Source organism: Mobula hypostoma, chromosome 18 (assembly GCF_963921235.1).
Source record: "Mobula hypostoma chromosome 18, sMobHyp1.1, whole genome shotgun sequence".
In the NCBI taxonomy this organism is placed as follows: domain Eukaryota; kingdom Metazoa; phylum Chordata; class Chondrichthyes; order Myliobatiformes; family Myliobatidae; genus Mobula; species Mobula hypostoma.
The window spans coordinates 57,810,710-58,054,502 of NC_086114.1; the positions used below are offsets into that span (position 1 = coordinate 57,810,710).

General features: G+C 43.0%; 2 protein-coding genes across 2 annotated transcripts; one reads left to right on the forward strand and one right to left on the reverse strand.

Moving 5' to 3' along the window:
- Positions 1 to 33,873: 33,873 nt before the first annotated feature.
- Positions 33,874 to 67,647, reverse strand: LOC134358125 (uncharacterized). The gene is made up of 9 exons (XM_063070114.1): positions 67,425 to 67,647; positions 50,232 to 50,315; positions 46,659 to 46,786; positions 44,365 to 44,558; positions 43,446 to 43,535; positions 42,310 to 42,475; positions 40,578 to 40,820; positions 38,674 to 39,381; positions 33,874 to 35,932 (listed from the first exon to the last, which is right to left on the reverse strand). The coding sequence occupies exons 1-9, from the start codon at positions 67,645 to 67,647 to the stop codon at positions 35,888 to 35,890; spliced, it is 1,881 nt and encodes a 626-aa protein (XP_062926184.1). The 3' UTR covers positions 33,874 to 35,887.
- Positions 67,648 to 111,829: 44,182 nt separating this feature from the next.
- tbc1d2b (TBC1 domain family, member 2B) lies at positions 111,830 to 227,163 on the forward strand. The gene is made up of 13 exons (XM_063070945.1): positions 111,830 to 112,310; positions 142,642 to 142,792; positions 177,649 to 177,808; positions 180,631 to 180,794; positions 189,834 to 190,051; positions 193,030 to 193,413; positions 195,867 to 195,977; positions 198,809 to 199,002; positions 202,300 to 202,794; positions 217,173 to 217,290; positions 218,607 to 218,792; positions 219,053 to 219,174; positions 225,029 to 227,163. Exons 1-13 carry the CDS (start codon positions 111,960 to 111,962, stop codon positions 225,225 to 225,227), a joined length of 2,853 nt encoding a protein of 950 aa, XP_062927015.1. The 5' UTR covers positions 111,830 to 111,959; the 3' UTR covers positions 225,228 to 227,163.
- The last annotated feature ends 16,630 nt before the right edge of the window (positions 227,164 to 243,793 follow it).

The following is a 243,793-nucleotide window of genomic DNA, read 5'->3' on the forward strand; positions in this document are numbered from 1 at the left end:
AAACCTACCCAATCTCTTCTTATAACTCATATCCAAGTCACAACCTTGTTGTCTGCAGCCTCTCTTTCCTCAACACATCCTTCCTGTAGTGTGATGCACACAATACTCCCTATGAGGTCTATGCACCATATTGTACCCCTGTTGCATGTTAGTCCGGTGTCTTGGTTGAGGATGATAAGCAAGCCTCTTGCAGTGAATTCCACAGATTCACCACCCTCTGGCTAAAGAAATTCCTCCTTACTCTGTTCTAAATGGATGTCCCTCTATCCTGAGGCTGTGCCCTCTGGTCTTAAACTCCCCCACCACAGGAAACATCCTCTCCACATCCACTCTATCTAGGCCTTTCAGCATTTGATAGGCTTTAATGAGATCTGCCCTCATTCTTCTAAATTATATTGAGTAAAGGCCTAGAGCAATGTCCCCTCCAATTTGTAATGACCAGTGTGTGCAAAGATCTTGTGCTGTGCAATTTTTTGCCCAGTGACAACATGTGCACACTGAATGTTTTGATATAGAGGTATTCATTTTAACAGCAAGCAAAGCACTGTCAATAAGAACTTTGTTCTCTGGGTTTGATCATTTTCGCTCTCAGTCATCTGCACTCTCACAAAACATACGCAGCAGGCCTGTAGCGGGTAATGAAGGATTTTCTCATAGGAGCTTTTCAACACTGTCCATATGTGATTTGCTTGCTAAATGATGTTTTAAAAAGTCAGGTTTCCACATATCACTCCACTTCATCCCACTTGCAAATTCTCTAGCAAATTTTGCATCACAACAATACATGTAGGTAACACCAGTTTCTGTATTGTACATAAATATTTCTCGTAGCTGCACATTCCTGACCTCATGAACTTTCTGTGTAGCAGTTTCTACTGTTTCATTAAGCCATTCCGCTTTAGATGAACTAGCAGTTCTTTTGCGCTTCATGCCCTTTGCTCTTTTGGAATTTGAAAGATTGGAGCGACTGGGCTTGTATACACTGGAATTTAGAAGGATGAAAGGGGATCTGATTGAAACATATAAGATTATTAAGGGATTGAACATGCTGGAGGCAGGAAACATGTTCCTGATGTTGGGGGAGTCCAGAACCAGAGGCCACAATTTGAGAATAAGGGGTAGGCTATTTAGAACTGAGTTGAGGAAAAACTTTTTCACCCAGGGAGTTGTGGATCTGTGGAATGCTCTGCCTCAGAAGGCAGTGGAGGCCAATTCTCTGGATGCTTTCAAGAAAGAGTTAGATAGAGCTCTTAATGATAGTGGAGTCAAGGGAAATGGGGAGAAGGCAGGAATGGGGTACTGATTGTGGATGATCAGCCATGATCACATGATAATGGTGGTGCTGGCTCGAAGGGCCGAATAGCCTACTCCTGCACCTATTGTCTATTGTCTGTTGTTTATTGACACCGTGAATTAATAATTTCTTCAATAAGCCAGTTCTAAAATCTGCAGACAAATTGTCGCCAACTTCATATTGTTAACTTTGTCTGCATCAGAAACCAGAAAAGGAAATGTGATTGTGTACAATTGTGAAATATACTTAACATGCCAACCAGGTAGAGGGTGACAGACTTTTGTGCACAGTTTAAATTCCTTTGTGCACTAGTAGCAAAAGATGAGTGTGTGCACATACATGCACATCTTAGAGGGAACTTTGGCCCAGAGCCATCAATCATTTCTCATACAATAACCCTTTCATTCCCAGAATCATTCTCGTGAACCTCCTCCAAACCCTCTCCAATGTCAGCACATCCTTTTTTAAATAAGGGGGCCAAAACTGCTTACAATACTCCAAGTGAGGCCTCACCAGTGACACATACAGCCCCAGCATTACATCCTTGCTTTTATATTCTAGTCCTCTCAGGATGAACACTAATGTTGCATTTGCCTTCCTCATCACCTACTCAAACTGCAAATTAAACCTCAGTGAATCATGCACAAGGACTCCCCAGGGGTCGCAGGGGATATGTGCAAATGGCACACAGACTGCACCTGGCTCTCTGGAGCTGTGATGCCCTGCCACTACCCCTGCACTATTAGCTGCAGCAATGAGGTAAGAGGATAACCTGACATCTGTTCCTCACTTCAGGGATGGGATAATTACCAATACAAGAAAATCTGCAGATGCTGGAAATACAAAGCAACACACACACACACACACACACACAATGCTGGAGGAACTCAGCAGGTCAGGCAGCATCTATGGAAAAGCGTACAGTTGACGTTTCAGGCTGAGAGTCTTCTTCAGGACGGGGAAGGGAGGGGAGGAGTCAGAGTGGGAAGGTGTGGGGAGGGGAGGAAGAAGTACAAGGTGGCAGCTGATGGGTGAAACTCGGAGAGGGAGAAGGGGTTGAAGTAAAGAGCTGGGAAGTTGATTGATGAAAGAGTTAAAAGGCTGGAGAAGGGGGAATCTGATAGGAGAGGACAGAAGACCATGGGAGAAAGGGAAAGGGGAGGAGAACCAGTGGGAGGTGATGGGCAGGTAAGGAGATAAGGTGAGAGAGGGAAACAGGAATGGGGAACGGTGAAGGAGTGGGGTGGGCAATTACTGGAAGTTTGAGAAATCAGTGTTCATGTCATTAGGTTGGAGGCTACCTAGACAGACTATAAGGTGTTGCCTCTCCAAACTGAGTGTGTCCTCATTGCAACAGTAGAGGAGGCCATTGACTGACACGTCAGAATGGGAATGGCAGATGGAGTGTAGGTGCTCAGTGAAGCGGTCTCCCAGTCTACGTCGGGTCTCACCAATATACAGGAGGCCACACTGGGAGCTCCGGATACTGTAGGTGACCCCAACAGACTCAAAGATGAAGTGTCACCTCACCTGGAAGGATTATTTGGGCCCCTGAAGGGTGGTGAGGGAGGAGGTGTAGAGGGCAGGTGTAGCACTCTTACCACTTCTCAGGATAAGTGCCAGGAAGCAGATCAGTGGAGAGGGTCAAGTGGACAAGGGAGTCACGTAGGGAGTGATCCCGGCGGAAAGCAGAAAGTTGTGGGGGGAGGGGCAGGGAGATGTGCTTGGTGGTGGGATTCAGTTGGAGATAGCAGAAGTTATAGGAAGTTATGTGCTGGACGTGGAGGCTGGTGGACTGTGGCGGGCAATGGAAAATGGAAGAGATGCGGATGAGAGCAGCATTGATGCTGGAGGAATGGAAGACTCTGTCTTTAAAGAAGGAGGAGATCTCATTAGTTCTGGAATAAAAATCCTCATCTTGTGTGCAGTTGTGGCGGGGATTGAAGAACTGAGAAAAGGGGATGGGATCCTTACAAGTGACAGGGTGGAAAGAGGTACAGTCCAGGTAGCTGTGAGAATTAGTAGGTTTATAAAAGCTATCAGTGGATCTGGTGTCTCCAGAGATGGAGACAGAGAGATCAAGAAAGAAGAGAATGGTGTCGGAAATGAACCAGGTACATTTGAGGGCAGGGTGGAAGTTGGAGGCTCAGCATGGGTACAGGAAGAATTACTCATGGGATGTCCTCTTTCTTCAAAGAAAGGGGCTTCCCTTCCTCCAGCATCAATGCTCCACCCACTTCCATCTCTTCCATCTTGCACTCATCTGCCCTCACCCCATCCTCCTGCTGCCTTATCAGGGATAGGTCCTTACCTGCCACCCAACTAGCCTCCGTGCCCAAAGCATAATTCTCCATAACTTCCACCATCTCCAACGGGATCCCACCACCAAGCACATCTTTTGTTACCCCCCTCCCACTTCGCAATTTCCACAGGGATCACTCCCTACGTGACTCCCTTGTCCACTTGACCCTCCCCAACGATCCCCCTCCTGGTACTTATCTTTGCAAACAGAACATGTGCCACCGTGCCTCTGTACCTCCTCCCTCACTACTACCCAGGGCCCCAAACTGTCCTTCCAGGTAGGGCAACACTTCAGCTGTCAGTCTGCTGGGGTCATATACTGTGTCCAGCGCTCTCAGTGTGTCCTCCTGTGTATCGGTGAGACAGGAGGTAGAATGGGAGACTGCTTCATCTGTCAGAAAAAGTAAATCTCCCCAAGGCCACCCATTTCAGAACCGCTTCCCATTCCCATTCTGGCATGTCAGTCCACGGCCTCCTCTACTGTAAAGATGAAGCCACACTCAGGTTGGAGGAACAACACCTTACACTCCGTCTGGGTAGCCTCCAACCTGATGACATGAACACCGATTTCTCCAACTTACGATATTTGTTCCCCTTCATCTCATTCACCATTCTCCATTTCTGATTCGCTCTCTCACCTTATCTCCTTGCCTGCCCATCACCTCCCTCTGGTGCTCCTCTCCCTTCCCTTTCTTCCATGGCAGACATCCCTCGCTGCAAAAGCTCATTTCAGAGAGGTAGCAACCCCACCCCCTGCAACCCCATATCTCCCCCCCACTCCCGGTCGACCTCCAAGGATGTATGTAATACTTTGTTTAGTGATTTTGTCTAGTCTGTAAATCAAGTTGGGTATATGCAGCAAATGTGACATTAAAATATGTACTTATATTATATTATCAAGTTTATTCCATTACAACTTTAAGCAAGTCTACAGGGAGTTTGGCCTCATCACGTAGGACATCAATAGCGTAGCTCCTTAGCAGCCAGCCGGCTAGTTTAAATAATGTTAGCTGTGCTGTAACGACACCTGCTAAACTCACCTCAACACGTCTTTTACATTTTAACCCAACATGGGCAACGGAAAAGTCACTGTTGCAAACAATGCAGTGAGCAACATTGTAAAGCCCGCCCACAGAGAAAACTGATAGGTCTATTTAGCACGAAGAGAGACCAATCAGGATGCTCGCTCTCGCTCTCCCTCTCCCTCTCAAAAAAATCGATTTCTGGGATATTGTATATAATTTCCGGGCATCAGGGAGCCACTATTAATATGCGGGAGATTCCCGGAACTTCCGGGAGAGGTGGGATGTCTGCCATGGCCTTCGGTCCTCTCCTATCACATTCCCTCTCCACCAGCCGTGTATCTCTTTCAGCAACCAACTTGCCAGCTCTTTACCTCAACCCCTCCCCATCTCCCAGTTTTACCTATCACCTGCCACCTCGTGCTTCTTCCACTCCCCTCCCCTTACTCTGACCCTTCCTCTCCAGTCCTGAAGACGATGCTCAGCCGAAACATCAGCTGTTTACTCTTTTCCATCAATGCTGCCCGGCATAATGACAGTAAATGGCAGGAAGTACAGTGTCTGTTTACCTTGGCATACTCCATGGGTTGTTTAAATTGGGGTGCCCTGGGTGTAGCAGGAGCTGCATAAATTTCTCCTAAATTAATGTCCAAGTACTTCTTGAAGGCCAGTGCTTTACATCAGAGAAACCACATCTTGCAAACAAGGTTACTGCAGTATTTCATTCAAATGGTTGCTTTCCAAAGTCTGGGCTGCACCCTGTCATGCAGCAGTTACTCAAGTGTGTCAGTCAATAAAGATTACAGCGTGAGGCAATTAGAAGCTCCTGAAGCTACACATCACAGCTACTGAACAGCAAGGTCAGTGAGGTAGCGACGCAGTGAGTTCAATGCCCAGCACACTTCCTACAAAAACACAATTTAACAGTGACCTCAGATTAGACTGCCCAGTTCAGCCATTTCTCTTATCTCTTCCTTTGGTTAACCCAATATCAGCCTAATGTCTTTAGGAAATTAAAAGCAGCTCCATCAAAGTGCATGAACTGTGCACAGAACAGTGAACTGTCTTAGGCAAGTATTTACAGCTATGGAGCCTCAGACATTTTTACAGTACTGTTGTAATTTTATGTATTGCACTGTACTACTGCCACAAAAAGATAACAAATTTCATACAGATGTGAGTGATGATGAGTCTGATTCTGATATGGGTTTCTGTTGAGAACTGGGAGCGGGAAGGGGGCAGGGAGAGCGGAATCATGCTTGGGAAAAGGGGAAGGGAGAGGGGAGCGAGTGGGAAGCACCAGGAGGCTTTCTGTAATGATCAATAAACCGATTGTTTGGAATGAAATGACCTCATCTGCTGTCTCAGGGCTGGGTGTGACTGCACCTGTGCCACCACCCCCCACCCAGTACCCTGGCACTCCTTCTCCGCCACCTGTCCCACAGACCCTCCTGTGGCCCTCCACTCTCACCATTCCTATCGTCCCTTGCTCCCACCAGATTTACAAACTCGCTCTCCACGCCACATTCAGAAATCCAGGGCTGTACAGAGGTTTTAGGGACCCCAGCTACCTATATGTGCCTAAGAAGTTTGCACAGTACAGTACATGAACTGTCTTTTCTAAAGAGCCACCATCGTAGGCTGTCTGGGTTCAGCAAAGATATGACAGTAGGAGAGGCTCTGATACACCGCTCTGGCACAGGAATTCATTACATTTGTTATTTTGGAATTAATTACATCAAAACTCCACAATGCTTTACATGAAAATTCTGCTACTTGTGAGTGTAGCATCCTCTCCAATTTTTCCAGATTCCCAGCCGACTCAAGAACAAGTCAAATTGAAGAGCAAAGTGGCGGCAAGTACTTGAGGTGGGAATGAGTCATCAGTCACCATGTCTATGTTCCATTTTGCGTCACCCTTTATTTTGGAAGTTCTTTTTTTAAGCCAAAATGCGTGTGTAATATAAAAAGCAATAATTTATAGAGGGGGCCGTACCAGTGCTGCCTTCCGCTAGTTCTACTAGCTGATGATATGGTGCAGACCCATCCCTCAGAGCGAGAGCCACAAGCTTTCCAACTGCTCCCACCAGGATTCCGGCACTTCAGGTTTCGGGAAACCGCGATCAAATCCAAACTCTTTGCTTTGTTCAACTTCATCTACACGGAAGCAGGAAAAGGTCACAGAATCACAGAGTCATTCAGCCTGCTATGAATGAGCCAGCCTTCTCTAATCTGTCTTCACTGCTCCCATGTTCCAGCACTTTGCTGCTTTCTGTGCCTGGTGTTCTGAGTACTGTGAGAACCTGTGCCTCCAACACTCCTCAGGCAATGAATTCCAGATTCCGGCCATCCTCTGGGTGAAAATGTTCTTCCTTAAATCTCCTCTATATTAATTATCCCCTTACCTTAAACCTATGACGTTCTGTTAGAGACACAAGGGAAAAACTTTCTCACTATCTACGTAATTGATGCCATACATTTTTTTTCCTGAATCGAGTCTCCCTGCAGCCTCCTTCTCCAAGGATAGAAGACCAAGCCTCGTGAACCCACCTCATAACTGAAACACTCCATCCCAGGCAGCATCTGACTAATCTCCTCTCCGCCTGCTCCAATATGGTCATATCCCTCCTCTTATGTGCTGACTGCAGTACTCTTGTCCACGGACCACGCTGACAGATGACTGAACCCAGGTGCAGAGGAACAACAGACTCCCAAGCGGAGACAGAAACACAAGTTTATTCATCGGAATTCCAACAGAAAATCGTAGCTCGACTAAGCGACACCACGAGACGAGTCATTCTCGAAACACAAGCACCCTACGATAGGCACTAATTGGGAGTCCGCTTTAGATAATCACAGTACGTGGAAAACCCATGCCAGTCAAAATAAACTTGACAAGGTAAACATGAAACACAGGAGCTTAGATAAGACAGTAATTAACAAATGGGGTGTATGGGGTGTCAGGGAGGGGTAGCACCTCTGGTGGGGGAACATGTCGCGTCCTTTTCAAGGTGGTTAGTCCACCATTGGCCCCCACCTGGCACTCAGCTCTCACCTGTGGCTCCCCGTAGCTGTTTGCATGCGACAGCGGCCACACCCTGGGCAACGGCTTCGACAAGCCGGCTAAACCAGGTGAGGGTAGCCGACGGGTCTCAAACCCTCAGTGAGATAGGGAGTTGTCTATCCCAGCATGTGGAGACAGACTCCGGCAGATTGAGCGGACGAGACTAACGGAAGGTCCAACGGTCAAGAAGGCGGTCTCTGCAAGCGTCGTGGAACGTGTAGAGCACGACAAGACACAGAAGACGTCCTGGTCATCCACTGCCCCTAGTCCCATCTTGTCCCATCTCGACTCTGTCTTGCCACTGGATCCAGATGGGAATTGGGAAGAGAGAGTGAGGCCGACGCTGCACAACTCTCCCTCACTTAAATCCAAATCACGCACTAGTCTCGACACCATCATAATGGTGTCGAGGTCCTCATCGACAACGACAACGGATGAATACACAACACACAATTAACAAATACAGGTGCACAGGCCTGCAGGGCTCATGACCTAATAAATGATTTATGAAATTGTACCATAGCCTTCTATAATACTATAAGGGATAGGAGCAGAATTAGGCCATTTGGCCCATTGAGTCTGATCCACCATTCCATCATGGCTGACTTATTTTCTCTCTCAATCCCATTCTCCTGCCTTCTCCCTGTAACCTTTGATGCCCTTACTAATCAAGAAACTATCAACCTCTATGTCAAATATACCCAAAGAATTGGCCTCCACAGCCATGTGTGACAATGAATTCCAAAGACTCACTACCCTCTGGCTAAATAAATTGCTCCTGTTCTAAAGTGACATCCTTCTACTCTGAGGCTGTCCCTTCTGGTCCTCTCTACGTTCACTCTATCTAGGCCTCCCTGCCCTTATATCTAATGCCCCAGCTACTGAAGGCATTACTGAAGGCAAACATTTTTAATCTTATCTATCTCTGCAGCTGCCCCGGGGTCCTGAGAATTGCACACCACGGTCTGTCTGTTGTTCTGTACTTTTAAGAGTCCTGCCATGCGTTGCAATAATCCTGACCTTATTAGTTTTCACAACACCAATACCTCTCATTTCTGCAGCCAGAAACAGCACCCCGCTTTATCAACACCGCCAATCTCTGTGTCATTGCAGAAGTCCTATTCCTGCCTCCTACGTTGACATTCAGACCATTACCAAATGTAACAGGACCAATCGCCTCCAATATCTTCCAGTCATCCACTGCGTCCTCTCACCAAGACAGGTTTGGATCTAGTTTTCCAATTTGTTCTGGATGTCGTAGGCACCAATGCGTCTTTGATCTGGGACTTTGTCAAAGGCCCTACTGAAGTCTGTAACCACATTATCCACAGTTCAAAGTTCAAAGTAAATTTATTATCAAAGTACATACTATAAACGTCACCATACACTACCCTGACGTTCATTTTTTGTGGGCATTCACAGTAAATACAAGGAAACACAATAGAATTAATGAAGAACTGCGCACAAGGACAGACAAACAGCCAATGTGCAAAAGGTAACAAATAATGTGTATACAAACAGAGGAAAAATAATAACAATAATAAATAAATGAGTTATAAATATTGAGTAAGTAATCAGCTACTTGGTGGTGAGTCCACAGATTGTGGAATCAGTTCATTGTTGGGGTGAGGGAAATTATCCACACTGGTTGAGGGGTAATAACTGTGGGTGTGGGACCTGAAGCTCCTGTATCTCCTTCCTGAAGGTAGCAATGAGAAGACAGTATGGCCTGGTTGATGGGGTCCTTGAGGTTAGATGCTACATTCCTGCTACAGTGCACTGTGTAGATGTGGCTGATGATGGGGAGAGCTTTACGGTGATGGACTGGCCATATCCATTACTTTTTGAAGGTCTATCTGTACAAGGGCATTGGTGTTTTTAGATTAGATTATAAGGACATGCAGTCTTCTTTTATTGTCATTTAGTGATGCATGCACTAGGAAATGATACAATGTTTCTCCAGAATGATATCACAGAAACACAAGACAAACCAAGACTAAAAAAACTGACAAAAACCACATAATTATAACATATAGTTACAACAGTGAAAAGCAATACTGTAATTTGATAAAGAACAGACCATGGACACGGTTAAAAAGAAGTCTCAAAATCTCTCGAAAGTCCCATCATCTCACGCAGACGGTAGAAGGAAGAGAAACTCTCCCGGCCATGAACCTCCAGCACCGCAAACTTGCCGATGCAGCATCCTGGAAGCACCCGACCACAGCTGACTCTTGAGTCCGTCCAAAAACTTTGAGCCTCCAACCAGCCCTCCGACACCAAGCACCGGGCACCATCTCTGCCGAGTGCTTCGACCCCAGACCCGGCAACAGGCAATAGGCAAAGCCGAGGATTTGGGGCCTTCCCCTCCAGAGATCCTCGATCGCACAATAGCAGTGGCAGCGAAGCGGGCATTTCAGAAGTTTCTCCAGATGTTCCTCCGTGCTTCTCACGTCTGTCTCCATCAAATCAGGATTGTGCACGGCATCCTACTTAACAGATACAGATATCATTTTGGAGCGGCTGCGCACGCTGCGTCACGCCATTTTCTCCTCCCCACCTAGATCGGGCCGTTTCCATACCAGGCCATGATGCAGCCAGTCAGTATACTCTCAACCATGTATCTGTAGAAGATCGTCAAAGTTTTAGATGTCATGCTGAACCTTTGCAAACTGCTCTGAAAGTAGAGGTGCTGCTGGGCTTTCTTTGTAACAGTACTTACGTGCTGGAGCCAGGACAGGTCCTCTGAAATGATAACACCGAGGGATTTAAAGCTGCTGACCCTCTCCACCTTTAATCCCCCAGTGAGGCCTGGCTCATGGATATCCGGTTTCCTCCTTCCAAAGTAAATAGTCAGCTCCGTGGTCTTGCTGACATGGAGTGAGGGGCTGTTGCTGTAGCACCACTCAGCCAGATTTTCACTCTCCTTCCTATATTCTGATTCGTCAATGACCATGATATCATCAGCAATCTTAAATATGGCATTGGAGCTGTGCTTAGCCTCGCAGTCTCATAAATAAAGGGTAAAGTGAGTTGAGCAGGGAGCTAAGCACAGCCTTATGCTGCATCTGTACTGGTGGAGATTGTGGAAGAGATGTTGTTACCAACCCACACAAAATGCTGGAGGAACTCAGCAGGCCAGGCAGCATCTATGGCAAAAAGTACAGTTGACGTTTCGGGCTGAAACCCTTCGGCAGGACACCGGATGGTGTACACCCCAGGGTTCTGAAAGACGAGACTGAAGAGATTGTAGAAGCATTTGTAATGATCTTCCATAAATCACTAGACTCTGGAGTGGTTCTGGAGGACTGGAAAATTGCAAATGTTTCTCCACTCTTCAAGAGGGGAGAGAGGCAGAAGAAAGGAAATTATAGGTCAGTTAGACTGATTGGGAAGATGTTGGAGTCCATTGTTGAGGATGTGGATTTGGTGTACTTGGAGGCACATAATAAATTAGGCTGTAGTCGGCATGGTTTTCTTAAGGGAAAATCTTGCTTGACAGATCTGTCGGAATTCTTTGAGGAAATAACAAGTGGGATAAACAAAGGAGAATCAGCTGATGTTGTGTACTTGGATTTTCAGAAGGCCTTTGACAAAGTGCCACACATGAGGCTGCTTAACAAGATAAGAGCCCATGGTGTTACAGGAAAGATAGTAGCATGGGTAGAGGATTGGCTGGTTGGCAGGAGGGAACAAAGGGAGTCTTTCTGGGTGGCTGCCAGTGACTAGTGGTGTTCCACTGGGTTCTGGGTATGGGACCGATTCTTTTTACATGATATGTCAATAATTTGGATGATAGCTTTGTGGCCAAATTTGCAGGTGATATGAAGGTAGGTGGAGGGACAGGTAGGTTTGAGGAAGTAGAGAGGCCACAGAAGGACTTAGGCAAATTAGGTGAAAGGGCAAAGGAGTGATTAGATAGAGTAGCGTTGGGAAGTGTATGGTCATACACTTTTGTAGATGAAAGGGTTGACAATTTTCTAAATGGAGAGAACATTCAAAAATCTATGGTGCAAAGGCACTTGGGCGTCCTTGTGCAGGATTGCCTAAAGGTTAATTTACAGCAGGTTGAATTGGTGGTGAGAAAGGCAAATGCAATGTTAGCATTCATTTCAAAAGTACTAGAATAAAATTGTAAGGATGTAATGTTGAGGCTTTATAAGGCACTGGTGAGTATTGTGAACAGTTTTGGGCCTCTTATCTAAGAAAGGATGTGCTGACATTGGAGAGGGTTCAAAACAGGTTCATGAAAATGATTCCAGGAATGAAAGTCTTGTCATATGAGGAGCATTTGATGGCTTTGGGCCTGTATTTGCTGGTATTTAGAAGAATGAGGAGGGATCTCATTGAAACCTATTGAATATTGAAAGGTCTTGATAGAATGGATGTGGAGAAGATGTTTCCTATGGTGGGGGAGTCTAAGACCAGAGGACACAGCCTCAAAATTGAGTGACATCCTTTAAGAACTGAAATAAGGAGGAATTTCTTAACCAGAGAATGGCGAATCTGTGGAATTTGTTGCCACAGGTGGCCGTGGGAGGCCAAGTCTTTGGGTATATTTAAGGCAGAGGTTGATAGATTCTTGATTAGTCAGGGCATGAAGGGATACGGGAAGAAGGCAGGAGACTGAGGCTGAGAGGGAAAATGGATCAGCCATGATGAAATAGTGGAGCAGGCTTGATGGGCCAAATGGCCTAATTCTGCTCCTGTATCTTATGGTTTTATGGTCTAAAACTAACAATAAACCAGAAGTGAATGGCAAAGTAATTACAATGAAATTGGACACTGGTTCAGCTGTTTCAGTCATCCCACAAAATAAATTTGAACGGCATTTCAACGATACTGAACTGAAGTCTACCGATATTTAACTGAGAACTTACACTGGAGATAAGATAACTCCTGTGGGAATGACATTTGTAACAATCAAATACAACAACCAACAAGCCACATTGGGCTCGTATGTGGTAAAAACAGGAGGATCAGCATTGTGGGGTTGTATGTGGCTGAGACAACTACAACTTGACTGGAAATCCATCCACCATTTGTATATCACACCCTATACAAAGGAGTGAATTGAACGCCATTTAAGGCACTGGATGATGCCACAGCAGGGTTCAAAGATGACACTGGAAAACTCAAACATATCAAGGGTAAAATAGTATTAAGTGAAAATGCCACCCCCCAGTTTAACAAAGCCCATCCAATCATCCATCAAAAAGTAGCCAGTGAGATAAATTGCAAGGAGGTTGAAGGAATTCTTTCCAAGATTTGACTGGAGCCCATGGGCAACGCCAATGGACCCAGTAGCCAAGAAGAATGGGTCTGTCACAATCTGAAGTGATTTTAAAGTCACCATCAACCCAGTACTGAAAGTAGATCAACACCCTCTGCCCAGGATAGAGGATACCTTTGTAAACTTTTCTGGAGGAAAACACTTTAGTTAAGTTGTCTTAGCTGAGGCCTACCTACCTACCTGCAGATGGAGATGGAAGAAGAATCCAAAATGTTTCTCACCAAAAACACTCTCAAAGGGCTTTATCACTATAATAGGCTTAGTTTTGGAGTAGCACATGCAATTGCACTGTGGCAGAAAGCCATGGACCAGGTGCTGAGATGCTGGCCAGACAGTACATGTCACCTGGATGACATCATTGTTACTGGTAAAGACAACAAGGAACATACGACCATAAGACCATAAGATATAGGAACAGAAGTAGGCCATTCAGCCCATAAGAGTCTGCTACACCATTCAATCATGGCTGATCCAATTCTTCCAGTCATCCCCACTTCCCTGCTTTCACCTATCTCTCTCTGCAATAAATACACCCAATGACTTAGCCTCCACAGCCGCTCGTGGCAACAAATTCCACAGATTTACCACTCTCTTATGAAAGTAATTTCTCCGGATCTCTGTTCTAAATGGATGTCTTTCAATCCTGAAGTCGTTCTAGACTCCCCTACCATTGGAAATAACTTTTCCATATCTGATCTGTTCAGGCCTTTTAACATTTGGAATGTTTCTGTGAGATCCCCTCTCATTCTCCTGAACTCCAGGGAATACAGCCCAAGAGCTGCCAGACATCCCTCATATGGCAACCCTTTCATTCCTGGAATCATTCTCATGAATTTTCTCTGTACCCTCTCCAATGTCAGTATATACTTTCTAAAATAAGGAGCCCAAAACTGCAGACAATACTCTGTGTGGTCTCACAAGTGCCTTATAGAGCCTCAACAACACATCCCTGCTCTTATATTCTATACCTCTAGAAATGAATGCCAATATTGCATTCACCTTCTTCACTACCGACTTAACCTGGAGGTTAACCTTTAGGGTATCCTGCACAAGAACTCCCAAGTCCCTTTGCATTTCTGCATTTTGAATTCTTTCCCCATCTAAATAATAGTCTGCCCATTTATTTCTCCACCAAAGTGCATGACCATACACTTTCCAACATTGTATTTCATTTGCCACTTCTTTGCCCATTCCCCTAAACTATCTAAGTCTCTTCACAGGTTCTCTGTTTCCTCAACACTACCCGCTCTTTGTATCATCTTTGCATCATCAGAAAATTTAGCCATAAATCCATTAATCCCATTGTCCAAATCATTGACATACATTGTAAAAAGCAGCTGTCTTAACATTGACCCTTGTGGAACTCCACTGGTAACCGGCAGCCAGCCAGAATAGGATCCCTTTATTCCCACTCTCTGCTTTCTGCCAATCAGCCAATACTCCACCCATGCTAGTAACTCCCTTGTAATTCCATGGGATCTTATCCTGCTAAGCAGCTTCATGTGTGGCACCTTGTTAAAGGCCTTCTGAAAATCCAAGTATACCACATCCACAGCATCTCCTTTGTCTACCCTGCTTTTAATTTCCTCAAAAAATTGCAGTAGGTTAGTCAGGTAGGATTTTCCTTTGAGGAAACCATGCTGGCTTTGGCCTATCTTGTCATGTGCCTCCAGGTACCCTGTAATCTCATGCCTAACAATTGATTCCAACAACTTCCCAACCAGTGATATCAGGCTAACAGGTCTATAGTTTCCTTTCTGCTGCCTCCCACCCTTCTTAAATAGTGGAGTAACATTTGCAATTTTCCAGTCATCTAGTACATTGCCAGAATCTATCAATTCTTCAAAGATCATTGTTAATGCCTCCACAGTCTCTCCAGCTACTTCCTTCAGAACCCGAGGGTGCATTCCATCAGGTCCAGGAGATTTATCCACCCTCAGACCATAAGCTTCCTGAGCACCTTCTCAGTCGTAATTTTCGCTGCACAAACTTCACTTCCCTGACACTCTTGAATGTCCGGTATACTGCAGATGTCTTCCACTGTGAAGACTGAAGCAAAATATGCGTTCAGTTCCTCTGCCGCCTCCACATCTCTCATTACACTATCTCCAGCATCGTTTTCTATTGATCCTATATCTACCCTCAACTCCCTTTCACCCTTTATATACTTAAAAGAGTTTTTAGTATCTTCTTTGACATTAGTTGCCAGCTTCCTTCCATAATTCATCTTTTCCTTTCTAATGACCTTCTTAGTTTCCTTCCTTGGGAAGTTTTTAAAAGCTTCCCAATCCTCTATCTTCCCACTAGCCTTGGTATCCTTGTATGGCCTCTCTTTTGCTTTTACTTTGGCTCTGAATTCACTTGTCAGCCACGGTAGTGTTCTTCTTCCATTCAAAAATATCTTCTTATTTGGAATATATCTGTCTTGCACTTCCCTCATTTTTTGCAGAAACTCCAGCCATTGCTGCTCTGCTGTCCTTCCTGCTAGTGTCCATTTCCAGTCAACCCTAGCCAGTTCCCCCCTCATGCCATTGTAATTTCCTTTATTCTACTGAAATACCGACATATTGGAATTTAGTTTCTCCTTCTCAAATTCCAAAGTGAACTCGATCATATTGTGATCATTGTTCCCTAAGGGCTCCTTAACCTTAAGCTCTCTTATCACCTCCAGATCATTGCACAACACCCAGACTGGCACAACCGATCCCCCAGTGGGCTCAACAACAAGCTGTTCTAAAAAGCCATCCCTTAGACATTCTACAAATTCTCTCTCTTGAGGTCCAGTACTAACCTGGTTTTCCCAATCCACTTTCACGTTAAAATCCCCAGCGATTATCATGACATTGTCTTTCTGACACACCTTTTCTATCTCCTGCTGTAATTTGTAATCCACATCTTGACTGCTGTTTGCAGGCCTGTATACAACTACCATCAGGGTCCTTTTACCCTTGGCATTTCCAAACTCAACCCATAGAGCCTCTACCCCTTCCGATCCTATGTCATCCCTTTCTAATGATTTAAGATTATTTCTTATACAGAGGGCCACACCACCCCCTCTGCCTACTATCCTATCTTTCCAATACACCGTATATCCTTGGACGTTTAGATTAGATTAGATTATGAGGACACGCAGTCCTCTTTTATTGTCATTTAGTAATGCATGCATTAAGAAATGATACAATATTCCTCCGGTGCAGCTCCCAATGGCAGCCATCGCTTAGCCAAGTTTCAGAGGTAGACACAACGTCATCTTTGCCAATCTGTAGCTGAATTTCAAGATTGTCCATTTTATTTCTTATGCTGCATGCATTCAAATATAACACTTTCAGTCCAGAATTTGTTGCTTTCTGAAGATCTGAAGACAGCATTAAAAAGATCAGAAGATTATGGATTCAGAACATGATGCAACAAGTGTGAATTCTGTAAACCAAGATCGCTTACTGCGGTCACACTATTGATGCAAAATGAATACACAAGTGTGCTGAGAAAATTTTAGTAGTGGTAGATGTCCCAAGGCCAAAGGATGTGTCACAGATGCGGTCCTTTTCAGGACTTGTCAATTACTATAACAGGCTCCTACCCTTGAACTCATTACTACAGATCGGGAAGACCTGGCACTGGACAAAGTAGTGTGAGGTGGCTTTCCAAAAGGCAAAGGAAGTGGAGGGGTCAGACGCTGTATATGCTCATTATGATGCACATGTCCAGGAGAAAGGTGCCCAGAGCTGTCAGAACCACCTTTGGCAGTCCCAACATCAACTCCTGCAGCCACCGCGGAGGATGCCCCTGAACCTGAGATTGTTTCACAGCCACAAATCTCTCCTGACAAACAGAGTGATCCCCCTGTCAGGAAAGACGTTGTCCCGTGAGAGCAAGAAATCCTCCACAGTGATTCAATCTTTAGGCCTGAGTGGGACATTTATAATTTACTATGCTTTTGAAGTAGTTGTATTATATAGTACATTATATATACACACACATACTGTGTAAGTTGAGATGCATTCTATATTAAGGTGGAGTTTATAGCTAAGTAAGGAGGAGAGTTTTGTATTCAATATTGAGTAATATTGTAAATACATTGTTTGATTAAGATTATTTGTTTGTTTAAATAAATGATATGGGTTATATGTTAAAGTTAAAGACAGCTGTGGCAGGGTTTGAATGCCATAACCTACAAAGTTAAATCTTGTGACCTAGGGGACAACAGAGCTTCACTTCCAGATGAGCTCAGCGCCTTCTATTCTGGCTTTGATCACCAGAACAGGGAGGAAACATCACACACCTGGCTGTGCGATGACTACCTGGTTGAGGGCTGAAGACCTGTGCCAGCCAGCTGACTGGTGTATTCATGGTATCTTCAACCTCTTGCTCCTGTAGTGTGTGGTACCCCCATGTTTCAAGCAGGCTTCAATCATACTGGCGTTAGAGTAAGTTATTGGGTAGATGATTCGTTTACACTTGAATGACTTTGGCCACCAGTCTTCTGTTTGACAAAGTACTGTGGATTGAGTTCACAACAATGCATTTCCTAAAAGCTGTGAATATCGGAATACTAGCCCAGGTGCTGCGGATGGAAGTGTGAAGAATACAGGTAGTTTCGAAGACAGCCTTATCTATACTTTATAAATACTAATTGTCCTCTATGTTAGCACGTAAAATACCAAATAAATGTGTTGTGGATTTGACTTGCACTCCTAAAGGCTGTGAGTACCAACCCAGATACCTTGGCATCAGGAGGAAAGGATGAAGTCAGAAGGTGTGCTGCTTTGTATGTAGCTTCGAAAGAAAGCCTTGTCTATACTTTTGTAAATAGGGATTGCCCTTTGTGTTTAGCAAATAAATATCAAGCCCACATTGGGCTAGCAGACCTTCCTACCAAAAGCATTTCCATCTGTATGATGCCTGCTGTACCTTGTTGTGTCGAATAAAGAAGCTGCTTTGTATCTACCAGTGACTCTGTCTCTCCGGTGATTTCAGTCACGCTACAACACCGGTGCCTAAGAAGAGCATGGTGACCTCTCTAAATGACTATTGCCCAGTGGCGCTTACATCCACAGTGATGAAGTGTTTTAAGAGGCTAGTGTTGAATCAACTCCTGTCTGAGTGGCAACATGGATCTGTTCCAATTCGCCAACTGAAGCAACAGGTCGACAGCAGATGCCATCTGATTGACTCTTCACACAACCCTGGAACATCTGGACACCAAAGATGCTCTTTATCAATTACAGCTTGGCATTTAACACTACCATCCCCTCAAAGCTAATCAGTAAACTCCAAGGCCTTGGCCTCAGTACCTTCTTGTGCAATTGGATCCTTGCCTTCCTCACTCGTTGACCCCAGTAAGTTCAGATTGGCAAAAACATCTCCTCCATGATCTCCATCAGCAGAGGAACACCACAGGGATGTTTATTTAGCACCCTGTTCTACTTATTTTACGCCTACAACTATGTGGCTAAGTACATCTCCAACACCAAACACAAGTTTGCTGATAACACCACTGTCGTGGGCTGTACCAAAGGTGGTGATGAATCAGCATACAGGAGGGAAATTGAAAATTTGGCTGACTGGTGTAATAACAACATGAGCCAGTAATCATCAGAGGATCAGTGGAGAAAGAGGGTCAGTAACTTTAAATTGCTGGTGTCACTATCTCAGAGGATTTTGCAAAGAAAGCACGACAGTGCCATGACTTCCTCAGGAGTCTGTGGAAATTAGGCATTTCATCAAAGACCTTGGAAAACTTCTATTGATGTGTGGTGGAAAGTGCGCTGACCGACTGCATTATGGACTAGTATGAGAACACCAATGCCTTTGAGCAGGACATCCTACAAAAGGTAGTGGATTTGCTCCAGTATATCATCGGTAAAACCCTCCCAACTATTGAGTGTATCTACATGAAACGTTACTGTAGAAAAGCAGCATCCATCATCAAAGACCCTCACCATCCAGGCCATGCTCTTTTCTCACTGCTGCCATCAGGTAGAAGGTACAAGAGCCTCAGGACTCACACCACTAGGTTCAAGAACCGTTACTACCCCTCAACCATCAAGCTCTTGAACAAAAGGGGATAACTACACTCATTTAAGGATTCTTTCATGTCATTACTTCAAACTTGTTAAGTATTTATTCACATCTACGTTTGCATAGTTTACAGTTCCTGGTGTTTACAGCGTACAGATCCTGTTTACAGTTACTGCTCTATAGGTTTTCTGAGTGTATCTGAGGAACAAGAATTGCATGCAGTAACATGTCTGAACTCTGATGATAAATTTAACTCTGAACTTTAAAAAGTATGTGAATGGCATACATCATTGCTCCGCCACATCATATGGGTGCTTCTTGTATTGTAAAATCAAAACTAAGTTAGGTTATTTCTGGCCCCTTGTGTTCTTTTCTTTTAATTAGTTTTCTAAGTTTTCGGGTTGCAAGACACAAGAGAAAGGACTGGGGTATTTTTGCAGCCTTGTTTAACACCTGTCTTCTCAGGGATTGTATTGTAGGCCCGTGGCTTTGTGTCATGGCCTGTGTGCCTTCATGGAGTAGAATTAAGCTAGGGGAGGAGTAGCAGTAGGCAGCTGAAATTGAGAAGGGTGTTTCGCAGTCCCTGCTGATGACCAGAGCCAAATTCTAATGAAGTCAAAGAGGACCTGGTATGGTGGCTGGTGCTGCTCTCTGAACTTTTCTTGGATATCTTTTTAACTGTTTCCCTCAGGAGTATTTTTCTATTTATTTCCATTCCACTAGATCATAGGTTAAGGGTGAAAGGAGAAATATTTAAGAGGAACCTGAGGGGAAACTTCTTCAGTCAGAGGGTGATGAGAGTGTGGAATGAGCTGGCAGGGGATGCGAGTTCAATTGTACCGTTTAGAGAGGTTTGTACAGTAACTGGATGAGAGGGGTATGGAGGGCAGGTAGATGGGATTAGGCAGAAGACCAAGCTGGCATGGACTAGATGGGATGAAGGACTGTATAGCTTTTCGACTCCATGACTGTAAAATTGGACTCGTTGGCCTGTAACTCTCCAGCTTATCCCTGCGTCCCTTCTGTAACTAAGGAGGCAAATCTGCTGTTCTTCAGTCATCCATTTGTGGCCAAGGAGGGTTGGAAGGAACTTGTCAGAATTGCAGCAGTCTCCCCTCTTCACCAACCCCACCCCACCCCAACAACCTGGGATAGATCTCATCAGAGCCTGGGGATTTGTCCACCTCTGACCAGTAAGACATCCAATGGCCCCTCCTTTTTGACGATAATTTGTTCTAGACAAGCTTCTGCTAATGAAGAGTTGGATCAGGACCAGTCACCAGCCCTGCGAAGGTGTCCCAGACAGTTTCAACATTGTCATCTGTCCTGTTCGGAACAACCTTCCCACGGAGCTTGGTATGGGTTCCTCTGGGAACATTCTCTCCAGAGTTCTCAGTCTTTGCACTGAAGCCAAAGGACTGACCCATCGGCCAGCAGATACCATGGAGACACTCCCTCCCCCTGTGTTCGTGCTGCCCATTCACCTGATACTCCTTGTTTGCTGCTCCCTCATCCCTCCCCCTCACTGTGAGGGATCTCCTGGTTATTACCTCTTTATACAGAGAGTGTTCGTCCATCGTCGACGTCGATGAGGACCTCAACAGCATTATGATGGTGTCGAGACTAGCGCGTGATTTGGATTTAAGTGAGGGAGAGTTGCGCAGCGTCGGCCTCACTCTCTCTTCCCAATTCCCATCTGGATCCAGTGGCAAGACAGAGTCGAGATGGGACGAGGCGCAGTGGATGAGCAGGACATCTTCGGTATCTTGTCCTGCTCTACACATTCCACGACGCTTGCAGAGACCGCTTTCTTGACCGTTGGACCTTCCGTTGGTCTCGTCTGCTCAATCCGCCGGAGTCTGTCTTCACTTGCTGGGATAGACAACTCCCTATCTCACCGAGGGTTTGAGACCCGTCGGCTACCCTCACCTGGTTTAGCCAGCTTGTTGAAGCCGTAGCCCGGGGTGTGGCCGCTGTCGCATGCAAACAGCTACGGGGAGCCACAGGTGAGAGCTGAGTGCCAGGTGGGGACCAAAAGTGGACTAACCGCCCTGAAAAGGACGCGACATGTTCCCCCACCAGAGGTGCTACCCCTCCCTGACACCCCATACACCCCACATAGAGAATGGTGGGTGCTTCGAATGTGCTGCCAGGGATTCTGGTGGAGGCAAATATAAGAGGCATTTAGGAGCCTCTTAGATCAACACATGAATACACAGAGGATAAAGGGACAGGGATGTTGATGTCAGTTTAACTAGACATCAGGCCGAATGGCCTGTTCCTGTGCTGCACTGTTCTTAACAAGTAAAAGGAAAAGAAAGGAAATCTTAAACGGATTATTTGCGTCTGTATTTACTCAGGAGACAGGCACGGAGTCTATATAAGTGACAAAGCAGCATCAACTTCATGGACCCTGCACCGGTTACAGAAGAGGAGATGAGGCAAATCAGGGTGGGTAAATCCCCTGGGCCTGACAAGGTGTATCCTTGGACCCTAGGGGAGGCAAGTGCAGAAATTGCCGGGACCCTAGCAAAGATATTTAACTTATCCTTAGCAACAGGGGAAATACCAAAGGATTGAAGGAGAGCCAATGGTGCTCTGTTGTTTAAAAAAAAGGTTCTGAACATAAATCGGGAAATTATAGGCCGGTGAGTCTGATATCAGTAGTGAGAAAGTTATTGGAAAGTATTCTAAGGGATTGGATGTATAAGTATTAGGATAGACATGGACTGATTAAGGATAGTCAGCATGGTTTTGTGCATGGTAGGTCATGTCTAAACAATCTTATAGATTTTTGTGAGGAAGTTACCAGGAAGGTTGATGAAGGCACGGCAGTGGATGTTGCTTACATGGACTTTATCTAGGCATTTGACATGGTCCCACATGGGAGGCTGTCAAGAAGGTTCAGTCACTCAGCATTCAGGGTGAAGTAGCAAATTGGATTAGACATTGGCTTTGTGGAAGAAGGCAGAGATGGCTGCCTCTCTGACTGGAGGCCTGTGACTAGTGGTGTGCTGCTGGGATCAGTGCTGGGTCTATATCTATATCAATGATCTGGATGACAATGTAGTTAACTGGATCAGCAAATTTGGGTATCACACCAAGATTGGGGGCTGTGGTGGACAGTGAGGAAGGCTATCAGAGCTTGCAGTGGGATCTGCGCCAGCTGGAACACATGACAGATGGAATTTAATGCAGACAAGTGTGAGTGTTGCACTTCGGGAGGACCAGCCAGGGTAGGTCTTACACAGTGAACGGCTGGGCACGGAGGAGTGTGGTAGAGCAAAGGGATCTGGGAATGCAGGTATATAATTCAATGAACAGGGAGATAGGGTCGTAAAGAAAGCTTTGGTACATTGGCCTTAGTAAATCACTCTGGAATTCAGAAGAATGAGAGGGGATCTTATAGAAACGTACACAATTTTGAAAGGGATAGATAAGATAGAAGTAGGAAAGTTGTTTCCATTGGTAGGCGAGACTAGAACTAGGGGATTGCCTCAAGATTCAGGGGAGAAGATCTAGGACGGAGATGAGGAGAAACTGTTTTTCCCAGAGAGTGGTGAATCTGTGGAATTCTCTGCCCAGGGAAGCAGTTGAGGCTTCTTCACTAAATATATTTAAGATACAGTCAGATAGATTTTTACATAGTAGGGGAGTTCAGGGTTATGGGGAAAAGGCAGGTAGATGGAGCTGAGTTTACGGACAGATCAGCCATGATCTTATTGAATGGCGGGGCAGGCTTGATGGGCCCAATGGCCTACTCCTGCTCCTATTTCTTATGTTCCCATATTGAGTACAGGAGATAGGATGTTATGTTGAAGTTGTATAAGACATTGCTGAAGCCTAATCTGGAGTATTGCGGACAGTTTTGGTCATTCACCTACAGGCAAGGTGTAAACAAGGTTGAAAGAGTGCAGAGAAAACTTACAAGAATGGTGCTGGGTCTGGAGGACCTGAGTTATAAGGAAAGATTGAATAGGTTAGGACTGTATTCCTTGGAACATAGAAGATTGAGAGGAGAATTGATTGAGGTGTACAAAATTATGAGAGGATTAGACAGGGTAAATTCAAGCAAGCTTTTTTAACTGAGGTTGTTTGGGGCTACAGCTAGAGATCATGGGTTAAGGGTGAAAAGTAAGAAGTTTAAGGGGAAGATGAGGGGAAACTTCTTCACTCGGAGGGTCATGAGAGTGTGGCACAAGCTGGGAGCATAAGTGGTGCATGCCAGCTCGATTTCAACTTTTAAGAGAAGTTTGGATAGGTACATGATAGTAGGGATATGGAGGGCTATGCTCCTGGTGCAGGTTGATGAGAGAGAGCATTTTAAGTGGCTTGGCATAGACTAGATGGGCTGAAGGGCCTGTTTCTGTGCCGTACTTCTCTACGTCTCTATGACTGTAAGCGCGTGGCCAAGTGGATAAGGCGTTGGTCTAGTGATCTGAAGGTCGCTAGTTCAAGCCTTGACTGAGGCAGCATGTTGTGTCCTTGAGCAAGGCACTTAACCACACATTGCTCTGCGACAACACCGGTGCCAAGCTGTATCAGCCCTAGTGCCCTTCCCTTGGACAACATCGGTGGCGTGGAGAGGGGAGACTTGCAGCATGGGCAACTGCCGGTCTTCCGTACAACCTTGCCCAGGCCTGTGCCCTGGAAACCTTCCAAGGCGTAAATCCATGGTCTCACGAGACTAACGGATGCCTATATATGACTGTAAGCCGATAATTCCTGCTGCCTTCTGCAGGCTTCCATTGCCCGGTCCCATCCTAAGGCAGAGAGATAATTAGAGTCCCCGACTCCTCGAGTAACCAGCACAGAAACAGGCTCTTCAGCCCACCGAGTCCTCCTATCCATCAAGCTCCCATTTACACTGACTCTGTTTGATACCTTCCTACTTTTTCCACCAGCTCCTCCACTCCCCTACACACCAGAAGCAACTTATAGTTGCCGATATCTACCAGCCTGCGCGTCTTTGGGATGAGGGAGGAAACCGGAGCACCTGGAGGAAAGTCACGTTGTCACACGTGCAAACTCCACACAGACAGTACTGGAGGTTGGGATTCAGGATGGGTTGTTGGAACTGGGAGAAGCGGCTCTGCCAACTGCTCACTCACGTGCCAGATCGAAACTGGAGACCGAATTTCCCGGAGCAGGGGTCGTGGACTGAGTGTATGCAGCGACTTGTAAAAGGAACGGGATTGCCAATGGGCAAACAATCTGTCTCTGAACCTCTGTCCACAGATCTGCTCTGGTGATCATCTGATTTGGGAATTCCAAAGCACTGAAGCATTTGAACCCAACTCTCTGTATTTAAATGGAATGCAACTCTGGTGATTCAACCTGGCAAGAGGAGGGGAAATGAAAGATGTCCCCACTTGTTAACTCAGTTCACCTTACACGGACAGAAATTTCTGTTGGGTGGAACAAGGAAGAGGGATGACAATTATAGAGAGAGTCACAGCTCAGAGAGGGGAGACGCAGGAGAGACGGTTGGGTGAGTCATTAGGTAGTTGATGCTGGCTCAGGGTTAAGAGATCTTTGGCTGGGTGACCCCCAGAGTCTTTGACCTTCTGATACTTTGTGGTACTCAAGGACAGAGGGAAAGTTTCAGTTTGAGAAGCCTGTAGTTTACAAATAAGTTGTTGATGGAATGTGAGGAAATTTCTCATCAATGTCTGTCTCCCTCCTCCACAATGTCTCTCTCCCTCCTCAGCAATGTATGTCTCCCTCCTCCACAATGGCTGTCTCCCTCCTCATCAATGTCTGTCTCCTTCCTCCACAATGGCTGTCTCCCTCCTCATCAATGTCTGTCTCCCTCCTCCACAATGGCTGTCTCCCTCCTCAGCAATGTCTGTCTCCATCCTCAGCAATGGCTGTCTCCCTCCTCAGCGATGTCTGCCTCTCTCCTCAGCGATGTCTGTCTCCCTCCTCAAGCAATGTCTGTCTCCAACCTCAGCACAGAGAGACTGCAGAGGGGTATTTTCAGACTGAATGAGCCAGTGAAATTCTGACAGAGAAGATGTAGTGTCCTTTTCAGTAGTACAACCACTGCCACCACCAGCAACACCGACTTCCTCCGCTCAAATACCAACCATCTCACAGCCTATTGCTCTCAAGATATCGAAGAGGGTTTCATTGGCCAGTGGGTGTGAGTGAGCATCAGCACTGAATTTGCTTGTTTGTTTTTGTGGGGTGAGTCGTGTGGTCAAAGTTGTTAGCAACGTGAGATCTGTAGATCTGGTAACTTGTACACAGAAATGTACATGCAGTACCATCGACAACCATCAGCCTCTGGATAAGATCAAACGGATTTTCGTTATCAGCAAAACGAATGAATGATGGAAACTTTGCTAAAATAAGACGGTATTGAAGTGTCAGTGAAAAAAGATTTAGTTGCATGAGATATCTGAGAGGGATGGAAATAAGCAACCGGGTTTAATACTGTAGAGGGGGGCATTGCAAACAGATTCCCCGAACGACGCACTAAAGATGAAGGCACACCAGCCGCTACACTTCACTAGGAGTTTGAGGAGGTTTGAGATATCACCAGACAGGCAGATGGCGGCGAGCGTTCAGACTAGATGCATCAAATTGGAGGCTCCAATATGCCAACTCAGCCAGCGGCAGCTCGACACCATGGAGAATATCTTCACCTGCTGGTGCCTCCAGAAAGCCGAGTCCAGTATGAAAGACCCTCAGCGTCTGGCCGTGCCTTCTTCTCATCACCACTGTTAGGGAGGAGGTTCAGCAGCCTGAAGACACACACTCAACATTTTAGGAACAGCTTCTTCCCCTCTGCCATTAGATTTCTGAACGGTCCATGAAAACTACCTACTATTTTACTCTCTTTTCACACCATTCATTTATAGATTAGTGTTTATGTATTTATTGTTTGTTTGTTTATCTATGTCTGTTTTTCTCTTGATTTATTTATTATTGTGACTAGAGTAGTTTCTATGCATTGCACTCTTCTGCGGCCGCAAAGCGGCACATTTCTGACATGTACTGGCGATCTTGCTAAGAACACGGGATGCTGCTTTTAAATCTGCCTATGGGCAGGCAAGAAGAGCGCTGAAAAGCGGCATCAGAGAGGCCAAGTGCTGATATAAACAGCGTATAGAGGAGCACTTCACCAATAACAACTCCAGATGTATGTGGCAGGGGATAAAGACTCTTACTGGCTACAAGGACAGCTATACAGTCACAAACTCCTCAGATGGGACACTGCCAGACACTCTGAACCAGTTCTTTTCTCACTTTGACAGTCAGAATGGAGAAGTTGGCATCCAGTCAGCACTAACAGAGAAGGATGACCCTATACAATTACACCAACACCAGGTCAGATCCGCCCTGCATGGAGTCAATACGAGGAAACCAGCTGGCCCAAATGGAGTCACCGGAAGGATTCTTAAGGACTGCGCAGATCAACTAGCGGGAGTATTTACTACCATCTTCAACCTCTCGCTACTACAGTCTGTAGTCCCCACCTGCCTAAGTCAGCCACAATAATACCCCTACCAAAGAAAAGTACAGCGAACTGCCTTACTGACTATCGCCCAGTTGCTCTAACTCCTATCCTCATGAAATGTTTTGAGAGACTCATACTGTCTTCTATTAAGTCTGCCATACCTGCTGACCTTGATAAGTACCAGTTTGCATATCATGCAAACAGATCGACAGAGGATGCAGTCATCACAGCTCTTACAAACCTGGATCAGGATAACACCTATGTAAGACTGCTGTTTGTGGACTTCAGCTCAGCTTTTAATACAGTCACCCCCTACAAACTGGTGCAGAAACTGAGCAACCTGGGCCTTGACAGTTCACTGTGCTCACGGATACTGGATTTTCTGAGTAACAGACCCCAGTGTCAGGATGGGAGAACACACATCATCTACACACGCTCATCCTGAACACCGGTACACCACAGGGGTGTGTTCTCAGCCCCATCCTCTATTCTCTTTTCACCCATGACTGCTCTACCATTCACTCCACCAACACCATTGACAAATTTGCTGACGATACCACCCTAATAGGTATCATATCAGACTGTGATGAGACAGCCTATAGGAAGGAGGTACAGCATTTGACAGAATGGTGTTGTCATAATAACCTGGACTTGAACATCACAAAAACCAAGGAGCTGATAGTAGACTTCAGGAAATCAAAGCGCATCGAGCACTCTGCTCTGCACATATACGGGAAAGAGGTGGAGAGAGTAGAGAGTTTCAAGTTCCTTGGCGTCCACATCTCGGCTGACCTCACCTGGACTGCCCATATCTCTTATCAGGTGGCGAAGGCCCAACAGAGGCTCTACTTCCTAAGGAAGCTAAAGCATGCTCTCCTCCCTCATCTCCTGCTGATCAACTTCTATCCGACGACTATAGAGAGCCTCCTGACGTATTGCTGTGCAGTGTGGTTTACCAGCTGCACAGAACAGAACAGGAAGGACTTGCAGCAGGTAGTGAGGGTAGCAGAGCGGGTTATTGGCACAACATTACCCTCTCTCAGAGACATTTATACTGGCAGACTTCAAAAGAAGGCTACTTGTATTTCAAAGGATCCCACTCACCCTGGACATCACCTGTTTTCCCCTCTACTTTCTGGGAAGAGATACAGAGCATTAAGGACGAAAACAAAGAGACTCCTTAACAGCTTCTACCCACAAGCAGTGAGATGTATAACACCCCCTTCCCTTCTCCTGCCCCCCTCCTAAGACAGCGGCAGCTAAATGCATCACACTTCCAGGAGTGGCAGGTGTGCAATAGTCCTACCCCCCCCCCATCCATATATTATTAATTTTGGACTGCACTCCTGAGGTTTTAGGGTTTATTTTATGTATATATTCTTTGTCATGCTGCAAAACATTGAGCTGCTAAACTGTGTTTCATTGCTCCACAGCAATGACAATAAAGATATTTTATTTCTATTTCTATTTCTATTTCTATTTAAACCTGATTCTGATAACTCTTCTTTGTCAGTGAGGAGTGGGGACCCCAGGGATGTTGGTGTGGCTACGGGTGTACCCGACTGATGCACAGGATGATCCAGTTCACTGAAGTTTGGTGTAAGACCTGACTTCAGGTGGGGAAGGGCTGTGCCGAGATTTTTTAAAGTGTTAAATTAATAAATAAACAGCAATTATCTGGAGTGCTAAGCACGAAGCAGGCCCTTCGGCCCATCACCTCTGTGCAAGCGTTTAGATGAATCTCATTATATTCTCTCCACATTCCCATCATTTCCTCCCGGGACTCAGCACCTACCACAGGCCAATTGAACTATCGATCTGCACCCCTTTGGGTCAAGGGAGGAAAGCGAGGAACGCAAATGTCACAGGGAGAACGTGCAAGTTGCATAGAGAAATCAGGATTATATCTGGGTCGTTCATGTTGAGGCAGCGACTCATCTGGTTCCACCACAGTTTCACTCCAGATCCCTGAGATATTGGGGGTGGGTTCTTGGGGGGGGCATTTTGGTGGGATGGAATCTGTACGAGATGGGCAGCTTACAGCTAAATGGGGTTGGGGTACAATATTCCTTTGGGGTTCTTTGCTGGTTCCATTGGGGAGGGTGTGAAGGCGGAGGAAACATCACAGCAGTTTGAGAAGGGGAGAGAGGTGGAAGACCTGGAAGGCAGAGGAACATTCTTGAGGTGTGCCAGCCTTCATAGACTGGGCACCGGGTATCAAAGGTGGCATGTTGTTTTGTAACTTTACAAAACACTTGGGCTAGGCCACACTTTGGAGTATTACATACACTTCTGGTCGTCACAGGGTAGAGAGGTTGTGATTGTGCTGGAGAGGGTGCAGAGGAGATTCACCAGGCTGCAAAAGGAACTGAGGATTCTGGAAATCTTCAGCAACACACGCAGGCTGCTAGAGGGACTCTGTGGAGGGAAACAAACAGTCAACCTTTCCGACCGAGAGCCTCCGGCAGGAAGTGGCCTGGATTGAGTGACTTTAGTCATGGGCAGAGATTGGATAGGCTTGTTCTCCCTGAGGTGAAGGAGACTGACGAGGTGTGTAAGACTATGAGAGGGATAAATGGAATGGATAGTTGAATTTTTTTTCCTGCTGTGGGATTATCAAGAGCAAAGAGGTGCAGGTTTAAGGTGAGAGGGAGGAGGTTTAAAGAGGATCTGAGGTGGAAGATCTCTATACAGAGAATGGGAGATATCTGGCTCCTGCTGCCAGAGGAGGTGGAGGAACCAGATGGCTATGGTGCAACCAGTCAGGATACTCTCCACTCTGTATCCTTAAATGTTTGCCGAAGTTTTAGATGGCATACCTAATCTGGGCAAACCTCTGAGAGAGCAGAGGTGCTGTCGTGCCTTCTTTGTGATGGCACTTACGTGCTGGTCCCAGAACAGATCCTCGGTTGTGAAATCACCAAGAGACCTAAATTTATTGACCCTCTCCACCTCCCTAATGAGAACTGGCTCATGGACCTCTGGCTTCTTCCTCCTGTAGCCAATAAACAGCTCTTTGGCTTTTGCTGACGTTGAGCTGTTGTTGGGCACCATTCAATTAGATTTCCAATCTCCCTCCTAAGTGCCAATTCGTCACCACCTTTGATTCGCCACCAGCAGTGGTGTTATCAGTAAACGTAAATGTGGCATTGCCACAACATCACAGGCTTAGAGGAAATGGGACTAGTATCATGGTCAAGAATGGATCTGGTAGGCTGAGGGGCCATTTCTGTGATTATAGAACTCAGTGCCATTATGAAACAGGAGTAAAGGAAAGGGACCAGGTAGTTTACCAGTGCTTCCTTGCTGACTTAATTCTGGGTGTGGGTGACAAGCTCAACACCAGGCTATGGACCAGAGGAGTCTATGCTCCCTCTGCAACTGGATCCTTGACTTCTTGACCTACAGATCACAATCAGCAAGGATAGGCAGAAACTCCTCCATCTTGATTATTCTCAACACTGGTGCCCTACATGGCTCTGTCTCCTCAGCCCCCTATCTACTCCCTGTACACTCAAAAACTGTGTGGACTCATAAACTCACAAACTGTGTAGCCCCCTATCTACTCCCTGTACACTCAAAAACTGTGTGGACAAAGTCTGCTCTCACTCCTTCTACAGATCTGCAGATGATGCCACCGCCCTGGGCCATATCTCAAATAACAATGAGCTGGAGTACAGGGAAGAGGTAGAGAGCTTAATGATGTGGTGTCAAAACATAGTCATGGTCATACTTTATTGATCCCGAGGGAAATTGATTAAAACAACATTGGCAACTGCTCTGCATGTGACCACAAGAAACTACGGAGAGTTGTGGATCCAGCTCGGCACATCAGAAGAACCAGTCTCCCTTCTAAGGACTCTGTCTATACCCTACATAACCTGGACATGGTCTCTTGTCCTCCATCTTCCACTGGGCAGTAGATACAAAAGTCTGAAAGGTCATACCAGGCTCAAGGACAGCTTCTATCCTGCTGTTATCCGAGTCTTCAATGGACCTCTTGATAAGATGGGCTCTTGGCCTCACAATACATCTTGTCATGATCATAAGATCATAAGACCATAAGACCATAAGACAAAGGAGCAGAAGTCAGCCATTCGGCCCATCGAGTCTGCTCCGCCATTTTATCATGAGCTGATCCATTCTCCCATTTAGTCCCACTGCCCCGCCTTCTCACCATAATCTTTGATGCCCTGGCTACTCAGATACCTATCAATTTCTGCCTTAAATACACCCAATGACTTGCCCTCCACTGCCGCCCGTGGCAACAAGTTCCATAGATTCACCACCCTCTGGCTAAAAAAATTTCTTCGCATCTCTGTTCTGAATGGGCGCCCTTCAATCCTTGTACTTTATCTGCAAAGAAATGCCCTGCACTATTTTGGCAGCCCTTACTCTGTTTTCTGCATTGTTGTTGCTTTACTTTATGCTCTGAGTAATGATCTGATCTGTATGAACAGGATGCAAGACAAACCTTCCACGTGTGACGATAATAAACCGGTACTAATAATCTATGTGCACAGATCACCAAGAGGTCACCAGGGCCGCTGAATGGTTATGTGGCTCTCCATGAGGCACAAAGTTGTAAAATGTGACATGCAGCGTCAGGGGTTAGTGGAACAATATCAGTTGTGGGGTGAATGAGGCCTTTGGGTAGGAAAGGCAGTGACATTGTCGAGAAGTACTCTCGGTCTCCCACAGCTGCAGAGGGACTGAACAGTAAGTGTGAGGTCTGAAAATAGCAAGGCCTTGATCACGGTGGGATTCCACGCCTCCAGGTGGAACAGAGCAGAATAAGGGGGTAGAGAGAACAGGATTCTTGACCAGTTCAGAATTTTTATGAACAGTGTAACAGACCTAACAAGAGAAACATGTGCCTACATTTAGTTTTAGCTGCCATTGGGAGAGTGTATGGGGAATAGGGTCGTGGGTCAGGTACATGTAACGTAGCAAAACAGGAGTAAAGTTGTACTAAGAAGAATTTTACAAAGCTACGGTTTGTCTTAGAAAAGGTGGACTGAAAATAGCTGGTTGTCAGAGTATTGTGAGGCACATCAGGAGGGGACAGTAAAACTCCAAGCCAGCTTCCAGTAACAGGGAAAGATTCTTCATGGAGCTTATAAATGATTTTCGCTTGGACAGAGCGACAACATTTTGTGGATGATCCCAAAACTGGCTGTGAAAGTGATAGCATGGAAGAGGGTTGCTGATCGTGGGGAGTCGTCGCTGGGCCGGTCAGCTGGGCACACAAGTGGCACAACAAGCTCACCCCGCAGAAAGTAAAGCATTTGGAGGGCAAGCAAGCCAAGGGGATTTTCCAGCTGAGGCAACACCTCACCTGCGAATCTGCTGGGGTCACCTATAGCATCCAGTGTTCCCGATACAGCCTCCTCCACATTGGTGAGACTCAACATAAACTGGGGGGACCGCTTTGTCGAGCACCTCCGCTCCATCTGCCAAAAGTGGAATTTCCCAGTGGCCGACATTTAAATTCCTATTCCCATTCTTGTTTCGACATGCCTGGGAAGCCTCCAACCTAATGACATGCATATCGATTTCTCCTTCAGGTAATTTTTTTCCCTCACCCCCCCCCGCCTTTTCTTCTATTCCCCACTCTGGTGTCTTACCTCTTCCCACCTGCCTATCACCTCCCTCTTCCCTTTCCCCCATGGTCCACTCTCCTCTCCTATCAGATTCTTTCCTCGCCAGCCGGTTACCTTTCCAACCCACCTGGCTTCACCCATCACCTTCTAGTAAGCTTCCTTCCCCTCCTCTGCCTTTGTATCCCGGCGTCTTCCCCCTTCCTTTCCAATCCTGAAGAAGGGTCTCTGTCCGAAATGTCGACTGTTTATTCATTTCCATGGTTGCCACCTGACCTGCAGAGTTCCACTGGAATTTTGTTTGTGTATGATTGGTACGACAAGTAGAGGAATGACACAGTTCTGGGGTGGATGTCCACTACCCCTGCGGACAGCAAGTGGAGCAGGTTGGGCGGGGGGCGGTGGGGTGGGTTACAAATGCCCACTGAGTGTGCTTGTGCCTTTACTGGCTGAGCCACAGATCAGAGCAGAGAGGCAGAGAGGTCAGCTACACATCATTCATTACGCCACCTTAGATGGTTCTGGTATCCACACGTCTGGAAGAGTTGAGAGGGTGCAGAAAAGATCTGTGAGGATACTTGTAGGACTGTGCGATTACACTTGGCAGGAGAGGTCATCAGTAGGCGAATATAAGGAAGAATCCTAAGGGGAAGTTTAACTGAAGTAACGAAAGAACTGAGAGGCATAAATAGGGTGGACGTGAAAGACCCCCGCCCCAGGGAGGATTACAATTCGATAGCAGAGATTACAATGAATCTGTAAAGGACAAGGGATAGACTGAGGAGAATTGTCTTCACGGGAGTGGTGGGATGTGCGACCCTCTGCCTGAAAGGGTGGTGGAAGTGGGAACCCCAGCAGTACATGTGTGAAGCTCTTGTACAGGCACGTGGAATGACAGCTAGAATGTGGATGCACAGTCACCCAGTGGCCAGTGCAATCGCGTTATACTCTCCAAGTTCCATGCCATCTTGGACAATGTCTCCCATCCACTTCATAATGTACTGGTTAGGCACAGGAGTACATTCAGCCAGAGACTCATTCCACCGAGATGCAGCACAGAGCGTCATAGGAAGTCATTCCTGCCTGTGGCCATCAAACTTTACAACTCATCCCTTGGGGGGGTCAGACACCCTGAGCCAATAGGCTGGTCCTGGACTTATTTCCTGGCATAATTTACATATTACTATTTAACTATTTATGGTTTTATTACTATTTAATTATTTATGGTGCAACTGTAATGAAAACCAATTTCCCCTGGGATCAATAAAGTATGTCTATGACTATGACTACTGTCAGCAAACCCGACTGAACTTCGATTCCCATCGCTGTCTGTGAAGAGCTTGTACGTTCTCCCTGTGACCGTGTGGGTATCCCCCAGGTGCTCTGCCTTCTTTTGCACTCCGAGGGCATAGGTTAGGGTTAGTGAGTTGTGGGCATACTATGTTGGTGCCAGAAATGTGGCAAGGCTTGTGGGCTGGCCCCAGCGCAATCTTCAGGCAGTGTTAGCTGCTGACAAAAACTTACGCACTTCATTCAATATTTCAATGCGCATGTGATAGATAAAGCTAATCTTTTAAAACTCTCTATCATTAACATAAACCATTCTGTTTGACCAAAATGGGCACGATGGTCAGAAAGCCCATTGTACGGAACTATTGGATGTATGTTAGCTCTCCCCAGCCGTGTTGAGACTGTTTCATCCGTTCCCTTGGCTCAGATAGTGACAGCTTCGAAAAACACTAGGCCAGCAAAAGTTTATCAAGTCATAATTTTATTGCAGAAACAAACAAGACTTAATTTAAGTGACTTTCAAAACTGTACATGGTCTGAGTCAATAATAACTGAAACATGAGAAAGAACACAAAGCGAAGTACAGAATGATTAAACATTTAAAAAAATGCAGTTTCACACCTGCTCGTACAAATATTATTTCTTATCCTTAAGCTTGCATTTTGTCAATACATTTTGTCTTAGAGGGTCTCAGCCCCAGTGTTGACAAAGTCTGCTGGTAGTGTGCATGAGTAGAGACTAAGATAACATTATTGTATTTGTGGTAGATAACCAGGATGATAGTGGAGCTGTGGGTTGTATGGGCTGGTTTGTAGCACCTTGCTTCAAGCAGCAGAAACTGGAACAGTCTTTGCCTCTCAGGAACTGTTAAAAATGTCTTGGTCGAGGGACTGGGTTAAGGAACTGGAGTGAGCTGATGGCATCAGCACAGAATAGCTACAATCTAGAATGTCAAAGTTAGTTGGAAGGGCTGAGTGGCCTATTCTGTGACCACATTGACATGGTGGTATGATGGAGGAAGCAATGACAAGTAATTAATGTAAGTAAAATGGCAATTTCAACATTTTACTGAGTACCTTCCTTCACCATTGCCACGGCAAAGAGAAGGAGAGGCAATTTCACCACGGCCTTCCACGTGACACACTCTCCAGACCTGGAGATGGTCGCACTCCTTCATGGGAGCAGAGTCTGAGCAAGGGCTGCAGAAGCAGACCTAACCAGCAACATGCCCGCGTGCATCTTGTCAGCGCCCCGTCACCAGGAGCCAACTGCACAAGAGTGAGACGAGGAGGTTACCTCTCAAACACTCTCACCCCTCACACAAAGAAATAAATCAAATACCAAGAACATAACTGGAGGAATTATAAAATGCAACATTTGAAAAGAGATTAAGGATGTTGAAACAGAACATTTTTCACTTCGAACAAGCAGCCAGTGTAGTTATCAGCAAAATCATTGTTTCCACTGATGCATCTTGTGCGGCTGGCCTCATGAGTCAGTGTGCTGTTTTACTATCTGATCCCAAGATAGAAGATGAAAACAGTTCTGTTAAAGGTCATGTTTCTCCGTTGAGTGCCAAACAGTATCAGAGGGCAGGGGCACTGGAAATCCAGCCCACCCTGCTCTTTCACGTCTCTGAGCAGTTTTCAAGTTCAGCAAAAGGTAAAACTGGTCTGCGGTGCAGGGTGACTCACTTCCCTGTCTAATCCACGCAGGATGAGCTTGTAGACGAGACTGAAGTTCAACCTACCCCATACAGAGGGAGTATCTGATCTCCAGCCAGTGCGACCCGCTTACACACTGCTCTGTGCCAATGATTAGGCTGCATGTAAGTTATTCATGTAGTTGTATGTATGATAGTAACTGCAGCTTTGACTCCCTTAACCACTCACCTGGGTGAGTTTAACAGTGACCAAGTGCCCACAGCCTCACTGTATCTGGCTCTGTAGTGAACTTTGTAGGAACCTGAAAGCAGGTCACTTGCTCCTTGCTTACAGAGGCTCTGGAGAGAAGTAAAAGGGGGTGATTCCAACACAGAAGCATGGGCTAGAAGGGGTGAGAGTAATTAGTCTGTTTCACAACTCTCCATTATGTTCAGCTTTCTGACGTTGGGGGGGGGGGTGTAAAATGGGCACCGATTTATTGTTAAATCTCTTGCACACAAAGTTCAGTCATCCCATTTACAGTGCCAGTGTCAGCTTAATGCCCTGTTGCAGAAGGGCAAGTAGAATACAAAGGCAAAGCATTAACTCTCCAATCAGTGAGTAAAGCACGTTCATGCTAACGACAGCTTATAGCAAACTCGACAACTATTTGAAGGATTGGGGTCAGAATTTGATTTCTAAGCAGTGGACAAATCCAGGGTTAGTGTCAGTGCAGGAAAATGTTGGACCATTTTCAACAGTGTAGTAGATATTTGGCAGTGCCAGTAGTCCAGTGGGTTACAGAATCAATGTCACGTGGTGCCCCTCGGCAGCTCTTCCACCGGCTCCGGGTTTGCAGCTTGGATACTGGAGAGGGACAAGGCTCTCCTTCTGTTACTTGCACTTCCAGTCGGAGAACCACTTCTTACGCATTTCATCCTGTGAAGGAGAAAAGCAGAGCTCTGCATTCCATTTGTTTTGTGTACGGCATAGCCCATGTAACAGATGACGTGTACACAAAGAAGGGTTTTCTAAGGCTGCATCACTGTGAGTGAGAAGAGTAACGGAATAGCCAACTACAATGCGTTTAGGAAGATCTTGTGGAAGAGGGAATTGGGTTCATTAAGGGACCCATCAGAGACCAAGGTGGTAAGAGACTCTGACTCTGATAGTGGTGAGGGAGGAGAGGATCCAGAAATGAGCAAGACTGAAAACATGGTGGAGAGGCCAAGAGGGAACATGACACTGGAGAAGGTTGGAGAGGTAAAGTTGAGAGAGCAAGACACAAAATGCTGGGGGAAATCTGCAAGTCAGGAGTAGTCATGGAGGGGAATAAACAGTCAGCGTTTCCTCATCAGGGTCTCAGTATGAAACATTTCTTCATTAGTGTCTTGGCCCAGAACACATGACTGTTTATTCCCCTCCATAGATGCTGCCTGACCTGCTGAGTTCCTCCAGCATTGTGTGTGTGTGTGCGTTGCTCTTTTCTCCGGCATCTGCAGAATCTTCTGTGTTTATAAAGGACAGAGAGGTTTGGAAGGGAAAGTCATTTCTCAACATTACATGTATTTGGGATAATTGACCAGGATCAATTGGTGATCAAGTGGCCAGCTCAAGATCATTCTCACTAGGCAGGGTCTCCTTCTGAGTCTGCTGTTCTTTCAGAGTGACTCTCTTTCCTCTCCCTGCACTGAAGGGGCTCTCACACTTGCATGGGCAGTGTCCCAAACTGCTCCTGATCTTAGTTAGTGGCAGAGCAGACTAGCAGGCCGAATGGCCTCCTCTGGTTCCTATTTCTCACGATCAATAATGTAAACACATCCAGGAGTCTGAGCCCAGCAAGCACAAGGCAACAATAGAGGGCGGTGTGAAAACAGGTACTTGGGTTACAAGGGTCATTTGAAGACCAAGTAATGTGGATGTGCTTGTGAGTTTCTGCTAAAAATTCCCCACAATTGCATTTCATTTGGAGTAAAGTGACAGAAGTATAAAAGTTTAAGGGTGAATGGCCTGAAATTGCCCTATAATATTAATGGCATGTGTATCATACCAATCATCATTGACCACTCATCCCCATGGCAACCTTGGCCTCACCCTATCAGAGATATTCCCTTTGTATCCACACCCCTCAACTCTCTCCACACCTTAAAATTAAAGTGTTTTTCCCTATTTCTCAGTTCAGTTGGTCTTTTTCTCCGTTCCTCTGCTGCCTGACCTGCTGAATGTTTGCAATATTTTCTGTTTTATTTATGTATCTTGCTGTCACTGGGTTCCCATGCCATTAAAGGAATCGGCAGGATTCCTGTTCCCTCTAAACTGTGTGGGTAAAAGGCCACGCAGTAACTGAAATGCTCCCATGCACATAGCCTTTGTTGCCGCACAGCAGGAATTTTCTTTTATATAATGTTAATATAATTTTGAAATTTACATTAATATAATTGTGAAATATCCTGTAATTAATTATGTGTTAATGAATATAATCCATGAATTTTCTAAACAATAAATATACCACAACTTTTACTTTGAACCATTTTGGAACTTCAATGTATTTACATCATCAGTGTTTCAAGTTATGACACTGTTACAAATTGTAACAATAAATACAGAATGGAAGTTGGTAAACAACAGGAATTCTGCAGATGCTGGAAATTCAAGCAACACACATCAAAGTTGCTGGTGAACGCAGCAGGTCAGGCAGCATCTGTAGGAAGAGGCGCAGTCGACGTTTCAGGCCGAGAGCCTGAAACATCGACTGCGCCTCTTCCTACAGATGCTGCCTGGCCTGCTGCGTTCACCAGCAACTTTGATGGAAGTTGGTAGCTCATTGTTAATAAATTGCTGTCCCGCTGAACACTGAATATGTCTATGTTTAAAAGCTTATGAAAGGTGAAACATTTTCTTTGTTGTACTGTATTTCAATATCCCTTCAATTAATAAATAAAATCAAAAGTATTCATTCAAAATATTCACAGCATGCAATATGACAAAAAAATTTATAAGTGCTGTGCTGTTTTCAGGCCATGTAAAAACTTCCTGTTCAGAGCAATGGTTGGTCCACATGGGCATAAAATTAATTAGAGGGAACATTGGGCAGGATCATCCTGAAGTTCCAAGCATCAAGCAATGCTGCAGTGCTCGGAACTGGGTCTTAACCGGAGTGGAGTATAAACTGAAGATGACTGTATATCCCTAGTAGATTGGACATAGAAAATTCTGGAAAAACTTGCAACTACCTTCCTCAAGACTCTGAAACATGAACTATATCCCCGCTACAGATGGTGGCTGACCGGCAGAGAATTCCCAGCATTCTTGCTTTTATTTCAGATTTCCTGTGAATCTCTGTGTGTGTGTGTGTGTGTGTGTGTGTGTGTGTGTGTGTGTGTGTGTGTGTGTTTTCGCTCTTGCTTTTAGCATTTTATTTCCACAAGGCTCCCATTGCAATTGTGGGCCCACTGGATTTCTCTTCATCTATAACCACGTTTAATCTTGCGTAATTTTACGTCCGCTCTCTGGCGTGGGACACCCTTCCAGTTGCTAGAAATCTAAGATCTGCTGGAGCCCAGCACATCATCACCTACGAGACTACTTTGCCAATACAATTTGGGAGCTTGACACATGGGACCCATCAGGCAAGGGTTAAAGGGGCTATAGTCAATTATCTGGATTAGAATGATCCTTACCTTGTCTGGCTTTGTTTGACTGCGCTTTGAGAATGCAACAGGAACCTGTTCGTACATATTCTCCACTGAACTTGAGGTTTCTTTCCCTCTCAGAAAGGATTTGCAAGGCAGTCGTTCGCTGCTGTCGCAAGGCTGAGGAAGTGGCCGATGATTGTGCGGGAAGGTTGGACTCGCCCCTGGCTTCGGTGCAGAGTGTGTGGGTGATATCGATTTCACCCTGTTGTTTAAATTGGGTGACAGTCGAGGGGGAGTCAACGGGCCAGAGCTCAAGCCCGGGTACTTGGCCTCCGAAGCCTGGCAGTTGGGTTCAGCTGGCATTGGGATTGTGGAGAAGTAGCCGTCACTGGCAGAGGGTGAAGTGCCAGACCGCAAGTGATTCACGTCCACCTCCGTGTACACAACGTCTGTGACAGAGCTACTTGTCGTCAGCTCAAAGGGCTCATTATATATCGGCTGGGATTCCATGGCCAGGGAATATACCGCACTGTTTGGTTCCCACTTGCGGTGGCAGGACTTCCTGTCATCCACCTTCTCGCTGAACACCGAGCTGGTGTGAGTTCTCCAGACCACGGGCTCTACGGCCGACTCCATGGCTGGCGGTTTCTTGGATCGGAGTTTATGAACTTGCCCATACTTGGCTTCCAGTTGGCTCTCTTCCTCAAACGCCAAGTTCATCTTGGTTGCCAAGAAAGGCGTGACATCAGAATCCTTCAACACAAATCAACGTGGAAGAGGTTTAGAGTTGTGGAGTCATAGAAAGGGACATCACAGAAGCAGATAATCGAGACTGCACCAATCTCCACCTCCCATTTCGACTAACACCATTTGGTTTGCCCCACGTTCAGATTTATTTATCGCACGTACATCGGAACACACGGTGCGTCGCGTTGCTTGTGTTAACAACCAACACACCCAAGGACGTGCTGGGAGCAGCTCGCAAGTGTTGCCACGCAGTTTGGCGCCAACATGGCATGCTGACCGTGCTCGGCAGAACAACACAGAACACAACAAGCAACCAAACAACAGCAGCCAAAACCAGCCCTGTTCCTCCCTCCCTCCACCTGCCCGTCCACAGTCCTCTAACCCCAGCTCCCAGTGACTGCCACAAGATCTTACCCCTCATCTACCCACCTGGGGCAATCTACGGTGGCTGATTGATCTACCAATTTGCGCATCTTCGGAGCAAGGGAGGAAACTGAGAACTGGGGGGGGGGTGCAAAAGACCCATGGTCACAGGAGGAACACTGCAAACTCCACCTGAGGCCAGGATTGATCCCCGGTCTCTGGAACAGTGAGGCAGAGGCTCCTCCATCTGTGTGTCTATGCCACTCCCTACTCCTCAGGGAGGATTACATATTCCCCACAGGAAGATCTCAGATTTCCAACGTGCTTTCTTTAACCTCGTTATCCCAAAAGTGCTTCACAGCCAATTAATTAGTCTTGAACTGTTGTCACAATTACATTGGCTGTAAAGGGGCCACCGGCTTTGAGTATCTGACAGGAGCCAGAGTGGCTTCAATGACAGCTAAGTATAAAGACCCTTTGCTCTTCTCTTGAGTGTTGCAGTGGGATCTACGGCATCCACACCTGGCGGAGAGTAACTGATGGTGTATCACTCCCTCAGTACGACTCGGAGTGTCAGCATTAAACTCGCTCTCAATTCCCCGGGGTGTCACCCTGACCTACCCTCTGGGATTATATTGAAGTCCCGGGCACTAGTCAAAGAGCAGGAAGCTCCCTCCCTCCAATGTCTAGCTTTGAACCTCCTATCACCCAGCTATTATCATGCTGCTGTTTGAGGGAGTTTACACTGCAAACTTGAAACTGGCTCGATCATGCTTTTGGTGACTTGTATTCCTCTGAAGTGCTGGTTACAGCTCTCAGCCTGCCTGTTGAACCCTTACCTCGTGGTTAGAGGAGTAGTTGTCCGCCGAGCCCAACCTCTTGCCAGTGGGCACCTTGCAGCCTTTCGGGGGGATGGCGGGAGGCCTCCCGCACTGCCAGTCACTGGTGGGGTCCTGCTGCCGGGGCTGAGGGCGACTGTGGAGTGGTCTTCTAATCGTTACTTCTTTCACCTCCACTTCGTCTGAGCATGAACTGTTGGGTGGGTCGAAACTAATGTGGTCGTACACATCACCCCTGTCATACTGCAAGGTCAAAATGGGAGGTGTTACATGGAATGGATAGGCCATTCAGGCCATCAAGTTTCTGCTAGTACACTCCCACCCACATGTCCACTCCTCAAATTTTAACTCTTTCCATCTAGGACTTTCTTCCTCCCACTTAACTGAGCTGCCTCAAAGATATACAGCATCTGCTGCAGAATATGATAAGAAACATAAAAAGATAAGAAATAGGAGCAGGAGTCGGCCATCCTGCCCATCGAGCCTGCTCCACCATTCAATAAGATCATGGCTGGTCTGGCCAGTAACTCAGCCCTACCTACCTGCCTTTTCCCCAGAACCCTGTTGTGCAAAAATCTATCTAACTGTGCCTTGAACTTATTTAATGAGGAAGCCTTTACTGCTTCCCTGGGCAGAGAATTCCACAGATACTCTACTCTCTGGGAAAAGCAGTTTCTCCTCATTTCTGTCCTAAATCAATCCTCCCGAAACCTGAGGCAAAGTCCCTTAGTTCTAGTCTCATCCACCAGTGGAAACAACCTTCCTACCTCTGTCTTATCTATCCCTTTTCATGATTTTATACCCCTGCTTCTATAAGATCACAGTTTCATCATTGTGATATCCAGTCTGTGAACAAGGAGGATTCCTGCCCAAGCCTTTGGTCTCCCCGACAGTGACAATGTACTACCCCTAAAGGAAAAGCTTTAATTCCAACTAAAGCTATGCCCGCAGTTGTTTTAACCTTATTCTTCCTTAACTGAGTCATTCTATTTTGTGAATTTGAGACCCAACTGCTTTATGCAAATATATTTCCAATGAATAACCTTGCCTGCCAGGCAGGGTGATAAGGGTAAACTGAGAAGATATTTTGTACACAGAACTTCCTGTTCAAAGTACTGATAATAAGATTGGAGGCTGAGTTTTGTGAAGGGGGAAGGGGGGAGGCTGGATTTGTGAAATTCCTACTGACTGCATGGTTTGGGCAGGTTGGACGAGGGCCCTTTTGACTCAATGTTCAGACTGCTGTCCATTCCTTGCACCGAAACACTAACAACATTCTTTTTCTCTCCCAGTTTCCTCCTGGACAAGCAGCTCAGTCTGGAGGTGCCAGGCTGGGATCTGCCTGGCAGCATCGATCACCCATCACCGAGCAGTTGGCCATAATCACTGAAATGCCCAGAGAATCAACTCATCTCCAAATATATTGACTAAAACCTTCCTCTCTTTACTGTGTCTTGCTGGCCAGCGTGGCCGCTCTCCAACAGTGAGAGGCTCTTCTGCCCAGCTTCCTCAGGATCCAGCTCCCTGCACCCTGCGTCTGTCTTCCCCCTCCACTTGTCTCAGCTTCATGCCTTTCGGGAGACCTCAGGCTGGGCAGGAGTGGAGCCAGTCAGGCTTGGCTCATACCTTGGAACCAAAGCACCGGAACTAAAGGAAGAGAGTCGAGGGGGTGGGGTGGGAGGGGGGAGGCTGTGCTGGAGATGCAGGGTATATATTAAGAGCCTATCCTTACCTGACTGCAGGCTTCAGTGAGGACCTCTCCGAACGGTTGAATGGCCTCTGTCATGTAGTAATCAATTAGTGCTGCAAGGCCCTTGTGGGTGTGGTTACTGCCGTCGATCATGTACCTTCCATTCTTCAGCCGGTGGATAACGAAGTGACGGCAACGATTGGTTCCCCTAAAGATAAACCAATCAACAAGTTGGATGTGTGCGTCCTGCCCTCTAACCTCGTGTTGCCACTGGGTTTGCCCGGCATCCTTCATCCTCGTTCTCAGGCTAGCAACTCAGTGACTGAATTACTGAGCACAAATAACCCTGCAGCACAGGATCTGAGTGAAGCTCTCACGCAGTAATGCAGGAGGGCTGCACTGTAGCAAGCACCGTCTCTCAGTTGAGACTGTAAACTTGACGACATCAATAGCCCCCTGACACTGTTTACAAGCAGTTTTGGATAATACTTATCCCCTTAATATGACTCTTACACCGTCTCTGACTGTGGTGACGCTGCCATTTACACCTTACTCCAACAGTGATCACACTCAGGATGTGTAGAAATGACAAACAACATCAAAACCCCACAGATACGCATTCTCTCACTCTCTCTGTCACTCTCTCTCTCTCACTTTCTCTCTCTCTCTCTCACTCTCACTCTCACTCTCTCTCTCACTCTCTCTCTCTCACTCTCTCACTCTCTCTCACTCACTCTCACTCTCTCTCACTCACTCTCTCTCACTCTCTCTCTTTCTCACTCCCCCCTTGCTCCCCCTTCTCTCTCCTCTCTCTCTCTCTCCCCTCTTTCTCTCTTTCTTCTCTCTCCTCCCTTGCTCCCCCTCTCTCTCCTCTCTCTCTCCCCCTCTCTCTTTCTGCTCTCTCCCCTCTCTCTCCTCTCACTCTCACTCACTCTCTCCCCCTCTTGCTCCTCTCTCTCTCTTTCTCTCTCTCTCCTCTCCTTCTCTCCCCCCCCTCTCTCTCTCTCCCCGCCTCGCTCTCTCCTCCCTCTCCTTCATTCTCCGCATAGCTGAGGTATTTTCTGCTTTCCCGTACCAAGAGTGATGAATATTTTACTTCGACAAATCAGATTTCCCTCTGGAAACGGATGCGACGGTATAAACCCAAAATCGGAGGTCGCACTTTATAAGGTACGTACTTGTAGGACAATATGTAGCCGGTGGCTCTGTCACTAAGGCGGATGAGGAACTGGCCAACACCTTTATCCCACAGGAGATTCTCGGCTTCTCTGTTGGATGTAGAAGAGCAGTGGTTAGTGCTGCTTGCATTGTTACTGCGACCATTACGTCACTGGTAGAGCTAAGTTACATCACAGAGCGCGACAAAGGTGGGTCACTGCGCTGTCTTCCCCCATCTCTCAGTCCTTTTGGTTGAAAGGTCTTCAACATCAGGCCTGTAGGCAATCACACCCATGGGTCAAAATGGCTCCTTTGTCTTCTCAAAGTTTGGTAGAATGAGTTATTTGACCTCTGATCCAGAATGGAAATAGAACATGGCTGGTGCTACAAAGACCAGTAATCTCAAAATCAATGGGCAAAATATCTGGTTACACTCCCTGTAAGGATGTTTAACAGATTACATTCCCTTAAATAATGGAGATTATAGACCCACGTATGAACTAGGTTGCAGCCACTCAATTGCAAAGTGACCAATCAGTCTTTGTAATTACATTGTAAAGAAGCAGATTAAAGTGCCTTTGAATGACTGTGAACATAAGTGTATCGTCGCCTATGTATTAACAGTGTTGAGCAGTGTATAACAGTCTCTGTAATCACTGTTTAAGTAGCAGATTACAGTGTCTATTAGTATAAGGAAGTGGAATACAGTTAGTAGCTGCGTAAAACAGTTGGTTGCAGTCCCCAGAACCGTGTAAGTAGGTAAGCATAGCCTGTTTAATAGCAGTGTAAAATACTCAATTATTGGCCCTGAATACTAGAGCATTTTAAAGAGCAGTTTGCAGGCCACAGACATCTACAGTCTCAGGGAGTCATAACAAAACTTCCAGCAATGAAGCTGGGTGCCAGCACAGTGGAATGTTCTGAAGCCACGTAACTTACTTCCGCATAACGAAGCCATGGAACCATTCGGGTAACCGGCCGTTCTGCAGGATGAGTTCAGCCTGGGTCTCGGTGAACCACTTCAAGGCCACCTCTTTCATTATTCCCATCGCCAAGCTTTCTGAGTCAACTGGCGGCTTTTCATTTAGTGTCATCGGCTTCTGGGAGTCTCCCATCCTTTCACTGGCACGATCCTGTGACACACAATCACACCGCAGTTTAGCGGAAGCAGAACTACTGGGGTATATTTGCTTATCTGTCAGCGGCTGTCAATGCAGACTTTGTTCAATGTGAGACATTTTCAAATGCCTGAATTTGCAAGAACTCATTAAAATTTCAAATAAGTACCTCTCCCACTGGAAAAAGGCCAATGGAAACATTTTTAAGGAGCTTGTTTACCTCCATTTGATTGAGTAGGAAAATAGCAGGTTACAGAACAAATGAAGTTGCCCTTGGTAAAGTGTGATGTATAGCATCACGTGCAAAATGATACTCTGGACTGTGTTAGGCCAGTCAAATCTTCCTGCAGCTGCTATCTGCCCCGAAGCAGATCACATTTGTATAAAAGAACGGTTTAATGGCAGCTCACTGGGAGAATACTTGTCATAGAGACACAGAGTACTACAGCAAGGAAACAGGCCCTTCAGCCCATCTAGTCCATGCCACTCTGGTCCTCTGCCTAGACCCATCTACCTGTACATAGACCATAGCCATCCATAACTCGCTCATTCATGTCCCTATCCAATCTTGTCTTATTTGATCCTTATATGAAGATTTAGTGCTCGGTTCATACTCAATTTCCTGTGCTATCTTAACAGGGCCCTTTGCCCAGTGGGTAGAGACCCTCGTTCTTGAGGGAGAAGGTTACAGGGTCAACATCTATCCAGAAACATTGGTGCAAATCCGAGATAACTCTCCTCACTTACACAGCCTACCAGACGTGCCAGCTTTGACACCTTTGTGAGTTCCTCTAGGCAGGTGATTCTACCACAGTATTTTGGAGGACAAAGAGGATTTGTTTCTCCTGCCCTGGTCAATATGTATCCCGGGCTCCATGCTGCTTACAACAGAGTCATTCTTATTGTACCTGAAGAGAGTCTGCAGACGCTGGAAATCTCGAGCTCAGCAGGTCAGGCAGCGTCTATGAGGACATTTCAGGCCAAGGACTGGGTCTCGGCCCGAAATGTTCACTGCTTATTTTATTCCTTCCATAAATGCTTCCTGACCACCTGAGTATTTTGTCTGTGTTGCTCATTTGAAAAGTGCAGCCGTTGTTTGGATCTTGTTATGTATAAACTGGCTGCTGGATGTCCTACAATCCCCTAAGTGCAAAACACTTTGTGACTTTTGTTAAAGGCAAAATGGAAGGATATGCCTTTCATTATTTATAAGTGTAAATTCATAAATTATACTATAAAAATTATTTTTTTCCCTATAAATTGCTGTCCTTGATTTCACAACTCTACTCATTCTCCCAGTTCAGTCGTGATCTGATTGACAAGAGTGGCCTCCTGCCCTTCTGGGCCTGCGAGCACATGAATGTAGAGATCTGAACCCCAGCCCAACAAAAAAACTGTTCACTCCGACAAAGCATTAACTGAAATATCAAGAGACACTGTCACCAAACTGAACTTTGTCATCCCTTTTTCCACAGACACCTGTGGTTAATGAGCCAAATGTCACAGGGATTATTTGACTCGACTCACTCACAGTGAAAGCTTAAGATAGTGCTGCAGAAAGAGGCAGAAGAGGGAGTGGGTGTGAGGTAATGTCATGTGTGTGTAACTACGACAACCCAGCCCCCACCTATGAGTTAGACTGACAGATGCTCATAGTTCCAGCCAGCGTTCTTTATTTCATCTCATGCAGAGAAAGCTCCCAAAGTATCCTCGTCAACAGAAGCTAATGGAGCTCCTCAGCTGGTGAAAGCTCCCATGTGCGATGCAAACTGAAGATTGGGCAGAATTAATGAAAACTTTCAAAATACCTGCAGTTCTGGTTGGGTGGGGGGGGGCAGGGGAAGAAAGAGAAAGTTTATCTTTTTGGTGACAAGAACGCAGGAAGGTTTTTCAAAGTGTGGAGTTGAGGGAGACAGCAATGTACATTTCAAGGGGAGATTTGACAATGACAGAGAAAGGGCCAGCAATTTTGGGCAGAGCCGGTAATTACAACAGGCAGAATGGGACTGCAAAACTCTAACATGAATAGCAGGCTTCCTTAAATCTGGAATTCTCCAAGGTTTTGCTCTCTAGGCTGTACAGAAATATAGATGCAAAATATCACAACAGACCTACCTTGAACTGTGGAAGCTTGAGGTAGGGCCGGGTCTCTTTGGACTTGGTGAAGGCGAGACTGCACTTGCCCCAAGGTGCCAAGTGATGGGGTCGGGTGTAGCTCAGAGGCCGGTTGCACCACACATTATCTGAGAGGAAGAGAAGAGAGTGCTTGTTAAATTGGCAGCACTGGATGCAAAATACATGACGTCTCAACTCAGGTCACGTGATCCCTGCCTGGACAAATCATTCACCTTCACTTCACCCTCCTTCCACTCGGCAGTCAGACTGTACCTCCCCAGTTATACTTTGACAAAACCGTCGATTTGTTCTCCGTCCACTAAGCCTGTATTCCTTCTTCACCTCATTTCATATTTCATTCCCCAGACATGAAGTCTGCTCAGTCACTGGTGCCAGCAGCTAAGACTGCAGACGCCAGCAGAACCTCACAGAACAGTTCTCCTCTACCCCCACTGCAAAGCCGCCCGACATCGCCCTAAACAGCCTCGGTCTCATCTGAAAGTTATCCTGGGCTCCATCCACCCCTCTGGAGGAAATAGTTTCTCTCCGTCTATCCTCTGGACTCCTGAAACATCTCCAATACTCTGCTTTATTTCCACGGTCTATTCGGCCTCTTTCATTGGTTAAGCATTTTGCCCTGGATTTATTCTACTGAACCTGGGGTGCGTCCCTCCAACATGAATCACTTCTGCCTGAGGAGGAGGAGGTGGACTCTGGTGCTCTCACCCTGGATCCAGGTCAAGCCACCATAAAATCTCTTTTTAACAGCGTTACCATCAATGGCCAACGTCTTACTCTCAGCTGCTGGACAACTTAATTGTCAAGACTAGTTGCTCATTCTTCAACCCGTTCAGGACTTTGCTAATTCCTACTGAGCAAAGTGATTCTATCCTTGCTGCACTCCAGATTGCTTATAAAGGGATAGCAAGACATTCAGTCTGTTCAGACTGTGCTGATGTGTTCCTTAGCTTCACTGTATTGTCTTTTATGGGCGTCTCTGATATCCTTACCCAGCAAAAACCTATTGACCTCAGTCTAAGCTCAGACTCCATGGGTTTCAGTGGATGGGAGATAGAGACGGAGATAGGGATAGAGATAGAGATAGAGATAGATAGATAGATAGATAGGGAGAGAGAGAGAGAGAGAAAGAGAGAGAGAGAGATGCCACATGGCTGATCCTAGTTCCCAGAGATGGAGATCTTCCTGCAGCAGAAAATCCCTTTCACCATGAAACCAATGAGCACTGAATTTCAAAGGTGGGAAAGCATGGTCCAACTGAACGGAGAGGAAACAGCCATTAAATCTTAGCCTGAGTGGCTCTGGCGTGTCGGGAAGAGACATTTCAGAACAAGCCACCTGCCTAGAATGTCCCTTCTTTCAAAGGCAAACTCTAGATCAGCCTTAGCCCAAGAATCCATATCGTTCTGACAGAATGCAAGTACTTCCCGGTGAGATTAACAAACTACTAACGGAGTTGGATCAGATCAGCCACAATCTGAGAACCTGCACAGCTTCCTGCCTGATATCTGTTCCTGAGCTGTCTTATTACCCAAACCCTGTGGATCTACGTGTGAGGTTTGCAGTCAGTACTGAGTGGGCTGAGGCAGCAGCTTGAACTTGTGGAAGGGACGAGGGGAAGTGGCGAAGGAGAATGAAATGGGCAGGGTTCTCATTGCAGACTGCAAAGGTGAAACAAGTAATGTGCAACGTTAGCTGCAATTCTCTCGAAGAAGAGCTGTGCTAAATCACAAAGTCAGCGTCTCCCTAGCGCAGAGGCCTGGACGGCCCGAGAGCTTGCCATTAGACTGGTGGCGACTGAGGCTTCTGTGCTGATGGGGAGGGGTGGAGGGCAGAATGTTCCCATTGCAAAGATGCTGCAAACGGAAAAGTGTGCCAGTCGTCCCAGTGAGACAAGAGTGGAGTTTGACTGCAGAGTGGCTATCCATTCACGGAAGAAGTTCCCAGAAACAACGAGACAACTACTATAAGCATTTCGGAGAGAAGCCTTCCTTCGCTCGCTCTAGTTTTTAACTAAATACAAGCAGCCAGGAAGTGCGGGGCAGGAGAGGTCGCCAGATTTTCTGCTTTAATAATGAATTCCAGCCATGAGATTCCATCTTTTAATGTGCATTCCACTGAGAGTGACAGGGTCACAGGATCCAAGTGAGGCCTATTCAGCTCTTGGGCTCTGGAATTAAACTGCCCAATTAACCTTAAAGTTTTCACTGCCGTCAATTCTAACTTGTCTCTTGGTGTGAAGCATCGAGTGTTCAGGTAGCATGCACCAGACCAGAGAAACCAGATGTGTTTTACAGAAGAACATGTTCATCTCCCCTCTGGTTACCTGAAGACATCCATCGTTAAAAACCCTAGCCACCTGGGGCGGAACGCTAGCATAGTGGGTAATGTAATGCTGTTAGGACACCAGTGACCCGGGTTCAATTCTGACCACTGCCCATAAGGAGTTTTACGTTATCCACGTGGTTTCCTCTGGGTGCCCCTGTTTCCACCCACATACCAAACAGACGCACAGGTTACTAGGTTAATTGGTCACAAGGGTGTAATTGGGTGGCACAGGCTCGTTGGGCCGTGTTATATCTTTAAAAACTTGCTCTCTCTCATTGATACCCCCAAGAAGGAGGTACAGGAGCCCGGATACACAGAGTCAACATTTTAAGAACAGCTCCTTCCCCTCTGCCATCAGATTTCTGAAAAGTCCATGAACCCAGGAACACTATCCTGTTATTTGACTCTATTTATTTATTTCTGTCCTTTTTTATGTCTTGCACTGTAATGCTGCCACAGATTTCACAACATACTGTACACTGAGTGGCCTCATTGTTACATACACCTGTTTGACAAAGTAAGTATCTAATCAGCAGCAACCCAAAGCGTGAAAGCATGCAGTCGTGGTCAAGAGGTTCAGTTGCTGTTCAAACCAAACATGAGAATGGGGAAGAAATGTGATCGAAGTGACTTTAACCATGGAATGTTGCTGGTGGGTGGTTTGAGTATCTCAGAAACTGCTGATCTCCTGGGATTTTCATGCACGACAGCCTCTACAGTTTACAGAGAATGGTGCAAGAAACAAAAAGCACCCAGTGAGCAGCAGTTCTGCGGGCAGAAATGCCTTGTTAACGAGAGCGTTCAGAGAGAATGGCTAAACTAATTCAAGCTGACAGGAAGGCAACGGTAACTCAAGTAACTACGTGTTACAACAGTGGTGTGCAGAAGAGCATCTCTGAATGAACAGCACATCAAGGCTTGAAGTGGATGGGCTACAGCAGCAGAAGACCAGATTGAGTTCAACTCCTAGTAAGGTGGCCACTGAGAGTACGTCTGTGATAGTAAACCTGATTCTGACTCTGAAGTCATCCACATCAATCCTAAACCTTGGCTTCTTTCTCAAGTCACCTGTGCTTTTTCTTTTTAAGTAGACTTCCAATACACTCATGAAAAATGCAACTACCAACATAAAGTTCTTTGCAATAAGTGAAATTGTTAGGGTGCAAGCTGTGAACATCACAGCAGCTTGTCGCAGAGGTGAGGAACAGTTGAAAACAGTTTACCTACCTTGACTGACACAGAGTTGCCCCAATCTCCAATTGGCTTTCATTGATACTGAAGTACAGGACTGCACGAACTCCCTGTACAAGTCTGGAGATACAAATGAACTTTCAGCAGTCACATCCGCACATCTTATATCACATTTGTCAGAGACAATAGTTCTTTCCACGGTCAGGGAAACAGCAAAGTCTGACAGTGTTCTCTGTGACAAGCCACATAAGCTGATTGTCTTGCTGATAAAAATGCACAGCTGGTAGGAGAAAAGGGCTTTCTCCAGCTCGTAATTTCCTGCGCGAATGGAAACAGTAAAGTGACTGACGCAAACCATAGCAACTGGCAACGGTGTTATGAGATGGTATAATTACGTAAATGTTACAACACAGAAAGAAGGCCATTCAGCCCAGAGTATCAGTTGGAACGTTTTCTGTTTATCCTTTTGTTATTTAAAAAAAACATACAGGGTCACAAACGAGAAAATCTGCAGATGCTGGAAATCTGGGCAACGCACACAAAATGCTGGAGGAACTCAGCAGGCCAGGTAGCAGCTATAGAAAAAAGTACAGTTGACATTTCTTTCGGCCCAAAACGTCAACTATTCTTTTTTGCATAGATGCTGCCTGCTGAGGTCCTCCAGCATTTTGTGTGTGTTGCTAACATACAGGGTCAGAGGAACTGGTTTCAGAAACATGGAAGACACAAGATACTGCAGATGCAGGAATCTGGAGCAACAGAGAATCTGCTGCAGCAACTCATCCAATTGAGCACCATCTATGGAAGGCAAGGAAACGTCAAGGTTTTGGCTTGAAACTCTGCACCAGGTCCTTGATCAGGACACGCTGAGGACTTTTGTTGCTTAAAGAGCAAGGAAGGCGTGATTGAGTTTAATGCTGCCTACGCTTTGGCCGGTGGGCTGGACAGCACATCTCAGGGAAGATGATCAGATCTAGGGCAGGGTGCAGAGGGCGTCTAGCAGAACGGTGCCTCTGGACGCGGCACTTCATGACAGGGAGGGTCGGTGGAGACAGGGTAGACTTGTGCAAAGCCCTGAAGGTTTTTGACGGAGTGAATCGCTGCAGGAACTGTAAACAGTGTCAGGAAGGAATTGGAAATGAAGTTAATTTAGTGTTGTCACATGTACCAAAAAGCTTGTTTTGTGCACTGTTATACTGGTCAAATCATTACACAATGCATTAAGGCAGAAGAAGAACATTTTTCATTAACAATGTAGAATTTAGTGTGACAGCAATGGAGAAAGCACAGTGCAGGTAAACAATAAGGTGCAAGATCGTAATGAGATAGAGTGCACGGTCAAGAGTCCAATTTATCTATCTTGGAAGCTATTTACTACAACAGGATTGAAACTGTCATTGAACCTGGTGGTTTGTGCTTTGAGGCTTTTGTATCTTCTGCCTGATGGGAGAGGAGGGAAGAGAGAATACCCAGGAGAGCTGGGGTTTGATTAAGCTGGCTGCTTTGCTGAGGCAGTAAGAGGTATAGACAGAGTCCACAAAAATTGATGTAGGAGGAGTGACCGAAGATCCCGTGGAGCAGATCCATAGGTAACATTCAAAGGGGCTTTGGTTCGAGTACTTGAAGGATGAAATTCCCACTAACTCGTCCTGAATTCAAAGTTCAAAGTAAATTTATTATCAAAGTGCATATATGTCACCATATACAACCCTGAGATTCATTTTCTTGGGTGCATACTCAATAAATCCATATTAGAATAGTAACCATAACAAAATCAATGGAAGACCACACCAACCTGGGCATTCAACCAGTATGCAAAGGACTGTGCAAATACAAGAAGAAAGAAATAATAATAATAAATAACTAAGGAATAAATATTGAGAACATGAGATGAAAAGTCCTTGAAAGTGAGTCCATAGGTTGTGAGAACATTTCAATGCTGGGACAAGTGAAGTTGAATGAAGTGGAATGAATGGTTGAATATCAGCATGGGCTTTGTGGGCCGAATGGCCTGTTTTCATGTTGTATCTCTATATGACTTTGCATGATTATGTTCTGTTGGATTATGGTCTGGATCTTGTTTTTGTTGTGTTTTTTCCTGTTTGATTTAGCTTTTTTTTCACTTGTTTATATGCTTGTGTAATCACTTGTTTGTCTGTGAACTTTTATTAACTTGAAGTATATTTGGTTCTATACTTCTGTAGTTTATTTGTCTGCATAGCTGAAGTGTAATTCAGTCAATAGCTGCTAAAGTCGTTTCTTATCTAAATTGGCCTAAACCAGTTTGAAATATAGAAGGAAACAGCATGCTCTTGTTCCTTCGTTACAGCCCATTAAGTTTCACCCAGGTACAGCCACTTATAGTTCTTTGTTATTGCTTTGCTTTCTGGTACAGGTTGACCCTGTCTGACCTGTACTATGATAAACATCTAATAAATCAGCTGTAACCATAAGGTTTGTGCTGCATTCTTAACTTCTCAAGAACCTTCTGGACAACATCATCTCCAGATCCAATTTCAACAGGAGAAAATCCGCTCAGCATCCACGGGTGAACCTGGATTTTTTCAACGACATTACCTTGCATTCTTCAAACCCAGACAGCACAGAATTATTATCACTGACTTAGATGAAATGGAATTTGTTGTTTTGTTGCAGCAGTACAGTGCAAAGACATAAAAAATTACCATGAATTATGAAATAAATGAATATTGCAAGAAAGGAAGAAACGATGAGGTAGTGTTCGTGGGTTCATCTGACGGTGAGGGAGAAGAAGCTGTTCCTGGACTATTGAGTGTGGGTTTTCAGGCTCCTGTATCTCGTCCCCCTTGGCAGTAAGAAGGAGAGGGTATGCTCTGCATGGTAAGGGTCCTTATTGTTGGGTGACTGCTTCCTGAGCCATCACCTCTTGAACCTGCCTTGGTGGTGGAGAGGGTAGGTCAGACTGAGTCCACAACCCTCGGCAGCCTCCTGCGATCCTGTGCTTTAGCCACGGGGCAAGTCTTTCCCCGTTCCTGGAATCGGTCCAGTTCATCTTCTCTCAACCTCTTCAGAGACCAATGGCCCATGTGTGGTCTCACCAACATGCCCACTTCATCGGCTGTAACACACTTCACTGCTTCCTGAGGTCATAAAGGGTGTCAGATAAAATCAAACACTCCTTTCTTAAAAGTGCAGCAAAGTGACCACAAGACACCAAAGCTTTTCTGCAGCTTTACTTCGATTATCTCAGCCATATGAGTGAGGGCTTCAGAGAGCACATCAGTGAAGTGGAAATTAATTCTCAAAATTTATTAATGAATTTGAAAGAAAAGGAACACCTGAGTAACACATGAATTTTTCTCGTTTTAAGTTTGGGATTTTACTCTCAGGGGCAGGCTGTGCTGGGACATCTTGTTAGGTGGAACAGTTATTCCATCCTGGTCCTGTGACCAATGAGGCAATGTGGGGAACTGACACACTGTGGGGGCAGGGCAGCTCCATGGTCTGCCACTTATTTATGTCTCCACCTCCGTCATTATAACAAAAACAAAGCACAGGGTGTCTGTTGAGGTTTCCTCTGCCTTGCTTCGAGACCTTAAGCTCTTCGTTATGCAACTGAGTGGGTAGCACCCTCTCCCTGTTTGACTGTCAATGACACAAAATCCCGCTCCCATGGAAACCATTCTGCTCTCATTCTGACACCCCCCCACCCCACCACTGTAGCCCCCTTTTCCCCTAATTCCAAGAAGTGTGATGAGAGTTAGTGATGCATTTAATACCACACAGAGCTTGATCGGCTGCTGCTCTCATTTAGGGCCATCCTGAATGCATTGGGGACACCAAATTCCTCTTCATTACCTTGGGGCTCTCTCTCTCTCTCTCCCTCCCTCTTGCTTTTTGCTTTGCCAGCTGCGAAGAATCTCCTGAATCTCGGACAGAAACCATCCTGTTGGCTGCCGTGCTCACTGCCCCTCTCCCACTGGGTCAGCTTTCCCTGAGCAATCTGCCCGGTCCTTAGCCTAAACCCGCCTCGTATCACTTCCCCCAGTGTGTCGCTCCAGTGAGCTCGCCCTGTGCGTTGAGCCTTCTCCCTGCTCTCTGGATCTTCTCAGTCCCTCCAGTGTCCAACATCTGGTACCGGATCAGCATGAATTCCCACCCACCACATTTTGGGAATATTACAGCCAGGGTGTTCTGTTGCTGGCACACAAACTCCGTTTCCCTGGTCACTGATTCCATTCCACTCCATCAGGCCGGTCCTGACACCGAAACCATCAGCATTGTCACACAACATCTAGGCCAATACTGTGTGGAAGGTTGTACCCAGCTGGAGGCTATGTACCCAGACAAGGTGTTAAACTTCTCCTGGTCCTCTCAGGAGGATGTAAAAGATCCTTTGCAGTTATTTGACAATCAGTATCCTTGTCAATAATTAGTTCTTAAACTAGTTATTAATCAAACTGTATGACACGAGATTTTAGCGTGAGCCCATTTTGTGCATGGCATCAGGAACTACAGTAATTTCAAAAGCGGTCCTCTGACTGTCGAATGCCTCAGCTTGGTTACCCAGAGCGTATGAGGCAGCTCTGGAAATGAAAGTGGTTAAGCTCTCTGTCGTTCAATGCAGCCTGCGAGCTTTGGGCCATTTCCTGGTGCAGATCAGGAGAGCTGCGGCAAGACACACACCAGTTGGCTCCTGTAAGCTCCTTTAGTGAGACTCACTAGGCTCAGAGTAACAGTGCAATACTAAACAAAAAAAAGTGCAATATATAGGATGAACAGAATCTCACATCCAAGCAGAAAATGAAGGAAACTTTCAGCAGATGAGATGACACGTTTTTCTCTTGGACAGCCATGAGTTTTGGAACTCACTTGACAGCAGAATGAGTGAATATTGTAAAAGCAAAGGTGTATATGGTTGATTAGGGGTTAATAAGTTGCCACAGACAGACCAGCATGCACAATTAGCCCTGATCTTATTGAATGGAAGGGCAGGCTGGAGGGGCCGAATGGCCTGACCCTGCTCTTAATTAATGCTGTAGATCGGGCAGTATCTGTGGACACACAAAGCTGTAATCTTTCAGCAGCTGGTCAGTCATAGGTGTTTCCTGGGCTGTGGAACATTAGCGCCTGGAGATTTGTACAAACACAGTCATGAGATCACTCAGTGACCACATCTCCATAGTCCTCTGGTTCACCAATTGGCCACTTTACAAATACCTTTTCCAAGGTTCAGGAACAGTTCAATACAGTACCAGAACAAAAAAGTGAAGCGCACTGGATAGCTGGACAGTGCAGACAGTTCTCCCGAAAGTCAATCCAAAACTGAAATAAAGCTGGGATTGTGAGTGAGGAGAGATTTCTGCACTCTCAAAGGAGCAAGTCTTTAGAATTCTTTACGCAAGAGATGCAGATGCTGGAAATTGAGAACAATGCACACAAAATGCTGGAAGAACTCAGCAGATCAGGCAGTATCCATGGAAAGGGTTCAGTCCCGATGAAAGGACTCAGTCCGAAACGTCAACTCTTTATTCCTCTCCACAGATGCTGCCTGACCTCCAGCATTTTGTGTTTGTTGCACTAGATTTTATTACTCCTGAGGGGGTGAATTCTCAGTCCTTGAGTATTTCCAAAACAAAGGTTGATAAGATTCTGGGTGCTAAGGGAATAAGGGGCAGGACTTTAAGCTGAGCTGAGGCAGGTGCTTAGCTGTTAGGAGACAAGTCTTGGGGATCTCCTCTCATGCCTCATTATTATGTTTAATGCAATCGCTGGGTTGCTGTCTCCTTTCACAGTTCGGTGAATTGCGGAAGTGAATGCTACTAAAAATAATGTAATATCTACTGAATCAGTTGACTGAGCTCCTCACACTTCCTGTTTATCATAGATGAGTCTCTAAACCTTAAGTCATGGTATGTTTTTCATCAACTGCCTGTTCGAGATCTGTGAAACACAGATTCCATGGTGCCTGTTAGTCATGGAGCAGTACACCGGGGGAAAGATTAGGCACTCTGTACTTTCTCCTTTTTAATTCAATTATGCGCTGGCTGTTTGATTATTCACCAAATCAAAGAAAAAAATTACCTTAAAAAGTTCAGTTTAGTGATAAACAATATGATCTTTTCATTGGATATAGCCAAGTTAAAAGCTCCAGGCACAGCTAGAGACTGAACCTCTGCTCACAGATCAAGGCAGTAGCTAATGGTTTCTAAATAATTTTACCTTTGTAGGTCAAACCCCGGTGAAACCTACTCTATAAGTTAGATTTTACTCCTTTATTCACAGATCCAAGTGAACAAGGAGCAGAGGAATCCTTTGCTAGTTCTCAGACTGGGTCCAATCCCCTTTCCTTTCTTCAGCTCAACTAAAGTTTCCCTTGTAAGCAGAAACCCTGCTTGTTTCCAAAGGCCATGACTTTCAACATCCTTCCAAGTATTGTGTCCCAGGTCATAATAACTCACTACGTAAAGAAATCTTGTCTCCACCATCACCGCTTCATAAGCTAATTACCTGAAACTTCAACCCTACCCCTTCCCCCACGAGCCAGTGGAAATAATTGCTTGTGACTTCACTTCATCAAGTTCCCTCTTAAATTTGAATATCTCCATTAGATCTCTGCTTTCAATTGAAGTGTGGGCAAATTTTCATTAATGTTACACATCTTATTTCTGATTCAGTTGACTCCAGTGTTTCCTTAAGTTCTTCTAAAACAAGGTCCCTGATATGATGTCGGAAATATTTCAGCTAATTTTCACACAGCACGAACCCACAAACAGTCATCTAGTTGATAACCAGATAAGTGTATCTTTTTAGGAATGTTGCTTCCAGACTAAATATTGACAATATGAACTCAGCGAGATGACAGCAAGGCCATGGAATATCTCCAGAATTCCTGGCTAATAAGGGAATGACGCAGGAATCTAAGGGTGCCATTCCTGATATGACCAGATGGTGGCAGGCCAGGTCAGCACTTCTTTCAGTTTCCCCTCTGCGGCCTCATCTCAATTTTGGACACTTAGGGAGAGGTCATAGAAGAGGTTACCAGGACTGCCCGGATTAGAGAGCATAGATCGAGTGGATAGCCCGAGACGTTTTCCCAGGCAGTTTGTCGGTGTTTGCTTGTGTGTAGCTTTTTCATTGATTATATTGTATTTCTCTGTGAATACCTACAAGAAAATAAATCTCAGGGTAGTATATGGTGACATATATGCACTTGGATAAGTTTACTTTGAACTTTTAAATAGCTAATGCAAGGGGGCATAATTTTAAAGTGATTGGAGGAAGGTATGGGGATGTCAGAAGTAAGTTATTTTACACAGAGGGTGCTGGGGTCGTGGTAGAGGCAGACAAGTACTGGTTGAAATGTTTAACACCCCATGCCAGACTCAAGGCTCTGCTGTCAATCTGTGCGTAATTTTGCTCTGCAGCAGTAATAAAACGTGATGCAAAGGCATTCACTTCATCATTTATAACATGTGACGTGACCGCACCGATACCATATACTGTCACCAGCAAAGCTTCTTTGAATGATGTGGGCCATAATGCGTGAGTACAGTGTCTGATGCCACCATTTCCTTTACCTTTCAGAAAGCCACCTCATACTGATTCATTCACTGCCGTTCCTTTCCGATCTGCAGTAAGGAGCTCAGGGGGTGGGCCACAGTAGCCAGGTTTGGCAGAAACCTGTTGTAGTAATTGACAAATCCTAAAAAGGACTGCAACTGTGACACATCCTTTGGCCTTGGGGCGTCCACCACTGCTTGAATTTTCTCAGCACACTTATGTAAATTCTTGTGCATCAATGGTGTGACCACAGTAAGTGATGCTTGGTTTAAAGATCCACACTTGTTGCACTGTGCTCTGAGTCCGTGATCTTCTAATCTTTTTAATACTGCCTTGAGATTTTGGAAATGTTCCCTGTCATCCTCACAAGTTACAATTATGTCATCCAGGGAACACTGAGAGCCTGGGTAGCCTTGCAGCTCCTGTTCCATAGATTTCCACCTGAGTGCAGGTGTTGATGTTATTCCTACAATGAACCTATTATAGTGATAAAACCCTTTGTGAGTGTTTATGGTGAGAAACACTTTGGACTCTTCTTCCATCTCCATCTGTAGGTAGGCCTCAGCTGACGAAGGGTCTCGGCCCGAAACGTTGACTGTACCTCTTTCTATAGACGCTGCCTGGCCTGCTGCGTTCACCAGCAATTTGTGTGTGTTGCTTGAATTTTCAGGCATGTGCAGATTTCCTCGTGTTTGCTGTCCTCTTTGCTGAAGTGTTTCCCTCCAGAAAGGTTTGCAAAGATATCCTCTATCCTGGGCAGAGGGTACTGATCTACTGGGTTGATGGTGACCTTAAAAATCAGAACAGATCCTAACAAACCCATCCTTCTTAGCTGCTGGGACCTCTGGCATTACTCACGGGCTCCACTCAACCTTGGAAATAATTCTGTTAGCCTCCATGTGATCTAGCTCAATGGCTACTTCATCACGGATGATATAAGCAACCAGACAGGCTTTGTGAAACTTGGGTGTGGCATTTTCATCTAACACTATTTTACCCTTGATAAGTTTGAGCTTTCCAATGCCATCCTTGAACACTGCTGTGGCATCATCCAGTACCTTTCTTAACTTGCTTTCAGTTGACTCTATTGGAGGGGATGTGGCATGCAAACGGTGGATGGATCTCCAATCAAGTTGTCGTCGTCTCAGCCAATCACGTCCCCACAATGCTGGTCCTCCTGTTTTTACCACATACAAGCCCAATGTGGCTTGTTGGTTGTTGTATTTTACTGTTACATCTTTTCTCCAGTATAAGTTGTTAGTTGGATGTCTGCAGGCATCAATTCAATATCTTTGAAATGCCACTCAAACTCATTTTGTAGAATGACCGCAACAGCCGAGACTGGTCCAATTCAACTTTAATTAATTTGCCATTCACTTCTCGTGTCAGTCCAGACCTGCATCACTCTCATCATTATCAGGTTTTTCATCAACAGCATGCAGATTACTCTCGTTTTGAAACTGTATCTTGACTTTTTATCTTTTTTCCTTCCCTGTGCAGTCATTTATTTTCGTCTGCTCACATGATGCTTGTATGTGGCCTACTTAGTTGTATTTTCTGCAAGTTTTATCTTTAAACTTGCACCGGTGTGGCTTACATGAGCTCCCGCCACAATGATAACACTATTTCTTTGGCCAGGCAGGTTCCTGTTTAACTTTGAAATTTTGTTCACACTCACCATTCCTGGCCAAAACTCAATTGTGTCTCTGTCCACTATTTACTTTGAAACAGTGATTTCACCTGCTCCTTTAAATGTAAGTTGTGCTTCAGTTAGGAGCCATTTTTGAATCTTTTCCTGTGAGATTCCACAGACTAACTGGTCTCTCAATGCATCATTAAGCCCATCCCTGAACTGACAGTTCTCAATTTCTTCAAATAAGCTATATACACTGAAATAGATGCCTCTTTCTTTTTATTCGCTTATGAAACCATAGGTTTCTGTAATCAACGATGGTTTTGGTTCTAAATATTCCTGCACTACTTTCACAATATCAGCAAAGCTTGTTCTGACTAGTTTGGTAGGAGCTGTCAAACTGTATGCTCTTCCACCAAGTACACTCAGCAAAACCGGCTCTTGTTTCTCATTGGTTATTCCATTTGCTTTAAAATACTGATCAATTCACTCAGTATACATAACTCAGTTATCTTTTATACAATCGAATGTCTATCTTTCTGAGGTAGCCAGCCATTACTGTTTTTTTTTAAAATTTATCTATATACTACGAAAACTCTCATGCTCTGTCTGTCTGTTTGTCTGTTTGTGACCTCCAATTAGCGCAAATGGTGCATTACAGCGGCACTTCTTTTGGCTAAGTCGAATTAAAATGCGCTAACTTACAGAATGCAGGCAAAGTTCAGGGTTATATATTCGTATAAAATTGCTCATTAGCCAAAATCAACGAGCTCCCCTTTAACCCGAGAGCCGATCCGCCATCATGGAAATCGGGACGCGACAGCCTGACGCATGAGCATGGCCAACCTCAGCAGCGTCACCTACCGGAGCAAAAGGGCAGGACAGGGCAGCTCTATTTCGAGGAGTCACATTCTGCTAATCACCATCAGCATGTGCAGGATTGGGACAGATCTAGCTGCCACCCACCAATAAGAGATAATTAAATCTTATTGTAATGACGTACTTTGAGACACCGATCAAACCCTTTGCTGCAGTCAAAGGACAGCGGTGACTATATCACGTCCATTTAGGAGAGCACCAACCACATCATCAAGAGTAATCAGCATCCTTTGGTGTTAGTGCTTCATATCTTCTACCCAGCATTAGGGTACAAAAATACGGTCAGCCTAATTATGCCACATGGAAGGGGAAGGGGGACATTATGGTCATGAGATGACGCCAAATGTCGTCGGGAAGCGGCAAGGAGAGGGAGAGAACAAGAATCAGATGAGGCCAGGGCCGCACGACTCCAGGATCAAAGAGTCAGGACAAAAAAAGATGAGAGCAGAAGAGACAGAGGAGGAGAGGCATGCACGTCTCCAGGATCAGAGACAAACAACAAACAGCAGAAGAGATGAAGAGACGGGGGATGAAAGGGCTGCACGTCTCCAGAATGACAACAAGAGCCACAAGGGTGGCAGATAAACCAGAAATGATGCCATCAAAAGTGTCCTATGTTAAATGAGGAGCAGCTATATTTGCTTTGCTACACGTCGTTCTTCTTTAATAAACTGAGGTTTTCCACTTCAGTTTCCAAAGCAAAGCAATACCAATAGCATTCAGGCAAATTTAATGTTCATTCTGGTCACATCAGACTGCACTACCCTTCTCTCAAAGGGTGCCCCAACGGGTCACCCCGTTGTCTAGTCACTATTATCACCTGGTATTCACTGTTTATGAACCTGTGAATTTCATCTGATTTCTGCCTTCGTTGTAACTTGAATATCTCACTGTGATTTATCGGGTATGTAGTTATCTTGGGTTTGTTTTAAAACTTACTCATTACCCTGTAATGCTTTGCAACTCCAAAGCATAAAACTAATTGAAAGAAAACACGGGGGCCTAGGGATGTGAGTCTTAGTTTTGTCTTATGGGTGCTGGTGAAGGCAGATACGATAGAGGTGCTTAAGAGAATCAGGTTTATTATCATCGGCATGAAATTTGTTAACTTAGCAGCAGCGGTTCAATGCAATACAGAGAAAAAAATAATAATAATTGCACTATGTGTGGGCAGAGAGGATTAGGTGTCATTGCCTTAAATTAACTCAACACAACATAATGAGCCAAAGGACCTGTCCTTGGCTGTACGACCACACTCATGGAACAGTGATTAAGATTAAGATTAGCTTTATTTGCCACATGTACATCGAAATACCGAAACCTGCAGTTTAGTGCGTCATTTTGCGTCAATGTCTAACACACTGAGGACTGCGCTGTGGGCAAGTGTCGCTACGCTTCTGGCAAAACAGAGCATGCCCACAACTCACCAACCCCAGCCCTAACCATACGCCTTTGGAAAGTGAGAGGAAACCCACACAGTCACAGGGAGAACATGCGTACCTCTTACAAGAATTGAACCTAAATCGGTGATCGTGGTACGATAAAACATTACGCTACCATTCCATTCCCCGGCCTGGATTAGACAGTTACCAAAACCATTATAAAAACATTTTGTGATTACATCAAGAGGAGTAATTTATCGTGCTTCAATTAACACAGCTCAACATGCCACTACGTATCTTAAACCGGGGCAATCTGAGACATGCCCCCTTCTCATTATTACCATCAGATACAATAGGAGGTACAGGAACCTAAAGAAGCACATTCAACACAGCTTCTTCCCTTCCACCATCAGATTTCCTATCAGTCCATGAACCTGTGAACGCTGCCTTACGATTTCTCTTTTGCAATATGGTTTAATTTTGTATTCATTGCAACTTCAGGTAATTTGTATGTCTTGCACTGAACTGCTGCCACAAAACAACAGATTTCACAACATACATCAGTGATTCTGAAAAAAGGTAAATAAGTCACAGTGTTAAACTCTGTGCAATCTTTCAAAAACTCCACAGATGTAATTAATATAAATAAGGAAGAACCAACACATCTAGTCTTCGATAGGCTCTCACATAAAAGATTAGTGCACAAGATTGAAGTGCATGGGATTGGTGGTAATGTTTTAGCGTGGACTGAGAATTGCTCGGCAGATGGGAAACAGAGAGCAGGAATAGCAGTATCTTTTACTTTGCGATAGTGATTGACTAGTAGGGTACCACAGAGATCAGTGCCTGATCACAAGGTTAATGATTTGAAAGAAAGAACCAAATGTAACATGTCTTGAGTTCACAGATGACGCAGAGTTGGTAGAAGGGAGGTTGGGGATGGGAAAAGTGAGCTGTTCAGAAATACAAAGATGTTCCAATGTGACAGGCATAAGTTTGGTGATTGAGCAAATGCTTGAATAATTGTGACGTTAGCCAATTTCATTCTAAAACAAAAAAAATGCAATATTATCAGAATATAGATAGAAAGATGGAGGGCTATGTAGGAGGGAAGGGTTAGATCCATTTTAGAAGCAGGCCCTTTGACTCATCTAGTCCATGCTGAGCGATTACCATCGACCTACACCCAGACAATGGCCCTTCATACCCCAGTCATGTTTCAACCAAATTTCCCTTAAATGCTGAAATCAAACCCGCATCCATCACTTCTCCTGGAGGTTGATTCCACACCCTCAGAACACTCTGAGTGAAGAGGTTCCTCCTCATGTTTCTCTTAAACATTTAACCTTTCAACCTATGACCTTTAGTTCTTGTCTCATCCAAACCCTCAGAGGAAAAAGCCATCTTGCATTTACACTACTTCTACCCCCCCCCCACCATTTTGTTTTCTGTAATCAAATCTCCTCTCATTCTCCTACACTCCAGGGAATGAAGTCCTCATCTATTGAACCTTTCCCAAAAACTCGGGTCCTTAAGTCCCAGCTACATCTTGGTAAATATTTTCTGCACCCTTTCAGACAGAGTTTTTGATTAGATCTAAAAGGTTGGAGCGACATTGTGTGAAGGAGTGAACTCTGCTATCATCTTCTATGTTCTATGGCAGACTAGGGAATGGGTGTCAGGCCTCCACATGTAGGCTCCTTCCAGTCTCTCTATTCCCTGACGGGACGGTGAGCAATGTCTGACCCAGCAGTGTGTGCTTGGCTAAAGGAAATTGTCCATCAACATGAGTACACGATCCCGAAGCAGCAGGGAACCAGTGACTATCTGCCCTCCACTTGCAACTAACTCTCCATCTAGACGCAGTCAGCCTCCTCCCTTCAACCCCGGCCCCCAAGAGCATGAGCGTTGATGGAGAAACAACCTGTTTGCCTACTGCCGAGCCGCTGATCACCCATGCATCAAATGCCCACTGTGTCTGGCAAAATGGCACCTCCTGACAGAGACGAGATGCCTTCTGTCTGGTGAGCAGCTCCTGGCCTCTCGTTCGAACACCATCGACCGGCTCACTCTCTCTGCCCTCCTCCACACCCCAAGTGCTGTTTGCACACAGGAGGCTCTGGTGGGTTCCGGCACAGCGGGCAACTTTCTGGACCGGACTCTGTGTGTGCAGCTTGTACTCCCCACTCACGATGGATCCCCAACCTAATGCCACAACTTCCTGTCCCAGTGCGTCCTACACTTCAAGCTCCAGCTATCTCCGTGAGACCAGAAGACATAGGAGCAGAATTAGGCCATTTGGCCCATCGAGTCTGCTCTGCTATTCAGTCATGGCTGATCCTCCCCCCCACCCCTCAGCCCCACTCCCCGGCCTTCTCCCCACAACCTTTGATGCCATGTCCAATTGAGAACCTATCAAGTTCTTCCTTAAATACACCCAATGACCTGGCCTCTACAGCTGCATGTGGTAACAAATTCCACAAATTCACTACACTCTGGCTAAAGAAAATTCTCCGCATCTCTGTTTTAAATGGACACCCCACTATCCTGAGGCGGTGCCCTTTTGTCCTAGACTCCCCCACCATGGGAAACATCCTTTCTACATCAACTCTGTATAGGCCTTTCAACATTTGAAAGGTTTCAATGAGATCCCCCCTCATCCTTCGAAATTCCAGCAAGTACAGACCCAGAGCCATCAAACGTTCCTTGTGTGATAACCCTTTTGTTCCTGGAATCATCCTTGTGAACCTCCTCTGGACCCTCTCCAATGCCAGCACATCTTTTCTAAGATGAGGAGCCCAAAACTGTTCGCAATACTCAAGCCTCAGCATCACCTCCCTGCTCTTGTATTCTAGACCTCTTGAAATGAATGCTAACATTGCATTTACCTTTCTCACCACCAATTCAACCTGCAAGCTAACCTTCAGGGTGTTCTGCTCAAGGACTCCCAAATCCCTTTGCATCTTAGATTTTTGGATTTTCTCCCCATTTAGAAATTAGTCTGCACACTTATTTCTACTACCAGGGTGCATGACCATGCATTTTCCAGCATTGTTTTTCATTTGCCATTCTCTTGTTCATTCTCCTAATCCGTCTATGTCCTTCTGCAGCCTAGCTGTTTCTTCAACACTACCTACCCCTCCACCATCTATTCCATCATCTAAATCATTGATATACAGCATAAGAAGAAGTGGTCCCAACACTGACCCTTGTGGAACACCACTAGTCACTGGCAGCCAACCAGTAAAGGATCCTTTTATTCCACTCGCTGCCTCCTACCAATCAGCCAATTCTCTAACCATGCCAGTAACTTTCCTGTAATACCGTTGGCTCTTAACTTCGTAAACAGCCTTGTGTGGCACCTTGTCAAAGGCCTTCTGTAAGTCCATATATACAACATCCACTTTATCTATCCTACTTGTAATCTCCTCAAAAAATACCAACTGGTTCATCAGGGAAGATTTTCCCTTAAGGAAACAATGCTGACTTTGCACTATCTTATCCTGTGTCACCACGTACTCCATCACCTCATCCTTAAAAATTGACTCCAACATCTTCCCAACCACTGAGGTCAAGTTAACTGGTCTATAATTTCCTTTCTGCTGCCTTCCTCCTTTCTTAATGAGTGGAGTGACATTTGTAATTTTCCAGTCCTCTGGCACCATGCCAGAGTCCAATGATTTTTGAAAGATCATTGCCAATGCCTTCACAATCTCTACCACTACGTCTTTCAGAACCCTGGGGTGCAGTTCATCTGGTCCAGGTGACTTATGTACCCTTAGGTCTTTCAGCTTTTTGAGCACCTTCTCCCTTGTAATAGTAACCGCACCCACTTCTCTTCCCTCACACCCTTCAACATCTGGCACACTGTTAGTGTCTTCCACAGTGAAGACAGATGCAAAATACTCATTTAGTTTATCAGCCATCTCCTTGTCCCCTGTGATTATTTCTCTGGCCTCATTTTCTAGTGATCCTATATCCACTCTCATCTCTCTTTTATTTTTTACATACGTGAAAAAGCTTTTACTATCCATTTTGATATTGTTTGCTAGCTTGCTTTCATATTTCATCTTTTCCCTCCTAATGATTCCTTTAGTTGCCCTCTGTGGGGTTTTAAAAGCTTCCCAATCCTCTGTCTTACCACTGATTTTTGATTTGTGGTGTGCCCTCTCTTTTGCTTTTACATTAGCTTTGACTTCCCTCATCAGCCACGGTTGTGCTATTTTGTGATTTGTGTATTTCTTTGTTTTTGGAATAGATCTATCCTGCACCTTCCTCATTTTTCCCAGAAACTCAAGCCATTGCTTCTCTGCTGTCATCCCCGCCAGCATCTCCCACCAATTTACTTTGGCCAACTCCTCTCTCATACCACTGTAATTTCCTTTACTCCTTTACTCTTTGTATGTTACGGTGAGCCAAGATTGCCTTCATCATTTCTCTTTTGACAGGGCGAGCTCTGACCTGGGCTGCTGCTAACTGGGATAATAAAACCTCTATTTGCAACCAGTATGAAGATTTTACTGCTGAAGTGCCCCAGGTTTTCAACCATTCTGGAAGTGGAAGGGAGACAGTGGATCGAATACTTTGCCTGTGCCAAGGCTCACACTCGGTGCTGGATTACACCATGGAATTCAGGATCCTTGTGGCGGTGAGTGTTGGAGAGGCTGACCTATTACCATCACAGCCTCTCAGAGTCCTTGAAAGATGAGATGTCTAGCTGGGAGATGCCTGCCGACCTGAGAGCCCTCATTACTCCGGCCTCCAAATTGACAAGCGTCTTATGGAACGACCTTCCAGGTCGCCAACCAAAACCCCAGTCCCAATGCCGAACCATTTCAGGTTGCAGGACCCTGATCAGCAATGCCCCTGGTAGGGAGAGCTCCCTTAACGCCCCCCACCCACAAGAGCTTGAGTGTCAGTGGAGAAACAACCTGTGTGTCTACTGCATAGCCGCCAATCACCCGTGCATCACATGCCCACTGTGTGCGGGAAATGGCACCACCAGGTGGAGATGAGGGGCCTTCTATCTGGTAAGCTCCTCCTGGCCCCTTGTTCCACCACCATAGACTGAATCTCCCTCTCCGTCCTCCTCCTCACCCTGACAGCTCCTCGCACGCAGGGGGCTCTGGTGGGTTCTGGCACAGCGGGCAGCTTTCTGGACCGGACTCTGCGTGTGTAGCTTGGACTCCCTACCAAGCCTATCTCTCACCCCTTCTGCATCACTGCCATTAACAGATGTCCCTTGGCGTCTGGGGTGGTGAGAGCACACACACAGCCTGTGCACATGAGCATTGGAGAGCACCATGAGTCCATCCAATTCCTCCTGATCAACTCACCCAACACTCCTCTCATCTTGGGTTACACCTGGCTCTCCACTCACGACCCTCACTTCGCTGGGTCATCCAATTCAATGCTGAGTTGGGGACTCACCTGCCTGCAACTTCAGTTGACTTCACCCCGTAAATCCACGGAGACAGAGGAAACTCCCAACTTTATCAAATTCCCACAGGAATACCAAAATCTTGCCATCGCTTTTAGTAAAGGGGAAGCCATCTCCTTGCCAGCTCACAGACCTCATAGCTGTGCAATCAACCTCCTCCTGGGCACCACCCCTCACTAAGGTCTGATGTTCTCCCTCTCCCATCCTGAGACCCAAAACATGGATGGCTACATTGCCAAAGTGCTACAGCATGACTTCGTTCGACCATCCCAGTCCCCAGCCGATGCAGGATTCTTATTTGTCCGAAAGAGAACCAGATCTACCCTGAGCTTGCTCAGGCTGATACACCTAACGTGCCAGTGGCCGTGCGCTGTGACACAATCCAGTCGGCTCGCTCTTCACCCCTCTCCGGCCATCCAGGAGCACGACAGACTCTGAGTTCCTGCGGCCCCTACCGATCTCCTGACACCCATAGTCCCACACCGCCATGGATTTCATCATGGGTTTGTCACCTTCATGTGAGGCCAGGGTGATCGTGAACGCAGGGCGACTGTTTCTCCAAGGTGGCCATGTCATCGCCCTCCCCAGACTTTCACTCAGCCACTGAGACAGCGGGTCTGGTTCTCTGACATGTAGTTCACCTCCACAGTTTCCATCAGGACATTGTGTCAGGCTGGGTCATCACCCACTTCTGCTGAGCCTTCTGTTCCCTCCTCCGCACGTCAGTGAGCTTGTCCTCTCACCATCATCTGTAGACCAACAGTCATTCAGAAAGATCCAACCAACAAGTGGAGAAGTTTCTGTGATGTTTCATTGCCTCTAACCCTTCCACGCGGAAGAAGTATTTGCTCAGAGCTGAGCTCTCCCACATTCTACACACCTCCCCGGCTACAGGTATGTCACCCTCTGAGGTGCTTCACGGCTACCAACCCCATTGTTCCCTAGGGAGGAGCCAATGGTGGAGGCTCCATCTGCCAAGGCTCTGGTTTGCCGATGCCAGAATGCTTGGAAGAGGGCACAGAGAGCCTTCCTAGCTGCCAACCATGCCTACTGCCTCCAGGTTGGCACCCAGACAGACTTCTTCAGCCTGGAGACCATGTCTGGCTGTCCACCTGAGATCTGCCCCTGCACACCAACTCCTGCAAGCTTTGCCCCAGTGTATTGGTGGAGATGCCGCCATTCCCTCAGGGTCACATCTAACTTCCATGTGTCCTGCCTCAAGGCTGTTGTCCATGGATAACTTAACCCACCTCAGCATGCACCTCGTGAAAATGTTCTAGTGTGCACAGTTTGCTGGTTAATGGACTCATGTCATCGTGAACAGTATCTGCTCGACCTGGAAGGGTACGGCCTGGAGAGAGATCTTGGGTGCCATCCAGTTACATCTTGGGTCCATTGCTCATCGAGAGGTTTCATCAGGCCCAGCTGGATCATCCTGGGCCGTCGGGGACTGGCCGAAAGGGGTGGAGGGTGTGGGAGTGGTTGTTGAGGTACAGCAACTGTTAGGAAGGGAAATTAGCTTCTTGAGTTTTTTAATACATTACCTTCAATACGCATCTTCCAACTATCTTCAGTGTACATTTGGTCTACATCTAAGGCTCCTGAGTCATTGGCATTAACGAGACTGATGTCTTGCTTGAGAGGATATTACACATTGCTCCCAAGTCATGTTGAAATGTCACAGGTTGCTTTTGCACCTACGCTCTGGTACGCCAGCACTTTCCAGATGTTCCTTCAGCAGAATTGACCTCATTTAGCACCAGACCGCTCACAATCACTACTACATATGACGTCTATGCTACCACACACTTGCTGTGTACCTAAACAACTGTCTTGTGTCACTGACAAATTTAGATATGTGACTTATGATCCTATTGTCTACATTGCTTCTCAATACAGTGAAAAATAACAAGGCAGGTTCTGGCAGGAGGCCCTGGCTCACCCTGCCATTTTGAGTAATAGTCTGTCTGAAGAAAGCGAATGCAAAATGGGCCCTCGAGAGAGGAATACAAGAGCACGTCGTTCTTTCCTCAATTTATCACTCTTGAAGATTTCTTGTGCAGCCTGAGCTTTATTGAAATTTCCAGTCGACGTAGCAATAAGCCAATGCTGAGTAAAAATTGGATGGAGCAATAATAGCAGAAGCTGACAGCCTCTGGCCTGAGAGAAGGTTATTGCTGAAATGCTGGCTGGACAACTTCAATGGCTGTTGGCAGCAGATTCCTGTTTTGACTTTATCCTGACAGCATTAGTATCTCCGTGAGTGTTCCATGACTCTGTGCAGTCCTGCAGGTTTGGCGCAGATTAGGAAGGGACTCGTTCATCCCCTGCTCTCCTTATCCTGCCTCGTGCTTTCTTTCCTCCCCCACTCCCTGCCCTGCGATGGAAGTAGAGCCATAGAGAGACACAGCACAGAAACCAGGCTCTTGTGGCTCACCAAGTCTGCAGCAAACACCAACCACCTATTGAGTAAAGATCCGAGACACCTGAAACCCCCAGGTTACGTTACTGACGATGTGCCCCAGTGTACACCTGGTTAACTAAGCCAAGTAGTGTCGGACTGGGTTAGTGAAAGGCTTAGGCCACATTAAATTGGCTCCACAACCCCATCCACCACGGCCCCGCAACCTGACGATACTGAACTCCACAACCCGGATACAATAGGGTATTTCAAGAGAATCTTAGATATGTACATAGAGCTTGGAAAAATAGAGGGCCATGCGGTAGGATAATTCTAGGCAGCTTCTAGAGTAGGTTACATGGTTGTCACAACATGTAGGGCCTTTAATGTGCTGTAGATTTGTATGTTCTATGTTCTATCTCACCCGGCTTCTCATATACATGCCCCAACCTTACCTTTAAGCTTAACCCTAACCAAGGGCCCACACACCTCAACTAACCCTAACCAAGGGCCCACACACCTCAACTAACCCTAACCAAGGGCCCACACACCTCAACTAACCCTAACCAAGGGCCCACACACCTCAACTAACCCTAACCAAGGGCCCACACACCTCAACTAACCCTAACCAAGGGCCCACACACCTCAACTAACCCTAACAGCACCCCAACTAACCCTGGCCACATCCCCACAAACCAGATGACTTGTATGAGGGGGAGGAAGATCCAGTAAAGGCAAGGGTTGGACCTGGTGAGTGAAAGTGTGGGCCAGATCGAAGTGGCGGGGTTGTGTGACGCTGAATCTCAAGTGACGAGATCAAGAAGCACAAGAGGGAGAATCTCCACTTACTTACGCTATATTAGTTCCATGTTATCCTCCCCACGTTCCTATCAACTCCCCCTAGAATCTACCACCCAGCTACATAATAGCAGCTGTTTGCTGTGGCTAATCGCCGACATCCCTGCGTGTCTTTGGGGTGTGGTAGGAAACTGGAGCCCCCAGACCAAACCCACGTGATCACAGGGAGAACGTGGCAACTCCCCACCGACAGCATCAGGACTGAATCGGGGTTTCCGATGCTGGGCGACCGCGGCTGGCTGAGCCACCCAGTGCAGAGATAGGGTTAGAAACAGGAATATTATAGTCATGAGCATGCACAAAAGATTCGAGAGAGGATAAAAACTCAATCTTACACATGAGTTATTTTTAAACTTCTGCCCACAAAACCTCATGTGCTGTGTGATGTACTGACACAGAATCCGATCAGGACGTGTGCTGTGTGATGTACTAACACAGAATCCGATCAGGACATGTGCTGTGTGAAGCACTAAAGGCTGATTTATACTTCTGCGTGAAATCAACGCCGTAGGTACGGCGTAGCTGCGAACCCTACGCAGAGCCTACGCGGATTCCTACACTGTAGCCTGACGCGAACCTCTCCCAAAATATAACTACGTGTTGCGGCAACGCAGACCGCAACAACTGTGATTGGTCCACTTGGTAGCATCACATTTCCTCCTTCGCTGCAATAGCTTCCCAGTGGGCGACTGAAGGGCAGGGAAGGAACTCTGGCTGAAATGCTTTACAGACCTCTGAAATTATGGAGGACACATTTCGTTTTTGCGAAAAAAGACCCCCGCTTTAAACTTGTTTACTCTGAGAAAGACTACCATGACCATGAAGCCTCGCACGGTCGAGTGTGTGCGTATGCGTGACGTGCCCGAGTTGCAGAGCGACGCAGACACACCAACACACAAGTATAAATGCTCACAATGGCATAGGCCACCTGCTTAGGCTATAGTGCAAGCTTGAAACACAAGTATAAATCAGCCTTAACTCAGAATCCGAACTGAGCGTGTGTCATGTGATGTACTAACACAGAATCTATCAGAACGTGTTCTGTGTGAGGCACTAACTCAGAATCTGATCTGCAGAAAAGTTCCTGAAATTGGTTAAAAGCCGGTTTCGGGCACTGGGTGAGTCAGGAATCACATTAGTTCTGTTGGAAAAATGAACGGGGAAAGAGTTATTGCTTGGAGAACTCTCTCCACGGCAGCTGCAATATTGCGGCAGGAAAACCTGTCATCAAGGAGATGGAAATTGCGCTGGTGGGAGATTCAACATTCTTCAGGCCTGATCGATCTCTATGCCACAGTAGGCTGGTGGGATCCTTAGAAACGTGAAAAGTAAGAGTGGTCTAAACCACTTCAAAACCAAAATGAAAATTATTACCAAAGTATAAGGTCACCACTGATATATCCATGCTTTTCCTAATGAGTTAATCCTGTTCCTAAGAATCTTCTCCAATAAGTCCCCTGTTCACTGATCTACGGCTTCCTGGTACAGTATGTTCCTGCTGTCCTTCTTAAGCAAAGGAACATTGCCTACTCTTCAATCTTCTGGCACCTTACCTGTAGCTATGGTGGAAACACAGATCTCTGGCAAAGGTCCCAGCAATTTCTTTTCTTGCTTCCCTCAGTAGGCTGAGATGCATTCCATCAAGCCCTGAGGATTTATTACATTAATGATTTTCAAGACACACACCCAAAACTTTCTCTTCCTTGCAGAAGTCTAAGGAGATCCAATGACACTTACCACTTTTTTTTTTGAATGCACTGCAGATTGCATTCTATCAGGATGCATTGCAGCTCGGTGTGCCAACTGCTCTGCCTCAGACTGCCCAGCACGTAAATCTCAATGTAATTATGTATGGCATGATTTTTAATTTATTAATTTATTGTGATAAAGTGCACAGCGTGCCCTTCCGGTGCTTCAAGCTGCACTGCCCAGCAAACCCCCCTGACCTAGCCCTAACCAACTTACAATGACCAATTAATCTACCAGCTGGACTGTGGGAGGAAACCAGAGCACAGGGAGGAAATATACGTGGTCATGTGCAGAATGTACAAACTCCCGACAGGCAGTGATGGGAATTGAGCCCGGGTCGCTGGTAACTCTACAGCATTGTGCTAACCACTACACTACCATACCATGATCTGTCTGGTTGGCATGCAATACCAAAGCTTTTCACTGTATCTCAGTATGTGTGATAATAATTAACCAACACACGCATATTCCTTCCCCATCTCACCATCATAAATGCCCTTATCCATGGTGAATACTGATGTGAAGTACATTTAATAACCTCAGTCTTCATGAATAAATTCCCTCTTTTGTCCTTCAGTGGACTTCTATATTCCTAGCTACCTCCTTGTTCCTAATATATGTATAAAGTGCCTTGGGATTCTCTTCGATTCCACTCACTAATGACATTTATGGCCCTTTTTAGCCCTCGTAGGTCCTTGTTTAAGTTCTTTCCAGTTTCCTTCATATTCCTCTAGAGCGTTGACTGATTTCTGCTTCGTTTTACTTTACGACTAAATCTACAATATCTCTTGTCATCCAAAGTTCCTGAGTCTTGCCATCCTTATCTCTCAACATCACAGGAACATGCTGACTCTGAACTCTATCCAGCTGACTTTTAAAAGACTCCATACGTCGGCTGTGGTTTTACCTCCAAACAGCCCCTCCCAGTTTTCTTTCCCCCATTCAAACTAATGCTGTTGTAACTAGCCTGCCCCCAATTTAGCACTTTCATCCAAGAACCAGTCTCATCTTTTCCACAACTATCCTAAAACTTTTGCAATTGTGATCTGCAATTCGGAGACAGGGATGAGATACAACTCTTACCAAATGAGGTGTCAGGTGCTCCTTCCCTCTACAGGTCACCCTTGGGCAAGGTGTAGCACCTCCTTAGCTCCCCCCTCCCCTTACTGCCAGTCAGGGTCACGTGAAGCCATGGGAGCAGCTGGTGGATGTTACAAGCCCTGGCTGTGTAACCACTGATACCAGGCAGACATTCTCTGATTAGATTAAAGTCCGTCAAGGGCCTTGTGGCCCATCAGGCTGGTGCTTATGCTGGTTTCTGTGACATGCAGCGACTAAGAGTACGAGACTCCCCGCCCCCCCCCCCCAGATAGGATGCCAGTCTATTGCAAGCTTAACCCCCAGCATTTTTGCCAGTACCCATTCTCAGCTGGGTAGACTGGAGCTTTGTGTGGTTAAGTGCCTTGCTCAAGGACACACACATTGCCTCGGCCAAGGCTCGAACCCACAACCTTCAGATCGCTAGTCCAACGCCCTAACCACTTGGCCATGCGCCACACACATTCTCTGATGAGTATTGATAATGGCTGGGGTCACCCATCTTGTAAAGACACTGCCAGGAAGAAGGCAATGGCAAACCACTTCTGTAGAAAAATTTGCCAAGAACAGTCACGGTCATGAGACCATGATCACCTACGTTTGCCATCACCAATGACAATGGACCATAGTTTGTTGCAGAACAGTTTATCATTCCTGTAAATGAACAGAAAAAGACATATTACATCTGCACCGTACCGTCCAGCTACAAATGGCTTGGCGGAAATGTTTGTCCAGGGCCAAAAGAATGCACTGTGAGCAATGTCAGCAGATCACACTACACCAACACTGAATCAGATGCTCGCTATCTTTCTTGCATATCTTAATACAGCACACTCCACATGGCACATAATGATGAGGATGATAATGATGAATTATGATCACTGTTCCCAAGATGCTCCCACAATGAAATTTCAATCACCTGGCCAGTCCTATTTCCCAGTACAAGACCTAGCATAATCCTTTGGCATCTGAAAGTCTGATAGTATAACCTTATCATTGTGATTGCATCTTTCTTAATCCTGAACTGTACCCATACAACCTCACTGGATGAGCCTTCCAAGATGTCCCCTCTAAATGCAGCTGTGATATTTTTCCAAATTAATAATGAAACTTTTCCATCTTTTTCAGTTTTACAATGTCATGGTCCAGTCCGTGAAATCCGGGTTCACAGTCTGGTACATCGATTCTTATTCCGGGTTTTCCTGTTTTCCCTTGTTCCATTGGATGCCTTAATTGAGGCACCAGACTCTCATTTTGGGCTGGCACATAAATACCTCCACAAACCAAGGATTCCCTGCTGGACTGTTCCCTTCCCTTCCCCATCTGAATCCCTGACAGTTTCCTCGGCGGTCACCTCGGCAGTCATTCCGGCCCTGTGTCCAAATAAGGGTCCTGGATCTACGTCCTAGGAGGGTCCCAGCTCTGCATCCTAGAAGGAGTCCTCACTCCGTACCCAAGGTCCTAACCAAGCCGAGTCCAAGAACGGAGCCTGGCCTAATCCAAGAGCCACGTCCCAGCCTGTAGTTCCACGTCCCACCCTGGAGTTCCTTGCCCAGCCCAGGGGTACCTCTCCTAGTCCAGTGCTGGAGTTCCCTCGTCCAGTCCTGGAGTCTCTCATCCAGTCCAAACCACGTCCAAGAACCTTGTCTAGTCCAAGCCAAGTCCTAGAACCTCGTCTTGTCTAAGCCTAGTCCAAGGACCACATCCTGTCCAAGTCAAGGCTTCGTGTTCTCATCCTATCCATGTGCTTCGTCCTGTGCAGGAGCTCTACGTCCAGTTCTGCAGCCACATCCAGTCCTGTAGCCACATCCAGTCCTGTAGCCTAGCCACGTCCAATCCTGTAGCCAAGTCTTGTTCTCAGCTAGATCTGGGGTCTGAGCCTGAGTCAAGACCTAGGTTTCGGGTCCCTGTCCAGTCTCTGGCTCGGAGTCCTAGCCCAGGCTCCTAGTTCAAAGTTCTTTGTCTTGATCCCGCTTTCCTAGTCTTAGTCCTAGCCCATGCCCAGTGTCCTTGTCTCGTCCAGGGCCTGTGTCCATGTCCAGCGTCGTTTCTTCCTGACTCCCATTGCTTTCTTGATAAACCTTGTCCTGTTCCTAGTACTTCAGTGTCTGTGTCTTGAGTTTGGGTCCGCTCCCAAAGCCCCCTTATGACAGAACAGTCCAGCCATACATGGACCCAGCAACATAGACACTGTTGTTAACTCTCGCCATCCTGGGTTCCCTCCTGTTGAATACCCCCCCCCCAACCCGCCCGGGTCGTCCTTAGTCCTGGAGAGCCTGCTCGGTCACCAGGAGGCTCCCATAGATGGGGGGGGGGGGCGCAGTTACTGTCATGGTCCGGTCCGTGAAATCCGCAATCCGGTTCATCGATCCTTATTCCAGATTTTCCTGTTTTCCCCTGTTCCATTAGGTACCTTAATTGAGGCACCTGATTCTCATTTTGGGCTGGCACCATAAATACACAGGAGTACATTCAGCCAGAGACTCGTTCCACCGAGATGCAACACAGAGCGTCATAGGAAGTCATTCCTGCCTGTGGCCATCAAACTTTACAACTCCTCCCTTGGAGGGTCAGACACCCTGAGCCAATAGGCTGGTCCTGGACTTATTTCTTGGCATAATTTACATATTACTATTTAATTATTTATGGTTATATTACTATTTAATTATTTATGGTGCAACTGTAACAAAAACCAATTTCCCTCGGGATCAATAAAGTACGACTATGACTATGACTATGACTATGACTATGTGGTGTGTTCTGTTGCCATTCACATTGTGTGCTTTAGGCCCTGGACAAACATTTCAAGCCAAGCCATTTGTAGCTGGGTGGTACGGTACAGATGAAATATATCTTATTCCATTCATTTACAGGAATAGAACATAGAACATAAAACATAGAACAGTACAGCACAGTACAGGCCCTTCGGCCCACAATGTTGTGCCAACCCTTAAACTCTACCTCCCATATACCCCCTGTCACCTTAAATTCCTCCATATACCTGTCTAGCAGTCTCTTAAATTTCACTGGTGTATCTGCCTCCACCACTGACTCAGGCAGTGCATTCCACACACCAAGGGACTTATCCATCCTAATGTATTTTAACAACTCCAATACCTCCTCTCCCTTAATATCAACATGCTCCAGAACATCAACCTCACTCATATTGTCCTCACCTACATCGTTCCCTCTCATTGGTGAATACTGAAGAGAAGTATTCATTGAGGACCTCACTCACTTCCACAGCCTCCAGGCACATCTTCCCACCTTTATCTCTAATTGGTCCTACCTTCACTTCTGTCATCATTTTGTTCTTCACATAATTGAAGAATGCCTTGGGGTTTTCCTTTACCCTACTCACCAAGGTCTTCTCATGACCCCTTCTTGCTCTCTTCAGCCCCGTCTTAAGCTCCGTTCCTGCTACCCTATTTTCCTCAATAGACCCCTCTGATCTTTGCTTCCTGAATCTCATGTATGCTGCCTTCTTCCTCCTGACTAGATTTTCCACCTCACTAGTCACCCATGGTTCCTCCCATCTTCTCTTTTAATTAGTTGTTATGTTTTGGAGTTACAAAACATAACAGTGGCAATGAGTAGATTTTAAAACTAACCCAACTTGACTACCTACCTGTTGAAGGGCAGTGAGCCGTTCAAGTTAAAAAAAAAAGTGCTGCAAACGCTTAAGTTCAAAAAAAGGCAGAAAATGGACAAATTCATGGGTTCATAAACAGTGAGTACCAAGTGATAATAATCATAATTTTTTTTAAAAAGTAGAAATGGCTGGCAGCATCGGAAAGATAAATGTGTTTGATTGCAGAAGAGATAACTGAGATGGTACACTGAATAAATAGAGCAGTATTTTAAAGCAAATGAAATAACCAATGAAAAGTGAGCATCAATTTTGCTGAGTGAATTGGGTTTAAAGACATACAATTTGCTTCAGGGTTTAAAGATATACAACTTGCTTCAAAGTTTAACTACTCCAACCAAATGAACCGAAATGAACTTTGATAATTTGTAAAAGATAACTCCTGTGGGAATGACAGGAACATTTTGAATCAAAACCATTGCTGATTTCAGGAAGCTTTAGGTTTCATAAGCAGAATCAAAAGGAAGGGGAGTGCATTTCAGCATTTGTGGCTGAATTGAAGAGATCATCCGAGCATTGTCAATTTGGTAATGGCCTTAATGATGCATTGAAAGATAGTTTAGTTTGTGGAATCTTACAGGAAAGCATTCAAAAACAACTCCCAACTGAAGTGTAGCTTTCATTTAAAAGAGCAGTTGAAAGCATTGTATCAATAGAAACAGCAGACAGAAATGCAATTGAGTGAAAGTGAGCATGAACAAAATTGCAATGTTCAGACAGAAACCAGCCTGGCCAAACAAATTGTGTTACTGTTGTGGCAGGAGCCCACATAAAGCAGACCAATGCAGAGTTAAAGGTGAAATTTTCAGAAAATGCAGCAAAGTAGGACTCATGCAAAGAGCATGTCCAGCAGACAAAAATGAATGGACTGCACAGGGAAGGTAAAATGATAAAAAATCAAGATGCAGTTTTAAGAAGAGCACTAAACCGCATGCTGTTGTTGAAAAATCAGATAATGATGAGAGTGACACAGGACTATGTAGCCTTGAGATTTACATTATGAAAACTAACAATAGACAAGCATTATAGCTTACACTAGAAGTAAACAGCAAATTAATTAAAATAGAATTGGACACTGGCTCCGCTATTTCAGTCATTCCACAAAATGAGTTTGAGTGGCATTTCAAAGATACTGAAATGAAGCCTGCAGATATCCAACTGAGAGCTTATACAGCAGAAAAGATAACTCCTGTGAGAACGACATTTATAAGAATGAAATACAACAAATAACAAGCCACATTGGGCTTGGTTATGGTAAAAATAGGAGGGCCAATATTCTGGGGTCATGAGTGGCTGAGACAACTACAACTTGATTGGAGATCCATCCACCATTTCCATGCCCCATCCCTTGCAATAGAGTCAACTGAAAACGAATTAACAAAGATACTAGATGATGCCACGGGGATTGCATTGGGGAAACTCAAGCATATCAAGGATAAAATACTGTTAAATGAAAATATCACACCTAAGTCTTATAAAGCCCGTTCAGATCCTTATACCATTCTTTTCAGCACCAATGGTCCCAGTAGCCAAGAAAAATGGGTCTCTCAGAATATGTGGTGATCTTAAGGTTACCATCAACCCAATAATGAAAGTAATCAATACCTCCTGTCCAAGATACAGGATATTTTTGCAAGCCTTTCTGGAGGTGAAGTTGATTTAAGGAGTCCTGAGGTCTAGGAAACTCAGAAATGATATTACCAGGTGCATGAATAGTTATTTCTCCTTAGCCATCAGGCTCTTGAACCAGAGGGACAACTTCACTTGCCCCATCACTGAACTGTTCCTACAACCTATGAACTCACTTTCAAGGACTCTTCATCTCATGTTCTTGATATTTTTTGTTTATTTGTTTATTAATATTATTTTTATTTATTAATATTTCTTTTTTTCTTTTGTATTTGTACAGTATTCCATTGTTTGTACTTTGTTCACTTGCCTGTCCTGTTGGGTGATTCTATTATGGTTCTTCAATTTACTGAGTATGCCAATAAGACAACAAACCTCAGGGTTGTATATGGTGACATATATGTACTTTGCTAATATATTTACTCTGAACTTTGAACTTCCTATCAAGTTTGAAATATCTAAACCTTATTATACTGAGCTGCCAGCCCTGGACTTCTTTCAATCAAGTTTCTGTATTTGACTAAAACATCATAGTTCCATATACTAATCCAAGCTCTAAACTCATCTGCCTTTCCAATTATGTCTTGTATTAAATATATACAATTCAGACCATCAGTCCCACTATGTTCATTAACCTAGTTCTTTCTATTAGTTAACTTCTACCTTCTCCAGCTGTGGACCTACAGATCTTGCTCCCATCCCCTCTGCCACAACCCTGTACAATCATGAGTGAACATGCTCAGCTCTGATCTGTGATTGTCATTGAAGAAATAACTATAAATGGGTCAACAGCACTATCTTGATGAGCTCCTGCAGTGACATCCTGGTGATAGCTCTTGACCCTGAAACGTTGGCTGTTTTACTCTTTTCCATAGAAGCTGCCCGACCTGCTGAGTTCCTCCAGCATTTTGTGTGTGTTGCTTGAATTTCCACCATCTGGTTTTCTCTTGTTTGTGACATCCTGGAGCAGAGATAATTGATCTCCAGCTACCACAACCATCACCCCTTGATAGGAAATGGTTCCATCAATGGCTACTTTCCCCGCGATGCTGATTGACTTTAGTTCATCAGTGTGTCTTGATGCCACACTTAATCAAACTCTGCCTTGATGTCAAGGGCAGTGACCCTCACTTCACCTCACTTCCAGAATTCGTGCCTTTGGTCCCTGTTTGAATTAAAGTTGCGATGAGGGTCATGGCAAAACTCAAACTGGGCATCAGAGGGTTAATTATTGGTGAGCAAATACTGCTTGATAGGACTGTGAACAACACATTCCAGCCCTTTACTGTTGATTGGTACCAAATGGACGAGAATTAGCCAGATTGGATTTGTCCTTTTTATGAAACTTATCACTTAGGACAAGAGGGGCTGGTGTTTCATCTTCCAAAAGATTCACAGAAGGAGCCTGGCAATTTCAGAGAATATGAAGACAGTAATATCCTCATAGCAGGACACATGAAAAATTTTGAATTCCTATGCTGGGCCTATTTTGAAGCCCCAGAGAATTTTCCAGCATCTCCTGTCATCTGTCCCAGGGGTTTTAAATGACACAATTGGGAATGTCTAAAGTACCCATTGTCTCTGGCTAATGGATCTGATTCAGTTGGCCGTGATACCTTTCCATCTGGGTAGATCCTGACTGTGTAGCAGGGGATTGGCTCAAACCTACTGGAAGTGTGAAATGAAGTGAGAAAATGATGAAAATACTCAGTAGGTCAGGCAGGATCTGTGGAGAGAGCAAAAGAGTTAAAATTTTGTGTTCATGGCTCTTCACCAGACTGGGAAGATGAAAAAAATTGTCTTAAGTTGCAACGGGGTAGAGCTGGAGACCAGGATGTGCAGATGACAGAAATGCTATTGATGCCATCTAAAGGAGAGTGATGAATACTTGTTAATTACAGCTGATCTATTTGAAGGAGTGCAAATAGAGGGGACAGAAAGGGGTGAGCCAGAGGAAAAGAAGCCATGATAGAGATCTAGAAGATTATCAAGCCAGCAAGAAGGAGCTTAAGAAAGACATTAGGAGAGCCAGAAGGGGCCATGAGAAGGCCTTGGCAGACAGGATTAAGGAAAACCCCAAGGCATTCTACAAGTATGTGAAAAGCAAGAGGATAAGATGTTAGAGAATAGGACCAATCAAGTGTGACAGTAGAAAAGTGTGTATGGAACTGGAGGAGATAGCAGAGGTACTTAATGTGTACTTTGCTTCAGTATTCACTATGGAAAAGGATCTTCACGATTGTAGGGATGACTTACGGCGGACTGAAAAGCTTGTGCATGTAGATATTAAGAAAGAGGATGTGCTGGAGCTTTTGGAAGGCATCAAGTTCGATAAGTCACCAGGACCGGACGAGATGAACCCCAGGCCACTGTGGGATGCGAGGGAGGAGATTGCTGAGCCTCTGGCGATGATCTTTGCATCATCAATGGGAACAGGAGAGGTTCCGGAGGATTGGAGGGTTGCGGATGTTGTTCCATTATTCAAGAAAGGGAGCAGAGATAGCCCAGGAAATTATAGACCAGTGAGTCTTACTTCAGTGGTTGGTAAGTTGATGGAGAAGATCTTGAGAGGCAGGATTTATGAACGTTTGGAGAGGCATAATATGATTAGGAATAGTCAGCATGGCTTTGTTAAAGGCAGGTCATGCCTTACGAGCCTGATTGAATTTTCTGAGGATGGGACTAAACACATTGATGATAGTAGAGCAGTAGATGTAGTGTATACTAGACAACGGGGTGATCCGTTGGGGCACCCCTTGAAAGAAGGGTAGTGCAGTCTGATGTGACCAGAATGAACATTAAATTTTAAATTTTCCTGAATGCTATTGCTATCTCTTTGATTTGGAAATTAAAGAAGAAAAACTCAGCTTATTAAAGAAGAAAGATGCAAAGCAAGACAAATATGTGACCAGAATGAACATTAAATATCCAGGAAGTAAATTTGAAGGAATTGGGCTTACTGGGTCGGGTCTGAAATTAAATGACCAATGTAACGATGGATTTGACCTGGAATAATCAGTGAAGGATTCCATCGATTCCTAGTTGGAATGACTTCTTTGGCACCAAAGGATGTCATTTGGAAGAGGCAATTGTATTGTCTGATGTTCTTCCTGAGCTCATTTGCAATAGGTTCATCATTGCTGTACAAATTGAGGAGTTCGTTAGGTAGAGGCCACAAATTGCCCATTCTGACCTTTCCCTTCATACAGCAGAAACGTGTGGTTCCTCCAGTGAATAAGAAGGCACGACAGTGAGGGCGTACTCTCATCATCAAACCAACATCAGCAGAAACGTGATGGCATGCGAGTCGTGCATTTTGCCTTGCTCTTTCTGTCGAGGTATTGTCATTGAAAGTGGCCATTGTCATCTTCAGCAACTCTCGCAATAATTACTCTGTGCCGCATATTCTCGAGTTGATCTTTCCTTTTCTCCTCTGTCTCTTCCTCTCTCCTCCTTCTCTGCCTGTTTTTGTCATTATGGAGACATGCAGCCCTTTTATCCTTTGTCTGTTCTACTATTTGTTCTTTCTCTCTGATCCTGGAGTCGTGTGGCCCTGGCCTGATCGGATTCCTGTTCTTTCCTCTGTCTGTGCCTATTGTTGTCATTTTGGAGACGTGCATGCCTGTCCTCCTCTGTCTCGTCTTCTCTCATCTTTTTTGTCTTGACTCTCCGATCCTGGAGTCGTGCGGCCCTGGCTTCATCCGATTGTTGTTCTCTCCCTCTCCTTTCCGGTTCCTGACTGCGTTTGGTGTCATCTCTTGACCATAATGTCCCCCTTCTCTTTCCACGCGGCATAATTAGGCTATCCATATTTTTTTACCCTAATGCTTGATAGAAGGTAGGAAGCAGTAACACCAAAGCCTCCAAGCTGCTGAGGCTGGCCGTGAGCATGCGTCGGGCTGTGGAGTCGCGGTCTCCATGGAAGGTGAAGCCGGCTCTGTGAGCATCGTGAGGTGCTGCTGAGGCTGGCCGTGCGCGTGCGTCGGGCTGTGGTGTCGCGGTCTCCGTGGAAGGTGGAAGCGGCTCTGTGAGCATTGTGAGGTGTTGCTGAGGCTGGCTGAGCGCGTGCGTTGGGCTGTGGCGTCCCGATTTCCATGATGGCCGATCGGGTCTCGGGTGAAAGGCAACCTGTTGATTTTTGGCGAATGAGCAGTTTTATACGAATATATAACCCTGAACTTTGCCTGCATTCTGTAAGTTAGCGCATTTTAATTCGATTTAGCCAAAAAAAGTGCTACTGTAATGCACCGTTTGCGCTAATTGGAGGTCACAAACAGACAAACAGACAAACAGACAGACAGAGCATGAGAGTTTTAGTAGTATATAGATGGATTTCAGCAAAGCATTTGACAAGGTACCCTATGCAAGGCTTATTGAGAACGTAAAGAGGCATGGGATCCAAGGGGAAATTGCTTTGTGGGTCCAGAACTTGCTTGCCCACAGAGGCAAAGAGTGATTGTTATATTCTGCATGGAGGTCGGTGACCAGTGGTGTGCCTCAGGGATCTGTTCTGGAACCCCTAGTCTTCGTGATTTTTATGAATGACCTGGATGAGGAAGTGGAGGGATGGGTTAGTAAGTTTGCTGATGACACAAAGGTTGGGGGTGTTGTGGATAGTGTGGAGGGCTGTCAGAGGGCTGCGATGTGCCTCGGCAGGTGCTGTTCCACGAGCTCACGTTAGAACAGTGAAGAAGGCAAAATCGAGGAGGCAGAGTTAAAGTGACAGCAACTGGAAGCTCACGGTCACCATTATGGAATGAATGAAAGTCATCAATGTACATTAGTTTCCCTCGTCTAGAGGAGACCATACCTTGTGCGCCTAATTCGGTAATTAAATTACAAGTAAATTCCTGCTTCACGTGGAAGATTCTTGGATGTTGGGTGAGGAAGTGGTAAAAGGGCAGGTGTTGCACCTCATATGAATGCAGAGGAGAGTGCTGTGAGAAGCAGAGAGGGTGGTAGCAATGGTGATTCCTGGGGCCACAGAAAGAATCATCTCTTTGGAATGCTGAAAGGGGAGGTGAATATGTGTCAGGTGGTGTAAACTTATCGAAGGTTGTATAAACGTGGAGTTTGGTGGTGTGGATTTTGTGGAAAAGTGAAATCCTGTTGTTACCCTGGCTCGGAGGAGAGGGGGCTGGAGCAGAAGTGCAGGAAATAACGAAAACTTGAACTCTGATGGAGGGGAAGCATGGTTAAGAAGGAAAAAGGACATCCAAGAGGCAAGTCTTGTCAGATACAGAAGAGAGAGAGAACTGGGAAACTGGAATGTGCAGAAGGAGTAGGTGCAGTCAATTGCCAAGATGCTGGCTACAAATTACAATGAGATATAGAAAAGGCAATATACAAAGGACAATATTACGATAGTTATAGGGGATTTCACTATGTGGGCAGGTTGGGAAAATCAAGTTGGTGCTTGATTCCAAGAGAAGGAATTTGTAGAATGCCTACAAGATGACCGTTTCGAGCAGCTTGCGGTTGAGGTCATTGGGGAAAGAAGCAATTCTACACGGTGCTGTGTAATGAATGAGAATTGAATAGGAAGCTTAAGATGAAGGAACCCTTAGGTGATGGTGATCATAATATGATGGAATTCAGCCCGAAGTTTGAGAAGGAGAAGCTAAAATCAGATACATTAGTATTACAGTGGACTAAAGGGAATTACAGGGGCATGCGAGAGAAGATGGCCAAAGTTGTTTGGAAGGGGACACTAGCAGGAATGATGGCAAAGCAGCAATGGCTGAAGTTTTTGGGAGCAATTTGGAAGGTGCAAGATCCCAAAGGTGAAGAGGTATTCTAGAAGAAGATGAGGCAACCATGGGTGACGAGGGAAGTGAAAGACAGCATAAAAGCAAAAGATTTTTCAAATAGTATAGTAAAAATTAGTGGGAAGCTAGAGGATAGGCAAACTTTTAAAAACCACAGAAGGCAACTAAAAAACAATAAGGAAAGCAAAGATGAAATATGGTGAGCTAGCCAATAATATAAATGAGCATACTAAAAGTTTTTCAGATATATGAAGAGGCAGAGTGGACATCAAATTGCTGGAAAATAACACTGGAGAATTAGCAATGGGGGACAAAGAAACAGAGGATGAATTCAATAAGTATTTAACATCTGTGTTCACTGTGAAATACACCAGCACTGTGCCAGAAATTTGAGAGTGTCATGGGTAGAAGTGAGTGCAGTTGCTATTATTATGAAGACGGTGTTTGGGAAGCTGAAAGCTCTGAAGGTAGATAGGTCACCTGAACTTATCCCCCCTCCCCTCCCCCAGGTTCTGACAGAGGTAGCTGAAGAGATTACTGAGGCATCAGTAATAATTTTTCTAGAATCACTAGATTCTGGTATCGTTCCAGAGAACTGGAAAATTACAAATATCACTCCACTCTTTAAGAAGGGAGTAAGGCAAAAGGCGGGAAATTATAAGCCATTCAGCCTGCTTCAGTGGTTGGGAAAATATTGAAGTCTATTATTAAGATTGTGGTTTTGGGGCACTTGGAGTCACATGATAAAATAAGCTGAAATCAGTGTGGTTTCCTTAAGGGGAAAATTTGTCTTTTAAATCCACTGGAATACTTTGAGAAAATAACAGGCAAGGTAGAGAAAGGAGAATCATTGGACGTTGTTTACCTTGCCTTTGACAATGTACTGCACATTTTGCTGCTAAACAAGATAAGAGTCCATGGTCTTAGAGGAAAGATACTAGAATAGATAAGAACATAAGAACATAAGAAACAGAAGCAGGAGTAGGCCATCTGGCCCACTGAGCGAACTCCGCCAATCAATAAGATCATGGCTGATCTGTCCGTTAAACTCAGCTCTATCTACCTGCCTCTTCCCCATAACCCTTAATTCCCCTACTATGTAAAAACCTATCTAACTGTTTCTTAAATATATTTAGTGAAGAAGCCTCAACTGCGTCCCTGGGCAGAGAATTTCACAGATTCACCACTCTCTGGGAAAAACAGTTTCTCCTCATCTCCGTCATAAATCATCTCCCCTGAATCTTGAGGCAATGTCCCCTAGTTCTAGTCTCACCTACCAATGGAAACAACTTTCCTACTTCTATCTTATCTATCCCTTTCAAAATTTTGTATGTTTCTATAAGATCCCCTCTCATTTTTCTGAACTCCAGAGAGTATAGTCCCAGGCGACTCAATCTCTCCTCATAGGATAACCCCTTCATCCCTGGAATCAACCTGGTGAACCTCCTCTGCACTGCCTCCAAAGCCAGTATATCCTTCCTCAAGTATGGAGACCAGAACTGCAAGCAGTACTCCAGGTGCGGCCTCACCAGTGCCCTGTATAGTTGCAGCATGATCTCCCAGATCTTGAATTCAATCCCTCTAGCAATGAAGGCCAACATTCCGTTTGCCTTCTCAATAACCTGTTGTACCTGCAAGCCAACTTTTTGCGATTCATGCACAAGCACTCCCAAGTCCTTCTGCACAACAGCATGCTGCAATCTTTCACCATTTAAGTAATAATCTGCTTTTCTATTATTCCTTCCAAAGTGGATGTTCTTGCATTTACCAACGTCATATTCCATCTGCCAGACCTTGGCCCACTCACTTAACCTATCTATATCCCTCTGCAGACTCTCCGCATCCTCTGTACAATTTGCTTTTCAATTCAGTTTAGTGTCCTCAGCAAATTTTGCTACGCTACACTCAGTCCCCTCTTCCAAATCATCAATGTAAATGGTAAATAGCTGTGGACCCAGCACCGACCCCTGCGGCACCCCACTCACCACAGACTGCCAACTGGAGAAACACCGATTTATACCAACTCTCTTGCCTTCTATTGGTTAACAAATCCACTATGCATGCCAATACACTTCCTCTGACTCCGTGCATCTGTATCTTATTTATAAGTCTCTTGTGCGGCACCTTATCGAACGCCTTCTGGAAATCCAAGTATATGACATCCACCGTTCCCCTCTATCCACTGCATTCAAAGAGCTCCAGCAAGTTTGTCAAACGGGATCTGCCCTTGCTGCGCCTGTCTAATGGAACCATTCCTTTTTGAATGTTTCGCAGGTGGAAGATTGGCTGACTGGCAGGAGGCAAAGAGTGGGAACGAAAGGGGGTTTCTCTGTCTGGTTGCTGATGAGAAGTGGTAGTAGTGGTAATGTATTGGGATGATTTTTTTACGCACGTGATATGTCAATGATCTGGATGATAGAATCGATAGCTTTGAGACCAAGTTTGCAGATGATACAAAGGTAAGTGCAGGAGCAGGTAGCATTGAAGAAGCAAAGTTCAAAGTTCAAAGTAAATTTATTATCAAAGTACACAAATGTCACCATATACAATCCTAAGATTAGTATTCTTGTGTGCATACACCATAAATCCAAACAAACATACAAATTGTATAAATATGAAAGAGATAAAAACAATAAGAATAATAAATAAATAAATAAACAATAAATATCGAGAACATGAGATGAAGAGTCCTTGAAAGTGAGCCCATAGGTTGTGGAAACAGTTCAGTGTTGGGACAAGTGAAGTTGAGTGAAGTTATCCCCTCTGGTTCAAGAGCCTGATGGTTGAGGGGAAATAACTGTTCCTGAACCTGGTGGTGTGAGTCCTGAGGCTTCTCTCTGTTGGCAACAGCGAGAAAAGAGTATGTCCTGTGCGGTGGGGTTTGCTGATGATGGATGCTGCTCTCCTGTGACAGCATGCTGTATAGATATGCTCCATGATGGGCAGCACTCTACCTATGATGGACTGGGCAGTACCCACTATTTTTTTGTCAGATTTTCCATTCAAGGGCATTGATGTTTCCATACCAGACCATGAACAAACCAGTCAATAAACTCTCCACCACATGTCAAAAGATGTTTGTTAGAGTTTTATACTTTATACTTTATACTTTATTGTCGCCAAACAATTGATACTAGAATGTACAATCATCACAGCAATATTTGATTCTGCACTTCATGCTCCCTGGATTACAAATATTAAATATTAAAAATAGTAAACATTTGTAAATATTAAAAATTTAAATTATAAATCATAAATAGAAAATAGAAAAATGGAAAGTAAGGTAGTGCAAAAAAACCGAGAGGCAGGTCCGGATATTTGGAGGGTACGGCCCAGATCCGGGTCAGGATCCGTTCAGCAGTCTTATCACAGTTGGAAAGAAGCTGTTCCCAGATCTGGCCGTACAAGTCTTCAAGCTCCTGAGCCTTCTCCCGGAGGGAAGAGAGACAAAAAGTGTGTTGGCTGGATGGGTCGTGTCCTTGATTATCCTGGCAGCACTGCTCCGACAGCGTGTGGTGTAAAGTGAGTCCAAGGATGAAAGATTGGTTTGTGTGATGTGCTGCGCTGTGTTCATGATCTTCTGCAGCTTCTTCCAGTCTTGGACAGGACAACTTCCATAGCAGGTTGTGATGCACCCGAGAATAATGCTTTCTACGGTGCATCTATAAAAATTAGTGAGGGTTTTAGGGGACAGGCCAAATTTCTTTGGTTTTCTCAGAAAGTAAAGGCGCTGGTGGGCCTTCTTGGCAGTGAACTCTGCTTGGTTGGACCAAGTCAGGTCATTTGTGATATTGACCTCGAGGAACTTAAAGCTTTTGACCTGTTCCACTTGTGCACCATCGATGTAAATTGGGTCGTGCGGTCCGCTACTCCTTCTGAAGTCAACAACCAATTCCTTCATCTTGCTGATGTTGAAGGATAGGTTATTGTCTTCGCACCATGCCACCAGGTTCTTAATTTCCTGTCTGTACTCAAACTCATCATGACCCGAGATACGGCCTACAATTGTTGTGTCATCAGCAAACTTATATATTGAGTTTGATGGAAACTTGGCTACACAATCATGGGTGTACAGTGAGTTCAGCAGGGGGCTGAGTACACAGCCTTGTGGGGCACCGGTGCTCAGAGTGATTGTAGAGGAGAGCTTGTCCCCTATTTTTACAGCTTGGGTCCTGTCTATGAGGAAGTTGAAGATCCAGCTGCAGATCTGAGTGCTAAGACCCAGGTTCCAGAGCTTAGGAATCAGTTTATTTGGAATGATGGTATTAAAGGCAGAGCTGTAGTCAATGAAAAGGAGCCTTACATATGCGTCTTTATTCTCCAGGTGTTCTAAGGTGGAATGTAGGGCCAGAGAGATGGCATCTGCCGTTGACCTGTTGCTCCGGTAGGTGAATTACAAAGCGTCGAGGTTGACTGGTAGGCTGTGGTTGACGTGTGCCATAACCAATTTCTCGAAGCACTTCATAGCAATTGATGTCAGAGCCACAGGTCGATAGTCATTCAGGCATGCCGCCTTGCTCTTCTTCAGCACTGGGATTATCGTTGCCTTCTTAAAACACGAGGGGATCTTAGACTGAAGCAGGGAGCAGTTGAAGATGTCAGCAAACACTCCAGCTAGCTGGCTTGTACAGGCCCGGAGAACCCGTCCTAGGACGCCATCTGGGCCCGTCGCCTTCCTTGGATTTATCTTCAGGAAGGCCCTTCTAACATCCTCCTCAGTGACGATGAATCTCAATGCCACCAGGTCTATTTCATCTGGAGGGAGCAGGACGTTCCTCTTCTGTTCGAATCTTGCTTAGAATATATTAAGTTCGTCAGGAAGAGAAGCGCCACGGTTATTGATATTCCCAGTCTTTTCTTTGCACTCATTGATCTCATTTAGACCCTGCTATAGTCTACTGGCATTCCTCTGGTTAGCCTGGGCTTCCAACTTGGCTCGATATTGCCTCTTGGCGCCCTTAATGGCTTTCCGGAGTTCACGCCTGGATTCTGTGTAGCGACTGGTATCTCCAGACCTCAAAGCCGCAGCTTGAGCCTTTAAAAGGGACTTGACCTCATAAATCATCCAAGGTTTCCAGTTAGGGAATACCCAGATCGTCTTGCAAGACACACAGTCCTCCATGCATTTCCAAATAAAGTCCGTGACAGCTGAGGCATATTCATCGAGGTTAGCTGCCGAGTCCTTGAATACTAACCAGTCCACCGATTCAAAGCAGTCATGGAGGACCTCATCCATTTCCTCCGTCCAACGCGACACCACTTTTGACACCGTGACCTCCTGCTTCAGTTTCTGTTTGTAAGCCGGGAGGAGGAGTACGGCCTGATGGTCCGATTTTCTGAAGGGAGGTCGTGGGACGGAGCGGTAGGCATCCTTGACTGTTGTGTAGCAGTGGTCAAGTATATTTGGGCCTCTAGTGGGGCAGGAGACATGTTGGTATAACTTTGGCAGTGCCTTTCTGAGGTTGACCTGGTTAAAGTCCTCGGATGTAATGAGCAAAGCCTCCGGATACCTGGTCTCAAGTTCACTGACGTTGGCATATAGTATGTTCAGAGCACACTTCACGTCCGCCCGGGGGTGGGGGGTGGGGAGAATGTAGACCGCTGTCAGTATGACCGAGGTGAATTCCCATGGTAGATAGTAGGGACGACAGTTCACCGACAGGTGTTCCAGGTCCGGGCTACAGGAGCTTGTCAGTGCCACTGTGTCCGAGCACCACGTAGTGTTGATCAGTAGGCAGACACCACCTCCCCTCGTCTTGCCCGAAGACGCCGTGTGGTCCGTCCGATGGATCGAAAATCTCTCCAGTCGGATGGCACATTTGGGGGTGGCAGGGGAGAGCCAGGTCTCAGTGAAACAATATACACAGCAGTTCTGCATCTCCCTGCAGTAGGTGAGTCTCCCTTTAAGATCATCCACCTTGCTCTTTATGGCTTGCACATTAGCTAGTAGGATGGTGGGCATAGGGACCCTGAAGCCTCTCAGCTTCAATCTGACCAGCAGCCCAGCTCTTTTCCCCCGCTTCCTTGGTAAATAGTGCATCTTTCCAGGTTTCCATCAGTGCAGTGTGTTGTTGTCATCTCTTTGAGGTTGGTGGACGCATCCCACGGGGATCGATCGGTGGGTCACATCGTCGGGCGCTCTGGGTCGGGCCGAGTGACAGGGGAGGCTCCGCTGCCACTTCCAGCTGCCGGGGGCCCGGGCTGTCGATTGGGTCGGGCCCCGAAGCCGAAACTTAATCCCGGAGGGCCGGGCTCCTGGCTGAAACAAGTCCGTGAGCTGAGTCACGGTTGCGGAGGCCTCCGCTCCAGCTGAGCCTCGGGCTCGATTTCTGAGGTCGGCGGCGGAGGCCTCACTTCCGGCAGCTGTGGATGTCCACCAACGGGGCTTTACGGTGGTCGCTCCGGGGAAGCGTCCGGGGCACCTTGAGGTCTCCGATGTCACTTCTGAGTGGTCGTCTGCTCTGGAGAGGTGCTGGTCGGAATGGGCCGCATCTCCAAGTGCTCCAGCACAGTAGCAGGCCGTGGGTCTCCGGGAACGTGGTGGGCCTCGGACCAGGTCTCACTGGTCGGGTCCAGGTGCGGTCTTGAGTTTAAGAAGCAATTCTGGCGTGGTGATCTCCAGCTGGGTCAGTAGCTTCGCCAGGGTGTTGCTGATCTTGCTAGATGTAGTAGATTGAAGGTTTAGAAGGGTTTCTCAGATATAGGACAGTGTAGAGGGCAGTTTGCTCGGGAGAGCATGTGCAGAGTCGCCAGTTACCAGAGCCATCTTTCAATATTCAGATGTTTTAGATGTCATGCCGAATCTTCACAAACTTCTAAGGAAGTGCTGTGCTTCCTTTGCAATGGCACTTTCGTGCTGGACCCAGCACAGGTCCTCTGAAATAATAACACTGAGGATTTTAATGTTGCTGATCCTCTCCATCTCTGATCTCCCCCCCCCCAATGAGGACTGGCTCATGGATCTCTGGTTTCCTCCTCCTGAAGTCAACAATCAGCTCCTTGGACTTGCTGACGTTGAGTAAGAAGTTGTTGTTGTGGTACCACTCAGCCAGATTTCCAATCTCCCCCCTATATGCAGATTCATTACCACCTTTGATTCGCCAATGACAGTAGTATTATCAGCAAATTTAAATATAGCATTGGAGGTGTGCTTAGCCTCACAGTCATAAGTACAAAGAGAGTAGAGCAGGGGGCCTGTGGTGCACTTGTATTGATGGAGATTGTAGAGAAGATGTTGTTACCAATCGAAACTGACTGGGGATCTGTAAGTGAGGGAATCAAGGGTCCAAGGTCTTGAAACTTGTTGATTATTTTTGAGGGGACGATAGTGTTGAATGCTGAGCTGCAGTTGATAAAAAGCATACTGATGTATGTAGCTTTGCTGTCCGGATGTTCTAGGGTTGAGTGAAAAGCCAATAAAATGGCATCTGCTGTTGACCTGTTGAGCTGAGAGGCAAATTGGAACAGATTGAAGTCACTTCTCAGGCAGGAGTTGATATGTTTCATCACCAACCTCTGAAAGAACTTCCTCACAGTAGATGTAAGTGTGACTGGACAATAATGATTGAGGCAAGTTTCTACATTCTCCTCAGTATAATTGAAGTCTTAGACTGCTGAAGTAAGAGGTTAAAGATATTGGTGAGCACTCCAGACAGTTGATCAGCACTGGTCTTTAGTACTCGGCTGGACACCCCATCTGGGCCAGATTCTTTCCGTAGGTTCACCCTCCCAAAGGATGCTCTCACGTCGATCTCCGAGACTGAGAGCTGTGGGAGATTGCAAAGGTTCCTCCGTGTTTTGATGGTCAAAGCGAGCATAGAAAGCATTGGGCTCATCTGGGCATGAAGCCTTGTTGTCACCTATATCACCTGGTTTCACTTTGTAAGAGACAATAGCATTCAACCCCTGCCACAGTTGTTGAGCATCCCCCCCCCCCACCCCGCCACCCCAATGACTCAAGTTTGGTCTGGAAATGCCAATTCGGACATGAGATGGCTCATGTGAAATGTGAAGAAAGTGGGAAGAGTAGTTGCAGAAGGAAAACGGTGTAGGGAAGTGTATGGTCATGCACTTTGGTAGAAGAAAACTGTTGTCTAAACAGGGAGAAAATTCAGAAATCAGTGTTGCAAAGGGACTTGGGAGTACTAATGCAGGATTCCCTAAAGGTTAACTTGCAGGTTGGCTTGGTATTGACAAAGATAAACGCAATGTTGGCATTCATTTCACGAGGACTGGAATATAAAAACAAAGGTGTATTGCTGACGCTTTATAAGGCTTGGTCAGACCACCTTGGAATATGGTGAGCAGATCTGGGCCCCTTATGATGTGCTGGCATTGGAGAGGGTTCAGAGGAGAAGCATGAGAATGATTCTGAGAATGAAAGGGTTAACGTATGGGGAACATTTGACGGCCTGTATGCACTGGAGTTCAGAAGAATGAGTGGGGATGTCATTGAAACCTATTGAATACTGAAAGGCCTAGGTAAAATGGATGTGTTCAAGATGTTTCCTATAATGGGATAGTCTAGGAGCAGATGACAAAGGCCCCAAGCAGCCCTTCCAGGTGAGGCGGCACTTCACCCGTGAGCCTGTTGGGGTAATCTACTGTGTCCAGTGCTTCCAGTGTGGCCTCTGTATATCACTGAGACATAACGTAGATTGGGAGACCACTTCACTAAGCACCTGGGCTCTGTCTGCCAGAAAAAAACAGGATCCCCTGCTAACCACCCATTTCAATTCTACTTCCTAATCCCATTATGACATGTCAGTCCACAGTCTCCTCTACTGCCACAATGAAGCCACACTTAGGTTGGAGGAGCAACACCTTATATTCCATTTGGGTAGCCTCCAACCTGACGGCATGAACATCGATTTCTCAAACTTCCAGTAATTGCCAGCCCTTCTCCTTCACCATCTCCATTCCTGTTTCCCTCTGTCACATTATCTCCTTACCTACCCATCACCTCCTTCTGGTGCTCCTTTTCCTTCCCTTTCTTTCATGGCCTTCTATCATCTCCTGTCATATTCCCCCTTCTCCAGTCCTTTATCTTGTAGCCCCCCCGGCCACCCTCAGGGTCGCTCGGCTCGCTGTCGTCTCGGGAAACAGCCCTCGTCCCCGGCAAACTGGGTAATTAGTTTGTGTGGATGCTGTGTGATGTACCCCACCCTGCCCAAATAACAGGCAATACACCAGATGCAATTAAGTGATTTACAGTTTATAGATATTACTGGAACTATATAATTAAGAGAGAATAAAATATAAAAGGAAAATAAAAGGCGCCACACTTATCAAAGTTCAATCTCTTCGTGCACAAAACAGTTGGAGCTCAGGACCCTTCTTCTTCACCCTGCGACCCCCTCGGACCACCTCGACCAGACGCTCCACACGAGTCCATCTCCGTCTCCTCCTCTCGCCGAACGCCCTCCTCGGGGTCCAACCCCGTTAGCGGACATCACAGCACCTCGTCCATACTCTGTCTCACTCTCCCGCCTTCTGCCGCAAAACCCCGCGCATACAGTATCTTCAAATACACCAAAACCATAACAACTATCCCAATTGGTTAATAGCACTCTCTTATCACACTCTAAACCAAAACAAGCTGCTAGCGCAAACTTTCTCAGCGTTTAACACAACAAAGCCGCATTCCCCAGATTAACATAACCAAGACGCCATTTTAATTAGCCTCCAAGGTAACATAAAAGTCGAAACCCCCTTACACTCTCTTTTACCAGTCAATTTCCCAGTTCTTTATCTTATCCCCTCCCCCTCTCACCAATGACCTACCACCTTGTATTTCTTCCTCCCACCTTCTTTCTCTGACATCTCCTCTTTCTTTCCAGTCCTGAAGAAAGGTCTCGGTTCAAAACATCGACTGCTTACTCTTTTCCATAGATGCTGCCTGGCCTGCTGAGTACCTCCAGCGTTTTGTGTGTGTTGCTGAGGAGCAATTTCTTCAGGCAGAGAGTACTGAATCTCTGGAATTCATTTCCACAGATGGTTGTGGATGCCAAATCATTGGGTATATTTAAAGCAGAGGTTAATAGTTTCTTAATTAGTAAGGGTGTCAAAGGCTATGGAGAGAAGGCGGGAGAATGGGATGGAGAGGGATAGTAAATTATCCATGAGGGAAGACACTCAGAATCAAAATCAGGCTTAATGTTTCCGGCCCCTAATTTTTTTTGTAGCAGTGGTACATTTCAATACATAATAATAAAAAACTTATAAATTACAATTAGAAGTATATTTAAAATACTAAGTTAAAAAGAGAGCAAAAAATATTGAGGCCGTGTACATGGGTTCATTGTCCTTTCAGAATTTTGATGGCAGACAGCAAGAAGCTACTCCTAAAGCATTGAGTGGGTGTCTTCAGGCTCCTGTACTTCCTCCCTGATGGTAGGAATGAGAAGAGGGCATGTTCTGGGTGATGGGGGTCCCTAACGATCAATGCCATCTTTTTGAGGATAGATCTTCAGTTTGTTGATACTCTGGAACTCGAAACACCTCACCCTTTCCACTGCTATTCCCTCAGTGAGGATTGGTGTGTTCTCTCGATTTCCCTTTCCAGAAGTCCTCGATGGGCTGAATAGCCTAATTCCACTCCTCTATCTTCTGGTCTTCCAGTCTTACGGTTAATTGTACAGTTCTAGGCTTCGTGTTGGCAGTATACAGCTTGACTGGAGATTGGACCAGACCACACCTGCACCGTATGCAGCAGGAAAACTTCTGAGAGTCTTGTGAAACTTGAGGGATACAATCATTCAGGCCAGGCAGCATCTAAACGAAGGAGTACAGTCGACATTTCGTGCCGAGACCCTTCGTCAGCACTAATGGAGAAAAGACATAGTAAGAGATTTGAAAGTGGGAGGGGGAGGGGCGATCCGAAATGATAGGAGAAGACAGGAGGGGGAGGGATGGAGCCAACAGCTGGCAAGTTGATTGGCAAAAGGGATACAAGGCTGGAGAAGGGGGAGTATCATGGGACCTTATATTCCGTCTGGGTAGCCTCCAACCTGATAGCATGAACATTGATTTCTCTAACTTCCGTTAATGCCCCTCCTCCCCTTCTTACCCCAGCCCTAATTAATTAATTAATTAATTGCTCTCTTTCCCTCTCACAAATACTCCTTGCCTGTTCTCCACCTTCCTCTGGTGCTCCCCTCCCCCTTTCTTTCTTCCAAGGCCTTCCGTCCTATGATACTGCCCCTTCTCCAGCCTCGTATCCCTTTTGCCAATCAACTTCCCAGCACTCTTGGCAGGACATTCCACAGACCCACCACTCTCTCTGTAAAATAACTTACATCTGACATCTCCCCTATATTTTTATCCAATCACCTTAAAATGGTGCCCCCTTGTATTAGCCATTTCCATCATGGGAAAAAGTCTCTGGCTAACCATGTTATCTATGCATCTTAGCATCTTGTACACATCAAGTGACCGCTCCTCCTTATTTGCTTGAGTGAGTAAAGCCCAAGCTCATCTAACCTATCTTCCTAAGACATGCACTCTAGTCTTGGAAGCATCTTGGTAAATCTCTGCACCTACTCAGAAGTTTTCACATCCTTCCTATAATGAGACAACCAGAAATGAATACAATATTCCACTGTCAATTAACCAGGGTTTGATAGAGCTGCCACATTACCTTGCATCTCTTGAACTCAATCTCTCAACTAATGAGGGCCAAGACACCATACAGCTTCTTGACAATTCCATCATCTTGTATGGCAACTTTGAGTGATCTATGGATATGGATTCCAAGATCCCCCTTTTAAACATAGAACATAGAATAGACAGCACAGGAGCAGGCCCTGGAGGATTGCATACAGTTGCAAATTGCAAATGTGCTTTTTCCTCCACACTGCCAAGAATCCTGCCATTAACCTTGTATTCTGCCTTCAAATTTGACCTTCCAAAATTAACCATTTCACCCTTTTCTGGGTTGAACTCCGTCTGCCACTTCTCAGTCCACCCCTATGTCCTATCAGTGCCCTTTGCAACCTACAACAACCCTCCCCACTATGCACAACTCCACAAACTGCAAAATTCGTGTCATCTGCAAACTTACTAACACACCCTTCCTCCTCCTCATCGAAGTCATCTATAAAAATCACAAAGGGCTGGCGTTTATGATGGACATCTTCTCCAAAAGGTTGGGGAGGGAACCTACAAATGCTATGAGTGTTCTTTGCAGATTTTAAGGCAATCCAAGTTAATGGGAACCAAAATGATTCCTAATCCAGTCTTTTGCAAAGTTTAATGTTCAAAGTAAATTTATTATCACAGCACATATGTACATGCTTCCATGTACTCCCTTGAGATTCATTTTCTTGCAGCTATGTACAGGAAAAAAAAGAGAGATAAAATATAATTTTATGAAAAGCTATACGTTACTGACAAAGACTGACCAATCTGCAAAAAAATGACAAACTGTGGAAATAGAAAAATACTGAGAACATCATTTGTAAAGAGTCCATGAAAGTGACCATAGAATCAGTTTAGAGTAAGGTGATTGAACCATGCCCGACAGATCTATTGTAATAACTGTTCCTGAAGATGGTGGTGTGACATCTGAGGCTTCTATACTTCTTATCTGATGGTAATAGCAAGAAGAGGGCATGGCTTGGATGGTGGGGCTCTCTGATGATGGATGCTACTGTCTTTTGGCAGCACTCTCTATAAATGTACTCAATGGTGGGGAGGGCTTTGCCCATGATGAACTATGGGCTATGTCCACCAGTTTCTGTAGGCTTTTCTGTTCCTGGGCATTAGATACTCTCCACTCCATAGAAATTTGTCAAAGTATTTGGGTGATATGCCGAATCTATACAAACTTCTAAGAAAGTAGAGACTTTTTTTTTCAAAACCTGCAGAGAGATTTAGGACAGTTAGAAGAGTGGGCTGAAAGATGGCAGATGGAGTTTAATGCTGAAAAATGTGAGGTGCTACATTTTGGTAGAACTAATCAAAATAGGACATACATGGTAAATGGTAGGGCATTAAAGAATTCTTTAGAACAGAGGGATCTAGGAATAATGGTGCATAGTTCCCTGAAGATGGAATCTCATGTGGATAGGGTGGTGAAGAAAGCTTTTGGTTTGCTGGCCTTTATTAATCAGAGCATTGAGTATAGGAGTTGGGATGTAATGTTGAATTTGTATAAGGCATTGGTAAGGCCAAATCTGGAGTATTGTGTACAGTTCTGGTCACCGAATTATAGGAAAGATGTCAATAAAATTGAGAGAGTACAGAGGAGGTTTACTAAAATGTTGCCTGGGTTTCATCTCCTAAGTTACAGAGAAAGGTTGAACAAGTTAGGTCTTTATTCTTTGGAGCATAGATGGTTGAGGGGGGACGATAGAAGTGTTTAAAATTATGAGGGGGGTAGATAGAGTTGACGTGGTTAGACTTTTTCCATTGAGAGTGGGGAAGATTCAAACAAGAGGGCATGGGTTGAGAATTAGAGTACAAAAGTTTAGGGGTAACATGAGGGGGAACTTCTTTACTCAGAGAGTGGTAGCTGTGTGGAATGAGCTTCCAGCAGAAGTGGTTGAGGCAGGTTCTATGTTGTCGTTTAAAGTTAAATTGGATAGATATATGGACAGGAAAGGAATGGAAGGTTATGGGCTGGGTGCAGGTCGGTGGTGCTAGGATAGGATAAGAGTTTGGCACGGACTAGAGGGGCCGAGATGGCCTGTTTCCGTGCTGTAATTGTTATATGATTATATGGTTATTGTTGTGCCTTCTCTGCGATGACCATTTATGTGCTGCTCCCAGGACATATCCTCTGAAAGGTTGATGCCAAGGAATTTAAAGCTATGACCTGCTCCACCTCTATTCTCCTAATGAGGACTAGCATATAGACCTCCAGCTTCTTCCTCCTGTAGTCGATAATCATCTCTTTAGGTAAGCCTGTGCTCTTTCCCCTGTAGTGTTAATGGTGTATAAAGCCCTTCGTCAAACTTGACCAGAAATGATGTGACACAAGAGGGTTATGAGCCCTAACAGTAGGTGCACTCGGGTCAAAGCCTCCCTTTATACGGATGATATTATTGTTCTCCGCTTGGATCCAATGTTAAACCATATGTTAATGAGCATCTGTGACCAGTTCAAACTTGCCCTGAGGATCAGAATGAATTGCAGCAAAAGCAACTGATAAATTTTTTTTCTTTTAGGTTGTGGGCATTGCCGGTAGAGGAAATTGTCACTAATGATTTCCCCTTGAATCAAGTGGGTTACAAGCCCAGAGGGCAGTTAAGGGTCTATCACACTGGCAAGAGTGGAATAACATAAGCCAACCCAGGTCATAGATAACACACACAAAATGCTGGAAGAACTCAACATGTCAGGCAGCATCAATGGAGAGGAATAATGAGCCAACGTTTCTGGTGGAGACACTTCATCAGGACCTGTCATGATCCGATGAAAGGTCTCAGCGTGAGATACTGACTCTTTATTCCTCTTGAAAGTTGCTTTCTGACCTGCGGAGTTCCTCCAGCATTTTGTGTGTGCCACTCTGGATTTCCAGCATCTGCAGAATCTCTCGTGTTTAGCGTAATGAATGGCAGATTTCCATTCTTGAAGTTGTGAAGCAAGAGAATTCTTTCAACAACCGAGATGTTTTGTGGATTTTGTTACTCGTGACTAGTTTTATTTTAATTTATTCCAGATTACAGATGAATGTTAAATTCCAAAACTGGCCTGGATAGACTATTTCAGCAATTTATCTGCTGTAATGCCACTGTACATTAGCCAACTCCAGGTGATCACTTGATTCCTTCGCTGTCAGCTTCAGTCACCCGAAGCTGCTGGAAAATAGTGCGGAGGTATTGAAGTGTGCAAATGGAACTTGGTGGAGCAGAGAGCTGAGGTCATGCAGAAACTGGAATGGATAAGCAGCACTCCCTGTAATAGTAGGAAAGAACCTGGTTATCAGACAAGAGGTGATCTGGCTTAACACCTGCACTGCAGCAGTTGCACAAACCTGTCGTCTACTTAACCTGGACATCTAAATATTGTGTTGAACAAGGTTGAAGTTGATGGAGATGAGAGTGGAGGATGGGCCTGTGTTTGAATAGTCTTCCTCCCCCTCTCGCTAGCTACTGTCAGAGGAAAGCGCTGAGAGGATTGAATGGCGAGGTTCGCGGCTGTGGGCTCGTTTTGGGGGACTTTGAGGTTCATCTTGCATGTGCTCCTGGGTTCTGGTCACTCTTTTCATTTGCTGCTTTGGAGCGTTTTGACTGGGGCGATCAATGCGGGCTTTGGCGAAGGCTGGCTCTGCGGCCTGCAGTCGGCTAACGGTGTGGTGCTGAACTGAACTAAACTGAATATTCCTGGACTTCCAGTTTGATGGTGATTTTCTGGCTGTTGTCTGCTTGCATTTTGCTGTTTGTGCAAGTTGTTCATTTTGTCACATGTTGAGTGCTTGGTGTTTATCTTAGAACGAGCTCCATGGTGTTTCTTTGTTTTGTGGCTGCCTGCAGGACAGCAAATCTCAGGGTTGTATTCTATATTCATAATTTGATAATAAATATACTTTGACTTTGAAAATGGATCATACCTACAGAGATGGAATGATGGAAGAGGGAGAGAAATGAGGGGTACTTGAGCTCAAAATAACAGAATAGATCAGTCAGGAACTGGATAACAACCACCTCTCACTAAATTTCAAAAGACCAAGGAACTGATTGTAGACTTCAGGAAATGGAAATCAGAGGTTCATGAGCCAGTACTCATTGGAGAACCAGAGGTGGAGAGGGTCAGTAACTTTAAGTTCCTGAGTGTCACGAGCGCAGAGGACCTGTCGTGAAAACCCATCATATAAATATAATTGCAAAGAAAGCATGGCAGTGCCTCTACTTCCTCAGGAGTCTGCAAAGATTCAGCATGTCATCAAAAACCCTGCTGAACTTCTGTGGATGTGTGATGGGAAAGCTGCTGACTGACTGCATTGCGGCCTGGCATAGGAACACCAACGCCTCTAAGTGGAAAATCCTACGAAATGTAATGGATTTGGCCCAGTACATCACAGGTAAAACCCTCCCAACCATTGAGCACATCTACATGAAGCTTTGCCATAGAAAAGCAGCATCCATCATCAAAGATCCTCACCATCCTCTTTCCTCTTTATTGCTCTTTTCTCACTGCTGCCATTAGGTAGAGGTATGGGAGCCTTAGGACTCGCATCACCAGGTTCACGAACAGGTGAAGGATAAATGTGAGGTTGGGGGATTGGAGCAGGGGGCAGGGATTCGGATTTCTGGATCACTGGGACCTCTTTTGGGGCAAGTGTGACCTGCACTCGAATCCAAGGGGGACCAATATCCTGGTGGGGAGGTTTGCTAAGGCTATTCGGGAGAGTTTAAACAAGGATTGCTGGGGGGTGGGAACCAAACTGAAGTGACGGAGGAAGAGGCGGTTGACTCACAAATAGAGAAAGTTTGGAGTCAGTGCGAGAGGGAGGATAGGCAGGTGATAGAGAAGGGACGCGCTCAGACCGATGGTTCGAGATGTGTCTATTTTAATGCCAGGAGTATTATGAACAAAGCGGATGAACTTAGAGCGTGGATCAGTACTTGAAGCTATGATGTCGTGGCCATTACAGAGACTTGGATGGCTCAGGGGCAGGAATGGTTACTTCGAGTGCCAGGCTTTAGATGTTTCAGAAAGGACAGGGAAGGAGGCAAAACAGGTAGGGGTGTGTCACTGTTGATCATAGATAATGGCACGGCTGCAGAAAAGGAGGAAGACATGGAGGGATTATCTATGGAGTCTCTGTGGGTGGAAGTTAGGAAGAGGAAGAGATCAATAACTCCACTGGGTATTTTTTATAGACCACCCAATAGTAACAGAGACATCGAGGAGCATATAGGGAGAGAAATTCTGGAAAGGAGCAATAATAACAGGGTTGTCGTGGATGGGAGATTTTAATTTCCCAAATATCGATTGGCATCTCCCTAGAGTGAGGGGTTTAGATGGGGTGGAGTTTGTTAGGTGTGTTCAGGAAGATTTCTTGACACAATATGTAGATAAGCCAACAAGAGGAGAGGCTGTACTTGATCTGGTATTGGGAAATGAACCTGGTCAGGTGTCAGATCTCTCAGTGGGAGAGCATTTTGGAGATAGTGATCACAATTCTATCTCCTTTACCATAGCATTGGAGATGGATAGGAACAGAGAAGTTAGGATGTTCTCAGAGAAATGTATGGAAGAAATGTGGCAGATGTCCATGGGATATTTGCATGGAGTTCTGCATAGGTACGTTCCAATGAGACATGGAAAGGATGGTGGGGTACAGGAACCATGGTGTTCAAAGGCTGTTGTAAATGTAGTCAAGAAAAGAAGAGCTTACAAAAGGTTCAAAAAACTAGGTAATGACAGAGCTTTAGAAGATTATAAGCCTAGCAGGAAGGAGCTTAAGAAAGAAATTTGGAGAGCCAGAAGGGGTCATGAGAAGGCCTTGGCAGACAGGATTAAGGAAAGGCCCAAGGCATTCTACAAGTATGCGAAGAGCAAGAGGATAAGATGTGAGAGAATAGGACCAATCAAGTGTGACAGTGGAAAAGTGTGTATGGAACTGGAGGAGATAGCAGAGGTACTTAATGAGTACTTTGCTTCAGTATTCACAATGGAAGAGGATCTTGGCGATTGTAGGGATGACATAGCAGACTGAAAAGCTTGAGCACATAGACATTAAGAAACAAGATGTGCTGTAGCTTTTGGAAAGCACCAAGTTGAATAAGTCACCAGGACCGGATGAGATGTACCCCAGGGTACTGTGGGACGCGAGGGAGGAGACTGCTGAGCCTCTGGCAATGATCTTTGCATCATCAATGGGGACCGGAGAGGTTCCGGAGGATTGGAGGGTTGCGGATGTTGTTCCATTATTCAAGAAAGGGAGTAGAGATAGCCCAGGAAATTATAGAGCAGTGAGTCTTACTTCAGTGGTTGGTAAGTTGATGGAGAAGATCCTGAGAGGCAGGACTTATAAACATTTGGAGGAGCATAATATGATTAGGAATAGTCAGCATGGCTTTATCAAAGGCAGGTCATGCCTTATGAGCCTGATTAAATTTTTTGAGGATATAACTGAACACATTGATGAAGGTAGAACAGAAGACGTAGTGTTTATGGATTTTAGCAAGGCATTTGACAAGGTACTCCATGTAAAGCTTATTGAGAAAGTAAGGAGGCATGGGATCCGGGGGCCATTGCTTTGTGGAACCAGAACTGGCCTGCCCACAGAAGGCAAGGAGTGGTTGTAGACGGGTCATATTCTGCATGGAGGCTGGTGACCAGTGGCGTGCCTCAGGGATCTGTTCTGGGACCCCTATTCTTCATGATTTTTATAAATGACCTGGATAAAGAAGTGGAGGGATGGGTTAGTAAATTTGCTGATGACACAAAGGTTGGAGACTTTGTGGATAGTGTGGAGGGCTGTCAGAGGTTACAACGGGACATTGATAGGATGCAAAACTGGGCTGAGAAGTGGCAGATGGAGTTCAACCCAAATAGGTGTGAGGTGGTTCATTTTGGTAGGTCAAATATGATGGCAGAATATAGTATTAATGGTAAGACTCTTGGCACTGTGGAGGATCAGAGAGATGTTAGGGTCCGAGTCCATAGGACACTCAAAGCTGCTGTGCAGGTTGACTCTGTGGTTAAGAAAGCATATGGTGCATTGGCCTCGTCAATCGTGGGATTGAGTTTAGGAGCAGAGAGGTAATGTTGTAGCTATATAGGACCCTGGTCAGACCTCACTTGGAGTACTGTGCTCAGTTCTGGTCACCTCACTATAGGAAGGATGAGGAAACCATAGAAAGGATGCAGAGGAGATTTACAAGGATGATGCCTGGATTGGGGAGCATGCCTTATGAGAATAGGTTGAGTGAACTCCACCTTTTTTCCTTGGAGTGACGAAGGATGAGAGGTGACTTGATAGAGGTGTGTAAGATAATGACAGGCATTGATCGTGTGGATAGTCAGAGGCTTTTTTCCAGGGCTGAAATGGCTAGCACGAGAGGGCACAGTTTTAAGGTGCTTGGAAGTAGGTACAGAGGAGATGTCAGCGTTAAGTTTTTTACGCAGTGAGTAGTGAGTGCGTGGAATAGGCTGCCGGCGATGGTGGTGGAGGCGGATACAATAGGGTCTTTTAAGAGACTCCTGGACAGGTACATGGAGCTCAGAAAAATAGAGGGCTATGGGTAACCCTAGGTAATTTCTAAGGTAAAGACATGTTCGGCACAGCTTTGTGGGCCAAAGGGCCTGTATATTGCTGTAGGTTTTCTATGTTTCTAACCAATGGTCTCTCTTCAATGACTTCACGCTCGTTATTTATTGCTATTTATTTATCTTGGCATTTTCAGAGTTTGTTGTTCATTGATCCTCTTTACAGTAGCTACTGTTCCATAGATTTGCTAAGTCTGTCCACAGAAAAAGAATCTCAGGGTTGTACGTGGTGACGTGTATGTATTCTGATAGTAAATCTGACTTTGAACTTTGGATGGAAGCATTTGAGCAGAACTACTCTGCTTAAGCCCCAATGTCAATGTGTGTTAAACAAGGATGTTAACAGCCTTGAAGCTGGACAAAGCAGACGGTACGGAAGCTGCCACAAATCAACGGCAGTGCTGCTGCTTCTGTGCTTAAAGAAAAGCTACCCGAAGTTAGGAATAAGCAGAATTTGATAATTTCAAAGATAATAGCAGCTGTTAACAGTAAGGAACTTAAGACAATTTCCAAAATGAAGACAGGAAAGGATGGTTGAGGTTTTCCACTGGTTTTTGGGAAGAAATGGAAAGAGGTTCACAGATCCAAAGCACTGACAATTTCTTTTGCAACAGGGTTCCTGGAGAATGAATTGAATCTGATCATACACAGTTAGTACGACGCTATTACAGCTTGGGATGTCTGAGTTTGGAATTCAATTCTGGCATGCTCCGTAAGGAGACCCTGTAATCCTCTCCACGGAATCCATGGGTTTTCCCCAGGTGCCAGTTTCCTCGCACGGCCCAAAGGTGTACCAGGTAGGTTGATTGGTCATTGTAAATGACAGGAGGAGAAGATGGCGGCGCGATGGCAGCGCACGCAGCCTCTCCGGTGATGAATATCTGTTATCTGTCAAGTAGGGGACTGTGCACAATTCTGATTTGATGGAGACAGATGTGAGAGTGCGGAGGAACATCTGGAAAACTTCTGAAATGCCCGCTTTGCTGCCGCTGCTACTGTGTGGTAACCGGAATCTCCGGAGCTGAAGGCCCCGAAATCCTCGGCTTTGTGTGTTTCAACGGCCGGGGCGAGGTCGAGGGTGCTTGGCAGAGGATGAACCTCGGGAGGCTGGTCAGAAGCTTGGAGTTTTCGGACGGATGGACTCAGTGTTGGCTGTGATCGGCTGCTTCCAAGGCATTGGCAAGTTGAGGGTGCCTGGAGGTTTATGGCAGGGAGTTTCTCCCTTTTGCCGCCTGCTATCGGGGACTCGGGAGTCGATCGACTCGGGACTTTGAGACTTTATTTACTGTGCCCATGGTCTGTTCTTCATCAAATTATGGTATTGCTTTGCACTACTGTAACTATATGTTATAATTATGTGGTTCTGTCAGTGTTAGTCTTTGGTCTGTCTTGTTTTCTGTGATATCACTCCGGAGAAACATTGTATCATTTCTTAATGCATGTATGCATTTCTAAATGACAATAAAAGAGGACTTTAAACGCAAACAACAGGAATTCTGCAGATGCTGGAAATTCAAGCAACATACATCAAAGTTGCTGGTGAACGCAGCAGGCCAAGCAGCATCTATAGGAAGAGGCGCAGTCGACGTTTCAGGCCGAGACCCTTCGTCAGGACCCTTTTATGTATGTTGCATAAAAGAGGACTGAGTGTTCTCATAATCTAATCTAAATTGTCCTGTTAGGATTAAACTGGGGCGGTCGGGGTTTGCTGGGATAACGCGGCTCAAAGGCCAGAAGGACCTACTCCACGGTGTATCTCCAAATAAATTAAATTAAATTAATATTTCACAATGAAAAATGAATTGGTGAAGGCACTCAGATTCTGTCATAGCAGAATACTGGGATGTGTAGTCAAGATGTCCACAACGTTAGCCACAAGCATGAATGGAGGCACCGAAACGGTGAGTGTGTCTTTGTCAGGACACCCAGTGCGGGGCAAATGAGCTTGTTACTTCCCATAAAAGGAAATATTCATCTGAAACCCCAGAGTGGTATCTCTTGGAGAAATCCACACGTAACCCATCTTGCAAGAGTACACCAGTAAACAAGATACTCGTAATCTCTTATTGCAGAGTGAGACTCCGTTCCACTCGCGATACCAACCTCTGTCTTCAGGACATTCATCTCATGTGGCACTCATTCTTTGTACTTGTGCAATTTTTAACCTTTTGCTTTTATATTACATTCATAACATAATGTAATTTTATGGTTTAGTTACACAGTGATGTTCATTTTTGTTATACAACCATAGCTTAATGATAGAAGGAGATCTGAAGTACTTTGCTTCTGGTAGAAAATGGCAACATTATGAGGAATTACAACGAGCAATCCAAATTGAAACACATCTGGTGCCAATCTGTGACTCAGGGAGGTGTCTTTTTAGGAACATCATCACCGTCATCCCATGTAATCACTATTATGATTTACAAAAGTGAATCTACAGTGTAGTACAATGTAACAGCAAGTGTGACTCGCATACATACAAACTTGCCTTTCAAAACCAAGTTCATCAACGGAGAACACAAAAGAACGGGGCAGTCCCCTCAAGGTTGCTTGTACTAAGCTTTCATGGTTGATTGGTATTTTAACCCATATGTCTTGACACTCTTACATAAGAAAACTGTCAATCTCAGTCTTCAATTAAGAGCGAACACTTGAGTTTATGTATTGAGCAATAACAAAGAAAATGCTCCCAAGCACTCTAGCTAGCACAGAGGGTTTGATACAAAGCAAGGGTGAATGACCAAAATCTCAAAGACATTAACCCATGAACTCCTTTTGAAAGATTCTTCACCTCATGGTCTCAATATTTATTACTTATGTATTTCTTATTATTATTTCTTTCTTTTTGTATTTGCAGTTTGTTGTCCTTTGCACACTGGTTGAATACCCAAGTTGGTGCGGTCTTTGATTCTGTTATGGTTATATTCTATGGATAATGAACCTCAGGGTTGTATATGGTGACATGTATGCACTTTGATTACAAATTTACTTTAATGTTGAACTTTTATCCAGAAAATGCTGGAAACACTCAGCAGGTCAGGCAGCATGTGTGGAAAGAGAAACCGAATTAGCCTTTTTCCACATAAAGATTCCCAGGAGCTGTAGCATTTTTGGTTTTCAATCACTTGGTTTAAAATGAAGGAAACCCAGTGTCAGTTAAGTTGGGGGATGGTTTTCCAATGTTGTATTTAGGAAACTGAAGACACTTATTCATAAAGAAAGGATTAAATTTGGTGATAAACTAGAAGTCTGACATTGCAGCAGATTACAGCACCACAGGAGATTTCAGGAAGAGGGAAGTGGAAGTTGTGCATAGATTTGAAAATATGCAAATATTTTAAAGACTGAAACCAATACAGATCAACAAGCATAGAAGATGTTTCGGGGGAAAGAACGCAACCAACCAAGCGTCAACTGATGCCTTCACTCTGAAGTTACGGCTCAGAAACAGACTGTCTCTATGATCTTCCACCCAGCTTGTCCTACAGTGCCACTAAACAATGCCCTTCAGTGCACAAAAATGGCCTAAGAATCAAAAGGGGAAGTTGGTGGTCATGTAAGAGAAAGTAAGTTCCAGGGGAATTAGACCGATGGAATTGCTCTACTAGGAATGTCCTCTTTCTCTGTCATAACGAGAATGACCTTTACCCTTTGACACTGAACTGTACCATATTAGAGTAAACCTGTTTCAGCTTGGACTTCCAAGTCATCATAGCACTAGAAAGTTTCCAAGAAAATGGAAACAAAATTAATTTTGAAGGGCTTGGGTGATGTTACATTGTTAAACTCTGCCACATGTACAGCAGCACTAAGTGAGTGGGGTTCGAAGAATTTTAGTAGTGATGTAAAGACAAAAGAATTTTATTGATAAAGCAGTTTTGTTTCCATTGGTAATATCATTTGATGGTCTATTAACTATAACAACCGGTATTTACATATCATGGTAAAAATACCTACAGGAACAATTATCAAACAAAACTGAGGACATTTGCAAGGCTGAGCATTGAGAGTTTGCTTTAGGTAATTTAGGGTTTTACTAAAGTCTTGAACCTGGCCTTCAAAACATTTTACATTCCTGGAATTCCGTGTAATAAAAATTGGATTTGGCTTATTTAATGACCAGAATTCATGGCCCTGTACTTAATTTAATGCATATTTCAGTTTTAAATACCTCCATCTGTTTAAATGTTCAGGCAATTTATTGTGGTGAAAACTTAGGTCTCCCTATGGAGAAAGGACATCATTAAGGTTCAGCTGAGCTTTGTACAGCTGGCTTCACAAAACAGGTTAGAACAGGGAAAGTGGAGAGGGAAATTGGATTGGGCAAAAACAAAAAGTTTATATAAAATATTTCTTGTTAGAATTATCCTTTCTGGGCAGGATTTTTCCAAAATTGCTGGGAAAATTAAGAATGGAAATAACAATGGCTCTGGTAAAGGTGGGATTGGGGGGGGGGGGAGTAAAAACTCTTTATGTTTTCAAATTTCCAGCATAATTATTTTTACTTCTTTATACATTTACACATAAACAAATCATGAACATAGGAAAATAGAGCAGGAGAAGGCCACCCGGGCTACCAATGTGATCATGGCTGACATGCTCCGTGTTGGCGTTTGGCCAAGTGGTTAAGTCTATTGATCTGAAGGTCGCTAGTTCGAGCCTCAGCTGAGGCAGCATGTTGTGTCCTTGAGCAAGGCACTTAACCACACATTGTTCTGCGATGACACCAGTGCCAAGCGGTATCGGCCCTAGTGCCCTTCCCTTGGACAACATCCATGGCGTGGAGAGGGGCGACTTGCAGCATGGGCAACTGCCGGTATTCCATACAACCTTGCCCAGGCCTGCGCCCTGGAAACCTTCCAAGGCACAAATCCATGGTCTCACGAGTCTAACGGATGCCTATGATTTGCTCCTCTTCTATGTGGAGGCTAGATCTCAATTTCCTACTTTCTCAGAAATTTATCAAATTCCTCTTTAACTACCTCCAACGATCCAGCATCCACATCTTCCCTTCCAGAGATTCACAACACACTGAGTAAACGATAAAAAGACAGCTTTGTCACACGTACAACGAAACTTTGAAACATACAGTGAAATGTTTTGATTGCATCAATGATCAACACAGTCCAAGGATGTGCTGGGGGCAGCCGGCAAGCGTTGCATGATTTTGGCACCAACATAATGTGCCCACCACTTACCAACTGTAACCCGCATGTGTTTACTAACCCTAACCCGCATGTGTTTAGTAACCCTAACCCGCATGTGTTTACTAACCCTAACCCATATGTGTTTACTAACCCTAACCTGTGTTTACTAACCCTAACTTGTATGTGTTTACTAACCCTAACCCGCATGTGTTTTTGGAAAGTGGGAAGAAACCAGACCACCTGTAGAAACCCACATGGTGAAGTCATGGTGAAAACATATAAACTCCTTACAGACTGTAGAGGGAACTGAACCTCACTGTTACTGCTGGAGCTATACAGTGTAATGCTAACCATCATGCCACTAAAGTAGTTCCTATCCACCTTACCTTTAAATGACTACCCTTCTCTGAGGATCTAACCTGGTCCCAACATATCGATGCAGCTATAAAGAAGGCAAGATAGTGACTATACTTCATTAGGAGTTTGAAGCGATTTGGTATGCCAACAAAAACACTCAAGAACTTCTATAGATGTACTGTGGAGAGCATTCTGACAGGCTGCATCACTATCTGGTATGGGCGGGGGGCAACTGCACAGGACTGAAAGAAGCTGCAGAGGTTTGTAAATTTATTCAGCTCTATCTTGGGTACTAGCCTACAAAGTATCCAGGACATCTTCAGGGAGCGGTGTCTCAGAAAGGCAGTGTCCATTATTAAAGACCTCCAGCACCCAGGCATGCCCTTTTCTCACTGTTAATCATCAGGTAGGAGGTACAGAAGCCTGAAGGCACACACTCAGCGCTTCAGGAACAGCTTCTTCCCCTCTGCCCTCTGATGCCTAAATAGACATTGAACCCGTGGACACCACCTCACTCTTTTTAATATATTTCTGTTGTTCCATGATTTTTAATCTATTCAATATATGTATACAGTAATTTATTTATTCTTCTATATTATGTATTGCATTGAACCACTGCTGCTAAGTTAACAAATTTAACAACACATACCAGTGATAATAAACCTGATTCTGTAATTCTATCCCTTTGTTCGAGGTTCTCCTACTAGTGCAGATGGGCAAATCCACCGTATCGTGCCTTAAGATCAACCCCTCATACTTTGAAACTAAAAAGAAACTTCTTTAGCCACCCCTTAGCACAGAGGCTCCCAATGTTTGTTTATGCCATGGAGACATACCATTAAGCCAGGAGTGTGTGGATCCCAGGCTGGGAACCCCTACATTAGAGGGACACACTCTGATTGCCAATGCTTTCTTAAATAAGGGATTCAAATTCATGTATGGTACTTCAGGTATGAGCTCACCAGTACTCTGTACAATTGTAACATTTTTTGCTTGTGATTACTACACAAGAATACCCAGATTCCTTTGTAGTGCATTCAGCTGCAATGTGTCTTCAATCAGACAATAATCTGCCTTTGGATTCCTCTTACCAAAGTACATACCCTTAACTTTTCATGTTAAATTTTGTTCGCTAAGTTTTCACCCGCTCACCCAACACATCTATAATCTGTTGCAGTGTTCAAATGTCCTCTCACCTATTTACATAGCATTGGCAAATTTGGATGACTTACATTTGGTCCTTTCCTCCAGCTCATAAATAGCAAATAATTCAGAGCCAAGAATTAATTCTTGGAGTACTCCACTAGTTACATCTTTCATTCAAACATTACTGTGAGCATATACAATATTTACTAACAATCGTACCACTATTCAAGCAGGCAGCAAAGTGGATCGACTCAACAGATCAGGTAGCACCTATGGAGGGAAATGGACAGTTGACACTTTGTGTGTTGCTCTAGATTCCAGCATTTGCCATCTCGTGTCAACAAGGTGGATCATTTCTACGTTCTCAGGGGCAAATAACAGGTGGCACCTTGTTATGCACAAAAGTTTGTGATCTAAAACATTATTTGTTTCTGTTCACAGATGCTGCATGACTTGCTGAGTTTTTTCAGCATTTTCTGTTTTTATTCCCACAAATAAAAAATCTTTTAGAGATATAATGTCAAACAGCACAGAAACCAGCCCTTCAGCCCAGCTGGTCCTCACTGACAAACAATTCCCTTTATCAGTGTTTGCTCCATATCCCTCTAAACTTTTCCTATCCATATAAGAAATAGGAGCATGAGTAGGCCATCTGGCCCATCGAGCCTGCCCCACCATTCAATAAGATCATGGCTGATTTGTCTGTAAACTCAGCTCCATCTACCTGTCTTTTCCCCATAACCCTTAATTCCCCTACTGTGTAAAAATCTACCTGTCCAAATGATGTTAAATGCTGTTAATGTACCTGCCTCAACCACTCCTGGCAACTCATCTGTATACAAACCACCCTCTCATTAAAAAGGTGCCTCGAGGTTCTTATTAAATCTCTCCCATTACACTTTAAACCATGTCCTCTAGTTTCTGATTTCCCTACCTGGGACAAACACATCCATCTTGTCTAAGTCCCTCGTGATTTTATACACTTCTGCACTCCTATGATAAACGTAGAAATCTACAGCACATTACAGGCCCTTTGGCCCACAATGTTATGCCGAAAATGTAACCCTCTCTAGAAACACCCTAGAATTTTCCTACTCCTTAGCCCTCTATTTTTCTAAGCTCCGTGTCCCTATCTAAGAGTCTCCTAAAAGACCCTATTGTATCCGCCTCTACCACTGACGCCTGCAGTGCATTCCACACACCACCACTCACAGTGTGAAAAACTTCCCCCTGACATCCTCTGTACCTACTTCCAAGCACCCTAAAACTATCCCCCTTCCTTGTATTAGCCAGTTCAACCCTCGGAAAAAGCCTCTGGCTATCCACACGATCAATGCCTCTCATCATCTTGTACACCTCTGTCAGATCACCTCTCATCCTCCGTCGCTCCAAAGAGAAAAGGCCAAGTTCACTCAACCTATTCTCATAAAACATGCTCTCCAGCTCTCCAATCCAATGAATTCCTCCACGCTCTCATCATTTGGTTTCGTTTTCTATTTTGTATGATGTAGCTATTAATTACAGTGATCTTGAGGCTCTTGCAGTTGCCTCAGAGGTCACATGAAATCTTATCTTCGCTGCATTCGGAAAGAACCTGCCTCACTAAATCATCTCCCCGGGACCTTCCAATCTTCGCGAATTTGATGGATGATGGGAATTGCAGTGCGCAGACGCAGTTGAGAGGGGGATTCTGGGAGTTGTAGTTTGACAATTACTGGACGCTGGACGACAGCTAGCTTTCAGCTCGGCCCGCCCCCTTTGTGTCAGCCGGAGAACGGCAGCCCCATGGCCGGAGCTTGAGCGTTGGCTGCCGTCGGCTGTCCGTTCGGTAACCGTGCTGCGCTGCCCAGCTCGGTCGGATCATGAGAGAAGAAGAGGCGGCAGCAGCAGCACCAGCGCCGGAGAACGCGCTCGCCCCTCAGTCCGAGCCGGGTCTCCCCGCTCAGGAGCGTCCGGCCAACTTGGGCCGGGAGCTGCCGCCCAAACTCTGCGGCTACTTGAACAAGCTTTCGGGGAAGGGCCCGCTCAAGGGGTTCAAGTCCCGCTGGTTCGTCTTTGACCCCCTCCACTGCTACCTGTACTACTTCAAGGGCCCAAGCGACGCGATCCCTCTTGGGTACATCGACATCGCCGATGCCTGTTTCACCTATGATCTGGAAGCCGAGGAGGGGCAGATGGAGATCCGTTCGGCAGGTCGAGACTACACCCTTAAGGTGATTAGGGTGAGAGGGGCCAAGGACGTGTGGATGGAAAGAGGGGTGCCCTAGGGTGTGGGGTTGGAAAGGGAGTGCCCCGGGTGTGGAGAGGTTAGTGAGGGAGGTACCTCGGGTGGGGATTTGAGAGAGGGTTACCCTGGGGTGGAGGGTATGGATGGAGCGCGGAGAGCCCCTGGGGCAGGAAGTTCGGAGGGGATGCTCTTGGTGTCAAAAGAGGGGACGAGGTCACGGGCGAGGAGGCTCAGAGTGCAGTGGGAAGGGGAGCTGAGAAGCTTTTGGTGTGGAGTGGGGGAGAGGAATCTCTTGTTACAGGGAAGCATGAAATTGGGTTTGGGGGTGGGGGGGCAAAGCGTTGAGGATTGAAAATGATGGAGTTTCCTGTAGTTGTGAGGTTTTAGTGATGAGATGGAGAGATGAGCCTGGGATGGGGAGGGTGGTGGGTTTGTGGTGACAAGCAACAAGGATGTTATTTAATGTAGATAGAGTTGGGGAATTGAAGTTGATTTGAGAGCTAGAACAGCAAGGAAATGGGGAAAGGGTTAGAAAACAAGCTTTAAAAAAAAGAAAGTGCTGGGAAAACTCAGATTGGTTAATATCAGTAGACTTTGAAAGAATTATCGTTTCATAGAACAGTGTACTATGGACCCTTTGCCCTACAATGTTGTGCTGCTTTATATAAAGCTACTCCTCAATCAATCTAATCCTTCTCTCCTACACAGCCCATAATCCTCAATTTTTCTTACATCCATATCTAAGAGTATTTTAAGTAACACTATTGTATAGAAACATAGAAACATTGAAAATAGGTGCAGGAGTAGGCCATTCGGCCCTTCGAGCCTGCACCGCCATTTATTATGATCATGGCTGATCATCCAACTCAGAACCCCGCCCCAGCCTTCCCTCCATACCCCCTGACCCCTGTAGCCACAAGGGCCATATCTATAAAAGCTTTTACAGTCCGTTTTTATGTTCTCTGCCAGTTTTCTCTCATAATCTTTTTTCCCCTTCCTAATTAAGCCCTCTGCTGAACTCTGAATTCCTCCCAGTCCTCAGGTGAGCCACTTTCTCTGGCTAATTTGTATGCTACTTCTTTGGAATTGATACTATCCCTAATTTCTCTTGTCAGCCACGGGTGCACTGCCTTCCTTGATTTATTCTTTTGCCAAACTGGGATGAACAATTGTTGTAGTTCATCCATGCAACCTATAAATGCTTGCCATTGCATATCCACCGTCAATCCTTTAAGTGTCATTTGCCAGTCTATCTTAGCTAATTCACGTCTCATACCTTCAAAGTTCCCCTTCTTTAAGTTCAGAACCTTTGTTTCTGAATTAACTATGTCACTCTCCTTTGTTTCTGAATTAACTATGTCACTCTCTATCACTCTATCACTCTCTATCACTGACCTCATGTCCTGTTTCAGTCATCCAACACTCTGTGTAAACCAAAAAAAACTCTACCTCCGACCTGTCCTCTAAACTTTCCTCCACTCACCTTAACTGGATATCCTCTGGTATTGACTAATGCTTCCCTGAGAAAAGGAGGCTGATTGTCCACATATCTGTGGCTCTCATAATCTCACACACCTCTGTCAAGTTGCCTCTCGTTTTCTTCCTGTCATTCCAACGAGAGAAGCCTGATCTTTCAGGTCAAAAATTGTTCTTACTTCAAATTTCTAGCATCTACAGCTTTTTATTAGGAGACAGGATTGGTAATTAGGCATAGAAGGAGGTTTTATTTGATTTGGGTTTGTTTTGGGCAACAAGAAAGGTTCTTAAAGAAGTGAGAATTTGGTGTTCAGTCTTAGTCAGTTGACCCTGGCCACTTTCGCTGGCTTGCATTTGTTTGGCAGTTGTTCTAAATCTTATCAAAAAGATTACATTTTCGTTGAGGAACCTACTTTTTCATTTTGTTGCTAAAATATTGTTTCCCACTTCCTACTATCTGTTTCTGCTTAGTACCTAGGTGCACTACAACCAACTTCAGTGTCGAGGGCAGAGTCACACCTTGATAAACTTTTGGTTAGAAATTAATGTATTACAACAAAACCAACAGTTGTGGGAGTTTCCTGTGATGGTATTTGATGAAAGATTACTTTGTAAATATTAAGAGGGGAGAATTTCGGATGTAATAATACCATAGTTTTCTGTATAATGTGGCTGTGCTGTTATCTCAATGTGCATGTACAATTATCCTTTGTTAATAAATAATGCACAGAGAAAAGTGTGTTGTGTTTAACAGATTTTTGGCATTATAAGATTCATATTCAATCATCACGAAACAGTTGTAACAGTGTGACAATGGTGGTTTGAAGAACCACCTCTGACACTTAAGTAAATGGCAATTGTTTCATTGAATCTTATTAAGAAGACATGAATTACACAATTTTAGTTACTAGTCTGTACCTGTACCACATTTTTTGTTGAAGGTATTAGTTTTGGATTATTGTCACATGTACCATAACACAGTGAAACATTTGTCTTGTAGACTGTTCGTACGCAGTGCACTGAGGTTTAGATTTAAGAGTAGAACAGTTATATTAGAAGTAATGAGTGGATCTGTAGAGAGGAGCTTTCAACAAGTTGCCACACTCTGGGTGCCATCTTGACTGAACAGAGGAGCACTCTTAGTAATAGGCTAAGATAACTACACTGCTCCAAAGAGTGCTATATGAGGTCATTCTTATCCTTGGCCATTAGGCTGCATAATGAGTCAGCCTGTAGCTGGGGAAGTGTCGACCCTCTCCTGTTAGACTGTTTGAGGTAACATGTTTTTTATTCATTCTTACTTCTCTTCTAATATTTGTATATTTGTGCACTTGAAATGCTACTGTGACACTGTAATTTCCTTTGGGATCAATTAAGTATCTTATCTATCTTATGTGGATAGGTGGGTTAGGAAGTTTGCAGACAACACAAAGTTTTGTGGAGTTGTGGATGGTGAAGAAGGTTGCCAAAGGATATAGTGGGATAGACCATAAAATATAGGAGCAAAATTGGGCTGTTTGGCCCAGTGCGTCTGCTCCACCATTCCATCTTGGCTGACTTATTATCCCTCTCAAGCTCATTCTCCTGCCTTCTCCCCATAACCTCTGATGTCCTTACTGATTAAGCGCTCACCGAACTCTGCTTTAAATGTATCCAATGACTTGGCCTCCACAGCCATCTGTGGCAATGAATTCCATAGATTCACCACTCTTAGATGACATGCTGAATCTTAACAAACTTCTGAGAAAGTGGAGGTGCTGCCGTACCTCTCCCCTGTAGAAAAGTTTGACAAGAACGGTCATTGTCATGGAAACACCATGATTGCCTATGTCGTATGACATGGTACATAATGAATGAATAAACCTCTTCACCTGATACCCTCATGAGACTGGCCCTTGAACTTCTGGTTTCCTCCTCCTGTAGTCAATAATCAGCTGTCTCATTTTGCTGGCATTAAGTGAGAAGTTGTAGTTGTGGTATCATTCAACCAGATTTTCAGTCTCCCTCCTGTATACTAATTCGCCACCACCTTTGATTCAGCCAACAACAGTGGTGTTGTCAGTATACTTGAATATAACATTGGAGCTGTACTTAGCCTCACAGCCATAAGTATAGAGTGAGCTGAGCACACAGCTTTGTGGTGCACCTGTGCTGATGGAAATTGTGGAGGAGATGTTGTTGCCAGTCCAAACTGACTGAAGCCTGCAAGTGAGGAAGTAAAAGATCCAGTTTCACAAGGAGTTATTGATGCTTTGGTTTTGGAGTTTATTGAGTAGTTTTAGGGGATGATAGTGTTGAATGCAGAGCTGCAGTCAATGAAGAGCATCCTGATGTATGCTCCTTCACTGTCCAGGTGTTCCAGGGCTGAGTGAAGAGACAATGAAATGGCATCTGCTGTTGACCTGTTGTGACGGTAGGCAAATTGTGGCAGATGCAAGTCACTGCTGTCAAGCAGGAGTTGATATGTTTCATTATCAGCTTCTCAAAACACTTCATCACAGTGGATATGAGTGGTACGAGACGATAGACATTGAGGCTGGTTACCAAGCTCCTCTTGGTATAACTGAAGCCTATTTGAAACAGTTGGGTACCTCAGACTTCTGAAGCGAGAGGTTAAAGATATCAGTAAACACTGCAACCAGTAGATTTGCTCTGGTCTTCGGTACTTGGCCAGGTACATCATCTGGGCCAGTGGTTTACCCTCCTGAGGGATGCTGTCATGTCGGCCTCAGGGACTGAAATTGGGGGCTGTGGGAATTTATGAAGGTACCTCCATGTTCTGTCAGTACACAGTTAATGGTAGGACCTTTAACAAAGATGATGCTCAGAGAGATCTTGATGTCTCTAAAAGTGGCAGCAGAGGTTCATAGGGTAGTAAAGGTGCTGTACGGTAAGATCAGGATGCTTGCACTTACTGTATTTTTAGCATTATACCATACTTTTATTACGTTCACTATCTAAGTATATTTGTTATTTCTTAACAACTGGTGGTTCAGATTAACGTAACACACATCAAAGTTGCTGGTGAACACAGCAGGCCAGGCAGCATCTCTAGGAAGAGGTACAGTCGACGTTTCAGGCCGAGACCCTTCGTCAGGACTAACTGAAGGAAGAGTTAGTAAGAGATTTGGAAGTGGGAGGGGGAGGGGGAGATCCAAAATGATAGGAGAAGACAGGAGGGGGAGGGATATACTGCGTCCGGTTCTCCCGATGTGGCCTTTTATATATTGGTGAGACCCGACGCAGACTGGGAGACCGCTTTGCTGAACACCTACGCTCTGTCCGCCAGAGAAAGCAGGATCTCCCAGTGGCCACACATTTTAATTCCACATCCCATTCCCATTCTGACATGTCTATCCACGGCCTCCTCTAATGTAAAGATGAAGCCACACTCAGGTTGGAGGAACAACACCTTATATTCCGTCTGGGTAGCCTCCAAACTGATGGCATGAACATGGACTTCTCTAACTTCCGCTAATGCCGTACCTCCCCCTCGTACCCCATCTGTTATTTATTTTTATATACACATTCTTTCTCTCACTCTCCTTTTTCTCCCTCTGTCCCTCTGACTATACCCCTTGCCCATCCTCTGGTTCCCCCCACCCCCGTCTTTCTTCCCGGACCTCCTGTCCCATGATCCTCTCGTATCCCTTTTGCCTATCACCTGTCCAGCTCTTGGCTCCATCCCTCCCCCTCCTGTCTTCTCCTATCATTTTGGATCTCCCCCTCCCCCTCCCACTTTCAAATTTCTTACTAACTCTTCCTTCAGTTAGTCCTGACGAAGGGTCTCGGCCTGAAACGTCGACTGTACCTCTTCCTAGAGATGCTGCCTGGCCTGCTGCGTTCACCAGCAACTTTGATGTGTGTTGCTTGAATTTCCAGCATCTGCAGAATTCCTGTTGTTTGCTGTTGTTCAGATTAATGTGTCTGCATTGTGTAAAGAACTCCTTAATTTGAACTATTTTTTGCTGAAGAACAAGAAGGTAATAGACAGAAAAATGGAGGACTGATCTTAGAATAGGTTACAAAGTTGGCACAACATCATAGGCCAAAGGGCCAATAATGTTCTGTAATGTTCTATGTAACTTGAGTGGTCATTAACCTAGATGTGGATAAGTGAAAGCAATACATTATTGTGTTTTTCAAAATCACTGTGGAAGACTTCTTGTTTGATAATCAGTATGATCATGACTGCCATTTCTTATTGTAACTAATGTAGCAACCTATCTCTAACTTCCTTCATTCAGATTTAATCTTTCCATCATCTCTGGAGTAATTGAAAATTAAAAATATACATATGCTAGAAATCTGTTTATCTACTTTATCTGAAGCTGGTATTATCACTGTTTAGCTTATCCAGAATGTTAATCGCATCTCAGCAGCATCTTCTACCTTAATGAAAATGAATTTAAAATATTAATTTAACACCTGCAAAGGAGGTCCTGCAAAGAGAGTTTAGGGAGTTAGGTGCAAAGTTGAAGGACAGGACCTCCAGGGTTGCAATCTCAGGATTGCTACCTGTGCCACGTGCTAGTGAGGCTAGAAATAGGAAGATAATGCAGCTGAATACGTGGCTAAGGAGATGGTGCAGGAGGGAGGGCTTCATGTTTCTGGACAATTGGGCTTTGTTCCAGGGAAGGTGGGACCTGTTCCGACAGGACAGTTTGCACTGAACTGGAGGGGGACTAACATCCTTGCGGGTAGATTTGCTAGTGCTGCTCTGGGGGGTTTGAACTAGATTTGTAGGGGGAGGGGAACCAGAGTGTTAGAGCAGATAGTGAGGTGGAGGAGAATAAAGGTCATGCGAGGACTGCATGTATAGACAGAAATCAAAGGTTTGTACATGATAGAAATGTTCTCAGATGCATCTATTTCAATACAAAGAGTATTGTAAGTAAAGCAGATGAGTTTAGGGCGTGGATTGGCATGTGGGATTACGACATTATTGCTATTAGTGAGACTTGGTTGTAGGAGGGGCAGGACTGGCAGCTTAATGTTCCAGAGTTCCGTTGTTTCAGATGTGATAGAGGGGGAGGGATGAAAGGGGGAGGAGTGGCATTACTAGTCAGGGAAGATATCACAGCTGTGTGTAGACAGGACAGCCTGGAGGGCTCGTCTACAGTGGCCATATGGGTGGAGCTGAGGAACGGTGAAGGTGTGACCACACTAATAGGGTTGTATTATAGACCGTCCAATAGTCAGAGAGAATTGGAGGAGCAAGTTTGTAGAGAGATAGCAGACCGATGTAGGAAACAAAGTTGTAATAGTAGGGGATTTTAACTTTCTGCATATTGACTGGGACTCCCACACTGTGAAAGGGCTAGATAGCTTGGAGTTTGTCAAGTGTGTTCAGGAAAGTTTTCTAAATCAATATATAGAGGTACGTGCGAGAGAGGATGCAATACTTGATCTCCTATTAGGGAACCAGATAGGTCAGGTGACAGAAGTATGTGTAGGCGAACATTTTGGGTCCAGTGACCATATTGTCATTAGTTTCAAGTTAATTATGGATAAGGATAGGTCTGGTCCTTGAGTTGAGGTTCTAAATTGGAGAAGGGCCAATTTTGTGGAAATGAGAAAGGATCTATAAGAGTGCATTGGGATAAGTTGTTTTCTGGCAAGGACGTGTTCATTAAGTGGAAGGCCTTCAAAGGTGAAATTTTGAGAGTGCAGCGTTTGTATGTTCCTGCCAGGATTAAAGGCAAAGTTAACAGGCATAGGGAACCTTGGTTTTCAAGGGATATTGGCGATCGGGTTAAGAAAAAGAGAGAGGTGTATAGCAGGTATAGGCAACAAGGAACAAATGAGGTACTTGAAAAGTATAGAAAATGTAAGAAAATACTTAAGAAGGAAATCAGGAAGGCAAAAAGAAGACGAGGTTGCTTTGGCAGATAATAGGGTTTCTACAAGTATATTAAGAGTAAAAGGATAGTAAGGACAAAATTGGTCCCCTAGAAGGTCAGAGTGATCGTCTGTGTGTGGAGCCTCACAAGATGGGGGAGATCTTAAACAGTTTTTTTGCATCAGTATTTACTCAGGAAACTGGCAAAGCGTATATAGTCATAGTCATACTTTATTGATCCCGAGGGAAATTGGGTTTCGTTACAGTTGCACCAACCAAGAATAGAGTATAGATATAGCAATATAAGCTATATATAATTAAATAATAATATGTAAATTATGCCAGGAAATAAGTCCAGGACCAGCCTATTGGCTCAGGGTGTCTGACCCTCCAAGGGAGGATTGTAAAGTTTGATAGCCACGGGCAGGAATGACTTCCTATGATGCTTAGTGTTGCATCTCGGTGGAATGAGTTTCTGGCTGAATGTACTCCTGTGCCCAATCAGTCCATTATGTAGTGGATGGGAGACATTGTCCAAGATGGCATGCAACTTGGACAGCATCCTCTTTTCAGACACCACCGTCAGAGAGTCCAGTTCCGTCCCCACAAATTCACTGGCCTTACAAATGAGTTTGTTGATTCTGTTGGTGTCTGCTACCCTCAGCCTGCTGCCCCAGCACACAACAGCAAACATGATAGCACTGGCCACCACAGACTCGTAGAACATCCTCAGCATCGTCCGGCAGATGTTAAAGGACCTCAATCTTCTCAGGAAATGGAGATGGCTCTGACCCTTCTTGTAGACAGCCTCAGTGTTCTTTGACCAGTCCAGTTTATTGTCAATTCGTATCCCCGGGTATTTGGAAGGAAGGGAAACAAGCAGTAGTGTCATGGAACATATAGAGATTAAAGAGGAGGAGTTGCTTGCTACCTTACAGCGAATAAAGGTAGATAAATCCCCCGGGCCTGACATGATATTTCCTCAGACCTTGAGAGAGACTAATGTAGAAATTGCAGAGGGCCTGGCAGAAATATTTAAAATGTCCTTAGCCACGGGTGTGGTGCCGGAGGATTAGAGGGTAGCTCATATTATTCCGTTGTTTAAAAAAGGCTCCAAAAGTAACCCAGATACTTACAGGCCGGTGAGCCTGACATCAGTGGTAGGTAAATTATTGGAAGACGTTCTGAGAGATCAGATATACAAGTATTTGGACAGCCAAGGGCTGATTAAGGATAGTCAGCATGGTTTTGTGCGTAGTAGATTGTGCTTAATGAATCTTATAGAGTTTTTCGAGGAGGTTACCAAGAAAGTAGATGAAGGAAAGGCTGTGGATGTTGTCTACATGGACTTTAGTGAGGCCTTTGACAAGATCCCACATGGGAGGTTAGTTCAGAAGTTTCAGACACTAGGTATCCATGGAGAGGTTGTAAACTGGATTCAAAATTGGCTCTGTGGGGGAAGACAGAGAGTGGTAGTGGATGATTGCTTCTCAGACTGGAGGTCTGTGACTAGTGGTGTGCCTCAGGGATCTGTGCTGGGACCATTGTTGTTTGTTGTCTATATCAGTGATCTAGATGATAATGTGGTAAATTGGATCAGCAAGTTTGCTGATGACACTAAGATTGGAGGCGTTGTGGACAGCGAGGAAGGCTTTCAAAGCTTGCAGAGGGATCTGGACCAACTGGAAAGATGGGCCAGAAAATGGCAGATGGAATTTAATGCAGACAAGTGTGAGGTGTTGCATTTTGGAAGGACAAATCATAGTAGGACATACACAGTAAATGGTAGGGCACTGAGGAGTGTGGAGGAACAAAAGGATCTGGGAGTTCAGGTACATAATTCCTTGAAAGTGGCGTCACAGGTAGACAGGGTTGTAAAGAAGGCTTTTGGCATTCTGGCATTCATAAATCAAAGTATTGAGTATAGGAGTTGGGATGTTATGGTCATGTTGTATAAGACATTAGTGAGACCAAATTTGGATATTGTGTGCAGTTCTGGTCACCTAACTATAGGAAGGATACCAGTAAGATTGAGAAAGTGCAGAGAAGATTTACTAGGATGTTGCCTGGTCTTCAGGAGTTGAGTTACAGGGAAAGATTGAACAGGTTAGGACTTTATTCCTTGGAGCATAGAAGAATGAGGGGGGATTTGATAGAGGTTTACAAAATTATGAGGGGTATAGACAGAGTAAGTGCGAGTAGGCTCTTTCCACTCAGATTAAGAGAGATAAATACGGGAGGACATGGCTTTAGGGTGAAAGGAGAAAGGTTTAGGGGGGAACATTAGGGGGAACTTCTTCACTCAGAGAGTGGTGGGAGTGTGGAACGAGCTGCCATCTGATGTGGTAAATGTGGGCTCATCTTAAGTTTTAAGAATAAATTGGATAAATACATGGATGGGAGAGGTCTGGAGGGTTATAGACTGGGTACAGGTCAATGGGTCTAGCGGAATAAAATTTCAACACATACTAGAAGGGCCGAATGGTCTGTTTTTTTTGTGCTGTAGTGTTTTGTGGTTCTGTGGTTCTACCTCAATCATGACCTCTGCCTCCTTAAGCAGATATGGATTTTGGATTTGTATCCCTTTCACTTGCAAATTTTTTCGATTCCCTTTAATGTTTGCTTGCAATATTTCATGTGCTTTTTCTTTGCCTTTCATATATCATTTAGTTCCCCTCACCTCGTTAGTAAATTGTTATCTGTCATTTACAATCTTTTTTTCTTCCTTTGCTCAATTTTGGTCGGATTGATCAACCATGGAGTTCTGACTTTAATTTCTCTGCCTTTTCCCTTATGGTATATACCAGAACCATTGCTGAAATGTCACCACTTTAAAGATCTCCCAGTATTCTCTTTTTTTCAATGTTGGGCTTTGATTCTAGTTATCCTGGCCAGATCTGTTCCTATCCCATGGAGCTTTGTTTCTTTTCCATTTGACTGTTTTTACTTTATTGTGGTCTGTACTCTAAACATTATGTTTAGACTACAGATAACTGATTCTTGGCCTGCTTCATTTCCCAGCAAATTCAGCAAGGCTATCTTCCCTTTTTGGGCCAGAAACATATTAAATCAAGATGGTTATTTTTTTTCTCCTTCCAGTAATCAAATATTCTCCTTAATCAATACTGCCACTGACCATGTTTTACCCTCTCTTCCAAGACAACTTGTATACAGGAATATTTACAACTATTTCATATCTTTTAGCCAGGACTCTGAAATTGCCACATCATTAATTGCAGCTGAGAGTTACCAACTTTAACATACATAATTACGTTTACATTTCTTGTATGTAAACAAGCCATAGATTTCCTTCTCTCTGTCTGCTCAGAAATTTTATTTTTCTTGTTGTGATGTCACTTGCCTCTTCCCAATTCATTTTCCACCTTTTTAAAAATGCTGCCTCTTTTAAAATCCCCAGCGTTCTGCTAAATCCACCATCCAAAGCTCTACTTCAGGACATTGGTCTCAGTTCTTGTTTTGAGTGCAATCCATCTGGCCTGTTAGATCCCAACTTCCTCAATACTCAGTGAACCTAGAGGCCTTCTGCGGCATCTCTCCAACCACTAGTTCTTCTGCGCTATCATCCCACTGGATACTGAGTGTAATCAGGTCCTGCTTTTTAACTGTTTCAAATCTGCATGCAGGCCCCATCCCCCTTTCTATCTAGGTTATTGGTAACAATATTGACCATGACTTCTAACTTCCCCAACCCCCTCACCCCCCAGAATTTTCTGGAGCCACCTTCTGATAAGCTAAGAACCAAGGAGGCAACAGATCGTCCTGGAATCACTTGTGTAATCACAGAAATGGTTGGGTGTTTTCCTCAACAATTATTATTCTTTAACCTCCTTTACCTGTCTGTACAGTTGTGCCACCCACAGTGATGTAAGCTTATCTGACTGGAAACTAGATGACATTTTTCAAATTAAAATTTAACGTAGTTCTATTCATAGGCTTGTTTAACAAGGTGAACCTGGAGAAGAAGGGAAAAGTTTTTAAAATGTCTAGCATTGGATGAATGAATATGGTATGTGTGAAATCCTGCTCATTTGGGATTAAAAAAACAAAATTATACACAGCTCATTTACCAGAGATTTGTTCTAGTCACATGTTTTTTTGACATTCTTCACAAGGTTATATCATGTTGTCACAGGATTTGTCTTGGAGCAGCTTTATTGTAAACTTTTTAATCATAGAAGCCTAAGTGCTCTACTTCTTTCTCAACAAAAGAACCAACCAGTTCCCATACACCACCTTCTTCCATCTGGCAAAACTGGTTCTCATCTTCGACATTTTCTTCTTCGGCTCCTCCCACCTTCTCTAGATTCAGAAGGTAGCTTTAGATCCAGGCTATGCCTGCCTTTTCATTGGCTATGTAGAACAGTCCATGTTCCAGGCCTTCCCTGGTAATACTCCCCAACTTTTCCTTTGATACATTGACGACTGTATCAGTGCTCCTTCATGCACCCATGCTTAGCTTGTCAATTTGATCAACTTCGCCTCCAACTTCTACCTTGCCCTTAAATTCACTTGGTCCATTTCTGACACCTCCCTTCCTTTTCTTGATCTCTCTGTCTCCATGTCTGGAGAGAAATTGTCCACTGACATCTTTTATAAACATACCAATTCAATGGCTATCTTGACTATACTTCTTCCCACCCTGTCATCTGTAAAAATGCTATTCCCTTTTCTCCGTTTCTTCGTCTCTGCCGCATCTGTTCCCAGGATGATGTTTTCCTTTCCAGGATATCAGAGATATCATCCGCCTTCAAAGAACAGGGTTTCCCTTCCTCCACTATTGATGCTGCCCTCACCTGCATCTAGTTAGATTATGAGAACACTCAGTCCTCTTTTATTGTCATTTAGAAATGCATACATGCATTAAGAAATGATACAATATCACAGAAAACAGGACAAACCAAAGACTAACACTGACAGAACCACATAATTATAACATATTGTTACAGCAGTGCAAAGCAGTACCATAATTTAATGAAGAACAAACCATGGGCATGGTAAAAAAAAGTAAAGTCCCCGATAGCAGGTAGCAGAAGGAAGAAACACCCTGCCATAAACCTCCAGGCACCGTCAACTTGCCGATGCCTTGGAAGCAGCCGACCACAGCCGACACTGAGTCTGTCCATCCGAAAACTTCGAGCCTCTGACCAGCCCCTCCGATACAGCCTCCCGAGCACCATCCTCTGCCGAGCGCCTTCGACCTAGCCCCGGCCGCTGAAACAAGCAAAGCCGAGGATTCGGGGCCTTCTGCTCTGGAGATTCCGGTTACCACACGGTAGCAGGGGCAACAAAGCGGGCATTTCAGAAGTTTTCCAGATGTTCCTCCGTACTCTCACATCTGTCTCCATCAAATCAGAATTGTGCACGGTCCCCTACTTGACAGATTACAGATATCATTCACCAGAGAGGCCGCGCATGCTGCCATCGCGCTGCCATCTTCTCCTCCACCATTTACTGGACATTTACATTCACCCTATCTTCCCACCACTTTAACATGGAATTCCTCTGTGATTCCCTTCTCTATTTGTCTTTCCCCACTAATCTCGCTCCTGGTACTTGCTTCTGCAAACGGCCAAAGTACTACACGTGCCTATTCATCTCCTCCCTCACCTCCATTCAGAACCTCAAACAGTCATTCCAGGTGAGGAAACACTTCGTACAAATCTGTCGGGGTCGTTTAGCATATTTAGTGCTTCTGATGCTGCCTCTACTACATTGGTGAGACCTGTTGCAAATTGGGGCACTGCTTTGTTGAGCACTTCTGCTCCATTGGCCAAAAGCAGAGTTTCCCTGTGGCCAACCATTTTACTTCCTATTCCCATTCCCATTCCCAATCCAACATATCGGTCCGTGGCCTCTTCTTTAGCTATGATGAGGCCAAACTCAGGGTGGAGGAGCAACACCTCATATCCTGTCTGGGTAGTCTCCAACCTCGTAGCATGAACATCGATTTCTCCTTCTGGTAAAAATTGTTTTCCCTCCCTCCCTTCCCTTTTCTTCTGTTCCTCACTCTTGCCTCCTATCTCTTCTCACCTGCCTATCACCTCCCCCTGGTGCCCCTCCTTTCCTTTCTTCCCTGGTCCATTCTCTTCTATTACATTCCTTCTTTCCAGCCCTTTACCTTTCCCACCCTCCTGGCTTCACCTATCACCTTCTAGCTATTCTCCTTACCCTCCACCCACCTTTATATTATGGCATCTTCCCCCTTCCTTTCCAGTGCTGAAAAAGAGTCTCGGCCCAAAACATTGACTGTTTATTCATTTCCATAGATGCTGCCGGACCTGCTGTGTTCCCTCAGCATTTTGTATGTTGTTATTTTTAAGGAAGTCGACTGATTTAAACCAATTTCCGTTCCCTGAATCTTCTGTTAGGAGCCTTTTGCTATCCAGAGGTTTGTGCTCTGTCTACGATTGAACAAGTTGTTTATTAACTAAAGTGCAGCAAATTATTGTACAATTATTGTTGTGCAAGTAATTATTGATATTTTGCTTGGTGAGTCATATAATGGAATTTGTTGCAGCGTTCTTCAAATTAGGGGAGTTGCTCAGCAGATTTTTAGCTTGCAAGGAATGAAATATCTATGCTATCTTTAAAGCATAATCAAACCCAAATGCTGACACAGGTGGCATAGCTGGACACCTCCTAATAATGGGAAAGGTATTAATGAAATTTATTCATCTTTCTGATCACTTGTAGTAAGCATACTGCTACTTTACACAGTCCTTCTGATTGATATGTGCATTATTGTGGAGCTTGGCAAGAATTACAGTGTTTGTTGACAGCTTCCTCATTTCTTTGTCCTTCATAGAAATTATCTGGATAGGGAGCAGTACAAGAGAGTGCAACCACCTGGGGCAGATAGTTATTGTTTCTGGGTTGCACTTCTGCATTTGCATTGAAAGCATGATGGACCTAAAGCCAATGAGACTCCATAACTTCGCCATCACTGTAAAGAGAGGTTTCTAATCAGTCATTAGACAGCAGTCAAGAGTCTAGTCTTTTCTAGGTAGCTAGTAGCTCTGCACAACTAATTGGTGATAGCACAATTGGAGAAAGTCTTTGTTGACTTTGGTTTTGCTATGGACAGCAAAGGTGAAGATACCTGTACTTTTGAGGTCTTTAAACTCTCAAGGCATTTTTTTTTAGCTGAATTGTGGATAATTTCTTACAGTAACAGTCTCCCCAAATGTTACTCTTTTGGCTTATGTGGTAGAGATCTGTCTTTAACTTGGGACTGAGTATGGTATGTTGTACGATGATAGCATGGCCCTTTAAGTTGATATCTAAATTAGATGTTCTTTATTGGTTATTTATTTCTGTATTCATGAAGAACTTCACGAAGTCTTCCTGAAGCTGGTTTGGATGAGATCCCATCATCCCTGCTAAGGGCTTTTGTCTCAATTCTGCCTTTCAGCTGAATCAGTGCAGCAGAAGTCATTTGCATTCCAAGGAGTTCTGACCATGGAGAACTGTCTTGCATTTTGTCCTTTGAAACTGAAACCAGACTAAAACGAGGATCCAGTGAAACTGCTGGGTGCAGATGGGAATCTTAATTATTGTATCTTTCAGATACAGTAATACCAGTTTCTGTTTGTAGAGGTCGTTGATTAGAACATAGTGAAACTTTATGCAAGTCCATCAGGTTTATGACCCAATACTGACTCTTAATACTTTAAGCAAAGTTTATACTGGTATTTGGCTCTTGAGACTGTCCTTCTTTTCCAGATCCAGCTTTCCTTTGGGGAAAGACTTAAGTGGGCTGAGTGACCATTGAATAGATTCTCCTCATTTCTTAGTGGGAGCAGAACCTCCCATCTACACTTGTACAAATCTTACACAATTTTATTTGTCTAATTTTATATTTTGTAAGAGAAAATTTTGTTCTCTGTCTCTTTTTCTTTGGGTTAGTGATTTGCAAATTCTGTAAGGGCAAATTTCTGCAATCCCAACAGCTGTAACATGGAGGTTGCCTTTATTGGCTTCATGTCTATAATCATGGACTATTGATTTGAAGTCATAAATTGCAATTTAGTACTATGGGCTAGAGAATTTACTTATAATTGTTTCTGGACTAAAAGATTAGTAACAGCATTGAGTGATAACAACACCCCTACATTGTTATTAAAAGCGAAGGTGATTCACTACTTCACTTTGGCGGGGGGCGGGGGGTGGGGGGTGCTGGGGAAACAAAATCTCATAACCTGATCTGGTTGATGTCACTTCAGATAAATATAGTTGATTCTTAACTGCTTTCTGAAATTCCTTGGCAGGATACTATGGGATAGTTAGAATTTAGCAATAAATACTTTGGATAATATGTCAATGCTAAACTTTTCAGCTAGTTTTTGGTTTACCAAAGGTTTGTTTTACATCTGTATTTCATTTTCTGTAGCTATGTGCTGTATAGGAGCTGAACATTTTAGAAAAATCTAGATTTATTCTTTCTTTTCCAGCTTTTTTATGTCAGTGTGGCAGACCACTTATGGTTGGGTCTCGGTAAGGTAGCTTAAATTGGGAAGTATGTTTCAACTTTCCCCCTTTCTTTGGCAGGATGCTTGGTGTCCTCTGAGTGAATCTCTGGCCCATACTTAAAAGAACACAGCTGTATATTGTTATTTCTCAGCTTGTGTTGAGTCACATGGCTACAGACCCATTGTGTTCTTGCTCTAGTAATGAAATCAGTGAAGAGTCTTGACCTGCCTTTTATAGCTTCTCAGCTATTTTTAAACATCATTGTTCATTTTCTGACTGCTCATTTTTCAACAATAGTTCGCTCAATAAAAAATAAACTGCAGCTGGAGGCTTCCTTTTGGTGATCATTTAATTGCATTGCTATGATTAAAATCTTCAGCTTTTGTTTTGCCTGCTTGGCAACATTTGCACCTGCAAGTAGATGCAGAGTGTAGTGAAACTGTGGTGAAGGATAGGCAGATGATAGGGCAAAATTGCAGTCAGTGGGGTGGGTTGAAGTGTGCTTTTAAACTAAATAGTAGGTTCAACAGTTTGGAAAGCGAGGATAAAATAAAAGGGAAGGAGAGTGCAGGGGTCATTACGATAGTCTCCAGAATAAATAAAAAGACAAAAAGGGTAAGAATTTAACTTCTGGTAACATGGGTGAGAAATTGACCAGGGTGATTGATGAATACAGGACTGAAAGTGTTATATTTGAATGCATGCAGTATATGGAATAAGGTAGATGACCTTATAGCACAGTTAGAAATTGGCAGGCATGATGCTATGGGCATCTCTAAGTCATGGTTGAAAGAAGATCATAGGAGCTCAACATAGAAGGGTACACATTGTGTCTATAGGACAGGCAGGCAGAGGAGAAAGGGCGACTGTTGGTTTGAAAAAATGAAATCCAATTATTAGAAAGAGGTGACATAGAATCAGTATGTGTAAGTTAAGAAACTGCAAGGATTAAAAAGACCCTGATGGGAGTTATATACAGGCCTCCAAACAGTTGCCGGGATGTGGGATACGAATTACGATGAGAGATAGAAAAGACATGTAAAAAGTGCAATTTTACAATAGTCATGAGGAATTTCAGTGTGCAGGTCGATTGGGAAAATCAGGTTGGTGCTAGATGACAAGAAAAGGAATTTGTAGGATGTCTCTGAGATAATATTTTAGAGTAGCTTATGGTTGAGACACTAGGGAAAAGGTAATTCTGGATTGGGTGTTGTGTAGTGAGTAAGATTTAATTAGGGAACTTAAGGTAAAGGAATCCTTAAGAGGCAGTGACCATAATATGATAGAATTCTCCCTCTATTTTGAGAGGGAGAAGCTAAAATCAGATGTATCAGTATAACAGTGGAATAGATGAATTACAGGCAGAGGAGCTGGCCAAAATTGCAAGGGGACACTAGTAGGGACGATGGCAGAACAGCAACGACTGTAGTTTCTGGGAACAATTATTTATTGCTATTTGTTATATCTGCATTTGCATAGTTTGTTGTTCATTGACCCTGTTTACAGTTTACAGTTAATGTTCTATAGATTTGCTAAGTATGCCCGCAGGAAAAAGAATTCCAATGTTGTATATGGTGACATGTAGGTACTCTGATAATAAATTTTACTTTATACTTTGTATAATATAGCAAAAATTAGTTGCAAGCTAGATGATTAAGAAGCTATTAAGAACCAATTGAAGGCAACTAAAAAAGTAATAAGGAGAATAAAGATGAAATGTAAAGGTAAGCTAGCCAAGGATGTAAAAGATGATACCAAAGGTTTTTCAGATACTAAAGTGTAAGACAGTGGATATTGGACCACTGGAAAATTATGCTGGAGAGGTAGTAATGGGGACTAAGAAATGGTAACAAACATAGTAAGTATTTTGCGTCAACCTTCACTGTGCCAGAAATTCAAGAGTCTCAGGGAGCAGAAATGAGTGTAGTAGCTCTTACGAAGAAGCAGATGCTTAGGAAGCTGAAAGGTCTGAAGGTAGTTATGCCACCTGGAGCAGATGGACTACACCCCAGGGTTTCTGAAAGAGGGAGCTGAAGAGATTGTGGAAGCATTAGTAGCAATCTTTCAAAAATCAGTACATTCTGGAATGGTTACAGAGGACTGGAAAGTTGTAAATGTCATTCAACTCTGTAGGAAGGGAGGAAAGCAAAAGACTGTAAATTATAGGGTTGTTAGCCTATAGTTAAGTAAGATGTGTGTGTCCATTATTGGATGAGGCTTTGGGGATGTTGGAGGCACATGGTAAAATGGACTGAAGTCAGCATGTACTCCTTAAGGGGAAATCTTGCCTGTTGGAGTTCTTTGAGGAAGTAACAGGCAGGATAGAGAAATAAGAGTCAGTGGATGTTGTTTACGTGGATTTTCAGAAGGCCTTTAACAAGATGCTGCATGTGAGACTGATTAACAAGGTAAGAGCCAATGGTATTACAGGAAAAATGCTAGCATGGAGAGAAGATTAGTTGTCTGGCAGGAGGCAAAGAGTGGAAATAAAGGAGACCTTTTCTGTTTGGCTGTCAGTGACTAGTGATGTTCTGCAGGGTTCACTGTTAGGACTGCTTCTTTTCACGTTGTATGTCAATGATTTGGATGACAGAATTAATAACTTTGTGACCAAGTTTGTGAATGATACAAAGATAGGCGTATAGGCCGGTACTATTGAGGAAGCAGGGAGTCTGTAGAAGGACTTTGAGAAATTAGGAGGATGGGCAAAGATGTGGCAGATGGAATACTGTGTAGAGAGGTATATTGCCATGCACTTTGGTGGAAGGAATAAAGGTACAGTATAGACTATTTTCTAAATGGGAAGAAGATTCAGAAATCAGAGATACAAAGGGACTTAGGAGTCTTTGAGCAGGATTCCCTTGCAGGTTGAGTCAGTGGTATGGAAGGCAAATGTAATATTAGCATTCATTTCGAGAGGACTAGAATATACATGCAATAATCTGATTTGTCAGGCTTTATAAGGCTTGGTCAGACCATACTTGGAATGTTGAGCAGTTTTGGGCTCCTTATCTAAGAAATGATGTGCTGGCATTAGAAAGGGTGCAGAGGAAGTTTACATGATGATCCTGGGAATGAAAGGGTTAACGTATGAGGAGTATTGATGGCTCTGTGCTTGTACTTTCTGGAGTTTAGAAAAATGAGGTGTGATTTCATTGAAACCTATCAAATATTAAAAGGCCTAGATGGATGTGGGGAGGATATTTCCTATACTGGGGCAACTGCTAGATTTTGAGCAAGCACACCCTCAAAGTAGAAAGATGTCCCTTTAGAACAGAAATGAGGAGGAATTTCTTTAGCCTGAAGGTGGTGAATCTGTGGAATTCATTGCCACGGACAATTGTATATTGGGTATACCTAAAGCAGAGGTTGAAAGGTTCTTGATTTGTAAGGCCATGAAAGAAGGCAGGGGAATGGGTTTGACAGTTCAAAGTTCAAGGAATAATAAATAAGACATGATGGAATGGCCGAGCAAATTCAGTAGGCTGAATGGCCTAATATTGCTCCTATTCTTATGGTACGTCATCAGTGGCTTGGTGGCGAGCCATGAGAAAATGATAAAGACAGATATACATAGTTACAATGTTTAAAAGATATTTGGCTAAATATATGGATAAAAAAATAGATTTAGAGGAATATAGGACGAGTTCGGGTAGTGGACATGTTGGGCGAAAGTGTCTTTACCAGTGTTCAAACTGGGTAGAAAGGACATGGTTCAGGTTCCAATGTATTTGGCAAATGATCAAAGTTACATAATGTGTAATCATGACCATCTGCCAGAAGCAAGACCAATGTGGTTGTAATTACTGAAGGATCTCACAAGAACAGTTATTACCAAGGTTCTCAGCTCCCTCCTCCCATTGGTGGAAGAGATACTCCATGGATTTCTGTGTGGGTTATGTCTCTCTTCAGTTACAATAAATGTGCTTTTCAGTGTACACCAACTCAGAAATTCAGGGAGAGGCCTCAATCACTGTTACCGGTCTTTCTCAAAAAACATTAAACATCCTCAGTCAAGAGTAATGATAACATCCTTCTCAAATCTGGCTGGCAGGGTGAATTTGCCTTAATCTTGCCTGTCACCTCATGTGTGCCAGCCATGGTCTTAACAAATAAATATATGATTCAAGATTATTTAATGTCACTTCCAGTACAGAAGTGTATAGGAGAACGCAGCATATAAAAATAGCAGGCTAAGACAACAAAACACAATAAATATAAATGCATAAGATAGATTATACATACATAAAGTGATGCTAGGTACAGGAGTGTCTGTGTACAAGGTGATTCTGACAGGAAGTGATAAAGTAGTGGGGGTGGGGGTTGTGAAGGTGTGGGTTAGTGGATGGAAGTGTTGATCAGCTTTACTGCTTGGGAAAAGAAACTGTTTTTGAGTCTGATGGTCTTGGTGTTGTTACTACGTAGCCTCTCCCTGATGGGAGTGGGACAAGCAGTCCATGAGCAGGATGGTTAGGATCTTTCATGATATTGCTGGCCTTTTTCTGGCACCTTTCTGTATGTGTGCGTGTGTGTGTGTGTGTGTGTGTGTTTATATATATAGTGCTGGTGACGCATTTGGTGGTTTTGACTACCCGTTTAGAGCTTTCCTGATAGATCCAATCTCTGTTCAAAATTATTTTTGGTGAAACATACACTTTTCTCATCTTTCTTGCTACAATGCTGTCATGAAGCTAATCTATAGACAATCTTGTCTCTACTCCAGAACCATGGTCACCTCAACCTCAACCCTTAAACCACAGTTTGCAGATTATGCTTGCATAGGCAAAAGCTTGGAGGCGGAAAGATCCTCTCCCAATTTAGAAAGGTGCTGAGAATGTTTATGGATAGTCAACCACTTTTGCTTGGAACATTGAGGAAGGGCTGTGACTCAGTGGGACAATGGTCTGTGTAATTAATTAGATCGATTTAATCTTCTGCAATCCTCTGTCTCCATTAATTAACAATCAAGAAATTTGTTAGCTCCTAGATCATTAGTTTATACAATCATTTTTCTCTAGTGTAACTAATTATTATAAACTGCTCTCTGTTTTTCCCTTTAATCATTAGCAACAGAGACACTAAAATTTGCTTAAAATTGCTTCCCATTATTAATTCCTCTGTCTTGATTCCATAAGGACAGGCATTTAATTTTGCCATTACCTTCCTTTTTTCCAACAAGAAATGCAAATTTAGTGACATGGCTTCATTGTCGCTAGAATTTCACTCAGCAAATATTGGAAAGGCCAGTACTATTGCCTTCAGTATGCTTCAAAATCAGCATTCTTTGAACATCAGGCACGAGATTTTACAGTTGCTGGAAATCTTGAACAACAAATCTTCTCCAAAATGCCAACTCCATAGATTTCTTTCCATAGATGCTGCCTGACCTGTTGAGTTCCTCCAGCATTTTGTATTTCTTTAGACATTAACTCCATTCCTTTCCTAGCTGCCATCTGACACCGATCCAGACAAAGAAGCATTTAGCAATATACAACATTGCCCAAGTTTGTTCCTGAAATAAGCTCTACAACTGAAAGCCCTTTCAGTAACAGCTCTTTTAGCAGCGTATATTCTGCCTTGGACAAATTATAATGCAGGAATTGTCAATTTTCACTTCCTGTGGATTTTAAGTGGTTGGGAAGCCATACAGGATATTTGCTTCATTAGCTCAGATTGAGTATATAAGAGCAGGAAGGATATGGAACAATATATATGTAAAACAGCTGGAGTACTTAATGCATTTCTTGTCATCGTATGGGAGTAAGAATAACATTGCACTGGAAAGGGTGTGGAAGAAATTCACCTAGATGTTGCCTGGGGTGGAGTATTTCAGTTATAATGCATAGGCTATGTTTTTTTGGAGCAGAGAATGCAGAAGAGAACTTGACTGAGAAATATGCAATTGAGGGCAGAAATTGGGGAGAAAGACTAAGAGGAAATTTAGAATGCCCCCAAAGACTCTAGCAAATTTCTACAGATGTACTGTGGAGAGCATTCTGAGTGGTTGCACTGTAGGTTAATTTAATTGGTGGAAATGTACATAATTCACAGTCACCCACAATGAGTTGGAGTTCACTTTAAGAGGCTGGTCTGACATGATGATGTAATTACATAAAGTATTTTTACTGCTCTTTGTGTTCAGAGTTTGGAGTACAATAAATGAGTTGTTAGTTTTACTTAAACATAAAACGACTCTGCCATATTTATTTGCGAGAAACAACATTGGTGATTCCAATGCTCCAGGATGGTTCCAGAGATATTGAGCATGTCGGCCAATGTGTCATTTTGAAATTGCTGGAGTTTTTTGAGCAAAATGAGGGAGAAGAAGATGGCGGTGTGACGCAGAACGCGTAGCCTCTCCGCTGAAATGATAGCGTATTTGTAAGTAGGATGCCATGCACAATTCTGATTTGATGGAGACAGCCATGAGAGCACGGAGAAACACCTGGATTAACTTCTGAAATGCCCGGTTCGCTGCCACTGCTACTGTGCGATGGAGAATCTCCGGAGGGAAGGGCCCAAAATCCTCGGCTTTGCCTGCTGCTGGCGACCGGGGCTGAGGTCGAAGCGTTCGGCAGAGGTGGTGCTCGGTGTCAGAAGGCTGGTCGGAGCTCGAAGTCTTCGGACGACTCGGAGTCGGACTGTGGTTGGGTAGGACGGGGAGAGTTTTCTTCCTTCTCCCATCTGTGTGAGATGTGGAACTTTCGAGAGACTTTGAACTTTTTGCCGTGCTCACGGCTTGTTCCTCAAGTTACAGTATTGTTTGCACTGTTGTAACTATATGTTATAACTATGTGGTTTTTGTCAGTTTTTCAGTCTTGGTCTGTCCTGTGTTTCTGTGATATCACACCAGAGGAATATTATATCATTTCTTAATGCATGCATTACAAAATGACAATAAAAGAGAACTGCATGTCCTCATAATCTAATCTAATCCAATCTGATCTAATCTAAACTGCTGTTGCTTGGTTTGTACAAGCTGAGGCCCAAATCGCACTGCGAGACACCACAAGAACACCAAATATTTGTATGTGTCACATCACTCAGCATCATTCCATGGCTGTGAGAGTGGTGAGCCTGTTTGACCACCCACCTGAACACGATAAATACCGATTGCCAAAAACTCATCTTTTACGGTCTTTTGGACTATCGGAGTCTGAGCACGCCAAACAGTTGCTTTCCTTGCCCAGTCTCAGTGATGCTAAGCTGTCAGAGCTAATGGGCCACATGCTGTCTCTCCTGGGAAACCGCCATCCTTGTTTTATTTTTAAGAAACTCTTCATGCAGCAAATGCCTGATCAAGTTCATATAGCCTCATTAATGCACCTGTGATGGACTATAGGGAGCTTGCTAAGATGGCTGTTAGTCTACACTCAACCAGGTAGCAGTGCGTCACTCCTCCTTTTGCTAATTCAGTAAGCCCAGTCAGCAAGGCCCCAATATAAGGACACACATGGCTATGAAACAGAAGACACTGGGGACTGAGTTTTTACCACACTGACTTTGCTACGGATGCAATTAAGTTCTGACTGCCTTACAGCTTTGATGCCAGTGCATGGGGATGTCAGAGGTCCCGTGAACACTGTGAGTTCCAGCTGCCAGGGTCGGCTACCGTTCATTACAGACTCCCTTTCAGGGTGACGCTTCCTGTGTGACACACATGCTCAAGTGAGTGTGCTGCTAGCATCGCCTATTGATGAGGAGGCAAAGAGCAATGAAACTTCACTGGAAGCCACCAACGGCAGCAGGATCCAGACTTATGGAACACGATGGGCGATGTTCTGCTTCAGTGGGCGCCATTACACATGGGACTTTGTCCTGGCTAAAGTGATTAGACTTCTGCTTGGTGCCGAGTTCCTGTGTGCCCCAGGACTGTTAGTCAATCTGAAGGAATGCGAGCTTGTGGATGTCAAGGATTTTGGGTCGTTACCCTGCTCCCCCAGTAAGTTCCTGACAATGGCTCTGTTAAGCACATGCACCACTGCATGTGAGTTTACTGGGTGCATTCCCAAAGCACACTTAGCCCACATTCTCCACTACAGTCACAAAACATGAGGCTGAGCACCACGTTTCTACAACTGGCCCCCCAATTCCATGCCCACGCGCGTAGGCTGGATCCAGAAAAGCTGGCCACTGCGAAGTCTGAGTTTGCCATCATGGAGAGACTTGGCATTGTTTGCTGGCCAAATAGCCCCCTGGGCTTCACCCCTCCTTTATGGTCCCTAAATCCGATGGTGGTTGCTGCCCCTGTGACAATTACAAGAACAAGGCCACCATCCCCAATCTTTACCCTGTCCTACACATCCAAGACTTTTTGGCACGTTTAACTGTAAGTTAATTTTTTTCCAAGGTTGATCTAGTTAGCGGCTACCATCAGGTGCCTGTGTGCTAGGAGGACATTCCCAAAACAGCTGAGATTTCCCCGTTTGGTGTCTTCGAGTTTCTGCACTTGCTTTTTGGGCTGAAAAATGCGGCACAGACTTCCCAATGGCTGATGGACTCTGTATTAAAGGACTTTGGATTTTCTTTTTGTTTACCTGAATGACATACTTGTCACCAGTGCATTAATTCGAATGCATATCTTAGCTCTGCACACTTTTTGAGTGTCTAAGCCAACACAGGTTGATTATTAACCGTGCTAAATGCCAGTTTGGGTTGTCAACCATTGGCTTTCTTGGCCATCACATCTCTGTAGAAGATGCCAAACCCCTCCCATTAAAAATAGCCATTATTATGGATTTCCCACTGCCCCACACTACGAAAAAAACTACAGGAATTTTTAGGCATGGTGAGTTTCTGTCACCGCTTCATTCCGCGAGCTGATGAACTTAAGCTCCCCCTGTATAATGCGCTTAAAGGCAATACCCCAATCACATGCTTGACTGATCAGTGGACGTGACCAGGGCATTTGATGATACCAAACAAGCTCTTTCTGACGTGACACTACTGGCACACCCGCTCCCCAAAGCACCCATAGTCATTACTACTGACGTTTCGGACTATGTTGTGGGTGCTGTGTACGAACAATTGTCGGCAGCTCCGTCCCCCCCGAAAGGAAGTACAGCATGTTTGACTGTGAGCTTCTCGATCTCTATCTGGTTGTCTGCCATTTTCATTTTCTTCCAGAGGGTTGACATTTCACAGCATTCGTTGACCACAAACCCCTGTACATGCTGTGGCCAAAATATCAGACCCTTGTTCTGCATGGCAGCAATGCCCACTGGCCTACATAACATCACAATATCATAATATCACAACTGATACACAACATAGCAAGAGGAAAGATAATGCCGTGGTTGATTGTCTCTCGGAGCCAGTTGTTACAGTCAGACACATTAGGGTTGACTATGCTGGCATGGCAGCCAATCAGGCTACTGACCCAGAGGTCCAGACTAACCGAACAGCAGTCATGGGCCTGCAGTTGGCCGACATTAAGTTCGGGGAAGCTAGAGTTTCTCTCCTGTGCGGTGTCAACCGGTCAGCCTTGCAAACTGGAGTTGGACAGTTTTGACTCCGTACATGGCCTCTTGCATCCAGGCTGGAAGGCTTTACAGAAACTGGTCGCACTAAAGTTTGTGTTGCACTGCCTTAGAAAGGACGTGCGCGATTGGGTTGCAGCTTGTGTGTGGAGTGCCAGCGGGCGACGGTTTAACCATGTCAATGTAGATCTTGATGGTCCTCTTTCCGCACCCCCCCCCCCCCAGTGGTTTCACGCACTTCCTTACCATGGTGGACTGTACCACCAAGTGGCCAAAGGTTGTCCCTTTAGCATTGACGACGGCCATAGTCGTGGCTCGAGAATTCATCAGCACCAGAACGTTTGCTGATATCAGTTTCATGAATGATTATGACCCTTTATCTAACTTAAAACATTAAGTAGTAGATAATTAGGAGGATAATGATTGCCAAAATTCAGAGGTTTTGGTTGTTTTCTTACCCTGGGCTCATGCTTTGTGCAATGAAAGTGAGGACAATATTCAGTTGTTAAAATTGAATGGTCAAGTTTCATAGGAGTTTTCTGTTCAGCATCTGGTAACTGGTCCCCATGGTCATTTTTAATTTAAAGTTCTTTGCTGAAGGATTTTATAGGTTTTTCTAGTGGGTATGAAGCAGGGCGCTTTAAGGATATGTGTATGTTGCTAGTATATTTATAAACTGTTGAGTAGTAAGCAGAGATGAGCAGCTGTACGTGGGAGCTGAGTGTTTTAAGTGGCCTTTCCAAATTCCAGTTAGATTGGCTGATGAGCCTTCAGCCTTTCTGTTTGAAACTGCAGAACGTCGAGCAAAAAGCCTTTCATGTTTGTTCCCACTCTGCCTTTTTTACAGTTTTGTCTTTACGCGATTTAAACTGTGAAAGTATTTGCTGTTACTCAAACAATAATTTGTTTTTAGAGAGTCTCAACTGTAACTTGCGTAGATATTGTTCTTTCAGGTTTTATAGAGATTGGAATTTTAGGTTTGGTAATGTTACTTTACTGTATCTTGGTACACATAATACAAATGTGTGCAATGATCTTTTGAAACCTATATCTGCTGAACTACTGTATTTGTTTACTTGTCTCTAAGTAAACAATTAAGTTGTGTCTCTGCTTTCAGGTATTTGGGGAAATATTTTCAATTAATGTGGCACTTGGATGTGAAGCGTTTAAATGTGTCCAGAAATTCAGTCATACAACTTAACTAATAAACAGTGCTGATTAAATGAAAATTGGACTGAACTACGTTGAGCAATTTTCTGTATGTTTTCTATACACCGTGGTTCCTGTGCAGATGTCTTGTCCTGCCATCTGGCAGAATGTACCGAAGCATTCGGGCTCTCACGACCAGACTGTGAAACAGTTTCTTCCCCCAAACCATCACACTCCTTAATACTCAGAGTCTAGACTGACATCTACATCATTTATTATTATATTGTAGTTTGTCCTCTACTCTGCCTATTGTCTTGTTTATTATTTATTGTACTGCCCTGCACTGTTTTGTGCACTTTATGTAGTCCTGTGTAGGTCTGTAGTCTAGTGTAGTTTTTGTGTTGTCTTACGTAGTCTAGTGTAGCCTTGTGTTGTCTCATTTAGTCTCGTGTAGTTTAGTGTTGTTTCATGTAGCACCACTGTCCTGGAGGAACGTTGTTTCGTTTTTACTGTGCACTGTACTGGCAGTTTATGGTCGAAATGATAATAAAAAACGACTTGATTTATTTTTCAGCAAGAACTTTGTTCACTTTGGAATCTAGTTTACATAAAAAGTTCACCCAGATTAAATTTGTGTATCCTTTGGGCATGGCATTGATAGGATTGAAATTATAGCACCACGATAGGAGGCCATTTGACTTATTGAGCCTGTGGCTTTTTGTTGTACGATATGAGTAACTCTTTTACCTGGCTCCTTTCCAGTAGGTTTTTGTTCTACCTCATTACTTTTTTCTGCCAATGCACTGCAGATCCTAAACTTGAACAAGTCAGACGATGTACATATAGCTTAAAGTTGACTGAGAGTATAAGAATGGCAGGGAACATTGGAAAAATAAAATGGCCAAAATATGAGAATAGCTTCAGTGTAAATTCATTCAGTCCCTCAAAGATCCAGAGCTTCCAAAAGAGTATTAGATTTAGAATTTTGTGCTGCAGTCTTAATGTAAAATAGCACTAAATGAAACAACATATTTTTAATTCTTGGTCTTGTTCACGTTATGCATTTTGTCCTAGGACAGAGTTGATTTAAGTATCTCCACATAGCCTATGCCTATCAGATGGGCAAGGCCCTAGCTAAACATGGTAATTTTTAGGATAGTGGGTAGGTAATTCCCATGATTGTTTTGCATTTTCATGCGGCAAATCTAAAAGATGCAGTAGATGGTCAGCACTGAGATTCACACAGAGAATTGAGGCACAGAACCTTTTGACAGCCCCGTCCTCTTTCATGCACACACTCAAACATGCTACAACAGAAGGGAGAACATAGAGACAATAGGGAATGAAAGATGTGACTATCTAATCTGATGCCAAGGTGGATGGGTGTTCCACTTGTGCAGAAAACAGTGAGAGCATTGTCTGCCGGTCAGCGACATAGTAAAGGAAACCAGTGAGACTGTAGGCTAGGTCAAGTTGAGAGACAATGAAACTAGATCAAATAATACTCTGAAAGAATTAGTATACCAATGATAAAGTGAGGCAACTCATGATTTAAATAGTGTGCTCAGTTTTTTTTACAATGGACAACCTTAAGTGAGAAAATAAGGCATTCTACCTATTGCTCTGAATTAGAAATGTATTTGTTGTGCCTTAAAAGTTATCTACAAACTTGTTGAAAATTTTGTAACTAAAAGTGCACCATTACTAGGAGGCCACACCTTCTGGTTGGTGATTAATGTTGCCTTTCGTGCAGACCATCATCTGAAGAGCCATTATAGTTTTGAGATGGGCACAATACCTTTGGAAAGGAAGCAGATCATAACTGCACTAGCCAAGGAGAGGTACTGTTTGAAGGAAGTTAAAAGGGTAGAAGATCCTTTAAAAGTAAGTCTGAGGACTGGATTAACCTTGAAGTAAAGCTCAACGTGAGTTGTTCAAAGACACCTCAAACCCACAAGGGCAGACTGAGGTGATCAAACTCTGGATTTTATGAGTTCCAGGAAAGCATGCTCCCAGAATTGTGATTCACTAAATCTTCATTGGACAATTTCTGTTCTTGATCATGTGAAAATTTACTTGCTTTACTATGGTACTACACTTTGTGCAGTAACATTAATGTACGATGGTTCCAGGTTCAATTTAGAATTCTATACAAATTCTTGGCCTGACATTTGAATAGATTTTTAAGTGATATTTCTTTGCATTGTCTGAAATTAGGCAACTGGAATCTTGTGAAATTTATCTAATTTGTTTCAAAGTATGGAGTTAATGTCCACTTATTTCCTTCCCAGTTTGGTTTGATTTGTTTTGTGATAATTCTTAATTTCTTAAAATCAACAAAACATTTGAGGGCAAGGTGTTACTTTCCATGGGATAGATAAGGTTGTCATTGAGGTTGGGCAAAACTGAACAAATAGGTCATAGGTTAAGGATGAAAGGTGAAATGTTTATGGAGAACATGATGCACTTCTTCACTCAGGGTAGTGACAATATAGAATGAGCTGCCACCAAAAGTGGTAGATGCAGGTTTCATTTCAACATTTAAGAGAAATTTGGATAGGTACATGGATGGGAAGGGTATGGAGGGCTATTGGCTGGGTGCAGGTCAGTGAGATTTGACAGATTAATAGTTTGGCACAGACTAGATGGACCGAAGAGTCTGTTTCTGTGTTGTAGTGTTCTATGACTCTATAACAGTATCAGGCAGGAGACTTGATTCAGTCATAAATACCGATAAGCCTATCTGTTGGTCAAATAGTTGTGATAAACCAACATCCTGTGTTCACACATTTGATTTGCAAGCATTAGTAGCAGCATCAAGACTGACTGAAGGGTTTTTTTTGTGTGTTTGTTCTGTTGGTGAGGGAAAGAGATGTGTGAATTTTGTTATTCAAAGAGATTGTTCACTTACCAATGAATTTTTAACAATGTCAATAGTTTACTGTAAAGTTTCATTTGGTCTTTTGGGGACTTCCTTTTTTCAAAAAAATTTCTTGTAATTAGGATTGACTTTACCATAAAATTACTGGGCCTTATCATCAAAACATTTTCAAGCACCCAGAAAAATTCCCATCACTTGGCATTAAATAATCAGCCTGCAAATTTTTGTATTGTATAAAAGTTTTGACAGTCTGTGAAATATTTTCTGTAACTATAAACCTTTATTGTACTAGCCAATTATTTTGATTAAATACAAAATAAGCTGTATATGCAGTTAATCTGAAAACAAAAACAAGTTGCTGGAGTTATTCATGTCATTCAGGATTTGCAGACAGAGAAGCTGTTTAGTTTTGCTCGATGACATTTTTTGTAGTTTGATGAGGCCGGGTGAGTGTATATGGGGTTTTCAGGAGGATGGCCAGCTGCCACTGCTGGGTGTATCGCCCCATAGTTTCCACTTAGCCAGACAATTCGGAAAATTCTCAAAGCTTGTATCTTCTAGTATTACATGGTTCAATGCCAGATTTAATAATTGCTATCCTTCATAAAAAGCTATTGAATTCTAAAGTGTACCAATTTTGTACTGTTGCATTAATAAAATTTGTTAGTTTTAATCTGTGAATGCAGATGAAACTGCAGACTTGAAGTATTAAGCATTCTGGTCATGATTTTTTTCAATGCTATGTACTCATTTTCAAGTATATTGGGATATATGCTAGCATTCTGTGCACTCCTCAATTCATTGTGGCCAAGGCCACGCAGTATCCCTGATCAGATGGAGTAACTAACCTTTGTCATCAGGAACCTGTCTTTGGGTACAGGAGAAAGCTAGACATCTACAATTATTGGTGTCTCAAGCTGGGGCTTTACATTAATATTAAATTTCTCTAATAATTTTTTTGTTAAAGGAGAGATATTGACATTTTTTTCCTTTGTGACAGGCTCCCAACGCACAGGTTATGAGATTTTGGCTGCAGCAATTGCAACAAAAAAGATGGGAATTCAGTAATAACAGCTCTGTTGGACAAAGAGATAGTCGCACATTATCTGTGTTCCCAGATTCTGCCACAGGTCTAGTTGCTAAAAGTATTGGTAAGTCCTGAAAAAAAGATCTAAATGTAGTTTGGCTTTTTGTTTCTTAATAACAAAGAATAAGCAATGTGGATTGTAATGCATAAGTTATTATGCAACCTTTGAATAAACTTAATAATTTTTGAACAGAAGCTATGAGCTATGACCGTGAATTTAGTCTAGCGTTTTGAGAAGGATGCAAAGAAACATCAGCTGGAATCTTATGCTTTCCAGAGGTGGCTTGTTGCCTCTGGGTAAAGGTTGACAGCAAAAATCCATGGCTGGATATTCCATCACCCTCTCCATTGCCTCAGTGATGAGATTAAAACTATGAAAAAGCTGCTGAGCCTGGCTATGTCCAGCCAGCCAGTGAAAGGCTGATCTTAAAAACAAAATGCTGGAAATACTCAGAAGCTCAAGGCACATCAATGCAAAGGAAAACAGAACTTGCAAAGGAAGACAGAACTATCATTAGCTCTGCTTCTCTACTCATAGATGCAGCCTAATCTTAATATTTCCAATATTTTCTCTTTATTTCACCATCTGCATTTTAAAATTTTTGAAACACTGTGCTTGAATTGGTTCAGTTGCACTGGCTAGTGGAACCACAAAGTTTAGTTTAATTCCATTGTTTAGCTCCAAATATGGGAAGAAGAAAACAAGAGCAGCCACAGATTTTCATTATAATAACCGACATATTTTGCAAGTGCAAATTTGAGCATATAAATTTTAGGCACCTTATATCTAAGGAAAGATGTGCTGGCCCTGGAGAGCCTTCAGTGTAGGTTCACAAGAATGATCCCAGGAATAAAAGGCTTTAACATATGAGGAGCATTTGATGTGTCTCGGCCTGTACTCAGAGCTCATAAGGCTGAGCAGGGATCTCATTGGAACCCATGTCCATTCTATGCATATGGAAAGGCCTGGATAGAATGTTTCCTTCAGTTGGAGAGTCTAGAATCTGAGGGTATGGCCCCGGAATAAAGGGATATCCCTTTAAAACTGAGTTGAGGAGGAATTTCCTCAGCCAGTGGGTGGTGAATCTGTAGAATGTGTTGCCATATCCAATTATTTTCAATTTCATTGGAATTTTCTACTGTATGCTCATGTTTCTATCTGTACTGTCCCCATAATGAAGCCACCCAAGCAAATTTAAAGGAAGCAGGAAAATATGAGCTCTGTGACTGTTTTTGAATGTGTTTTGGATCTTTAAAATGGCTGAGACTGCAGTTGATCTTGGCTCTAAACAAAGCTCTTTTTCCCCTTTCTTTCCCTCTTCCTGCAAGGATGCCTTTGTTTATATTACTGATGTGAAATTGTGTCTATAAGTAGCTGTCAATTGAAAAGTTAGTTTGACCTCTGTTTTATCTTCTTTAACTTGTTTTTAATGTACTTGATCCTCAGTCAGATAATGCCTGGTCTCAACCTGCAAAAATGTTTATAGCTGCAACAAAGCACCCTTTCCTTGTTGCAGCAGTGCACCACTTTTTTTTTATGGGCAGGGCCAGATTTACAACCTGGGCCATTTCTAGAGGCCACTCATGCAAAACTCATTTTTTTAAATCACATATATTGTAACCAAAATACAATTTAGTAATATATTTAGTAATATTTAGTAATTTAAGTAGCTGAGTGCCACAGGTTTCATTGCCTCCATCTTGCTGCACTTCCACCTCCTTAATGTTCTTCATTACATCTCTGGTGTCTTTTCCAATTTCCCAACAACCTCAAGATCATTCATGGTCATGAACCTCACTCTGGGTAGTACCAGAGCTGAGTCCTAATTGGGCCATTCAGATGAAAATCCATTCTTTGGCTCTCAGTATTGGAAAGCTGTCTTTACTTGGTGCACTGACAGGGGAGCTATCAGAGTGAGCATTGGTGGTTGGTCAGATGAGGCAGATAGTGGATCTCAGAGTGTTGCAAAGCAAGCTCAGACTTGTCTTGAGGGTTGGATCTTGCCTTTAAGTTATGCTGTAACTACCAACAAATTGCTTTCTGAAGGATTAAAATAAATAATAAGACAATTATTTTTCACATGCCACCTGCAGCCAACACCTTTTGAAATAATTGTGCTTTGGGCTTTACACACCTGGATTAGTAACTACCTGGATTCTGACCACCATTACACAGGTCACCCCAACTTAAGAACTCCCAGCCCATACATCCTGTACATGCGAGCAAGCATTTGGGAAATAGACGGGATGGATGTACTGGAAGCTACAGAGCTGCCAGCATCTTCCACTGTGTGAGAACTTGGATTACAGCCACATTTCCAACCCCTGGACTGTTCTAGTTCTTGTGACCTGTTCAGAGTCAAAATCCGCCATATCCTGGGGTGGACCTGTCAGTAATTTTACAATAGTGGTTCAATAAAATGATTACTATAGATTCAGATTTGTCGTTCAATTGAATAGGAGAACATTTAAAAATGACTGTAGTTTCAGTGATGCTGTAGAGGTTGGCAAGAGATTTCGTTTAACTTGAGCACTTCACAGCTGAGCAGTTGGTAGAAGCTTGTCATTCTAGAATGCACTGCCAACTTAATAGACAATAGGTGCAGGAGGAGGCCATTCGGCCCTTTGAACCAGCACCGCCATTCACTGTGATCATGGCTGATCATCCACAATCAGCATCCAGTTCCTGCCTTATCCCCATAACCTTTGATTCTGCTGTCTTTAAGAGCTCTATCCATCTCTTTCTTAAAAGCATCCAGAGACTTGGCCTCCACAGCTTTCTGGGGCAGAGCATTCCATATATCCACCACTCTCTTGGTGAAAAAGTTTTTTCCTCAATTCCGTTCTAAATGGCCTACCCCTAATTCTTAAACTGTGGCCTCTGGTTCTGGACTCACCCATCAGCGGGAACATGCTTCCTGCCTCCAGCGTGTCCAATCCCTTAATAATCTTATATGTTTCAATAAGATTCCCTCTCAGCCTTCTAAATTCCAGAGTATACAAGCCGAGTCGCTCCAATCTTTCGACATATGACAGTCCCGCCATCCCAGGAATTAACCTTGTGAACCTATGCTGTACTTCCTCAATAGCAAGAATGTCCTTCCTCAAATTTGGAGACCAAAATTGCACACTACTCCAGGTGTGGTCTCACCAAGGCCCTGTACAGCTGCAGAAGGACCTCTTTGCTCTTATACTCAATTCCCCTTGTTATGAAGGCCAGCATGCCATTAGCTTTCTTCACTGCCTGCTGTACTTGCATGCTTGCTTTCAGTGACTGATGTACAAGAACACTTGGATCTCGTTGTGCTTCCCTTTTCCTAACTTGACTACATTTAGATAATAATCTGCCTTCCCGTTCTTACCACCAAAGTGAATAACCTCACATTTATCCACATTAAACTGCATCTGCCATGCATCTGCCCACCTACCCAGCCTGTCCAAGTCACCCTGCATTCTCATAACATCCTCCTCACATTTCACACTGCCACCCAGCTTTGTGTTATCGGCAAATTTGCTAATGTTACTTTTAAATCCCTCATCTAAATCATTAATATATATTGTAAACAGCTGCGGTCCCAGCACTGAACCCTGCGGTACCCCACTGGTCACTGCTTGCCATTCTGAAAGGGACCGTTAATCGCTACTCTTAGTTTTCTGTCAGCCAGCCAATTGTCAATCCATGTCAGTACTCTGCCCCCAATACCATGTGCCCTAATTTTGCCCACTAATCTCCTATGTGGGACTTTATCAAAGGCTTTCTGAAAATCCAGGTACACTACATCCACTGGCTCTCCCTTGTCCATTTTCATAGTTACATCCTCTAAAAATTCCAGAAGACTAGTCAAGCATGATTTCCCCTTCGTAAATCCATGCTGACTCGGACCAATCCTGTTACTGCTATCCAGATGTGTCGTAATTTCATCTTTTATAATTGACTCCAGCATCTTTCCCACCACTGACGTCAGGCTAACCGGTCTATAATTCCCTGTTTTCTCTCCTCCTCCCTTCTTGAAGAGAGGGACAACATTAGTCACCCTCTAATCCACAGGAACTGATCCTGAATCTATGGAACATTGGAACATCTGTGGAACATTGGAAAATGATTACCAATGCGTCCACGATTTAATGTCAGTACATAACAAATAGACCAATAGCCCTCTTTATTCAATAAAATCATGGCTGATGTTTTACCTTGGTACAACTTTCTTCTACTAACCCCATATCCTTGATTCTCTTGGTATCCAAAAATCTCCACGTGTGTTTGTATCTCAGTGACTGAGTCTTCACAGTGCTCCTAATAAGAGAATTCCAAAGATTCACTATCCTTTTGGTGAACAGAATTCCTTATTTCAATCCTGAACGGTCAACCCCTTATTCTGAGATGTTGAATTATCGTTCTGGATACTGCAGCCAGGCAAAACATAACCCCTGCACGTCTTTTCAAAACCTGTAGGAATTTTACATATTTCAATGCAATTGCCTCCCACATCCTCTTAAGTCTAGGAAGTTCTACTCCTATATCTTATGGTTATAAATTAAATTGGACCTATATTATTGATTTAATTTTACTATGTAAACTTAACTATACCAGTTAAGAGTTACCCCTCAGCAACAAGTATATCCCCTTGGATACCGCTGGAGGTGATGACCTATCAGGGCACAGCAGCAGTAGCAGCCAGGCCAGTAGCATTCTGGCTAGCTCTGAGGCTCAGCAGGGAAGGGTAAAGTCAAGCAGAGTGGTAGTGATAGTTAGGGGGATAGGTAGGAGAATCTGTGGCCACGAAAAAGGATCCAGGATGGTGTGTTAGTTCCCAAGTGTTAGGGTCCAGGACGTCTCAGACTGACTGCAGAAAATTCTCAAGAGGGAGGATGGGCAGCCAGAGGTCCTGATGCAAATTGGCACCAATGACATAGATAGAAAGCGGGAAGAAACCCAGCATAGTGATGTTGTGGGGATGGAACTGGACTCTCTCACGGTGGTGTCTGAAAAGAGGATGCTGTCCAAGTTGCATGCCATCTTGGACAATGTCTCCCATCCACTACATAATGTACTGATTGGGCACAGGAGTACATTCAGCCAGAGACTCATTCCACCGAGATGCAACACTGAGCGTTATAGGAAGTCATTCCTGCCTGTGGCCATCAAACTTTACAACTCCTCCCTTGGAGGGTCAGAGACCCTGAGCCAATAGGCTGGTCCTGGACTTATTTCATAATTTACTGGCATAATTTACATATTACTATTTAACTATTTATGGTTTTATTACTATTTAATTATTTATGGTACAACTGTAACGAAAACCAATTTCCCCCAGGATCAATAAAGTATGACTATGACTATAGGGAGTTAGCCATGTGCTAGTGAGGACAGGTATAGAACAGGGTAGTTGGTATACAACTAGATGCAGTGTGTAGTAAGTCTGAGGATGGACAGGGCAAAATTGCAGTTAGTAGGTTGAGATGAAGTGTAACATGGGAGCAGAATTGAAAAGGGTGATGAATACAGGACTGAAGGCATTATATTTGAATCCACGCAGTATATGGCATAAGGTAGTTGATCTTGTAGCACTGTTAGAGGTTGACAGGTATGACGTTGTGGGCATCACTGAAATGTGACTGAAAGATGATCATAGTTGAGAGCTTAATATCCAGCGATACACCTTGTATCGAAAGGACAGACAGGTAAGCAGAGGGGGTGGGGTGGCTCTGTTGGTAAAAATTTAAATCAAATCCTTAGAAAGAGGTGACATAGGATGGGAAGATGCTGAATCTTTGTGGGTAGAGTTAAGAAGCTGCAAGGGTAGAAAAATATACAGCTCCCCCCCCCCGAAAAGTAGCCAGAATATGGGATATAAATTGCAATGGGAAATAGTAAATGCATGTAATAAGGGCAATGTTGCAATAGTCATGGGGGATTTCAATATGCAAGAATATTGGGAAAAGCAGGTTGGTGCTTGTAGAGTGAATTTATAGAATGCCAGATATAGAATTTGAAAGATGGCTTACTAGAGCAGCTTGTGTTGAGCCTACTAGGGAAAGGCAATACAAGATTGTTTGTGTAATGAACCAGATTTTATTAGGGAGTTTAAGGTAAAGGAACAATAATCATAATGTGATATAATTCACCCTGCAGTTTGAGAGGGAGAAGGTAAAGTCAGATATATCAGTATTACAGTAAAGTAAATGGAATTAGAGAGGCAAGAGAGAGAGCTGGCCAAAGTTGATTGGAAGGGGACACTAGCAGGGATGATGGCAGAACAGTAATTCTGAAGGTGCTGTATAGATACATCCCAAGGAAGTAATAATCTAAAGGGAGGATGAGGCAACCGTGGCTGACAAGAGAAGTCAAAGACACCATTAAAAGGAAAGAGGGCATAAATATAATAAAAGAGGATTGGAAAGCTTTTAAAACCCAACAGAAAGCAACTAAAAAGACCATAAGGAGAGAAAAGATGAAATATGAAAGTAAGCTAGCCAAGAATATCTTTTTCAGATATATAAAGAGTAACTCAGCAGGTCTGGCAGCATCTCTAAAGGAAAATGAGCAGGGATTCACCTGTCACCTCCGATATTGCACCTCCCCATCCCCTTATTCTCTTATTTTGGTTTCTTCCCCGTTTCTAGTCCTGATGAAGGGTCATGGCCCAAAATGTTGACTCTTCATTTTCCTCCATAAATGCTGCCTGACCTGCTTAGTTTCTACAGTGCTTTTTGGGTTGAGCCAATAGGTACTGCATGTTGTTTGAAAGAACCACAAGCTGTGGCTGATTTTTCACTGATGGATTTGATGAAAACTTATATCCTGTTTTGGTGTTGCAAATGGAAACTGATTTACCTAAAAAAAAGGAAATCAGCCTTGTGTTTGCTTTGTCTTTGTTCTCAGTTTCTTATTAATATGGATGTGTGAACAAGATTCAGGTCATTTGGCCCTTGTGCCTCTTTTGCCATTCATTGAAGGTATGTCCTGAGTTCATACATCAGCCTTTACCTCCTATCCCCAAATACTATGATATTTTGAACCTCTTGTGAGACTGTCAGACTCCAGTCAACAAACATCAATGTGCATCTGGAATTAAATGCACAGCATCAGGAGAAGGGCCATGCCACTTGAGCTGTCTGCTGCATCTTTTAAATTGTGCTTTCTTTTCAAAGATTTTGTTGGAAATATGTTCAAATGATCCTAAATGTTAGAAGCAGATTCAACAAGTTAACAAAGAAATCGGTTGCTCTGTACAGTTATAAGTACACGTTCCTACAGTGCTTCCAATGGTTGGAAATACTCAGACTTTTATCATATATATCTTAATATTATGTAATATATTAATTACACTTTTGGCATAGGTCAGATTATTAATGTAAAGCTCCTTTCAAATTTCAGTCTTGGTTTTCAGTACTTAAGTACCACCAATACATGGTTCACACAAGAAGAATTAATGTTTGAATAGGAACTGTTAAACTTGGGAATTTTTATTTTTATTAGAAGTGCCCAAACTTTAGTTTTGCTAAAGAGAAGACTATTGAGTCCCCTGGTAACAGAAGTTGATTTTGCCTCAAAGATAACAACTTAGCACTTATTTTTTCCCAGTCTAATAAGTACCACGTGGCTCATCTATTCAGTATCAATAATTACACATTTAATAAAAATCCTACACTATGGTGTTTGAAGAGCCAGAGTGACTTGTGGGTCAAATCTAACAGCAATGTGGAATCTATATTGCTATCTTGCACTTTGCTGGAACAGTTACTTTTGTTAGGTTTACAGTAGACTAGCTTCATTGCATATGTCTGAATGAAATCCTGAATGTACCGGCCTGAGTGGCAAGTGCAAAATGAAAGAACTTTGGGAGTTGTTTTTAACTAGGTTTTCTATTGAATAGGGGTGTATGTCAACAGTAGTCAGCTCCTACAGGTAGATCTGTAAACTTTAATACCATTACTGTTAGTGATTGAAGCATATTGGATTTCCACAAGCAGTACTTCAGTGGATAGGAGAAACAGACTGTTTGTAATAACTTGGAGTATTGTTGAACAGTTTGAGGCAGACAAAATCATTTAGATGTTTGGGGATCTGCCGCCTCCTGTATATGAGAGGAGAAAGGAATGAAATGAGAAGTGAAACTACAAGTTGGATATTGAAAGGTCTTTGCTTGCATTCTTCAAAGCAACATTTTGGAAGTCACTATAGGGGCATCCAGATTTAAAGAAATATTCCATGTTGGTATTATAGGAAAGGTTACTATAGCAGTAACCTCAGTTTGTGCTAAATCTGGCATTCATTTTATTTAGCCTGTGTCAACCTTGATCATCTGAGAGAAGACACAGGAGAATGCAGATACTGAAGTCTGGAGCCAACACATGGTGCTGAAGGAACTCAACAGTTCAGGCAACATAGTGACCCTTCATCTAGGCAGCCAAGCTAGGTCCAGATGAAAGACCTTGACCCAAAACATTGACTGTCCTCTTTCCTCCAAAGGTGCTACAGTGCTTTGTCTATTCATCTTCTGAGTGTGGAGACCTAAGCGAATTTAGTAAAACTTGACCTTTATGTTCGGTTTAACCAAGCTGTAGGACAGGGGAAGGGTGTAGACTGCATAAAATATTTCAATTGATTTTCCTAAACTAGCATTTGTCCAAGTTTTTAATGCTTGACATGGGTTCAAGTAATATTAGAAACAAGATTCTGAAAGTTTTGAAGAGCCATCTGAATGGTGTATTTGGAAGTAGGGGGATTGCATAAAATGGGGGATGAAGGAGCAATGTGAGTGAGGTTTCCCCTGTCATAGCGTAGTCAAATAATCAGCACAGTTTTCTGTCACTTTATACTCTTTATCCCTTCCTAATACATAATGTTCTGCCAAATCTCCTAAATAATGTTTCTGTATCTAGGCCACAGGAATGTCTGTTGCATGATGCCAGAACTGTTTCGACTCTTTTTTGGAAATTTTTGCAGATGTGTAATTCACCACATTGGGATTTTTGTATAAGGGTAATTGTAGAGTTGAAATGCGTCAGAGCATGTGACTAGTTAAGATGCTTTAATGTAATTTAGACAGACCAAAATTTCTGTACTATAAACTTCACTTTAATTATAGCCGAGATTAACATTTGCATTTTTCTTCCTAGTATCTTATTCTTAAAACCTTGATTCCAAAAGAATGCTAAGGTACACTAAATGATGATTATATAAAATTGAATTTGGTGGAGTTCTCTTAATCCCCACAATTCCCTGTGATTAATTGGGGCTTGTTCTGCTCTAACTGTTGTACTGTTGGTCCACTAAGATTACACTGACAAAGCAGACTCTATTCATAGAGAATTGTTGGTCTCATAAGATGTGGGAAATCTTTGCCAAGAATTTTTAGATATGAAACCCAGATTCAGAGGTCGAGGCCCTGTATAGTCAATTCCATTGTCACTTCGAATAATTATCTCTGTTTAAACTAGTTAACATTAAGGAGAATATGAAAATGATATGTAAAAGATGATAATAGTCAATTCTAAAGATATTTGAAGAAGGAGTTTGTGTTTTCTTGTCATCTTGTGTCTGGTTTATAATTGAGCAAGATTATGAAAGTCAATTGTCTAAACTCATGTAAAATAAATTTGCATGTATGTCTGTCCCCCACTTTTCCTTTGCTACATCGACGACTGCATTGGCGCTGCTTCCTGCACGCATGCAGAACTCGTTGACTTTATTAACTTTGCCTCCAACTTTCACCCTGCCCTCAAGTTTACCTGGTCCATTTCCGACACCTCCCTCCCCTTTCTAGATCTTTCTGTCTCTGTCTCTGGAGACAGCTTATCCACTGATGTCTACTATAAGCCTACTGACTCTCACAGCTATCTGGACTATTCCTCTTCTCACCCTGTCTCTTGCAAAAACGCCATCCCCTTCTCGCAATTCCTCCGTCTCCGCCGCATCTGCTCTCAGGATGAGGCTTTTCAGTCTAGGACGAGGGAGATGTCTTCCTTTTTTAAAGAAAGGGGCTTCTCTTCCTCCACTATCAACTCTGCTCTTAAACGCATCTCCCCCATTTTACGTACATCTGCTCTCACTCCATCCTCCCACCACCCCACTAGGAATAGGGTTCCCCTGGTCCTCACCTACCACCCCACCAGCCTCCGGGTCCAACATATTATTCTCCGTAACTTCCGCCACCTCCAACGGGATCCCACCACTAAGCACATCTTTCCCTCCCCCCCTCTCTCTGCATTCCGCAGGGATCGCTCCCTACACAAGTCCCTTGTCCATTCGTTCCCCCCCCATCCCTCCCCACTGATCTCCCTCCTGGCACTTATCCGTGTAAGTGGAACAAGTGCTACACATGCCCTTACACTTCCTCCCTTACCACCATTCAGGGCCCCAAACAGTCCTTCCAGGTGAGGCATCACTTCACCTGTGAGTCGACTGGGGTGATATACTGTGTCCGGTGCTCCCGATGTGGCCTTTTATATATTGGTGAGACCCGATGCAGACTGGGAGACCGCTTTGCTGAACATCTACGCTCTGTCCGCCAGAGAAAGCAGGATCTCCCAGTGGCCACACATTTTAATTCCACATCCCATTCCCATTCTGATATGTCTATCCACGGCCTCCTCTACTGTAAAGATGAAGCCACACTCAGGTTGGAGGAACAACACCGTATATTCCGTCTGGGTAGCCTCCAACCTGATGGCATGAACATCGACTTCTCTAACTTCCGCTAAGGCCCCACCTCCCCCTCGTACCCCATCTGTTACTCATTTTTATGCACACATTCTTTCTCTCACTCTCCTTTTTCTCCCTCTGTCCCTCTGAATATACCTCTTGCCCATCCTCTGGGTCACCCCCCCCCCGTCTTTCTTCCCGGACCTCCTGTCCCATGATCCTCTCGTATCCCCTTTTGCCTATCACCTGTCCAACTCTCGGCTCTATCCCTCCCCCTCCTGTCTTCTCCTATCATTTTGGATCTCCCCCTCCCCCTCCAACTTTCAAATCCCTTACTCACTCTTCCTTCAGTTAGTCCTGACGAAGGGTCTCGGCCTGAAACGTCGACTGCACCTCTTCCTATAGATGCTGCTTGGCCTGCTGCGTTCACCAGCAACTTTGATGTATGTTGCTTGAATTTCCAGCATCTACAGAATTCCTGTTGTTTGCATGTATGTTAACTATTTTTTGAGAATTTATCAAAGCACTTTGTACAAGTGTGATGACTTGTAGAAGAGCTTGAGAACATTAACACCTCAAATTTATTAGAAATTCAATTGGACAGATTATAGCTGATCATATAGCGGGAACATGAGAAATAGTTGGAGGAGAGCTTTAATTATTCCAGTGGTTTATTATCACAGTTGATGTGGTTTAAGGCTTAATCTCACCTTTTCCACATTGTTCTACATCACCTGATTCTCTTAAAATGAGAAATGTCTTTATCTTGTATAAATTAACCATCTCTAGCACTCGCATGGGGAATTCTAAGGAATCAACCCTGTAGAGGGTTAGTTTTCCCTTGGCTCATTTTTATTCTAGTTCACAATTCCTTTGCCATAAGCAAAGTATTCTGTTATTAGGCCTTTTAAAAATTTTATTTCAATCAGATCTCTTATTTTTCTGATCCCTTGAGAAAACAGGCTTGATCCGGACACTCTTGCCTCAAACAGTTCCACCCTTCCTCCTTCCCAATCTTAGCAATCAGTCTAGCAAGTCATTATTGCATGCAGTCTAAAACCTTACACTGTCTTCTAGAGATCTTAATAACTTCTGTCCACTTTGCTTCTATTTCAATAAATTGCCTTACCTGATGATCTGTTCAGTCTAGGTTTTGAAATCTTCAATTGACATCCTTGTGAAGAGCAGCATAAGAGTAGTTTAACCACTAATGTGCAAGATGGTGCACAAGCACGCACCAAAAAATTGTTGAATTCTCTCTTTTCTCAGACACTGCCTAACCTGCTCAGTATTTTGCAAGTTTTGTTGTAATCTTTCAACCTTATGACAACTGCAGGTCTGTTGCTGTGAGGTTACTTGACTCCATTTCATGCACCACATTCTAGTGTTGCTCTTGTAATGCCTTCTGTGCATTCCTTATTTAAGCCTGGTTCACTCTGATACCAGGTATCAGAGGATATGCCAGGTTAAGGGGTTAAATTTTGTGATTACATAGTGCATCATGAATTGCCAAATCTTTTGAGTCCATCACACTTAGCAGGACATGTATAATGATATAGTTTGTCCTCAATGTTCTCCATTATGACCCTTCAATTATCCCCAGAAGGCAACTAGCACAAGTAGTATAGCAATATCAATTGGATGTTTCAGGTGCTAGTTTCAGGTGCAACTACAGAAGACCTTGGAGGTTTATGGGGAGGGGTAGACTTTATTTATAGATCTGAAAAATAGCAAAGTCATCCTTTGAAAATGAGTCAAATATAAAAGATAGACCATGGTTAAACTTACTCTTCGTTAAAAGAAGCTTGAATTTGGTTAAATTAATCTTTCACACATAAACATTTTACCTGAAATATCGTGACTACTCCCCTAATTATTATTTTACAAAGCAAAGATATGTAAAATCATTTTAAACCTCCAAAAAATAACCATACCCTGAGTCACCATCTCCATTATGGTAAACGTTAGGTATTTTCATTTCATCTCCTCTTCAACCACTTGGCAAGATTAATTGCCTTAAGTATATATGTAAAATAGTCAAAACCAAGTCAGGCAATCAATAGTTTCAGTAGTTCCATTGTATATCAGAGAAATGTATGAAATATACATCCTGAAATTCTTGTTCTTCACAGACATCCACAAAAACAGAAGAATGCCCCAAAGAATGAGTGACAGTAAAAACATTAGAACCCCAAAGCTTCCCCTACTCTTCCTCACACAAGCAGCAGCAAAGCAACGATCCAACCCATCTCCACTTCCGCATAAAAAGCATCAGCATCCTCCACCCACCAAGCAAGCAATAGCAAAGCACCCGAGAAAGACCATGATCTGCAGTACAACAAAAACTCATCTTTCACCGACAATTCGATATACCACAGGCTCCCTCTCTCCCTAATAAAGGGAAAGAGGAGTGTTCCCCTTTCATGGCGAGACGGGAGACATAAAACAACTCACTGATTTGTGATGATAAAGTCTGTTGCATCCCTTTCTCCCCTCGAGTTCTCTGACTCGAGAATTGGTTAACAAACTCTCCCCCACCGATGAGAGAGGGAGAGCGTGCGTGATTTGTCGAGTACAGAGCCTCCGACAGCTGATCAGCTGTTCTAGATGTTCCATTTTCTCCTGCAACACTTTATTTGGCAGCACTGGCATAGAATCAGCATATCCATGGGGCCGCAAAGTCTTGGAACCCTGAAGCCACGTACATCTTCTAGGCCATGTCCTTAGGATTTCAAAAAGCAGCCATTCGTGACGCCCTGGGTGTGGGTCCCATCACCGCAAAGAACCGAGGTCCGAGTGTAACTCCAGGTCAGGGTCTCCAGCAGAACCCCATTCACCATGAAAATGAAAAAGGGGGACATCAAAGGTAGCAATTAAACTGTTTCCGCAGATCAGCTTGATGGGGTCACTGTGGAGTGCCATCATAGCTCCACCCCATTTCTGGCATTCAGGAATTTTTTTTCAATGCATTGAATTCAGCATTCATTTGGCTTGTATCATTCAGGGTGTTAAAGTCTTTATTCAGTGATAACCTCATGTTCTCCATGTGTTTAATGCTGAATATCTTTATTAGTGAACCGGTTAAAAACTAAAGAGTATAGAATTTAAGTAGAATTTTATACACCATCTAATCTAAAACTCACGATGCACAGTGGGCTTTAGATTAGATCCCATCTGCTCTGAGCTGGTTTCATGAGCATAGAAGCTTTGCACTGGAGAACAAAAGACAGGTATGCTGGTTACCTTTTGGAGATATAGGGCCTTGTAAATATATTCAGCCCTCAGCCCTTTGTTCACATAAATAGGTATTACATTAGGGATTTTTGTCAATTTAACTGCAAATTTTTATTTCTGAATCATATTTTATTTGTGAGCCACTGCACTACTATCTCTATACCCATGACTGCATGGCTAAGCATAGTTCAAATGCCATCTATAAATTTGCTGGTGATAACAACCATTGTTGGCAGAATCTCAGACGTACGTGAAGCTGTATAGAAGCGAGGTGTACCTCCTACTTGAATGATGTCACAGGAACAACCTTGCACTCAATGTCAGTAAGACTAAAAAGCTGATTGTGGACGTCAGGAAGGGTAAGGCGAGGGAATATGAACCAATCCTCATTGAGGGGTCAGAAGTGGTGAGAGTGAGCAATTTTAAGTTCCTGGGTGTCAAGATCTCTGAGATTTAACCTGGTCGCAACATATCGATGCAGCTATAAAGAAAGCAAGACAGCGACTATATTTCATTAGAAGTTTGAGGAGATTTGGGTTGTTACCTAAAACACTCAAACTTCTACAGATGTACCGTGGAGGGCATTCTAACAGGTTGCATCACTGTCTGGTATATGAGAGGCTACTGTACAGGATCAAAAGAAGCTACAGAAAGTTGTAAAATTATTCAGCTCCATCTTGGGTACTAGCCCCCGTAGTGTCCAAGACCTCTTCAAGGAGTGGTGCCTCAGAAAGGCATAGTCCATTAGTAAGGACCCCCCCATCACCCAGGACATGCCCCCTTCCCATTGTTACCATCAGGAAGGAGGTACAAAAACCTGAAAGCACACACTGGGTGAGTCAGGAACAGCTTCTTCCCCTCTGCCATCCGATTCCTAAATGGACATTGAACCCATGAACACTACCTCACTTTTATTATTTCTGTTTTTGCACCTTTTTTAATTTAACTATTTAATATACATATATATACTTTAATTGATTTACTTATTTTTCCTATATTATCATGTTTTGCATTGTACTGCTGTCGCTAAGTTAACAAATTTCACAACATATGCAGATGATATCAAACCTAATTCTGATTCTGACATGCTCTTTTTCACATTACAGCCAAATAAAAGTAAAACTGTAAAGCATGAAAAACTAAAAATTCAAAACCTGAAATTCCAGCAGTTCAAAAGTATTCATCCCCTTTTGCTCAGTACTTAATTGAACCACCTCTTGCAGCTATTACAGCCAGTAGTCTTTGTGGATAAGTTTCTATTAGCTTTCACAATGTGATGGAGCAAGATTTGCCCATTCCTCCTTATAAAATTTCTCAAGCTGTGTTAAGTTACTTGGAGAGTAGCAGTGGACAGCAGTCTTGAGGTCTTGCCAGGGACATTTGATTGGTTTAAGGTTAGGACTCTGAATGAACTTCTCAAAGACATCAATTTTCTTCATTTGCAGTCACTCCATGGTTGCTCTGGCAGTATGCCTTAGGTCATTGTCCTGCTGAAGGATGAACTTCCTCCCCAGTTTAAGCTTTCTGGCAGAGGCTGGCAAGTTTTTATCTAGAATCTCTCAATATTTAACAGCATTCATCTTCCCATCAATCCTGATCAGGTTTTGTTGCTGAAAAGCATTCCCCATAGCATGATGCTACTTCTACCATATTTAGGAGGGGTGATGTTACCTGGCTAAGCGCAGTATGTGATTTACGCTACATGTACTGCTTAGTGTTGAGGCCAAAAAGTTCCACTTTAGTCCCATCCAACCACAAGACCATCTTCCACATCTTTACAGGATCTTCCAAGTGATGCTTTGCAAAGTTGTTACAGGGAAGAATATGCTTTTTCTTTTAGCCATGGCTTCTTCCTTGCCACGCTTTCATTCCTTTTTGTGCAAGGCCTTAGAGATTGTGGAGCCATGGATTTCCTCTCCAGTTGCCACCACTGACTTTGGCAGCTCACTCAGAGTGTCTGTTGGTGTCGCAGTAGCCTCTTTTACAGGTGCCATTCTTCTTCAGCGATTATGTTTAGAGGATGGCCTGACCTAGGCAGCGTGACTGTGGTTTCAGATCTTTTCCACTTTTTCATGATGAAATACACTGAGCTCCAAAGTATGTTCAGTGCATTTGAGATGGTTTTGTACTCTTTCCAGCCTTGTGCTTCCCTATTCTCATTTCCCTGACTTGTCTTCAATGCTCTTTTGTCTTCATTTTAGTTTGGTCTTTTGAAAGTCTACCGCACTGTTAGACCTTACAGACTGAGAGTTATTTATTCTTATGAATTCATTGAAAACAGGTGATTCTCCAGTTTTCTACATCAACAAATTGGGTGAGTTGGTAAGGTAATAATATATATTCCACCTGAGAAAAGTTAGCATAGTAGTTACAAAGGGAATGAGTACTCACAATTTTGGTTTTTAGTTTCTAGTAAACTGACTGGTTTTGGAATTTTTCTTTTGATTTGACATAATGCACAATGTTTTGTAGATTAGCTCAAAAAAATCCTACTTCGATATATTGTAAATTTAGAAAATGGTACAGTGAAAATGTTTGTGAGGGATGATTTTTTTTTAAGGTAATGTAATTGGACAGATAATGGTTACAATCTCTCTTTTTTGTTTTGACATATTGTGATCCAGCAGATTTCCTTTTTTACATAATGGTGGCCAATGACACAACTGCTTTTGAGCCATAATTGTATCTAATTTGAAAAAAATGTCCATAATAGTAAAATTCAATAGCTGCAGAGCTTTAAAAATACTTTAGGGACTTCTGGTGAGGCACGAGGCAAGATGGCAGCACAGCACTGAGCGCTGACATATAACCCTCTTTTTTCAAGTTCTTTAGGGCTCATAGACAGTCTTAATACAAGGTTGAGTTGGAGAAAGATCTATCTAAAGACATGACCTCAAAAAAAGATCCAAATTCAACCAGGAAACAAGATACCAGCAGACGACACCAAGCTAGCGATTCATCCGAGGAAATAGCTTATATCCTCTGGTCTGCTGCTTTGGTACACTCAATAGAATTTTTGCCCCGACAGCTATCTGATCACAACCCAGTCATCGACTTTTAGTTATGGCAAAATTAAAAATAAGGCTACTAGGTGGAGGTTTAACTCCACCCTCCTAAAAAAATTGACGAATTTCTATCACAACTGAGAACAAAACTGAAGGAATTTATAAATTTAAATAAAAATAGTGTCTCAGATGTGACAGTGATTTGGGCCTCCATCAATGGTTTCTTACAAAATAACGCCATATGGTTCAGTTCCCATCTACATAAAAGACGGCTTCAAATGATTTCCACCCTAGAAGAACAAAGTAAGGTTTTGGAGAATGATCTCAAAAGGAGATACACCATAACAAAAGAAAATGAGCTCAAAACAAAACAAGCAGAATTAAATGATTTATTAAGAAGCAGGGCAGAATATATAATCCACATAACCAAACATGAGTATTATGCAGAAGGCAGCAGACCGAGCCATCTGTTAGCACTCATGCTCAAACAACAGGAAGCCAAAAGGTCTACACCAACGATTCGTTGTGCTAAACGTGGAGAAGTATCTTCACAGAGGAAATAAATGAGACATTCAAAAATCACTTTAAAGAACTGTATACACGTGGCTCAGTTCCTTCTGAGAATGACTTCACAGATTTTTTTTAGTGGATTAGACCCCTCTACGTTGTCATTAGAGGACACCAAAACTCTAGACTCTCCTATTACACTGTATGAGCTACTTAAAGCAGTCAAAGCTACAAGTAAGGGCCGTACGCCAGGTATAGATGGCATATCTGTGGAACTTTACCTAGCAGTTTGGGATATTCTTGGACCAGTATGGTTAAAAACATTAAATTATGCTCTTGGAAATGACACTTTCCATAGAGATCTAAACACAGCCCTGATCACAGTTATACCTAAGCCCGGTAAGGACCCCTTGGAGTGTACCAATTACCGTCCAATCTCCTTGATAAATGCCGATCTCAAGATATTTTCCAAAGTCTTCGCCAGTAGACTGAGACAGTAGTTGGGAAAATAATTAGCCCAGATCAGACGGGCTTTATCAGGGGGCGTCTTGCATCTGATAATATTCGCCGGCTCTTACACATACTGAGTGCAACACATAAAACCCCGCCTGCTTGTGGCCTGCTATTTCTAGATGCTGAAAAAGTGTTCGATCGTCTTGAATGGCCATATCTTTGGAGAGTTCTAAAAGAATTTAAGTTCGGTGATAAATTTATCAATATGATTCAAACACTGTATGCTAATCCTTCAGCCCGGGTATGTGTGGGAGGAGATTTCTCAGTTATTTGACATAGGACGGGGCTCACGACAAGGGGACCCTTTGTTTCCTTTAATTTTTACTATATCTATTGAACCGCTTGCACATTTAATTAGAAACTCTCCTCAGATCTCCCCTATTACAATAAGTACAACATCACATTCCATATCACTTTACGCGGACGACACACTAGTTTATATGGCAAATGTTCAACAAACTCTCCCGTATGTTTTAAAAACACTGGAGCAATTTGGATTTCTTTCAGGATACAAAGTTAATTTGTCAAAATCAGCACTGATGCTGATTAATACGGATAAAAGTAAGGTGTCTGTCCCTCCCCAGATTAAGGTTACAAATGAGGTCCTCTACTTGGGTATTAAAGTTAATACTTCCCTATCATCTGTGGCTAAAACAAATTACTCTTTAATTTTGGGAAAAAAATATTAATAGATGGAGACACCTGCCAGCATCAGTCCCAGCCCGTATATTGGTCATTAAAGTGAACATCTTACCCCGCATTAATTTTATCAGCTCAATGATCCCACTTGCACCTCCAGCAGGATTTTGGCAAAAACTGGACTCCTTACTAGGATACTATGTTTGGAACAGTAAATGACCCAATATAAAGTAGTCAGCTCTACAATTCAAAAAGTCAGATGGGGGATTGGTATGTCCAAATTTTAAATTGTATCACTGGGCATTTGTATTAAAAAGTCTTAGCTATTGGATGGAGGAGGATAAAGTTTCATCCTGGAAAAATATAGAACAAGAGCTAATAGCACCAATAAGGTTGAAGGACTTTCTCCTTATAGGTATGTCTACAAAAAAAATGTGATTTGTATTACGGACCAATTTTAACCCATTTGTTACAAGTGATTAGAGCAGCAGAAAAATTCCTAAAATTTAAAAGAGTATGGTGCAAATCATCTCCATTATGGAACAATAATCATCTTCTATCTGGGGGGAAACCATTCACTAACAGAACTTGGGAAGATAAAGGTATTACTACTCTTCAAGATATTAATGGGGCAAGTACTATCCTTAGCTTTCAAGAACTGGTATCTCGATATACTATTGATAAACACTCTCTTTTCTTCTACTTTAGAGTAAGATCAGCTTGTAAAGCTTATGGCATTCCCTGGGGGTCAGATTTAAAGGATCATCTTATTTTAAGTTGCATACAGAGTGCTCCAGGACAGATAGTGTCATATATCTATGATAAATTAAACTCCCAGAAATATATGCCCACCTCAGGAATGAAAGCCTGGGATAGGACATATCTGAACTGGGACAAGACTTAGACTGGGATGCGATTTGGGATAATGCTGCTGGTGCTTCGAAAACCCAAAATCATCGGTATATACACTTGAAATTTTGTCATAGAGCATATTTAACACCAAGAATTAGCCATCAAATGTGACTGGTTCCTGACCTATATTGCTCATTTTGTCCCCACGGAACTGTTGGCTTTTTTATACATGTTGTATGGGAATGTCCAGGAGTTTTTGGTTTGTGGGGGGGAGGTTATCAGTACTCTTACAGAACTAATGGGGGTACAATTACCAATGGACCCCGCTGTACATCTTCTAAATGATGATTCCCACCTTTCCCTTACGGAAAAAGCATGCAAAGTCTGGCTGGCAGGCCTTACTGCAGCGAAGAAGATTGTAGTTCAACATTGGAAACCTCCCCATGATATTTCAAATACTCACTGGCTTCAGAGCTTTTTGGACATTTCTTACCTGGAACTTTCATCAGCGAGAGTAAATGATGCACGACCAAACACAATCTTAATGTGGACAAATTTGATATCTAATTTACAAGGTCTTTTGTTAAAATAGGAATGCTTTGTCTGTGTATGCATTACTGTTCAGTTGGTTGATGGGGGGGAGGGGGGATGGTGATGAAGGTTGAGGGGTGGCTAGGATAAACAGTCAAAATGTAATTGGCAACTGATTGTATTAAATATAACTTGTTGGCGTTGCAATAAAAAATTAGTAATAAAAAAAAATAAAAATACTTCAGCTCCAAACTACCCAAGCATCAGAAGTAGCTACTGAAGTATTTGTTGTGTCTTTTTGGAACAAAATTCTTATGAACACGCTTAACTGATATTTCAGATCAGTGTTTATACTCGATAAATTAGCAACTGAAGCCTCAATACATCAGTGGAATTTTATGAGAAAAAAGTAAGTTATGGGATTGTTCCTCTTCACTGCACCCCTCTCTCCCGAAACACAAGGATCACTTGTTAACAATTGCAGCAACTTTTTTGCCACCCAAAAACCAAGCTAGATTTGGATATGATTCATGCCTGCCTGGGAGAAAATAAGAGCCTTCAAAGGGGATGCAGAATAGTGGAAGTGGTACCCATCTCGATGGATGTGCACGATCTGCTTGTATTTTCCCCTGTATTGCTTGTTTCTGTTACGTGGTAGATTGTGGTCTCTTCACATGGTAGCCAGAGTCTGAAGTTGGAAAGATAGCAGCACTGACATTTGGAATGTTACCAAGACTAGCAAATTTCTACAGATGTATGGTGGAGAACATTCTGACTGGTTGCAATACTGCCTGGTGTGGAGGCTGCAATGCACAGGATTGAAGGAGACTGCAGAGGGCTGCAGACTCGGCCACTCCAACACAGGCACAACTTTCCGCACCACTTAGGACATTGTCAAAAGGCACTGCCTCAGGAAGGCATCATCCATCATTAAGAACCCTCGTCTGGGACATGCCCTCTTCTCACTACTACCATCAAGGAGCCTAAAGACCCACAGTCTAAAACAGCTTTTTCCCCTCTACCATCAGATTTCTAGATGGCCCATGACCGGTACCTTGCTATTCTTCTTTTGCACTATTTATATACTTTTTGTAACTTTTAGTTAGTAATTTTTGTCTTGCACTACACTGCCACCACAAAACAACACATTTCAAAGACCTATATCAGAGAGTTTAAATCTGATTCTGACATTTAATCTGTGCTTCAATGTGCAATTGAAAAATATGCTTGTGGACTGAGAGCTGATGGAATCTGGATTCAGAGCTGTTTTTTTTTGCACTGGGATAGTTTCCTAGGATACAAAATAGCAGGAGTTCCTCTAGGACCTTCAAGCCAGCCCCAGCATTCTAAATGATCATAACTGCTGTATGCTGATCTTTATTCTCCAGTCCTGCTGAAGGGTCTCAGCCCGAAACATCATTTGTACTCCTTTCCATAGATGCTGCCTGGCCTGCTGAGTTTCTCCAGCATTCTGTGTGTTACTTGTATGCTGGCCAGTTCCCCAGGATCTTCAATTGATCCACTTGATCTTCTAAGTATTTGTCTATCTCCAGCTCAAAAATATCTAATGATTTGGCCTCCCTCAACTTGTGGGAGAGAGAATAGCAAACATTCACTAAATTTTACACGCCTCAGTTCTAAATGATTGAAGAGAGTCAGAAAATCTGAGCAGCTCTTCTGCGACAGGGGCCATGCAACTGGATTGTGTCTGAACTGGTGACAGAAGGTCAATTTATCTGCAACGCACATTATTCCATTGTGACATCGAATGCCAGTTACCTTGTTTGCCTTTTGTTGAAGTAAAGTTCACTTTGTATGAATTTATAAATAATGAGTGCTTCATTACATTGATACAGGGGATCCCTGGGTTATAGCTGACCTGAAATCTGACTCTACGTAAATTTTCCCATACATTTCTCAAAATATTAATAATAGTATTTGTGGTATTCATTAATGATTGGATACAGTATTCCATTCATTTGTTTATAGATAGGAGAATATTTGATGAAATGAAAAAAAATTATAGCAGGTATATGTAGATTGATGAGATATAGGTAGCAATAGAAAATGGACTCTTCTGACTTGCACAGAAATCAGCCTTGGGTCTGTTCTCAGGATTAGAGCCTTGTGTAACCTTAGAGCTATCTGTATTTTGCTTAGACAAGCTCAGTAATTGGAACTGTGATATCGGAGCAGCCTCTGGTGCATTTAAACCAGATTGATATATTTTTTGATAAGAAAGTAAGTTGGGTGAGGTTTTTTTTGTGTTCTGGATTTTATCACTGCAACCAGGGAAGTGCTTTATTCTATTCCAAAATCAAAATACTCCAGGGGCTGGAAATATGAAATAACATGAAGTGTTGAAAATATTCAGATCAATCAGCACGTGCAGCAAGTTGCTGATCAAGTACCTTTCAGCAGAACTGTTGGTAAGGCATTGACTCGAAACATTAAATCAGTTTTTGCATTCACAGATGTAACCTGATCTACTGAGTATTTCCAGTTTGCTCATTTGTATTTATGGCTGCTTGTCGGATTGTGACTGAATTTTAATCTATTTGCCCTGAGCTATCTCCTTAGAATCATAGCAAGCAAGGAGAGCTTTTACAACATGAAATTGAAATTGTGGATTCATAGACCCAACATATTGAATTGTAATCTTTTTCATTGTGCTGCTCACTCTGGTGTTTTCTCCACTGCTGCCTTTTGCTATGGTTCCAAGCATTAGGTACTGTTCAATGTTGATCATAGTCTTTGAGTCTTGCCACTCCCTAACACACTGCCTTTATTTCTAATTTAACTCTGCTTCTAGCAAATTGGTAGGAGCAGTCTGGTGCGCAGGTGTAATTTTACCTTTGGGTGACCTGAGAGAGAAGCTGTCCCAACTGAAATTCTGGAGCAGCTGCAGACATCTGACCCTGACCACAATTGGAAGGCAACCAGTAATGATGAAGCTGATCTAACATTTGTATGAATTCAAGAAAGATGATGGGGAATAGTTGACTTTTAGTCTATTAATGTCTTGATTTCTCTGTTGCTGAAACCAACTATTTGAATAGCAGGTTGTCAATGCTATTATCTAATCTCTTGTTTGATTATTTTCTTTTTTGGATGACCATTTCAAGCAAGTGTACCTATTCTTTGTGTTAAGTCTGCTATAACATTTTCGCCTTGATACTGATTGGGGAATGTTTGCAATTTTACAGTCATAAGATATCCGATTTTAATGTAAGAAATATTTTGTGGATATCATTGTACTGTGTGACATATCATCCTAGATCCAAGAGCAACAGTTCAGTCATTACCTTCCTTTCCTTGGTAACAAAAGCTGTTCGCCCATTTTGGGATTTACTGTCCTGACTTCTGGAACATTTTCTCCATTGAGTGCAACATGAAGGAAAGGAACGTTTATAAAAATAAGTTGAGTTGTAAAAGGTCCAGTCATTTTGATATAAATGAATATTCATATAGCACTGAAATCAGCTTGCTTTTGACAGCTAATCATTCTTATATGCTGTGTACATGCATCTACTGATGCTTTTGGACACGTCTTCAGTGATGTTCCTGGAATCATCGGGTGTTTCGGGTCTTTCAACATCATACAACCTCCTCCAGGTGACCCAGCCGGGGCTGATCAGACCCCAGCTTGTGTCCAGATGGCTAGCTACTTCTGACTCCATGGCTCACCTCTTTTGAGCCACAGCCATCTTGAGGCCCTCTGCTCTCCTCTTCCTCTCTCCCTCGATGCCCAAATTGCTGAAGGCTCTAACTAAAGAACAGGCTGCGAGTCCCCTACATCCAACCTCCACTGGGAGACACCTCGCTCTCCATCCATTCTGCTGACCAGTCCTGCGTACTTGGAGAGCTTCCTTTCAAAGGCCTCTTCCAAGCGATCTTCCCATGGGACTGTCAGCTCCAGCAGCACCACTTGCTTGGTAGACTCAGACACTAGGACAATGTCTGGTCGCAGGGTGGTGGCTGCGATATGGTTGGGGAACTTTAGCTGCCGTTCAAGGTCCACCAACAGCTGCCAGTCCCTTGCAGAGGTCAGGACGCCTGCAGATGTTCTTTTGGTGGGTATTGGCTGTTCCCCAGCTCTGACAAAGGCAATGGCCTGCTTGGACTGTCGGGACCGCTTCGCCCACTCAACTCCTGCGCTGATGGCTTCAGTGATGGTCTTCAGGACCTGATCATTCCTCCATTGGTACCGTCCCTCACCTAGTGCCTTTGTGCAGCCGCTGAGGATGTGCTCCAAGGTTCCTCGCTTGGAGCACAGTGGGCACGCAGATGATGCTGCTATGCCCCATGTGTGCAGGTTTGATGGGCTTACAAGCACATCGTACACTGCCTGGATGAGAAATTGGATGCGGTGTGGCTCAGCTTTCTTATATGAACTTTGGTCTTTTAAAAAGACCCTGTGGCAATGGAAGGCCTTGTTTCTCATGGCATTTATTTGGTTTCATTCTTGCATCTTGAAATGGATGAATAGAATTTGAGCAAAATGTACTACTTAATTTTTAACCTGTGTCCTGATCTTATTTACCACTGTCTACTGTTTGTCATTTTGTTTCAGAATCTGAAGTGCCTCCTTGCTTCTGCAGTTACTTGGGTCTCATTGTATTTTCTGATACAGATTTTGGTTTTGGGGATGCAGATAGAGTGCAATAGCTGGTTACAATGGTGCATCTGATAAGGGAGCAATCATGGAGTGCAGTTAGATGCTTTCAATAGATCTCTTGCATGAGATACATATAATTATTCAGTGGTGGTAAAAGAAAATGATTCCACAGATCAGTAGTACCATGCAAGTGTATTCATAATATTGGAGCAACATGCTTCTTAAGTGTTCAGTCATGTTAAAATTTTGTGATTGATTTTGTGTAGGTTTATGAACACTTGTCTAATAAAACCCTAAGTTGAAAATTTCAATTGAGTCATCACCCACTGTCTTTAAGGGGTGAAGAGAATGTCAATATAATTTTTAAAGATGTTTTCCATGATACACTCCATTCTGGAAAGGACTTTAGTTAGCCAACAGTGTTGTAATGAAGAGTCAAGAGATTTGTGAGCATCATTCAGTGGTAGTCAATAACTGAACAGAGTATAACTGAACAGATTCTGCCTTCAACTGTAGTTGTTACTCCACTGAACCCATTGCTGCTTTCGTTATCTGGCAAGGCAACTACTGCAAAAGTACACATCTGTAGTTGCATCAGACTTTAATTTACAATTTACTTCAGCTTTCAATATCTGTTCTACCTTTCTATAAATACAGTAGTTCGACTGAAATAGCAGGATCCACACCAGGTGTGAGGAAGACAATTCCATTTGTGTGTTTCTGTTCTAACATATTCACATGTTAACAAAATAACATGCACATCCCTGCATGCATACGTTCAGTATTTTTGAGGTTGTAAATTGGAGAAGCCCACAGAGATGTAGGGAGCCTGGCACTAGGACAACAGAGGGCTTTGGAAGAATTTGAAAAACAATAATTATCATTTCACCTGGTTCTTGTTGGTGAAGTAAACTTGTGCTTGTTTATCCTGGGTGGGTTGGGGGGAGGAACTACATACGTCATGTTAATCAAGAAATGCAGTGCTCCTTTGGTCGTAGCAATTGTGTATAGGACTGTGCTCAGCTGGAATATTGGAGTATTCGTGTCAGTGAGATCAGAATTGGGTTTATTATCACTGATGCATGTTGTGAAATTTATTTTGTGGCAGCTGTACAATGCAAGCTACTAAGTAAATAAATTATCCAAAAGAAGAATAGTGAGGCGGTGTTCATGAAACGTTCTGAAATCTGATGGCAGAGAGGCAGAAGCTATTCCTAAAAGATTCTGTGTGTCCCTTCAGGCTCCTGTACTTCTTTAATGATGGATTCTTTCTTCAGGATGTACAACCCTTTGAAGTTGTTCTCTGATGGGTGGGGGGGAGGTGCCCATGATGGAGCTGCAAATCTCTGCAATCTCTTTCAAACCTGAATATTGAAGTTTCCATACCAGGCGGTGATGCTGCCAGTCAGAATGCCTTTCACCATTCATCTGTAGAAATATGCAAAGGATTTTTGGCGACATACCAAATGTCCTCAAACTCCTAATGAAGTCCAGCTGATGGGGTGTTTTCTTCATGATTGCATCTGTGTGTTGGGCCCAGGATAGATCCTCTGAGATGCTGACACCCAACAACTTAAAACTGCTTACCTTTTCTACCCCGACTCCTCACTTAGGACTAGTTTGTGTTCTCCTGACTTGCTCTTCCTGAGGTCAACAATCATTTCCTTGGTCTTGCTGACATTGGATGCAAGGTTGTTGTGTGACACCACTCAACAAGACGATCTACCTGACTCTTGTATGCCTTCTTGTTGCCATCTGAGATTCTGCCAGCACCAATGGTGATATTGATGAATTTAAAGATGCTGCTTGAGTTGTGCCTGGCCACACATTCATGAATGTAAAGAGATTAGAGCAGCAGGCTAAGCACGTATCCTTGAGGTGCTCCTGCACTGATTGCCGGTGAGGTTGAAATGGTATTACTGATCCATACTGAGATCTTCCAATGAAGTCAAGGATTCAATTGCAGAGGAAGGTACAGATGGTGTGATGGTGTTGTACTCTGAGTGGATAGCCAGTGAAATAGCGTCTGCTGTAGACCTGTTGTGGCGGTAGGTAAAATGCAACATGTCAAGGTCCTTGCTCAGACAGGAAGTTATTTCTAGTCATAAACAAACTCCCTGTGCACTTCACGGTAGATGTGAGTGCTACTGGGCTATAATCATTGAGACAGCTCACCCTGCTCTTGACCAAAAATGCTAGGTCTTGACCATTTTAGAGTACAGGTATGATTGATGGAGTTTTGAAGTGGGTGGGAAACTCTGACTGGAGCAATGAAAAGTTGTTCTCCAGCCATTTGGTCAGCACAGGTTTTCAATACAGTACTTGTAAATCTGTTTAAGAAAGAAAAGTCACCTACCTAGTCATTATTCAGTCTCCTTAACAAAGCTTGAACTGGGAAAAGCATAGTGGTCAAGGTTAGATCATCTATGGTCTTATTGAACAGTGGAGAAACCTCGAGAGGATAACTGGCCATATCTTGCTCCTGTTTCTGTTTTCTACATTATTTTGCATGTCAACTTAAATATTAAAAACAATCTTGGGTTTACGGTGTGAATGAGCACTGTCTTTCCTGCTCATTTATCTGAGCTCATTAGAAAAACAAGGGATTTACAATTGGAGAAAACAGATCCAAGAAAGGGGACACAAGGATAGGTTCATGTGCCTGACTGTTGCCTACTCTCTACTGAAAATATATTCAGTATAAATGAGAACATTATCGTCTGTAGTTTTGAGGTTCCCTCAAAGGTTCAAATAACCATATGAATTGCTATGATTATGAATTTAGAGTGTACTTGTTGGTTATCCTGGCAAAAACTCAGCCCTTTGTAAAGAAGTAGCACGAAGAGTTGCTGAGGAAAGCTCTGTTTGACCTGAAATTATGTAGATTATTTTTCTGCTTTTGAAATGCATTAAATAAAATCAGTTATACACCAGCAATTGTAAACCTGAAGTTTCTGCAAAATGTCTCTGTACATGACTAAAAGTGCTAACGCATTTATTTTACTGTGCAGCTTATTGTGTGAATTCTCTAGAAAACGTTGACCACATTCTGTATATCATAGCAACAGAAGCGTAGCTATTGACAACACATGGAATGTGAAGGAAAGTACCATTCAAAGAGCTGGCAAGTGCACCACATTGACCCTCCCCTTGAGCTCCCCAGAGTTACAGAAAAAAAACAAGACTTCATGATTGTCATCTGGAACTTGCTTCACCACTTAGCGGTTTGGAGAGGAATTTTCCAGTTTTCCTTCAAACTGGTCTGTTCACATTATTTTCGGCATTTGCCAGGAGAGGAGCTGGTGTTCTGTGATGAACTGCAGGTAGATTGCTCCAAAATGCCTGAATAATTAGCCTTTTTCTTTTTTTGTATGCAGCTATTCAAATACAGCAAATGTGATAAATAGTGTCTTGGGTAAATTATATCAGTAACAGCCCTTTTTTTAATCTCAGCTTGCATCAGTTGACATTTAGATCAGCGAGGTTCTGTCTCTCGGTAATGCAGTAACATAAACTGCAAAGTCGAATATACTGTAGCTTTACACAACTTTTACTGTCCTTTTAGCATGACGTTTTGGATAGGAGGCAAAATTGTTAAATAAATGCATAAATTTTGAAATAATCAAGATAGCAAATGAACCAGGTATTTTGTGATTTGCTCTTGGTATGTGCTAACAATAAAGCAATAATTATTTACCTTTCTTGCTGTGTGACAGTGGCGGAATATAACCATCTAGAGTTTAATAATTGTGTATCTGTGGTGCCCATTGGAGGACATTAATCAACTGATAAGTAATATATTTAGAGACCACCTTTGGCATAGAGCACATCAGGCCACATCACTGTAAAGTGCAGTTTGGATTCAATAGTCAGATTACAAGTATTAGCCCATGCTACTAACATTTCTTTCTTAAGCAGTTTAAGCCTGCCCTGCCATTTAATAAGGTCCTGGTTGATGTGTTCCAGGGCCTCGACTCCTCCTCTATGCCAGTTCCCCATATTCCTCAGTTCCCCTATCATGCTTTCAAAATAAAATTATTTACCTCTTTTTCAAATACCCCAGTGTATTGGCCTTCACAACTCCCAGAGCAGAAAATTCCAGACCTCTGAGAAGAAATTCTATGTACCTCAATTTGCAGCTATGCTCCCTCATAGTGCCTGTTCCTCCGGTGGAAGTGTATTCTTTCAAGGGCCTTTAGGATGTTGTCTTTTCAATAAGATCACCCTCCTCCTCCTGAAGCCAGAGTTTGCCAATAAGGCACATGATCTGATTGCGTCTTTGGTTCTCGACACTAACTGATAAATTGAGACCTTTTAAGTTAAAGGTTCCTGTCTTTCAAGTTAAACCTAATGGGCTGATTCCTAGTCTTAAGATCTGAGTTATGAAGAAGGATTTGGAGGCACCTATGGTAGGTAGTTCAGAGGGGAATTTGAAAGCTAGTTGTGAGAATGGAAATTGCTTCAAACTGCGAAAGTGAAACAAGTTATAGACATCAGGCAAACTTAGATGCATAATTAAATCACAAATGTTGGGATTGAAGTGGGGAATATTTTCTTTTGTTGGGACCTTATAAAAGAAAATGTCCCATTTCTCAAATAAATGAACAGTTATGCCTGGTTCTAGATCCTCGCAGTCTGGGCGACTCAGATTTTAGCCTTAACTTGCTATGGATTTGGGGCAGTTGGTTGCTGGACAGGGACTACCTCCTTTAAGTACAAGAATATAGTACCTAAGGGCAGTTAACATTTGAGTGGCCCAGACTGCAAGGATTGGCAACATTTAAAAATAACTTAACACATTGTTGAAGTTGAGCCTTTCTGGTGAAGGTCATACACATTTTTGTTTCCTGGAACAGCCTTTCAAGCTTTCTTTACAGCTGCTAGCTTCTCACAGGACAGGTTTGTTTAGAATTCTGCTTTAAATGTTTAGAAAATCTTGTTAAAATGGGAAAAAAATATGGCTGGCACATCCCTTCAGTGACTCCCCTGTGGAGACAGGAGCAGAGGTCCCAGAGCAACCGTGTCAAATAGCTGCAAACTATTTGGCAGGATCAAGGGATATTGTAATTAAAACAGCTGTAATATTAACAGATGGTGGAATAAAGGGAGTGTGGGATAAGACTGGCTGGAAATTAGTGTGAAGCAAGGTGCTAGGGCAGGGGTAGGAGCTAGAATCAGAGAATGCTGAAAATGCAGTTTTTGTGGTGGTAAAGTAACAAAATTCTGGAAATACAAGGTCATACTGTATCTGTGGGAAGAGAAACAGTTATTTACTCCAGAAACAATCTTGCTTTAAAAATGTTATCTAGTGATCAATTCTGCTAGTGGGTTCATGGAAATTAGTTGTGATGCTAAGATACATCACAACAGTTCTGACGATGTATCTTCAACCCAAAACATTATTCTCACAGCATCTACAATTCTTTTCTGATGGTATGCTTTATAAAATCATGCATTTTTTAAAAGTTTGCACTACCCTTACTTGTGCTGTGATGTGCATTATAGCTGTGTACAGTTCCAGATAACACCGTTAAAGCTAAAGGCTGCAGCTTGAAACCACAATTTTGACATATTATCTGTGGTTAACCTTTAAGGCACCATCTGTTTACAGCGTAGGTGGGTGCAACAAGATGTGTACAAAGTGACAGCTCCTGGTCGTGTTTGTAGGAAGATTTTGGAAATAACAATCACTCCCAAATATTAGGCACTAGTTGAAGTCTATAAGGTGACTTTAACTCATGAGTTATGGGGTATACTTAATTGAAATAGATGTTTTTTAAATTTTTGAATCCTAATAATTGCATTAATTTATTGTTGAAGAGCTTTCCTGTGTAAGTCTGCAAGCAGGGGCTCTAAATCAGGTTTTCCCAACCTGAGGTCCTCGGTCCCTTCAGTTAATGGTAATGTGCATTGGATAAAAAAGATTGAGAACCCCTACTCTAAATTGGCTCGGTGAAAGTTGTATTGCTTCCTTCTTGACTTGATTACTTTCTGTAAGATGGCAAGCAAAGTTTTGTGACTTTGCTATATGCAAACGTTGGTGCAGTTCCTGCAACTTCTCTAACTGTGAGCCGGAGGCCTCGCTGCTGTGGCCTTTCTGTGCGGTGGAGCAGGCCGAAATCTTGACTAAGCCACGGGCGGCAGATCCTGAGGCTCCGCTCCTGGATCCTGCTGACAATCCATGCCATCAAAGGCCTTTGTTTCTCGATGTCCTTGTTAATCAGCAACTCTTCTTTTAAAAAGTCGAAATAATTTAACTTTTATTTAATTAAAAGTAATAAAAACATTAAAATAAAAGAAAACATCTTTATTCAAGTGAATGGCACTGTAATGGCAGAGTGTAAGGGCAGAAGTGAAAAGTATAAGGTTTTGTCACAACTGAATTCTGCTGTGGGCACTGCTCAGTGCAGCATCAGAGCAGATGGTCAGATGTCCTGGTATTAACCACTTTAGTGCCCTGTGTACTCATACTAAAATGTGTGTAAGTCATGGATGCACTCACTCACAGAGCAGACAGTTTTACAGATCAACAGAGACTCGCATCCAACTGGCTTATTAGGGATTCTGGAGCTGCATTTTCCGATTTCTTTGAAACTGTAATTTCTGTTACGCATAAGTTCTGGAGAAGTGAGAGTTCTGTGTCAGCTGAGCTCCAGACAGACCAGCTGTGTTTAACAAGACTTCCTTGCCCTTCCTTTAGCTGACACTGTCACTGCCTGCTTCACTGTCTCTTAGCCTCCATTCTGTCACAGATATTACTTTTGTTCTTTCTATGCTCTCACTTCTCTACAATTTACAACCTGCTTGTTTTCAAACTTGTTCTAGTTGAAGAGTTAGTAACCCAAACAGTTAACTTTATTTCTCCACAAATGCTGTCTGACCCATTATGTGTTCCAGCATTTTGTGTTTTTATTTCAATGCTAACTTTAAATTCATCTGTGCTTGAAGGACAGTTCTTGGATTGTGACCTGAGTGCTTTTCTCTTCCATCATACGTAATATCTGAGAGTGTGATACCTGATTTTAATATTTTATATTGCATTTGATGTTGTAAATTTGCATTTTTCAACTCATTCAGGTAGTTGGGGCTCATCAACCGTGGTTGGCAACTCATCTAGAAGGAAAACACTGTTCTCAAACTCCACTCGTGGGGAAGGCTTAGGTAGTAAACCCTGAGGAAAAATCTGGAATTGGAGTCCCCAGTTCAGTTCAGCACTGACTCTGACAACTCCTGCAATGCTGCTGACATTGGTCTTTGCTGTTCCTTTGGATTCATCAGCTGCCTGGAGAGGGGGAGCCTCCTGCATGGTCAAGAGCTTGCTCTCCATATTTTACTGCCCTGGCTTGCGTACTGGCTAGACAGCTCAGACACAACATTCATGGTCAATCACAACCAAAGGAGAGCCTCATTCAGTTCCTCCCCAAAGGGATAATGACCTTGATTGGTTGTATGCTGTTTTGTGGTTCAAGGGGAATTTTTAGGAGGGGATGTGGACAACATATTGTACTTGATTGGCTTTTGCTGTGTTTCAGAGTAGATCTTGGCAACTCTCCATGTATAATCTAAGTGCTGTATGTGCTTGAACTGCAGTCTGCACTGTTCCTTCCATTATCCATTTTGTTTTCCATGTTTTCCAAAACTCAGTGGGGTTTTATAAATCTTTGCTAGTGTGAGCAGAACTATATTCCTTCGTTATATTTTCTGGCTCCATTTCTTAGATGTGCCCAGTCAGTGGCAATTACAGTGATTCTGTAGGTATTTGGACATGTGCATGAGGCTTATCATGCAATCCATTATGACTAGGTAGATCAGTACTGGATTTGTGTTTTCTGAGACTGCATTATGTGCCTCATACATTACTAGTTTATTAACGTCCTTTTGCATAACAGGCAGAGCCAGGAAATAAACTGTAACAGACATGCAGAGTAGAGGTTTATTGCTGATAGTTTCCTTCAAGTGTGATTCCTGGCCCATATTGTGCAGATGTTGGGTTTTTGTCAGGAAACAGGAAATTGAATAAACAAGGTGATGCAGTTAAGAACTGCAAAGTTTTGAATGCTCTGCTCTCTAAGGTGTCAGCATGATACATTCTATAAATAGAATTTCTTAATATTCTGTTCCTCAGACACTGTCCCCAAAGAGCCAGCTGCAAGGGGTATAATTTCACATGTTTGAGGAGGACTTGCTTTTTGTATCCAAGAGCTTCACAGCAGAAATGATCACTGAGAGAAAATTGGCAGCTAATTCGCACCCAGCAAAAACCTGAAAAACAGCTTGCTGGTCATTTTTTTTTGCAGTGAAGGAATTATTTTTACCACTATTGGGAGAATTACTTGCTACTTTGGACAGTTACAGTATGTTAAGTATTTTGTGCCCTTCCTTGAGCACTTATGGGACCTTGGCTTAATACATTTTTGAAAGATGTAATGCCTCTTCAGTGCAAAATTCCAACATGCAGACATCCCACCTCTCCCGGAAGTTCCGGGAGTCTCCCGTATATTAATTGTGGCTCCCTGATGCCTGCAAATTATATACAATGTCACGGAAATCAATTTTTTGAGAGAGAGCGAGCGCAAGAGCAAGAAAGCAAACGCGTGTGAGAGCGACCACGAGAGAGAGCGTGAGAGTGCGCGAGAGAGAGTGAGCACGCGCAAGAGCAAGAAGACAAGCGTGAGTGAGAGCGACCACTAGAGAGAGCATGAGAGCGCGCGAGAAAGAGCGAGCGCAAGAGCAAGGAAGCAAGCGTGAGTGAGAGCGACCACGAGAGAGAGCGTGAGCAAGAGCGAGCGCGAGTGAGAGTGGCCAAGAGAGAGAGAGAGAAAGAGCAAGAGCAAGAGCAAGAGAGTTCCAAAAAAAGTCAGAGTGGCAGAGTGTTCCAAAAAAAGAAAATATAAAACGTACGTCACCCCAGACTACACTAAAGTGTACCCCTGCCTAATAGGGGTCAAAAATGATGACAGTGTTGCTCACTGCACTGTTTGCAACAATGACTTTTCTATTGCCCATGGTGGGTTAAGACTGTAAAAGACATGTTGAGGTGAGTTTAACAGTTGTCATTCATTCATTAGCATAGCTAACGTTATTTAAACTAGCTGGCTAGCTGCTAAGGAGCTACTCTATTGCAGACATCCCACCTCTCCTGGAAGTTCCGGGAGTCTCCCGCAAATTGATGGTGCTACCTCCCTGAAATGAGTTTTTGCAGGGTGGGATGTCTGAACATGTCAAAATCTTGTGGCACGCTTTGACTACCTCAATTATGCTGCTTGTGTGTTGGTGTCTTTTGGATTGTGGAGAACTTTGCAGCATAGTTTTCTCACCATTCAAAAGATCCTTCCCACAGTGGACAGTCAAAGGAGATAACTACAGCAGAGAGAGCTTGGGACTGAAGTGGGCTGAGTGGGTTAAGACTACTTCAGTAACCTCTTGATATTCAGAGATGGGGAGGGATGAAAATTCAAATTCCAGCAAGTGCCTTGTTCTATACAGAATGCAATGAAATATTTCACCTTGTTTGCTCCATGTAGCACACTTAAATGTTGTTAATTGTTTATATATTATTTACACTGTACCTCACTTAACACTGCTCCGTATGATTCATTATAGTGCACTTGGCCCACTAACTTGAACACTTATGGCAATGATCTACCCTTCTGTGCCTTTCTTAAAAAAGAGACATTTGCTCAGGCTGTATACTCCTGTACTGGAAACCTAGCTTAAGTGGTGTTGGGCTTGTTGCCATGGCGAAATCTTCAAGTAGGGAGAGCTATACAGCTAAATAAAAACAGAGGAGCAGCAACATCCATCATTTCCCAACAGGAGGTAATGACAGAGACCAACGGACATAGATAGCCTGTTAGCAGGCTGCACTCACCATCCTGAACAGGGTGCACGCTGACACCACACCTTGGCACGTAGCAGCCACACTGGTTGCCACAGCCTGCCCAACGCCATCCTTCACTGGCGTCTCCACACCTTACAGATGATTCATTGCCAGTTGAGTATTGATGCAGGGTTTCAGCATGAAACTTCAATTCCTTTCCTCCCACAGATATTGCTCGACTCGCTGGTTGTTCTGTGTTTGAAATATTGTGGGAAGGATGTATAAAAAGAGTCTAATTGAACTGGAAAACAAAATTAATATTTACCGGTAATTTATTTTGATAGTTCTACATGAAACTGCATCTATTCATTCAACAGAAAACTGCTAGTAATTACATTGCTAATGATTTAAATTTAAATTTGCCAGGCTAACGAAGCTTCATGTTTTCCATTGTGTTCAGGAATGTGGGTTAACCACCATACTGCTTTTGCTGAAGTCTTTGAAGGATGTTAGTACAGATGCAGACAATACTAAGTTTTTATATTGATTCCAGATGCGCCCTTTCTTCCCCAAACAACGGATGTTGCTGAGAGTGCAAGAAGTGTACTGGATGAAGAGGTTGCCTTAGAGACTCTGGTGGGTGAACGCGCAGCAAATTGTCCAAATCCTACAACCATTAACTTCTCTTTGAAAAACTTGGGCACAGAGATCAGGTGAGTTAATCTTATCTGTAGGTAAGAAAGGAATGTAATTTCTTGACCTTACTAATTACCAAATAACCAGGAGGCCTAAGTTTGAAAATAAAGGCCGTAACAGTGAAATTCTGCAGTGTTTTCAAATACAAGTTCTAAATTTATGCAATTTTATTCTCTGACCAATTAATCGTACACTGAAAGGACATGGTAAAAAGGTGAGCAAAAGGGCATTTTAATTTGAAAAGTTAATAGCACATAGAACACTACAGCATGGGACAGGCCACTTGGCCCACAGTGTTGTGCCAATTTTTATGTCCTCCTGCTGTGTATCATCTATATTCCTCCATTCCCTTCAGATTCATGTGTCTGCCTAAAAGCCTCTTAAACTCCACCAAACTTTCTGCTTCAACTAATGGCCTCGTGCTCCACACTTTTAAAACTGAGTACTTTCATTAATTTATTTCCATGCTTCCTTTAATTAACTTTTTCCCTGCCATATTACCGTATTCAACCCACTGCAGCTTTAAAGTATCTAGTTGTTTGTGTTTCCATAAAGTATAATTTCAAAGATTTGCTCCTGATGTGGTGGTGTATGTTTAGCTATCATTGGATGTTGTTGAATGTTAATTTTATTTACATTGAACCTGACATAACACTGACCCACAGAGCACTGGTTTATTGTTATGCTCTTAGACTTTTTGTCTGAATGCTCATGGCAATTTTAAAATACATGATATAATATTCACAAGTTACATTGTTCATTTAAAATAATCATGAGCTGCTAGCAAAGTATTTGTTTGATACAGGTAAAAAAAAGGACTAAGTACTAAAATTGAAACCAGTCTATAGAAGCTTATAATAAATCTTGCATTGAAGTAAACAATACCACTTGTAATCTTAAAGAATTTAGAAGATGATCTGGGATCAAAAAGTAATTGAGTTGAGATCCAGACAGTGTACTTCCTCCCACCATTTGAAAGGATTCATGGAAGCAGTTCAGTGCTTTCATAAACTGAAAATTAAAATGATCCAAAACCATAGTGATGAAAAGCTGTTTTCCACTGTGAAAGCATAGTGGATTAACTATTGCAGCACCAACTTGCTTTAAAGTTGATGCACCATGCTTGTTATGAAATGTGTAAAAATCAATCAAAGTGTAATTTGACTGTTGTAGGTATGCTTGCTAATTTTTGCTAATGCCCCCCCCCCCCCCATTTTAGTCCTGTAAAGGTGCACCATCGGTAGTGTGTTGGAGTCTTTATTTTGTGATATTTAGATGTGGCTTAATACCTTGTTCAGGATAAATCTGTTTATGGTTTTGCATTAATACTGCATTAGATAGAGTTTCTATCCCACCTCTTTGCTAGAGGTGTAAATTACAGAAAACAAAGAGACACATGGCCATCTCATTCATGAACATTGAAACCTTTAGCAGATTGCCTGTGGTTAGTTCCTTTCTGGAGCAATCCATACATTAGCCAAAGTTACAGTAGAAAGATGATGCTAAAGAATTATAAATTCCTTTTACAAGAACCTTGAGGAACAAACATTAAGATGAGTAACTTGTCAAAGTAGTAAAAAATCTAATTTAAAAATCTTAAGCCTACCCAAATATTGTCATTAATATTTTTGAAATCTCTGTGAAATCCAATTCTACAATTGTTGCATGGTCAGTCTTCTGTTAGGGAAAAGCTTTTCTCTGTATAGTGCTGTTCAGTGATTCCGAGCTGTTTCATAGCCACCAAATTACCTTACTGTTATGTAGGGAGTGTAGCTGCATTTTAAGAGAGAAAAAAACACAATGAACTGCATTTGAAATCAACATTTGATTAACTTGCTTATATTGGTGAATGTGGCGCGTGGCCAAGTGGTTAAGGCGTTGGACTAGCGATCTGAAGGTCGTGAGTTTGAGCCCCAGCCAAACCACACACTGCTCCAGTCCACCCAGCTGAAAATGGGTACCAGCAAAATGCTGGGGGTTAACCTCACAATAGACTGGCGTCCTATCTGAGGGGGAGTCTCGTACTGCCAGTCGCTTCACACCATGGAAACCGGCCTGATGAGCCTATAAGGCTCGGGACAGACTTTAACTTAACTTATATTGGTGAGTTATGCCAAAGGATAAATTATGTCCAGGACACCAGAGCGCTACCCTTCAGGAAGTGGGAGGAGGTGTTAAATCCCATAGGAGAATGGAGATTTTAACATTTCATCTGAAAGTGCTTTCTGATAATATTGTGCTGAAATCTGCCAGCAGTACAAGGGTGATAATCTTGTATTATCCTCTCATTTTATACCTCTGAGAAAAGAAAATCCTTGAAATATTGGAAAATGTTGGAAGCATTCAACTCAGGTGCTGAATGCTGTCTGGAAGGAGGGACAATTTGTTTAAGGTCAAAGGCCTTTCATCAAAATGCCTGAAGGATTTCAACTTGAAAAACATTAATTCTGTTCTTTGTTCCACAGGTGCTACCTGGCCTGCTGATTGTTTTCAGCATTTTCTGATTTTGTTTCTAGATTTAATGCATCTTCAGTTTCTTGATATTCAGATTAATTTATTACATATACATAGAAGCATATAGTGAAATACGTCATTTGTGTTAATAACCAATACAATCTAAGGATGTGCTGGAGAACCCTTAAGCTATTCTTAAAGTAAACTTTCTAAGCAAGTATTTGGCTAACTGCTTAGTAAAGTTATATTTGGAATCTTGTGAAGCACATTGGAGTATTTCAATGGCACTATACATAAATAAGTTTTTCTATGTTGGATGTTAGGCATGATTCATGAATAACACAGTAATCTGGGTGATACTGGTACAATTCTGAATCCGTTGCAGAAACTCAATGTCAAATCTGAAACCAGGAAGAGCAAACAATGAAAACCGGCGAAGTGTGTTCTACACAGAAGACTGGGTGCTACTGGATCCCACCCTCAAAGATTTGGAAGAAGCTGCAGGACATGAGGAAAGGAGAAAAAGGGAGTCAGCTGAACCAAGTAGAGGTTTGTCATTTGAAATCAAATTCATTTGGGGAAATAAAGCATTTTTGCACAACTAATACACTTTTTAAAACAAGTTGTACTCCTTGGGCTGGCTCATATTCTTTATAAACTGCCTGGAGTAGTTCGTTACAGAGTTCCATTCCAAACCTATGCTCATATTGCCTGTCTTCAGCATCGGGATCAGAATCCAACTCAGGTTTATTATCACCAACATGTGTCATGAAATTTCTAAACTTAGCAGCAGCAGTTCAATGCAGTACATAATATAGAAGATGAAAAATGAGTAAATCAATTACAGTATACATATATTGAATAGATTAAAATCATGCAAAAAACAGAAATAATATATATTAAAAAAGTGAAGTAGCGTTCACGGGTTCAATGTCCATTAAGGAATTGGTTGGCAGAAGGGAAGAAGCTGTTCCTGAATCGCTGAGTGTGTGCCTTCAGGCTTCTGTACCTCCTACCTGATGGTAATAGTGAGAAAAGAGCATGCCCTCGGTGCTGGAGATCCTTAATAATGGACGCTGCCTTTCTGAGACACCGCTCCCTGAAGATGTTCTGGGTACTTTGTAGGCTAGTACCCAAGATGGAGCTGACTAAATTTACAACCCACTGCAGCTTCTTTCAGTCCTGTGCAGTAGACCCCCCCATACCAGACAGTGATGCAGCCTGTCAGAGTGCTCTCCATGGTACATCTATAGAAGTTTTAGAGTGTATTTGCTGACATAACAAATCTCTTCAAACTCCATATGAAGTGTAGTCGCTGTCTTGCCTTCTTTATAAGTGCATTGGTATGTTGGGTCCGGGTTAGGTCCTCAGAGATCTTGACTCCCAGGAACTTGAAACTGCTTACACTCTCCACGTCAGATCCCTCTGAGGATTGGTATGCATTCTTTCGTCTTACCCTTCCTGAAGTCCATAATCGGCTCTTTCGTCTTACTGACCTTGAGTGCAAGGTTGTTGCTGTGACATCACTCCACTAGTTGGCATATCTCGCTACTGTACACCCTCTCATCTCCATCTGAGATTCTACCAACAATAGTTGTATCATCAGCAAATTTATAGGTGGTATTTGAGTTATGCTTAGCCACACAGTCATGGGTATAGAGAGAGTAGAGCAGTGGGCTAAGCATACACCCCTGTGGTGCACCAGTGTTGATCGTCAGAGAGGAGGAGATATTATCACTAACCTGCACAGATTGTGGTCTTCCGGTTTGGAAGTCGAGGATCCAGTTGCAGAGAGAGGTACAGAGGCCCAGGTTCTGTAACTTCTCAATAAGGATTGTGGGAATGATGGTATTAAATGCTGAGTTACAGTCGATGAACAGCATCCTGACATGGATGTTTGTATTGTCCAGGTGGTCTAAAGCCGTGTGGAGAGCCATTGAGATTGCATCTGCTGTTGACCTGTTGTGGCCATAGGCAAATTGCAATGGGTCCAAGTCCTTGCTGAGGCAGGAGTTCAGTCTAGTCATGACCAACCTCTCAAAGCATTTCATCACTGTAGATGTGAGTACCACTGGACGATAGTCATTAAGGCAGCTCCCATTATTCTTCTTTGGCACTGGTATAATTGTTGCCTTTTTGAAGCAAGTGGGAACTTCCGCCTGTAACACTGAGAGGTTGAAAATATCCTTGAGTGCTCCCGCCAGTTGGTTGGCACAGGTTTTCAGAGCCTTACCGGGTACTTGGTCGGGACCCTCCACCTTGCAAGGGTTCACCCTCTTTAAAGACAGCCTAACATCGGCTTTTGAGACAGAGATCACAGGATCACTGGGTGCAGCAGGGATCTTCACAGCTGTAGTTTATTTATTCATTCAAAGCCGGTATAGAAGGCATTGAGCTCATCTGGTAGTGAAGCATCGCTGCCATTCTTGCTATTTGGTTTCACTTTGTTGGAAGTAATGTTTTGCAAACATTATGTTTTCCAGAGTTGTCCTACATCCGATGTTGCCTCCGACCTCATTCAAAATTGTCTCTTCGCTCTTGAAATAGCCCTCTATAAATCATACTTGGTTTTCTTGACCGTGACAGTTATTTTCTTTCCCCTTAGTTGTGTTTTTCCATTGGACCTCTGAAAAGGTTCTGTTTAAGGCTGTCAAAGATGTGATTGGATTAAGGTACCATCAATGGTTAACTTGTCTGCTGCTTGAGTACGAAGTTAGCCATTCAAGTAATGGAAGGCTCCTGAAGAATTTGAGCCAAATTCCTGTAAACTTTAAGGAGAAATGGAGAAAAATTGGAAGAGTAATACTGCAAAGCAGGAACTTCATTGAAAAGAAACATCTGTTGAATGTTTGTGGAGATCTGCTCTTTATATTTCTGATTATTTTTGTGAATAATTCCTTGAACTATTTTTTCTTCCAAAGATGACAGTAGATTTTTAAAAATTTGATATTGTGATATTCATAGCCCTACTGAAGTGTTTTCTGTTACTACAAAAAGATCTATAATTATTTTCTTTACTTTGTTGGAATCGTTCTTACCTAAAATCTCTTCGTTTCACTCGTTTGTCCTCTGTTTCTTCAGGCTAATTGCTTGCTTATGAAGTTCTATTTCTATTTTCTAGTACGTTTTTCAATTTTGGAAATTTGTTTACTACAAACTCCTGTTTTAAGAATTTTCTTTCCGTTCGAAACTATCCCACCACTTTCTCATAGTCACAGAGATAGAGCACAAAAACAGGCTCTGTGGTCCACTAATCATCAACCACTCATTTGCAGTAATCCTACGCTAAATGCATTTTATTCTCCCCACATTCCCTCTGCTTTAGGTTTCTTCCACTCACCGACACATTGTGGGTTAAACCAAAGTCAAGTTTATTGTTGTATTCACGAATACAACTTACTAGCAGCAGCATCACAAGCACATAGGAGCAGATATGCAACATACACAAGAAAAACAATTAAACGGAAGTATTTTTTCAGGAAAGAATACAGTTTAAGCAAACAAAATCCACTGTAGGGCAAAGTGGTCATGATGTTGCTAAACTGAGATAATGATTAGGATTGTGTAAATTGGTTTAAGAACCAAATAGTTGAAGGGTACAGGAACTACTTGTTCTTGAACCTGGTGGTGTAGGACTTCAGGCTTCTATACTTCCTGCCCAATAGTAGTTGCAAGAAGATGGCATGGCCTGGATGGTGGGTGATCTTTAATGTTAGATGTTGATTTTTTAAGATAGGACCTCGTATAGATACTGCTGATGGTGGGGAGCAATGTGCCTGTCATGTATTAGGCTGTTCTCCTGCTCTCTATACCTTCTCGTGTTTCTGTGCCTTCGAACTGTTGTACCAGACCATGATGCAAACAGACAGGATACTTTCAACAGTACATCTGTAGAATTTTATTAGTGACAGAGGAGCTTGCCCAGGTGGATTGAAGGAGGATTCTGGTGGGGATGATGGCAGAGCAGAGGCGGCTGAAGTTTTTGGGAATAGTTCACAAGGCTCAGGATAGATATGTTCCACAGAGGACGAAGTTCTCAAATGGCAGGGGTAGGCAATCGTGGCTGACGAAGGAAGTTAAGGACTGCATAAAAGCCAAGGAAAGGGCATATAAGGTAGCAAAAGTGAGTGGGAAGCATTTAAAATCCAACAAAAGGCAACTAAAAAACCTAAAAGAAGGGAAAAGATGAAATATGAGAGCAGAATAGCAAAAAAAATATAAAGCAGGATACCAAAAGTTTTTTTCAGTTATATGAGGAGTAAAAGGAAGGTGAACTTAATGGTACCTTCCATCTGTCTTCACTGTGGAAAACACTAACAATGTGCCAGAGGTCCGTGAGTGTCAGGGAGTAGAAGTGAGTGCCATAACTATTACAAAGGAAAAAGTGCTGGGCAAACTCAAAGGTCTTGAGGTGGATAGGTCACCTGGACCAAATTGACTACATCCCAGAGTCCTGAGAGTGGTTGCTGAAGAAGTAACGGATGCATTGGTCATGATCTTTCAAGAATCACTTGATTCTGGCATGGTCCCGAAGAACTGGAAGATTGCAAATGCCACTCCACACTTTAAGAAGGGTGAAAGGCAAATGAAAGGAAATTATTGGCCAATTAGCCTAATCTCAGTGTTTGGGAAAGTGTTGAAGTCTATTAAGGATGAGGTTTCAAGGTACTTTGAGACTAATGATAGAATAAGTCAAAGTCAACATGTTTTCTCTAAAGGGAAATCTTGCCTGATAAATCTGTTAAGGGTTCTTCAAGGAAGTAACAATCAGGGTGTAGAAAGGAAAGGCATTGCATGTCATTTACTTGGATTTTCAGAAGACATTTGATAAGGTGCCACACATGAGGCTGCTTTGCAAGATAAAATCCTGTGGTGTTACAGGAAAGATACTGGCATGGACAGCAGAATGGCTGACAGGCAGGAGGGAATAAAAGGGGCCTTTTCTGGCTGGCTGCCGATGACTAATGGTATTCCTCAGGAGTCAGTATTTGGACCGCTAATTTTCACATTGTTTTTCAATGTTTTAGGTAATGGATTGATGGCATTGTGGCAAAGTTTGTGGATGATATGAAGATAGATGGAGGGGTAGGTAGTGCTGAGGAAGCAATGCAATTGCAGCAGGACTCAGACAATTAGAGAACGGGCAAGCAAGTGGCAGATGGAAGTGTTGGGAAATGTATGATAATGCATTTTGATAAGAGGAACAGTAGTGTAGACTATAATCTAAATGAGGAGAAGGTTCAAACATCAGAGGTGCAGAGGGTCTTAAGGCTGATTTATACTTGTGCGTACTAGCTTACGCCGTAGCCTACGCAAGTGGGCTACGCCGTTGTGAGCATTTATACTTGTGCGTTGGTGTGTCTGCGTTGTTCAGCAATTCACCGCCAAAACGCTAGTTGGCGGTGGGGTTTCTATGCCACTGTGTTTGAGTTTCTTCGTGTTGAAACTCATTTATTTCGCATTAGTGTACGCACAGTATACTCAGAGACTGGCAATCACCATTCAAGTTTTAGCTTCAGGTGGAAGTCAACAGGCTGTAGCAGCTAGCTACAAACTGGCGTCAAGCACAGGGTCCTCCATAATTTCGGAGGTCTGTAAAGCTTTATGGAAAGCATTGCAGCCAGAGTTCCTTCCCTGCCCTTCAGTTGCCTAATGGGAAGCTACTGCAGTGTAGGAGGAAATGCGATGCTACCAAGTGGACCAATCACAGTTGTTGCGGTTTGCGTCGCTGCGATGCGTAGTTACATTTTTAGCGAAGTGCACGTCAGGCTACAGAGGAGGGTATGGCGTAGGGTACGCGGCTACGCCATACCTACGGCATCAATTTGACGCACAAGTATAAATTGGCCTTTAAGAGTCCTCATGCAAGACTCCCAGAAGGTTAATTTACAGGGTAAGTCTGTGGTAAAGGAGACAAATGCAATGTTGGCATTTATTTCAAGGGGAATAGAATATAGAAGAAAGGAGGTGATGCTGAGCCTTTATAAGACACTAGACAGGCCACACTTGGAGTATTGTCAACAGTTTTAGGCCCTGTATCTCAGAAAGGATGTGTTGCCATTGAAGGAGGTTCACGCAAATGGTTCTGGGATTGAAGAGGTTAACATATAAGGAGCATTTGGCAACTTTGGGCCTGTACTCATTGGAATTTAGAAGAATGTGAATGGGGGGTGGGATATCTTTGAAATCTACCGAATGCTGAAAGCACTAGATAGGGTGGATGTGGAGAGGATGTTTCCAGTGGTGGGGAAATCCAGAACTAGAGGGCACAGCCTCAAAATTGAGTGGTGACCTTTTAGAACAGAGGTAAGGAGGAATTTTTTTAGCCAGAGAGTAGTAAAGCTGTGGAATGCTCTGCCACAGATTGTGGAGAGGGCAAGTCCGTGCGTATATTTAGGGCGGAAGTTGGTCGTTTCCTGATCGGTGAGGACATCAAAGGATATGGCGACGGTGTATGGGGTTCAGTGGGATCCAGGATCAGCCATGATGGAATGGTGGAGCAGACTTGATGGGCTGAATGGCCTAATTCTGCTCCTATGTCTTATGGTCTTATGTTCGCTAACATGCCAACCTTTAAGGAAGTAAAAATGCTGGTGTGCATTCCTTGTGACATGCATTCACCAGTTAATCTGTGTATGCATGTCTTTGGGATGTTGGAGAAAACAGGAATACTAAGAGGAAGCCCATGCAGTCACAAGGAAAACACACACAGAAACAGCACCTGACATCAGGATTGAACCCACGTCCTGGCGCTGTGAGGCAGAGGCTCTATTAGCTGTGCCAATGTGCTGCCCCTAAAGTTATGCAAAATGATGGTAGAAACTGTTACATAGTCTATTTTTAGCCAGAGGTTTTGCCTCTTGTGTCGAAGGCTCCGGCTGAATAACCAACATTGATGTGATAGTTCTACGATTAAATTTTCAGTGATTAAGTAGTATCGAATACAGAATGTTTCATCTGTCAAGGAGATAATGAATACATGTAATCATAAGGGATCTGCGGTTCATCATGTTCAGTATTAATTTTTACCAAGCTGCCTTCAGAAACTGTTCTGATCAAAGTTAATTTTCATTGTATTGTTCATGTAAATATTACTGTAAACTGAATGAAGTAGGAAACAGAATAACCAAGGGAGTTTGTGCTAAGGAAGTTTCAAAATTTGCATTGATAAGTGAATTGGTTATGAAATTTAGAGGCTATTAATCAAAGTTCAAAGTATATTTATTATCAAAATACATACAGTATATATCATCATGTATAATCTTGACATACATTTTCTCAGTGGACATACCCAATAAATTCATAATAAAGTAATAACCATAACAGAGTCACATGAAGACTGCACCAACTTGGGTCTTCAACCAGCGTGCAAAAGACAATAACTGTGCAAATACAAAAAGAAAGAGTGATAATATATAAGCAATAAGTATTGCGTCCTTGAAAGTGAGTCCGTAGGTTATGGGAACATTTCAATGATGGGGCAAGTGAAACTAATGCACTTTAGTTTCAGAGTTTGATAGTTGAGGGGTAATAACTGTTCCTGAAACTGGTGGTGTGAGTCCCGAGGCTCTTGTACCTTCTTCCTGATAGCCGCAGCGAGAAGAGAGCATGTCCTGGGTGGTGGGGATCCCTGATGATGGATGCTGCTTTCTTGCGACGGTGTTTCATCCAGATAGTTAGGGCTTTACCCCTGATTGACTGGATTGTATTCACTACTTGGATTTTCCATTCAATGTATTGGTCTTTCCATACCAAACCGTGATTTTAATACACTCTCTACTACACATCTATAGTAGTTTGTCCAAGTTTTGGATGTCGTGCCAAATCTCCTCAAACTCCTAAGGGAGTAGATAGAGGTGCTGCCATGCTTTCTTCATAATTGCACTTACGTGTGTGCTGGGGCTCCTGACAAGTCCTCTGAAATAACAACACTGAGGAATTTTAAGTTGCTGTCCCTCTCCAGCTCGATTCCTCTGGACCCCTAGGTTCCTTCTCGTGAAGAGTCAATAATCAGCTCCTTGGCCTTGCTGGCATTGAGTGAGATGTCGTTGTTTTCCGCTCTATGTGCTGATTCGTCATCACCTTTGATTTGCCCTCTGATAGTGGTGTCATCAGCAAACTTGTATATGGCATTGGAGCTCTGCTTAGCCACATAGTCGTAAGTGTAAAACGAGTAGAGCAGGGGGCTAAGCATACAGCCTTGAGGTGCACCTGTGCTGATGGAGATCATGGAGGAGATGTGGTTGCCAATCCGTACTGACTGTGGTCTGCTCGTGTGGAAATCAAGGATCCAATTGCACAGGAGGTATTGAGGCCAAGATCTTGTTTATTGCTTAATTTTGAGATGATGATGGTATTGAATGCTGATCTGTAGTGAATAAAGTGCAGTCTTTGCTGCCCAAATTTTCCAGTTTTGAGTGAAGAACCAATGAGATGGCATCTGCTGTGGACATGTTGCTCTGGTAGGCAAATTGGTGTGGATCTATGTCACTTCTCAGGCAGGAGTTGATATGTTTCCAACCCCCCAACCTGCCTTGCTTCTGACCATGGTGATGAACCTTCATGCGCTTAAAAGTAACAGACCTGTTTGGTCTGCCAAGTCCTTCTGAAGATCGTGAAAACTGTAGTGAAGATGTACAACGATCAGCTACAGAAAATCTTGGAATCTCTGTACAACTCTTACTGTGTGTGTGCCTTTAGCATTCTGAATTGTTATTTGTCATCAGCAGTTACACTGAGTTTTCCTTATAAACTTCAGATTAATTTTGTTCTTTTTCACATGTAGTGGTCTGTTGAACTTAGCTTTTCTTATGCTCTCAGCTGTTTAATTGAGGCAACCCGGTTAGAGACTTCCACAATGTTATATTTTGTTCAGAATAGAAAAACAAGTTGACAAGTAGTTCAATAACCAGAGCTTGGTACTGGCAAAAGAACTCAAATATTCCCTTTAGTGAGTGTTAGGAGCTGGAACACTGACACAGGAAAAGTAAAAGAAGTTGATTCCAGTCATAATTTAAAAGAGAGTTGGAAAGGTACATGGTGGAGACCCTGCAAGGCAATAGGCATTAAGTGACATGGGAGCTGGGTATGGTTGTTTTCCAAAAAAGGCACTACAGATGTGACAGACCTGTCTTCTGAATACAAACTTCAATGGATTTACATTTTCTTAAATGTAAATGATAAATCATGCATGTAATTTTGTTGAATTCACAAATGGCTCACATGTTGCAGGTGAATTTTATTTTTTGCTGATTTAATTTTGTTACTGTTTATCGAATAACATTGTTAATTAAATGAGCTTAAAGGTAGAGTTGAGGATTGTGTTGGGACTCAAGCGAAGAGAATTGAGAATCTGTTGGGGAGTTCAGTGAGTCTACTTGTGAAGTTTTGGGAAAATAAAGTGAAATTGAAGATTTTATCGTTTTTGTTGTTTTGTATTCAACGCCAAAAATGCTTTCAGAAGGATTTTTTAAAAAATAAGACTTTGGCATTAATATTAGAAATACTTTTGTACTTAAATCTCTGATCTGTGTTATAATATTTAACTGGTATTGGTAACATTTGGAATAACATCTGTATTTTCTGCAGGATCAGCATTTACTTTTGATTTTGCAAAAACGTCTCATAGACCTAAACGGCCATTCTTGAAAGACATGATCGGAACATCAAAATCCCGAAATAATAGTGAGTCATCTCCTGTAGAGTGGGTTGTTACCAATGGAAAGCCTTCAACAGAGATTCAGTTGAGAATCCAAGCACAACAAGAAGAGTTGAACAAAGTGAAGGAAGACCTAAGCAGTCAAAAGGTGAGGCCTAACAGAAGACACAGTCTGTTGGTATTATTTATGATTTTCATTGCTTTCCACTTATGGTAGCTGTAAAATTCAAGTGCAAGTGGTATGGACATAATTCAAAGATTCTTGAGCAGCTTGATAATTTATACTTTAGAAAATCCATAATAATTGGTGGAAAAATTTAAGGACATTTTGGAGTACTTGCTTCTGGTTCTATGGAGCTGTGGGAAGCAGCCCTGGCTTTCCAGAAAACTTTCTATTTTGGCTACTGAGCTCTGTTGACAGAAATGGTGCATAGTATATCAGAGGGCAGAAAAAAAGGGAAATAATTACTCATTTTTGGAAAAAAATATAATTGAAACTTCAGAATTTTTCTCACTTTGAAGCCCTGCATGCAGCCAGGATTTACAGACTCTCATGTGAGAAGTGGATTTAAACCCAAATAAATGAACCTGCTGGTTACAAGGAAATAGCCAGCAGGGACCAGAATCTCTCTCATCCTGTTGAGGATGGACCACAAAAATGGGCAATAATGGACTACGGTTTGATGAGGAATGAGAGGATGCACAATGGGCAGTATTAATTGGGGCTGTTCAAGTAGACAGAGTTCTGCTTTGCATTTTGTGTACTTAATTTGACAATAGTCACTGAAGTACAAAGTTACTGGTTTCTTTAAATGTGAAAACAATAGTAATCACTTGACCTTCAATATTACCTCTCAGTCAACATAAAAACAGGATTATATAGTCATTGACTCAATAAATTCTGCAGATTCTGGAAATCCAAAGAAACATGCATAAAGTGCTGGAGGAACTCAGCAGGACAGGCAGTGTCCATGCAAATGAGCAGTCGACATTTTGGGCCGAGACCTTTCTTCAGGGCATTATCAGGCTTATACAGTCATTATCTCATTCTGTTTGTGGGAACTTGATGTGCATAAATTAGCTGCTGTATGCCCTGTGTTATCAATGACTCAACTTCAAAAGTAATTGACTGTAAATTACTTCGAGGCATTTTGATGTGATGAAAGAAATGGCACAAATTAGTCAAATGAAAAATGCATGGTGGAGGATTGAATTTATTTTCATTACTCGTAAGAGAAAGTTTCAAAAATGGCTTCAGATTGGAGTACTGCAAGCTCAAGAGCAACTCTATTCAAAAAGGACATCTTTCAGAACGAGGAGTGATTAAGGAAAAATATGTGATAGAGTCCAAGTGGATACTACACTGTGATGAAATCCATAATTTAATAAAGAGATGTTTTTATTCCTCTTTTGAGTTAGGAACAGTGCCATAGATAACCATCCAGCAACTGTAGTTTTGTCACATAAATATTCACTGAACTCATGCACATAGTCAGTTTGTTTGGTGTATTTTCAGCAGATGCTCAGAAGAGAGGAACAAATCTGCGGGAAAATTACAAAAATGGCTGCAATCTATAAAACGATGGTATCTCGCGTTGGAAACATGCTAAACATAGTAAGATGAGGGGAAGTGAAAAGGAAATGAGCAATGAGGAAATGAGAAAGCAATAAAAGGAGGTCTGTGTGGAGGTGCTTGTTGAAGCTTTTAAGAATAAAGAAGGTGATGGAAACTTCAGTAGGCACTGAGGGAAAAGATGTATCTTCAATATGAAAAGAGTATTTTTTTTGTCAGGTTATTCCCTACAGGTGTAACATTCATTGATGTGGGAGTGGGATTAGACTTTGGAACTGGGTGCAAGTATCATCTGTGGCCATTTCCTTTTAATAGTCATGCTATTGATTGCACTTCCTGAAGATATTAGTGTCTGCTGATTTGAAATGGTTGAAACAAAATCAATCTTTCTATAGGTGAAAATCAATCAGAATTGCTAATTAATTGAGCACTATTTAATTGTGAAAATATATTTTTGTGATAGGCAATACCACATTAGAAAATTCCAAATATATCATACTCAAATATATTTTTAAAAATGAAAATTGATCCCTTGGAATGATGGTAACTTAAGTTTGTACAATAAATATCTTGGTTAAATGTTGGTTGACCTGTAATGAATCCTAACAATGGAGGTTTATAGAAATATGTATACAGGTCCACAATCCCTTATCCGAAATCCTTGGGGCCAGTTGCATTTCGGAATTCAGAATTTTTCGGATTTCAGACCCACCTCCCCACCCCCGATACCAAAAAACACGTATGCTCAAGTCCCTTATTTAACCTGTCTCAGTGCAGTGGACTTTAAGACCCAGCAGCACACCAAACCTGCGCACATCCTCCCATATACTTTAAATCATCTTTAGATTACTTATAATACCTAATACAATGTAAATGCTATGTAAATAATTGTTATACTGTATTGTTTAGGGAATAATGACAAGAAGAAGTTTTATTTCCAGCAAAAACTTTCAATAAAACATAAAAATATACAACTTCAAACGAACCGAATCAAACACATGGTAAATGAATTATTGGAATAAATGTAGAACGTCACTGTCACTATAAAACTTCAGTAACTTGTCTTTCTGTTTATTTAAATCATATACAGTGGTAATTCCGACACTATTTTCTTCAGTAAGACGCCGCACAGACACACTACGATCAAGCTTCTGCAATAATACCACTCTCTGCGTTATTGATAGAGAAGATTCCTTCTCTTTCTCTCATTGTTACCCATAGGGGTATCTGCAGCTCTTTTTGACATTTTCACAGTGAAATTAAACACAAGGTCAACAGTGAACACAAAATATCAGCGAACAGCAAATGCACATGTAACCAGTACGAGCGCTAAGCCACAACTGACGTCTGGCGGCCTCTGCTAGTGCTGCCACGTCACACCTGAGTGACGTCAGCTGTCGGCGAAAAAAACTTCGGTTTTTGGAGCTTTTTGGATTTCAGAATTTCGGATAAAGGAATGTGCACCTGTATTAAGTTAAATTATTGCATTGAAAAGCAGACTTTAAAACAAAGGTCCAGATTATGCCATAATTTTGATTTGTTTGCTTTTATAGGAGCTGGTACGCCTGTTACAGCAGACATTGAAGTGTTCTCAGCAGGAAAAATACTCCCTGAATACTGCTTATACTTCTGTGGATCATAGTATAACAGAGCGTTTGCATCAGAAAGACCACCAAATACAGGCCCTGAACCAGCAGCTGGACCACATTAACCAGCAAAAAGATCGCCTGGAGCAAGAAATCAAAGCATTTCAAGATAAATTTACTGGGATGAGTGATCAGCTTAACATGTTCAGAGAAACCATCCAAGCCAAAGATGAAGTGATTATGAAATTATCGCGACAGCTCAGTGAATGCGAGAACAATCACGCACCTCAAGGTGTGACATCAGGTGCCCCTTTTGTGTACAAGGAACTGCAGGAGTTGGACAGGCTAAAGGTATTAATTTAATTTAGACTTTTGTACATCAGTATTACCTGAGTGAATACTACATTATGCCCTCAATAAAATGTATCTCTAAGTCCTTTTCTCTTCCTGTATAAATCCCCAAATACTGTTTTACAGATCGGCATTCTTCACATGGTAGTTACAGCAGAGAAATAGTCCATTTACATCACCACCAGATTCTAATCAAGATCATTAACCTGAAGCATTAAAGCTTGGTCTCTCTTTGTAGATGTGGCTCAGTTTAATGAGCATTTTCTGATTTTTCTTACTGCACATGTCCAACATTTGATGTGTTTTTTTCTTTTATACTATTGCGATTGATGACTATCCATTCTGTTCCTTCTGTTCCTTCATGTACTGCACTGACTTGCTTTTCATTAAATTTGTGCCCTTTGCATCAATCATTCCATATGGAGCCAGGTTTGTTTTGTCACCACTCTCTAGCTTTTTAATAATTTCTTATTGGATGTATTTGTAGTTGCATGAATGAAATCACTGGAGAGGGTTACTGGTAGATACAAAGCAACCCCTTTATTCGACAAAACAAGGTACAGCAGACATCTTACGGAGACACTTTCGGTGGAAAGGTCTGCTGGCCCAAGGTGGGGCTTCATATTTATTTGCTAAACACAAAGGACAATTCCATATTTACAAGTTTAGACAATGCTTTCTTTTGAAGCTACATACAAACTTCACACCTTCTGATTCACATCCATCCCACAGGCTCCAGCAGCATCTGGACTGGGCTTTTAGGACAAACTAAATCCATAATACATTGTCAAGGAACAGAAGACTGGTGGCCAAAAACCATTTGCTAAATGTAAATGACCTAAACCCAAAAAACACTCTAACAGTATTTCTAGGTGCACCAACATTAATGACTTTTAACTGCCTCAGTATAGACACAATTAGGAATGGACAGTAATTGCAGTTGCATTCTTGTCCTTTAAATCAATAGAGGGGATGGTGATGGTCCCTAGTCTTTGTTTCCTTTCCAAGTGAAAATATTTGTGTCTCTACACAATAAGGAAAATGTGTTCTAATAATTCAGTGTATTGGCTTAGAAACTCAATGCTAGTGAGATGTACTAGAATATCATAAGAGTTTGAAAGATACTATTGAGAGCAGAGGTTACATAAAACTAATTTAGTAATCTTGAGATTAAGAAAGATTTTGGAATGATTTGATTGAGTTCTTTTGAAAAGACGTAAATGGGAATAGAATAGAATTTTTTTCCCACTATGGTGGAGTCTGGGCAAGGAATCGTAGGCAACCATCTTAAGAGAGGAGTAAGAAATAGTTGTAGAAACAAATATCCATTGAAATAATTCCCACAAAGAGCATTTTGGTGAAGTTAACAAATTAAACTGGAGATGCTGAGGAAATGGACCCATGGCAGATGAATAGACTTAGGATACGCATTGGCCATGACCTCATTAAGTGTGGTTTTGTACCAAGGTACTGTACTGGATCAGTATAAAGTCTGCTTTTAAATTACATTCATCTAGAAGTAAGTCCTTTTGCCTGAACTTTTTATGTTGTTTTTTAATCTACATTTCTATTATGATTGTGGATCTGCTCTTGCAAGCCACTTTGCATTCTAGTTTCGTGCCTTATTCTTTGTGGCAAACTATACCAGCAGACACTTAGCTGTATTGAAATTAATTTAGCATTTTTATATCTATTTTTCACTTGTTTTGTGCCTGGATGTTGTCCTAATTTTTCAGAGTTAACAAGCCGCTCCCCTCATGGAACTCTTCTGTAGGGAGAATTTGATATTGTATTTGATTACATATGGGGAATCAATAGTTAAGGAGGGTGAGGAGGAAAGTGGAGTTGGGACCAAGATCAGCCATGACTGGTAGATCAGGCTTTAATGGTCCCAAGACTACAGTTTCTCCACCTACCTTGCTCATGAGTAACTCCAGTTTTGCAACTAGTTTGCCATCCATTCTGCTGTTTGCATCTTAATAAGGTATTCTTGTTCCATTTGAAATTGTGCATTATTTATCACAGTAGGCATTGTGATCTGTTTTGAAACTGTAACCCCAAGAGTGTTCATTTTTGTGTACCAGATGCATATATTTTGTTGTTGAAAAGAGACATCCCTCTAGTGTTTGGTGAGACCAATAAGTCTTGTGCATTATACTGATTCCTTCTTGAATGGCTGCAAATGGACAAAAGTTGGATTTGTTCATGATATTTTTTTTAAACCTCCAAAACAAATGGTGCAAAAATTGTAGCTTTTCCATCGAGTGAAATGGGTCATTTGTACTGTGACTAAAGTGATTCAGGTTAAGTGTCAGATTTTAGATTTGAATGTGACCCCAAGAATGATAGATTTCCTCAGCTTGGTCATCTTAATGACACAATTAGTTTCTACTTGGACTGTCTGAAATATTGTAATATTTTAAAATTTTGTGATATTATATTTTTCTCTCTAGGATGCCCTTCAGGGTTATAAGACACAGAATAAATTCTTGAACAAGGAAATCTTAGAACTTTCTGTGCTAAAGAGAAATACTGAGAACAGAGAAAAAGCACTGGAGGCAAAGGTATTTAAAATGCACTATACTTACACCTGAGTTAATGAAGTTGTATATTTTCAACACCCATAGGTGAATTGTAGGTGTTAAGGGCAGCTATCATTTATTTAGCATTGACCCTTGCTTTAATTTAGTATGTACACTAAAATTTTGTTCATGTAAAATACACAACAAAAAATATGACAAATACTAATCAGAGTTGAACGCTTCTGGATGCCTTTAATCCTTGTTTACACTCCCTGTGATGGAGTTTTCTTTTGAAAGATTATCTGTCTTCTCAATGTAAATTCTTCACCATCACAGCTTTTTGGTCATGAAATATTGCTCTTCAATGTCCCTATTCTGACTGAACTGTGACCTTAATTTTCCTTTTCCCATATTTCCGTACAGCTAATCTGCAATTTTCTCTTTCCTGTTAAGTCTTCGGGTAGCTTAAGGTGCAATCTAAAAATGCTCATCATTATTTAACCCTTTTTAAACATTCTTCTATTTGATGGTTGGAGTTGAGAAAATTATTCTTCACTCTGCCAATGAGTGTCTTCTAAAATTAACGCAGTTGAACTAGAAACCATAGAACCAGAAAACCTGTACTTCATTGAAACGATTTGTTTTACAATTGATGTTCTTAACAATAATATTTCTTGTTTGTAGTGCGAACAAGTTAAGGAGATGAGGGTTGTGGAAGTTGGTCATTGGTTTTGTGTGTGTGTGTGTGTGTGTGTATGTGGGTGCCACTTAAATCTAAGCCAGAGTAGGATGGTGCCAAGACTGTCTACAATTTGAACTCCTGCATAAGTCTGAACTTTGTTTCTCTTCATAGCCTCTATTCCAGTGCAGTGTTGTGTACATATCTAACTTTGACAAAAGTAGATTAAAGAAATGTGATCAGGACAAGGTGAATGATCTGAGTTAGAAGTCAAAGATATGCACAAACATTTTGGGAATATCAAGAAATATGGTGTTAATTCAGGAAATTTAAGAAGAATGAGAACTAATTTTATTGAAACATAAATTTTCCACAGGGTTGATGCAGGAATGATTTTTGCCTGAGGTGCCCTGACACAGGGAGGTCACAGTTTCAGAATGAGCAGTTAATCATTCATAAATGCATGGCGTAGAATTGTTGTCATCCAAAAAGACTGTGGAAGCTTGCAAGATAGAAGTTGATAAGCTTTTGAATATTAAGGGAGTCAAGAAATATAGGGCTGATGCAAGAATATAGCGCTGAAGTAAAAGATCTATTGAATGGCAGAGCCAATTAGAGGTCCCACAAAGCATCTCTAAATCTTGTAAATGTCCGTCAGCCTTTCAAATTATCTAAATCACCCAACACCCAATTATGTCCATGGACTAGCGTGGTTGGGAACAAGGTCCTTGGGCTTGAAAGATAATAGGGAAAGGGAAAGAATTGTGATTGAAGGGGGTGCAAGCTTCATGTAACAGAAAGCTCATTGACAGGAGAAAAGTCTTCAAAGCAATGCAGTGGTTAAGAAGGGTCACGGCCCAAAACGTTGTCTGTTCGTTTCCACGGATGCTGTCCGACCTGCTGCGTTCCTCCAGCGTATTGTGCATGTCATTGTGAAGAATTGGCATATGTAGTGATTGCTCAGAGTACTTGGTCACTGGTCAAGAGTGGTGTGGTTGGAAAGGTTTTTTAGGTACATCAGATGGGGTGTGGTGGGCAGGCATCGGATCAGTGGTTTATTGGGGAGGGTGGCAGAGATGTGAGGAACAGTAAGGACAGGTTAGTGAAAGGCTGTTGTCTGTATTCGCTGATGGGCCACATTTAAAGAAAGAAATATAAGTCCAATGATTTATTATTTAAAGCTATTTTTGAAATTGAGAAAAGTAATAAACTGAAAAGCAGTGGTTTGGCCCGCGTAATACTAGACAAATGAATTGAGTGTTTAACGTGATTTTATTTGGTCTCCTGATGGTAATTCTGTGTGTGACTGTCTCCAGGCTTGTAATGCCTTGTCCTGATAAAACCTGAGGTTAAATGCAAAAACACATTTAGCCAGAACCAACTAAGTTCTGGACTTTACTTTTGTGGTAAAAGGCAATACTGTAGAAGTAGTGTTACTATTCAGGTCAAGGATCCAGTTTTGTAGCAGTAACTCTGAGATAACAATTTTCCCTGTTAAGCATATCTAGTCTCCGTACCAGATCTTGTCTGTCGTCTATCATTCTGAGATGAGATCCCCTGCTCATTAGTAGCTGATTATAACAAAGCTGTCCTTTGATTCAAACAATGTGTCAAATCCCTTCAAAGGTCATTTGTTTTCAGTGAGCTCGTTAGCAGTAGTAGCTACATTCTCTGTAGTGACCAGATCTTCCCCTCATTTGTAGAGGATTAATTGCTTTAGGAACAAGCTCCTTTATCCCTGAGCAACATTCCACTGGACTTCCTGTCCTGCTTGAACTGCTTTCTGCAGACGGAGTTGAGGGTTGTGGAAGACTGATTTGTTTCATTGGACGGGGCGTTTAGTTTATACCTATAGTATCACATCCCAGGTGCAATAAAAGCATATCTGTCCAAGGAATGTTCCCAAATCTTCACAATCAGGGTATTTAGCTGAACATTAATTCTGATGTGAGCCTTCTGGTTAAATTTTGATTCAGGCCAAGTATGCTGTATGCTGGGTTTCTTTCAGTCCTGTATGGGTTTGGACAAGTTGAATTTCCAATTCTTTTGAGAGAAATTTTGCAACTGTATAATCCTCTCCTTCCCATGGAGCATAGCTATGATTGATGGTCTTGTTAATTAAAAAATATCTAAAATTTAAAATTACAAATAATACAAATGTTGATTTTCTTTACTTTTCTTTCCCTCTTCCTAGTGCACCAGCCTGGAAGCCAGACTGTGCCAGGTTGAGAGCAAATATCTTGTACTCCTTCAGGAAGTTAAGAATCCTGTTTGTTCTGGAGAAAAAGGTCCAACACATGAAGTAATTTCTAGACTTTTGGAAGATGCTCTGAAAGTGGACACCCCTGAACATCCAGAGCAAACTGTTCTTAAACCAAATCCTGTCAGGTAATATCATCACTTTGAGTTGGGGAAGTTTAGAAGAACATTTTGGTCAAAGCTTTGAGTTTAATGGCTTGCCACTGTAAGGAGAACACCTATTAGTGTTTTTTGGTGGACGTATCGGGCCTGTACTGATTGCTGCCTTGCAACATGCTGAGGCTTAGGCACAATTAAACGATATGCTGATCTTTTTCACAAGATGCAGAGAGAAAACAGGAAGAAGAAGAACATAACATAGGTAGATAGGGTAGTTAAGAAAGCTTATGGGGTGTTAGCTTTCATAAGTCGAGGAATAGAGTTTAAGAGTCGCAGGGTAATGATGCAGCTCTATAAAACTCTGGTTAGGCCACCCTTGAAGTACTGTGTCCAGTTTTGGTCACCTTCCAGTTCTAGAAGGATGTGGAAGCATTGGAAAGGGTACAGAGGAGCCTTACTAGGATGCTGCCTGGTTAAGAGAGTATGCATTATAATCAGAGGTTAAGGGAGCTAGGGCTTTACTCTCTGGAGAGAAGGAGGATGAGAGGAGACATGATAGAGGTATACAGTACAAGATATTAAGAGGAATAGATAGAGTGGACAGCCAGCACCTCTTCCCCAGGGCACCACTGCTCAATACAAGAGGACATGGCTTTAAGGTAAGGGATGGGAAGTTCAAGGGGGATATTAGAGGAAGGTTTTTTTACTCATAGTGTGGTTGGTGCATGGAATACACTGCCTGAGTCAGTGGTGAAGGCAGATATACTAGTGAAATTTAGAAGACTACTAGACAGGTATATGGAGGAATCTAAGGTGGGGGGTTATATGGGAGGTAGGGTTTAAGGGTCGGCACAACATTGTGGGCCAAAGGGCCTGTACTGTGCTGTACTATTCTATGTTCTATAACAATGTTTGCATTGTATAAAATGACAAAGCTGAGCAGAATAAACAAAACACAAGAACAGGATATTTAGCCCAATCTGTTTATTTCTCCTTTACATGAGTAGTTGTTGTAACACTGCTTGCTCAGATCTCTTGTTCCTAAATCCTTCAATTACCTTTTTAAACTATTCTGAAATATTGACTTCATTTTGGTTATAACTTGAGTAGATTCTGCAAACTTGCATCTCAGAATATATAAGTAAATGTTTCACCACTATTTTAAAGCTTCTAATCTTGTATTCATGTCTCCCTGTTCTACACCACTCAATCATTGGGAAATGTTTTATTTCTTAAATTTAAAACCTTTTTTTGTCATATTGGTGCTTAGTTTCTTCTGTTCATGTGAAAAGACCCACAATCATACTGGGCACCTTCATGATGTATGTTTGATATACTGTCACACCGTTAAAGTGTTGAGATTACTGTAGCTCTAAGATACATTAGAGTAAAACTAATATCTTGCATTGATTCACCATTGTATCTTTTCAGTCTGTTCTACTTCAATATTACATCTGCTTATTTTTTTGGCTTGTGAACTCTAGCCCTTCACCACTCAACTTTCTCCACTCAAAATGTATTTAACCTTCTCCCCCAAAATGTACTTTTGTATATTAATTGAATTTTACCTGCAGCCTTTGCCTTATCCTAATATCAGTGTATGTTCTTGCCTCTTCATTGTATTTTACTGCATTACCTTGAGCTCATTACAAATTTGCATATCTCTTCTAGTCTGATGTCTGATTGCCTGGTATGTGTGATGAATAGGTGCAGTAACAGAACCCAGGGCGGTAGAGCAACACCAAGACCTCCTAATGTCTAAGATCCATGCCACATCCTGTGGATGCAACTCAGAGTCCTGGTGTTCTGTTATTTTGGGTGACACTTTCTCTTTATTTAAGCAAATCACAATGCAACCTCTCCTCCCAAATGTTGTCTTTAGTAAACTGTGAAGTAAAGTAAGTCAAATATCCCCACTATTCACCCTTTACAAATACATTCTCACCAACACTGCTGGAGGTCCCAGCTCTTTTTAAGGATACGTTAGCAGAATATTACTCCTTGTATTTTTAGAGTTCTCTTATGCATCCTCTTTGGTCTTTCAGTTCATGTTTTTCTTCCATATATTCTTATTCCGTACTTTGCACCTGCAGACAACATGATTCCATTTCATTCAATGTTAATTTTTGTTCATTTTATCTAATTCAGTTGTGGTTTGATTTACTTGTGGATGTTGATGCTGTTAGCAGTGATGGCATTCACGTTCCCTGAATTAGGAAGGCAGTTAAAACCAAACAGCCTTTTTATTGGTGTATATATATTTCTGCAATTATCTTATTAAAAATCATTTTCTTTACAGTGGAACAGTCTGCAGAGTTACACGCTATTTATCTTGACACTTACACTTAAACTGACAGCCTATGCTTGGAACCACATTGCTTCCCTCATCCATGTTTATTAAACTGTTGGTAACGAATTTAAAGCTACATGGTTTGACTTTGTCAGACTTTTCTCTTTTCATAAAGAATTATTGCTGCTTTTCCCACATCTCCCACTTGTTCCCTCATGTAATAGTTTAGTGCCCTCTCATGAGCTGCATAATTGTGGATTACAGACATATTCTGAACATATTGCTACAGCAGATGGTGCGTTAAAATCTAGTAAACAGCTGTAGTGATATTTTTCATTCATGATAATCAATAACACATTCCTAGATACCAGCAAAGAGACTTCACATTAGATTTACAAATCTAATTTACATGAATCTATTGCCAAGTCTCTAAGCACGACAGAAAATCCTTCTGTGCTGAGAAATAGACCATTAACATGATTCTGGTTTTTAAACTTCATTGGAGTAAAACAAGCTGCTGATTGTCCAAAGGTTGCCAATCATTCATTAATCAGAGGACAGTACTGAGAATACCTAGTATTGAATATGTATCCTGATAGCATTTGGCAAGAGACATTTTAGAGCCTGTCTTTAAAAAAGACATGGGTTGGTGACAACAGTTTGGTAATGAATTAAGTTTAACTGAATTAGAATATAGATTTGTTCATTCCAAGCCATAAACATTATGGCAAAACAAACAGTAAAATTGAAAAACGGTATTTTTTTTTGTGGATGTGTCATTGAGAAAGGGAAGCAACCCAGAGTCAATGTTGACAGCTTGGAGATAAATTTAGACAGGGTGTACTGGTGAACAACAAAGAGTACCCCACCCTCAGCTACTAAACAAAATCATATAGAGGAGAGCTACGTGTTAAAATAGATGGTAATATGATTGGAAAGACATTAAAGAAATGGTAGTTGTTCTGCACTATTTTTGATGTTATGTAATCCCACAAGTAGAAAAACGTTAAATGAAACCTTTGGTATTTTCATTTCAGTGAATACGATATTTATGGCTTCAAGACAGTGCCTGAAGATAGTGAGGAGGAGACACTGATTGCCAAAGTTCGAGCTCTAGACTTAAAGTCCATGTCACTCACCGACAGCCAAGAAATTTCCACAGGAGTTAAATGGGCAAATTACTTTGCTGGTACCATGAACCGAGAAATGGTGCGCTCACCTGAATTGAAGAGCCTCATTCGTTGGGGTGTTCCACATGAAAATAGATCAAAGGTCTGGAGGTGGTGTGTCAACCTCCACGTCAGAAAGTACAGGGAAAAATGTGGTTCAGGATATTTTAACTCCTTGCTCGAGAAGGCACTAGAGAAGCAGAACCCTGCTTCAAAACAGATTGAGCTGGATCTTATGCGCACTTTGCCAAATAATAAGCACTATGCCTCACCAACCTCGGAAGGAATACAAAAACTCCGAAATATTCTGCTGGCATTTTCCTGGAGAAATCCAGATGTTGGATACTGCCAAGGCTTAAACAGGTGTGTCCTACTTTTGAATTATTCATTAGCTGGTGCTACTTCCCCTTCCCCATTTTCTCACGAGCAACTCAGCAGGTACAAAATAACTAGTAACAAAAGCTAAATTTGAAAAATATTATTGCAAGCTTCTTTCCATGAAATGATACTTGTATAAATTACACATAATTTAAAAACTATTGCGGTGAATTAGGTATGACTACAGTGAGACTGGTGTGATCTTAGTTGGTAAATCTGCTAGGTAATCAGAATAGAATAGTGCTACTGAAATATTTACCCTTTGGAAGCAATATAAATAAAATCAAAAACACATTCTTAATAGACCTCTACAACTTTAGGGCAGTTTTATTCATCGGTTATTGCTAGGAGGTTCTGATTTTTGACATCTTATAGGTACTCCCCAATGATTCTGAGATATTCTTGAAGCTTGAAGCTTGGAGCTGTTCAGCCAGCTCTAAATAATTGCAATATTAATTTTCCTCTAGCTTTCTAAAGGCTGATTTATACTTGTGCGCTAAATGGACACCGTAGCCTATGCGCGTTGTGAGCATTTATACTTGTGCGTTGGTGTGTCTGCGTCGCTCTGCAACTCGGGGACGTCACGCATGCGCACACACCTGCCCGCGCAAGGCTTCATGGTCATGGTAGTCTTTCTTGGGGTAAACAAGTTTAAAGTGAGTGTCTTTTTTCGTAAAAGCAAAATGTGTCTTCCAGAATTTCAGAGGTCTGTAAAGCTTTATGGAAAGCATTGCAGCCAGAGTTCCTTCTCTGCCTTTCAGTTGCCCAATGGGAAGCTATTGCAGCATAGGAGGAAATGCGATGCTACCGAGCGGACCAATCACAGTTGTTGCGGTCTACGTTGCTTCCCATTGTGTTCAGTTTTTTTTGGTTGCATTCGTAGTGTTGCTGATTTGTGAATGAGCTACCACTTGATAAACTCATGTCCTACAGATTAGCACAGAGCAAACAAATGGTAATCAGTTTATGTTTACACAAGGAATAATCCAAGTTATGAATTATCCAAGTCACTTTCAAAGGCACATTATTACCAAGGCTGATAGTGAGATACTGGAGGAACTCAGCAGGTCAGGCATCACTTGTGAATGAAAATGGAGAGTTGATATTTTAGGTCGAGACCCTTCCTAGGTGTCAACTGTCCATTTTCCTCCATAGATTCTGCCTGACCCACTGAGTTCCTCCAGCATTTCTTGGGTCAACATTATCATGACAGCAAGGAAGGTTTTGAAGAGTGATGGAGAAATTTGGGGAATTCTAAAGCTTAAGATGTCTTGTAAACTGAAGAGATAGCAGTCATTAGTAGAGCATGAACACCAGTGGTCTGAAATGGACACATGCCACAATCTCGGTTCTATTACTGGAGGAGGTTGGAGATTGAGAGGGGCAAAAAGCCATGGAAAGACTGATAATGAAAATTTAATCAACTGGCATCAAAGATAATCACAGAGAAGCAACCACAACAGAGATCAGAAGGTTTTAGAGCATGTGGTTCCTTGGATCTGCTTTCACCAGAGAACTTGAGGAGGCATAAAAGCCAAGGAAAGGGCATATAAGGTAGCAAAAGTGAGTTAGAAGTTGGATGATTGGGAAGCTTTTAAAATCCAACAAAAGACCACGAAAGAAGCTATAAGACAGGAAAAGATGAAATGTGAGAGCAAACTAGTCAATAATTTAAAACAGGATACCAAATGTTTTTTCAGTTAAGTAAAGAGTAAAAAGGATGTGAGAGTTGATATTGGATCACCGGAAAATGATGCTGGTGAGGCACTAATTGAGGACAAAGAAATGACAGATGAACTTAATGGGTACTTTGCATCAGCCATCACCATGGAAGACATTAGCAGTGTGCCAGAGGTCCGTGAGTGTCAGGGAGCAGGAGTGAGTGCCATTGCTATTACAAAGAAAAATGTGATAGGCAAAGTCAAAGGTCTTGAGGTAGATAAGTCACCTGGACCAGAGGACTACATCCCAGAGTCCTGAGAGAAGTTGCTGAAGAGATAATGGATGCATTGGTCATGATCTTTCAAGAATCACTTGATTCTGGCATGCCAGCAGAGGAATAGAAGATTGCAAATGTCACTCCACTCTCCAAGAAGGGAGGAAGGCAGAAGAAAGGAAATTAAAGGCCAGTTAACCGAACTTCAGTGGTTGGGAAAGTGTTGGAGTCTATTATTAAGAATGAAGTTTTGGGGTACTTGGAGACTAATGGTAAAATAAGTCAAAGTCTGTAAAGGGAAATCTCGCCTTACAAACCTGTTGGAATTCTTTGAGGAAGTAACAAGCAGGGTGGGCAAAGGAGAGGCAGTGGATGCCATTTACTTGGATTTTCAGAAGGCATTTGATAATGTGCCGCACATGAGGCTACTTAACAAGATAAAATCCTATGGCGTTACAGGAAAGATACTGGCATGGATAGAGGAATGGCTGACAGGCAGGAGGTGGCGAGTGGGAATAAAATCTTGCAAGATGGCACCAGTATCTGGCGACTTTGTACATGCTGTCCCGAGCAAACTGCCCTCTACACTATCCTATACCCGAGAAACCTTTCTAAACTTTCAATCTGCTACATCTAGCAAGATTAACAACACCCTGGCAAAGCTACTGACCCAGCTGGAGATCACCACGCCAGAATTGCTTCTTCAACTCCGGACCACACCTGGACCCGACCAGCGAGGCCTGGTCCAAAGCCCGCCATGTTCATGGAGACCTGCGGTCTGCTACCGTGCCGGAGTGCTTGGAGACGCGGCCCATTCCAACCAGCACCTCTCCGGAGCAGACAACCACACAGAAGTGACATCGGAGACCTCAAGGTGCCCCGGACGCTTCCCCGGAGCGACCACCGTAAAGCCCCGTTGGTGGCCATCTACAGCTGCCGGAAGTGAGGCCTCTGCCGCCGACCTTGGAATTCGAACCCGAGGCTCGACTGGAGTGGAGGCCTCCGCAACCGTGACTCAGCTCACGGACTTGTTTCAGCCAGGAGCCCGGCCCTCCGGGATTAAGTGTCGGCTTCGGGGCCCAACCCAAACAACAGCCTGGGCCCCTGGCAGCTGGAACTGGCAACGGAGCCTCCCCCATCACTCGGTCCAACCCAGAGCGCCCGACGACGCGACCCGCCGATGGATCCCCTCGGGACGTGTCCACCAACCTCAAAGAGCTGCCAACAACACACTGCATCAATGGAAACCTGGAAAGATGCACTATTTACCAAGGAAGCGGGGGAAAAGAGCTGGGCTGCTGGTCAAATTGAAGCTGAGGGGCTTCAGGGTCCCTATGCCCACCATCCTACTAGCTAATGTGCAAGCCATAGAGAACAATGTGGATGAACTTAAAGGGAGACTCACCTACTGCAGGGAGATGCAGAACTGCTGTGTATTCTGTTTCACCGAGATCTGGCTCTCCCCTGCCAGCCCCGACTGTGCCATCCGACCGGAGAGATTTTCGATTCATTGGATGGACCGCACGGCGTCTTCGGGCAAGACGAGGGGAGGTGGTGTCTACCTACTGATCAACACTGCGTGGTGCTCGGACACAGTGGCACTGACAAGCTCCTGCAGCCCGGACCTGGAACACCTGTCGGTGAAGTGTTGTCCCTACTATCCGCCATGGGAATTCACCTCGGTCATACTGACAGCGGTCTACATTCCCCCCCAGGTGGACGTGGGGTGTGCTCTGAACATACTGTATGCCAACATCAGTGAACTTGAGACCAGGTATCCGGAGGCTTTGCTCATTACAGCCGGACACTTTAACCAGGCCAACCTCAGAAAGGCGCTGCCAAAGTTATACCAACATGTCTCCTGCCCCACTAGAGGCCCGAATATACTTGACCACTGCTACACAGCAGTCAAGGATGCCTACCGTTCCGTCCCACGACCTCACTTCAGAAAATCAGACCATCAAGCCATACTCCTTACAAGCTTACAAACAGAAACTGAAGCGGGAGGTCACGGTGTCAAAAGTGGGGTCGCGTTGGATGGTGGAAACAGAGGAGGTGCTCCGTGACTGCTTTGAATCGGTGGATTGGTTAGTATTCAAGGACTCGGAGCTAACCTCGATGAATATGCCTCAGCTGTCACGGACCTTATCTGGAAATGCACAGAGGACTGTGTGTCTCGCAAGACGATCCGGGTATTCCCTAACTGGAAACTTTGGATGAATTAAGAGGTCAAGTCCCTTTTAAAGGCTAGAGCTGTGGCTTTTAGGTCCGGGGATACCAGTCGCTACACGGAATCCAGGCATGAACTCCGGAAAGCCATTAAGGACACCAAGAGGCAATATCGAGCCAAGTTGGAAGCCCAGGCTAACCAGAAGGATGCCGGTAGACTATGGCAGGGTCTAAATGAGATCACTGGGCGCAAAGAAAATGCTGGGAATATCAATAACTGTGGTGCTTCTCTTCCTGACGAACTTAATGTATTCTACACAAGATTTGAACAGAAGAGGAATGTCCCGCTCTCTCCGGATGAACGGGACCTGGTGGCATCGAGATTCATCGTCACCGAGGAGGACGTTAGAAGGGCCTTTCTGAAGATAAATCCAAGGAAGGCGACGGGCCCAGATGGCATCCCAGGACGGGTTCTCCGGGCCTGTACAAGCCAGCTAGCTGGAGTGTTTGCTGACACCTTCAACCGCTCCTTGCTTCAGTCTAAGATCCCCTCGTGTTTTAAGAAGGCAACGATAATCCCAGTGCTGAAGAAGAGCAAGGTGGCTTGCCTAAATGACTACAAACCTGTGGCTCTGACATCAATTGCTATGAAGTGCTTCGAGCGATTGGTTATGGTACATATCAACCACAGCCTACCGGTCAACCTCAACGCTTTGCAATTCGCCTACCGGAGCAACAGGTCAACAGCAGATGACATCTCTCTGGCCCTACATTCCCCCTTAGAACACCTGAAGAATAAAGATGCATATGTAAGGCTCCTTTGCATTGACTACAGCTCTGCCTTTAATACCATCATTCCAAATAAACTGATTCCTAAGCTCCGGAACCTGGGCCGTAGCACTCAGATCTGCAGCTGGATCTTCAACTTCCTCACAGACAAGACCCAGGCTGTAAAAATGGGGGATACGCTCTCCACTACAATCACTCTGAGCACTGGTGCCCCACCAGGCTGTATACTCAGCCCCCTGCTCTACTTAACGTACGCCGATGATTGTGTAGCCAAGTTTCCATCAAACTCAATATATAAGTTTGCTGATGACACCACAATTGTAGGCCGTATCTCGGGTAATGATGAGTTTGAGTACAGAGAGGAAATTAAGAACCTGGTGGCATGGTGCGAAGACAATAACCTATCCCTCAATGTCAGCAAGTTGAAGGAATTGGTTGTTGACTTCAGAAGGAGGAGCGGACCGCACGACCCTATTTACATCGGTGGTGCGCAAGTCGAACAGGTCAAAAGCTTTAAGTTCCTCGGGGTCAATATCACAAATGACCTGACTTGGTCCAACCAAGCAGAGCCAACTGCCAAGAAGGCCCACCAGTGCCTTTACTTCCTGAGAAAGCTAAGGAAATTTGGCCTGTCCTCTAAAACCCTCACTAATTTTTATAGATGCACCGTAGAAAGCATTCTTCTAGTGTGCATTGCAACTTGTCCTGTCCAAGACCGGAAGAAGCTGCAGAAGATCGTGAACACAGCCCAGCACATCACACAAACCAATCTTCTGTCCTTGGACTCACTTTACACCATACGCTGTCGGAGCAGCGCTGCCAGGATAATCAAGGACATGACCCACCCAGCCAACACACTTTTTGTCCCTCTTCCCTCTGGGAGAAGGCTCAGGAACTTAAAGACTCGTATGGCCAGATTTGGGAACAGCTTCTTTCCAACTGTGATAAGACTGCCGAATGGATCCTGACTTGGATCTGGGCCGTACCCTCCAAATATCCGGACCTGCCTCTCGGTTTTTTTGCACTACCTTACTTTCCATTTTTCTATTTTCTATTTATGATTTATAATTTAAATTTTTAATATTTACTATTGATTTGTACTCCAGGGAGCACGAAGCGCAGAATCAAATATCACTGTGATGATTGTACGCTCTAGTATCAGTTGTTTGGCGACAATAAAGTAAAGGGGCCTTTTCTGGTTGACTGCCAGTGACTAGTGGTGTTCCTCAGGGATCAGTATTGGTATCGGTACTTTTCACATTGTTTGTCAGTGATTTAGATAATGGAATTAATGGCTTTGTGGCAAAGTTTGCGGATGATAGGAAGATCGGGGGAGGGGTAGGTAGTGCCGAGGAAGCAATGCGATTGCAGCAGGATTTAGTCAAATTGGAAGAATGGGCAAAAAAAGTGGCAGATGGAATACAGTATTGGGAAATGTATGAAAATGAATTTTGGTAAAAGGAACAATAGTGCAGACTATTATCTAAAAGGGGAGAAGGTTCAAACATCAGGGGTGCGGAGGGACTTGTGCAAGACTCCCAGAAGGTTATTTTACAGGTTCAGTCTGTGGTTAAAAAAGGCAAATACATTTATTTCAAAGGGAATAGAATATAAAAACAAGGAGATAATGCTCACCCTTTATAAGACACCAGTCAGGTTGCACTTGGAGTATTGTCGACAGTTGTGCAACCCATACAGTGGCATGCAAAAGTTTGGGCACCCTGGTCAAAATCTGTGCTGCTGTGAATAGCTAAGAGAGTGAAAGATGACCTGATTTCCAAAAGGCATAAAGTTGAAGATGACATATCTCTTTAATATTTTAAGCAAGATTATTTTTTTTATTTCCATTTTCTTCTGTTTCAAAATAACAAAGAAGGAAAAGGGCCCGAAGCAAAAGTTTGGGCACCATGCATGGTCAGTACTTAGCAACACCCGCTTTGGCAAGTATCACAGCTTGTACATGCTTTCTGTAGCCAGCTAAGAGTCTTTCAATTCTTGTTTGGGGGATTTTCGCCCATTCTTCCTTGCAAAAGACTTCTAGTTCTGAGAGATTCTTGGGCTGTCTTGCATGCACTGCTCTTTGGAGGTCTATCCACAGATTTTCGATGATGTTTAGGTCGGGGGACTGTGAGGGTCATGGCAAAACCTTCAACTTGTGCCTCTTGAGGTAGTCCATTGTAGATTTTGAGGTGTGTTTAGGATCATTATCCTGTTGTAGAAGCCATCCTCTTTTCATCTTCAGCTTTTTTTTACAGATGGTGTGACGTTTGCTTCCAGAATTTGCAGGTGTTTAATTTAGTTCATTCTTCCCTCTACCAGTGAACTGTTCCCCGTGCCACTGGCTGCAACACAAGCCCAAAGCATGATTGATCCACCCCCGTGCTTAACAGTGGAGAGGTGTCCTTTTCATGAAATTCTGCACCCTTTTTTCTCCAAACATACCTTTGCTCATTGTGGCCAAAAAGTTCTATTTTAACTTCATCAGTCCACAGGACTTGTTTCCAAAATGCATCAGGCTTGTTTAGATGTTCTTTTGCAAATTTCTGACCCTGAATTTTGTGGTGAGGACGCAGGAAAAGTTTTCTTCTGATGACTTTTCCATGAAGGTCATATTTGTGCAGGTGTCACTGCACAGTAGAACAGTGTCCCACCACTCCAGAGTCTGCTAAATCTTCCTGAAGGTCTTTTGCAGTCAAGTGGGGGTTTTGATTTGCCTTTCTAGCAATCCTACGAGCAGTTCTCTCGGAAAGTTTTCTTGGTCTTCCAGACCTCAACTTGACTTCCACCATTCCTGTTAACTGCCATTTCTTAATTACATTACGAACTGAGGAAACGGCTACCTGAAAGCACTTTGCTATCTTCTTATAGACTTCTCCTGCTTTGTGGGCATCATTTGTTTTAATTTTCAGAGTGCTAGGCAGCTGCTTAGAGGATCCCATGGCTGCTGATTGTTGGGAGAAGGTTTGAGGAGTCAGGGTATTTATAAAGCTTTGAAATTTGCATCACCTGGCCTTTCCTAACGATGACTGTGAACAAGCCATAGCCCTAACAAGCTAATTAAGGTCTGAGACCTTGGTAAAAGTTATCTGAGAGCTCAAATCTCTTGGGGTGCCCAAACTTTTGCATGATGCTCCTTTCCTTTTTTTCACTGTAAAATTGTACAAAACAAAAATAATACACTAATCTTGCTTAAAATGTTGAAAAGAATGTTTCATCTTTAACTTTATGACTTTTGGAGATCAGTTCATCTTCTACTCACTTAACTATTCGCACTAACAGAAATTTTGACCAGGGGTGCCCAAACTTTTGCATGCCACTGTATCTCAGAAAGGATGTATTGTCATTGAAGAGAGTCCAGCGGTGATTCATGAAGATGATTCTGGGAATGAAGGGGTTAACATATGAGGAACTTTTATCAGCTTTGGGCCTGTACTCACTGGAGTTTAGAAGCATGCAGGGTGGATCTCATTGAAAGCTACTGAATGTTGAACGGACTAGATAGGATGGATGTGGAGAGGATGTATCCTATGGTAGGGATATCCAGAATTAGAGGGCACAGCCTCAAAATTGAGGAGTGACCTTTTAGAACAGAGGTAGGAGAAATTTTTTTAGCCAGAGAGTAGTAAATCTGTGGATTGCTCTGCCACAGACTGCAGTGGAGGCCAAGTCCGTGGGTATATTTAAGGCAGAAGTTGATTGCTTCCTGATCAGTCAGGGCATCAAAGAATATGGCGAGAAGGCAAATGTATGGGGATCTGGGATCAGCCATGATGAAATGGCAGAGCAGACTCAATGGGCTGAATGGCCTAATTCTGCTCCTGTGTCTTGTGGTCTTAAGAACTCTAAGCAGGAAACTGAAAATGGAATGTGCCGCTGAGTGTGAGATCTGCTCGTGACTGCTCCCTACTGGTCTGTAAAGGAAGAATGGCGAATTGGGAGCTGAGTGGATTTTGATTATTGCAGTGGCCGCACGAATATTGTCATTCTGTTGCCGTTGTTTAGGATTTTAAAATAATTTGCATTTTGTGAGGGAAAAAAAAGTGATTTCCAATTTGCATTGCTTAGAGATTTCTAGGCAAGTGATTTATAACATGATCTGTGTAAGGAAGATAATGCACATATTCATGGACAAATTAATCTGTTTAATTGAACTGCAGATTACATTTATACTGGCTTGTAGCCATTTATAGTAAAATCTCATTAAGCTAAAATGGAGATTTTTATCTCAAATGTTAATGCAGTAAATTGTGTGAAGTGGATTAGCTAGATGTCACTGGCAGGAATATACCAGAATGTGAGAAACGAGTTGTATTAAGAATTTTAAATTAAGGCAAAAGTATACTTTTGGCCAGGCCAAACCCATTCTCACCTTGACCTGCACTTTCTCCAGAAAGGTATAGCTACAGGAACCTGCACAGTTCTGGTCTCCTCCCTCAACTTTTACTGTCAGTTCAAGCAGTTTATATATTTATATAAATAATATAACAATTTTCATCTGTCATTCAGATCTTTAGTCCATGGCTGGACTAAGCTTGTGTTGATGTCTGGAGCTGAGTGAACCTGCTGAAAGCTAAACTAGACATCAACAAGTAGGATATTGGTGAATAAGTGCTGTCTGTCATGAAAATACAGTACTGAAAACACTTAGATCAGGAAACATCTGGAAAGAGAAACAGGTCACAAACAAGAGAAAATCTGCAGATGCTGGAAATCCGAGCAACACACACAAAATGCTGGAGGAACTCAGCAGTAAGTTAACAGTTTTGGTTTCAACTGGCTAATTTGTTTTGGATGCAATAAGCTATAACTTTTTGAAATAGTTTCCCATGTAGGACTTTGTCAGAGGTTTTACCGAAGTCTGCATTGACTACATCAGTTACACTGCTTTCATCAATACCTTTTGATACCTCTTCAAAGCAATCTCTCTCATGTTATCTCCTTGTCTGTCCATCGCCTCCCTCTGGAGCTACTCCCCCCACCTCCAACTTCTTCTTTCTGCCATGGCCTTCTGTCTCTTTCACCAGTCAACCTCCTAGCTCTTTGCTTCATCACCCCACTCCTCCAAGTTTCACCTAACGCCTGGCGTTTTTCTCTCCCTTCCCCCCCCCACCTTTCAAGTCTACTTCTCAGCATTTTTTCTCCAGTCCTGCCGAAGGGTGTCGGCCTAAAATGTCGACTGTACTTTTTCCACAGATGCTGCCTGGCCTGCTGAGTTCCTCCAGCATTTTGTGAGAGGTAATTTCAGGTTAAAGACTCATTCTGTTTCGATCAGACCAGCTATGATCTTAGTGAATGGTGTGGTGGCTGTAGAGGCCATATATTACAGTTTATGTTTGAATTACAATTTGCAGTAAAGTTGATTGGTGTGGAACGGGCAAAGTTTGTGTAGTATTTGCCATCTAGTGGTGCTCTTCAGCAACTGCTGGCTGCTGCACAATATGGACATTGGACTCAGCTCTGCTATGGCTTCTTTATCCTACAAACTGGAAAAATAATTAGTTTGCTTCATGAAAGGCTTCTAACAGATCGGAAATGGTGATTAGATTCACAATTATCTAGGTTTGTGTGTTATGGAAAATCTTGTCAGTAGGTAAATGGAACCTCATAATCGTTCAGCAAAAAGTTTCAACCCACCGAGCACATGCTGACCATCTATCCTAATCCAATCTAGCAGCACTTTTGCCTGCAGCCTTCAATTTCTTACTAATTCAAAAAAAAATGTTTCTTAAATGCTGTGAGAGTACCTCTCACTAAGCCAGTGCCTTCCAGATTCCAAAAAGAAATTCCTCCTCAGATCCCTCGTAAACCTGTTGCTCCTTACCCTAAAATGCCCCCCACCTTCACCAATCCCAATTCCTAATTATTAGTGCCATTCCGTAAACCAAGACTTAGTAACAGGAGGAAGAATGTGATTGGAAGTGTGTGACCTGCAGCATACCACAGGGATCGGTGGTGAGTCCCCGACTGTTTATAAATTTACACTGGATATCAATACAGGATGTATGATAAGTAAAAACACAGATGAAATAAAAATCTGCTGTGTTATTGCTGGGAGCGGGGGGAGGAACTCGGGGGAGACGTATAGAAATTAATGAGGGGCATAAATATCATGCCCCAGCCAGTGGTGTAGTGGCATCAGCACTAAATTTGGAGGTAGATGGTCCTGAGTTCGAATCCGGCCACGTCCCAATCTGCACAGCAGCAGTATCTGTGCTGAAGAGCAGCCTGGCAACCTACTTCCATATCTTGTCATGAAATCCCTATGGACAAGTACAGTATCCATAAGGTTGCCAGGAGTCAACGGCAACTCGTACATGAATAGGTTAGTTATTAGGAAATTTTTCCTCCAGCAGAAGTATATGAAACTAAATAATAAATTAGGGTAAAGTGTAAGCGGTTTTGAGCTGAAGAATTTTTTCACCCTGAAGGGGACTGGAATCTGTAATGCGTTGCCTAAGTGGGGGGTGTAGGCAGGTGCTCTTAGACCTTCAAGTATCATGAATACTTGAATTGCCAGCACATCTAAGGTTATGGACTAGGCTGGTAAATGGGATTGGTATAGTGTACTTGATGGTCGATATGGACGTGGTGAAGCAAAGAAGCTGATTTTGTGCTGTGCGGTACTATGATTAAGCTCCTCACTATCATCAACACACCAAATTTTGTGTCATCTGTTAACTTATTATTCATACCTCTTATATTCATATAAAACCAATAATGTGCATCACAACAACAGGAGCAATTCCTGTGGTCCATTACCTGTCACAGGCTTCCAATAACAAAAGCATCTTCACCTTCTGCCTCTTATTACTGTCAATTTTGGATTCATTTGGCTAATTTGTCCAGGATGCCATGGGCTATAACCTTTTGAAACAGTTTCCCATGTAGGACCTTGTCAGAGGCTTTCCTAAAGTCCGCATTGACTACATCAGCTACATTGCTTTCATCGACACCTTTTGATACCTCTTCAAAAAACAAAAACTATTTCAGATTGGTCAGACAGAATCTCACCTAATAAAGCCATGCTGATTATCTGTGATTTAATCCCTATCTTTCCAAATGTAGATTAATCTTGTTTCTCACTTTTTCCAGTTACGACCCTGTCATTGACATATCCCTTCTGTCCTTGAATAAAGAGCCATATTTGCTGTCATCCAGTTCTCTGACATATCAGCTGAAGTAAGTCAAATTTCAAAACCCCTGTCAGGTCTTCATAAATTTTCTCCCTTGCCTCTCATAATGCCTGATCAGGACCTAGGATTTATCCAACTTTAAGCCTTCTGAGGCATCTAATACTTCCTTGCAAATGATTTAGAGATTCACTATCAACTTCCCTGAAAGCTCTACTCTTTCCCCAGTTAGCTTCTTGCATTTATAAAATGCATTGGGATTTTCTAGTCTTGTCTTCTGATGATATATTATGTCTCCTTTTTACCCTCCTAATTGTTAAAATATCTCCAATACTTGTACTCCTGAAGCATCTCACCAGTTTTCAGTTCTCATCTGCCGTATACTTTTTTAATACAGCCCTTGATATCCTTGCACATTACCCTTGTCTTTCTTTCTTACCTACTGGATGCCAATCTTCTTGTAAGCCACCGCTCCCAGTCTTTTGCCAGATCCTACCTTGTGATATTGGTATCGGCCTTTCCCCAATTCAGAACCTCAGTTTCCCACCACCTGTATCCCTATCTCCAAAATGCTCTCCCACTGACACTGCAATCACTTGCTCAGCTTCTCTCAGGTTTTGAACTTTTTGTCTGGTCATCCACCACATCAAAAATATCCTCTTAATTTTCAGATTATTACAGGGTGTTAGATATCCAGAGGTTCGATGGTTCTATTTAATATCAGAGAATGTATACAATGTACAACCTGAAATTCTCACTCTCTGCAGACATCCTCGAAACAGAAGAAAACCCCCAAAGAATGAATGACAGAAGAAAATGCAAGGACCCCAAAGCCCCCTATCCCCTTCCGCGCACAAGCAGCATCAACCCTCCCCCATTTATTCTAGAATAAAGTGTCGGTGTTCCTGTCACCCACCATGCAAGCAACAGCAAAATCCCAAAGAGAGATCATGGTACATCCAAAACTAACTGTTCACTCCAACATCTCAACATCCCTCAGCTGTCTCTCTCACTAAAACAAGGAAGAGACCGATATCACTCCTTCCACAATGAGAGGAGAGACAACAGTCGCTATTTCGATGTTACGGTCAATCTGAAGCGTTGCTTTTTATTTTGAGTTCCCTGACTCAAAAATTGGCAGCAAACTCTCCCTTGCCGTCAAGAGAGAGAACAAACGATCTCTTATCAAATTTGTTCTACCAAATTTCCTCTGAAGTTGAGTTGTGTGGTCACATACGGCTGAAATATAATCAAGTTCTGTAAGTAGCAGGGATCAGATTTTATGAAGTTGCCAGTGTGAGCTCTCTTCACACTTTCCTCCTTTTTCTAACACCTGACAGGGCAGTGCTGTCAGTATTATGTTGAGGAAGGGCCAATCATTTGATGTTTATGACACATCTGGAGATTAGGGGAGTTGTAATTTCACTTGAAAGCACTACCTCCATCTGGAGGCTTAGCTTTGGTGGGTTGGAGATGGAAAATGTGATTGAAAAATATATTTTCAGGACCCAAACTCTACTTTCCACGTGGTGCAAGTAAGTGTTTAACAGAAAAAGAAAACAGAGCAGCTAGATCAGTAAATACTAACTTGCAGATCACTCATCCTTCCCTGGAGACAGTGAACCATAAATGAGTCACGGTCACAACATGAAGGCAGTCTTTTAGCCTACTGAGCTCATGGCAACAGTTACATCCCCACATTCCCATCAACACCCTATAGGTTCTAGATTGCAGTAAGATCTGAGTACAAGAATAAAGATGTCTGCCTCTAGGAAATTACATATGGGTCTTGTCTCCCTACCTAAATAAAGGAATGCAACAAAACATTCACAAGATTAGTGCCATGGTAGGGTACACTGTCCTTGGTGAAGAAATTAGCTGGATTGAACTTTAACTAACTGGATATCTCTAAAGTTCTTTCACAGGCAAGATTAGTGGGGGTTGCCTCTTGTGCTGTACAAGTTTATCAATAAATTGGTGGTATAATTGGGAAATGAACATCTACTATTGTGTATTAATTGAAGCTTTCACACAAAAAAATAATGTGACAATCCTTGAGTAAGTACGGAGTATCTGATGTTGGATTTGGTTTGCTTTTATACATTTCCACAAGTGAATGCACCAAGTTATGAAAGTTTGATTACAGTGCCACTGGGATTAGATATATGTTTATTTGTGGGTAATTAAGTTTTCAATAGCACTGAGATTACAGGTCTGGATGGTTTAATGAACCTGAAGTCAGTGCATAGGGAATGTAATTGTTTTTGTCAAACGCAACTTCCTGGCAAGGGTGAAGAAGTAATGAGCTTGCATTAAGATATATGAAACCTTCCATGTAGGTTGGCTGCGATAGCACTTCTATACCTGGAACAAGAGGAAGCGTTTTGGTGCCTTGTTGCCATTACTGAGTGTTTTATGACTCCAGACTATTACACAAAGAACCTGCTTGGGTCACAGGTAAGATAATTGTATGTTTGTTTCTTCTTAATTCAACTACAACAATAAACTCCTGCTTGAGTTTGATTTAATTCTGTAGGTGGTGCAGTAGTGAGAAAAGATGAAGCTTTTCTCAACCCCCCTGTTTGTATTGTCTAGAATTCTCAAGAGGAACATCATGCATTTATGTAATTGTTCTGCTAATTGAAGAGACTGGACATTTATTAATACCTGAAAGAGATAAACCAAGCTAGAACTGTGAAAACATATCAAAGCTAAACAAGTTAGTAAGGGGTTTCTCCAATATTATACACAGCAGTGAGTATGAAAGGTGATCTGAGATTCTTTTAGGATGAGAGCTGGGTTGAGGTTGAAAACAAATTAGCTATCCTGTTTACTGGAAATATGCAGAGCAGTTACCAGCAGTAATGACATTCACAATAGTGCTGTGCTTACATGAAGAATTTTGATAGCACTGCATGTGAATACCAAGAAGTTTGATAGTACAGGCATGTGTTTTCCATACACAGGTTTAGGGGGCTCAGAGACAATAAAGTCTCAAATTCCACATGCAAGCTCTGCTGTGTGATGCTGGTTTGATGAAGGGGATGGCCCCACTAGACTCTGAAACTGATGTGCTAAATCAGTGTGGTGCTGTGATCAGATTGTTACATACAATATCTATTCAGTTCATGCCAAGAAGCAGGAGGCACAAGACTGATCTTTAGGATTGAGTTATGTATGGGAAGGGAAACACAAACCCTACATATCAGATACAAAACAAGTCAATGTTTACAGCACAGTCTGCATGTGGATCATTTAAATGCTTTAACATGTACTTGGTTTCCTCCACATCATGGTTAAGTTAAGTTAGATGAAGCTCTGTGTGACAGTCTATTAAACAGGTGAAGAAGATATACTGTTAACTGTGTATATACCCGTCATGGCATGATTCTTCTATATTCTGAAGTTCATCAGTTTTATATTCCCTGATCTTCTCAAGGCTCAAACATCTAGAATGAATATAACTGGACACCCACAATCTTCTGGTAGAGAATTCCAAATAATCCCAACATTCTGAAATAAATTGTCTTAGTTTAGTGTTTCAGATAAAGTTCTCATCTGCCTATGCAGTTGTATGAAAATATCCCATAGCAATATCTGAACAGCAATGATTCCTTCCATGCCCTGGCCATTGCCCTCACTGTAGCCCTTTATTGTGTATTAATTAACAGCACTTCATTAGAAACTTGCTAACTTTTTTTGCATGCTCCCAGGATGTGAAAGGTGCTTCATTTTAACATTAATACTCCATGATGTTACTTTCTTTATATCAGGTTGACCAGCGGGTGTTCAAGGACTTGCTGAGTGAGAAATTACCACGGTTACATGCACACTTTGAACAATACAAGGTGGATTTTTCACTCATCACATTTAACTGGTTCCTTGTGGTATTTGTGGACAGTGTTGTCAGTGACATTCTGTTCCGTATCTGGGATTCGTTCCTGTATGAAGGTCCAAAGGTACAGTAAAAAAAAAATTCACCTCTTTGTAATGGGAACCTTTGTAGTAATGTCACAGTAAGGAGTTTGCATTTTTCATTGGAATCTATTTGACACAAGGGAAATATTGATGCCTAGTACACATCATAATTTCTTATTTCATTGACTTTTTTTAAAACCCAATTTAGAAACTCCTGTCATTTCAATTTTGCTTGCAGTGTTTAACATCAGCAACACAAATTACCATTTTAATAGTTGCCGTTTTTCTGTGTCGTGCACAGGTTATATTTCGATATGCACTTGCAGTCTTCAAATTTAAGGAGGATGAGTTTCTAAAGCTTCAGGATTATATGTCCATATTCAAGTATCTGAGATACTTCACTCGCACTATTCTTGATGCACGGTAAGCCCTATGACGGTCTCCTGAGCTGAACAATTTCATACCTTTCCATTTTAGATCCATCTTTTCCTGAATATCTATCTGTTTATAAAGAGAGACTGATCTGATTTAACTACAAGTTATTTAATTTTTCAGTTTCATTTTCTTACTTTAACAAACCCAGCACCCTGTTGGCTCTGTAATAGAAACATAGAAAATAGGTGCAGGAGTAGGCCATTCGGCCCTTCGAGCCTGCACCACCATTCATTACGATCATGGCTGATCATCCAACTCAGAACCCTGTACCTGCCTTCTCTCCATACCCCCTGATCCCTTTAGCCACCAGGGCCATATCTAACTCCCTCTTAAATATAGCCAATGAACTGGCCTCAACTGTTTGCTGTGGCAGAGAATTCCACAGATTCACCACTCTCTGTGTGAAGAAGTTGTTTTTCCTCATCCACTCTCTGTGTGAAGAAGTTTTTCGTCAAGCTTTTCCTGTAGTTTGTCTCTGGCTCCTGGGCCTGGTGGAGATTACATTTTCTCCCTTTGACCATGTGGATTTCCTCAGGGTGTTCTAATTTTTTCTCCATGTCCAAAGACCTACAGGTTAGTAGGTTGATTGGTGATGGTAAATTCCTCCAGGTATGTAGGTGAGGGGAAGCTGAAGGGAATGTGGAGAGAATGAAATGGAGTTATTGTACATAGGTGCTTGGTGATTGGCATGGACTCTCTTTATGCTCAGTGACTCTACTTGTAGTACAAGGTTTAAATTTGTTAGATTAGAAACTAAGGAAAGCCTGCTGCTGTTGAAAATTGGAACAAGATCTGAGAGTACAGGTGTGCAAGAGGTGTACTTCATTGAAGGACAAGCTGAGATTGCACAGACTCTTGTGACTGAGTTGAAGAAAATAAACAAGAGAAGGGGTGGATGGAATGGATATATTTTATAGAAAATCTAGAAAGGAAAAATCTGAGAGAATAAAAGGCCCTGGGTGATAACAAATATAGCTGATTTTAAAACCCTCCAACTACAGAAGAATTCCAAACAGCGGATTGAATTTCATTCAAAAGCAAAATATGGCAGATCTGAAATCTGACAGAAAATGCTAGAGGATTCCTAATATGTTTGGGCAAACATTTCACTCTGACCACACAAAGCCCTAGTTAGTATAAATAGTTTAAATAGTTATAGCCATTTAATTCAAGGTCATTTTGACCTTGGAGGAATTTCAGGATAGATCTAGAAAATGCTAAATTATTTTAGTTAGTATTACCTGGAAGGTAGAAGACTATTGAGTAACCTGTTCAAAAATTTAAAGGGAACTAGTAGGTATACACAAGCTTGGAATTCTTTCATAATTAATTTGGATGAGGATGACCATGTATAAAGGAAATGATAAGTCATAGTCATACTTTATTGATCCCGGGGGAAATTGGTTTTCATTACAGTTGCTCCATAAATAATAAATAGTAATAGAACCATAAATAGTTAAATAGTAATATGTAAATTATGCTAGTAAATTATGAAATAAGTCCAGGTCCAGCCTATTGGCTCAGGGTGTCTGACCCTCCAAGGGAGGAGTTGTAAAGTTTGATGGCCACAGGCAGGAATGACTTCCTATGACGCTCAGTGTTGCATCTCGATGGAATGAGTCTCTGGCTGAATGTACTCCTGTGCCCACCCAGTACATTATGTAGTGGATGGGAGACATTGACCAAGATGGCATGCAACTTAGCCAGCATCCTCTTTTCAGACACCACCGTCAGAGAGTCCAGTTCCATCCCCACAACATCACTGGCCTTACGAATGACTTTGTTGATTCTGTTGGTGTCTGCCACCCTCAGCCTGCTGCCCCAGCACACAACAGCAAACATGATAGCACTGGCCACCACAGACTCGTAGAACATCCTCAGCATCGTCCGGCAGATGTTAAAGGACCTCAGTCTCTTCAGGAAATAGAGACGGCTCTGGCCCTTCTTGTAGACAGCCTCAGTGTTCTTTGACCAGTCCAGCTTATTGTCAATTCGTATCCCCAGGTATTTGTAATCCTCCACCATGTCCACACTGACCCCCTGGATGGAAACAGAGGTCACCAGTACCTTAGCTCGCCTCAGGTCTACCACCAGCTCCTTAGTCTTTTTCACATTAAGCTGCAGATAATTCTGCTCACACCATGTGACAAAGTTTCCTACTGTAGGCCTGTACTCAGCCTCATCTCCCTTGCTGATGCATCCAACTATGGCAGAGTCATCCGAAAACTTCTGAAGATGACAAGACTCTGTGCAGTAGTTGAAGTCTGAGGTGTAAATGGTGAAGAGAAAGGGAGACAAGACAGTCCTCTGTGGAGCCCCAGTGCTGCTGATCACTCTGTTGGACACACAGTGTTGCAAGCACACGTACTGTGGTCTGCCAGTCAGGTAATCAAGAATCCATGATACCAGGAAAGCATCCACCTGCATCGCTGTCAGCTTCTCCCCCAGCAGAGCAGGGCAGATGGTGTTGAACGCACTGGAGAAGTCAAAAAACATGACCCTCACAGTGCTCGCTGGCTTGTCCAGTTAGGCGTAGACACGGTTCAGCAGAAAGACGATGGCATCCTCAACTCCTAGTCGGGGCTGGTAGGCGAACTGGAGGGGATCTAAGTGTGGCTTGACCATAGGTTGGAGCAGCTCCAGAACAAGTCTCTCCAGGGTCTTCATGATGTGGGAGGTCAATGCCACCGGTCTGTAGTCATTGAGGCCGCTGGGGCGCGGCGTCTTCGGCACAGAGACGAGGCAGGATGTCTTCCACAATACAGGACCCCTCCGGAGCCTCAGGCTCAGGTTGAATACATGGCGAAGTACTCCACATAGCTGAGGGGCACAGGCTTTGAGCACCCTGGTACTGACACCATCTGGTCCTGCAGCCTTGCTTGGGTTGAGACGTTTCAGCTGTCTTCTCACCTGTAGAGCTGTGAAGCCCACTGTGGTGGTTTCGTGTGGGGAAGTGGTATAGTCATGAGAGCAGGGTGGGGGACTGTGAGGAGAGGTAGGAGGGGAGAGTGGAATATGTGTTGGTTGGGGGCCGACAACAGATGGCTCATGTGTGGGATGGGCAGGGGCCACAATGTCAAATCTGTTAAAGAACAGATTAAGTTCATTGGCCCTGTCCACACTGCCTTCCGCTCCTCTGTTGCTAGTTTGCCGGAACCCAGTGATGGTCCTCGTTCCCCTCCAGACCTCTCTCATGTTGTTCTGCTGGAGTTTCCACTCAGGCTTCCTCCTGTACCTGTCTTTAGCCTCCCTGATCCTGGCTTTCAGGTTCCTCTGTATTTCCCTCAGCTCCTCCCTATTTCCAGCTCTAAACGCCCTCTTTTTAGCGTTCAGGATGTTCTTAATGTCCTTTGTCACCCATGGCTTGTTATTTGAATAACAAAGGACTGTTCTTGTCGGAACATTACAGTCCACACAGAAGTTGATGTAATCAGTGATGCACTCTGTGAGCCCATCAATATCCTCTCCTTGTGGCTCACAGAGTGCCTGCCAGTCTGTCACCTCAAAACAACCCTGGAGCGCCTCATAAGCCTCCTCCAACCATTTCCTCACTGTCTTCGAGGTTGCAGGTTTACTTTTCACCAGAGGCACGTAGCAGGGTTTTAGATGCACCGGGTTGTGATCTGACCTTCCCAGTGGGGGGAGGGGAGAGGAGCTGAAGGAGCTGCATGAATCCTTAACGTTAGTGTACATCAAATCCAGAGTCCTCTCCTCTCTGGTTGTACAGCTCACATACTGCGTGAAGTTGGGCAGTGTTCTAGCCATGGTAACCTGGTTGAAGTCACCCGAGATGGTAATGAGGGCACTCGGGTGCTGGGTTTGTAGTCTGGCTATGACGGTGTAAATGATGTTACACACCGACGTCGGGTTGGCAGAGGGAGGGATGTACACAACAACCACAATTGCATGTGAGATTTCCCTTGGCAAATAATATGGCCAGAGTCCAACAGCAATAAGTTCAATATCCGGGCTACAGACCCGTTCCTTGATCGTAATATGCCCAGGATTGCACCATCTGTTATTTACCAGAACCGCAAGCCCCCCTCATTTACGTTTACCGCTCTCAGTGCAATTCCAGTCAGCTCGAACGGTCTGGAAGCCCTCTATGGAAACGCTTTGATCGGGTATGTCCTTGTGCAGCCACGTCTCAGTGAAGCACATGACACTGCTCTCCCGAAATGTTCTCTGGCTCCTGACAAGCGCAGTCAGTTCGTCCATTTTATTCCCCAGCGAGCTCACATTTCCCATGATAAGAGAGGGGAGACACGGCTTATAACTTCTCTTTACCAGAAGCCTCTGTTGTCTCAACCCGGTCCTCTTCCCTCGCCTTTTTGATCCCCCTCTGCATCCTCTGTGTGTTTTCCTCCAGATTTCAGCCGGTATATCCGCTGCTCTGTTGGCTAAACCGGCGGACATGAGCGTAATCAATTGGTCCCTGGAATACACAATGCGGCCATCCTGCTGCCACGCTAACGAGACGTGTCCAAATGTAACTAATTCCAGCACTAAAAATACAAGTAAAGCTCTCTCCACCAGCATGTTAGAGAGGGTGCAGCTTCAACATGTTACCGTGAGAAAAAGAAATACAACAAATAACTAAGTTGAAAAGTTTAAAAGTAAGAAACTGCGGAGCAACTGTAACCGGCTGCATGCACGACCGGCGCATGCGCACGAAAAATACATACTATTTTAGTTGACAGATTGGGTGTGATCTCAATAATGAAAAAAGTGTAAAGAATTAAGTGCCCTACTATTTCAATTTCCCTCTGTTGTAAAAGAAGAAAGTCTTGTGTTTATGAAAACCTTTCAATCTTTGAGACATCAGCGACCAATGGAAGAATTTATGTTGTCACTGTGATAAAGAAAATAATGTAGCAAACAAATTGCACAGCAGGCTCTTCCAAACAGCAGTGATAATGACCAGTGAAGTCAGCTATGGAACAAATAGTGGCCACAGTGATGGCATGGCAGTCAGAGGACTCTTGTTTATCTTTTAAGTACTGTCACAGCTTCTGCTAAATCTCAGAGAAAGCAGCCAAAACCTTGCTTTACAGTTTCATGAACACACACAACTTTGACAGTGCAGCACTCCATTGGTGCTACATTAAGTCTAGATTTTTTTGCATCCATTTCTCAAGAGGGAATTGAAGTCGCATGTTCCCCACTGAGGTTGAGAATGCTATCTATTGAGTCATAGCTATAAGATCAAGGAAGATAATTGCTGGTTAAGAGACTGATGTGTGGGTTGATTGAGGAAAGATGGGGCTGATGAGACTCATTTCCACTGGTGTTTATAGTCAACTGAAACATATTGATTGGTCTGGACAAGGATGTGGAAAGGATATCTCTTCTTGTGGGTAAACTCTAAAAATAATGGGTTACTATTTAAGTGAGATGAGGGGACCTTTTTTGTTTCTCTTGGGCTTAGAGTCTTTGGAACTCTTTTCCTCAAAGAGTGGTGGGAGAGGAGACAGCATTTTTAAGGCAGAGGTAGCTAGATATTTGAAAAGTAAGGGAGTGAATGTTATTGGGGTTGATAGGAATTTAGAATTGAAATTAAAATCAGATCAGCCATGATCTTAATAAATGGAGATGCAGCTTGAGGAACCACCTGTTCCTAACTTGCAAGTTCTTTCTGGTACAATCTGTTTTGTGAACAGATGCCATTGCATGTTCGGGCTCTTTATCCCCTCCTTTATGTATTAGTTGCACAATTGTGATGAAGTTAAACTATTGTGTGTAATTTTCAATGAGCTGATGAGAGCAGTGGGACAAAGGGAAGAAAAACTACCAGATTTATTTTCATTGCATTTATTACCAGTATAACTGTTTTGTTTTCTAGAAAACTTATCTGCATTGCATTTGCGGACATGAATCCCTTTCCAATGCGCCTGATCCAGGGTCGCCGAGCTTTCCACTTGGAGAAAGTACGCCTGGAGTTGAGTGAATTGGAAGTAATCCGCCAGGATTTTCTCCGGGAACGTGAAACTGCAACACCCGACAGGAGAGATGTCATCAGTGATGATGATGAGGACACCTAGTTGCACATTCAGGCTCACCATAAGAACTCGGGACTAGTTGAGGAACTAGGAACACGAGAAAAGCTTGCTTTCCATCTAGATTTGTCATGTTTGAGTCCCAAGGTTACTCAGCAGCTAAATCTGTCTGCTGCTGTTAATTATATATATATAAAAAAAGGTTCTCTGGTTTTCAGCTGGGCCAGAAGATGGGCAGCTTTGCAAGAAAATGCAGAGAAAATGTTTCTCATCCGATCTTTTAAGCAAACCCTCCTTTTGGCTCCCATTTCTTTAGCCATTTATCAGGACTCCACTTTCCATTGAATGTTATTTGGAGGTAGTTGCTCTTTCAAATTTAAAAGACTGATGAGTGTTTCTTCTAAAGTTTAATCATGTTGATGGTCATGAAGAAATATGCTGGGCATATTTCTCTTTAATTCCGCACATTGAAAGACTGTATCAAACTCATGGTGCAAATGTGTCAGGTACGCACTTAAAACACTGTGCTAGTTCTGTGCTCTTTGTGATTGCAAAGAAATGTTTGTTTTAGTTATTCACTCATGGGACCAATCTTAAAGTTCTGAAGCAAGTGTTATTTGGAAATCTTGTTCAGTGTGACTTTCATCTGTAGTTCTTTGTGTTTTGCATGTCAATATTTTGGGAAGCAGGCTTCCTTAACCAAAAACAAAATGTTTGGGAGAGAGGAGTTCCTTAAAATCTCTCAACATGATGTGATGTCCCTTTAAATGACGAGAAAAGGGAATCTGGGCTCTTTGATTTATTTTAGTCATCCTTGCTGAGACTATCATTTCACTACAACATTATGTATTGAAAATCTGGTAAATAAATCTTGGTTTAAGCTTTGTTTCCAATAAGGATATTCAGCCGAAGTATGATTATATGTTTACATTCAGAATGAACTTACTGTACAGTGATAAGGAATAGCAATTAGCCCACTCAACTTTATTAGGAACTTGAATTACTCTGGGTTTTTTTTTTGCTTATTTTGTACAAAATGTCATTTGCATGTGTGAATCTCCTGATACAATCTATGGAAAATAGTCTCCTCAGATGATAGAACCTGAATTTGATGTATTTTAAGGACTTAAATGGTAACTAGTAATTAATAATCTATCTTCCAATGACATGAAAATGTGTAGGGGACTGGAATTGTGTGTTTCTGTGACAGTGAGTAACTAAGCCCTGAACTTCTGTAAACTTGGCTGGACGAAGGATCTTGCCATTATTTCAGTTTCACTGTGGTTATTGCTCAACCCTGAGTAATGGCCCAATGTGCCATGTTTTAGATTGACATGGAGGAAGGTATATGCTTTGGTGAAATAAGGTTATGTTTCAAAATGAAGTGATTGTTTCATGAACTTTACTGTGAGTGAGACTGGACGAAGGTTGTTTTAAATTATTTTTGTTTTGAAGCTTCATTTGCTCATACCCATCAATGTCTATTTGAATGCAAGGTTGGAAGAATGCAACTGCATCACAGAACCCCTTGAGTGCACTTTGTTCCTTGTTGTCCTTAAAGAGTTGAGCTATACGGTTATACAGTACTATACAGTTCTCTGACTTGAAATATGATCCTCACGGTTTCTTTAGTTTAGAATGATCACACATAATGGGTTAACAATAGTAGCCATTTTGATATATCTTGAGTGACGGGGCTCTGGCAGCTGAGTTATTGTGGATTCTTTCCATATGCACAGTTCTGAGTCTTATGTATCTATATATGTTATATACCTGTATAACCAGCACCTAAAGAAAGCGAGATATAGAAGTAATGTTGTACACAGAATGGTAACTTTTATTTTTGTGACAGTTAAATGATTCATTGCAATTATTCTCGACATGTTAAAGGAAGATCACAATTTTGTTTTGTCTGTTTTCTTGTGAAGCTTTACTATTCTGAAAATTAAAATTATTTTACTACCATTAAGTGCCTTTAGAAATTTTCAGAGTTTAGAAAATGCTGCAATTAGTAGAGAAGTCAAAAACCAGGGGAAATGGATTTAATCATCAGTAGTAGGATTAAAGCTGCGACAGAACTTTTCTTTCTGGACTTCAGCATCTTGACAAGGGGTCTCTGAAACAATTAGCTTTGGTCCTTGTCATAGACTGTGTTCCAGGCCACTTGTCTCTTTATAGCCATCTGAAGTTGAGCCAGACTTTTCACAATTATTATGTTCTGTTTGACCATGAGATGAGCTACTGCCAATGTATTCACTCAATCATCAGCATTCCCCTGCTCCATATCTGTTACCTTCAAACTTAACTGTTCCAGTATTCTTCCAGCTACTAAAAACGTGTTCAGTCAAAATACTGCCTGTATTTTTTTTACTTCTCCAATGCTCAATCACCCATTGTGATTATTGACTTGTACTGGCTTTCTGTTTTTTTTCCCCCTTGTTTTCCTTGTTCTCAAAACCATAAAACACTGTCTACACCACAGAAAGAGGCCATTTGACCTACAGTGTCTGTGCTGGCTCTTTTCCAGAGCAATTTGTTCCTTCCATCTCAGCCCCTTTTCTGTAGTCTTTCAAATTATTCCTTGCCAAGAAGGCCACAACAGAATATGCCTCCACTACACTGTCTGGCTGAGTATTTTGGATTCCAAATGCAAACGATGTAAAATATTTCCCCCTGTAACTCTTGATTTTCTTCCCCTCTATTTTGTTTCCATGTGATTCTTACCCTCAACCTCTTCATTGAACAGTTGAATAGCCTCCACCGTTCACTGTCCAGATCTGCAGTTATTTTATATGTATCGAATCTCCCCAGCCTCGTGTAAAGAAAACAATCCCAACCCCCCTAACTGGAATTCCTCATTCCTGGACATAATCTAAGACCCTCACATCCTTCCTATAAAATAGATGATCAGAAATAGATGAAGTTCAGTTGAGATTGGACCAATGTGTTATTAATGTTCTGCAATGACTTCACTGCCTTTATGCTCTTGATCAAGGCTAGAATTGTGTATGCCTTTATTAACCTGTTTTCTGCATTCAGTAATTTGTGCACCTATCTCTCCAGATCCCTCTGTTTCTACATCCTAGTTACAACAGTATGTTGTATTCAGTATTGTATGAGGCTCTACTCATTCTTCCTACCAAAATACATCACCTCACATTTCTCGTCATTAATCTTCATTTGTCACATACCTGCCCATTCCTCCAACCTGTTTATATTCTGCAGCAATCTATCACTGTTCTCTGCAGTTCACAGTATTCTGTCATCTGAAAGTTCTAAAATTGTGGCTTGCACCCCTAATTGTAGGTCTTTAGTAAAGATCAATGGCCTTAACCCTTATCTGTACAGAATGCATTGCCTGAATAACAACTCATTCACCATGGTCCATGTTTTTCTGTTTCAGCAATTCCCCAAAGCATCGCCTACAATTTGGGTCTTGCAGCCATCAAGATTCAATATTGAATTTGTCAATTTCTGATAATTCACTTTGCCCTGCAAAAGTAACTGTTAGTTCCTTTCTCCACAGATATTGCCTGCTGTTCGGGACATTTCCTGAAATTCGCAGCTTTCAGGTTCAGCAATGGCTCTGATCTGCATTTTGAAGTTTTTATACATCCATTTGTTTTCCTCTCCCCTACTATCCCCGTCTCCCCCATCCCCGTCTCCCCCATCCCCCTGACTTCCTCCCCTTGATTAACAAGACAGCTCAACAAAAACTCAACTCACATTGGCACCTTTAGTCTTTCTCTGTCAGAACCGTTGCTTAGGTTCTATCCATCCATCCCCAGCTTCCTTGCATCTTAAATTTAATTTGTTTTCTCTTTTACAGTTCAGCTTACAGTATGGTCTTTGACCTGAGACACACTTTCCAGAGATTCTGCCGAATCTGTGTTTCTACTGCTTTCTGTTTGGTTCTGATTTTCAGCATCTACCCTTTTTGATTTCATGTTTTTCTTTTCTGACAAGTTTCAGTTAATTATTGCAAGTAGTAATTGAAGCTTGTTTAAGGCAAATCAATTCTATCCAATACACACAAAATGGTGGAGGAACTTAGCTGGTTAGGCCGCATCTATGGAAATGAATAAACAGTCGACGTTTTGGATCGAGACCCTTCTTCAGGACTGATTAATTCTACTTTCTGGATTTAAGCAAAGTGTACAGCAAGTGTGTTGTAAGTACTGGCTAAGTGTTCAGATCATATGGTGGACTAGCATATGGCTGAAGCAACCATATATTAACTAGTTTTGCTAGTTTGATCTGCCTGTTATACAGTGGGTTGATATGTACGTTTTAACAACTACCACCAGAACAAGAAACATTCAGACCAAACACTTGCCCCTGCTATTTTTGACCCATTCATTTGTCGTATAGGTGAATTAAAATTTCAACAGGAAACACTACAAATACAAGTTCCCCACGGATGGTGTTGATAAATCAGCTTCTATTTACTCAAGTCATTTGTCCCATTGAGACACTTTGCAATAACACTCCACCGTGTGCCTGACTAACCCGTTCAACTGAGCACCAAACAATCAGTTGTAAACATTGGCATGAAATTGGTTTTAAAGTAGCGGTGGAGGAGAGGGGGGGGGGTGTCAAAGGGATGGATGAGGCAAAGAGAAATCTCTTTGAATAGATCCTTGGTTGCTATGGGGATAAGCTGTAGATGAGGCCATCTGGTGGACAGGTTGATAGTGGCAGTGAGAGAGAACATGAACAACAGAACATAAATTCAGAACACAAAAGCAGGAATGTCAATGTCACTAAGTGACGGGTCTCTGGGACATATCCAGCAGGTCAGGGTGTGGTGGTAGAGTCAGAGTGATACAGCATAAGAACAGGCCCTTCATTCTGATTCCTTCACACTGAATGAGATTCCTATCTGTACTAATCCAATTTCCCTGCACTTGACCAATGACACTCATCCCTTCCCATCCATGTACTTGCCCAAATACTTTTCCAAATGCTGTGATTCTACCTGCCTGTGCCACCTCCTCTTGTTTCAAACCATGCTGTGGAAAAACTTGCCTCTCAGATTATATCATATATAATAATTCATCAGCTTCTTGCGCTCCAGGTAGAATCCCAGTTGATCAAATGTCTCCTTGTAATTAACGTCCTCCATTCCCGGAAGCATACTGCCAAGGAACCTGCCAGAAATACTCAACAAGACAGGCAAAGAGGAATGCCGATGAAGGTTTCAAGGTGCCTGGAATACTTCCCTCAGGTGCCCTTTGCCCTCTTGCCACAACAGATTTTATTTTGATCTTGCTTACTCACACTCCAGTTTTCTATCTATATACTACTAAAACTACCCTGCCCTGTCTGTTTGGGACCTTCAATTAGGATAAATGGTACATTACAGCGGCACTTTTTTTGGCTAAATCGAATTAAAATGCGCTAACTTACATAATGCAAGCAAAGTTCAGGGTCATATATTCGTATAAAATTGCTCTTTCACAAGAATCAACAGGCTCGCCTTCACCAGACACCCTATCGGCCATCATGGAAATCGTCCCGTCTCAGCAGCGACACCTACTGGAGCAAAAGGGCAGGGCAGGGCAGATCTATTTCGAGGGGTCACATTCTGCTAATCACCATCAGCATGTGCCGGATTGGGACAGATCTAACTGCCACCCATCAATAAGAGATAATTAAATCTTATTGTAATGACGTACTTCGAGACACCCATAAAACCCTTTGCTGCAGTCAAAGGACAGCAATGACAGTATCACGTCCATTTAGGAGAGTGCCAACCACATCATAAAGAATAATCAGCATCCTTTAGTGTTACTACTTCGTATCTTCTATCCAGCATTAGGGTGAAAAAAATGGTCAGCCTAATTATGCCACGTGGAAGGTGAAGGGGGACATTATGGTCAAGAGATTATGCCAAATGGCGTTGGGAAGCGGCAAGGAAAGGGAGAGAACAAGAATTGGATGAGGCCAAGGCTGCACAGCTCCAGGATCAAAGAGTTAGGACAAAAATGATGAGAGAAAAAGAAACAGAGGAGGAGAGGAATGCACGTCTCCAGGATCAGAAACAACAAACGGCAGAAGAGATGGAGGATGAAAGGGCTGCATGTCTCCAGAATGACAGAAACAGGCACAGAAGGAGGGGAGAGGAAGAGACAAACGAGTTGAGAAATGCACATCACCAGCATCAGAGACAAAGAACAAACAGCAGAAGAGATGAAGAAACGGGGGATGAAGAGACTGCACGTCTCCAGAATGACAACAAGAGGCACAAGGGTGTCAGATAAACTGGAAATTATGCCATCAAAAGTGTCCGTTAAACAAGGAGGAGCTATATTTGCTTTGCTACGCATCGTTCTTCTTTAATAAACTGAGGTTTTCTACTTCAGTTTCCAAAGCAAAGCATTTAGGAAAATTTAATGTTCATTCTGGTCACATCAGACTACACTACCCTTCTCTCAAAGGGTGCCCCAACGGGTCACCCCGTTGTCTAGTATACAATAAAGTCACAGAGCTGTAACAATAAAATTTATTCCTGAAAAATTCAAGTCTAAGTGATGTGAGTGAATGCCTTAAGTTATCCTTGTGGAACTTACTGGTTCTAAACTTTTGACCATTTTAATGAAGAGGAAGATTAATACTTGACAGCATTAAAAGTGGAGATTGCTGACAGCATATGTTCCACTTTTTCTTGAGCCCACCATGCAGCCACATTCTCGAGGTGCCACCAGGAGTCAGTGGCTTAATACTGAAAAAGGAATAAAATTTATTACCTATAAAAACATTTTATAAAATTCCTAGTTTCTACATGCATCAGTATGTGACTGAAGCAATTACTACTTGGGAGGATTGATGGTGAGTGAATGTCTTCATCTGCTTCACATTTGTTATTCATGTAATGGAATGAATGAACCACTGCTTCACTTGGACCACTGGAGTAAGTATTTTGGGGCAATTCTGATTCATGTTCACCGTGGGGGTGTTTAAAGCAGAGTTAAATGGGTGGGTGGGCTGTGTGTGGGTTTGAGGAGAAAATTGATAATATTCACCATAAGGGAATTTATGGATTTTTTTCATACAAATGCTTTCTGTTAAATATTTGGTATTTCAGTTATTTATGTGAACAATATTCCATGTAGTTGACAGTGTCATCATAATTACTGTAAAACACAAGTCACATTATTTCCATTGAGAAGTCCCAGGGAGGTGAACTTCCCATGAAATACAGAAGGGATCCAAACACCTATCAGTGGTAAATGCTTAAGGCAGATTATACTACTCCTCCAAAGACATTATTCAAAACTATAATGGCAGTTTCACCTTGTCACTGTCCCTCTCAGCCTGTGACATTTCACAAGCAGCTCCTCTGACATGTATCAGTAGAATACGAATTTCCACCTTCAGCAACTTAGTCCCTATTCCTGTATTTCCAAACTGTCTTCATCAATGTCAGGGCATCCCAATGTGTTTACAATCAACCAATGGATATTACATACAGATTCTGAGAAATATGGCACTCAATTTGTGAAAAGCATTCTCCAATGTCCAAGTAATAGGAACTGGTTGAGGAATAAATATTGACATTGAGTATGAAAGTAAAGAATGAAAAGGCATTGAACGGCTTCTTCTTGTAATTTTTTAAACTATTAATCAATAGGTTCAATATTCAATAGGTACATTTAATGTCAGAGAAATATACAATATACATCTTGAAATTCTTTTTCTTCACAAACATCCACAAATAGAGAGGAGTGCCCCAAAGAATGAATGACTGTGAACCGTTAGAACCCCAAAGCCCCTCCCAGCTCCCCCCTCCCACACACAAGCAGCAGAGAGGCAACGACCCCATCGCACCCCCAAAATAAAGTTTATTTTGATTTTTAAAATATTACCACCCAACTCTATACATAATTTCACCCCAGTGGCTCTTACAGTACCAAGCCCCAGGTTATAGTAATCCAACCCTGACCTAATACATTTCCTGACTGGAAGGGAAGGGAAGAGACTTGTGTGGTGTCATTCCAGGTCCCAAAATACTGAACTTTAAGTAATTTTGGAATGTAGTTACCGTTGTAGGTTGAATGGGTTTCCAATAGGGACACTACAAGATCCTACAAATGAAAATGACCCAGTATTCATTTTATGATGCTGGGTGAGGAATACACAGAAAAATTCCACGGTGCCGTTGAATCTTGGTTTCTATATTTCCACATGTCATTGGAAGCCAGTTCAGCTCATTAACTCTATGCCAGCATGCATTAGTGCCAACCCCACACATTTTCCCCATAATCTTTTCTCCAAACATTCCCAGCTCCCCTCATACCCTACTGCCCACCTCCACACTTCACCGTGTTTAATTAACGCACACCTTTATGGGAATGTGGGAGGAAACCCGCACAGTCACGGAGAATGGGCATACTCCACAGAAACACCACTAGAGGTCAGGATTGAGCTAGGCGCGCTCGAACTGAGGCTGCAGCTTTGCCAGCTGTGTTACTGTGTGGCCCTTTGATCCCCATTTGCCATTAATATCTCATCTGAAAGACAGCAACTGCACTACTCCACCAGCCCAGACTGTAGTACGTAAACTATTTGTCACCCAAGCCTCTGAAGTAGTACAGTCACAAACTTATAACCTTCTACCACAGGTAACTATTGTCACTGGACCAAGACTGACACAGTTACCAAAATGACAGAGTAACATAAACTGAAATAGTCAGATCACTTGACTAGACAGACATGCTGCATTACCTACTGAATTTTTTTCTGAGGTTATTTCTGGCAAATCGTAAGCACAGTATTTATGCTATCTATAATATTGAAATTTAAGTCTTTGCATAGAAAACTTTGTTTCTACCCTGCCCCCACCCTCCACACTCACACACACACATACACACACACACTTGAGTCAGGGATTTCCAATTAATGGAAACTGTACATAAACATTACTGTGGTGACACTCCAAATATGGAAATATGGCACCTTAGTTCTGTACGATCCAGTTCAGTCCCACACTGCTCTTCAGATGTACTGCTTTTAAACATCACTTTCAAACCCAGATACTGTCATGGAAACTGTAATGAATTGAAGTGAATCAGTCAGTCCATCGTATCCAAGGGGACTATAGCAGAGTAATCCAGTCTGTCTTTTGCCTACTAGTCATGCAAATCCTTTACTTCAGAATCCAGTCTACTTCCATCACTTTCTCCAGACCATACTTGCTGACTGACAAAACAATTTCCTCATCTCACCTTCGGTCCTTTTGCCAATCATTCAAATCCACGAAACCAATTGAAAAGTTTTCCTTTATTCGCTTTGTCCAAACTCTTCATGACTTTCATGCTGCTTTCAAATTTATCTTATCTGTTTCACTGCTCTAACAAGAAATTATAGTTTTCCCAGCCCATCCTAATTCCTTGGACTTTCTTGGTACTTCTCTAACACCTTCACCTCCTTTCATAAAGTATAATGTCCAGAATTAGATAAAATTCTTCTGTTGTTCTCTAATCATCAACGTCAGTGGACATTGTGTTGTATGATGTGGCAATTCATGGTCTCTGGCCATGATTGCTCTTGGCAAATTTTTCTACAGAAGTGGTTTGCCATTGCCTTCTTCTGGGCAGTGTCTTTACAAGACAGGTGACCCCAGCCATTACAAATACTCTTCAGAGATCGTCTGCCTGGTGTCAGTGGTCACATTACCAGGACTTGTGATATGCACCAGGTCCTCATCCATATCTGCTCCCGTGGTTTCACATGACCCTGATCGGGGAGCTACGCAGGTGCTACACCTTGCCCAAGGGTGACCTGTAGGCTAGCGGAGGGAAGGAGCACCATACACCTCATTTGGTAGAGACGTATCTCCACCCCAACATCCAAGTCATTTTCTATACCTGTATTTATAAAGTCCAGGATCTATGCCATTTCAATAGTTTAGAAAATCTGTCCTATTATAAGTGTTATAAATCGATCTCTCAGCTCCTGCATTCCCTTTAGAAATGCATCATTTAGATGATAACTCTGCCGTTAATTCTTCCTACCAAATAAGACCCCTTTCCCCAGTTCTATGTGAAGTTTTATCAGCTGTTTGTCTACACATTCCACTAGCCCATGTCCTTTTGAAGCCTGTGGCTATCCTCTTTATTGTTTACCAGAAGTTTTGTGAAACTGCAAATATTGACATTACATGCCAAATACCCACATCACTAACCCAAATAAAAAAAATAACCTCATCCCAATCCCTTCCCCCATGCCCAAAACAATCACTATTCTCTGCTTCCTGTTCTTTAGCTAACTTTACTTGCCATTCCTCATTTTATTCCATGGGTTTGACTCTGTGGTTAAGAAGGCATACGGTGCATCGGCCTTCATCAATCGTGGGATTGAGTTTAAGAGCCGAGAGGTAATTTTGCAGCTATATAGGACCCTGGTCAGACCCCACTTGGAGTACTGTGCTCAATTCTAGTCGCCTCACTATAGGAAGGACGTGGAAACCATAGAAAGGGTGCAGAGGAGATTTACAAGGATGTTGCCTGGATTGGGAAGCATGCCTTATGAAAATAGGTTGAGTGAACTCGTCCTTTTCTCCTTGGAGTGACAGAGGATGAGAGGTGACCTGATAGAGGTGTATAAGATGATGAGAGGCATTGATCATGTGGATAGTCAGAGACTTTTTCCCAGGGCTGAAATGGCTAGCATGAGAGGGCACAGTTTTAAGGTGCTTGGAAGTAGGTACAGAGGAGATGTCAGGGGTAAGTTTTTTACGCAGAGACTGGTAAGAGTGTGGAATGGGCTGCTGGAGGTGGAAACGATTGGGTCTTTTAAGAGACTCCTGGATGGATACATGGAGCTTTGAAAAATAGAGGGCTATGGGTAAGCCTAGGTAGTTCTAAGGTAAGGACATGCTTGGCACAGTTTTGTGGGCTGAAGGGCCTGTATTGTGCTGTAGGTTTTCTATGTTTCTACATACCCAAGTAACCGTTAACTACCTTGGATTATCAATTCTACCACATTTTCTAGCGTTTGGTTTACTCTTGCATTTGTGAACATTGGTATTTCTAGTTGTCTCACATTACACTAGGATCAATTGACTAAAGCTAGCAATTCCTCAAATTCCACCATTCCTTTAGTAACTTACAGTGCAGATCCATTTCTGCTGATTTACTTACTTAAGCTTCCAGTTTAACATTATGAACCTGCCCTGTTTTTCATCTATTCCCTCCTGTACTTGACTTTCCATCTGACAATGGGAGATTGACTAATTCCTCTAGAATGTAACAGAAGTGGAAGTTTCACCTGTGCATCATTATCCTGCACTAATCTATATCTCTAGAACCTTTGCATATTCAAGAATCTGCCAAGTATTGCCTGGAATGCATTCGGCAAACCAACTTCCACAGCCCATTTGGACAGAGAACTGGAAAGATTCATTACATTCTGGGTGAAGAAATTTCAATCTTGAATCAATCTTAGCTCTTTTTCTGACAGCAAGACCCCTGGCTCTGGATACCCCCCACCCCACCCCACCCCACCCATGCCATCCAAGGAGTACAATAACCCTGAATCTTCCCTATTAATCCCAATACAAATTTTATACCTTTTAATGAGATCACTTCTCATTTTATAAACTTTAGTATGGGCCAAGCCTGCTCAATCTATTTCATAGGCCCAGTTTCCTAATTTGAGGATTCAACCTGGAACTTTTCGTGCCCTTCCTTTCAGACTCGCCTTTACTTCGTCTGACCACATCTCTTTGAAGATTATCTGCATACTGATACAAACCACACTGGCATCCTATTTAATATCATCGGTAAACTTGCATAATTAACACTGTCAAAAAGGACAGTGACTAACACAGCAACTAACTGTCAAAATCTCCCAACTCAAAAAGGACTCCCTCAGCTTTAAGCAACAACTTATTTTCTTTGGCATTGGGGCACAATGTAGGTGGATGACAGGAGAGTCTGGGGAAATCAGACTGAGGCAAACATTCTCAGAAGTAAGCTACTTACTTTATATTAAAAAATCAGATAAGAAATAATTTATTATAGTATTTCCTTCTAATGTCACGCTACTTGATAGACACGCTACTTGATCTTGCTTCCTGCCTTCTGTTTTTAGACAAAGGAATCACATTTGCTACCTTCCAATCTGTAGAAATCATTACAGAATTGCTGAAATATTGCAAGATGGCAACAAGTTCGTCCACTTTCTCCACAGGAATTTTTCCGTGACCTTGATGCAGGTCATTTTGGGATTTATTTGCTTTGAGTCCCACTCATTTCTTTAATGCTTTTTCTCACTAAAGCCGATTTCATTCAGCTTCCAGTTCTCTCCAGGCAAGTTGTTCCCCTCTCCCTCCAGGAGGCATTTTGTCTTTTGTGAGACAGAGAAAAAATATTTTCTCCCAGTGTCATTATTCCCCAATATTTTTCCTGCTGTCTCAGTCTTATAGACTAGGAGACACGTAAAGCTTTGCTAATCTTCACTTTACATTGAGTCTGGTTTTGTTTTTCTCACTTGTGTGCTACCTTCCCTGATCAATTCTTTGATCCTGTTGAGGACACTTGAAGTTTTTCTAATTCTCAGGTTTATTGATGATCTCATTATTAGCCTTTTTGTTTTCCCTAATATTATCTTTGACACCTCTTGTTGGCCGTTGCTAGTTCACTTTTCCCTCTGGATTCTGATTCATATGGCAAGGTATGAGTTAAATCCTTCAAATACCTTTCAGTACAGGTTCCCAGTTTGTGTCTCAATTAGATTACGTTTTAATATTTTCTATTTGCACTGTGTCAAAAGTGATCTATTTCTCATTTCTTCACCATACCGACCCAATAATCTCCAACTCTCCATTGCCAACTCTGGCTTTTCTTTTTTTTTGTAATTTATTTTTTATTGAATTTCATCATCAAACAAACATTTCCACGAGATGTATTTCATACACTGTACATATATATCACATAATCATATTTGCCACAAATCTCCACATAATATTTATCTGAGGTATACACTTATAAAAAGGAGAGGAAAGAAAGAACAATCGAAAGAAGAAAACTTGTACAGAGTAGGGGGTGATTTTTTTTACAACATATTCATTGACTTGTGAGAATAAAATCAGGCCTATGAGGTGTTATGTAGTTAAACCATTTTTTCTAGTATGAATAAAATTGTTCCAACTTGTGATTAACAGATGCTGTTATCTTCTCCATTTTGTAAATGTCCATTGTAATTTCCATCCATACATTTAAAGTTGGGCTCTCCTGTGATAACCATTTCCTGGTAAGGGTCTTTTTACCAGCCACCAGCAGTATATTCATTAAATATTTATCTCTTTTCAACCATTCTTGAGGTGTATACCCAAAATATATGGTCTTACTCTCTAAGGGTATTTCACATTTAAAGATGTCTTGTAAGATTCAAGATTCAAGATTCAAAAGATTCAAAAAACTTTATTGTCATTCTAACCATACATCAGCTCTGCAGGGCAGAATGAGACAGCGTTTTTCAGGGGCAGTGCAATCATAACATAACAAATGCAACACTAAATAATAAACATAACAATAAATAGTAAAACACAACAGCCACATGTCAGTTAAAATCGGTTAAAATCAGTTATAAGTATCCATTATGGCATTATGTATCCCACTCCAATAGTCTTTGATAATGGGGCATTCCCAGAAAATATGATAATGGTTTGCATTTTGATTTCCACAGTTTCTCCAGCAAGCGGGGGAGTTACTATCATAATGGGATTTCTGAGAGGCTGTAATAAAATGTCTTATCAAGTTTTTCCACCCAAACTCCCTCCATTTCTGTGAACTGGTACACTTCCATTGATACCTCCATATTATTGTCCAGTCTTCTTCAGATATTATTATCCCTCCTTCCTTCTCCCATTTTGTTTTAATGTATGAAGTCGAATGTGTTTTAAGATTTGACAAGCCCTTATACATGCTTGAAATTATTCTACTACCGTTGTCTGAATTATATGCTTTTCTAAATAGCTCTATCAGACATGTACTTGCCTTGGTTACATTAACATACTGTCACATCTGTAAATACCGGTAAAAGTCTTGTTTTTCTAATAAGTGTTTCTCTTTGAGCATTTCAAAACTGAACAGTGTTCCTTCTTTCACTATATTGCATATAGCTGTTATTCCTTTAGCTGTCCAGTCCTTAAATCTAGCATCCAGTTTATTTGGCATAAAATCCGAGTCATATGCACACCATTTAAGAATTGCAATGTCTCTCTCTAGTTTATATTCTTTTATAATAGTTTTCCATATTTTAAGAGTCCATTTCACTCATGGGTTGTCAATATTATTTATGTAACCTTGTAGGTTGTTATCAGCCAAAATTCCCTGTATGGGGATGGAAAGTATCCTCTCCTCAATGTTTTTCCATTGAGTGTCATATGATGGGTTGCACCAGCATATCACAGCTCTCAACTGTGCTGCAAAATAATCATCTCTAAGAGAAGGCAGGCCCCATCCCCCCTTTTCCTTGGCTAATTGCAAAGTTTTGAGATGAACTCTAGGCCTTTTACCTTGCCATATATATATCTTGATAGCATCTTGTTCCATTCATCGAATTGATTTTGGTTAATCTCTGTTCGTAGAGTCTGAAAGAGATATAGTAGTCTGGGCAGTATATTCATTTTATTAGATTCAATCCATGAACTGACACCAAGAAAAGGAATTAAGTTCTATCTGGCTATGTCTTCCTTAATTTTTTTATATATAGGCTGATAATTGCAATCTGATCATTTTGCCAAATCTTTTGGCATAATGATGCCCAAATATTTGACAGACTCTGTTTGCCATGCCCAAGGATATCTACTTTCAATTTCTCTTGGTGGGCTATAGTTGGATGAAAGTAGTTGAGTTTTATCTGTGTTGATCTTGTATCCTGATAATTGGCCATATTGTTCAAAGGATTGCATCAATTTAGGTAAAGAGTATGTTGGTTACCCTAGATAGATCAAAATGTCATCTGCGTAACAGGCCAATTTATGCTCTGTCCCTTTAATAGTAATTCCCCTGATATCTTCATTTTGTCTGATGTATTGAGCTAATGGTTCCAGATATAATGCGAAGAGTAGCGATGACCATGCACAACCCTGTCTCGTGCCCCTTTCAAGGGTAAAACTATTTTTTTCTCCAACGGCGTTCTGAGAGGCGGGACTGCGCAGGCGTGTGACGTCGGGCAGTGCAGCGCGGCAGATTTAAAAGGAACAGAGCCTCATAGAGCGGGCAGCGTAGTTTGCGGGCGGCGGAGTGAGCAGGGAGCAGAGTGAAGACTTAAGGGCTTCGGCTCAACGGGCTTAGGCGGAAACGGGCAAGGCGAGGAAGGTTTGGCATTCATTTTCTGCTGTTATTTGAGGAGAGGGGCAGTATGAGTGTGAGGGCAGTTTGCTGTTCTCGGTGTCGGATGTGGGAGGCCCTGGAGTCTCCAAGCCTCCCGGACGTCTACATCTGCGCCAAGTGCATCGAGATGCAGCTCCTAAGGGACCGCGTTACGGAACTGGAGCTGCAGCTCGATGACCTTCATCTGTTCAGGGAGAGTGAGGAGGTGATAGAGAGGAGTTGCAGGCAGGTGGTCACGCCGGGGCCACGGGAGGCAGACAAGTGGGTCACGGTTAGGAGGGGGAAGGGGAAAAGTCAGGTAATAGGGAGTACCCCGGTGGCTGTGCCCCTTAACAACAGGTACTCCTGTTTGAGTACTGTTGGGGGGGACAGCTTACCCGGGGGAAGTGACAGTGGCCGTGCCTCCGGCACAGAGTCTGGCCCTGTAGCTCAGAAGGGTAGGGCAAGGAAGAGGAGGGCAGTTGTGATAGGAGACTCGATAGTAAGGGGGTCAGATAGGCGATTCTGTGGACGCAGTCCAGAGACCCAGATGGTAGTTTGCCTCCCTGGTGCCAGGGTCCAGGATATTTCTGATCGTGCCCAAGATATCCTGAAGTGGGAGGGTGAGGAGCCAGAGGTCGTGGTACATATAGGTACCAATGACATAGGTAGGAAAAGGGATGAGGTCCTGAAAGGAGAATATAGGGAGCTAGGAAGGGAGTTGAGAAAAAGGACCGCAAAGGTAGTAATCTCGGGATTACTGCCTGTGCCACGCGACAGTGAGAGTAGGAATGCGATGAGGTGGAGAATAAATGCGTGGCTGAGGGATTGGAGCAGGGGGCAGGGATTCAAGTTTTTGGATCATTGGGACCTCTTTTGGCGCAGGCGTGACCTGTACAAAAAGGACGGGTTACACTTGAATCCTAGGGGGACCAATATCCTGGCAGGGAGATTAGCGGGGGCCACTGAGGTGACTTTAAACTAGAATGGTTGGGGGGTGGGAATCAAATTAAAGAGGCTAGGCATGAGGAGGTGAGTTCACAACAGGGGGATGGGAACCAGTGCAGAGAGACAGAGGGGTGTAAAGTGAGGGTAGAAGCAAAAAGTACTAAGGAGAGAAGTAAAAGTGGCAGGCCAACAAATCCAGGGCAAGCATTAAAAAGGGCCACTTTTCAGCATAATTGTATAAGGGCTAAGAGAGTTGTAAAAGCAAGCCTGAAGGAGCATTCGTAATAAGGTGGATGAATTGAAAGTGCAGATTGTTATTAATGATTATGATATAGTTGGGATCACAGAGACATGGCTCCAGGGTGACCAGGGATGGGAGCTCAACGTTCAGGGATATTCAATATTCAGGAGGGATAGACATGAAGGAAGGGGAGGTGGGGTGCCGTTGCTGGTTAAAGAAGAGATTAACGCAATAGAAAGGAAGGACATAAGCCGGGAAGATGTGGAATCGATATGGGTAGAGCTGCGTAACACTAAGGGGCAGAAGACGCTGGTGGGAGTTGTGTACAGGCCACCTAACAGTAGTAGTGAGGTCGGAGATGGTATTAAACAGGAAATTAGAAATGTGTGCAATAAAGGAACAGCAGTTATAATGGGTGACTTCAATCTACATGTAGATTGGGTGAACCAAATTGGTAAAGGTGCTGAGGAAGAGGATTTCTTGGAATGTATGCGGGATGGTTTTATCAACCAACATGTCAAGGAACCAACTAGAGAGCAGGCTATTCTGGACTGGGTTTTGAGCAATGAGGAAGGGTTAATTAGCAATCTTGTCGTGAGAGGCCCCTTGGGTAAGGGTGACCATAATATGGTGGAATTCTTCATTAAGATGGAGAGTGACATAGTTAATTCAGAAACAAAGTTTCTGAACTTAAAGAGGGGTAACTTTGAAGGTATGAGACGTGAATTAGCTAAGATAGACTGGCAAATGACACAAAGGATTGACGGTGGATATGCAATGGCAAGCATTTAAAGGTTGCATGGATGAACTACAACAATTGTTCATCCCAGTTTGGCAAAAGAATAAATCAAGGAAGGTAGTGCACCCGTGGCTGACAAGAGAAATTAGGGATAGTATCAATTCCAAAGAAGAAGCATACAAATTAGCCAGAGAAAGTGGCTCACCTGAGGACTGGGAGAAATTCAGAGTTCAGCAGAGGAGGACAAAGGGTTTAATTAGGAAGGGGAAAAAAGATTATGAGAGAAAACTGGCAGGGAACATAAAAATGGACTGTAAAAGCTTTTATAGATATGTAAAAAGGAAAAGACTGGTAAAGACAAATGTAGGTCCCCTGCAGACAGAAACAGGTGAATTGATTGTGGGGAGCAAGGACATGGCAGACCAATTGAATAATTACTTTGGTTCTGTCTTCACTAAGGAGGACATAAATAATCTTCCAGAAATAGTAGGGGACAGAGGGTCCAGTGAGATGGAGGAACTGAGCGAAATACATGTTAGTAGGAAAGTGGTGTTAGGTAAATTGAAGGGATTGAAGGCAGATAAATCCCCAGGGCCAGATGGTCTGCATCCTAGAGTGCTTAAGGAAGTAGCCCAAGAAATAATGGATGCATTAGTGATAATTTTTCAAAACTCGTTAGATTCCGGAGTAGTTCCTGAGGATTGGAGGGTGGCTAATGTAACTCCACTTTTTAAAAAAGGAGGGAGAGAGAAACCGGGGAATTATAGACCGGTTAGCCTAACGTCGGTGGTGGGGAAACTGCTGGAGTCAGTTATCAAGGATGTGATAACAGCACATTTGGAAAGCGGTGAAATGATCGGACAAAGTCAGCATGGATTTGTGAAAGGAAAATCATGTCTGACGAATCTCATAGAATTTTTTGAGGATGTAACTAGTAGAGTGGATAGGGGAGAACCAGTGGATGTGGTATATTTGGATTTTCAAAAGGCTTTTGACAAAGTCCCACACAGGAGATTAGTGTGCAAACTTAAAGCACACGGTATTGGGGGTAAGGTATTGGTGTGGGTGGAGAATTGGTTAGCAGACAGGAAGCAAAGAGTGGGAATAAACGGGACCTTTTCAGAATGGCAGGCGGTGACTAGTGGGGTACCGCAAGGCTCAGTGCTGGGACCCCAGTTGTTTACAATATATATTAATGACTTGGATGAGGGAATTAAATGCAGCATCTCCAAGTTTGCGGATGACACGAAGCTGGGTGGCAGTGTTAGCTGTGAGGAGGATGCTAAGAGGATGCAGGGTGACTTGGATAGGTTGGGTGAGTGGGCAAATTCATGGCAGATGCAATTTAATGTGGATAAAT

Excerpts from the sequence above, each read along its gene's own strand:
- LOC134358125 (XM_063070114.1), bottom strand. The coding sequence starts at position 67,647 with ATGACATGGCCACCTTGGAGAAACAGTCGCCCTGCGTTCACGATCACC. Across the intron at positions 46,787-50,231 it reads GCAACTCTGTGTCAGTCAAG|ATAATGTGTGGTGCAACCGG; the intron begins GTAGGTAAACTG and ends TCTTCCTCTCAG. Across the intron at positions 42,476-43,445 it reads GGCTACATATTGTCCTACAA|GGGAACCAATCGTTGCCGTC; the intron begins GTACGTACCTTA and ends GTTTATCTTTAG.
- tbc1d2b (XM_063070945.1), top strand. The coding sequence starts at position 111,960 with ATGAGAGAAGAAGAGGCGGCAGCAGCAGCACCAGCGCCGGAGAACGCG. Across the intron at positions 190,052-193,029 it reads AAGACCTAAGCAGTCAAAAG|GAGCTGGTACGCCTGTTACA; the intron begins GTGAGGCCTAAC and ends TTGCTTTTATAG. Across the intron at positions 193,414-195,866 it reads AGGAGTTGGACAGGCTAAAG|GATGCCCTTCAGGGTTATAA; the intron begins GTATTAATTTAA and ends TTTTCTCTCTAG.